Source organism: Protomyctophum bolini, assembly GCF_963924005.1.
Source record: "Protomyctophum bolini genome assembly, chromosome: 1".
Classification (NCBI taxonomy): domain Eukaryota; kingdom Metazoa; phylum Chordata; class Actinopteri; order Myctophiformes; family Myctophidae; genus Protomyctophum; species Protomyctophum bolini.
This window is the reverse complement of record NC_137862.1, coordinates 12,021,551-12,309,908: the sequence shown is the minus strand read 5'-3', so window position 1 is coordinate 12,309,908 and position 288,358 is coordinate 12,021,551. Positions and strand designations below refer to the sequence as shown.

Here is a 288,358-nt window from a genome sequence, read left to right as displayed (position 1 = left end):
CGATATGGGCTATAGCCCATGGTCCAAAATGATGAGAAACGAGGCTAACTTTTTTTTTTAAAATTTCAAAAAACATGGGCTATAACCCATCGTTTTTGTCATTTCGTCATTTTTTTCAAATCTTCAGAAATGATGAAAAACTGGGCGCTATAGTATGCCGTACGATATGGGCTATAGCCCATGGTCCAAAATGATGAGAAACGAGGCTAACTTTTTTTTTCAAAATTTCAAAAAACATGGGCTATAACCCATCGTTTTTGTCATTTCGTCATTTTTTTCAAATCGTCAAAAATGATGAAAAACGGCGTGCCATAGTATGCCGTACGATATGGGCTATAGCCCACGGTCCAAAATGATGAGAAACGAGGCTAACTTTTTTTTTCAAAATTTCAAAAAACATGGGCTATAACCCATCGTTTTTGTCATTTCGTCATTTTTTTAAAATCGTCAAAAATGATGAAAAACGGCGCGCTATAGTATGCCGTACGATATGGGCTATAGCCCATGGTCCAAAATGATGAGAAACGAGGCTAACTTTTTTTTTCAAAATTTCAAAAAACATGGGCTATAACCCATCGTTTTTGTCATTTCGTCATTTTTTTCAAATCTTCAAAAATGATGAAAAACTGCGCGCTATAGTATGCCGTACGATATGGGCTATAGCCCATGGTCCAAAATGATGAGAAACGAGGCTAACTTTTTTTTTCAAAATTTCAAAAAACATGGGCTATAACCCATCGTTTTTGTCATTTCGTCATTTTTTTCAAATCGTCAAAAATGATGAAAAACGGCGTGCCATAGTATGCCGTACGATATGGGCTATAGCCCACGGTCCAAAATGATGAGAAACGAGGCTAACTTTTTTTTTAAAAATTTCAAAAAACATGGGCTATAACCCATCGTTTTTGTCATTTCGTCATTTTTTTTAAATCGTCAAAAATGATGAAAAACGGCGCGCTATAGTATGCCGTACGATATGGGCTATAGCCCATGGTCCAAAATAATGAGAAACGAGGCTAACTTTTTTTTTCAAAATTTCAAAAAACATGGGCTATAACCCATCGTTTTTGTCATTTCGTCATTTTTTTCAAATCTTCAAAAATGATGAAAAACTGCGCGCTATAGTATGCCGTACGATATGGGCTATAGCCCATGGTCCAAAATGATGAGAAACGAGGCTAACTTTTTTTTTCAAAATTTCAAAAAACATGGGCTATAACCCATCGTTTTTGTCATTTCGTCATTTTTTTTTAATCGTCAAAGATGATGAAAAACGGCGCGCTATAGTATGCCGTACGATATGGGCTATAGCCCATGGTCCAAAATAATGAGAAACGAGGCTAACTTTTTTTTTCAAAATTTCAAAAAACATGGGCTATAACCCATCGTTTTTGTCATTTCGTAATTTTTTTTAAATCGCCAAAGATGATGAAAAACGGCGCGCTATAGTATGCCGTACGATATGGGCTATAGCCCACGGTCCAAAATGATGAGAAACGAGGCTAATTTTTTTTTTCAAAATTTCAAAAAACATGGGCTATAACCCATCGTTTTTGTCATTTCGTCATTTTTTTCAAATCGTCAAAACTGATGAAAAACGGCGTGCCATAGTATCCCGTACGATATGGGCTATAGCCCACGGTCCAAAATGATGAGAAACGAGGCTATCTTTTTTTTTCAAAATTTCAAAAAACATGGGCTATAACCCATCGTTTTTGTCATTTCGTCATTTTTTTCAAATCTTCAAAAATGATGAAAAACTGCGCGCTATAGTATGCCGTACGATATGGGCTATAGCCCATGGTCCAAAATGATGAGAAACGAGGCTAACTTTATTTTTCAAAATTTCAAAAAACATGGGCTATAACCCATCGTTTTTGTCATTTCGTCATTTTTTTCAAATCGTCAAAAATGATGAAAAACGGCGTGCCATAGTCGTAGGATATGGGCTATAGCCCACGGTCCAAAATGATGAGAAACGAGGCTAACTTTTTTTTTCAAAATTTCAAAAAACATGGGCTATAACCCATCGTTTTTGTAATTTCGTAATTTTTTTAAAATCGTCAAAAATGATGAAAAACGGCGCGCTATAGTATGCCGTACGATATGGGCTATAGCCCACGGTCCAAAATGATGAGAAACGAGGCTAACTTTTTTTTTCAAAATTTCAAAAAACATGGGCTATAACCCATCGTTTTTGTCATTTCGTCATTTTTTTCAAATCGTCAAAACTGATGAAAAACGGCGTGCCATAGTATCCCGTACGATATGGGCTATAGCCCACGGTCCAAAATGATGAGAAACGAGGCTATCTTTTTTTTTCAAAATTTCAAAAAACATGGGCTATAACCCATCGTTTTTGTCATTTCGTCATTTTTTTCAAATCTTCAAAAATGATGAAAAACTGCGCGCTATAGTATGCCGTACGATATGGGCTATAGCCCATGGTCCAAAATGATGAGAAACGAGGCTAACTTTATTTTTCAAAATTTCAAAAAACATGGGCTATAACCCATCGTTTTTGTCATTTCGTCATTTTTTTCAAATCGTCAAAAATGATGAAAAACGGCGTGCCATAGTCGTAGGATATGGGCTATAGCCCACGGTCCAAAATGATGAGAAACGAGGCTAACTTTTTTTTTCAAAATTTCAAAAAACATGGGCTATAACCCATCGTTTTTGTAATTTCGTCATTTTTTTTAAATCGTCAAAAATGATGAAAAACGGCGCGCTATAGTATGCCGTACGATATGGGCTATAGCCCATGGTCCAAAATGATGAGAAACGAGGCTAACTTTTTTTTTCAAAATTTCAAAAAACATGGGCTATAACCCATCGTTTTTGTCATTTCGTCATTTTTTTCAAATCTTCAGAAATGATGAAAAACTGGGCGCTATAGTATGCCGTACGATATGGGCTATAGCCCATGGTCCAAAATGATGAGAAACGAGGCTAACTTTTTTTTTCAAAATTTCAAAAAACATGGGCTATAACCCATCGTTTTTGTCATTTCGTCATTTTTTTCAAATCGTCAAAAATGATGAAAAACGGCGTGCCATAGTATGCCGTACGATATGGGCTATAGCCCACGGTCCAAAATGATGAGAAACGAGGCTAACTTTTTTTTTCAAAATTTCAAAAAACATGGGCTATAACCCATCGTTTTTGTCATTTCGTCATTTTTTTAAAATCGTCAAAAATGATGAAAAACGGCGCGCTATAGTATGCCGTACGATATGGGCTATAGCCCATGGTCCAAAATGATGAGAAACGAGGCTAACTTTTTTTTTCAAAATTTCAAAAAACATGGGCTATAACCCATCGTTTTTGTCATTTCGTCATTTTTTTCAAATCTTCAAAAATGATGAAAAACTGCGCGCTATAGTATGCCGTACGATATGGGCTATAGCCCATGGTCCAAAATGATGAGAAACGAGGCTAACTTTTTTTTTCAAAATTTCAAAAAACATGGGCTATAACCCATCGTTTTTGTCATTTCGTCATTTTTTTCAAATCGTCAAAAATGATGAAAAACGGCGTGCTATAGTATGCCGTACGATATGGGCTATAGCCCACGGTCCAAAATGATGAGAAACGAGGCTAACTTTTTTTTTCAAAATTTCAAAAAACATGGGCTATAACCCATCGTTTTTGTCATTTCGTCATTTTTTTTAAATCGTCAAAAATGATGAAAAACGGCGCGCTATAGTATGCCGTACGATATGGGCTATAGCCCATGGTCCAAAATGATGAGAAACGAGGCTAACTTTTTTTTTCAAAATTTCAAAAAACATGGGCTATAACCCATCGTTTTTGTCATTTCGTCATTTTTTTCAAATCTTCAAAAATGATGAAAAACTGCGCGCTATAGTATGCCGTACGATATGGGCTATAGCCCATGGTCCAAAATGATGAGAAACGAGGCTAACTTTTTTTTTCAAAATTTCAAAAAACATGGGCTATAACCCATCGTTTTTGTCATTTCGTAATTTTTTTCAAATCGTCAAAAATGATGAAAAACGGCGTGCCATAGTATGCCGTACGATATGGGCTATAGCCCACGGTCCAAAATGATGAGAAACGAGGCTAACTTTTTTTTTCAAAATTTCAAAAAACATGGGCTATAACCCATCGTTTTTGTCATTTCGACATTTTTTTTAAATCGTCAAAAATGATGAAAAACGGCGCGCTATAGTATGCCGTACGATATGGGCTATAGCCCATGGTCCAAAATAATGAGAAACGAGGCTAACTTTTTTTTTCAAAATTTCAAAAAACATGGGCTATAACCCATCGTTTTTGTCATTTCGTCATTTTTTTCAAATCTTCAAAAATGATGAAAAACTGCGCGCTATAGTATGCCGTACGATATGGGCTATAGCCCATGGTCCAAAATGATGAGAAACGAGGCTAACTTTATTTTTCAAAATTTCAAAAAACATGGGCTATAACCCATCGTTTTTGTCATTTCGTCATTTTTTTCAAATCGTCAAAAATGATGAAAAACGGCGTGCCATAGTCGTACGATATGGGCTATAGCCCATGGTCCAAAATGATGAGAAACGAGGCTAACTTTTTTTTTCAAAATTTCAAAAAACATGGGCTATAACCCATCGTTTTTGTCATTTCGTCATTTTTTTCAAATCTTCAAAAATGATGAAAAACTGGGCGCTATAGTATGCCGTACGATATGGGCTATAGCCCATGGTCCAAAATGATGAGAAACGAGGCTAACTTTTTTTTTCAAAATTTCAAAAAACATGGGCTATAACCCATCGTTTTTGTCATTTCGTCATTTTTTTCAAATCGTCAAAAATGATGAAAAACGGCGTGCCATAGTATGCCGTACGATATGGGCTTTAGCCCACGGTCCAAAATGATGAGAAACGAGGCTAACTTTTTTTTTTCAAAATTTCAAAAAACATGGGCTATAACCCATCGTTTTTGTCATTTCGTCATTTTTTTTAAATCGTCAAAAATGATGAAAAACGGCGCGCTATAGTATGCCGTACGATATGGGCTATAGCCCATGGTCCAAAATGATGAGAAACGAGGCTAACTTTTTTTTTCAAAATTTCAAAAATCATGGGCTATAACCCATCGTTTTTGTCATTTCGTCATTTTTTTCAAATCGTCAAAAATGATGAAAAACGGCGTGCCATAGTCGTACGATATGGGCTATAGCCCACGGTCCAAAATGATGAGAAACGAGGCTAACTTTTTTTTTTCAAAATTTCAAAAAACATGGGCTATAACCCATCGTTTTTGTCATTTCGTCATTTTTTTCAAATCGTCAAAAATGATGAAAAACGGCGTGCCATAGTATGCCGTACGATATGGGCTATAGCCCACGGTCCAAAATGATGAGAAACGAGGCTAACTTTTTTTTTTCAAAATTTCAAAAAACATGGGCTATAACCCATCGTTTTTGTCATTTCGTCATTTTTTTTAAATCGTCAAAAATGATGAAAAACGGCGCGCTATAGTATGCCGTACGATATGGGCTATAGCCCATGGTCCAAAATAATGAGAAACGAGGCTAACTTTATTTTTCAAAATTTCAAAAAACATGGGCTATAACCCATCGTTTTTGTCATTTCGTCATTTTTTTTCAAATCGTCAAAAATGATGAAAAACGGCGTGCCATAGTCGTACGATATGGGCTATAGCCAACGGTCCAAAATGATGAGAAACGAGGCTAACCTTTTTTTTTCAAAATTTCAAAAAACATGGGCTATAACCCATCGTTTTTGTCATTTCGTCATTTTTTTTAAATCGTCAAAAATGATGAAAAACGGCACGCTATAATATGCCGTACGATATGGGCTATAGCCCATGGTCCAAAATGATGAGAAACGAGGCTAACTTTTTTTTTCAAAATTTAAAAAAAACATGGGCTATAACCCATCGTTTTTGTCATTTCGTCATTTTTTTCAAATCTTCAAAAATGATGAAAAACTGGGCGCTATAGTATGCCGTACGATATGGGCTATAGCCCATGGTCTAAAATGATGAGAAACGAGGCTAACTTTTTTTTTCAAAATTTCAAAAAACATGGGCTATAACCTATCGTTTTTGTCATTTCGTCATTTTTTTCAAATCGTCAAAAATGATGAAAAACGGCGTGCCATAGTATGCCGTACGATATGGGCTATAGCCCACGGTCCAAAATGATGAGAAACGAGGCTAACTTTTTTTTTCAAAATTTCAAAAAACATGGGCTATAACCCATCGTTTTTGTCATTTCGTCATTTTTTTCAAATCTTCAGAAATGATGAAAAACTGGGCGCTATAGTATGCCGTACGATATGGGCTATAGCCCATGGTCCAAAATGATGAGAAACGAGGCTAACTTTTTTTTTCAAAATTTCAAAAAACATGGGCTATAACCCATCGTTTTTGTCATTTCGTCATTTTTTTCAAATCGTCAAAAATGATGAAAAACGGCGTGCCATAGTATGCCGTACGATATGGGCTATAGCCCACGGTCCAAAATGATGAGAAACGAGGCTAACTTTTTTTTTCAAAATTTCAAAAAACATGGGCTATAACCCATCGTTTTTGTCATTTCGTCATTTTTTAAAAATCGTCAAAAATGATGAAAAACGGCGCGCTATAGTATGCCGTACGATATGGGCTATAGCCCATGGTCCAAAATGATGAGAAACGAGGCTAACTTTTTTTTTCAAAATTTCAAAAAACATGGGCTATAACCCATCGTTTTTGTCATTTCGTCATTTTTTTCAAATCTTCAGAAATGATGAAAAACTGGGCGCTATAGTATGCCGTACGATATGGGCTATAGCCCATGGTCCAAAATGATGAGAAACGAGGCTAACTTTTTTTTTCAAAATTTCAAAAATCATGGGCTATAACCCATCGTTTTTGTCATTTCGTCATTTTTTTCAAATCGTCAAAAATGATGAAAAACGGCGTGCCATAGTCGTACGATATGGGCTATAGCCCACGGTCCAAAATGATGAGAAACGAGGCTAACTTTTTTTTTTCAAAATTTCAAAAAACATGGGCTATAACCCATCGTTTTTGTCATTTCGTCATTTTTTTCAAATCGTCAAAAATGATGAAAAACGGCGTGCCATAGTATGCCGTACGATATGGGCTATAGCCCACGGTCCAAAATGATGAGAAACGAGGCTAACTTTTTTTTTTCAAAATTTCAAAAAACATGGGCTATAACCCATCGTTTTTGTCATTTCGTCATTTTTTTTAAATCGTCAAAAATGATGAAAAACGGCGCGCTATAGTATGCCGTACGATATGGGCTATAGCCCATGGTCCAAAATAATGAGAAACGAGGCTAACTTTATTTTTCAAAATTTCAAAAAACATGGGCTATAACCCATCGTTTTTGTCATTTCGTCATTTTTTTTCAAATCGTCAAAAATGATGAAAAACGGCGTGCCATAGTCGTACGATATGGGCTATAGCCAACGGTCCAAAATGATGAGAAACGAGGCTAACCTTTTTTTTTCAAAATTTCAAAAAACATGGGCTATAACCCATCGTTTTTGTCATTTCGTCATTTTTTTTAAATCGTCAAAAATGATGAAAAACGGCACGCTATAGTATGCCGTACGATATGGGCTATAGCCCATGGTCCAAAATGATGAGAAACGAGGCTAACTTTTTTTTTCAAAATTTAAAAAAAACATGGGCTATAACCCATCGTTTTTGTCATTTCGTCATTTTTTTCAAATCTTCAAAAATGATGAAAAACTGGGCGCTATAGTATGCCGTACGATATGGGCTATAGCCCATGGTCTAAAATGATGAGAAACGAGGCTAACTTTTTTTTTCAAAATTTCAAAAAACATGGGCTATAACCTATCGTTTTTGTCATTTCGTCATTTTTTTCAAATCGTCAAAAATGATGAAAAACGGCGTGCCATAGTATGCCGTACGATATGGGCTATAGCCCACGGTCCAAAATGATGAGAAACGAGGCTAACTTTTTTTTTCAAAATTTCAAAAAACATGGGCTATAACCCATCGTTTTTGTCATTTCGTCATTTTTTTCAAATCTTCAGAAATGATGAAAAACTGGGCGCTATAGTATGCCGTACGATATGGGCTATAGCCCATGGTCCAAAATGATGAGAAACGAGGCTAACTTTTTTTTTCAAAATTTCAAAAAACATGGGCTATAACCCATCGTTTTTGTCATTTCGTCATTTTTTTCAAATCGTCAAAAATGATGAAAAACGGCGTGCCATAGTATGCCGTACGATATGGGCTATAGCCCACGGTCCAAAATGATGAGAAACGAGGCTAACTTTTTTTTTCAAAATTTCAAAAAACATGGGCTATAACCCATCGTTTTTGTCATTTCGTCATTTTTTTAAAATCGTCAAAAATGATGAAAAACGGCGCGCTATAGTATGCCGTACGATATGGGCTATAGCCCATGGTCCAAAATGATGAGAAACGAGGCTAACTTTTTTTTTCAAAATTTCAAAAAACATGGGCTATAACCCATCGTTTTTGTCATTTCGTCATTTTTTTCAAATCTTCAAAAATGATGAAAAACTGCGCGCTATAGTATGCCGTACGATATGGGCTATAGCCCATGGTCCAAAATGATGAGAAACGAGGCTAACTTTTTTTTTCAAAATTTCAAAAAACATGGGCTATAACCCATCGTTTTTGTCATTTCGTCATTTTTTTCAAATCGTCAAAAATGATGAAAAACGGCGTGCCATAGTATGCCGTACGATATGGGCTATAGCCCACGGTCCAAAATGATGAGAAACGAGGCTAACTTTTTTTTCCAAAATTTCAAAAAACATGGGCTATAACCCATCGTTTTTGTCATTTCGTCATTTTTTTTAAATCGTCAAAAATGATGAAAAACGGCGCGCTATAGTATGCCGTACGATATGGGCTATAGCCCATGGTCCAAAATGATGAGAAACGAGGCTAACTTTTTTTTTCAAAATTTCAAAAAACATGGGCTATAACCCATCGTTTTTGTCATTTCGTCATTTTTTTCAAATCTTCAAAAATGATGAAAAACTGCGCGCTATAGTATGCCGTACGATATGGGCTATAGCCCATGGTCCAAAATGATGAGAAACGAGGCTAACTTTTTTTTTCAAAATTTCAAAAAACATGGGCTATAACCCATCGTTTTTGTCATTTCGTAATTTTTTTCAAATCGTCAAAAATGATGAAAAACGGCGTGCCATAGTATGCCGTACGATATGGGCTATAGCCCACGGTCCAAAATGATGAGAAACGAGGCTAACTTTTTTTTTCAAAATTTCAAAAAACATGGGCTATAACCCATCGTTTTTGTCATTTCGTCATTTTTTTTAAATCGTCAAAAATGATGAAAAACGGCGCGCTATAGTATGCCGTACGATATGGGCTATAGCCCATGGTCCAAAATGATGAGAAACGAGGCTAACTTTTTTTTTCAAAATTTCAAAAAACATGGGCTATAACCCATCGTTTTTGTCATTTCGTCATTTTTTTCAAATCTTCAAAAATGATGAAAAACTGCGCGCTATAGTATGCCGTACGATATGGGCTATAGCCCATGGTCCAAAATGATGAGAAACGAGGCTAACTTTTTTTTTCAAAATTTCAAAAAACATGGGCTATAACCCATCGTTTTTGTCATTTCGTAATTTTTTTCAAATCGTCAAAAATGATGAAAAACGGCGTGCCATAGTATGCCGTACGATATGGGCTATAGCCCACGGTCCAAAATGATGAGAAACGAGGCTAACTTTTTTTTTCAAAATTTCAAAAAACATGGGCTATAACCCATCGTTTTTGTCATTTCGTCATTTTTTTTAAATCGTCAAAAATGATGAAAAACGGCGCGCTATAGTATGCCGTACGATATGGGCTATAGCCCATGGTCCAAAATAATGAGAAACGAGGCTAACTTTTTTTTTCAAAATTTCAAAAAACATGGGCTATAACCCATCGTTTTTGTCATTTCGTCATTTTTTTCAAATCTTCAAAAATGATGAAAAACTGCGCGCTATAGTATGCCGTACGATATGGGCTATAGCCCATGGTCCAAAATGATGAGAAACGAGGCTAACTTTATTTTTCAAAATTTCAAAAAACATGGGCTATAACCCATCGTTTTTGTCATTTCGTCATTTTTTTCAAATCGTCAAAAATGATGAAAAACGGCGTGCCATAGTCGTACGATATGGGCTATAGCCCATGGTCCAAAATGATGAGAAACGAGGCTAACTTTTTTTTTCAAAATTTCAAAAAACATGGGCTAAAACCCATCGTTTTTGTCATTTCGTCATTTTTTTCAAATCTTCAAAAATGATGAAAAACTGGGCGCTATAGTATGCCGTACGATATGGGCTATAGCCCATGGTCCAAAATGATGAGAAACGAGGCTAACTTTTTTTTTCAAAATTTCAAAAAACATGGGCTATAACCCATCGTTTTTGTCATTTCGTCATTTTTTTCAAATCGTCAAAAATGATGAAAAACGGCGCGCTATAGTATGCCGTACGATATGGGCTATAGCCCATGGTCCAAAATGATGAGAAACGAGGCTAACTTTTTTTTTCAAAATTTCAAAAATCATGGGCTATAACCCATCGTTTTTGTCATTTCGTCATTTTTTTCAAATCTTCAAAAATGATGAAAAACTGCGCGCTATAGTATGCCGTACGATATGGGCTATAGCCCATGGTCCAAAATGATGAGAAACGAGGCTAACTTTTTTTTTCAAAATTTCAAAAAACATGGGCTATAACCCATCGTTTTTGTCATTTCGTCATTTTTTTTAAATCCTCAAAAATGATGAAAAACGGCGTGCCATAGTATGCCGTACGATATGGGCTATAGCCCACGGTCCAAAATGATGAGAAACGAGGCTAACTTTTTTTTTCAAAATTTCAAAAAACATGGGCTATAACCCATCGTTTTTGTCATTTCGTCATTTTTTTTTAATCGTCAAAAATGATGAAAAACAGTGCGCTATAGTATGCCGTACGATATGGGCTATAGCCCATGGTCCAAAATGATGAGAAACGAGGCTAACTTTTTTTTTCAAAATTTCAAAAAACATGGGCTATAACCCATCGTTTTTGTCATTTCGTCATTTTTTTTAAATCGTCAAAAATGATGAAAAACGGCGCGCTATAGTATGCCATACGATATGGGCTATAGCCCATGGTCCAAAATGATGAGAAACGAGGCTAACTTTTTTTTTCAAAATTTCAAAAAACATGGGCTATAACCCATCGTTTTTGTCATTTCGTCATTTTTTTCAAATCGTCAAAAATGATGAAAAACGGCGTGCCATAGTATGCCGTACGATATGGGCTATAGCCCACGGTCCAAAATGATGAGAAACGAGGCTAACTTTTTTTTTCAAATTTTCAAAAAACATGGGCTATAACCCATCGTTTTTGTCATTTCGTCATTTTTTTTTAATCGTCAAAAATGATGAAAAACGGCGCGCTATAGTATGCCGTACGATATGGGCTATAGCCCATGGTCCAAAATAATGAGAAACGAGGCTAACTTTTTTTTTCAAAATTTCAAAAAACATGGGCTATAACCCATCGTTTTTGTCATTTCGTCATTTTTTTCAAATCTTCAAAAATGATGAAAAACTGCGCGCTATAGTATGCCGTACGATATGGGCTATAGCCCATGGTCCAAAATGATGAGAAACGAGGCTAACTTTATTTTTCAAAATTTCAAAAAACATGGGCTATAACCCATCGTTTTTGTCATTTCGTAATTTTTTTCAAATCGTCAAAAATGATGAAAAACGGCGTGCCATAGCCGTACGATATGGGCTATAGCCCACGGTCCAAAATGATGAGAAACGAGGCTAACTTTTTTTTTCAAAATTTCAAAAAACATGGGCTATAACCCATCGTTTTTGTCATTTCGTCATTTTTTTTAAATCGTCAAAAATGATGAAAAACGGCACGCTATAGTATGCCGTACGATATGGGCTATAGCCCATGGTCCAAAATGATGAGAAACGAGGCTAACTTTTTTTTTCAAAATTTCAAAAAACATGGGCTATAACCCATCGTTTTTGTCATTTCGTCATTTTTTTTAAATCTTCAAAAATGATGAAAAACTTGGCGCTATAGTATGCCGTACGATATGGGATATAGCCCATGGTCCAAAATGATGAGAAACGAGGCTAACTTTTTTTTTCAAAATTTCAAAAAACATGGGCTATAACCCATCGTTTTTGTCATTTCGTCATTTTTTTTAAATCGTCAAAAATGATGAAAAACGGCGTGCCATAGTATGCCGTACGATATGGGCTATAGCCCACGGTCCAAAATGATGAGAAACGAGGCTAACTTTTTTTTTCAAAATTTCAAAAAACATGGGCTAAAACGTTTTTGTCATTTTTGGCATACTATAGCGCGCAGTTTTTCATCATTTTTGAAGATTTGAAAAAAATGATGAAATGACAAAAACGATGGGTTATAGCCCATGTTTTTTGAATTTTGGAAAAAAAAGTTAGCCTCGTTTCTCATCATTTTGGACCATGGGCTATAGCCCATATCGTACGGCATACTATAGCGCGCCGTTTTTCATCATTTTTGACGATTTAAAAAAGAATGACGAAATGACAAAAACGATGGGTTATAGCCCATGTTTTTTGAAATTTTGAAAAAAAAAGTTAGCCTCGTTTCTCATCATTTTGGACCGTGGGCTATAGCCCATATCGTACGGCATACTATAGCGCGCCGTTTTTCATCATTTTTGACGATTTGAAAAAAATGACAAAATGACAAAAACGATGGGTTATAGCCCATGTTTTTTGAAATTTTGAAAAAAAAAGTTAGCCTCGTTTCTCATCATTTTGGACCGTGGGCTATAGCCCATATCGTACGGCATACTATAGCGCGCCGTTTTTCATCATTTTTGAGGATTTGAAAAAAATGACGAAATGACAAAAACGATGGGTTATAGCCCATGTTTTTTGAAATTTTGAAAAAAAAAGTTAGCCTCGTTTCTCATCATTTTGGACCGTGGGCTATAGCCCATATCGTACGGCATACTATAGCGCGCCGTTTTTCATCATTTTTGACGATTTAATAAAAATGACGAAATGACAAAAACGATGGGTTATAGCCCATGTTTTTTGAAATTTTGAAAAAAAAGGTTATCCTCGTTTCCCATCATTTTGGACCATGGGCTATAGGCCATATCGTACGGCATACTATGGCACGCCGTTTTTCATCATTTTTGACGATTTGAAAAAAATGACGAAATGACAAAAACGATGGGTTATAGCCCATGTTTTTTGAAATTTTGAAAAAAAAAGTTAGCCTCGTTTCTCATCATTTTGGACCATGGGCTATAGCCCATATCGTACGGCATACTATAGCGCGCAGTTTTTCATCATTTTTGAAGATTTGAAAAAAATGACGAAATGACAAAAACGATGGGTTATAGCCCATGTTTTTTGAAATTTTGAAAAAAAAAGTTAGCCTCGTTTCTCATCATTTTGGACCATGGGCTATAGCCCATATCGTACGGCATACTATAGCGCGCCGTTTTTCATCATTTTTGACGATTTAAAAAAAATGACGAAATGACAAAAACGATGGGTTATAGCCCATGTTTTTTGAATTTTGGAAAAAAAAGTTAGCCTCGTTTCTCATCATTTTGGACCATGGGCTATAGCCCATATCGTACGGCATACTATAGCGCGCCGTTTTTCATCATTTTTGACGATTTAAAAAAAATGACGAAATGACAAAAACGATGGGTTATAGCCCATGTTTTTTGAAATTTTGAAAAAAAAAAGGTAGCCTCGTTTCTCATCATTTTGGACCGTGGGCTATAGCCCATATCGTACGGCATACTATAGCGCGCCGTTTTTCATCATTTTTGACGATTTAAAAAAAATGACGAAATGACAAAAACGATGGGTTATAGCCCATGTTTTTTGAAATTTTGAAAAAAAAAGTTAGCCTCGTTTCTCATCATTTTGGACCGTGGGCTATAGCCCATATCGTACGGCATACTATGGCACGCCGTTTTTCATCATTTTTGACGATTTGAAAAAAATGACAAAATGACAAAAACGATGGGTTATAGCTCATGTTTTTTGAAATTTTGAAAAAAAAAGTTAGCCTCGTTTCTCATCATTTTGGACCATGGGCTATAGCCCATATCGTACGGCATACTATAGCGCGCCGTTTTTCATTATTTTTGACGATTTTAAAAAAATGACGAAATGACAAAAACGATGGGTTATAGCCCATGTTTTTTGAAATTTTGAAAAAAAAAGTTAGCCTCGTTTCTCATCATTTTGGACCGTGGGCTATAGCCCATATCGTACGGCATACTATAGCGCGCAGTTTTTCATCATTTTTGAAGATTTGAAAAAAATGACGAAATGACAAAAACGATGGGTTATAGCCCATGTTTTTTGAAATTTTGAAAAAAAAAGTTAGCCTCGTTTCTCATCATTTTGGACCATGGGCTATAGCCCATATCGTACGGCATACTATAGCGCGCAGTTTTTCATCATTTTTGAAGATTTGAAAAAAATGACGAAATGACAAAAACGATGGGTTATAGCCCATGTTTTTTGAAATTTTGAAAAAAAAAGTTAGCCTCGTTTCTCATCATTTTGGACCATGGGCTATAGCCCATATCGTACGGCATACTATAGCGCGCCGTTTTTCATCATTTTTGACGATTTAAAAAAAATGACGAAATGACAAAAACGATGGGTTATAGCCCATGTTTTTTGAATTTTGGAAAAAAAAGTTAGCCTCGTTTCTCATCATTTTGGACCATGGGCTATAGCCCATATCGTACGGCATACTATAGCGCGCCGTTTTTCATCATTTTTGACGATTAAAAAAAAATGACGAAATGACAAAAACGATGGGTTATAGCCCATGTTTTTTGAAATTTTGAAAAAAAAAAGTTAGCCTCGTTTCTCATCATTTTGGACCGTGGGCTATAGCCCATATCGTACGGCATACTATGGCACGCCGTTTTTCATCATTTTTGACGATTTCAAAAAAATGACGAAATGACAAAAACGATGGGTTATAGCCCATGTTTTTTGAAATTTTGAAAAAAAAAGTTAGCCTCGTTTCTCATCATTTTGGACCATGGGCTATAGCCCATATCGTACGGCATACTATAGCGCGCCGTTTTTCATTATTTTTGACGATTTTTAAAAAATGACAAAATGACAAAAACGATGGGTTATAGCCCATGTTTTTTGAAATTTTGAAAAAAAAAGTTAGCCTCGTTTCTCATCATTTTGGACCGTGGGCTATAGCCCATATCGTACGGCATACTATGGCACGCCGTTTTTCATCATTTTTGACGATTTAAAAAAAATGATGAAATGACAAAAACGATGGGTTATAGCCCATGTTTTTTGAAATTTTGAAAAAAAAAGTTAGCCTCGTTTCTCATCATTTTGGACCGTGGGCTATAGCCCATATCGTACGGCATACTATAGCGCGCCGTTTTTCATCATTTTTGACGATTTAAAAAAAATGACGAAATGACAAAAACGATGGGTTATAGCCCATGTTTTTTGAAATTTTGAAAAAAAAAGTTAGCCTCGTTTCTCATCATTTTGGACCGTGGGCTATAGCCCATATCGTACGGCATACTATGGCACGCCGTTTTTCATCATTTTTGACGATTTAAAAAAAATGACGAAATGACAAAAACGATGGGTTATAGCCCATGTTTTTTGAAATTTTGAAAAATAAAGTTAGCCTCGTTTCTCATCATTTTGGACCGTGGGCTATAGCCCATATCGTACGGCATACTATGGCACGCCGTTTTTCATCATTTTTGACGATTTGAAAAAAATGACGAAATGACAAAAACGATGGGTTATAGCCCATGTTTTTTGAAATTTTGAAAAAAAAAAGTTAGCCTCGTTTCTCATCATTTTGGACCATGGGCTATAGCCCATATCGTACGGCATACTATAGCGTGCCGTTTTTCATCATTTTTGACGATTTGAAAAAAATGACAAAATGACAAAAACGATGGGTTATAGCCCATGTTTTTTTAAATTAAAAAAAAAAAAGTTAGCCTCGTTTCTCATCATTTTGGACCGTGGGCTATAGCCCATATCGTACGGCATACTATAGCGCGCCGTTTTTCATCATTTTTGAGGATTTAAAAAAAATGACGAAATGACAAAAACGATGGGTTATAGCCCATGTTTTTTGAAATTTTGAAAAAAAAAGTTAGCCTCGTTTCTCATCATTTTGGACCATGGGCTATAGCCCATATCGTACGGCATACTATAGCGCGCTGTTTTTCATCATTTTTGACGATTTGAAAAAAATGACAAAATGACAAAAACGATGGGTTATAGCCCATGTTTTTTGAAATTTTGAAAAAAAAAGTTAGCCTCGTTTCTCATCATTTTGGACCGTGGGCTATAGCCCATATCGTACGGCATACTATAGCGCGCCGTTTTTCATCATTTTTGACGATTTAAAAAAAATGACGAAATGACAAAAACGATGGGTTATAGCCCATGTTTTTTGAAATTTTGAAAAAAAAAGTTAGCCTCGTTTCTCATCATTTTGGACCGTGGGCTATAGCCCATATCGTACGGCATACTATGGCACGCCGTTTTTCATCATTTTTGACGATTTGAAAAAAATGACGAAATGACAAAAACGATGGGTTATAGCCCATGTTTTCAGCCCATTCCCTACTGCGGTATGAAATGATGGGATTTCAAAGTATCGTCTTTCGTCTGTAATATGTTTGTATTGTTGAGACAGTCACAATGAATGAACTGCCTATATGTCCAACAGATGGCGTAGTTTCACGTGAATTAACATGTATCATGTCTTCTATCACTTCTCCATATAAACACTCATTCGGAATGACCATTTCCCATGTAAACTCGCGGCAAAAAACATTACATCGGATGTATTTTATTCGGAAGTATTTATTCGGAATGATCACCCTTCATGTAAACGTAGCCAATGTTAACGACGGATCTCCCCTCAGCTGCGCTGGTGATGGAGGAGCTCAACCCGTACACCAAGATCAGCCCGGCGCTGGCGTCGGGGCGCCAGTCTGCGGGCGCCGTGCTGGGCATCGTCTTCCTGCTGCTGCTCATCATGGCGCTGCTGGGCCTGGTGGTGTGGTTCCGCTACAGACGCACGGAGAAGAGACACCATGTGCCCACTGTCAGCTACACCCCCACCCTGCACATCAACACCACCGACTACTCCCTCTCTGGTGAGACCACCATGTTCGGTTGTGATATGCAGTGACCGCTTTCTCCTCCAGGTGGCTTGCATTGTGTAGCGGTAGTAGTGGCTCAGAGGCTCTGCCTGATGACCTAAAGCATAATATCTCCACTGACCAAGGAGGAATTCACCTTTGGGCTAGAGGTTAAGATGTTTGGCCTTAGTGTCCCTTTCCTGCGCATGAGACCAGGCTTCAAATCCTGGGTGTTACAGTGACAATGTGCCATTTCTCCAATGGGGCGATTGAGGTTGTTTTTGACGACTCTAGTTTGGTTTGCAATCTGCATATGTGTCCCTTGGATGTGTGTCTGTCTGTGTGCGTGCGTGCATGTGTGTGTGTATGTGTGTAGCAGTGATGTCTCCTGTGGTAATAGCAGGGTTGGCGTGTGCAGACTCGGCTCCCACTAACATCTCAGCAGGGGGGCATGGCTTCTCTAACCCCGCCTACCACACCCTGGGGCCGCCGTGCTCCTACGCAGCACCCTACGCCACGCCCCACAAGAGGACCACCCCCGCCAAGGTAGGTTTCACCACTAAACGCAACAAGCTGGCTTGGGAAGTCACTTGGAATTCTGCCAATGTCATAATAGATAGATAGATAGCCTTGCATATAAAGCAGCCTTGCTCAAAAGAAAAAGAAAAAGTTAACACAAATATATGACAAAAAAAAGTATTACACTTAAAAATAAAAGAAACATTAAAAAATAGAACAGTCTAAGCACGAGGGAGCCGAGATTTTTCCATAACTTTTTTCATGACAATTTTTAAGTTGCTCGATTCAGTATTTGATATTCATTTTACTTCAGAGCCCGGGCAGATGTATTTATAGATAGATAGATGAAAACAGTAAATGGAAAACCATGAAAAGTGCCAGTGCATTGTATGAAATTGACAAATACAGAATAATACTTATATTTGGCAATCTTTTTGGCTAAAATATCTATTACAGTTATGCTATAGTTGCAAGATTAGACATTATTGTGTGCATTTGGCTCATTTGTTGCAGCTCAAGGCAAAGCGGAGGTACAGGAACAGTGCTCCAGACTGGGGAACGTACTGTAACCTCAACGAGTTGGGTGAGTGGTCCGTCCGTCACTAAATTTATAATAATAATAAATAATAATAATAATAATAATTGGGTTATGATGTCACCCTGTCATTGTGTCCCGTAGGAGTGTACCGCCGGGACAGACGGTGCAGCTACCACGTGGAGCAGCGCTACAGAGGTACTGCTCTGAATGTAGTCATCCTTTGTTGTAGTTGTACTTTATTAAGGTGTTGTAGTCCTACAGAGTTCTACTTTATTAAGGTGTTGTAGTCCTACAGAGTTCTACTTTATTAAAGTGTTGTAGTCCTACAGAGTTCTAGTTTATTAAGGTGGTGTAGTCCTACAGAGTTCTACTTTATTAAGGTGTTGTAGTCCTACAGAGTTCTACTTTATTAAGGTGTTGTAGTCCTACAGAGTTCTAGTTTATTAAGGTGTTGTGTTGTAGTCCTACAGAGTTCTACTTTATTAAGGTGTTGTAGTCCTACAGAGTTCTAGTTTATTAAGGTGTTGTGTTGTAGTCCTACAGAGTTCTACTTTATTAAGGTGTTGTAGTCCTACAGAGTTCTAGTTTATTAAGGTGTTGTGTTGTAGTCCTACAGAGTTCTACTTTATTAAGGTGTTGTAGTCCGACTCCTACATAGTTCTACTTTATTAAGGTGTTGTAGTCCTACAGAGTTCTACTTTGTTAAGGTGTTGTAGTCCTACAGAGTTCTACTTTGTTAAGGTGTTGTAGTCCTACAGAGTTCTACTTTGTTAAGGTGTTGTAGTTCTACAGAGTTCTACTTTATTACGGTGTTGTAGTCCTACAGAGTTCTACTTTGTTACGGTGTTGTAGTCCTACAGAGCTCTACTTTATTAAGGTGTTGTAGTCCTACAGAGTTCTACTTTGTTAAGGTGTTGTAGTCCTACAGAGTTCTACTTTATTAAGGTGTTGTAGTCCTACAGAGTTCTACTTTATTAAGGTGTTGTAGTCCGACTCCTACATAGTTCTACTTTATTAAGGTGTTGTAGTCCTACAGAGTTCTACTTTGTTAAGGTGTTGTAGTCCTACAGAGTTCTACTTTGTTAAGGTGTTGTAGTCCTACAGAGTTCTACTTTGTTAAGGTGTTGTAGTTCTACAGAGTTCTACTTTATTACGGTGTTGTAGTCCTACAGAGTTCTACTTTGTTACGGTGTTGTAGTCCTACAGAGTTCTACTTTATTACGGTGTTGTAGTCCTACAGAGTTCTACTTTGTTACGGTGTTGTAGTCCTACAGAGCTCTACTTTATTAAGGTGTTGTAGTCCTACAGAGTTCTACTTTGTTAAGGTGTTGTAGTCCTACAGAGTTCTACTTTATTAAGGTGTTGTAGTCCTACAGAGTTCTACTTTATTAAGGTGTTGTAGTCCGACTCCTACATAGTTCTACTTTATTAAGGTGTTGTAGTCCTACAGAGTTCTACTTTGTTAAGGTGTTGTAGTCCTACAGAGTTCTACTTTGTTAAGGTGTTGTAGTCCTACAGAGTTCTACTTTGTTAAGGTGTTGTAGTTCTACAGAGTTCTACTTTATTACGGTGTTGTAGTCCTACAGAGTTCTACTTTGTTACGGTGTTGTAGTCCTACAGAGTTCTACTTTATTAAGGTGTTGTAGTCCTACAGAGTTCTACTTTGTTAAGGTGTTGTAGTCCTACAGAGTTTGTTAAGATGTTGTAGACTATAGCTTTACTTTGTTAAGGTGGTGACCTGTGATGAATCAGCTGAATTACTTATGTAGGCGAGCTGCGAGCACAGAGAACAAGTTGACACCAGTCAGGCAGTATCACACGACAAGTTCTGAAGTTGATTAAAAACACAGAGCATGTACAGTACTTACAGTACTTAATTCACATTACATGACCTGAAGATATGAGTCACAACAGACACAGATATAGAAAGTGACAGCAACTTAGTGTATGTATAAGTAGATGATGTTTTATTGGTATGTTTGGCCCGATAAAGCAGTGGGCTATATCACAACAAGGACAGTCCATCTGTACGCTTACACAGATGAGTGTAAATCATTACTTTACTAGTACATTGTAATTCAGATACAGGTCAAACCCAACAGGTAACTGTTCAGCCAGTCATCCAACCCCAGTACTAGATCTATAAACACCATGAAACACGTGTTGATCTGCAGGCTTTCAAGTGGACCTGCAACATAATGTTGCATGCATAAGCAACCACACATACGGCACAGCGTTACATAGAATAGATGATGGAAAAGAATATATCTTTCGATCATTTGTCTGGGAAATAACTTTGTGATCGTGAAAAATCATATCGTGAACCATCGTGAGTTGTGTGTATCATTACATGCCTAGTGAGTAGATGCTGACAGTGGACAGTCGGTCCAGCAGACATGCTGGTGAATGTGAATACCGTACATTCAGCCTCAAGATAACATTGAAAAGAAAACATTATTATTATAATGTTCTAATATTTTTGACACTGCTGCCATGCATGAAAGCCATATGTCCATGTGTTGACCTGTGTCTGTCTGTCTTTCTGCAGGACCAGAGCGTGTCTCTCCTCGGTGTGTGTTCCCTCTCCAGCGGCCTCACACTCCTCTCTCTCCTGGGGTCTTTTGTCTCCTGCATTGCCCCCCCTCCCTTAAACACATGAACCCTAGCATGAATCCATCTGCTGGGGCCAAACGGCAGCACTCCTCACCGCTGCCATCAGGCAGAAAACCTCTTATCTCCATATTCAAACCTTTTGCGTGTTTTTCTTTTTCACAAATTGGTGCTATACTTGATCATACTGCAGGTCGGGTAAATGACATGTGGAGGTTTTAAGACAAGTGGTTAAGCTGAATTTATACTACTTGGGCCTCGTGAGAACTGAGTATAAGTACTACACCAACTCGCTCCCTAACAGTCCTGGAATTCTCTCCCTCATCACACGTTGTTGAATGCTGCTTATGTCTATTTTCTCTGCTGTGTATTCACCTTATATTTTATTTTCTCTGCTGTGTATCCACCCGTGTTTATTTTCTCTGCTGTTTATTTCCCGTTCAATGTCTCCTGATGCTCACATGCTTTTGGAATTGCTTTCCCTGTATCGATTTCAGCTACCTGTGTCTTTCCAGATGTGTCAACAATAAGTCTCATGCTCATAATTAAGAGACATGGAATGTTATGCCACTGTATGCAACCTCGTCCTGCTTTTTACTGTGTAATAATATGTTGTGTAAACAAATGCTATTTGTACTACATTGAAGCAGTATACATATGCTGGTATTTAAAAGCTGTTAAGTAAAAGCCATAATACCTAAGATAGAGGTTCTCATTTTCAGGTCAAGGACCAGCATATTGATGTATTTAGCCACGGGCTACATTTGAAAAAAATTTGTGCCTAGAGACTTAATTGATTTATATATATTTATTTACAAATACCTTACCTTGGCCTAACAATGGCCTAACCTAAATAATTAGTATAATGGGGGGTTAGGGGTTTTGTGGCGTAATATATACGATGTGGTCCTTGGAAATTAAGTTTGACAACCACTAACAAACCCTATACCCTGTACACTGTGTGTGTGTGTGTGTGTGTGTGTGTGTGTGTGTGTGTGTGTGTGTGTGTGTGTGTGTGTGTGTGTGTGGTGCGTGTGCCTTGCATCCATACAGACTACATGAAGAGCGCCCGCTCCAGCACCTGCTCCCTGAACAGTGAGAACCCGTACGCCACCATCAACGACCCGCCTCCTCCCGGCCAGGCTTCCAATAAGAACGCCGAGAGCAGCTACGTGGAGATGAAGTCCCCGGCTCGCCGCGACAACCAGGCCTACTGCCGCTCCAACGCTGCGGTGGTCACCACCACCACCAGCACCGCTCCTGTCAAGAACGTCTATGACATGGGTGAGTTTAGTAACTGTACTAAACTCATTGACCGCCAACAACCCCATCTGATGTCTGAAAAAGGTAATCCAGGACCGCCGACCAGTCTATTAACATGGCGAGACTCTTAGTTTGAAAGCCGTTTCACTCAGAAGCCGAGAGTCAGGACGTGAATTATCGCTACAGTATGTAACGGGTGCTACGTTGTATTATTGACCTATTTCCAAAAATCTGAACTAACCCTTTAAAAGACGACTTCACCCAGCACAACCAAACACAAACAAACCTAAAATGACTTGTCTTTTAGTTCTACTAGATCTCTTCTCCACTAGTCCCTCCTTAATATTTAGTCTAGTTTTTATTTGTTGATATATATTTAGTCATCAGACAGTGAAATAAAATGTAGTCATTGACGAAATCAACACTTAACACATACAATCTCTGTGTCGTTGCAGAGCCCACCATCAGCGTGGTCCAGAGCTCCAACGGCATGGTGGTTCCCAGCTACCCCCAGAACCCCTACGACCTGCCCAGGAACAGCCACATCCCTGCCCACTACGACCTGCTGCCCATGAGGCACACCCCACCGCTGCCCGGGAGCCCCACCAGCTCCCTGCTCTAAAGCAGATGGATCTCAGACATGTTCATGTCAAGGACCCCCATATTGATGATGTATATTTGGCTGCGGACAACCCCCCACCTGAAAGGAGTTTGTGCCAGAGAAGGGATAGAAGATTGGTGTTTAAAATGCTCAAAATAATTCCACATTAAAACGTAAAAACGTGGCACAATGCAACGCTTTGTATTATGATAACCAATTTAGCTGGAGAGTGGAGACCCCCCACTGGAACCCCTTCAAGGAGCCCTGGGGTCCCCAGACCCCACTTTGAGAACCACTTCTCTAGACAAGACTAGGCCTAGATTGTGTGCGCTTGTATAAAATAGCCTATGTACAAGGATAAACGTGGTTAACACAGTAAAAAAGAAAATAAATGCTATGTTAACTAATTTCACTGAGGACCCCTCAAGGACCCCAGGGGGTCCCTGGACCCCACTTCGAGAACCACTTCTATAGACCTATATGCCTAACCTAGACCACCTCCCTGCTGGCGTCCACAATGCATTGTGACTGTGATGGTCAATGAGCCTCTGTCTGGACATAACGGGGATGAGTGGGACAACACAGCCATATAACCTCACGTTGGCACCGGACGGCCATACATTATGGTGTTTACTGTAACTGATGTACAATTGTACATGTACTGTATAGGACAAGACTATGAACTGTGGACATAACACAAAGTTCAATTCAGTTTGGGACAACAAAAAAAGGTACATACATTGTGCAATTTGGGCAAGACATAATCACAAAGGGAAAAGGTCCAAGGCACAAGTTGTCAAGTCCATTTGACATAAAGAAGAGTCCAAGATGCTGGAAAAGGGGACAGAAGCATAATACCCCTGGCTCATTTAGCAAAGAATAGAAATAAAGAAATGATAGTTACAATCAGTTGACACTAGTGATTATTTCACACTTAAAAATACATCATGTTATTTATTTACACACATTTGTATGGCATACCCTCCCACATGTGACCCTAGCTCTCTCATACACACACTCACAACTATCTCTCTCTCAAAGAAGAAGGCATTGGAACTTTGACGTTCTTAACGGTTTTGTCTACTGCTTGCTTTCTACAGCAGTGGTTCTCAATCGTTAAGGACCCCCATAACTCTTGAGAGCGTACAAAATGGAAGGTTAATTTGGTTCCATTTGTACACTCTCAGAGTTACAGACCTGTAAGGGACTATTTAAAGCACCTGAGGGTCCTGGAAAACTAGTAAACTATGAATCAGTATTGGTTTGGTCCAGTATTGTGAGCTGTGACGGTAAACTATGAACATCAGTATTGGCTTGGTGAACTTTGGTTCAGTATTGTGACAAGAAATACTGATGCAAGAGGAACATAACGAACTGCAACGTTCTCAGGCTGGAGAACTGAACAATTATGTGCATAGTTCTGCAATTGTTTTTACACTGTTTCTTATTTATTGTTTACATAAAAGGTCCTGTATTTTCTCTGAAATTACCATTTTTGTATGTAATGTATAAAAAATATAAAAAGAAAACACACACACACAGGATAGCCACATCCCAATGCTCAGACTTCCATAGGCTACTTCCTAATTTTCTCCGCCGAGCGAAGAGGAGAGGCAAGGAGGGAGGAGAGGAATGGAGGTGGTTGGTTGGTTTTAACCCATTAAAACCGGCAAAGCATGTCATTTTCGATCTTTGCGTTGGCTATTAAAAAAATATACAAAAATATACAAGCTTTGAGAACTACTATAGCAACGGCGATTAGTTGTCACACAGCTGAATCGTTAAATCAGACTCCAAAGGGTTGTCATGTGGAGTCGTAGAATGTACGTCACGCAATCTTCTGTGAAGGAGAGACGTGAAAGGGTACGATGCATCCTGGTCCCCGCTCCGTTCAGCTTGGGGTGCCTTCTCTCCACTAGCTTTCGGCTCCTCCAAAAGCAATTTGTGGGTCACGTTAAGGAGGCGAGGGGCGGCAGAAATCTGAGCATTGGGATTTAGCTTAAGTGTACTTTACACACTAGTATTAATAGAGTTGTTTTAAATCTGTAAATCTAAATGCATGCCAGTGATGAATCAAAGTATAGTAGCTGGGGAATATACCTTCATGACCACTGCTTATTCTTTTTAACCGCATTATATGACTTATTTAAAACATGCTTTGCTGTAATAAATGTTTTATTGCAGCAATGCCTATCATTACTAACACCGTTCTGTCTACAATATTTCTATTCAGTATTTCACTGACATTTTCAAGACAGAATCAGTGAAACCGTTGTAGTTCTTGACATTTCTGTAATCATCATTCTACACTGCTAAAATTACATTCCTGGTACTTGTATTAACCTTAATTGGATTATACATATCTTAAAACAGTGTTTTGCAACAATTTTCATATCCAGAAACCCCAGATTCTTATGTATTCGGACATAATATTAATACATAAAGATTTGTGGGTGCTCAACATAATAATGAATTAATAACGACGACCTAATAATTAGGTCGCAGACCCCCGTCTCAGGCTCACAACGTGCGTCGATGCGACGCATTGTGAGCCTGAAGATTGGCTATTTTCAAATAGCTGAGGTATAAAAAAAAATAGGTTTCAAATAAACTGATATTGATGATATATTTTAGAAATGTTGCTGGGGATCCCCTGGAACCTGCCATGTGAACATGTTCTATATTGTTTGTTTGCAATCACTCCTCATTGTATTTTCTTGTATATTATTGTCTGTCTGTTTTGAACAAAGTCGATGAGTTCATTGCAGATTGTTATCGTTGCTGTCGGGCGGAAACCTTGTATGTCCGAAACGATTACCTTTCAGGAAATGAAAACAAAGAACCTGTGTCCATTTGAAAATATCCGATGAGCTTTAACGTCGGTTGTTTTCGCTCGTTTTTAGAGACACTCTAGTATACGACGGCGTAGGGCATTCGTTGATGAAAAAAAAAAAACATCAGTTGAAATGATTGAGATACAAGGTTTCTGCCCGACAACATGCAGCGTCATTTGTGTCATGTCCTACAGCAAATAAAGTTGCCGTATCTCAGGGAGAGTGGTGTCTATTCGTTATAGTATCCGTTTTATCTGTCATGGTCATAGACACTGTTGCAAAGTAACTAAAGTAAAAAGTAATATTACCTTTTTCCAGTAAGATGCCCTTAGGGCGAGAAGCGACCTAAAGGGCAAGGTCGCGCTGAAACAGAGCTTCTTAATACGGAACAGTTGAGAAGCAGGAGTTCAACTATTAATTTAGTGTCAGTGAGGTCAGATGTGGAGTTGCTGGCCGGCTCCATATCTAGTATGTCACTATGCTAGGCTATGGCCGTTTTTAGCCCAAGGAGAGATTTGGGAAGAAATCTGAAGAGTCTCTCAGTCCATCTGCAGTCTGACTGACACCACATAAACTGAGATTATATGTGAATATAATATCCTGTGTGAAATCAGTATGGACTTGGACATACCGTATTATTGATAAAATGTGTGTTCCCATTTTCAATTTTTTTGTGCTTTTGGGGAACGGAAAAAAGTGGAAAAAAATGTGAAGGTTTATGACTGGTGCGCTTTATTAAGATCAACTGATAACTTAAGATAGAGACACAAATTGTACAATTTATCAATCTGTACAAAACACAAAACTCCCCCCTCACATTCAGCCTTCCAAGTTCTTTGAAATTACATCTTTTCACTTACATCTTTACACTGGAATTACAGTCAGTTATAATGACAGCATATTTCAATATAGTTTAAAAAAAAAAGACAAATTAAAACAATAAAAATAACAGAAATAATGGAGGTATATGAGAAATGATCTTAATTCATTAAAAAAACACATTTGAAATATAATATAAAATAAAAAGATCATTCTCTACGAAATCCAGAAACTGCTAGCCAGTGTGTCGGCAGAGCACAAGCTGGTAATGCCGTCTGTTAGAGAACGCCATTGGCATGGCCAGCCAGGCTCACACACTTCAACAGCTATCCATCTTCTGCCTCTAAACACACATCGACGTTCAGGCATACATATTCAAGTTGTTCCGATACCAGTAAAGCTGCCGATACTGCCTAAAATGCTGGCATCTGTGAGTATGGCAGTCTATGGCTCTATGCCATTCCGATGACTTTAAATTTCTCACATAATTTCATTTAAAGAAATGTTTATGAATGTTTCCGTTAGTTGTTTTTTTACTGTCTTATACTCCATGTACTATTTACATTATTAATTTGCCAATTTGTAGCTGCACAATTATTCACGGAATTTGGATTTATTTCTAGATCTGTGGATGTAAAACTATTTAATTTCTAGGACCACCATAACTGAGTGTACGGTACACATGGAACAGTTCCATGTGTACTGTACAGTTATGGTGGTCCTAGAAATTAAATACTCTCAGAGTTACAGACCCTTTAAGGGTATTGGATTGGTACTGACCGATACGCAAGTCATGGGGATCGGCATCGGGAAAGAGAAACTGGTATCGGTGCATCTCCAATATCACATACAAAACACACACACACACACACACACACACACAGTATGTCTGCCTAACACCGTCATACACCAATATAGCTACAGTAGAACGTGGAAGTTCAACGGAACAAATTCAGGGAGTGGAATAATAGTTTGTTACCATGGCTTTAAAGCTCCATCTATACCTTCGCTCGATAGCGTGGCTTGCCGAAAAGAGCAGATCTTCCAGATTAACCCATTCTGACCGGGAACCCATTTTGGTGTTAGCATTATGTTATGCTTTAGCTATTGAAAAATAACAGATCTACAAGCTCATAGCGCGCCACCGAGTGGCGCGCTACGAGCTTGACATTGAACTGACATTGAACTGACATTTTTAGAATCTGATCTCGGGTCAGAATGGGTTAATCAGACCAGTGTGTCCAGTGGAAACCTCGTTATGAATCTGATCTCAGGTCAGAATGGGTTAACACACTAACACAGTGCGTCACATCAGCTTGAAGAGGTTATTTTCGGCAAGCCACGCCGCCGTGCAACAAAGTACAGATTTAGGCGTAGCCATACCTCAAGGACTTCACTGGTCAGTCTCAGTATCAGCCAACTGATTACACTACTAATTAGTGTGTCATCCTAGCTGGCTATACCTCACCGTCACCGCTAGCAGACTGCATGAAAATAAATGACCATGGCGTGTGGAACTACATAAGGCAAAATGACACAGCGTTTAGAGGGGGGGGGGGGGGGGGGGGCATGCGTTGTGTTGAAGTCAAGAGGCAGCTTGGTGTACATAGGCGTTACGTGATCGTGAACCAGGTCTGTTCGCTGCCCCATGGCTGTCGTTTTTATGTTTAACTAATTGACTAAGTTTAGCCAGTGAAGTTCACAGAATGGGATGAGTTGTGAAGTAGGCACTGTGAAATTAATCTAGCAAGTAAGTACGTTTGTGGGCGGCAATATTTTTTTTGCAACAGCTGCGTACAGAAAGAACTCTCACGAGGAAAGCGTGGACTGACTGAAGCCAGATTTATACTTAGTTTCACGGCGGTGCCGCACGCCAAAAATATCCGTGTTTTCAACTGTGTTTCGGCGAGCGATACAGGCGTGCAATGGATTAATTATGAATGAGGCCTTAGAAGAGACAGCTTGGCAGAGCTAGAAGGGTCAAAAACAAGGTGTGAGGTCACTGAACGTTTGAGAACCACTCATGTAATCTAATGAAGAGTTCCAGTTTTATCATATAAACCTAGACTACAAAAAGTATGTTCACATCAATGACGAAAACAATACTCAGTGTAGGACTTCACGCTCGGGGAAAACCACAAGACCAACTTCTACATTTGCCATTATGCTCGTTTTCTCAGGCCCTCGTCACATCACATGACCTCTTGTGAACATCATAGTTTAATTCAAAAGGAACATGTTTGATTGTATGTAAAGCATCATAGGAATGTCCTGTGGGAATACATCACTATGCAAACTGCTCTAAATAAAACCCCTACATTTGCTATACAGATGGTTGCCATTTTCTGCATAGTCATAGTTGTGTGTTTGCACTAAAACAAAAATGTATGCATAAAGGTAACGTGGAACAGTAAAGCTTAGTGAAGCAAATGCATTCAAATTCAGGTTGTCAACACAAGCAGGAACAGGAGACGGTGTCCTGACCACACTGAGAATGGTGTTATATATATATATATATATATATATATATATATATATATATATATATATAGTTGGGTTTTCATTGGCATGGCGATGGTCTACAAATTCAAATCACCCTGTTGGCAACGGTAGTGTTCTCTAGTCTAGTCCGTCCAGATTGGAATCTTTCACCGGATAAAACATGCAACAATACTGCAGAGTGCCATCTTAAAAAAAAAAACATGCAAAGCTGACCTGAACTTAAGTTGTCACCCACAGTATAAACAAAGTGACAATGCGTTACAAAGCCGCTCGACGCATGCTAGTTTGCTTCAGCCTTTTTTTCCATGACACAAATTTGAAGCTTAGCTAATGCAAAATGTTTCAATGATTAGCTAGCACTTTTATTCACAGCATTCAGATCTATCGTATTAGACTACGGCGACGGAGCACATTCCTACACGGTGCTCAATACATCCAAATGGTTTCCAAAACAGTACATTGCACTAAAGAGGGGGGAAGTACTTGTAGCCTAATGCTTAATTTATGCTCCGTCATACGACGGCTTTGCCAGCCGGATCTACGAACTAACAAGGCGCCACGGAGGTGGCCACTTGTGAGCTTGTACAGTACATACTTTCAGCATGCGACACCGTCGTACGGCCAAGTATAAATCAGCCTTAAAAATGGAGATAAGCTTGTATATAGGAATACACTTCAGAGCATCTTCGGTGTGCTTTTAATTCATATATACCTACTAGTAAATATATGATACAATATAGAGAAGAGGTCGATTTAAAAAAAGGAACACGGAAGGAAATCAACAGGTGAAAAAAGAGGGGAAAAAAGAAGAAAAACAGGAAAATAAATCACATTCGTATATTAAGACGTTTTTGTGACATGTCAGCGCTTTCTACAATAATGACTTCTAAAGTGATAAGAAATGCCGCCCTAAACAGGAAGGGGCTGAGCTTTGTTGTTGATGGACCGGCCGTTCAGTTGGCTTCCTCGATTGGCGTATTTTTTACCTGGGGGGGGAGTGGGGGGGGCATGGAGAGGGGGGGAGGGGGGGTTACGAGGGGACACAGTGGTGCAGAATTCGGATCGAGGCTTCTAAGCGAGGGGCTCCAACTCCTCTCCCCAGCACACCGTACACCGAGGCAGTCTATTTATTATCTTTTTATTGACACCAAAGGTGACCAAATTGTTGATTTTATTTTTCTACTCTTTTTTTTTCTCCAAGGAGATGAGGAGGGTGAGGAGGAGCCGAGAAGAAGAGAGGGAAGGAAGGATTGGGGACTTGTGGATCCTGTGGGAGGGGAGGGGGGGCTAGATGTTCTGACAGCACTGCATCTTTGGTTTGTTCTCAGTGGGCTGCACCTGGATGTTGACCACGTTGTTGCTGGGCGACATGTCGCTCTCCTGACGCTCTGACATCTGCTTCTGGGAGACAATACGGTAGATCTCTGATGGAGGGGAGGGGGAAGGAGCGGTCAGATCAAATGTATTTGCACACACTCGGAGATACAGATCCGTTAAGGGTCCATTACAGGTCTGTAATATCATACAATCTCACGACTGAAAAATCCCCACTATAGCGCGGTTTCCTAAACAATTAACACACCATGTAAAATAATTAAGTTTTAGTAATATTGTTCCTGCTGTTCTACAGAAAGACTGAAATCAGTCGTGGCGACTGAGAACTTTAATCCATGAATGTTGCATATTATAGGCCCTATGATATGGATCCTAGAATCAAAGTTATTTTCAAACTCAGTTTCGCCGACGGACACTTCATACTTGCAAAAACACACGCTGTGTGCGAGTGTGTCAGTGTGTGTGTGTGTGTGTGTGTGTGTGTGTGTGTGTACACATGCCGACTGCGCTGTACAGTGTACACCGTCCGTCAGTGTTCTCCCTTGCTCTATAACGTAGCCTACATTAATCTGCTCCGCCAAAATTCAAGAAACTTAAAAAAAAAAAAAAAAAATTAAGTGAATCCTACTTTGAGTGACGTGCGTCCATTGATGGTAGCATACTCCTTCCTTGTAAACTACATGTTCAAAAACGTATCCAGCAAACAAGTATTGATAAAGCTTTTCTTTTTTTGCCTTGAAAATCATGAAAGGCTGTCGTTTTGCATGGCTCTGCTGTGCTCACTAAAGAACCCCTATAATTTAATATGTATTTGACTGCAGACCCCGATCTGAAAAATATTTGGAGGTTAAATAGATATTTATGATATTCATACATTTAGCTGGGGACCCCCTGGAACTGCTGAACCCCACTTTGAGAACCAAACCAATACCATAGGGTGTAGGTTAATCACTTTTTTTTAAAGTGATTATATTATATATCTATTTTGCGGCATAAATTCACATAAAACCCAGCATATTCCATATAATCAATATTAAATATAATAATAATATCTTTGCTTGAACGTAACCATACAAAATCACACCCGTGTGAAGTGAGGGGCGCTCTGATTGCTATGATTAGGTGATGTAATGATGTAAAACAAACAATGTCAAAACAAACATTAATGGGATTTAATGTTTGTGTTAGGGACAAAACAAACATTAATTTCTCTTCATTGTCAATAGCGTTTTTAAAACAAACATTGAACTAAAAACAAACATTAAACTGAAACTGAAGTGGCCTTAACAGTGAATTCAGTATTTTAGCTGAGACGTGAGCGCCCCCTCCTGAGATACTTCCGGGTACTACTTTTGTGTCCCCATAGAGTTATACTGTGACGCTCCATTGGACTAAATCTGAGACGAAAACAACCACGAAAGTCTCATTTTACCGCTTTCCTCGCAACAACAAAGCTGCGCTGCTCTCCCAAATCTGGCTGTGACAGGCCGTTTGCCCCACATGGAATACTATCGCCATTTTATTTTATTGTGTCAACTAAATGTCTAAATCCTCATTAATGCAAACTAGATTCAACATACTCAAGCCTGCACACATTCTAAATATGCCCCCGAAATATTTTACGGAGCAAATGGACTGTTGCCACCTTCAATAATAATGATAATAATAGTCTTTATTGTCTCCACATCATATACTTTTGTTGTCATGGACATTAATAATTCTACTCGAGTTGGAAGCATTAAGACCCATTTTATCCCTCAATGGCTTCCTTTCTGAAAAATAATATCATTGTAAAAAGATTCACGCGTTTAGATATTCTATTTACAATGAGATGCGGACGGGAGCTGGTGCCACTTGGACTTAAATACTGAATTGTGTGTGTGTGTGTGTGTGTGTGTGTGTGTGTGTGTGTGTGTGTGTGTGTGTGTGTGTGTGTCTCTCATGTGTGAGGCCAAAGTTGGATGTCAGAAAAGGCACACAAACCTGTAAGAATAGTCTGGAATGCTGTCTCTACGTTGGTAGAATCCAGGGCTGACGTCTCCAGGAAAGATAAGCCATTCTTTTCTGCACGGCAGAGCAACAGACACAGTTTTATCAGTATATCACATATTTAGAATTCCACAGATGTCAGGCGAGTGAAAATTATTACGAGAAATATGCAATTGAGAAACCTACACAGCATAATTGCCAGAGCTTCTTCAGTGCATCACACCTAACCCCTTTTCACTGTCTTTTTAATGTTTTTATAGCTTTTAGTGTTTCTTTTTTTATAATAAAGTTGTTTCTATTTTGTTGTTACTTCTGTAAAGCGTTCATATTTTGCGGGAGAGACAGATGAGAAGCAGAAATGAAGCACCAGTATATCGATCCGTTCAAAACCACAGAGAGCGCCCTGGATTAGGAGAGACGAGTCATTCTTTCCACCGCGCTAACAGCTAAGTCAACGGTAAGCTACTTTTAGTGCAGAGCGTAGCATACGGTAGCCGAAAGGCGAACTGCCAAAAGAAAAACAAGGAAAATATTCTGAAGATTCTTATCTCGCCCGGTATCATTGAGGATACGCTAGGACGTCTGAGGACGTCCTATGTACGCGTCGATTGGGACCCCTATGACGTGTGGCAACGTCCTATGTACGGAATCGGTAGTTCTTCTTTATCAATTACATATAGCACATTCCTCCATCATGTCCCTTCCCCCTCCATCAGGTCCAGTGAAGCCAACCTCCTGGTGTCCCCCAGGACCAAGCTCTGTACCTGGGGTGATAAGAGCTTTCTCTGTAGCTGCCCCCTCCCTCTGGAATGCACTCCCCAACCATATTAAAAGATGCACCCTTTCTTCCTTCACAACCGCACTCAAAACTGCTTTTTCCAGCTGATTTTTTTGCACTTCTTTTCTTAGTAAGGTTGAGTATTTAGAAAGACGCTACATAAATCTGAGCTATTATAAATTGAATAATCATAACATAATCTACAGATATAATCGATTATGAAATGGTTAAAATGAAGCCCTTCTTCAGATCCACCACGGCAGCCAAACACCTTTTGTCACAACAACACCACGGTTGCTTGTTTTATGCTGATCTCACCTGCGAATGCCCGCGCCTCGTCGGTGGGCACGGCCCTGAGGTGGCGCAGGTCGCTCTTGTTGCCCACCAGCATGATGACGATGTTGCTGTCGGCGTGGTCCCTGAGCTCCTTGAGCCAGCGCTCCACATTCTCGTAGGTCAGGTGCTTTGCGATGTCATAGACCAGGAGAGCTCCCACCGCCCCGCGGTAATACCTGCACGGAGGGAGAGGACGAAAAAGATTAGATACAGTTAAAGGATACGTTTGGACAAAAATCCACACGAGCCGCCATAGTCTATAACCCCGGTGTCATGATGGTAATCCAGCCTGACATTGCGTCGCGGGTTCGAGTCCCAATCCCGACGACCTTTGCTGCATGTCCCCCATCTCTCTCCCCATTTCCGGTCAGTCTACATCAATAAAAGCATAAAAAGGCCCCAAACATCTTCCAAAATGTATCTGTTTTAATTGGCACTATGACGGCTCGTGTAGGACAACCATAGCATAGTGTGCATACTAGCGTGTAATGACAACTAATAACAGATTAAAACTTTTGACCGCAACAAATAGTGTAAGTACGTATGGGCTCTGCTCTATGGTATGGGCGCTGATTAGGACTGCTGGGGAAACTGGACGACTACTCTGCAGGAGTTGTGTTGGATCACGTAACATAGCGCAGGTAACGCACCCATTGAAATCACAGTAACTAAACGGCATGTAGCTAGTTATTAGCGCAAAAAGTAATTGTTACAGTTGCCCGTTACTTTGCAACGTGTTAGTCCCAACACTCACATTTTTTATTGATAGCTTGAAGTTACTCAGGACCACAATGGAAACAAGCCCTCATGGCTTTCTATCTATGTAAAGCGCTTTGGATAAAGTGCTATATAAATGCACCATTTACATAGTACTACAAAAATAAGGCTTAATCATTCCATCCATCAACGAGTCACCAAGAAAGACCCACACTGTGTAGGCTGTAACATTGCTGTTCCAAATGAAAGTTAGTTAGTTTTGGAAGTGTGCGGGTCATTTTATTTTATACGTCTGATCCAGGGGGGCAGTCAGACAGATATTTTGTGAAGCCACTAAGGAAATCGGGACTTCCTGAAAGTTCATATAATGGCCTGTTGTGGCGCTGTCATTGGGCCCAAAAAACCACATATCTCCATAGAGGTCCATGTATTTGGGCCCAACTTCACCTAGACTGTATTACCTTAATAAACATGGTCATGAATACTTTCTGCTTTCAGTCACTAGTTTAAAGTCTCATTTCTCATGTCATAATATTCTTTTTGGAAAATTATGGTCCCATTTATTTAAAAAAGGACCATAAAGTCGAGTATGTTCTGAAGGGCGTGGCTACCGTTACAGTCTATGATCGGGAGCCACCCCCCGTACGAGTCAAAATAAAAACCAACGAAGAAGAAGGGGGGAAGTCCCGACTCGTTGTCTGGGCCAGCCAATGAGCCAGCTGGGCCCAAACGGATCTAGAAAGATGACGATTTACAATTCAAGGACTGACAGGCTTCATCTTACGTCCATATCAGACCCGGAGAACGCTTTGTACATGTTTTTTTACAGTCTATGGTCTGATCCCTACCTAGTACCTATGCACCCATCACTGAGCTGATCAGGTGTGCATTGTGCATAACACTTTGCTGTTTCCTGTAATTCAAGTTAAGTGGAAATGGTGCTTTGGCATCACAATAGAACGTGTGGAATGGAAAAGTGAGGAAAGGTAAGTGTACCGGTATGTGTATAGCACATTTCAATGCGCCACTTCAACACAAAATATTGGCATTAATGTTAGTTACGGGGGTCTGTGACATGTGACCTGATGCATACCAAACCGGGAGTCCTTGACATTAAAAAATAGGTCTTCAAGAGGGTGTCTGGGGCCCCTAGGGGGTCCTCAGAGGCACAACACGGGGGACGCCAAATAAAAATGATAGGATTTATTTTAATTTTTTTCACATTAGCCACTTGAACCCTAGCTATTCTGAGTGTAACATAGGCCGGAAATAGAAGATCTACAAGCTCACAACGAGAACGGGAAGAGACAAGGCCGGGGGAAACATGCGGGTGGCCTGGTTGTAAAAAAAAAAAGACCGGCAAACTGGGGCCCGCCGACGGCCGGTCCCTGATTTATATATATATATATATATATATATATATAATGCACTTTACATTCCATGGAATCTCAAAGTGCTACAATAGAAATGCATAAAAGAAGAAACATCACGCGATTAAAACAGCACATTTTAACAAGAAAGCCTTGTTAAAAAGGTAGATTTTTTGTTATTTCTCAAATGACAATTGACTGCGGAATATATATAATATACCGGTATATATAGCTAAACTCTAAAATGCAAATGCTTTCCTGGTTTGAATGGGTTAAAAGGGGTTTGAGAACCAGTGTCCGTCTGTACTCACGCTGACGTGATAGCGCGGTAGCGCTCCTGCCCGGCCGTGTCCCAGATCTGAGCCTTCACCGTCTTGCCGTCCACCTGGATGCTGCGCGTGGCGAACTCCACTCCAATGGTGCTTTTGCTCTCCAGGTTGAACTCGTTGCGGGTGAAACGTGACAGCAGGTTACTCTTTCCCACACCCGAGTCACCGATCAAAACCACTGAAAACACACACAATGAAGCCAAGTTAGCCAGCGCCACGACCAGCACAGCGGCAGGAATCTGTTGGTCATTACAGTAAGCAGGGCAGTAGAACAGGGCAGTGGCACACTCAATGTTTCACTGACATTTGGCCGACACCGATATTTAGAAGTTTGAACCTACTTGATCATGTAGGTTGATAGAATAATCAAGAAGCAGATTTTGTTTTAATTATGTAGACAAATATATATAATCGCACATAATCCTGTCTATTATACTTTGTTGAACAATGGTGGCATGCAAACATAGTGAAAATAACAGAACTACAAGCTCACTTAGATTTTATTTATTTTGTAAGTTAATTAGAGTTTCATGCAACAGGACAATAGGTATAGTAGGTTTGAAAGCTGTTTGCATAAGCATAGTTGGTAGAGTAGTATCGAATAGAACACTACAGGAACTAAGCCTGTTCCCTGTTCATAGGACACAGCATATACAGGAACCTGTGGTTAAGGGCTGTGTAGGTAACCGGAAGAGTGGGGAGGACATCTAAACATTGTTAAATGTTAAATTGTCTATTTTTCCCAAATATATTTTTGTATTGGAAAATGGTCTTAAGTTAAGTAAAGTACACATGATTTTGAAAATGCTTGAACATTTGTCACTTTAGGCCAAATTCTTCAACAACTGCTATACAACCTATTAGCCAATCATTAGGGGCCTAAACAAATAGTTGGAGGGTACATTTTAGGTCTTATTATGATGTTTGTAACATGCATGTTCAAATCATGTATACTTTTATTTTTTTAATCAATTCTCAGAAACAAGTACATTCCCAATCAATGTTATTTAATATCTTGTTAACTAAATAAATCACCCAAAAAACATTTGCCAGCTAACTTTGCAGGAAACCGGGGTTCAAATCCAGGGAAGATGAAAGTTACATAGTGCAGCTTTAAACAAATGTAATTCAAATTATAACAACATTAATAATATGACATACTAGTGTATATCCAAACACGCAGACAATATAAGAGTGTTTTGATTTTAGTTTTAGGCATAGTCTCTTGAATAGTTTATTTAGTTTTAGTCACCTGCAATGTTTTAGTGTTAGTCTACTTTTAATCGACTAAATATAAGATTCTAGTTGACTAAATCTACAGTAACCATTTAACTGCCACATACTGTTGTTTGTCAAAACAAGAGCAGGTCTACAAGCTATATCACATGGACATTACAATTACAACGCATTTAGCTTAGAACCGTTGTTCTACTCTACTGGAACTGTAGCAACACCGTCGTACTGCGGGGTTATAAATGAGTCTTTCTTGTTTCTTGTTAGCAACTATCAGCTAACATTAGCCAACAGGTCATTTACTGTCACCGACTCACCATTAACCTAAACGTATATGAAGAATTGCTTCAACATTGCGAGTGCTACATCTTATTATAGTTGGCATCATTCGGCAAAACACAAGAGGTCACAATAACTGATAAATATGTTGAAATACAACTGACAGCTAGCCAGATAGCTAACTAGCAAACAAACTAAAAAAAAACGTTAGCCACCCAAGCTAACCTGGCTAAAGGGACAAATCGCTTAGGTTCTTGGTTTACATATCGGTTTTTACCTTTGAACAAATAATCGTATTCGTCATCTCTGGTCCCCATTGTCCCGCGGAGGAATTAAAAATCCTAGGATGAATTACAAGTCTATTATGAATCAATCTTTGTTGCAGTGAGTCTGCTGCTGCTTCCAGCGAGCTAACGGGATTCTGTTTGGAAAACCCTACTTCCGCGTTGGCTTCTTCTCTACGGATATGGGAGGCTCATTCTCCGTCTATGGGTGAAGGGGGTCAGTAGCGCCTCTCCCGACAGAAAGCGACATGACACTGCAATGTCGCCCATCTCGCCCTCAAAAAGCTGTGTGGTTCTATTATGAAAAAGGATAGGATATCACAATGTAGAAATACTCTGTTACAAGTAAAAGTCTTGTATTTGAAATCTTACTTGAGTAAAAGTGCTAAAGTATTTGGCATAAAAATGTAGCCCAGTTAGTAGGCTACTACTTATAGCCTACTGTTACTGTAGTACTGCAGATTTGCAGCATTACTGTACAATGAGACTCATTGTACAGTAATGCTGCAAATCTGCAGCATCACTTTGAGGGAGGCAACCCATAGGCCTTCCTATATCACATTCACAAATGTGGTGGATTTTGAAGCAATGGATAATAGCAATAAATAGCAATGGATAATAATAATAATAATAATAATAATAATAAAGGTCTTTGCTATTAGTTGGTCTTTAAATTGGCAAACTTGAGACCTTAAAAAGAGCCCAGTGGGTCATCCTTAACCTGTCAAGTTTGACAACACTAAATCACAACTGTGACTACTGTTCATCTCTACTCCTGATTCATTTGTTCAGACAGCAACCAATGTTTTATAACTGAGACCTTGATATATTAATCTAAAGCCTATGTGCCACCCTAGTCTAGTGCACAAAAAAAGGAAGTACACAGAGTATGAGTCACTGAATTTGCAGCCTCTGTACCCACGTTTATATTCTCACATACCTCACGTGATGTCTTCAATTCAAAAGATGACAGTCACTGTATACTATAAGGGAAAATCAGCTAAATGTGTGGCAAATCTGCAAAAAAGAATGCTTACCACTAGCTTTCTTCACAAAAGTGTTCATAATGGTCGAATGGTGTCACCTATCAATTTGATGACAATATATGACAATTTGTTCAAATTTTTGTAAAAAAGTTCTTCATCTTTTAGGTTTTCTGAGCTCCAAACTGAGAAACCAAAAAACTGAACTTTGTGGTTTTCTGAAAAATAGGCTAAAACAAGTGCTGATTTGCCTGTGGACTGTGATGTAACAGTACACGAATCCAATATGACATAACAATTTGCCAGCAGATGTCACTGTTGAGGGATTTTGCCTGTTTTCATTGCAGCTCAAAAGGCTTCAGAACACACAGAGAAAACCCCAGCCCACAGAAAATCAACTGAATGTTCAAAGTTCAGGTTGTTTGGGTGTAATCGAGGTCATAAAATGTTATGAAACCTTTAACAAAATAACATTCTCAAATTGTAATTATGATTTAAATAGCAAGTGACGTGACAATCTAGGCTAGGGGGTCATGATTCTGAATCCATGTGGCCATGGCCGAAATGTACTTTCTGCATAATGAGTAGCCTACTTTCTACTTTTGGGACTTTAAGTAATTATTTATACCAATAGTTTTGTACTTTTAAAGTAAAATTTGAATTCCAGACTTTTACTTGAAACTGGGTTTTGCTACATTGCAGCATTGATACTACAAAATTTGAGTACTTTTCCCACCTTGTATCAGGTGAAACGAGATGCCATGCATTGCATTCGTAGATTTGCATGTCATGCTCTCTCTGTCGCTATTTGAAATGAATAAAAGCAAATAATTAAAAGTTTAAAAAAAAGTTCATTCAATATTTAGACATTTTGTCATTTTGCCTTTTATTAGCCCTTGGAAGGAACGTTAGAAGGAACTCCTAACCCTATGGACCATAGCTAACGTTTATATAAACCCATCTGGTCGATAAACTACACGGTATACCGTGTAGATACTGTATATAATGCTCACAAAAGCCTGATGCGTGATGTTAAAATGAACACAGAAGTGTTTTGAAATACCCCTTTTATTGCAAAAACAAAAAAATATAGCCAACTATACACTAACAACTTTAGCCTAATTATTTGTTGTGCAACAGTGGCTGAAAATGACATTTTAAATGCAATGCATTCTTTTTATTTGCTGGAAAATCTGTTCTTTTTGGCAAATAACATGTGAAAACTATTAATTAGGCATTCATTTTTTTTATGTTGTTTTTCTTGTACTTAATAAGTGCTAAGCAAACAACACAGTAAGATAAATTACAGCATGTAATTTACCACTGGCAACTCACACTGGTACACAGTGATTCTCATTGTTATGAAACTTGAAGACACCTGCTGATAAAATGAAATAGTAGTGCGTAATAAAATATGGAGATTCTATAGTTTCTGTAATCACACTAGCAAACATAGGATGAAATGACATTGATCAAAAGTGAGTGGATGCCTATGGTTTTACATATTGAGACTTTTGCACTAGGTCATGACTCTTGACAGAATATCAGTATTTTGATCATACTAAATGTGCCTCAAAAGATCTTTTCTAAACAAAAGAAATTTGATTTCCCTCAAATGTAGGCATTGCCAGATTACAGCCCCGCAAATACATGCGCACACACAGATACATACACACACACACACACACACCCCCACACACACACACACACACACACACACACACACACTCTTTACTCCAAGTGAACACGAGGCACAGTCTCTCCAGTACTCAAGTCTTTCCAGCAGTCTGAGGTCGTCCTGTACAGTGTACCTGGCTGACACCATTTTGTTTAGGCAGGCTTATGTATAGTATATGATCTCTGGTATCTGCCCATCTTCCACTGAAGTACCATTGTTATTTCCAGGCGAGCTGAAGAAGAAAAATGTTGTCTTGGTCCCCGTTGCTGATTCCTGGCTCACTTTCTTCAACCCTTTGGTGCCATAATGGGAGTCGGGGCCCTGCGTATAAGAGCATTCATTGCACTTGGTCAGTGGTGGACAAGTGTAGATACTATATACGGTAGATACTAGTGGAGTCAAAAGTCAAATGTTTGTAGTGTAGTGGAGTGAAAGTCAAGTATCCAAAAAATAAAAAGTACAGAAACAGTACTCAAGTAAATGCACGTCATTAATGTCCCCCACTGGGGGTCCGTACGCTTTTCCGACCCACCAATAGTCCGACATGCGGAAAACGACCGGATTAAGATTGGTGAACATGCGTTAAGGTTGGCTACCGGGTTAAGGTTGGCGAACATGCGTTAAGGTTGGCTACCGGTCTCGGATTAAGGTTGGCGAACATGCATTAAGGTTGGAGAACATGCATTAAGGTTGGCGAACATGCATTAAGGTTGGAGAACATGCATTAAGGTTGGAGAACATGCATTAAGGTTGGCGAACATGCATTAAGGTTGGAGAACATGCATTAAGGTTGGCGAACATGCGCTGCTCCGTGCTTGTGGTTAAGTTGGGGTTTGAGGTAGTTTGTCGTTGTCTGGTCAGAACTTAGTACTGCACAACTCCACTGCTATTCATGCATTTCAGAGTATACAAAATCACTGGAGCTCAATTAGGTGCCATGGAGTTTAGGTCTATACAGGTCCTCCCTACAATCAAACACTAGTAGGTTGTTAAATAAATAACCTTTATCTTGCTGAATGTTTGCCAATTAGTGAAATCACCCAGGGCAGTGTAGTGGTGGGGCCTGAATGAAATGCATCCTCATCCATGGCACTTCATTGATCCCACTACAGCAAATACTAACCTTTAAAGTGGCACAAGCTGTGTAGCTGACATTGGGTAAGATCTCCACAGGTTCTTTAAACATTACTCTGAATGTATTTGCTGTGCCGTCGCAACTGAAGCCTGTGTCATTCTGTCCAAGTGTTAGGCTTTTGTCACTCTCTATGATCTACATAAAAAAGAGAAAAAGGACAATTACTGAATGGATAAACAAACTTGCATATGAATCTTTTATCTTTAACACACAGTGACATTTAATTTACCTGTATGTTGACCTGATAGTCAGTGGGCCCATGTATTGAACCATAGAGGCCAAATCCCACTATTGATATTCTTCTATTAACATTGAATCTGCAGAGACAAAGTAGAAGAGATTGTCAGCACTATTGCATGTTAGCCATATTAGTCAATGACATTAAAGCACTGGCTCTCAACGTTAGGCCCGGGGACCACCAGGCATCCAAATTTACTCTTACAGGTCTGTAACTCCGAGAGTGTACAAATGGAATCAAATGGACCCTTATGGGTCCATTTCTACACTCTCAAATAAACACTGAGGATTTTACAGTGTACATTGGATGGGATCCCTGCATTAAAATGAGCTAACCATGATAGGGCAATGAGTCTCACCTGATCCTGTCACTGGTACCACTGTACCCCCAGCGACTCTCAACCTGCTGGAACCTATTTATACTGCATTCCTTTCCCCTGAGGCAGCAGCGAGGTCGGTCATTGTAGTCTACGCGCGGTTTGGGGTTTACTGTAAAGTGTAAAAACAGATTTACCACCTCCCGATCGAACAATATTCCAGACTGGGCAGGCCCTGTTGCACAAGAAAAAATGTCAAACTGATTGTTTTCTTTGAAGTTTTTCTTTTGGACAAATCAGACACATGAAAAATAACACAGCACAGGAATACTTTAATGAATGTCCACACAAGTAGATATTTACGAGGGCAAGATTTATACATTTTAATAAAGAAAATAAGTGTAAAAAAAAAAAAGGTTTTCACTTGGGTTTTACATGTTACCTGCAGCAAACTCCTCTACAGTCATGAGTGGAAAGCGGATGAGTTTGAGTGCTTTTCCTAGAACCTTCTGTTTGTTCTCTGAGGTCAGGGGAAGCTGTTGCCTGTAACATTCAGCATCTGCCCAGCGCACCACTGCCCCAAACAGACGGTTCTCGCGAATGCCCAGGGTGTCTCTTTCCAGCACCGCACACAAGGTGTCTGCACATGCAAACGGACAAACAAAAATGTGGACCGATTAAGAACTTGGGAGTACTTTTTCAGCAAGACAAACATCTGGTGATAGCCATTTACATACCTAGGTCAATATCAGTAAAGCCCTCTGCGTTTATGGCATCAGCGGTGCTTTTGTCAATTGTATCCAAGCAGAGGCTGGCAAGCTGAGGTTCATCAAATAGCCGGGCCTGTGGTGACGATACAAAAGGTTTTATTTTTATTTTTAGAACAACAAGTCAAATACTTTCACTGTGCTAGATTTTGTAAAGCAGTCTGCTTTAAAATGTTTTTTAGTATTTCAGCAGATTAAATCCTTGGGTTCTTGCTCCCTTTAGCAGCACACCTAATTTGAGAAATTGTATTTATTTTATCCATCAGATATTTTGTGTTTCGTTGTAGCCCACTGTGTTTCAATATGGTGGACTGGACAAAGCTAGGTTTAAAAGAGCAACCGTTTTCTTTTTTAGATTGTCGAGTGATGTGAAGACCCAGACTGTGGAGTTGCAATCATATTATCATAACATATATATATATATAAATATCATACATGGAGTGTTACTGCCATCTAACGGCTGTTTGGGAAGTGCACGGTAAAGGTTCCTGCGCCTGCGCCAAACTTGTTTTGCTTAGTGTGGAAAAGTATCCGGTGGAGATCAGACCTGGAATTGGTACGTACAGTAAATATATATCTATATAACGTTGTTTCCAAATATCCCATATAAATAGTCATACGATCGATAGCATGCTGTGATCATGATCAATCTGTTCTGTATCCTACAGTTAAATTACCTGCTGCTGCTACCTGCTGCAACTACCGACTGAACTACAACAGAAATATAGACTAGTTTACTAGGCCAAAGCAAGGCGCTTATATTACACAGACTGGCACGTTGTATTTTCCTTCTCCAGTTTAGTATCAGGGTTTATTCTGTATGTGTATATTGTGTATGAGTGAGTGCGTGAAAGGCATAAAAAGTAAAAAGACACGTCATCTGTTTGTTTGGTTTTGTATAGCACAGTGAAAAGTAACAGCCGAGTGGTTTCCATATACTTATGTCTGACCATCGGACGCCTTACGGAGGGATCACACTCCCAAGATAGGTGATTTTATAGCCCTGTTTTGGTAAATTCCGTACAGTAATTTAACAACCTGGTATACGGTAACCTTGTATAACCAGCTGTTATTTTGCATCCGTAAAGTACGGTGATAAAAGCCAGTCTGTGCGCCAAGGGGACGGTGGACTAGCTCCGTTCTTTGTCAGGGAAAAGGGTGCCTTGAAACCGTCATTGGAATTTGGTCCGTCGGGAGCCGATGCTAACCTCGCTGGAAGGAGGAGATCGGGACGGACGACCGGGTGACGCAGGGCCTGCTCAACAAAGACGAGGAGGAGCACCATCGCTACGGAGAGGACGCACGGGAGGACTGCATTATTGTGCCTGGTGGTTGCGGCTGTAAAAAACGCTGTCAACCATCCAACGACCGTGTCTTTGTGGTGATGCGCAAATGATGATGATGGGAGTTTACAATAGGCACTGCTAAGTCCATTCAAGCTAACGTTGTTGATGAAAGTGCTTAAATAGACATTGCAAGTCAAATCGAGCTATCATTGTTGCTGAAGTGCTATAGACATTGCAGTCAAATCAAGCTAACATTGTTGCTGACAGTGCTTAAGACTATAGACATTGCTAAGCTCACTTGCTAATGCTAAAAACATTGTTGCTGGCTGCCATCTTGACTACCACGGAGGAGACGCCCACTAAGGTCAGTTTTGAGTGACGTCATCGCCGCCATTTTGTGTGACACGTAGTAGACGCACGTAAACAACGGCGCTGCGTGTTGTGCGCCGAAACGACCACAAGGTGTCACTCTTGTGCCACTGAGGAGTAGTGACATTTTGTGGCAAGCATTACAGGCAAACCAAAGCATTGTACTGAATACACACTAACTGTTGTCATGGCGTCTTTAGATGATGTGAAGAGCCAACGCTCTGTCGTTCAGAGGGATTTAACCAAGGGTTTGAACAAAATTGAGAGGGGTTTTGATGAGCTCACAGAGGATGCAATGGCAAATGAACAGTTGAAGCTTGTATCATTACATGAGGCACTCTGGGTTGTCACAGAGGATTATTTAGCCATTCTAGACGACATTCCACTTGACGCCAGGGGCACTGACCATGATAATGTGGTGGATGGTGTGAAACAGAAGGCTGACAGTAGCAAGCAGAGGTATGATAGCATAATGCAGAAGCTCAGGGACACGTTATGGATTTCCACAGTGGCAGCCAGGTATGCAAAGGTCAAAAATAGACTAGAATCTGACCTGGCTAGTGCCACCCAGGAACAGGATGCAACTCAGGGACATTATGACATGATGCAAGATGTCCTGAGTGCTGATCTCGCTGATCTTGGTGGGGTGGTAGATAAGTGGGCCTACTATGTTCCTAAAATTAATGGTGCTGAAATGCGGGAAACCCTTGAGGACTTGGACCGTGAGGTGAAGAAGGTTCTGAGGACATTAAAGGGCCAGGCACGGGGCGGCATGGGAGGGTCACCAGCTCCTGGGCGACGGGTCCGGCTGGGGCCACCAGCACCTAGCTTTGGCCTTACACCAGCTGTCAACGTGGCTACTGGACGACCCGCACCCTCTGCACCGGCTGTCAACGTGGCTACTGGACGACCTGCATCGGCTGTCAACATGGCTCCTGGACCACCCGCACCCTCTGCACCGGCTGTCTACGCGGCTCCGCCAGGATACGGGGTTCTGCCGGGCGCAGTACCAGCAGCGCCACCGCAAGTTCAACAGGCTGCTGCGGTGGCTGCCGCAATGCCAAGGCTAGCCATTGCTCCGATGGCTCTTCCCAAGTTCAGCGGCGACAGAAGGGGCTATTTTCGTTGGAGAGAGGAGTGGCTCAGACTGCAGGGAATGGCTGACCCATCAGGGTCCCCTGATCTGCTGCTGTATCACTTGCGGGACAGTATAGCTGTCGCGTTGACCAACGAACTCAGGCTGGGCTATTGTTACACTGCACAGGACATTTTCAATGTACTGGATGACCGATATGGCGATGTTTCGCAAATTACGGAAGACATTATAATGGAGTTGCAGGAGCTGCCAGTAGTGCGAGAAAACCAGCCAAAGGAGACATTACACTTAATTCACGAAGTGGAACGAGCTGTACTGGACCTGACTGCTTTGAGGTGCGCAGGCGCTATTAACAATCCTTTAGTAGTCCGTACATTGGAGAGCAAGTTGCCAAACTATTTGCTCGACCGGTGGCTTGCACACAGTTGTGACCCAGTGAACGGGGTCAACGCACTAAACCGGTTTGACAGATTTTTAGCATTTCTGGTCAGCCAGAAAACTATTCTTGTGCGGCGAGAGCAACTACAGCCCAAGCGACCGGTTCCTGCCAAGACGGGTGGGCCGGTACCTTCTCCCGGCAAGTCAACAGGAAGAAATCAGCACGAGCAGCGAGCGTACACCAAAGCATCGATGAGCGAGGGGAAGGCGCATGGAGAGAGCTGCTCATCGCAAGGTTCCTGTGTGGTCTGCGGGGAAGAAGGACACTCGGGGCAATTGTACAGGTGCAGATCTTTCCGCAAGGCCAGCGTGGCTGAAAAGAGAGAATATGCCAAGAAGACAAAGGCGTGTTTTAAGTGCTTGGGCCCTAAGCATGATGGAGCCTGCAAACAGAACTTTCTATGCAGAAAGGAGGAATGTAAGAAGGGGGAGGCGTCATGCGACCATCACTACATGCTCTGTCTCAACAAAGCACCATTGCCTAGTGACACTTATGCAGCAAAGAGCGGGAAGGAAGGCACCACCAAGGCGGTGCAGAAGAGGAACGCTCGAGGCCCTACGGAACAGCAGGAGGCTGCACTGGCTGCAGCGAAGCTGACGGATGAGCAGTTGGAAATCATACGCAAGGCTTTTTCCAACAAGACTACTGCGTGTGTGGACAAGGATAAGTCAAACGACGGCCCAGTTCTTTTCATGTTGCTTGATGTTACAACGAAGCGAGGGGACTGGGTGGGGGCGTTAATAGATCTAGCATCTGACACAAACTATGTCACGCACCAAGCAGCCGAGAGACTTGGTCTCGAGGGAGAGCCCGTCACACTTCTCGTGCATGGAGTGGGTGGGATGACAACGAAAGTTGAAACGAAAAAGTACTCTGTGGGCCTAAAGGTGGGGACGAAGAGAGGAACGTGGAGTAACCATGACATGTTTTGTTATGGGTTGGATGAGATCGCACGGGTCGGCTACACAGTGGACTCGGAGAGCCTGGAGAGATTTTTCCCGGGTGATGTGAAGTCAGGCGACCTGCGGCGCCCAGACAGGGTTGAAATGCTCATCAGTGCGCGGGAGGGTAGACTAGCTCCTCAACGGATGAGGAGACACGGGGACTTGATTCTCTGGGAAGGTCCTCTCGGAAAATGTGTGAGTGGAGCCCATCCAGAGCTGTCGGAGTTGGTCGAGAGAGCGACCTTAACCCAAACTCTTTGCGCCTGGACTATGAGAGCAGAGGCCATCGCGATCAAGGTTCCCCGTAGTGGTCCAGGACAAGACCCTGCAGTTGCTCAGACTATGGCTATCTCCAACGCTGAGGTTCTGAAATGGCTTGAGTGGGACAGTATTGGGGCCGCCTGTGATCCTAAGTGTGGCGGCTGCCGGTGTGGGAAATGTGCGCCTGGAGGGAAGGAGATGTCGTTGGCCGACGAGAGAGAGCTCGAGGTCATAAAGAGCGGCTTAACCTACCGACTGGAGGACGCGCACAGCAAGGAGCCACACTGGGATTCCAGCTATCCCTGGAAAGAGGACCCATCCACACTTCCCAACAACCGCAGAGCAGTTGAGGCCACGTTTAGGAGGTCCGAAAAGCGCCTTGAAAAGGACACAGTGTGGAAAGAGGCTTACAAACGGCAAATGCAGGACATGCTAGACCGGGGAGCTGCTGTTCTACTGTCGCAGGCTGAAATGGATGAATGGAAAGGAGCTGTGTGGTGGATAAGCCACCTTGTAGCTCCCAACCCACACTCCACCTCCACACCAGTACGGATCGTGTGGAATAGCAGTCAGGAGTTCGAGGGAGTGAGTATGAACAGTATTCTGCTCAAGGGTCCGGACGTATTGAACTCGATACGTGCCGTGCTGCTGCGGTTCAGGGAAGGGTTGCACGCAGCCATTGGGGACATCTCCAAGATGTATAACTCTGTGTGGTTAGAGGAGCAGGAAGTGCACCTTCACCGGTTCCTCTGGAGAGACTCACCAGCGGAGGAGATCAGAGACTACGCCGTGGTGAGAGTTAACATGGGAGACCGACCGTCGGGCGCCATTGCACAGGTGGCAATGCGCGAGACAGCCTGCTTGCCCCAGTTCAGCGACCGAGCAGAGGAGAAGAGCATCATCATTGAGAACTCTTATGTGGACGACATTTTTGCCTCTCATAATGATCCCAAAAGACTGGAGGTGATTCTGGAGGGGGTCACAACCATTCTGGCGGCCGGGGGTTTCCATCTGAAGCCCTGGGTACGGTCCGGCCACAGTGGGAGGGGAGCAGAAGGACCTTCCAGGCCTGAGACATTGTTGTTACCCAACCAGATGCGGGAAGAGGACAACAAGGCCTTGGGGGTGGGGTACCATGTTGCAGAGGACAGACTGTTCATCATGATGGGAATCAACTTCTCCCCAAGAAAGGCGAAAATGCGGGTCGCGGAGGACCTAGTCGAAGGAGAAGTGGAGGAAAAGACACCTGACCCTCTCACGCGCCGCACGCTTCTCAGTCAGGTGGCAGGGCTTTATGACCCCATCGGCCTCGCTACGCCGATGAAGGGTGTCATCTTGGTGAGGAAGGCGTTTCAGGCGGCCGGACAATTAGTCAAGGACACATGGGATGCCCCGCTACCTGACGAGCTGCGACGTAAAGCAATCGTCCTATTCAAGGAATATGCCCGTTTGAGTTTAGTCACTTTTCCCAGGTGTATCATGCCTCCCGGACCGGTGGGCAAACCCTGGGGGATCACATTCTCCGATGGGAGCTCGGAGTCATACGGTGCTGTGATGTACCTACGCTGGGAAACCGAGAACGGGACCAAGGTGCGTTTGGTGGAGTCAAAGGCCAAGTTGGCTCCACTAGACCAAAAGGGTGACGCTGTGAAGGCAGAGATCTGCGGGGCCGTCTTCGCCTCTCGGCTAAGACAGTTCATGGAGAAGCAGAGCCGTCTGGAGATTGAACGATGGTTCCACCTGATTGACAGCCAGACGGTGTTAGGGGCCATACAACGTGACAGTTATGGTTTCCAATCATTCTTTGCTAACCGGGTGGGAGAGATCCAGAAGGCAGGCCCGGTAACTGACTGGTGGTGGGTCTCAGAGAAGGATAACATAGCTGACCTCGTCACAAGAGATGGGTGTTCTCCTGAGCAGCTGGGCGAGGACTCTGTGTGGCAGAACGGTCCTGCTTTCCTAGCCAAACCGCTCTGTGAATGGCCTATAAAGTCCGCTGCAGATGTAGCTGCTGCATCAAGAGAAGAGGTGAGGACGCTACAACGGAAGGCGTTCTCTGCAGTCACCACCAGAGCGCAGGCAGCACGACAACGACAGTGCAGTGACAAAGTTGCTTCTCCAGTCAGCGACGGAGAGTCAACAGTTGGTGACACTGGGTCTGCGCCCAGAACGGATGTGGGATCTGCGCCTGTAGGAGCTGTCGATGGGCTGCAGAAGTTGTGGGGCAAAGGGCTCGTGGATCAAGTGGACTTGACGAAAGACCGCCCTCTGTCGTTCTTCTGTGGCGTTGTGGGCTTTGTGCGAAGATTCCTCCATATGTTGCGCGACAAGACCAACCATCATGTACGGTGGGGGGCTGTGCTGTCGAGCAAGGAGCGCAAAGCGGCATTCAGGGACTTATGTCTTGCTGCCCAAGAAGGTGTATCATTCCCCACAAGCACCCTCAATCGCTTGGTGGTGGGGAGAGACCAGGCTACAGGCCTGTGGATGTGCCGTGGTCGCATCCAAACCGCGAGCACGAGTGATGGCATTCCCCTGATTCCGTATGGAACGCGGCTTAGCACCCTCCTGGCCGAGGAGGCACACCGCATCAACCATGAGGGGGTTGCTGGAACAATCTTGCGGATAAGGAGGAAGGCTTGGATTGTACAGGGGCCACGAGTCGCACGCCGGGTGATCGACCAGTGTTTGGAGTGCCGGAAGAGGAGAGCTGAGTTAAGTTCTCAAGTAATGGGTGATCTCCCGGTGGAGCGCACAAACCCAGCACGTCCTTTTGAATACACTGCATTGGATTTGTTCGGGCCATACACCGTGAGGGACTCTGTGAGACATCGTGTAAAAAAGAAGGTCTGGGGTGTGGTTTTTTTTGTTGCATGGCCTCGCGGGCCATTCACGCGGACTTGGTTGTTGACCTGTCCACTGAGGGATTTCTCCAGACCTTCCATCAGTTCACGGCTCTTAGAGGCCATCCACGCAAGCTGTGGTCTGACCCGGGGACCAACTTCGTAGGGGCAAGACCTGCACTGGTGGACCTCTATACATTCCTGGCGACCATAGACAAAGATATGGTCCAACACAGAGCGGCGGTGGCTGGGATCGACTGGAAGTGGAAGTTCAGCCCAGCAGATTCACCTCACCGCAACGGGGCAGCGGAGGCAGCTGTCCGCATCATTAAGAGAGCACTGAGCAGTGTGGGAGAGGCTGAAGACCTGACGGCGTTCGAATTCCAGACTCTTCTCTTCCTTGCTGCAAACCTCTCTAATGAGAGACCGATTGGTGCCCGGACTCAACTCCAGGAGGAGTCCGTGGACATCGTTACGCCCAACTCGCTTCTGTTGGGGCGTGTGGATCCAGAGGGAGATACTCGAGGCTTCGACTTCCCAGCTTATCCTTTCAGTTGTTTGCGAGCAGTCCAACTGGAAGTGGATAAGTTCTGGAAGAAATGGAGTCAGCTGGCAGGTCCTCACCTCTTCGTCAGGCAGAAATGGCATGTTTCGTCCCGGAACGTGTCTGTCGGCGACGTGGTGTGGATAGCGGACCAGAATGCGCTGCGAGGCCGGTTCCGGCTGGGCCGGGTCGTGGAAGCAATTCCAGATGGTCGAGGTATCGTCAGGGACGTCAAGGTGCAGACTTGCCCTTGCGCGCCCATCAGCTGGTCCCAGGTGAAGAAGGACGAGGTGTCGTGGCAAACGACCATTCTTCATCGCGATGTGCGGAGGCTGGTAGTCCTCATTCCGTCAGAAGATCAACAATAAGTTGATTGACTAAAGACTAAAGACAACAAAAGACTAATGGCTGTGTTTGTTGTGTGAGTCCAGCACACTATTAGGCTTAAGTTTTTCTTTATTTGTAGCCACTTTTTTGTTTGTTTGCAAGACCTTTCAAGTGGCTGTGTTGAATGTTTATTTGTGTGCCTAGTTATATTTTTAAATAGTTAGGACCTTTTTAATACTTTTGTATTTGTGCGTATTAGCTACAGTATGTGTGGCCTGTTCGTTTACAACACAGTCCAAGTAGGAGGTGTGGAGTTGCAATCATATTATCATAACATATATATATATATAAATATCATACATGGAGTGTTACTGCCATCTAACGGCTGTTTGGGAAGTGCACGGTAAAGGTTCCTGCGCCTGCGCCAAACTTGTTTTGCTTAGTGTGGAAAAGTATCCGGTGGAGATCAGACCTGGAATTGGTACGTACAGTAAATATATATCTATATAACGTTGTTTCCAAATATCCCATATAAATAGTCATACGATCGATAGCATGCTGTGATCATGATCAATCTGTTCTGTATCCTACAGTTAAATTACCTGCTGCTGCTACCTGCTGCAACTACCGACTGAACTACAACAGAAATATAGACTAGTTTACTAGGCCAAAGCAAGGCGCTTATATTACACAGACTGGCACGTTGTATTTTCCTTCTCCAGTTTAGTATCAGGGTTTATTCTGTATGTGTATATTGTGTATGAGTGAGTGCGTGAAAGGCATAAAAAGTAAAAAGACACGTCATCTGTTTGTTTGGTTTTGTATAGCACAGTGAAAAGTAACAGCCGAGTGGTTTCCATATACTTATGTCTGACCATCGGACGCCTTACGGAGGGATCACACTCCCAAGATAGGTGATTTTATAGCCCTGTTTTGGTAAATTCCGTACACAGACAAAGAGATCTATCTCGTACAGTTTGACATCCAATCACACCCTGGCTTGTTCGTTTGAATGTGAACTCTAAAACCCATATCAGGACACAGAAAATAGTGATGTCAAATATATTCATCTCAATTGCAACTGTGCAGTGATAGCAAAGATAGGGACATTTATTTAGTAATACTTTCTGACAAACCTCAAATGATGTGTCTTTTCCGACCAATACTGAACTGAGAAAAATAATGGTCAAGGAACTGAAACTGATTATGTGTGCACGAGATGAGTTGATCACTATTTTGCCACTGAAAGGAAACAAGAAGATTTTTTCTTCTGTCGTTTGTGGACTTCGTAACAAAACTGAACCTCCAACGTTTAAACTCGAATCCATGACTGACAGCACCCCAGCCATGAAGGGCTGTGCTCACAAAGCTCAGATTTCCCCCATGCCTGGCCAAAAAGCGGCCAAGTAGCTTGCATGCCTGAAAACATTAGATCTTCCAACCCTGGTACAGTACAGGTACAGTATGAAAGACGTTTACCTGAGTTAGAAGCATGAATGCATTGTCAGCTCTGAGATGTTTTGTGAGGAATTCTACACAGTGCCCCTCCAGTGCAGGTACCGCATATTTCTTAGCCGTGTACAGAGTTGTCATCACAGTCTCCGGACCTATGTGAATCTCGTCAGAATACAGAAACCTGGAGCGAAGGAAAAATTATGGATAACACATTTACAAGTGTGGGTGGATGGTAGGCCTGTCACAATGACATCACCTGATTGCAAATATTTGAGACATGCACAATTATTTAATAAATCGTCATAATCGTGAATCGTTTCCACATTGAAGAATGTCGATACATTTTCAAACAATAGCAAAAATATCAGATGTGTAGCAGTGCGTTGTGAGCTTCACTATTATTGTTTTAATAAAATGTTATTAATGTCAGTCATTTCTTTGTATATTTATTTGTTATATATCCCAACTCTTGCAACTTGTCCAACCTAGCCGCAATTTACATCACTAGAATTTTTTAATAATGGGTTGAATCTAGAGTTGCAATACTCCATTGACAGCCCATTGATCAAATTGAAATTTCTGATCTGCTTGAATTAAACAACGTTAACATTGAAGCCGTCGGGCAAGCTTGAATTATCATCTTTCAATCTGCAGTGTTTGTTTCATAAAAATCCATCGTAGATATGTTATGAGCTACTTTCTGCTAAGAAATTCCATGCAGAGTTGCAGTGATACTTTTAAATGTTGTAGTTTGGAAGCACTCGTTTTTATTAACGGGTCGTGCTGCTGCTTCCTGCATTATGTGCAAATTCAAAACAGGTCACCTCACCTGCACAGATTCTCTTGACAGAAAGTATGTCTATGGTGGATTTTTATGAAATACTTTTCATGTGACCACCGCACTGACTATAGGTGCGCTACCCGAACAAAATAAAGGTAGTGGGTCGCAGGGACAAACGCAGGGACAAACGTTTCGGCTATCCAGCCTTCATCACTGATTTTTATGAAACAAACGCTTTGCAGATTGAAAGAGGGTATCATTCACGGTTACCCTGCAGCTACAATGTTGGTGAGTTTAACGTCGTTTAATACAAGCAGATCGGAAATTCGATTTGGATGAATGGCCTGTCAATGAAGGGTATTGCAACTCTGGATTAATCCCATTATTTAAAAATCTAGTGTTTTGGAACTTGCAAATTGCGGCTATGTGCAACCTTTGTTTACGGAGCCTAAAAGCCAAACAGAAATCTTGTGACTTTAATTTACATGTTCTAATGTTAATGTTAATTAAATGGTTTATCGCAATAATTTCTGTGACAACTAATCATGACACACAGTTACACCTGGCCTGAGCTAGAAGACTACACACAGTACAGATCTGTTGTACATCAAGTTGCATGCAATGACAAATCAGTCATCCCCACAGCCCACACACACTCGAGAGCCCCAGTCATGCCAGTAATCTGCTCTTCTGTCTTGTAATAGCATGCCAAATCTACAATAATTTGTGAGGGCATAATGAATATTATGTCCTGTGTGCATCGATTAACTCGTTGCACAGTGTGCAGTATACTCACACCCCGCTGTTTAAAGACACCTCACAAATCTGTATAGCAATTTGCAGTTTTTAATACATGGTACTCACTGCAAGGTAAGTTTATTTGTATAGTACATTTTCAACACAAGACAATACTTTCAAGACAAGAATTGCCAAATATGTTGATGAATTGATTGAGTACAAACATGAGCAGACCTTGATTGTAGGCTACTGTAGTTGCCTGTCCATGCAAACTGTCTCTCAATCAATCTATCCATCCATCAATCGGTTATTTTGGCGAAGAGCTTTGGTGTGTAGAGTAAAACAGAGCGTACCAAGTACAATCAATCAACTTTATTTATTCAGACTCAGGTCAATTGCATCTGATCTCCGTTTTAGATGGTCTTTAGTAAGTGGTTAATTAAATCATACCAACCTGAGCAAGGCAAGAAAAGCTGCCGGCTCCACGTCGGGCAGTTCAATCTCAGCCGAGGTGGTCGCCATCCCCCCGTTGAACATGGCATCGAACACGGCGCTTCCAGCGGCCAGGACGAACTTGTGGGCTGGTATCCTCTGGGCCTGTCTGGCTTTGCCCACGATAAACCTAACGTCACTGAGGAGTTCGTTATTGAACAGAAAGGCGAAGCGCTCCTTCAGGGAGCTCTTGGTGGCCTGCCAGTTGTACATGGGCTCCCGGTGGAGGCCCTGCATCTGCGCCGGAGAAGGGGAAATGGACGCCGGGGCAGGAGGCAGATTGCAGGGCGCCGTAGCAGCAGCATTCCGACCCGCTCCGGACTGCGCCAAATTGGATGCTTGTTGTTGTCCTTCGAGATTCGACGCCACTCGGCCGCCGCCGCCACCTGTCGCCATCCTACACTTCCACTCACTCGGCTCTTGTGGCTGTATCGAAAGAAAATTGAGAAATGGGTGCAAATGGATGCATATTTACGGTCCTTCGGGAGGCTTCGTCATGAGTGAGGGCCGTCGTGCGTGTGTTGTTGTTGGATGTTTACTTGCTAGCTGAGCTCTCGTCTATACTCCAGAAATGACGTGCACTTCCGCAGCTTACACCTTCCTGTGTGGACGGACTTCTTCTTCTAAACCCTTCTACTTCTAACTTTAAGCTTTTGCTGCCACTTGCTGGTAGCTCCTGAAGTTGGAAAACGTTATGTAGTTATGTTCCGCCTCAGTCAGTCATTACTCATCATTATGCACTTTGTTTGCACTTTGTCTGTTTTCTTATTTCATCTGACTGCACTGGCAGTGTTTAGGCTGGGTTTACAAAGGGAATGTCCTTTGAACTAGCCTAGGCATTCTTGTATCTGTTTATGACATGGATACATAAAGTGTGTGTGTGTGTGTGTGTGTGTGTGTGTGTGTGTGTGTGTGTGTGTGTGTAACATAACTGTACCCATACTGTTTGTGTCCTTATGCATTTTCCTTTTAAAGTGTGGACCAAATAAAATAATTCAAATGTGTGGGCGGGGGGGGGGGGTAAAGATTATGTTTTTGCCCCTGTCTGTTTTTTGTTTAGTTATTTTGTCTGTCTGTCTGTCTGTTTGAGGCTAAACAAACTGCTGAAACGATCAGTGCCACATTTATTGTAGGCCTACAGATGTGCATGATGTGCTCACAGTGGGCCAAATTTACCTCAGAGTCTTGCACACATTTATTTCCTCCACATTTATGTTTGAAACATTTAACTTGATGGTTGGGTGAATGTATAGCACAGTCGCAACAGAGTAGCCTACTGTAGGTCAGCCTGAAAGCCTAATACCAGTCCGGTATCTCTCTTGGCTAAAATGGTCAAACTAATCCAATCTTGGCGTGTTATACAGTAAATGGTAGATCTTTGGCTTTAACACTAGCTAGCCCCATCAGCCCCATGTCCATGTGTGCAAGACTCTTGGGTGTAGCCTACTGTTAACACAAAGCTTCTATAGTGAGGCGGCATAGCTAACCTATCGTTAATTTTATGATAAAAGCAACAAATTTGGCAGAAGTGTACCAGTAGATATATTGGGAACAAATCTGGATATTGGGCCATCCCAAATTCTCATCCTGCATGGTGGGCATGCAGGGACGTAGCTGACCATTTGTTTGACTTACTCGTAGGATATTTGTGCTGCCCCCACTCCCGACGAGAGTGCTGCTATTCCTCATACAGATCGGCTATTTTCTCAGTTTGAGGGGACGCACACAGCAGTGAAAATTGTTATTTTGAGGGTTGGTTTGAAACTTTTGGCTTTTCTAGTCGTGTTACTCGTGTATGTACTTATTTCTGTGCAATCAGGCTGACCGAGCAGTCAGCTAATTGGGGTCGCATTTGGGTCACACACACACAGCCTGCCCTGCTCAGTTCACACGGGTGTAATTTTTACTTACTGTTTCACACACAAACACACAGACCAAAATATCTAATAACCTTCATGCATGTATGTAATTCATAATAATTGGCATATTCGTGTAATAAGGGATAATAATTGAATACAACACTCTCAAACAATAGGCAAATATTTATGGCACAATGGAACTGCACAGCCATTAACTGAATCACTGGTGACCCATTGTGCATAGGCTACATAACAGAGTCAGCTGGCACATTCTCACTCACAAAAGTAGAGTCCTGTGCACCGAAGAGCCTGCACCTTCTTGCACCTGTAGCACACATCCAAGTAGGCTATAAAGCTCGGTCTGGGCGAGCTGAATTCGCCCCGAGCCCTTCCAGACCTCCCGTTCTTATGACAGCGACTGGAGGTGTGGTTTTGAGGACAACTGCTTGAATTACTATTATTGTTCACACACAACAGAAACCAATGGATTATATATTTCAAGAGTGAGAGAATACAATAAAATGCCTAATCATTCTTCCTCCACACTGGGAGAAAAAAAGCATCTGAAAGTTTGATGGGGCATTTTTTACTCGTGAGTGCAGTTAGAACTTTTCCATTGCATCTTATGAGAGGAAGGGTTCTTCTGCTGCCGGTATGCGCTTGCATGCTGTTTCTTATCAGTACTGTGACATGCCTCTGCACTATACCTACAAGTGCATGTTATGCTGCATTCACAATTGACCAGTAGATGGCAATAACATACTATATAAAATGCACCATTGCACCCAGTCTGCAATGTAATGTTGCATAAATACCCAGGAATTTAAAAGATTTGACTTCAATGGTCAACTGACATTAATGAGACAAATCAGCTAATAAATATGGTGAGCTAGCTTTGAAAGCCCCTCATCAAGTTTAATGGAATGCTTTCTAACAAAATGTACAGGCAACTATGGCCGCCGCCTACCACATATAAGGCTCTCTTTTCGTCCATGCTACCACTCCTATAGACAGCTATGTGTGTCCCTGGGTCCGTCTGTCCCTGGATGTGTCCGAACATGAAAATAGCGTTTGGTTGGTTTTCACCACAAAGTGTCACTGTGTCACCTACACCACACACACACACACACACACACACACACACACACACACACACACACACACACACACACACACTAACTGTATATATGATGATTTCGGGTGTGACAGACAGTACAGTACAGTAAGTACAGTACAGTACAGTAGAGGGACCCCCTGGAGACCCCCACATGGAGTTGCACCACTCACTTCACACGGGTGTGATTTTTACTATTTTGAAAAACATTTTTGAATAGTAAAAATAGCCCATCTACAAGCTCACAACATGTCGATGTAGATTGGCCATTTTAATATTTCAAAAATGTTTTTCCAAATTGTAAAAAAGAAAAGTAGTTTAGGATAAGCGTTTAGCATAGACGAAAATAGAGCCTATATAGGCCTAATGCAGCCTGACAGCGTGGTGCGGGTTCGAGTCGCGATCCTGACGACCTTTGTTGCGTGTCACTCATTTCCCGTCTCTCACCTGAGAGCTGTTTGCTGTCAATCTCCACTGTGCAGAAAAGCCCCCAAAAATATCTTGGGCTAAAGGGTGTTGGTTGCTGCTTGCCTATCGGGCTGTCTCTTTAGTCGACTGCTAACGTACATGCCTTGTTGATACGAGGTCCCGAGTTCGCCTCCTGGCCAAGGCTACAATGATAACAAAATAATCAACAATTTCGACGTACAATACAGTATATGTGTGCCATACTGTTACACTACTGTACAATGTGTGACAGCAGAGTGTAATAGTAGTGTAACAATGTGTAATATGGGTGGGACGATATACCTCATATATCTGTGGCGATATTATACCCTCGATAATGATACTATCACGATATTTGATATATTGTGATATTGCAATATTCAATATGTTGAAAGAAATTTCATCAATGATAATCACGATATCTGTAAATGAAAAGAATAACCATAAAAGGCGAAAATCTGGAATTATGTCTTTATTCCAAAATCTTACTCCAGATTACTCCAGGTCTGCTCCACGTCTGCTCATGAGGGGCGAGACAACGCAAGCGTAAAAAAAAGCTCAATAGAAAAAGCTCAATAGTCAGTCTCCGGTGTGTGCATGAAACGAGAACGAGCGCGACAATTTCACGGGGCCGCGAATCCGCGATCATGTAAATAGTATACGCTTGCGTTGTCGCCCCTCGACTTCTCCGTGCATACAAAAGAAATGCAGTGTAACAGTTACAGAGTAGTGTAACCGCGTAGTGTAACAGTGTGTAACAGCAGTGTAACCGTAGTGTATATGGGGCATGCCTGTATGTCTATGCCTAGTACAGTTGAGACACAATACTGGTAAATGGTGCATTTACCCTAAGGTGCTTTACAGAGATTGTGCATTACATTCACCCACACACATTCACAGTTCACACACCGATGCCAGAGGAAACCATGCAAGGCACCAAACTGCACATTGGGAGAAATGAGGGGTTCAGTCTTTCTCAAGGACCCTGTATTTTGCGTGTCTTAAGTACCAGGTCTTATTACTTAACTTAAGACCTGGAGGCGTGGTCAATGCTCTTTGGCCACTCAGAATAGCCAAATGGCATTGATCACGCCTCCAGGTCTTAAGTTAAGTAATAAGACCTGGTACTTAAGACACGCAAAATACAGCCCTTTGACACTAACTCTGGGGGAGTCCGGGTTTGAACTGGGAACCTTGCAGTTCCCATCCGGTCACTCTACCCTTGAACCACAAGCCACCCCTCCCTGCAATCAATGACACATACTGCCTATTACACAGCCCTGGGTAGGCCAGTCGGCCTGGTGGGGACATGGATAGATTATTCAGTAATCAGTAATGAATTCCTGAAGAAGATCCCAGTGATCGAAACAGTGAATTAATAAACCAGTGGAGCTGAGTTATTCCTTATAGTGTGGACTCTATTTCTTTCTCTTGTACTGCCATTTGTCCAGCACCTGGTCTAGAGTGGATGTGCATGCTCTATTACCTTTGATAGTGCCTAGGGATACCTAGGGGTAATGCTCAAATATGTAGGCCCTTCAGCCTATACAGTAGGACTAACATAGCAGTTTTTGTATTGACTTGTGCTTTCGTTTGAAATGTACCCATTCTACATACTGTGAAATAAAAATGTCAATCAATCAAATCTGACTAACAGACCTGACACATATTTTTAAGATATTTCTTTTACATGCAGCAAATATAATGTAAATACTCTTGCAGACTTAGATACTCTTTATAGACTTAGACTGTAAGTCCTGTATGGTCAAATGTCTACATGCTTTCTTCACCCACGTAAGCCTTACAACTAGAGTAGTGTATTTTTGTTCTCACCCGACTGCCTGTTATGGGTAGGGGGACCCTAAAAGATAATTGAGTCTTAATCCATGAGGATAATATGCACTATGAGTTGCGGGCACCTTTCTTGTTTAGCGATAACAAAACATCTGGAGCAGATGGAAGACAGCTGTGTCCCCCACTGTGTCGAGTTGGTGTTTGCAGGAGTTATGCAAATATGCAGTCCTAATGATGACTTTGTTTAATTACCATGCATAGGGGCTCTATGAGCCTCACTCCAGGGCTCCTGGATCACTGGGTGCAGAACAAATGCCTTTTCATTTCAAATAGAAAATGTGGAAATTAGAAATTATTTGAAGTAGCTCTTAGAGGATCAGCCTCTGAAAGCAGTCTGAGCACTCTGCCACGTTCACTTATCACTCAGTGTTTTATATTGCTGCGAAGAAATTACACAGACAATTGAGTCACCCACTACAAGGAGGAAATCTGAGCAAAAATATTTATGCTATTCTATCATGCTATTCTATCATCCTCTTGAATTTGCTCATGTGATCAGCAATGTAAATAGTAGGCACATGAGTGATTATTAGAAGCTGATTTCCATCTGCACTGTGTTACACATCATACAGCTTGCAGCCTACAGAGAGCAAATCACTGGAAATTAGGAACTTAAATGATCACAACCGGATTTTAGAATTGAAAAATCAAAGATTTTGAAGTTTTGACCCCTTTAACCTAAAACATGAGATCACAAGTTTCATGTTAGCAACAGAAACAGATGACAGGCCAGCACAAGCCTTGGGCTGAGCATTGCGTGGGAAGATATAAATAGTGCTAGACTGAACATCAGACACAACCACATCTCAAAGCAATCTGCTTATCTCATCTGAAACTATTAATGGTTGTTTTTTAAACACATAATATATGCGTGTACAATATGTGCATTTACTTGCGTTATGTTGGTGTGTGTGCTCATGTGAGGCTACATATTTGCACAGTTGCATGACCCTTACAAAGCCATTGGGTTTCAGATTCAATAGAAAATGCAGTACATGAGCAATGCTTTCTTCACTCATGTCATGTCCTACATCAACTGGCTAGCCTGGGCCAACCTTATAGCGACTGCACTCCGACACCACATGTAGGTCGTCGATTGCTGCAGGGCTAGGGGGATGTGGTCTGTTTGTGCTTGCGTGCGTGTGTTGGAGGTGGTGGTGGGGGCTAATGCTTGCATTCAAGCGCATGTGTGCATGCACTTAGATGGGAGACATGGGAGCACTGATTGTAGAAGATGAGTTCATCATTGAGGACATGCCTGCCAGCACGCTGTCACATTGCATCACCACAAATGCACAACATGAGCCCCGACAGACCTAGCCAAGGGTACTCTCTCACTTGAGACAAGTCCCTTAGTCCCTCACCATACACAGTGTTGTTTATGTATATTTTTACACCGATTTAAATTAGCATGCAATATATTGTAGCAATTGTCTTTAATCTCTCTACAGCTGTATGCATTTGACTATCAGATAATGTGTTCCCTATGCTATTTCTATCTATAATATTATACAACTGAACTTATTTGTTTAGTCTCTCCTTAAGCTGAACAGCACAGTGACAAGATGTCACCAAGAGACAAATCTGTAAGCTGCTCTGTAGACAATTTATAAGTCCTAGGCAGATCCCTAGATCTACCAGGGAATGGGCACATTAACTGATCCAGAGTTGTAAGCCCAACATTTAAATGGTTTCATTTGGGTGTACACACATTTGGCGCACCCACAGTAATATCTCAAATACAAGATATATGACCCCACAAAAACAGCACTCAATGTCAGCACTGGTCAAGTGTCATCTGACAATGTCATAAATTCAAGTCTTTTTGCTTTGATTTCCAGCTCAGAGAAAGTTGTCTACTCTATACTGTATTTGTAGGTATATTGGCTTAACTATCCAGGATCATTGGCTGATCATACTAGCTGATGTCCACAACACGTCCGCCATAATCATCCACAAAGACACAACAATAGCATGTGTAAAATAACTCAACATACATGGTTGTCAGATACTGTACTAGAATACAGTAGTAGGCTATAGAACCCTCCTCCAGGGTATTATGTTGGTATTAAGAGAAGCAGATTCACTGCTGTGAATAGTGCACATCCGAGTAAGGAGGCTGCACCAGCATTAAGGCAATACTGTATCACCTGATAAGGCTGTGGGCTGAACACTTTTCTAGACTGATTAACACACAATATACATGTAGTTGGGAAGCCCCCGGTCATTCTGTGCTAAATATACATTTGGCTGATGAGGCATGAGCTCCATAACATCACAAAATGAAAATAACAATTACAAACTGAAAGTTGTTTTTAATATGTTGGGAGATGACCATGAAAGTAAGTGTACAACTTTGAATTAGGAAAATACAGTTTACCCATTACACATTTTCTGTGGTGATTCAGAAGTACAAACATCCAGACCTGCTGAATATCTCAACACTGACAAAAAATGTAAATGTACATTTTCCAACTACGGTATATATATAATTCCACTCGTTTTGTGTGTGGTACTGCAACCACAGACACAATTGTGACTGCTTTCCAATTATGTTACCTGTGTTAATTTGTAACAAAAAGGAATTCCAGGATTAGCAGAAACAAATCCTTTAAAGCTACAATCCAGGATTTATATGAATGAATAAGACAGTTTAACCAATCTTGTATGGTAGAGTATGTTACTGCACATCTGCAGTGTTTGGAAGTGATCTTCCATCGATACATTCCTGGTGCTGGATAGGACATATAATCCACTGGTTGACAATGTCAATACTGTAGTTATTTATTTAGAAGCAGATAGCACGTTGGATTAGACATATGAGATATCATATCATATATTGCAATTGCCACGTTACATCTGGAGAGAGAGAGAGAATAGACATAAATCTTATGGATTGTATAGCTTTAAGAAGTTGTAAGGATCTCTAGTTGTCAAATATTATGACAGTAACACTGAAAAAGGTTGTGGACCGTAGCAATTTGTGCCCTCTACAATAATCTCCCAGTGGTATCATTACACATTTATACACAAATTAGTGTATCAACAAATTATGTCTGTTAAACACTTTAGCCATGAGAGACAATTGAAAAAGAAATACAAGTTATGAATAGACTATAAATACAGAAAATAGTTCCAACAGTGAGCTATTTCAGAAAATATCAGTAGCGGCCATGAGATGATCTCTGGTTGTAATCCTGAGGTCTTGAATTATATCCACCCTGAGGTCCTGATGGATACCCACTACCATGCCCTTGCCCATGTCTGTCTCTATCCTGTCCACGATCTCTATCCTGTCCACCCCAACCCCTGTCTCCACCCCCTCCTCCCCAACCCCTGTCTCCACCCCCTCGCCCCCCTCCCCATCCACGGCCTCTGTGTCCACGCTGGTCCTGATACCTAGGAGTTAGAAACAGAAGTACAGATAATCAAACAGACATTCTCAATGTATAGTCAGTGGACTGTGGATTTATCCAATATATATCACCTTTACTTGCATAAGGGGGGTATCCTACTTTAGTGCAGTCATATGCATTTACGCACAGAGGTAAATGCACTGTAGGCCTACACCTACAGTGAGGACAGATGAGCCAGGAATGTGGCTAACTCTACTGGAAATCTAGCCTCGAGATAATTTCCTAGTCTAGGAGTGGGAGTGAACTACAGTGCAGACAGAGGGGTGTCGCTCGAAATAATGGTGACGTCAGTTTTCTCTGCTGTTTTCTACCAGGGAGGGGAGGGGCGGGCGGGCGATCGGCGAACTAATATTCTCCAGCGCTTGCTCCATGAGCGCCCGGCGCCCGCCCCTCTAGACCAGAAAGCACGCTGGCTGGGTCAGGCTACTGGAAATCAGACCCTTAGGCTTACTGACCTGGGGGGGGGGGGGTAAAGTAAGCAGTCCATCTCAGCCCACCCTGCCAGAGAATGACGAGTTTGCTTAATCCAAAACTCCTTTTCATCCGACTATACTTCAAACATTAGTTTCATAGAATATAGCAAATAAGCAGATGTGTTCTTCCGTTTTCGTTTGCAGGCGCTTTCAGTGCAGCAGTGGCACACGCTAAAGTTTTGTAAAACGAATGGTGGTGTGGATTAGAAAAACAGAAGCAGAGAACAGAACGTGTCTTAGCCGGGAGGTGGACGCTTTTCAGACAGGGCATTAGTCCGACATCCATCCACATGTCGGACTAGCGTCTGCACCTGTGCTTGCGGTTATGTTTAGGTTAGGAGATGAGGTGGGTTGTCATTTGTCGGACCAATTCCATTACAAATTAAATTACCCAGTTATATTGATTCGCAAAGAGGGAGCTTTCTACATGCATGCCCCTATTTGTACAGATAATATATAAATGAATTAAAGAACTCTATTCATTAAATGTCTTTGCTTTTGAAACAGAATAATTATGTTATTTAGCCTTTCCTAGGCCATTCGGATGGTTAATTAAGTACATTTGTATTTCATGAAGGTCAGTAACTTTATCCTGGTGCCATAACTTTTTGGAAGGATGTGCAGAAAAGGGGCCAAATGGGCAATACATCATCACCATACACATCATCATAGTGTACTTGGCAAGCACACTTGCAATTTTCCAGAATTGCTCATCTCCGAGTTACTTTGTAGATTTTGATTATTATTACAAAACATATCCACTTCAGCCACATTTCGGCCATTAGAAAATAGCCGGTATGATGCATTGTGAGCTTGTAGATCGGTTATTGTCAAAAGATACATTTGAAAAGTTGAGTTGAGACAAAGTTGAATTGAGACATTTTGCATAATGAGTTGCTTTACATTTGTATTTTAAAGTATACTTTGATACCAATACGTTTGTACTTTTACTTGTAACAGAGTTGTTACATTGCAGTGTAGGTACTTTTTCCACCACTGACATTATGTTAATAGTCATGTTTAAATAGGTAATTCAGAAGCAAAATGTGCACTTACCGATCTCTGCCTCTTCCACGCACCCAGTCGTCAACAATAGGCGGGGTGTCGGCTGGCCTTTTAAAATACAGCTGATACTCTTCGTCTTCCGTGGTAAATCTATTTGCAAACTTCTCCTCGTAGTGGTGTAGTGCTTCAGTTTCTGCGGCGTCGGCCATTCTATAGAGATAAAACGAGAATATGCCATCCATGAAACGAAGGCTAGCCTAGGCTAACATAACTAGCACGTGACATACATATAAATCCACCGATACAAAGTCATGATGCAGATGTACTACGCATATTCCACAACGACTCAACTAAAACCACTTATGATAACATGAGAACATCATTTAGGACAATCAACGCAACAACATTTAACCGTACCTTGGTCCTCAGGTCCTGGATAATTATTTGGTTACTAGATTGCTCTGGTTAGAAGTTAGAACATAATATTGAAGAAGAGCATTGTCAATAGTACGTCACCGAAGGATCTCCGTGGAAAACTCATGAAGTAACATCAATGGTTCCGGGCGCGCACCGATCTTCCCCTGCTGGCGGCTGGCCATGTGGGCTGGCCTGAAGCCTTGAAAATAGCACACCCACAAGCTCACACCGCGTCGCAGGAGAGACGCGTTGTGAGCTTGTAGCTCAGCTATTTTCGACACCGAGGAGCAGTGAGCACACCTGTAAAATATTGATAGGCCTCAAACCCTCAATTCTTGTGTGGGCTCACCTTACAATGCAGACAGACGCCGTGTGGTTTGTTTATCGTGCAGTATAGCTTGTCCAAATCTGCACGTTTAAAGCTCATAACATCAAATGCAACGGGTCCACATCTTAGGCTACTCTAAGGTCCACATGGGGCACGTTTGCCTTATTATTTCGGCTTTCCGATCTGGATATTTAATAATATATTAATTGAAACTTGGAACTTTCACCATCTTGCTGAGAGCCATCTGCACCTCTCAGCACATAGAAAACATGTAAGTACTAAGTAGCTGGCAGTGTGAATTCATTACTAAACATAGTATATCCTCTGTGTTTTATTTATTTTAAATGTGGGCCTATACATGTGTAGGCTACAGTATAACGGTAAACTCTGTAATTAAAGCTGCAATCCATAACTTACATTCCTTCATAGGCCTACTGACTTTGAGACTCATGGGGTCCCTGACACTCTGCCAGTAGCCTAGGCTACTATACATACCTTTTAACAGACTTTAGGCTACCGTCTAAAAGAAGAGCCGCGGGCGCTGTTGTGGCCAAGAGGGGCCCTATATCTAGGGTGATGCTAATTTTCGAGCGTCTGCCTATTGAGCTTGAGGACGCCATTCAAAGTAATAGCTGCAGCATGCTGCAGCATGGCAGGTGAGCTTTAGGCAGTAGAGTTGCCAACTCTACACCAGGAGGAAGAGTAGGATCAGGTGTACCGTGTATATGCTACTATGTTGTAGATTAATACCTTTGCTTTACATAGCAAGATAGTTAGATAATTACGTTTTATTCATCCATAAGCTCCAGATTGCAGCTTTAACAATAACACTGATAATTGTACTGTCAGTGATTCTCAATGTGGGGTCCGCGGACCCCCAGGGCTCCTTGCGTGCATGGGTCCCAGGCATACTCTAAGGTCCCAGGGGGTCCCCAGCCAAATTAGTTACTATCACTATTTTTTCTATTCCAAAATAGCTGATCTACAAGCTCACATAGATTTGCTAATTTATTTTTTCTATTATGATCATTTTATAACATAGGAACACCACACTCTACACCTTGTCTTATGGGGGAGACAACTTTTACATCAATTTGTGGGTCCTTGACATGCTGAATTTTTTTGCGAAACACTGTAGGAAACTATTAGTTCAACAACAAGTCTGAATGCTTTGCGAGGTTTGCGTTTTAGTGATGTAGAGATGCAGTGTTCAGAAAACGGTGTGGGTGGTATGGTAGGCTACTAATGGTAGAAATATGAACAGGTGAAAGCATCTAGACATAATAAAGAAGCCAGCCTCTCAGGGGCGCTGCTGCTCCCACCGCACATTAAACCCACAACTCCGATAGACACGCAAGCAGGGAACCGCAAACACACTAACTTAATTTACACGCACGGCGTTGGAAGAGAGAGGGAGCATATTATTGCATAGCGGGACTGTACCTAAATATTAAAAAAGGGGGAAAAAAACTTCTTGAAATGGAGGGAGGCTCTATAGAAGATTGACAACCCGGTGATTCGAGTTTACGAAGTGTTCTCACATTTCAAGCCCTCTCGTCTCGTTTAAAGCCATAAGGACTTGTTCGAAGCTGGTGGTGGAGAAATGCACGCTTTGAACCGCTAAATCACCACTGGATTTGTATTGATCTTTTTTGTTTTGTTTTGTATTGTATTATATTGTAATTAATTTAAGATCAAAGTCTACATAGAACGAGTTCCTGAAGTCTGTGGCAATGGGGTAAGTAATCCACAACGATAAATGTCCATGTTTATGACACCTGCGCTGGCTGAAGTATTCTATTTACAGTGTAAACATCTTGACTGCTACTTATTTCTTGTGTCAAGCCTTTGAATTAATGTATTGTCCACGACCGTGCATATATAAGTAGGCTATTATAAAAGATGCGAGCTAAGGAGATCACCGCTGGCTGCCTAATATTCTTTTTAAATAATAAATAAATAATAAATAACAACACAAATGTAGGCATCCATGTGTGTCTATAGCCTACTGGGTACTGGTGGTTACTATTGTCATTAGGCTATATGATAATTAAATGAAACGTTTCACATTGGCAACATGTGGAGAAGTGATGTCGAATTGACTGCTACAACTCCTTGAAAACATGCCCCTCGATCTCCACTCCCACTCGCGATTGTCCTTTCCTTGGTACTGTGTGGGAATCTAGCTTTAGTGGGGCGGGTGTGTCAGTCAACACTGCCCACCGCGCACGGCGTAGCTCCAAGCCAGCACTAGAGATGGGAAGAGAGAGGTGGAGGTGGTTCTGTACTCGGTAGCCTACATGTGTCTGTGGTTCAAAGAGTGTCAAAGCCCCTCCCACAACTGTTCAGTAAACATAATTCAGATTTATAGCTTAATACTACTGTGTACATGATGAATTCCCTGTTACGGTATAGGCCTAAATTGCTGTATTTCACGCCACAATTTATTTTGCCCCCTCTGGCTTGGCTGTTTAAGTCATGTGACTCATGTCCAATATTACAGAGCTTTATTTTATTACGGTACTTAAATTAAATCAAATAATTGTCCAGCATAGTTTTCTACTTTTCTTTAACCCAAAGTGAATACCCAGTTAAATGTTCGCCTTCCATAATAATTACAATATGAAACATTGCACTTAATTAGCACAAAAAAGCTGGGTGCAATTCCCTTAACTGCATAAAAATGTCATGATTAACAATTAGGCCTATATGATAAGAATAAATTGAGCGCAGTCCTTGCCACTGCTTGAATTTTTCCAAGAAGTTTATGTAGGAAGGAATTTTAGGTTCAAACCAGTTCAACAACCCTGACTGCCTCAACGTTTGTCAGACTTACTTAGCAGGTTTCGAAAGGAAAATAATCGATGCAGTATTATCTCCGAGAGTGTCAAGAAACTGCCCCACTGGACCCATGGTTACACCCACAAACACCTCTCTGCGCTCACACGCTGCAATCTTTACCCAAGCTCATGTTTCACTTGATTGTTGTTTGTTTTTGATTATTTTAGAAGGTATTTGAAAGTGAGTGTGTGTGTGTGTGTGTGTGTGTGTGTGTGTGTGTGTGTGTGCTGGCACAACACATTTTAATTGCATTTGGTGATTATGTAATCTGTCTGACAGTGAATGTTTGGCTGACATTGATAAAGCAGTGTACAGTATGGGGAGGGGTATTGGTATTCTGTCATGTTTTTCCTGCATTTACTCATGTCCTGAATAGGGTTATGGATTAACTATGCCATTCACCCACCAGTGCCACCACCACACAGTTTGCAGTTTCACTCTCACGCTTGCTTACTCACTCTCTTGTGTATCTCACGCTCTTTCACTCACTGTCCATCAGGAAGCTTCCATTACGGTCTCTCGTGTCACACATTGACAGTCAGTCACCATCATGCCACCTATCAGTAACCTCTCCTTGACCCTGCTAGTTTGGCCATTCGTGGCCCTATGCTCCTATCTGACGCACGGTTAATTTGCATAGATAACTCTCACATTTGCTTTGACGGATTGGATCTTTGGTTTGACTGTAACAAAGAATGAGAACTGATAATGCTCCAAACCTATAGCAATATTATCAGCAGCAGAAGATATATCTTTTTTTACCAGTAACTACCCAAATTATATGGCAGATTTACATTTTACCATTTACGCGTTAGGAGACTCTTATTCAGACTAGAGTGACTTAACAATATGCGACTTATATAGGCTAGATGCTGAATAAAAAGTGATGGTATTTGTGTTAGCCTAGTTTTAGAGTTTAAAGGTGACGTAGATAAGTTTTCAGCCAAAATTTAAAATATATATAAATGTATTCTTTTGGGCTATCTTTCCCTCTATCATGATGCTGAGGTGTTCTCCTGCAACAGCACACTCTCCCTTTAGCCCCCTCTGGCTGAATGCACTGTTTATATCCACTACAGTTTACTATTCGGGACGTCGGGGGGGGGGGGGGGGGGGATTTAAACTTTTAGCCAATTGCAGTGCAAAGCTGTGATGGTGTGTTCAACCCAGCAGTATTATAATGAAAACGCGATGCGATTTCATTGCAATGTATATTATTATCCCCATATCTTAGTTTCACCATTGTTCATGTGAAATAGTATGTTTATGATTTAATAATATGTAAGCCTATTGAAATTATGAGAATCGCTATGTATAGCGCATGGTTGGGTGGTCCGGCCGGCTTGAAGCATGCATTCAACCCTTGCTCGCCAACGGTGACAAGCCGTCGCGGATCATCATAGCGAATTTTCTTCATTGCAATGAATAACCGTGGACAGAGTAGTTCACATGAACGATGCTGTAGTGGCTGGGGCATTTGAGGGGCAATATATGTTTTATATGCATTATTACAATTTTTTAAATGTGATATTTAGCCATACGAGTGCAATATCCATAGCGTCCCTCCCAGCAGCAACAACAATCCCATAGCCTGAAGTGACCTGGCTCGGCCAATAGAATGACAGGGGGAGGGGGGTGGAGCTATTTGAATTCTGTGTACAAACACTGGAAACTTGTCTATATCAGCTTTAAGTATTGCATGTCTTTTACTTCTGTAATCAAAGCTCAGGCTGCCCAAAATCCCGTGCTGCCTCAATAAGGGGTCTGACAGCAACACAATCACTATTTCACGTAAGTTGCGCTGACAGGGCCAGGACTACGACAGGGATGGGTGTTAATCTCTTGGCTGGCCTGTGCATGACAGCTAAAGGCTAACACTCATTGATTAGGCTATGTAATGTGACGTAGTGATGGGCGTTATCTTGGCTGCCCAGAGAGCTGTTCTGTAGTTAGGCTACAGAGCATAGGGGATTGTAAAGCTAAGTGCAGAGTCTGTTCCCTGTTTGTGTTAATAACACATAAGAGGGACAGTGTGAGTGGTGGGGCTCAGAGCAGAGCTGCAGCATTTACTGTACAACCGGGTGAATGAAAGGGGACATACCGATGGGGATTGGACATCACCAGATGGTTTGGCTTCTGGGAGACCATCTGCCGTGGCGCTTTGCTTCTGAGACCTCCCCTCTTTCTCCTTGAGGATAAGAATACTGGCAGGCTGGGGTTCCTGTCACTGTCACAGTGGTTAGAATCCAGTTTGTGGCCTTTAACACATGTTTCCCTTTGACCTCCTGACATCAGTAGTAATAGCAGTCTATTGCATAAAAGCCCAGGTGGCGTTGGTATTGGAGAGATCCTCGCATATGGACACTGTTCATTTAGACAAACATAATGCAGCTCTCACTAATGAGACAGCTTTGTGCCCTAGCAGGCTTCTCGGATAAAATGATGGAGAGTCTGTCCATCTGACAGATGAGCAAAGTAAGGGAATTTACTCTTGGGGTTAATAATAATAACTAGAACTGCACTCTGTCGAGTGCATACTTGCTTGTTGCACACTAGTGCGCAAGCAGAGCGTGCAAGTACTTTCGACCGCTGTAAACTGTCAAATCTCAGTATCTCTGTGAAGGAACGTTTGAAATAATAATAATAAGTATAATTATTAGGTGTAACTATTTGCTACCTACCTACTTTATGCATATAAACACCTAGTATTATTAAGTATGGTTCAAGTTTCTATCTATATAGTCATACGTATACTATATACATAACCAGTAAAATAAAATAGCAAATTGTGCCTGATCTGCTGGGACCAGAGCATCAGACCATACGTATGACTAGCTCTAAATGATGACGTAAGACATATGGTCATTTATGTAATCTGGTCCCAGCAAACCAGGCACAGATTTGCTGTTTTTTTTGCATACACATCAAATGGCGGGTTGGCTGTCACGGTGAACGAAGACCGGGCGAAATTATTACTTGCGCGCTCTGCTTGCGCAAGTAATAATAATATTGCCTTCAATGCCTTGGACAGTTGAGACAAAGTTGTTTTATGCAGTGCTTTTGCTTTTCTATGAGATTTGGGAGAAAATATCCTCTCATTACTCCGTCCTGTGTAGATGAGTCCTTTTGAATGCTGTCACACTGTATTTATCAACACAGCCAGAGAACAAGAGAAACGACCACCACATACAGGTGCAAAATACACAACCCTGTAATGTCAGTGTTTTCACAATAAACAAAACACTGGCTGCGATCTTGTTCCATCTAGTTCCTAAAACAAACATTAAATGCCATTAACAATAAAGATAATGTAAGGTTTGTTTTAAAAACGCCATTGACAATGAATCGAACATTTACGGCATCTTGTCCCTAACGCAAACATTAAATGCCATTAACAATAAATTAATGTTTGTTTTGTCACCATTTGTTTTACATCAACATTACATCACCTAATCAACATGAATTAGACTTTAATATATTAGTGCCCCTCACTTCACACAGGTGTGATTTTTTAAAATCTTTATCCCACTATTTCGATGACAGCTTCCTGTTCTCAACTTTTACACGGTGGAATTACAGACTCTCTGTAGTATTCAGCTATTGTGGAAGAGTGTCTGGCCCACTGATCACATTGTAGTACAAATGTTATGTGTTTGCCTACTAGCATTCAACACGTTCCTTTCATATGCTATCTTGTTACTCTGTGTAAAACTGTGATTTGCAATAACTACACATACCATATTGGTTATGAATCCACTATGGATGTTATGTATTCACGGACACCACAGATGTTATTTCCCCTTTTTTGTCTGATTGTCATCCTAGACTTCATTACCAGGCATAGCTTAAAGTGGAATAATAACCTAATAGAATACAAGCACAATGCGTGTGCGCGCGTGTGTGTGTGTGTGTGTGTGTGTGTGTGTGTGTGTGTGTGTGTGTGTGTGTGTGTGTGTGTGTGTGTGTGTGTGTGTGTGTGTGTGTGTGTGTGTGTGTGTGTGTGTGTGTGTGTGTGTGTGTGTGTGTGTGTGTGAGTGTGTGAGTGTGTGAGTGTGTGAGTGTGTGAGTGTGTGAGTGTGTGAGTGTGTGAGTGTGTGAGTGAGTGAGTGAGTGAGTGAGTGAGTGAGTGAGTGAGTGAGTGAGTGAGTGAGTGAGTGAGAGAGTGCGAGAGAGAGAGCTGGAAAAGTAACATTCCTTTGGTGTTTCTTGGTAGGAACTCAAAGAATGTTCCTGTGCACATCTGAGACAGCTATAGGACTGTCTATTAGCACTAGCAGACTTTATGACCAGTTGCCCACAGTGGTTTCATATATTGAACCGCTTAAAATAGACCCCAACCGATATATTTGTCAGCCCAATCTAGGTTTTTGAAGTCCTAGACCCACTGATGACGTTTTAACTGATATTTAGATTTTCTTTGTTTTAAGGGAAAAACGTTTCTAATCAATGTGAAAAACTTTCGTTTTAACGACTTCAGACCTGTTAAAAAAAATAGGCAGGTAGCTTATTGTAGGCCAGCAATATTTTGCATTTTGTTCGAAATGGGCCACTCCTTCAAACTTTGGAAGCCAATCTTATTCAGGATGAATTACCAGTGCGAGCGCCCTGAGTGCGAGAATCAACCTTGCCCTGAAGGGTGAGGTCGTGTGCACGGATCCGCCTGGGTGACGGCAGACTGCTGGGCGAGCGCTGGTGCTTTGGCATGGGGGGGGTCAGATCAACATATGAAATTAATTCTGTACTGGCCATATATGGAGCGTGTCTTGAGTGTACAGGGTTTGATGAGGTCAGATCAACATATAGAATGTCAGAACAGGTCAGCTCCATATATGGAGATCTAAGGGTGGCAGCGGGGGCAATGTCTTGAGTTTACAGGGTTTGATGAGGGCCTATGTATGGCCGGGCTTTAATTTTCTGCCTGTTCAGAACTCTAGTTTTTGGCGGCTGCCGGGCACGGCATATAATAACTTTGGGGCGGGCCCGTCCAGAGATTGAATGGACAGGTATCAGTCAAAAGGGAGACATCGAAGAGGGTGGGAAGGATCAACCTATGGAATGTCGGAACAGGTCAGCGAAAACAGACTGCACGGTTCAGCCAGAACTGCTATTTTTGGCGGAAGAAGGGGAAGAAGCAGAAGAAAAAACCCCACAAAAACAATAAGTGACCAAAGTCACTTTGACTTCTTCGTCCCTTAATAACAGGTAATAAATGACCCACGACTCACGAGGGGAGCATCGTTCTGGTGTCTGGATTTTATTGTTACCTTATTAGTACAGGTTAATTTAACCACAAATGGGAAATGGCAAAATATGGGTCTTGACTTGAGAAAATGTGACTCAGGTTGATGTAATGAAGACCATAGACCGTATGGGTGTGCCCAGGCAGGTGCTTGTTGATGGAATGCATATTGGAAACTGTAGGAACACGGAGAAAGGCCAAAGCAGACAGACAGGAAATGTGTTATAGACTATGATAATACTCAGGCATAAACTGAAAAGCACATGCATGAACGGGTTATTTTAACAACTATCGGTAGGTCTCGACATAGCCCAGTGGTGCCGAACACTACATAGCAGCAGCATTCTGGACCGGAGTCTTTAGACCAGAGACTTGTTGGGTTGTTGGAAGAAGATATTGTGTTTTTGTCATGTAATTAAAGGAGTTTGTGGGCACTGGGCAGTGGCTGCATAGTGCGGTCCAGTGACCTCCACAGGTCTTTGAGGGGGTTCCAGTTCAACCACTTTAATAAATACATCGGCTATTTGAAAATGGCTGAAAATGTGTTGCATCACGGCTTGGTCTTTTTTTGTACGAATTTGGGAAAAGTTGGGAATCTTTTGAAAACATTTAAAGCGAATCTTGTATGGGGGTCCCTGGCACAAAATGTTTTCAGATTTGGTTCCGCAGCCAAATACCGTACATCACGTACTCACGTTAAAAAGGAGGAAAAAATGTTGCACAGTCCGGCTCCATATTCAATAATTTAATTGCGGTAGGCCTTCCTCTGAATCAACAATGTGGGGGTCATTGACGCCGGTCACTTTGGCTGTTTGGTTTGAGAGCCACTGACTTCGCCTACAGTTGACATCCAGGTCTAGCATTAAATGACGCAGTGCTAGATTATTTTCATGAATTAAGTAATTCACCCTGGAATCTGTACTGGGCTGATTTCACACTTGTGTTTCTACATGCAAATACAGGTACTGCGTGAAACAAATATAATGTGACTGCAACACTTCACATAAAATGTCCATCCAGACTTAATGCTGGGACTCACTCTCACACTTGTGCTTAGTTAGTCCAATGTCAGCAGAATTACTCAAACTTGTCTCCATATACTGTTGTGGCCATTTTGTTGGTTCCAAACATTTCTACATTAGTCAACAAACCCACTGATGCACTCAGGGATTATGGGTGTACGCAGACATAAACAGATTGCCCACAGGTTCAATGTCATTTTGGTTTGCATTTAATTTCCAAAGTGCAGTGAATGATACATTACAAGCAGTCACATCTTCTCTTCCTTGTTATGGCATGATCTCTGTGCTGTCTTTCTCTCTGTCTGTCAGGTAAAAACTATTTGTCCACCAGGTGCATGCCGCTTCCCAATCACCCAGGCCTACTTATACCCCCTGTCAAGCAATTAGGCCTGGGGAGGCGTGCCCCTGTTGTCCAAACAATAATTAAATTATAACCCATAAAACAAATGCCCACTAATGCCAAATAGAGCTCTACAACAATTGTGAATGTGATAATAATAATAATAATAATAATAAATAGACATACAAAACCGTGAGGATGGCTTCTACAAGTACCAAACATATCTTTTTGCTTATCGGGTGGGCTACATGTATATTTCCTAACTAGAATATAGGCCGTTTTAGAGAGGAAGACCTTAAAATGGTAGTCTGTTTAAAGTTTTGTAAATGCAGACCTGCTTTTCCTGTTTTCCCAGAACAGTCTGTTCATTGAACCTGAGTAATCATGTTAATACTGCACACAGAAGTAAGTGTGTGTGTGTGTGTGTGTGTGTGTGTGTGTGTGTGTGTGTGTGTGTGTGTGTGTGTGTGTGTGTGTGTGTGTGTGTGTGTGTAATTTCACTATAGGCAGACTTTCCAATGATACATCATTATGTTGAGGGAGCATGCCACACCGTTAAGTCGAAAATATCTAATCTACAAGCTCCCAACATGTTGCATCTGCAATGCATTGTGAGCTTGTAGGTCTGCTATTTATGACGCACGACACTGTCGTGTGACGGCGCACATTCTTGGCTTCACAGAGCTAACCATCCCCTGCGAAACAACTTGTGTATAATCAGCGTGGGAGAGTGGACTGACTCAGACCTCCTTCCCCTGTGAGGAGCACATACACATGCACCTGTAAATTATTCAGAGCACCAGATGGGTGGGGGGGTGCAGACACGGGAAGAATTATTCAGTGTTCTTCAAAAAAAGTCCTCGATAGTTTCTGCCACACAAACGCAAAAGTGTGGGGGGGGGGGGGGGGGAGCCCTATATGCAGTGATTAGTCTATCCATTTCAGCTTTTCTTCTCTTTTTCCTGCCACTGCAAAGGTCAACGTATGCTTTCAGTATGTGTGATGATAAATTATTATAATATAATAATAACTAGAAGTTCTTCATCCCACAGGGGAAATAAAGTCTTCAGCTTCACCCTACCCAGTGATTCTCAAGTCAAGTCCATTTGATTTCTAGAGCACATTTAAAACAACCACGGTTGACCAAAGTGCTGGACAGCATAAAAAACAAACGTATACAGTAGGCAAAAATGCACAAGAAGATACAATAAAATCATTTTTCACGAGTAAAAATGAAAGAAGTACAGAACAAGACTGTAGAATGGGAGAGCACAGCAACACATGATTAAAAAGTGGGTAGGGGCAAATGGTGTTAAAATGTGTGTTTTTAGACGAGATTTAAAAATGTCCATAGAAGGTGCAGCTTTCACAACTAGTGGCAGGGCGATCCAAAGTCTGGGTGCAGCGACCGAGAAAGCCTTTTGTTTTCAGTCTGCTGATCTGAGTGCCCTAGTCAGTGGAGTCTGGGGGAGTGATGAGGGCAGATATATAGGGAGGTGCCAGACCGGGGGGGGGGGGTGTAACCGCAAGGTTGTCTGTTCGAACCCGGGCTCCCCCAGAGTTAGTGTCGAAGTGTCCTTGAGCAAGACAATGAACCCCAAATTGCTCCTGATGTGCTGGCTGGTGCCTTGCATGGTTTCTGTCGCCATCGGTGTGTGAATGTGTGTGTGAAACTGTGAATGGGTGAATGTAATGCACAATCTATGTAATCCACCTTGGATAAAGGCGCTATATAAATGTACCATTTATGAATAATGGGTTTTGTTGTCCTTTTAAAGGAGATTAGGATTAAACGGGACAAGTTAATCAATTTGGTTTACATTTCTATGAGGATTATAATCCCAATGAAAGCAAAAGCTTTCATTAGCTTTTTGCTGCCTGTAGTCTGACACTCTATTGGTGCAACTCCTACACTGCACAGTCCTGAGTAGGATTGGGCAATAGGACTTCAAATCAATATCACCATTATTTCAAACTTTTGCCGTTTACGATTAATAAACAATTCTTAAAAAAAGAAAAAACACCACACTTTCTTTTGGCTTCCATTCACATTGTAATGCCCAGAGGTATATAATAATGGCTCCTCTCAAATCCCTAAGTGTGTTCTGGGTTGGTTCACATTCACATGGTGGCCATTTTGTTCCTATGGCAAATATAAGTTCATCCCCCGATGGTGCAAAATGGAAAGTGGTAATGAAATTCAATGTACTAGAATGAGTGTGCTCTATTCATAAATAATATCTAAGTAGTATTACTAATAATGTATTATTCATGAGTATGTAGTGTAGGATGTTATGCTTTCAACAGGGAATATAGTTATCACACAGTTAATTGAACACACATTCTAGAAATGGACCCGTAAGTGCTATTCACACTGAGCAATATACCGGTATACTGTTCGCCATTGTGGAACTACATTGCTGGTAGATGAGGGCATTGTGGAACTACATTGCTGGTAGATGAGGGCGTTGTGGAACTACATTGCTGGTATATGAGGGCATTGTGGAACTACATTGCTGGTAGATGAGGGCATTGTGGAACTACATTGCTGTTAGATGAGGGTGTTGTGGAACTACATTTCTGGTAGATGAGGGCGTTGTGGAACTACATTGCTGGTAGATGAGGGCATTGTGGAACTACATTGCTGGTAGATGAGGGCGTTATGGAACTACATTGCTGGTAGATGAGGGCGTTATGGAACTACATTGCTGGTAGATGAGGGCATTGTGGAACTACATTGCTGGTAGATGAGGGCGTTGTGGAACTACATTGCTGTTAGATGAGGGCATTGTGGAACTACATTGCTGGTAGATGAGGGCGTTATGGAACTACATTGCTGGTAGATGAGGGCATTGTGGAACTACATTGCTGGTAGATGAGGGCGTTGTGGAACTACATTGCTGGTAGATGAGGGCGTTGTGGAACTACATTGCTGGTAGATGAGGGCGTTGTGGAACTACATTGCTGGTAGATGAGGGCGTTGTGGAACTACATTGCTGGTAGATGAGGGCGTTGTGGAACTACATTGCTGGTAGATGAGGGCGTTGTGGAACTACATTGCTGGTAGATGAGGGCGTTGTGGAACTACATTGCTGGTAGATGAGGGCGTTGTGGAACTACATTGCTGGTAGATGAGGGCATTGTGGAACTACATTGCTGGTAGATGAGGGCGTTATGGAACTACATTGCTGGTAGATGAGGGCATTGTGGAACTACATTGCTGGTAGATGAGGGCGTTGTGGAACTACATTGCTGGTAGATGAGGGCATTGTGGAACTACATTGCTGGTAGATGAGGGCGTTATGGAACTACATTGCTGGTAGATGAGGGCATTGTGGAACTACATTGCTGGTAGATGAGGGCGTTGTGGAACTACATTGCTGGTAGATGAGGGCATTGTGGAACTACATTGCTGGTAGATGAGGGCGTTATGGAACTACATTGCTGGTAGATGAGGGCGTTGTGGAACTACATTGCTGGTAGATGAGGGCGTTGTGGAACTACATTGCTGGTAGATGAGGGCATTGTGGAACTACATTGCTGGTAGATGAGGGCGTTATGGAACTACATTGCTGGTAGATGAGGGCGTTGTGGAACTACATTGCTGGTAGATGAGGGCGTTGTGGAACTACATTGCTGGTAGATGAGGGCATTGTGGAACTACATTGCTGGTAGATGAGGGCATTGTGGAACTACATTGCTGGTAGATGAGGGCGTTATGGAACTATATTGCTGGTAAATGAGGGCGTTGTGGAACTACATTGCTGTTAGATGAGGGTGTTGTGGAACTACATTTCTGGTAGATGAGGGCATTGTGGAACTACATTGCTGGTAGATGAGGGCGTTGTGGAACTACATTGCTGGTAGATGAGGGCATTGTGGAACTACATTGCTGGTAGATGAGGGCGTTATGGAACTACATTGCTGGTAGATGAGGGCGTTGTGGAACTACATTGCTGGTAGATGAGGGCGTTGTGGAACTACATTGCTGGTAGATGAGGGCGTTATGGAACTATATTGCTGGTAGATGAGGGCGTTGTGGAACTACATTGCTGGTAGATGAGGGCGTTGTGGAACTACATTGCTGGTAGATGAGGGCGTTATGGAACTACATTGCTGGTAGATGAGGGCGTTGTGGAACTACATTGCTGGTAGATGAAGGCGTTGTGGAACTACATTGCTGGTAGATGAGGGCGTTGTGGAACTACATTGCTGGTAGATGAGGGCGTTGTGGAACTACATTGCTGGTAGATGAGGGCGTTGTGGAACTACATTGCTGGTAGATGAGGGCGTTGTGGAACTACATTGCTGGTGAATTTAATGTTGTGAAGCCATTTGGATAAAAGGTGCTATAGAAATGCAGACCATTTAGGTACGTGACCGAGATAACTGTGCCTAAATGTATTTGCAACGTGATCTGTAGCATCCCTATTCTTCGCAGGGTATAATTATGAGAAAATTCAACAAAAATACAAAAAGAAAATTTGCAGTGTCTTCGAGTTAATTATAAAACATGATGTTAATTCAAGAGGACATTCAAGAGGACTGCTCTATTAATGAATCATCTATGAAAACACTTTCAGTTTCTATTACTTCTGGTAAAGCCATTTTGACACTTTGTGTGGAGAGGGGAAAAGAGGTGCACTGCAAAGTAAAGGAAGTATATATATATATATATATATATATATATATGGTTTAAGCCGTTAAGCACACATGCATGCACATACAGAAATGCATAGAGGTGTCAATGTAGGCCTGGCCTGTGCTCAGAGGAAACGGCAATCTGAGGTGCTGATGTGTTAATGGGTGTGTGTTGCCATGACGGATCAGAGTTTGTGTTACATTAACACCTGGCGCCCCAAGGGACGGCAGCACAATGCTACTGTAGTGTAGCCATAATGGGATGGAGACAAAAGGTGTGTGTGTGCCCGTGGGCCGTGGCTACTATCAATGAATCAAGGTGCGATTAAAAATATATAAAAAAGGCCCTGTTTTATACTTTGTCTATGACATACCCAAAATAGGGATTGATTACCAAGCGATTATTTGTATTAACTTTGATCGATATATATTTGTGGTGTTTAGGGGGCATTTTTGGGGTATTTTATTGACAGTGGAGAGAGACAGAATACAGACAGAGAGAGTAGGGGGATGACATTCAGCAAATGGTCTGGCAGGCCGGGAGTCGATCCAGGGACTATTTAGTGAAAGCATTGCGCTCATGAGGACGGGTCGCCAAAAATTGTGTTTTTGTAGAAGAAAAATCTGTAAGGGTCCATTTGGTTATATTTGTACGTACGTACACAGGATTTTACAGTGCAATGCAGTTTGTTGATCAACAGATTGTTCTGTTGACTCATCGTATTCATCTGGTCTACTCTGCTGTCGTCTCATTCCCTGGACTGATTGATCGTTTAGTTTAGTTCAAGTTCAGTTTAGTTTTATTTTGTGAAAATGCTTAGTTTTAGTATTTTAGTACTTTGTTGTAATATGGGGTAGTCGGGGCCCAGAAGAATACCCGATCTACAAGCTCACAAGTCACAACTCTTGTAGCTCGCAAAGCCTCATTTTATTTTAGTTTTTTTCCCCAGTTTTGGCAATTCTAGTTTGGGTTATTTCGTTTAGTTTCAGTTAACTATAATTAACCCTCTCTTTTCTGGTCTCTAGGGAGCAGCCGATTTTCACCACCAGGGCCCATGTCTTCCAGATCGACCCGACCACCAAAAAGAACTGGGTTCCTGCCAGCAAACAGGCTGTCACAGTCTCCTATTTTTACGACAGCACACGCAACAGCTACCGCATCATCAGCGTGGACGGATCCAAGGTACGTGGTGTGCGTGCGAGAAAGCGATAGAATGGAATTAAAGAGGGCCTGGTCAGTAGAAGTAATGAGTGCATTTGCAGTGAAGCATTGTAATGTAACATCAGTCAGTATTCAGTGGGTGATATTCCATTAGACCCACACAGACCTCAGAATCACAAACAGTTCTGAGGTCCAAGGTTACGATGGCTTAGTGCCGTCACTTGACGTCAGTGTGTGATGGGGGGAGAATTGGGTGGGCAGAATTGATCAGAAACACGTGCAACTCACGCTTTAACCCGTTTAAAGCGATGGTTCACCCCCAGGATGATTACATGGAGACTTTAATTCATGGATATATATTTTTTGTTCTCGCATTCCTACACGTCAATAATGTGATGACCAGCCGTTGTTCCCTATGGAGACACAAAGGAGACTCTTTGTTTTTGATATTCATTAGTGTAGATTGTCGTCTTACACAAACATAAAATTCCCATTGACAATAAAGGAAGAATTTACGTCTTATGTGGACGAGCAAATCAACATGTTACGTCATGATGATGTACGATGACATGAGTAATCGATAGGAAAAACATCACACTCTACTGTACTGTATTGTATTACTCAAACTACTCATACTGTACTGTTCTACTCATACTGTACTACTAATGAGAGAGAGAGAGAGGCTTCCCTACACGTTGTCTGTTTCCCTGGCTCGCACGCACCTCAAGGCTACATGACACATCACAGTTGCATTGCATCGCCATGAATGGAATACGTTTGTAGGCAACTATATAAAATTGACCCATTCGTGCACGTCATGTAGGTAGGCGAAGGCGATCCCATGCAGTGAAACTGCTCACTGCTGTGAGTGATGCCTGCACCCATGCTAATGAGAGATAGCCTGGCAAGGTAGTCATAATCAATGTTTATGGAGTGATTCATGAATGAATCATAAACATATGGATGAAGGCTGGTGTGTGCTGGTGTCCCGAAAATGATCTCGCATAAGCACTAAGCCTATCTGACCCAGATGACCAGATCTGCCTTTTTGACTGTTAAAGCACTTATTTAATGGGTGAATGATTAAGCCCCTTAACACATATAGGCCTATAGCCTACAATTGCAAGCTATATTGTCATTGTCACTTGGAAATAAAGGCGTGCAGTCCATTTATGCCTAAATAAAAATGTTATAATATCACAAGGATTATAGGCATCTGATGTCACGCTGTGCTCCCGAATCATCTCACAAGTTGCTTGCATATATTTAACAAGGCCAGTAAAGTTTGATTAACTATAAACTTGTAACATTGTTGTTTGAACATGTTATATTGTTTTTAATTGTGCAATTTTGGTTTGGTTTGTTTATTTTCACATAAAAATATATTTAGAAAATGATACATAAGATCAATAAAAATGTGAAGGAGAAAGCCTAAAAACCCTCCAGGGGCTTGCAAGTGGCATTCTCCAGGCATGTTTATACATTCATAGTTAAATAGTAAAAAAACGTCATCACATTGAACATGCAGATCTAAAACATAAGAATGACTTACTTACTTAATCCTCTTCGTGCTGGATAGCACATAAGGTCTTCACCAATGAAGACCAATGCTGTCTGTCTACTGCCCAGTGCTGCACTTGGCCCCAGGTCCATCCGAGTTCTTTCATCTCTTTCTCCACAGATCTTCTCCAGGTCTCTTTGGGTCGGCCTCTTTTTCTCGTCCCTGGTGGTGTCCATCTCATGGCTACCCTTTGGATGGCACTTGGGTCCATTCTGAGAGAGAGAGAGAGAGAGAAGGGAATGGGAATTTGATGTTTGTTTAAGACTACGTTTGTGGACAGTAAACAAAAGCTGGATGTTCAAAATAATAAGAGTTTACATATAGTACACATAGTACATGTACCATTGTACCCGTAAGACACCCTGAGGGCTGCATGGCTGCATGCATCCGCCTGGGTGACAGCAGACTGCTGGGCGAGCGCTGGCGCTTTGGCATGGGGGGGTCAGATCAACATAATATGGAATTAATTCTGTACTGGCCATATATGGAGCGTGAATTGAGTGTACAGGGTTTGATGAGTTGCTGGCCGGGCTCCATATATGCAGATATGGAGGTCTAAGGGTCTCCATGATGTCATGTCACGAGGTGTGACCATATATGGAGGCATAGGTGACTAACGGACGAGACGGGAGATGCAGGTTTTCATAGTAAATGCGACCTACTGTCGCAATCAACTTTCCTTAATGATTATATCTGGTTTCAGTATTTATTTATGATGCATTTTCTCTATTAAGGTTATTGTAGTGGTCAATTTGTATTGGGGGTGGGGGTCACGAGACATGGCCAAAGCATTTCTAGGGGTCCCCAGCCCAAAACTTTGAGAACTCCTGCTCTAAACAAACATTAAAAGTCCATAGACTTGGCTCTTGACATGGCTCTGCGTTTGTTTATAGTGCTCTAAACAGACATTTAAAAAGTCCATAGACTTGGCTGCCATATGACGTAATTGCTGCAACGCCAGACCTCAAAGTTGTAATATGGAGAAAACAAGGTTTATGCCCACAGTGACAATGCAGTCCATTAAGGAGTCATTAGTCAGACAGTGCAGGTCTTATCGTTCTCATATGGGGGTCATGCTTGCTTGCTTTGTGCTGTGCAGAGGAGGGATGAGTCTTTGGCTGAATGTGCTCCTGATCCTCTCTAGCCCACAGGAAGTGTTTGTTTAGTGTTTTAGTGTGGACTATGGGTGCCAATGCTCAGTTGAACAGAACAAAAAATACAATGTTAAAATAATAATAGATATAGGAAAAGAGCTCTGGCCTAGGAGAATAGCCTTGTGCTACATCCATTGTGACGGACTGTCGCCTTATATTTGCCTGTCTGGCTCGGGCAACTTACATGATATGGCAAGTATCAGCAAAATGCCCATCTGAGTCTAACTCAACGTGAAGCCCACTGCTCCTGAATCTGATTTAAGGTCAAGCCACTGCAGCATTTCTAGGTTGACTTTTGCTTGCTGCACTGCATGGATTATATGCCTGTATAACCCCGACCTGTTCTTTATAAACCAACTATCATAGAAGAACTGCAGAATGTTCTTTGTGAGAGTTTATGAAGTAACTTGTGTGTTTATGTAACTCTAGAAGACCGTGTTGGTTGAAACGTAACGATAATAAACCTTTGACTGGGAGGAAGTTATTCTAAAGTGTGCAGACTCTTATTTATTTTTATCTACCATGTTTTACCTCATCGGTATTGGTTTTAGCTTGGCTCTGACTATGCAGATTCTCTGTGTCACATAACTACTGTGGTAGAACTGCTCAACTGACCCTCCAGCTAGTTCCCTGCAGCCAAGCCCCGTGCCAGTTGATACCGCTGTTGAGCCCGAGTTATACTTGGTTATGCACGGGTGTCGCGCACTCATAGCTATTTCTGGTTTGCGACACTGGCTCCTCGTAACCAAGTATAAAGCCTGTACACCTGCCCCTGTCACTATCTTCTTCTCTTTCTCTCTCCCCCTCCCATAGTAATATACACATGCCGAACAGCGCTATTAATAACATAATCGACGCGTACGACTTGGGACCACGTTCGAATCTGTCTACTCACCTTTCTACAGACATTTCAAAACATATTTATTTAAAGACCTTTTAAGCGTCGTACGAAGCCAACTCTTGTCGTGACAAATCATGCACAATATAATGTGACCAAATAAATAATTACAAAGAAGTAACACAACAAAAGTGTTAAAACCTGCCGTTTTTTCCTACTTTCAAATTTTGTCATGATTTGTCACGACAAGAGTTGGCTTTGTCCGCGGCGTAAACGTATTTAAATAAATACTTCTGAAAAGTCTATGAGGAAAATGAACGGGGATTTCTTTTCCGGGTCTCTCGAGGGGGCGGGACTGCGACGCTCTATTGGCTGGCAAGTATAGACAAAGTTGGAGCTGACCTGTTCTGACATTCCATAACATGTTGATCCTACCCCAGCCGTCCTTCCGCTTCGATGTCTCTGTTTTTGACTGATACTGTACCTGTCCACTCAAACACTAGACGGGCCCGCCCAAAAGTCAATAGCGCGGCCGGCAGCCGGCGAAAACTAGAGTTCTGCCTAAGTAGCACACATTTGCAGTCTTCTAGTACTGAGTTAATAAGGTACAATAAGATCCATAATATAATGAATAATGATGCCAGACACTGCATGTAATTAAAGGAGTTTGTGGCCACTTTTTTAATGAGGAAGTATGCTACTTTCTGCAAGCGTTATTATTTATGGATCCCACCGGAGTTCTTCTGGGCAGTTGGCCGCTAAGCCAGTGGTTCTCAAAGTGTGGTTCAGTGACCCACAGGGGTCCTCGGGGGGGGTTCCAGGTGGTCCCTTGCAAAATGAGTTAATATAGCATTGAAATCGCTTTAACTACTTTAACCACAATGTTATTGGCATGGGTGCCAATGGTTAGTTGTAACCGGCCACGCATGTCAGGAGCAACGGTGTTATTGGACTAATGCCAGTCTGACTGTTAGTATGTCTACAGTCTAACCAAGGTATGCACCCCATATATGTCGGCTATTTGAAAAGAGAAAATCTACAAGCTTGTAGATCTGCCATTTACTTCTTAAATCAATATGGGGGGTCCTTGATATGAAAATGTCTGAGAAGCACTGCACTAGCTGCATTGTGGTGAACAGGGCTGGACTGGGACAAAAATTCGTCCCGGGCATTTTCTCGTGAATTTGGCCCAGACTGGCCCACCACAACCAGCGTGCAGATAGCAGAAACTCTACCACCCGCTCCGTCGCGGCACACACACACAAACAAACAAGCCCTAATACTACCACTTTTACAGAACAACAACATAGGCCTAAATGATACAAACCAACAGACAACTACACAACCCTTTGTAGAGGGTTTATTTGTCACTAACTGATACAGGTACAGTGAAATTATCATGATGGCACTGGCAGAATGTCAGCACGCCTGGACCTTTCCTGGTGGCCTGCCGCCTATTGGCCTACCCTACGGTCGCGGCCCACCGGGAAAATGCACGGTATGCACGGTGGCCAGTCTAGCCCTGGTGGTGAATGCTCTGTGTACTGATTAATAAGCTCTCCTGAGAGTTCCTCCGGGGCCAGACAGAGAGCTGCTAGTGAGCTGGTTGTTGGTCAGAGCAGGACACTGCTGTCACTGTGCACTGGTGTGCATGGTGTCGGGTGGCTTCATTGGTGTAAAGTGGATTATGTTCCACCCGGGTCTTTATCCAATTACACACCACATTACAGAGTAGGTGAAATAACTATCGGTCCTCCTATAGCTATATACACTCTCTGTTTCAGACCAAGTCTGTCTGTCTGGGGGGGAAAGACATTGGCTCCGTATTGGTTTCTCTCACCTTCGGGTTACTCGATTGTTTCAGTTTCAGTTTCATAAAGCTCATTACTACTTGCATTTCACTTCACTACACACATACACATGCTCGAGAGTAATGAAACCATTTCATTATTGTGTGTGCGCAAAGCGTCCCTGACGCCTGTGTGATATATCCATGGGCTCTGTTTGTATCTAGTTAAAACAAAAATATTCCCACAGAGACGATGTCGCAGAGCTAACCTTGCCTTAAGGTGGACTGACGTAAGGTGGAACAGCAGTTATCATTTAGTGACAATCTAAGCTGCACCTGGCGCACACATAAGACACATTAGCTGCTCTTGTTTCCATCAAGCCTCCAAATCAGTATGGTTAAACCTCCAGTGCTGATAAATAATGTAATAAAATCCTTCACTGAATAAATGCCCCACTCTAGTGAGGGTCGTAAGCTTTGGGTAAATGTGAGCTTTAATTTATTTTTAGATGGGACAATGCATTAATATTAATATGAACAATGCCTACGTACATGATGTAATGGAAATACATCGCAAGGATGCACATTTTCAACTGCAATGACTTCAAATGAGTACAAATCACATTGACTATGGTATTCTTATGCCTTTTTGAGTGGTGCAACTACTCCCTTACGGAGCTATGTGTGTGTGTGTGTGTGGGTGGGTGGCTGGCTGCAGTGGCTGGGTGGGTGCCTGGGCGGGTATTAGCACGAAAACAGCATGGTTGTTTTTCACCACCTGTGCACAACCTAACACACACATACAGTATTAACTGTATATATGATGATTTCGGGTGGTACAGTACAGTACAGTACAGTACAGTACACAACTGTTTCGGACGCGGGGCGGCACGCCGGAACCAGCCCAGCACCCTGGGTGAATCCTGTAGGTCGGAGTTGCACCACTCACTTCACACGGGTGTGATTTTTTTTTGTTATTTCTGACAAGTGATACTGTCATGACAAAGTATAGGCTTTAGTGGTTCTGCTGTGACTGATGTGCCTAGATGAGTCGGTAACCAAATGACCCTTCACCCTTATAGATCTCTATTCTGTAACTCCTGAAACCGTAAAATGTACAGGGAACAGAGTGGCATTCCACTATGTGGCTTCCGTGTGCGGTTAGTCTCGGGGACAGGGTTAGTCATGAGTGTGTCAGAATGGCGTGGGGGGCGGAATAGCGGGCTTCGGAATGCCGGTGTGTAACCCATTTTACACAAGAGTTACATTATTGTTAAACTTATGCATTACTTCATTTACAAGAAGTCTATACAATTAGAGAATGTAGAAGTATTGATCAACATTTGCCTCTCATCTCTCCTATGGTATACCACATCAATACAGCATGGAATTGTGGCCAAAATCCTATCCAAAACTATAACAACATATTGTCTAGTCTTGGGTCTGAGAGGCTAAATGTCATCAAATGGTGGTCCGTGGATCAAATGCAGAATAAATAATGGACCTTGATAAGGAAAGGGTGAGGAGAAAAACGGAGGCAGGCTGTGAGAGAAGACATTATAGACCGTCAGCAATTTAAACTCTTGTGTTCTGAAACCAGGTTGCTATGAGACAACGGGTACATTGTGATTAAACTGTCTTGTGGTGTTGGTAACATGTCATTGGTTCCCGAGCACGGGAGCAACGCATCCCTCACCAACCTTAATCTGGTCGTTTTAACGCATCCCTCACCAGCCTTAATCTGGTTGAACTAACGGAACCTTAGGGCAGCCCCTGTGGTGTTATGTAATTGTTGGGATAATTTGCATGTGCCATGATATCATGTGTCTGACCTCTGTTGTGTACCCCTTATGCATGCAAGGGGTTGAACCGTTGGAAGTGAAGTCAACGGCTTTGGCTGTGGTTTGCCTGTTTTTTCCTGTGTTCACAATTTGGAATGGGCAGCGGTGGAAGTAATGTGGACATCTAGGAGTTCGATCCCTATGCTCCTCTTGTCTTTGTGTCAAGGGAGTCCTTGATCGAGACACTGAACCTTAACTGCTCCCACTGCCTAATGAGCAGGTTTCGTGCCTTGCATGGTTGCCTCTGCCGCCCACCGGTGTGTCAATGTAACACGCATTGTAAAGTGCCTTGGAAAAAGACACCATAGAAATGCATCATTTACATAGATTTGGAGTACTATACAATAAGGATACACAAGCACAACTTTGCCTGTGTCATTTGGAGCAGCTGTTACTGTCTCTCAATTAAGCATCCACTATTAACATCCCATTAACACTGCTGTCTGTCAAATACACTAGAGAGGTGACTTGATAATTTTATACAGCAGCAAATGTTTCCTGGCTGCTGATAGACACAGTATACTGCAGTGGTCCAACAGCTGAGCGGGTAGTGTTAGTGTATCAGCAATGGATGGAATTGCACGGCAGCTTATGAGGTTAGTGGATCACCGGTGTGGGCTATATGTATGCATAGCATGTGTGTCTGTGTGTCACTGGGAGACTGCCCAGTGACACACATCTACTATTTTAAAAATAGTAGATGCTCTTTGATACTGTTAGGGCGTGAGAGACTTGCCACAAATAATATAAAGGTATATTGATTACTGGCCTCTTTAAGATTTATTTTTTATCAGCAAACTGTTCTAAAGGAATTCGTGATTCCTTTTTATACAAAGTTCAAAGAAATGTAATGACACTGGTGAGTTGCTAACTTGCTAGTGGTTGATCATTTTGCAAATATTGAAATATTGAAAAATTGAATTTGTGCATCTTTTGAAGAGGGCATTTGTTAAATTGCATTTGTTAAAACACAGTAAGACCAAAGTAATAATATTACAGAGCTATCTATTGCAATACAGACACAAGACCATCTATTCTACGCATTTGTTGCAGTTAATTCTATAGGCAAACCTATCCGTCCAAGTGTAAATTGAGCAGCTTTGTAATTTGTATCAGCCAAAGGATAAGGTAGCAGAGTGGCCTTCAATCTAGGGCAGACTCAGAGCACAGCAGATTCACTCTAATGATATGAATGGAACTACGATCCTTTGGTGGAACAATAGGACTATTCACCACTGAACCGCCGCTGTGAATCATCCTCTTTGAATTCATCTGGTTTTGACAATATGCAGAGCGTTAAAGAATTCAGCACGTGAAGACGTGCATGCGCCAGTGACATCACATATTTGCCATTCATGTCATAGGCATAATTATTCTTTAAAACTTAAAAGAATTGTGACTTCCAATGGAGCTTAATGGAGTGCACTGTGATTGAATCAGCATGCCATAATGCTGTGTTTTCTGCAACAGGTGATCATCAACAGCACCATTACACCCAACATGACGTTCACCAAGACGTCGCAGAAGTTTGGCCAATGGGCGGACAGCAGAGCAAACACCGTCTTTGGCCTGGGCTTTGCGTCAGAGCAGCAGCTGGCCAAGGTCAGTAAACCGCGGGTCAACAATATGACCATACATGGACAAATGTGACTGTGGCAAGACTTCTCCTTCTTCTCTAGAGTCTAGACTAGTCCTTCTCTGTGGCAAATGTTTTATTTTGTTAACATTATAATGTTCTTATTTTCATCATAAGACTGAATGTCAGTCTCCAGGTTTTCTTCAGAATATATATGACACTGATTTACTATGACACAATGGGTGCGTTCGGAGCGCACTCGCCTATTAGTTTGCATTGCACAGTGCGCTTAGTGCGCTATTTCCAAACGCGCCCAATATGTATGGAATATTAGGAGTCCACTAGTACTAGTGGTTCACACACATACACACCTCGAAAATCTGCTATTTTCACTGCGACCAAGTTTCTGCCCCATCGCAACAACATGCCTCTATTTCTTGTCTCTCAGTTTATCATATCTGAACCCGTCTAGAAATCTATCATAACCTTTCCAACATAGTGAAATTTAGGCTATTGTTACTAATCAAAAAACATTCATCATATATCTTGTTTATTTTCAGTTTGCTGAGAAGTTCCAGGAAGTGAAAGAAGCTGCCAAGCTAGCAAGGGACAAATCTCAGGAGAAGATGGAGACGTCAAGTAACCACTCCCAGGTAAATTCCATCTGATGCCACTCTGGAATTCTCTGAGCAACTGCCAGGTCTTTAAACCTGTTGTCCCTATTTTGAGCATACCATAATAGGTGAAAGCTTGTCACTACATTTAGAGCGAGCAATGCTCATGATGCATCGCATTGTGATGTAAATTTAAAATAAAATATATTTTTTAAGTGGTTAGAGCAGCCGTGGACAGTAATGAAAAGTTAAACCAAAAGATTTACACCATATTATAAATGTGTCCCCTTTTCCACTCAAATAAGCTTGTGCCTCTTGTGTTGAACCTGCACTTAGTGTTAGTATTATTCAATGAATATAAAAACTGGTCACAAAAAGGGGACGGATGTGGAGCCAAAAATGCTATAAATGTGCATTTTAACTGACAACAGGCACATAACACAGTGAATCAGGGTATGCATGTTGTGTTTTATGATTTATCTGTAATGACTGATTTGGGTCAAAACTCAAAAGGCTGATGTATGGCGGTGTCACCTTGCAACATGCTGTGAACTTGTAGATTGTCTTGTATAAATTAGGTTAAATGTGATTCCAAAGCTACTCGGCACAAAGTATGCACTGCAGACATGAATAATCACAGATGGCATGAAATTACTATCTTGGAAAGCGCAGGTGGGCAACATCAGTAATGTTTGTTGACTCATCCAACTGGAGGCAGAAAGGCACACAGGTTTTGATATACTTTTTCAGTTGAGCCTCCAAGTCCTCTGAATTCCCCTCACATCTAGACAGCTGAAGGCTGCTGAAGCGGTACCATATGAATGGTTGTTTTGTCTGGGCTTTCAGGTTGATCGCCAATCTAGTAAAAGCTTGTGAAGATTGAGCGGTGGATTCTAAATTCACGGTTGCTCACCTGTGCTGTAGACACTGCCCAGTTTCAGGTTACAAGGCCCACTCATATTGTAGCTCCATGTAATGTCTTGACCAGGGCTTCTCCTGTGCTGTAGACAGGGGAGCAGTGAAGCAAATAGTAGTGTCTGAAGCCAGTAGGAAATCCTGACTTCCTGAAAGTTCATATAATGGCCTGTTGTGGCGCTGTCATTGTCAACCCCATAGCTCCAAAGATGTCCATGTATTTGGGCCCAACTTCACCTAGACTGTATTACCTTAATAAACATGGTCATGAATACTTTCTGCTTCCAGTCACTAGTTTAAAGTCTCATTTCTCATGTCATAATATTCTTTTTGGAAAATGATGCATTTATTTAAAAAATAAACATCAAGTATGTTCTGAGGGGTGTGGCTACCTTTACAGTCTATGATCGGGATCCACCCCCCACTCAAGTCAAAATAAAAACCAACGAAGAAGGGGGAAGTCCCGCCTTGTTGTCTGGGCCAGCCAATGGCCAGCTGGGCCCAAACGGATCTAGAAAGATGGCGATTTACAATTCAATGACTGACAGGCTTCATCTTACGTCCATATCAGACCCGGAGAACGCTTTGTCCATATTTCTTTACAGTCTATGGACTCCCAGTTTGACATGCATTAGGCTACGGACCCCCATTTAATGGGATTTCTATCCCTGGGACACCCAATATAGATAGTAAAATCTATGTTAATTTAACTCTTAGAGTGTACACTCTTATGGGTCTCTAGTTACAGACCCATAAGGGTCCATTTGGTTCCAAACTGTTAAGTAGCTGGGGACCCCCTGGAACTCCCTCAAGGACCCCACATTGGGAACCACTGCTGTAGACACTGCCCAGTGTCAGGTTACAGGCCCACTCATAGCTCTGTGTAATGTCTTGACCAGGGGTTCAGGCCCACACGTTATAGCTTTATATCAGTTAGATTTCTGTAGCAAGATCTTTTTACATGGCAAGGTCGCTGGCCCTGGCGCACAACCCTTGTGCCATTACTGGCCTTTGTGAGGTGGGTGGAGTTGGTTTGTTAGTCCTCTCCCCAAAACCAGTAGTCCTCCGGGCAATGGATTACAGAATCACACCACATGACCAGACAGTTAGGCAAACTAATAAACAATTGGCTTGAACTCTTACAGACTAACGTGAAACATCTTCTCCCTCTGTTCTCCATTTGAGGAGTCCGGCCGCGAAACCCCTTCATCCAATCAGGCATCCAGTATCAACGGCAACGGCACAGATGATGAGAAAATCTTCCATGGTCCGGAAGCTGCCCTGCTGCAGAGCGAGAATGATCGTCTCAAGACTGCTGTAGAACAGAGGTATGGTTTCATTTAAAAACAATTAGCTGAATGATTACATGGGCTCTAATATTACACAAGACCACTTCTAATATTATTATTCCGTGGATGGGACATTGAAGACAGTTCATATAGGCACTTGCTGCACTTTGATAGCCTTTGATTTGAAAAAAAAACAAAACATAATGAAGTGACATTATTCCGGTAGAGTGTCTCAGCCCTGCAGTAGTGCAGTCGCTATCGCCTTTAAGGCGTCTTACTGGTTATTATACTAGAGTATTTACCTCTTCTGCCAGTACACTGAACAGGACAGTGTACTCGTTGCTCCATAATAATTATAATTATTAAATAATTTGCTTGGCAATGGTGGACGCTGGAAGGCACTCAGGTGTGCCTGGGGATGCTCAGAGTGTATTACAGTGATTTAATTAAATGTCAGTACACTGGCCTGTCCCTCCAGTTTAATGTAACACAGGCCAAGTCCAGCAGCTGATTGTGTTTTGTGGACTTGTAAGAGCTTCCAGTGCTTTGGAATTTAGCTTTCGTGGAACTAACAAGTGTACCAACGCAGCACTATAATGTTCTAGTACAAGTCTGTCTACATTTGACAGCAAGTAAGACAAACTAAATAAACATCCCAACCTCTACAAATTGTTTTGCCGCGTCTTCTACAGTGTTGCATGCATGCCAAGTTTGCCATGCATTAGTTTCACGCTCATTTATTTTCCACAGTAGAAAGAAAACATTTCAAATGTCAGCCTAAGCCAGGTGTAACAGTATTCTGTAGAATAAAAATGTCCTTCTCCTATGCTGGACCCACCGCCTCCCATTCGATTATGGCAGCAACACCAATGCAAAGAAGTGGGAGACAGAACTACAGACCTTAAGAGAGAATAATGCGAGGCTGGTGGATGCACTGCAGGAGTCCTCCGCCAACGTAGAAAGCTGGAAGAAACAACTCTGCGCCTGCAAGGAGGAGAGTGACACGCTCAGGGAAAAGGTAAGAGTCCTCCACACACACACAGGAAATTAATGAACGCACACTCACAGGCCCATCGCCCTCACCTGCTAAAAGATGTCTCACAAACACCATTGTCAGGAACACATGTACTGGAGAATAGTGATTCTCAAACTTTTTCATTTCATGGACCCCGATATGGAAAATATTTTTTGCCAGGGATCCCCATACCAGATTTGTGTTGTGTATGTTTCTAATATATTAAAATCTTTAAGGATTCCAATATGTTTTTGGAAATAGCAGATCAACAAGCTCACAAAACGTTGCAAACTTGCGATGCATGTGTGCTTGTAGACATTTTTCAAATAGTTATGTATATAGTGTTAAGTAACAAAACAATCTTGATGCTATATTAACTAGATTTGCGGCGGACCCCTGGAACCCCCTCATCACTTTGACAACCACTGTTGTAGAACTTGTAGAGGCCTCGGCCACGGGCGTTGTGTACAACTATAATTTAATTAAATCTCTGCTTTGAAATATTCACAGTGGGATGGATGACTAATGATAACTAATAATTATTTATTTTTATAGTGCTCTTTTGAAGACCTCACTAATGTACATTGATCTCTAATGGCTGTGCCTCTCCTCAGAACATCAGGGTACTTTAGTTAACATCTCCTGTATCATCTGAGTTCCATAATCAATGTGGGCTGATGCAGATACTGGCCTGGTGGTGAAACAATACAGCTCAGATTTCTTTATTTTTTAACATCCTACAGATCCCTCACAGAGGGAATATCCACATAATTTGATCAAATTGCATGAGAATTAAAATTGTATCTTCATTCATGCCACTGCCCTTTTATTGAGACTGATTTCTATCTGCACTGTAATTTCTTATTTTTGAGGGGGGCCAGCCCCTCCTATATCCAGCTTTTGGTGCGTGTACACAAACTTTGTCCTACACAAACATTAAATTCCCATTGCCTTTTGAATTTTACGTCAGTGTCTGAACAAATACAGTGTATATTTTACGTCATGATGATGTACGATGATAAGGGCGCCACACAGGGGTGATTTTTGAGGGGCGCTAGCCTCCTATAGACAGGTTTAATGTTTGTCTTTAGTTCAATGTTTGTTTTTTAAATGCATTTGACAATGATAAGGGAAAGTTAAGTCATAATGTGCCTCATTATATCATATTGTCTCTTTATTGTTAATGGCGTTTAATGTTTGTGTTTGCACCGTTTGTTTTACATCACCTAATCAACATGAGTTAGACTTTAATATATTAGCGCCCCTCACTTCACACGGGTGTGATTTTTCTATTTCAATTTAGCTTATTTTGTTCAAATGTCTTTTATATAGTTTTGTTTTTACTCTGACTGTGTCCTGATATGTATTTCCAAATAAGGATATAGGTGTTTAACTTCTTTCTTAATTTCTGCTGAATTCTAAATGTCCTTTTGTTTGTTCTTTTGCTTGAGGGTTTATGTAAAGCACATTGAATTGCCTTGTTGTTGTTGAACTGTGCTATACAAATAACACTGCCTTGCCTCTTCTCTCTCTAGATAGCAGAGCTAGAAGCTCAGTGTAATGAAGCCAGTCAGGAAAAAGAGAGAAATGCTCAATTGACCATACGAGTGCAGGAGCTGGAGGCAGAGTTACTGGACAAAGAGCAGGTACGTTGCTACCCACAGACCTGAAGTGATCCATTGTGTGTAATCTATTTACCTGCTTCAACGCCTCAGGAATGCAATGAGGCATATGCAAATAGAATCCAATTTCATCCCATTTGAAGACTAAGAGTGGGGGATTTGGGAGGGGGCCATCGGTACTGAGTAGCGTACCAACGGGTGTGTAGCGTTATTCCGATGTCACAATAATCCGACCATATAGAGCCCCATACTAACCCTAACCATACGTGGAAGCCAAGGGCGAGTCTTAACCAGGACTGCCAACACTCCTGAATCCTGCAGGTGTCTCCTCATCCTGCAGGTGTCTCCTGCATTGTCATTTCTCTGGTATTTCTCCTGGATTTGGTTTCTAACTCCCCAAATTCACCAGAACACAGGAATCTACTATGTTAAAAGGTTTCTGCCCAGACCCCCGCTTTGGGGGGCAGTGCATGCAATCATACAGAGATGTTCACTTAAATAATTAATGGTTTATTATTAAAGATGGGCTTCAGTCATCAAATCAATTTCTGTAGGCCTACTGTTTCTGTTTTAATGGCTGAAAATGTACACATTTTCTAAGCAAGCCTGATAAAACTAGCCAACTCCCCAAATTCACCAGAACACGGGCAATTAAATCTACTGTTAAAAAGTTTCTGGGGGGGACCCCCAAACACCCCGCTTGGGGAGTACCCCCCACCCCCCCAAACAATCTCCTGGATTCTTACAGGCCATTGAGCTTTTAACCATATCTTCATAATTATAATTGGTCCACAATCTTATAATGCTCAAGATGGTAAAATGTCCATCTGCTCATTCTGCATCTCATTGGTGGCCTATAAACAGTTCAGAAACCTGCTTTCCAGGATTTCACTTCTGTCCACCCCTCGGCACCTTATCCTCAATTTGAATAGAGGCATTGCTTTACCGTAGTATTACTAGTGTTCACTGCAGCAGTGTACCTGTCTCACACTCCTTTCCTCTCCCTCGGGAGGTGATTAGACCCCAATAGAAAGTGATGGTATCTAGTGCTCTCTTTATGGATTTGGTTTCTGCGCGTCTTCACTTACTCAGCTAAACCCTAGAATTTATATTGGCTGTCATTTTTCTTTCTCTGAAGTAACTTCCATGGTACAGAACTTTGTGTGTGTCCGTCCGCCCGCCCGCATGGGGATGTGCTACGTTTCTTACATAGGCCACATTTTTGCACAAATTGTGAACATCAAACCAGTTGATTGGGGACACCATTTGTGATTACAGATTTTGTTGATTTAACATTAGATTTTAATTTGAGAATCAAAATAGTGCATTTTATTTCTTGTATTTAATTTAATAATATGACTAGGCCATTTTATGCACCCAAGCGTAGATAAAATGATGCCATGCCCAGCTAGTACAGATAACCTGTGTTGATTTCTTTCCACAGTGCAACTAAGGACAGCAGATGGCATATTCAGGGAGGCAGGCAGTCTGTCATCTGACACAGCTATCATAGTGCTTGTAAATCAGTAGACTGTTCAATGCATTTACATAAAATGCCACATTATTTCATTCTCTATTTTTATTTTTGCCAGTACACCTTGGGGGTTGGTACTGTACGTCTTTTCCCTCAAAGTGGGCTTTTTGCATACAGTTCTGCCATTGCTAAGGTCATTACAGTCTATCTACCAATGTAACAAAACTGAGAGGACAAACGGTATATCTGGACCACAGAGGCGGGAGGCCAACCCGGAACCTCGTATCAGTAAGCCGCGTACGTTACCAATCGGCTAAAGAGCCATGGCCCGATAGGCAATTAGTAACGCAGCCACCTATAGCCTGCACTAACCCAACACAACTTGAACTTGACTGAATTGAAACATTTACACATTCCCGAGAAGGGTGAAGGACAGTTTGTCTGTCATGCTGTTCTTCAGTTTGATGGCAATTAAAATCATCGTAGTTTAACAAGTGACACCTGGAAACTTGCCATATTTGCGCTTACATTTCTTGCAGAACAGGAATTAGCTGAGTGAATAAGGCTAGGGGCCAGTGTGAAAGATTGCAACACAGCAGTTTTATATTTGGCAGTACTTTCACATTACTACCCATCAGCAGTGATACTCGTAATATTCAGCCAGGGTTGTACAGAGTGTGCTCTCGCTGTTAGCCACACAATGCTGCAGCCTACAGAGGTTGGAGGCAGAGAGGAAAGTGACTCAACACAGTCTAGAAAAGCACACACACCAAATTCATCCATGTAACGTCATGATGAATTATTAAGCATTCACCGCCATGGTCTCGACCTCAGCTCTGACTATCGCTGTGCTCGCGGAATCAAGCGAGTCGACAACCAATTATTATGAAGCTAAGAGGAGCTATGAAACTGGACTGTGCTTTTCTGAAGACATGCAAGGTTAATTGAGCCATAATGCATATCTTTAATTCTTTAATAAATAAAAGAAATATATGTTAAATTAATTCAAACCACTGTAATTTGTTTATTTGTATTGCATTTATATGTAATCTGAAAATTCACCTCTTCAAATAATGTGGCAAAATGGAGTACTTGCTAGGGGTGAGGTGGAGTTTGATCGATACTAGTGACTGACCAGGATAAAGGGCCTTGCAAACGGGGAGCGATAAAACGCTCCTATAGTTCATTTTCAATGAGACCTGCATTTTTGCTTGCTTGGAAAATACACAAGCGTATTTACGTGAGCGCGGTCCCGTGAATTTGTTGCGCGACTCACCAGACCTGGATTCTGTTTAGCTTTTTTATTCACGCTTGCGTTGTTGCGCCCCTCTTCAACAGACCGGTGTTGATCCAGGCAACGCCTACGTTCCTCGCTTCACGTTTGCAAGGACCTTAAGGCTGCTATGCAAAATATACCTTGGTCGCTCATTCTCATACCTTCTTATTTCTTTGAATTGTTTTTCTCAACCACAAATGTCAAGAATGTGATTTTGATGGCATCTTAAGAATGTGGTTAAGAGATGGCATGTTACTTAGACAGATACTAGGCTGGTTGTTTTAGCTGGTATCTGAACATTTCAATGTACAGAATTTTATTTAGATAGCATATTGATGCTAGCTACAGTAGGTTCATTGTTTACCTGGTATCCTAGGTTCCAGAGGCACTACAGTGACTAGTGACTACACTGTTCTCTCTGCATTTTAATTGTGTCGTTAATTACCTTGTTTATTGTAAGTCGCTCTGGTTAAGAGCGTCTGCTAAATGCCTGCAGCATCATTCTGCATTTTAGTTGAACAGATTGTTGATTTTGTCTCCACCAGGAACTGGAGAACCTGAGGAAGCAAGCAGAGATAATTCCTCAGCTCGTGAGTGAGTGTGAGAGCATCACTGAGAAGCTGCAGGTACTGTCAAAGCACTGCTAAAAACCCACAGACACATGCTGTAAGCCCCACTGACTTATATAGCAGAGGATAAAGCACCGTAGATGACACTGCCTAACACCCACTCAAGCTCTGAGGCACAAGCTATGCTTTCAGAAAGAGCTGCATCCTTCATACAGTCCCAAGCCTGGGGACGGTATATTCCTGTCACATGTCTCTCACTCACACAGACAAGCACACATTTTATGACAAACAATATGGCATACTGCGGGCACGCACGCGTTTGTGCCATATTGTTAAGCGAGCCATTATTTTCTCTTTGCACTTGAAACTACTTATTATTTTCATTTAGCAAGAACTTGCCTGATTACAGAAAAGTGGATGCGATTTGTAGGTTTTTGGGCAAATTAATGAGGGCAGCTTGCTTGAAAGACACAGACTTATGAGATTTCATGCTTCAGATTCATGTGCATGCCGATGTGCTTGTCCAGTGTAGGATTACATTTAGACAAAACCCCCTCACACATTATGTTCATGTTCACGTTCCTCTTACCTCCCACCCAGTTGTAACATTCTGTGACTCTTTGTGAAATCTGAAGTGCGAGGCTTGGCGTATGACCATCTGTCTGGCTAGTGATGACTCTGACATGATTAATTGTGGTGCCTTTGTTTCTGACCGACTGAATTTCATCATGCAAGCTGTATGTGTGAGGCTAAAACCAACATCAGAATGCCTGAAGCTCTTGTGCCTAACTAAGCCCCGTTGCCAGGTTTGCTTCTGCATCGGCCATCACCACATAAAGGACAATCACAACAGAAATGGCTGAAGCAGAAACTTATCTGGCAAACGGGCTATGCCGAGGAGTGGGATAGATCCAACAATGGCATAGCTCAAATGCCTCTTTCTGTCGACAGAAAATACACCCTTAAATATTCACCTGTCAACAAGCAGTTACTGAGGTTAATTTGGTATCACATATATAAAATATCAAAAGCATCCACAGAGCACTCCTCTTTGCAAAGGATTTCTTTCCGGTGTTGTAGCTCTGTGCTCAGAGTTCTGGCTAGCTTCTATTTAAACTGTGTGTTGTAGCTCTGTGCTTGGAGTCCTGGCTAGATTCTATTTAAAGAAGACACCCCACAGAGAGATCAGGTTTCAGGAGTCAGCTGGAGAGTGCCATCACATTGGCACAACACATTGGGTCCTATTTGAACCCCTCCCTCCAGTGGTATCTCTGGAATTAATGTGTCACTGGAGTTGCCAGGCAGTCTGAAGGACTTCTGCTGGCCCACACTGTGTACGCGCGTGTGACTGTGTGTGCGTGCACGTGTAGTACTATACAAACGGGTAACAAATTAAAAGAAACGCATGAAGGGCTCTATTTAGACAATCTATTATCCAAGGTCTATAAACTCTAAAACGCAAGTGCCTTGGTGGCAATGGCAAGGAAATACGGTGTCCAATTGGGTTTGGGTCTGGTGACTGGTGAGTGTGAAGGCACATGATTCACATCATTGTAATATTCATCCAACCATTCAGTGAGCCCTCCTCGTGCCCTGGGGGTGGGGGGGGCATTGTCATCCTTTAAGAGATGGCTCCCATCGGAACAGAAATGTTTCATCATAACAGGATATGAAGGTGATCACTCTTAGAATACATGTGTAATGATCTGCAGTGACCCTTCCCTAATGCCCCCACAGCATAACGGAGCCACCTGACCCCCTCATTATAGGGGTCAAGCCTGTGTCATTCTCTTGGTGTGCACCACACATGATGGGTGCATGTGTGTGCTGCAGTGTTGATTTTGCCAGCCTTTATGACTCTTTTTTAATAACATTCGGTTATGTTTTAGTCATATTTTAGTCTCCTGAAATGTTTTATTTTTGTCTAGATTGTAGTCTGGCCTGTCAGATTCATACATCCTGTATAGCAGTAATCCACGAGCATCACGGGCATCGAATGTGAGCTTTTGACCACAGTTTCCATTTACTGATGTCTTTCCCTTCGATCGAATTGCAAATGTCATGTTAGTCACTGTTAGTGACTGTGTGTGTGTGTGTGTGTGTGTGTGTGTGTGTGTGTGTGTGTGTGTGTGTGTGTGTGTGTGTGTGTGTGTGTGTGTGTGTGTGTGTGTGTGTTATTTGGGCAGACATCTTTTGTAAAGTAAATGTGCACTTGGTGTTACGTTCTGTCTGACCGGCCCTTTGCAGTTCTGCTTTAATTGAGACATGAAGGGATCACCTTGAATTGCTTTCTCCTCCTCTTCCGTAGGCTGCAGAGTTGAAGAACAAGGACTTGGAAGAGAGGATAGGGGGTCTTCAAACGGACATAGCCGACAATCAGCAGAAGCAGGGCAACATGAAGGGAGAGCTGAAGAAGTTCATGGATATTCTGGATGGGAAGATAGATGAGCTGCATGAGTTCAGGCAGGGGCTCTCCAAGCTAGGTATGGATAACTGAGAGAGACAGATGTGATGTTATTACTTTGTGACCTCAGGGGAATACTATGAGGCACCCGCTCCCCCACAAAGGTGCAGTTCACCCATAAACAATTGGTTACAGACACTGTACTTACTATTTTTGAGAGCGAGAGCAACAAAAGGGGGGATGAGTCTGAAGGGAATACCAGAATGCTCCACCCAATGACTCCATTCTGTGTTGTTGTCATTCTGGAGCACTCGCAGGTTATTTGTTGTTTTTCTGTGGAAGGGGGAGAGCGTTAAACACTGGTGGTGGGGGGGGGTTAATATATTCTGTCTTTTTCCAATGGCTGCAGCAGTTCTACAGTGACAATCTGACATTGCAGCATGAAGAAGTGGGCTTAAAAACAAAGGGCTAACACAAAGAACTTACAAAGAAAATGCAGTTCAACACTAAAGTAATAACTGATTTTAACTCTTCTGTCCAACTCAGACATTTAAAAGATGATAGTATTTTTGAAGCACGCCCATTCTTCTGCCACATGTCAATCTCAGGTGTGTTTGAAGACGGTTTGTATTCATGAAATATGCACATAAACGACAAATGGCCGTGACACAAAGTGCCTACAGGTGGGTTCACTCGCACCTGGCTAGGAGAGCTGGCCAAGTGATGACCATCACCATGATGATTACTTTTATATTTGTGTGAGAATGTGATTTCAGTATTTAAAAAATAAATTAAGGTGAAAAGAAACCACCTGAGGCCACCTTTTAGTATCGATGCTCCTTTTGAGAAGAGAAACATGAAGGACAGAACAGGGCGTTTGCTCCAAAACTACTGTGCTACTGAAGATTGGAGTAAAAGCGTCCGGTGTTTTGAATATGCAGTCCTCAAGATTGTATTTAAATGGAGGATAAAAAGGAGGCACGCTCCCCTTTAGTTAATTGAAGTCTGTACTTGACAAGGGGGAATAAATAAATTATATATTCATCCAAAAATGAAGATATTTACAAGGAGTGTTCAAAAGGATTTGTGCATGTGCGGTGGTGTTTTCATCCTTTAGTGGAATAAAGTATGTCTTCGCACCTTCAGACTTGTGGACATGCTTTCTCACACTTTAGCTTTTATTATGGTGGTGGTTATTTTCGGTGAGGGAAGCTTGTTGCTGCTATATTGGTGAATAATGTGAAAGTGTACTTCATTGGTTCAGATGGCATGGGCTTTGAATAAAACCTTATGAGATCTCGATTTTTCTTTTTTTTTATTTGAAACATTTACTTATTTTGGTGCCTATTTTCCAGATTCTACCCGGTACATGAAGAACAATTATTATGTCAGCCTACAATACTCTTAACAAATGCATTGCACAGACAGAATACTGTACATACTACATACCAATTTTCTTTGCTTTAGATGTTTTAATAATGGATTATTTTGTCATTTCTTTTCTCTCTTTTTTTTTAAATATGAGATGTCTACTGTTTAGAATATGCTGTGCTGAAGAACTGTATAGTACTTTCACAGAAATCAAAGGGATGTGTTGTGGAATATTTGTGGTCAATCACTATCATGTTATAAGAGTATATTTTCTTTCACTGAATCTTGTTTTCACAAGACAGTGTTGTCTACCATGGAACTTGTGATTATTGCCCTTTGTACCGTTCCTAATACGTCCTCTGAACTGAGAAACATAACGTACAAATGTTCCTGTCAAACATAATGTCTTATCCACTTGTGTGTGAATCCTGTTCAATACTGTATTATAGAACAGAATTGTTAAAATATAGTTTAATTACAATGCAGTGTCTTGTGTCCTCCTTTCAATCTATCACCTTTAACCATTGGAAGGCCAGCATCCCTATTCTGGAGGGAACGGTCGCCTAAAAATAGCTGATCTACGAGCTCGCAATGTGGTGTAGTCACTGTAGTGTAGACGGAATCGGTCCAAGTTGCAACAATTTGACGAGCAGAATAGAGGGACAACGTAGTTAAGACATGGAATTGAATATGGAATACAAATGGTTACCTTGCTGCACAGTTCCAAAGTTACAGCACAGCAATGTTTGTTGCAAGGCACAAAAAAAACGCACTAATGAATGGAACGTAACTTGTAACGTCTTTCAGTATTTCTACAGGGTGGTATTGATGACTTTACTCGAGTACTTCTTCCACCAATGGTTCTAAACTTGTACTGAGCTGTGGCTGCTACACCAGAGGCTTTGCAATCCAAGATCATAGGTGAGGCGGACGGAACTGCTCGCTCATAACTCCACAACTGCCTCCAAACAAGCCACACTGAACGGAACAAATAAAAACCCAGTTTGAAGAAGCGCATGAATAACTCCTATAAACTTGTCTGGGTTTAATCCTAATGCTACCTCTGAAGGGAGGGTGATAATGCTGTTTGAGGAGCCGAGAAGCCTGCAGACCAATCTCCACATCGTGCAGTGGAAATCGCTGTTGCCTAGGCAACTTAATCCCACTAACTCCTTTTGTTGTAAATAGCGGTGTGGAAATTGTGAATGTGATTGACGGTGGGATGCACATGTCTAACCCTGCCTCCCTAATAAGAGAGATTTAATTAAAGCTAGAATCAGTCATCCCCCCAAGTCAATCAGGCTTGGGGGATGTAAGTTGTATTCTCTGGAAATTTTGTTTTTTTGCGTTCCCACTTTCAGAGATCGACTGATGGGTTTTTATAGAATGCTTCAGGGTGGAATTCATCCTGATGACCTTAAAGAAGCATTGGACAAACATTTACACCTGTGTTGAGTTGAACCATCATCTAGATTAGTGGTTTAAGCTACTACTGTATATTCCAACCTTCAGTCCACAGCACGATAAAAGATATGCACAATTCAACTACTATAACACTGCTTTATACTTTCGCTATTTTCAGCCAATCTATGAGCTCCACAAGTCCATTGTGAGTTAGATCTGCTATTGTTTTAGGAAAATCTTGAAAAATTGTGAGTAAATAAAGACTTTATTTTATCTGATTTAGAATAACGCTAACGAGTGAAGTGCTCATTTTACAACAGAGGGGCATCTCTTTCTCTATTAACCTTTTATTATGGTCCCCATCTCTCCACCTCCATGGGAAAGAGGCTGGTTGCGTGACGACTGATGAGTGGGCGAAATGGTGAAACATTAAGAGAATGCTGCTGTTTGTGTTAGACACGCACAGCCGCACGCACGCACACACACACACAGAAGATGACACTATGGGCCACCAGTACCACCACTGAGACGTTCCTGTTACCATAGTAACAGTGGCTACCGGAATCCCATGCTGATAGGATAGCCTTACGTTAAGGTGCATGCAGACCTTGCAGGGTCTGCTTTCACCTGAATACTGCCGCCACTTTTTTATATCGATGCATTGCTCTATTGAAATTTAGAACACTAAATGTTTATATTTTAACAATTGCAATAATACTATGGTATATGTGAAATTCCAAATTGTAAGTTTGTTTCCCAAGAGTCCCTTCCTAGACATGTGGTGGAGTCAAAAGTACAATATTTCTATTTGTAGTGGAGTCAAAAGTAGGCCACACTATTTATTTCTATTTGTTTTGGAATATAGTGGAGTGAAAGTCATGAACTTAAGTGAAAAAAAGTTCTTAAATCAAATCAAGTAAATGCACTTAGTGTAAGTACATTTACTTAAGTACCGTACTAAAGCACAATTCTTTTAGGTATTTGTACTTTAGTAATTTCAATTTCCAATACTTCTACTCCACTACATCTCAGATCAAAATATTATACTTTTACTCTACTTCATTTATTTGTAAACTTTAGTTACTAGTTACTTTGAAGATTCTGATTACTATTACAAAACATACATTAACTTCAGCCCTATATACTATACATTTCGGCCTTTTGAAAATAGGAGATCTACAAAATGCGTCGAGAATCGTGATGCGAAGAATCGTGAGCTTGTAGATCTGATATTTCCAAGAGATTATACATTTGAAAACTTTAAATGGAACATTTTGCACAATGAGTACTTTAGCTTTTGTTACTTTTCGATGCCAATAATTTTGCACTTTTAAGTACCGGTACATGAATTCCGGACTTTTACTTGTAACAAAGTATTTCTATATTGCAGTATTCATACTTTTACTTAAGTAAATGATATGAGTACTTTTCCCTGTGCACGCAAAGCAGCACACTCACACGTAAGGGGGCTGGAAACAGGATGTGACTGCTAACAGATTTTCAATTAAACGAGAGGCGTTCTGGAAACATGATGATACTGATGAGTAGTCATTATGGTACAGAGCTGCATAAACACAATCACCACTGGCTGGGGATGCTTTACCTCTTGCTGCATGATGGAGGATTATAAGAAAGCATTTTATATTGCATTATTATGAGTCATGTGGGCTGTGCATCTTATATCACAAGTAGAATTTCTTTCCTTAAATAACCCTGCGGTAACACTTGCTACGCATCCCATGTCTATAATGCATTATAAACGTACTGCATGCATTATAATCTGTTTAACACCCAATTGGCAAAATGTGCTCCTTGGAGCACAGGTCTCTGCCATGTCAGGTAGATTATTGTCGTCCACAGGTCTCTGCCATGTCAGTTAGATTATTGTCGTCCACAGGTCTCTGCCATGTCAGGTAGATTATTGTGGTCCACAGGTCTCTGCCATGTCAGGTAGATTATTGTGGTTCACAGGTCTCTGCCATGTCAGGTAGATTATTGTGGTCCACAGGTCTCTGCCATGTCAGGTAGATTATTGTGGTCCACAGGTCTCTGCCATGTCAGGTAGATTATTGTCGTCCACAGGTCTCTGCCATGTCAGGTAGATTATTGTGGTTCACAGGTCTCTGCCATGTCAGGTAGATTATTGTGGTTCACACAGGTCTCTGCCATGTCAGGTAGATTATTGTGGTTCACACAGGTCTCTGCCATGTCAGGTAGATTATTGTGGTTCACAGGTCTCTGCCATGTCAGGTAGATTATTGTGGTTCACACAGGTCTCTGCCATGTCAGGTAGATTATTGTGGTTCACAGGTCTCTGCCATGTTAGGTAGATTATTGTGGTCCACAGGTCTCTGCCATGTCAGGTAGATTATTGTGGTCCACAGGTCTCTGCCATGTCAGGTAGATTATTGTGGTTCACAGGTCTCTGCCATGTCAGGTAGATTATTGTGGTTCACAGGTCTCTGCCATGTCAGGTAGATTATTGTGGTCCACAGGTCTCTGCCATGTCAGGTAGATTATTGTCGTCCACAGGTCTCTGCCATGTCAGGTAGGTTATTGTGGTCCACAGGTCTCTGCCATGTCAGGTAGATTATTGTGGTCCACAGGTCTCTGCCATGTCAGGTAGATTATTGTGGTTCACAGGTCTCTGCCATGTCAGGTAGATTATTGTGGTCCACAGGTCTCTGCCATGTCAGGTAGATTATTGTGGTCCACAGGTCTCTGCCATGTCAGGTAGGTTATTGTGGTCCAGCAACGTTGGCAGAAAACTGGTGGAATGGAAATGGGAGTGGCTCATTTGGGGAGTTGCATCATAATCCATCGAATCCGAGGGGAAATAACTTTGATTGTACGGCCTACGGTTAAAGAGCTATAGTGCTGTATCCTGGTGTCAATATACTGGTCAATATCTGAACTGAAACCTATACTGCTTATAGTAGATACTAAACCACCGTGACAATCACTTGATTGACATTATTCACCCACATTAATTACCAGTAAGACGCGCAAACGCGGGAAGCGAACGCAGCTCGTACATATTTGGGTTTTTTTAAGATTTATTTTTAAGTTATTATTTTTTTAAGTTAAGTTTTTAACTTAGCCATAACCATATAAGCAGTCCCCAAAGCAGCTATACGTCCAAATATGGAGTGTGTTGCATCAATCACAAACAAATCACTCAGCTCCATATATGGGCACAAAGGGGGGACACACAGACACACAGACAGACATGATCTGCTAGGTCTCATAGTAAGTGCTCACTGCGTTCGCAAATATATTCAGAGCTTTGGTGATCCATTTCTCACAATGACTATTGAATAGTTGTAAATGTAAGATCCTGCCCAAATACTTGATCAGTTTTTTTGATAATTTCATCTTTTTTAAGCAAGTTGAATTATTTGGTACAAAGTTTTTGGGTTACATCGTTTAACATTCAATATTGAATAAAACCAGAGATTTTAGACTAGGTCCTAAATTAATTAAAAAAAAAATATATATAAATAAAATACGACAGAACTATTGTTACATTATCTGCAAACATTTTAATTGTAGATGACATCTGAAAAGTAATCAGAATTGTCAAGGCACTTATCTGATTTCACACTGTAATGATATCAGGAAAAGAGATAAAATAAAATAAAAAATATCAGTGCATCATAGTCATCTTAATTGTTAACCATCCATCCGTTACAAATGTCCCAAGTAAATCAAGTGCTGTGTTGCAGGTTCAAAATAACAATGTTATTAACATTTAACATTTAACAGTAACATATTTGTTGGAGATTTCAAGTTGCACTGAAAATGGTATGATATTAATCCATTGCGATGCAACAAGTGTTTACCAAAGTGGTTTAGGAAGGGCAGGACGAATCCAGTATTAAAGATTCGTCTCTTATGGCATCATATATTTATACTATACATTTTTAACTCAAACACAAATAACCGTACACTAAAACAGTGTAAACATGTAGATTGTAATGAATATTATGCACTATAATACCTTTAATTACCTAATCGACTGATTAGTAACAATAGACAAACCTAATGGTTTGTGGAGAATTTATGGGACGTATATTTGTCAAATCATAAAGTCCAAGACGATAATGTCAGTAAAGAGTAGTCAGTAAAAACATAAAAATATATCCCCGCCCAGGTGGAAACCCCATATGTTCCAAAACTGTTACTTTTGAGGCATTAAATTTTTTTTAAAAATTGCAAAAGTAGCAGTCTGAGCTTGCAGATCTACTTTTGATGCTTTTGTGGGATGCTCTAGTGTAGTGTGATCAAATAGGGTGTTAATTTACGGAAATAACAGAGTTAGATAGTTGAGCTGTAGCGGTTAACCCATTCTGACCTGAGATCAGATTCATACGAGGTTTCCACTGGACACACACTGGTCTGATTAACCCATTCTGACCTGAGATCAGATTCTAAAAATGTCAGTCGTTCTTCGAATTTTTCAAAAATAGCAGACCTACAAGCTCGTATCGCGCCACTCGGTGGCGCGATATGAGCTTGTAGATCTGCTATTTTTCAATAGGTAAAGCATAACATGATGCCAACACCAAAATGGGTGCCCGGTCAGAATGGGTTAAAAGAGATGTCCCTCTCTTCTCTGCTTGAAGCACACACTTCTTTTCTTAGACCTACAAAGCTTCTCTAAACAAAGTTCTGATCAATACAGTAATTTACATCAGCGATTCCCAACATTTTCTGCTTCAGCAGCCACTTGAAAATCTTGAAAGCGCTCGCCGCCCACCCATCTGACCACTTAACACAGCAGCCGAATGTGTTGGTTCAACGTAACTAACATAGAATACTTACAGTGCATATATATCGGTATCATAATGCAAACGAATTGTTCAAGCTGTTAAAGAAAAATACCATGACCTTTTTTTCTGTCTTAATATTATTTTTGTCATAAAAGAATTCAGGGTGCATTCAGACATGAATATATTATTTTTGTTAAAGGGGTGTGTGTGATTACGCACAAAGTCAATGCAAAGACGTGACATGGTGCGACCGGTCACGGGGCGCAATGTTACATCAAGCAGCGCAAACGAGGTGAATGGGGCGTCGTGAACGAAGTATACTGATCTTATCTCCTCAAGCGGTTCTGCTCAATCTCCCTGGGCAGTGGGAAGGAGGTGAAACACATGCCCGACTCGGCATGTGTTTTTGACATCTTGATTATAAACGATGATGAGATCTATATATTTTTGTAGCGTCCTTGGGTTCATGAAATGCGCAATATAAATTCAAGATATTATTATCAATATGTCAAAATAAGAAGTAGAAAATAGTTGCTCAATCTTTCTTTCGTTTTGGGTGTTTTTGTAACCCCAGAGAGGGTACATAATAGTACATTTACAGAGTTAAAATAACACTTTAAGTCCACGTGTACTTTCGCTCTGTCAGGTCAGTAGAGTTGCTGGGCCGGACCGGGATGGAGGAAAACATAGGGTCGGTTGGTGTGTGCGTTTTGACAACAAGAAGGATGTTTTTTCCCACGATCGCAAAAAAGCGTCGGGACACATTTTTAGCAGCGCTGACCAGCGCAACCAAAGTGAAGAGATTGAAGTTACTAGAAAGGGAAAAAAAGTTCTGAACGCACCTTTAGTGTTTTGCCAGTTGTTTGGAGGTCCACTTGAAATAACCTCACAGCCCCACCACAGGTTGGGAATCGCTGATTTCTATAGTGCAGCATTTCTGTGTTCTAGATGGGTGCTACATGTTGATACTACAGGGGAAATAACCTATATTAGTGTGTGTGTGTGTGTGTGTGTGTGTGTGTGTGTGTGTGTGTGTGTGTGTGTGTGTGTGTGTGTAATCAGCTGTCCCATTCTCCAGAGGGTGTCTCTTCGTCCTCTCCGTCCTCATCGGAGTCGGCCGCCACCTTCTTCATCCTCTGCATGGCGGCCTTGATGCTGCGCTCCAGCTCGTTATCTGCACTGTCTGGACTGTCTGGACGGCCAGCCACCACCTGCAGCACCACCACAGTTTACCTTTTAGTTTGGCCACTTCAGACTCTCTCCCACTCACTGCAGTCCTACAGTACAGTATCCTGCCGATATGTTACCACAGGCACGGCTCCTGAAACGCTACCCAATTTCTTCAACCCATTCTGATTCAGATTCTAAAAATGACTTGGAGTTTTCTGAAAAAGCTATGTTTCTATGTCAGTCATTCTTCGACTTATAGCAGACCTACAAGCTCTTAGCGTGCCACTCGGTGGCGCGCTATGAGCTTGTAGATCTGCTATTTTTCAATAGCTAAAGCATAACATAATGCTAACACCAAAAGGGGTTCCCGCCCCAAAATGGGTTAAGCTCTGAATCCTGGAGTACTTTGAGGTCACGCAATCTTATTTAGGGTTAAACGCCCTCTCAGATCATTACCCCCACCATTATCACGTGTACGATGCTGCCAGTTCAGGCGCCACTAGGGGCTTCTTGCCTTTATTGATAGCTTACAGTAGGTTGACAGGAAACGGGGAGAGATGAAGAAGACACGTAGCAAAGGTCGTTGGGATCGGGACTCAAACCCGCAACGAGCTGTCATGCTGGATTACCAGCCTAGGTGCCTGGACAGCTAGACCGCATCACTACCTTTTAATGGATTTCATGGTACAATGTGAAATATTTTCACATTAAAGGAGCTAAACGACTGTCACAACATTCACAAAAAAAATTGAAATGACAAGATGGTACATTAATAGATTCATAGGCTACCAAAAACTCAACTCAAAAACGCTTCAACACTCCAGTTGAAACCATGTTTAGTAAACACAACAACACATGCCAATCGTATTCACTTCAAACCCTAGTGCCGCATGTCTCACCTTCTTCAGGGTGACCCCTTCGCGAATGGCAGACATCAGATTGTTCCTTAGGTCCCCTCCAGAGCGCGCTGTGGGAGCTGGGACCTTACGAAGATGGATCTGACCGCGCTGTAAAGAGGCCAACACTTCATCCATAGTTCCTAGTTAATATGGAGAGAGAGAGACGCTGATTATTATTCACTTCAAAGAACAGACCACCATACACCATGGGCTCTATATCTCCATGCTAAACCCCTTATCCCTAAACTACTTTTCCTTTTTTCACTATTTTGAAAAACATTTTTGAATAGTTAAATTGCTAGTTAAATCTACAAGGTCTTAACATGTTGATGTAGATTGGCTATGTTAACTATTCAAAAATGTTTTTCAAAATAGTGAAAAAAGGCAAAGTAGTTTAGGGATAAGGGGTTTAGCATGGACGCAAATAGAGCCCCATGTCTCTATATTGTATAATGTTTTCTATGCTTATCTTTACTTTCAGAATATTTTGGAAAACTTTTTCCCGGGAAACCAAAGTCTTTGGGTTCCGGGGGGAGTATGGTTGCAAAGCTGAAACTTAAAGGAATTGAGGGCACCACCAGAATAAGATATGCAGTTCATCACTGCTTTGACTACAAAACAAATCTTTACAGAGCACTTTCCCACATGCACATTGATCTACACGTCATACATACTCAATGTTCCAACATTTTCTCAAATAAGGTTCAGCTAATAAGACACTGTTCCCAAGTCTAAACGTGAACATCAACAGGGCCTCCCTTGGGCCAGTGATGATAAAGGACAGTGTGGATTTCGCGCACGCGTGCACGTGCACGTGCACACACACACACACACACACACACACACACACACACACACACACACACACACACACACACACACACACACACACACACACACACACACACACACACACACACACACACACACACACACACACACAAAAGTCTGTAATTTAAAATGTTGTTAAAAGTTTGCACTCATTGTACAAGTCAAGTACACATTTTACTAGTTCAATATGTATAGAAATCTTTGGAAAATAGCAGATCTACATGCTTGTGAGCTTGTAGATCTGCCATTTTCAAATGGCTATAGTACAACTAAAGTTGTTAATGTTTTTGTGATAAAAATCTACGAAGTAACAAGTAACTAACTAGTTACATTCCACCACTGCACACAACCTTCAGAGGGGTCAGGAGTAATAGTTCACACATCCTAGCTTGAACTCACACTTACTGAGACGGCCACAAGTTTGGTTTGGTTTGGTTTACTCTGCTGGGAGTTTGAGCCAAGACTGCACTGCTTTACTGCCATTTTGCACTGGCTAAGTTAGGAAAACCAGGAAAACTCAATAACCCATTAAAATGGGAAAAGTGTCATTTTAGATTTGCGCTAAAAAGCATTATTTTAAACTTTTGCCTTGATCATGTTTAATGAACGATCCACTCATTAAACATAAAGAACAAATCCATAGCACAATCCAAGCACAGTGCATCGTGTTGTGATGCATTGTGAGCTTGTAGCTCAGCTTTTGTCACTATTTCTGTAGTATAGTGGTTAATCAGACAGTCGATTACAAAAAACATCTATTACAATTTCTTCATTTGCTTTTTGATTTGTTGATATAAGAGAGAAAGACTATCAAAAACCAAGACCTTACTTCTCGATAATTTGGCTAGAAGTCTAAATAAGTCTATTCTTTTATATATTTTGGGTTAATGGCCCAGCCTTAACACAGAGGGCGTCGCATGGAGTCATTGCTCACCTATGTTTTGATATATTTTGGGTTAATGGCCCAGCCTTAACACAGAGGGCGTCGCATGGAGTCATTGCTCACCTATGTTTTGATATATTTTGGGTTAATGGCCCAGCCTTAACACAGAGGGCGTCGCATGGAGTCATTGCTCACCTATGTTTTGATATATTTTGGGTTAATGGCCCAGCCTTAACACAGAGGGCGTCGCATGGAGTCATTGCTCACCTATGTTTTGATATATTTTGGGTTAATGTCCCAGCCTTAACACAGGGGGCGTCGCATGGAGTCATTGCTCACCTATGTTTTGATATATTTTGGGTTAATGGCCCAGCCTTAACACAGAGGGCGTCGCATGGAGTCATTGCTCACCTATGTTTTGATATATTTTGGGTTAATGGCCCAGCCTTAACACAGAGGGCGTCGCATGGAGTCATTGCTCACCTATGTTTTGATATATTTTGGGTTAATGGCCCAGCCTTAACACAGAGGGCGTCGCATGGAGTCATTGCTCACCTATGTTTTGCTTGAGGGTGCTCCTGGCCGGGAAAGGGGCAGCCTCCTTCTCACTGAGCTCCTTGGGCGCGTCCTCGTGAGCGGGAGGAGCGGGCGGACGTGGAGGTGGCGGAGGCAGGTTGGGTGGAGGGAGCGGGGGTGGGGGAGGAGGTGGTGGAGGGGGAGGTGGTGGAGGGGGAGGTGCGTAGATCTGGACAGGGATGTCTTTGGGTTTGGAGGACTGTGGTTGTCTCTTGGGGGCCTTCTTCCCTGCAGACAAGGGAGAGGGGCCCAGGGTCACGATGGACAGAGGCTGGGAGGGCTCGGAGGAGGACGTCCGGCAACGAGGGGTCTTCATTATATAGTGGCCCGGTCGCTTCTGGGGAGACGAGAGAGAGAGAGAGAGGGGGGGGGGGGGGGGGGGGGGTTTAGAAACCAGGCAGTGAAAACATCACAGCACAGTCACACGCACTTTTTTCCTCTTTCCTAAACAGTAGGTCGGAACGCAGACCAAAATTTAAAAAGTTTTGTTTTTAAAGAAAATGTAAAACTTGAAAAGTTTGAAAACAGTTAAACAAATCTAAGAGAGAGAGAGAGAGAGAGAGAGAGAGAGAGAGAGAGAGAGAGACTGACTTCTCTGAAGGATCGTAACCGGCTCAGGGTCTTCTCTCGCTCCTGGTCCACCCACTCCTTCCTCCTCTGGTCCTCCTCTTTCCTCTTCTCTCGTTTCTGCAGACAGGAGGGGGTATACAGAGAGTGAGACCACCACAGTGGTCATCTTTCTTCGACTAAAAACTATGACGAAAGATGTTCGTTGACTACCTTTTTTCACAGGTGAAAACCAAATAAAAACTAAATAAAAACCAAGCTATGCTGTCTAACACTAAATATACTGACTGATTTTTGGCAACAAATAAAAACTAGACTAAAATGTTAGGGAGGGACTATTGGAGAAGAGATCCAGTAGAACTAAAAGACAAGTGCTTTTATGTTTGGTTGCGCTCGGGTGTCGCACTGCTACTCTACAAGCTCTCAACGCTTCGTGCTGTGAGCTTGTAGATCGGTTATTTTCAGTCTGCAACCAAGTGTAAAGGCACCGCCAACTGTATATTTAGTAGACTAAAATCTTATGATATTTAGTCGACTAAAACTAAACATTTCAGTTGAGTAAAATATGACTAAAACCAGTCCGTTCTCGTTTCCTTCTATCTATTCGTATGGACAAATTGGACATATGGAATGTCAGAACAGGTGCTGACATATATCCATATATGGAGATCTAAGGCTTTGAGGTTTGAGTCAGTGGTGGAGTTGCTGGCCAATATTGATGACATCAGGGATCTCCATATATGGGCCTAATTGCGACAGCAGGTCACATTTACTATGACATCAGGGATCTCCATCACTGATGACGTCACAAGACCTGGGCACCATATATAACTGACGGACAAAAACAAATTACGATTTCATACAGAGACTTTAGTTGTCACTGTACAAAACAGTACAGATATAATTGCTGATATCTGCGCCTTGTTGAAAACAATGTATTTGAATCTGACTCAAATACAATACTTGTCACAATCCAGGACTGCATGAACAGAGCTCGACCGCTATTGTCTGCCCCCTCAATGACACCACTCTGCCCCCCCAAGAATCAGTGGTGTTGGTGTTCAAGTGGTTAACCCATTTTGGGCGGGAACCCATTTTGGTGTTAGCATTATGGTATGCTTTAGCTATTGGAAAAAAAGCAGATCTACAAGCTCATAGCGCACCACCGAGTGGTGCGCTACGAGCTTGTAGGTCTGCTATTTTTGAAAAATCGAAGAGCGACTGACATAGAAACATAGCTTTTTCAGAAAACTGTCAGGATGTAGAAGACATTTTTAGAATCTGATCTCAGGTCAGAATGGAAAACTGTCAGGATGTAGAAGATATTTTTACAATCTGATCCCAGGTCAGAATGGGTTAACAGAATATTCATCTCTCTCTCTGGTGGGTGTGTTTTCCCCTGTTGTCATAGCGACTCACCAGGTGGACGTGGTGGTGTTGGCTGAAGGAGGTGGAGCCCTGCTGTTCTGCTCTGCTCTTCTGCTGCTGGGCATCCACACACTGGTCCTACACACACACACACACACACACACACACACACACGGTTACAGCGAGTCGCAGGTTCGACTCCCCAGCCCGATAACCTTTGCAGCGCGTCACTCCCCGTCTCTCTCCCCCTTTCCTTTTTTCTATAACTTAATTTTTATTTGCAGATTGTCATACAGTCACAGTAACAGTAAGGGTTCATGTAAAGGTTCAATGTCCATCAGTATTATTGGTGTTGTTTGGTTCTATTATTCAGTCCATTTCTCCCATTTTTTGAGGAATAGATCCTCTTACAATCTCAATGAGTTAGTTTCTACATTACAAATGTCTCCTCCACACTTCCCAGCCACTGCTCACAAACTGGAGGGTCACATATACATGTAGCCTTGCAATTTCTTTTTTTTTTTACTACATGCCAATAATAGTTTGACCAGGTACATATCTTCTCTTTGTGTATTATTATCCTGGGTCAAGTTAGTTAAATGTACTATCCCCCCCCCCCCCCACCCCCCAAACAAGAGATTAGAAAAAAGAATGACTCAGTCAGTCATAACTGCCAACAAGATAACTGTAACAGGTCTTGTAGCGCCCATTTTAGTTAGTTTCCGACATTCTATGTCGGTTGGTTAGCTCATAACATTAGCTTCTGTTGCCACTCGCTCCGCGTTGCAGCGTTTAGACTAGTATGGTTTTTATGCGGTTCAGAGTAGACTATGGGTTTTATGGGTAAGACTCCCATTGGCTTACGAGTGCTTTTCAAGCACTTGGCAAAAATAAAGGATTCAAGCAAAGGCATTGTAAGATGTTTGCAGGGGTACCTTCTTGTTGCGGAGGTACGCCCTCCGAGCACAGATGCTGCCTCTCTTGGTCTCCAGCGTCTGCAGGCGTCTCTTCAGCTGCCGGAGGCCAGAGGAGTCCGCCTGCTGGACGCCAGTGTACGCCAGGCTCTGTAGCTCCTCGGGGTCCTCGCACACATCGTAGTAGACCACCTCCTCACGCAGCTCTGGAACAAACACACATGGTAGTACACAACCTCCTCACGCAGCTCTGGAACAAACACACATCGTAGTACACAACCTCCTCATGCAGCTCTGGAACAAACACACATCGTAGTACACAACCTCCTCATGCAGCTCTGGAACAAACACACATCGTAGTACACAACCTCCTCACGCAGCTCTGGAACAAACACACATGGTAGTACACAACCTCCTCACGCAGCTCTGGAACAAACACACATCGTAGTACACAACCTCCTCACGCAGCTCTGGAACAAACACACATCGTAGTACACAACCTCCTCACGCAGCTCTGGAACAAACACACATGGTAGTACACAACCTCCTCATGCAGCTCTGGAACAAACACACATGGTAGTACACAACCTCCTCACGCAGCTCTGGAACAAACACACATGGTAGTACACAACCTCCTCATGCAGCTCTGGAACAAACACACATGGTAGTAGACCACCTCCTCACGCAGCTCTGGAACAAACACACATGGTAGTACACAACCTCCTCATGCAGCTCTGGAACAAACACACATCGTAGTACACAACCTCCTCACGCAACTCTGGAACAAACAGGCAGGCTGAGGCAGTGGAAAAAGTGCTCACATTTTTGTTTTACTTACGGTAAGTAAAAGTATCAATACTGCAAGGTAGAAGTACTCGAGTAAATAAAAATGTACGCCCACAATACGACACATTGTGAGCTTGTATCAGCTATTTTCTAATTGTCGTAATACTGTATATAGGGCTGAAATGGGTAATGTATGTTTTGTAACAATATACTATAAATTAATAGTACAATATTTGCCTCTGTGATGTAGAAGCAAAAGTATTGTAAATTGTAAATACTAAAGTACAAATACCTCACAATTGTATTTAAGTACACTACTTAAGTAAATGTACTTAGTTACATACATTACACCACTGTGAAACACACAGGCAGGCAGTGGCCACGAGTGAGTGAGTGCAGTAAAACCCTAAAATGTTCATTGTTCAGGAAAAGAAAACCATATCTTTTTTAAAACAAAGCAATACACTGCCTCTCAAATGTGGTATTTCGACTTTATATGTTATCAGATGCTTGCCTGCGAACTACTTTTCATTTATTACATTTTTTTAAAACCAACACAGACATAAAGGGTGTTCAATAACATTGATTTATGAAAAAATAAAATTGAGTTAGCTGGTTTCTAGCAGTGCTAAATTTGTTTTGTTCAAGCAGCGTGATTACCAACAAAGTCAGCTGATTAGCTGGTTTCTGCCGGACAGTGACAATATGTGTTTCCATAATTACAATTCATTAAATCTAGAAATGAAAATTAACCTTGTGTTCTCTTCTCTCTATGATTTGCACACAGTCTGTGATAACCTCGATCCCGCCCATTCCCTTTTATTATCGCTCACCTCACCTGACATGTTCTAACCTCGGAGCATAGCTATTTACACACACCTCGACAGTGGGTGCAGGGCCAATAAGGCAATTATGGAAGGAGGTAGGGCCCGCACACCATTCTTTTGGTAAAGAATTACTTTATTGAATCGTCAACGTTTCGATCTTGACAGGTTTTCGTCAGGTCAGTATTTCTAACCTCGCCCTGTTGTGTACTTTGAATGTTCTGGTTATATGAATGAATCCTTGAGGAAAGTATTGAATGACGGAACGCCCGAGTGTGTTAAAGTAGACGGTAAAGGTCATGTAGTAGAACTGCTGTTTGATCACAACTAGGCCTGTCACAATTATTACATAATCGCCTAATGGCAATTATTTTTGCACAATTGTCAATCTTTTCCATTTTTTGAAAAAATAGCAGAAATGCCAGACAGACGATTGCTCAGACAGGAGGTGTTGCAACCGACCTACAACCCAGCGTGCTCTAGTATGAGAGTGACGACACTAGTGTTGACTCCCATTGTAACAATGGAAATGGAAATTATGCTTAAAATGGTTAAACCTAACCCTATTCCTAAACTTAACCCCAGTAAAACTATGCCAGCCTAATCCTAAACTTATTTCTAATCTTGTTCTCAGTAAAACAAAATAAAGAATACAAGAACCGCCACACCGAGGAGTCAGCGTGAGGTTGGTGGAAAAAAATGAAGGCGAGATGTATTATGGGCAACGGTACCCGCTACCGTGGGGACTTTTAGCAACGCAGGTCCTTTAAAATGCGGCTGAAGGCTAAGCCATCTGGAATAAGGGTTGTCTGTATGTAGGTATAGCTAACTATGCATGTATGTCCACTCAAAAATAGCTCATGCCACTATACTATGAGAATGATGTCACACCTCTGGACATAATGTGAAACTCATGCAAGTAAAATCTATGCATGTAAAGCATCTTGTATCTGTTACACCTACTTATAGAAGTCAAGTAAGTAATTCTGAAGATTGATATTTCATTTTGACCTAAAGGAGATGTAGGTATCACCACACTAGGACCTCGCATTAGTGTGGCTTTGTTCACAAACAAACACATTTTGCACTTAACTTTTGATAGCAAAACAAATTGATAGGAATGACCCCCCACCCTAAGAAGCACTTGGAATTGTAGGAGTTGAGGCATTACATTTTATTTTACTCAGTTCCACAGACCAGTTTCTATAGTATAGTTTGTTGATTACGTTTGATGTGGGAATGGTCTAGTTTTTTCTTTCTTTCAGGTATTAAAAAGGTATTAAATTGTCATTTCACTATCATCTGGGGACCCCTCCAAAATCATGTGGGGGAACCCAGACCCACAGGTTGACTACAGTGTACCTTTAATCTGTCTTCGTAGGGTGTCTATCTGAGCCACCAGTAGCTGCTCCTCATTCTTCAGGATCTCAAACTTGGTGTCGTAGAGCTCCAGCTGAGCCTCATAGAACCTCAACTCCAGTTGGTCTACAGTCTCCTGCTGCTGGCCCTCACCACACGCAGACTGGGCTGGCTCACAGGCAGACAGAGCAGCCATCTACAGTATATGAGAGGAGGTAGGGTACTAAATCAGTGGCTGACGGACGGTAACAAAATACATTTACTTGAGTATTGTAATTAAATGAATTTAAAAAAATATCATATCTTTACTTTTGAGATGCTTACGTCTTTCAGTCCACAAACGTTCAAAGACAAATATTGTACTAGTATAATTGTTCCGCAGTCTTTCTTTAAAGACAAATATTGTACCTTTGACTCCACTATATTTCTACGTGTTTTTCAGGAATTTCAAGGAACGTTTGCTGTCAAAATAAACACTGGTCTCAAATACTGGGCTTAGGTCTTTGCCTACCGCTGGTGCTAAATCAGTTCCCAGACTGTTTGGTTCATAGAATGGTGTGTTGTTTGCATAAAAAATGCACAACCATCTGATATACATGCACATGTTGTTATGCTGTCATGATGACAGGGTTATTGCACACTTTTATTCACACGTTATCACCTCTGTCAACCAGCATCCACACAAATCATATGGAGATGTACAAGCCAACACTAATGTGAAGATCAGCAAGGGGCCCTATTGTTCTTTTTGAGTGGTGCAGCACTCTATGGTTGCCCAGCAATGTGTGTCTCTGCCTGGCTGTGTCCCTGGCTGTGTCCCTGGGTCCGAGCACGGAAATAGCATATTTTCACCACCAAGTGTCACTGTTGCGCAGCCTAACACACCACCAAGTGTCACTGTTGTGTTGTGCAGCCTAATACAGTAACACAGACACACATACACAGAGGCCAGGGAGGAGCGCTTGTACAGTACAGTACATACAGTACAAGTACGGTACAGCACCACTCACTTCAGATGGGTCAGATTGAGTGGTGCAGCCGCTGCACAGCTTTAGCTTTGTGTTGTCTGTCTGTCTGTCTGTCTGTCTGTCTGTGTGTTTGTCCGTTTGAGCACGGAATGTCCGATTTTCATTTTTGGAGCGGTGCAGCCACTCCTATGCACAGCTTTGTGTGTATGTGTGCTCATTATGATTGGACATCATGTTGTTGACATCATACGTGATCAATGTGATAAAAGGCACTGCTCACTTCACACAAGTTAGATTTCTTTCCATCATACTACATACATGTCGGTTGCTGTTCGAAAAATATTTTGCGCCTTTGGGCTGTATTGACGGTAATAGAATGGCGCTTATATAGGGGATATACATGGCTCCCTGCGGTCATTTCAAATGGCCAGCAGGAGGCGCTGAAAGTGTATAGCAATACAATATAAAAGCTGTGCATGTGTATGTGATAGAAATCACGGTTGTGATTTCACCGCTGACTTGTTACTGACAGTTGAGAGTTGAAAGCATATACAACAATGTGTTACGCAATGTTTGTGTTTACATTATGACATCAAATTGTCCATTCATTGTCAACAGAATGTAATGTTTGTGTAGGACAAAGTTTGTGCACACTAAAAGCTGGACATAGGATGGGCTAGCGCCCCTCAAAAACACATTGATACTAGCCAGACATTGACAGACAGATACTGTAGACATATGTCTTTATATAAAGGTGGTACGTGAATCAGAATGAATAGATGCATTCTGACTGATGATCACAAAGAAACCTACCACAGCTGACACCTTTGTATACACGTCACATATTCTCTCATAAACACAAACAAAGGGGGCCGTGGCGGAGCAGCATCTGGGGGCTTCCAGGGGCTTCTAGTCAAGTGTATAAATAGATCAAAGCCCTGTGGCTGCCAGATTCACATCACTCTGGAACACACCGAGAGAAGAGAACGGTATAGGAGAGCACGTTGGCACTGTGCCAGCTCTCTAACTCTCTCTTGTTGTAGAAATGTCGGAGAGGAGCGAGCGTACACAAGTATGATTTGGCACAGCACTGGTGATGCCTGAGAGCACATGCACATTTGGAATGAGGTTACAGGTCAGATGGAGATATACTATGGATGGGCAATTAATCGGTCATCAGCTGGCCTTAAAATGTGGTGTTGAACCGATATCAAAATAATATATTGGTTTCAGTCAATATTTTATTTCATAATAATTATGTTGGAAAATGTAAAAACGTATCAGTGTTTTCTGGGGAAGCTTTAAAAAAGGGTTAACAAGTTGGAACATTTTAAAATAGAAATATTACATTCAAGCTGTTTGTTGGGATATGGGCCAACAGTTCAATAATGATGCATCTCTAGTTTTTCAAATTCAGTGTTTATAAGCCTTTTTCATAATGGACAAAATTATATAAATTGTTTAATAAGGAATGAGATCATATTAAATGGGTTAAGTGAGGCACACACCTTCTCCCTGATGCTGTCTTTGTTACGGCTGAGGCACATCTCCATTGCTCTCATGTGCTGCAGTGTTTCTTTGGCCAACATGAAGCGCAGTTTCTCCAGCCTCGGAGTGGCAGAGGCCCAAGCAGCCGGTCCGAAGCGATTCTTATCAACCTCCATCTGCTTCACCATACCTGGACATGGACAATGATGCTCTGTTAAAACACTACAAATACATACTGTATGTAATACCAGTAAGACGCCCTGAGGGCGAGAAGTGTGAAACTACAGGTCTGTGAATGCCCATATATGGGGAAATAATTCTTTTTTTTTTAATTGATGTTTTCGGGCCGGGTAGAGTGATAAATGTGTGCCAATTAGTAAAGTAATTTTAGAAAAAAGAATATATATATATATATATTTTTTTATGAACCCTACAAATAAAGAAAATTCTTCCCCCAAAGGGGTACCTAAGTCAAAAAAGTTTGGGAACCCCTGATGTAGCTGATTAACAATAATTTTTACTCTTGAGAGTTAATAAGGGTCCATTTGGTTACTAACTCTTTTAAAAATCTTTTAAATGAGGACCACTGGTGGTCCCTGGACCAGTGTTGAGCCAATTGATCACCATAGCAACCCCAGCCTAGGCCTGATTAGGTAAATTCCCAACACCTGCTAAATCCTCCAAACCTGTATCTTGATTGGAATCAATCTCCACTCACACTTAAGCCCATCGCACACCGTCTGCGACCGTCTGCGGCGCGGCGCGGCGCGTTGCCGCGCGGCGCCGCCTGGAAAATAGAACTGTGTTCTATCGGCGCGCCGGGCGGCACTGCGCGACGCGGCGGACGGAGCCGGTGTGCGATAGCTTAATTGAAAATAATGGAGGCGGCTGTGTCCGCCGCGCGGCGCCGCGCGGCGGACGCAGCCGGTGTGTGGTGGGCTTCAGTCACTCCTCTCAGGAGTCCTATTAACCCATTCTGACCGGGCACCCATTTTGGTGTTAGCATCATGTTATGCTTTACCTATTGAAAAATAGCAGATCTACAAGCTCATATCGCGCCACCGAGTGGCGCGATACGAGCTTGTAGGTCTGCTATTTTTGAAAAATTCGAAGAACGACTGACATTTTTAGAATCTGATCTCAGGTCAGAATGGGTTCATCAGACCAGTGTGTGTCCAGTGGAAACCTCGTATGAATCTGATCTCAGGTCAGAATGGGTTAACGATAATCGATTAATCGGACCCATCCCTACACCCTACGTGATCAGATTACAGCGTCACACAAAAGCCTCACAAGTAGCAGATCCACAAACTGGAGACGCGGTGCTAAGTGATGCAGTTTAGATCCACAAACTGGAGACGCGGTGCTAAGTGATGCAGTTTAGATCCACAAACTGGAGACGCGGTGCTAAGTGATGCAGTTTAGATCCACAAACTGGAGACGCGGTGCTAAGTGATGCAGTTTAGATCCACAAACTGGAGACGCGGTGCTAAGTGATGCAGTTTAGATCCACAAACTGGAGACGCGGTGCTAAGTGATGCAGTTTCTGCTCGTCTCTCTGCTACTTTTGAATTTGATTTTGAATCCTGAAAAGTAACAGTTTTGGACATTATGAGGTTTCAATCCGACAGTGACGATATACAAAGTGCTTGTAACAGAGTAATAATAATAGAATTACGGCCAAATATTCACCATGCATACATCTGTGCTGTACACATAAATACACACACACACACACACACACACACACACACACACACACATGGACTTCCTTTTATTTCATTCCTTACCAACCTGACCCCATACAAATAAAACTACGGAAAGCCATTTTGTACCAAATTAAACATGCATACCGTTACTGGCTTGATGTCCAGAATTTGTCCCAAAAGTAGAGCCTATAGGGTATAGGCCCTATACTGTACCTATTATACAGTAACTGAACACTGTACCTGCTGTAAATTTCTTTTTTTTTACCTCCCCTGCTCGCCATATGGCAGCATATTATGTAAACAGCTGCATATAATGCTAATGATTCTACAAGAACATGTACACATCTGCATATGATGCTTATGTTCTCAACATCATGTACATAAATACTATGACTGCTACTACGCCAGCTGTACATACTGTATATCTTTGATTATTTTACATGTTCCTGTTTTTCTTTTGTTTTTGTTAAATATCTCCTGCTCTTCTCACATAAACTACTTTTCAGTTCGAGACCCAAAAGAGAGATTAGACGTTTACTCAGGACCCAAACTAGTGAAAATATCTGATCTATGGCTATTTTCACTCATTCTTAAAGAAATATATATATTCATGGTATTTATTCAATTTGTTTGTTTTAAAATGTATTCAATTATTATTTTGTTTTTATTTACAAAAATATATATATTTTGAAATATAAATATATTTTTTAAATGTAGCAAAAGTCATGACCAATAAAATTGGTCTGTGACCCTCAAATGGGCTGTTTAAAGGAACAGTGCACTACAAGTGTCTATACCTGCCAGAGCCTTTGAAGTCGATACAAAGTAGCTGACGGTGATGTCCTGAATAGAGGAGACGGCATCGTCCGCTCTCCGGCTCCACTCTTCCACTTCCTTCTCCAGCTCAGCAATTCTTTTAGGACCCAGCTCCTCAAAGTCCAAACATTTCTGCAACAGAACACAACCCATTTTTGGCGGGAACCCCATTATGTTATGCCTTAGCTATTGAAAAATAGCAGATCTACAAGCTCATAGCGCGCCACCGAGTGGCGCGCTATGAGCTTGTAGGTCTGCTATTTTAGAAAAATGTCATTTTCAAACAGACATTTTTAGAATCTGATCTCAGGTCAGAATGGGTTAAGCCAGGCAAAGAGCAGACAACTTTGCTGCTTTACTGCAGAACTTCTACAGCAGCGATTCCCTATCCTCGGCCCGTGAGGATAGTCTCGTGAGCCAGACTGTCCTAATATTAATCTAAATATCAGATCAGATCTGTTGTCGTGAACGGAAATGACGACAGCTTCCGTTCTCGGCATTCGGTAACTGGGATGTGTAGTTTCAGACTCTATGGGCCCCATCTTACCACATATCCCTAAACATATGCCATTTTTTACTATTATGAAAAACATTTTAAAATAGTTCAAGTAGCCGATCTACATGGACACGTTGGGAGCTTGTAGATCGGCTATTTGAGGTAAGGTTTTTCACAATAGTAAAATGTCTTAATAAAAAAGCATCTGTGTCATTTTTTGGGGTCCTTGAGTCATAAAAAAGTTTGAGCACACTGAGTCACCAAATAGGTATTAGGTACTTTTTTTCTATGATGTAAAGAGAAGTTTGTGGCGGCGCGACTCATGTTGCTGCGGCTCGTGCACTCAGCACATCACAATTTCGTTTTTCTGCTGTTCAGTTGTAAAAATGACAAATAAAGTTCTATTCTATTCTACTTACAGTATACTATGTTGGTTCCATTGATCCGAGCCGGAGCACAACCGATTACATTTATATTTATTTTGTCATCATTACAATAAAATGTAATATAAATAAATGTATAATAATAGAATAGAAGAATGAAGATGCATGCGGCACACCCATCTGACCACTTTCAAGATTTTCAAGTGGCCCTTGATCCAGACCACAGTATACAATTATCAAAATATTTTTATTTTCAGTGACTGCAAGTAAATATTGCAACACACTAGTAATACATGATAGTGGTTACAGTGCCTGTATACTGTATGTAGGAATATTGACAGAATAAGCAAGCAATTGCAGTATGGTTCCCACGCAAGTGGACTTTCACTCTCATCCCAATCCTGTTGGAATCCCAGTCCTACTGGGTGGGCAGTAGTGGCAGGTACTGGCTTGTTTGCATAACTACTAAAGGGATTAAAGCCTTTTCCCCCCACTCTTTTTTGATAAACACACTATAACACCTTGTCACAAGTAGGTCAGAGACAGGTCTGTATTAGGGGATAAAGTGTATTATGTACCAGGATCTCCATCTTGTACAGGCAGGCCAGCTCTCTCATATCTCTGAATGGCTGAAGCAGATAATGGAAGAAGGTTGTAGCAGTCGTTACCAGGTCCTGATAAGCCTCGTCCTCCTCCTGGTAGATGCTGAGTAGCAGAACCATTCTGTCAGCACTGCCATGGCTCTGTGTAAACTGCGCACACACACACACACACACACACACACACACACACACACACACACACACACACACACACACACACACACACACACACACACACACACACACACACACACACACACACACACACACACACACACACACACACACACACACACACAGACACACACACACGTGTCCTGTTCTGTTCTTGACACTAAAGACATCAACACTGTTGTTTTGAGAACAGAACCAATAATATCTATAGCAACATTAATAACCATTTATTTATAATATTCAGTGGCTAACGTGGTAAAGTTCTTTGTGCTCAGAGTTAAAAGGGCTCCGTGTTCATATTCACACAGTAACTGTCTTCTCAAGTATATGCGTGTCACACTTTGAAATTAAGAGATTATTTTGCATAATCGTTTCCATGTTGAAAATAAGTTTTCAAACCTTTTTTATGTATGGGCTGTCAATGGCTGGGGTTGCAACTCTAGATTGAGACCAAAAAGTGTTGCAAATTGCGCAGGGGATGACACTAAGGTCTCAGAAGCACTTGCCCGTCAGGCTTTTTGATTGATTGATTGATTAACAGTTTGCAGAATTACAGTACATTTCAAGTACAACTCAATACACAAACGGTTAACTGAGTGGACGACACCATAAAGCATTACACTTGTTTACAATAGGGCCCACGATTTTCAATTCATCAAAACATTTGGAGATGTACGAAAATACACTTCTAATCTATATAGTCAAAAGGGAAAAGTAACATAGTGAGGGGGGGAAAGGGGTGGGTGGGCGATTCGGATTTTATGGGGGTCAGTTTCGAATTGCAGACCCTTTGAGAGCCATTTTGAAGGAGTCAAGGGATTCACATGTCTTAATGACTGTTAGTAGGGCATTCCACATTTTGGTGGCATAGGAGCTAAATTAATTTAGTCCCTTGTTTGTGCCGAATCTGGGTTGCACATGGTTTGTTGAACTCCCTCTGGTGTTGTGGGTGTGGACTTCGTTGACATTAAGGAAGTATTTAGACAGGTACATGGATATCTTGGTGGTGTAGCGAATCTTGTGGACCAGACCCATTGCAAGATGCTGTACTCTGTCGTCAACCCTAAGCCATTCCATCCTGTCAAAGTGGGCAGGGCTTCTTCTATGCAACAGTGGAGTCTGTTCTCCTATACGGCAGTGAATGCTGGACCCTGAAGCCAACCCTGGAGAAGTCCCTTGACGGGTGCTACACCAGAATGCTGCGTGCAGTACTTAACATCAGCAAGACTGTACATGTCACTAACATGGCTCTGTATGAGGGACTACCGAGGGTGAGCCAGAAAATAGCAGCCAGGAGAATGAGACTAGCAGGACACTGCCAAAGGCATCAAGAACTGCCAGCCAGCAAACTGGTGCTCTGGGAACCAACACACGGGCATCGATCACGAGGACGCCCCGCGCTAACATACGTGGATGTACTCAAGAGCGATGCAGGAGTGCAAAGTACCAACGAACTGGCCGGATGTATGGAGAACCGAGATGACTGGAAACGACGATGGAGGGCTCGTCTGAGGACGACCTAGAGAGGTGAGGTGGGTTCGGGTAGTGAGGCCAAGTAGTAGCCTGACCAGTTTGTTTTGGGAAGTCTGGAGCCTTGTTTTGAGGGCCTTAGAGGTGCTGTAGTACCAGGAGGTGCATGCATAGTCGAAGAAACCCTGTACGAGGGCTCCTGTTAGGGTCTTCAAGGTGATTTTGTTGACCAGTGAGGAGATCCTGTATAGGAATCATGTTCTTTGGTTGACTTTTTTGATTACATAGGTGGCCATTTTATCACCGGAAAGATTTGCATCCAGGATGCAACCTAGGTAGGTAATATCGTCTTTTCGTGTGATAATATTGTCACCCACTCTAACCAAGAAGCCATCTGCCTTTCTGAGATTACTATTTGATCAAAATAGAACGGATTCAGTTTTTCCTAGGTGTAAAGATAGTTTGTTATCAGCGAGCCAGACAAAGTCTACCAAGTTCAGAGCTGAGGGTCTTTTCAACCTGCAGTTTGCTCCTGTCCGAGACCAGCAGTGCTGAGTCATCTGCGAACAGGAACAAATTGCAGTCACAAGCTGATGTCATGTCGTTTACATACAGTATATTAGGAACAGGCCAAATTGCCCGAAAAGTAAATTGTCCATTATAAAATAATGGGTAAATGCAATACAAAAATGTCATACCTAATGTATTATGCAAAAACCCTAGATACTACGTAGCTATGAATATGACTATGGGTTATTTTATATTTTTAAGTGTAGCAACAGTGAAAGCAGCACATTATAGGTAAACAGTGCTCTTATTTTACATTCCACAGACCAGAAGACAGAGAGCTCTGACCATGTTGAAGTGTTTACACAGAAATCTCGTGTTGTGTTTATAGACGGTTGTGTCCCCTCTCAAACGAGCACTTGCTGGTAGAAAGCAAACTGAAAAGCAAACTCCACCTGCCCGAAACTTTTATTTACCTGCCAGGGGCAGGTGGGCAACCCTTAGTGTCAACGCCTGTTGCGGCTAGGGTAGTAGGGATGCAGGTGGGCTTGGTGTAGGGAGGCTGGGCTCATGGCTAGGGATACATAGGGATGCTGGTGGGCTTGGTGTATGGTAGCCCCATATGTGCCCTCTCCCTACGCTCATTCTGTAGCTCTACAGAATGAGCGTAGGGAGAGGGCACATATGGGGCTAGGTGTATGGATGCTAGCCTGTGTGTGCTTGCTGGCCTGGGCTCATGGCTATAGGGATGCTGGGCTCATGGCTAGGGATACATTGCGATGCTGGTGAGCTTTGTAGAGATGCTGGACTCATGGCTAGCCTACACACTACACCTGTGTAGTGTGTAGGCTACTCGCCTCACCTTCCGCAGGCTCTCCTTGGTCCTTGCCACTTCATCCTGCATGGTCTTCTTCCTGAACTCTTGCAGATTCTCAAAATACTCCTCGATGTCAGGCTCATCCTGCGTGAACAAGAGATCGAGCACGATCTTGCGTCCGCAGACATCAATCGCAGTGCTGAAATACTTTTCCAGCTGTCGACACGGCGTGTCAAAATCTCTCTCTTCCTCCGAACCACCAACTGACCTGTTCCGACTCAAAAATAGCAAGTCCCAAATGTTGCCCTCTTCAAACGCGGACAGATCGGGGAAATAAGGTCCCAAGACGTCCGCAATGCATGACAACTGGTGGTGGATGTTGTCCAGGTCGTTGACAGAGAACAGTCCGGCCCAGCTGGTGTCACCCTCGCCGTCCACGGTGTCCAGCTGCTCCCTGCGCTTCAGCCGCTGTAGCGTTCTGTTGTGACAGGTGACAGCAAACTTACACTCGATCACATTCCACTGAACGATGAATCCCAACTTGAAGGTCTCGTTCTCAACAAATATGTTGCTTTTGATGGCGACCCAGCCGTCCAGGCTGTCTAAACGCTCAAACTCGACGTTGTTCATCATGTGCGTAAATATATTATCCACACACTTTAATGTTCCGTGTTGTTTACACCGTCCGCCATTTGCAATGACGTAGGACTCCTGTGTTTAGGTTCAACTTTGACCTTTGAGTCACGTGGTCGGCCGGGGATTTCCCCTCCCCCATGGGATTTCCTAGACCTGAAACATGACTGTCATGTCGCAACTTCACCTGTTCACCCTGTTTTGCTACATTTACAACGTTTAAGTGTACATAAACGTTCATATTTCAAATATAAAGTGCTCACCCACGGGGCTCGGATGTTAGAATTTTGATCGGGTGGATAAGCACCCGTGCATTCCGTATTGTTTAATAAAAAAAGCATCTTTATCCGACTGCGGGCCAGTTTCTCCGTTTTTTCACCATACGCGCCCTATCGTTTGGGAGGTGTATTGAACTCTGATACATTACACATTTTTGGGAAAATGTCAACCGATCGGATTAAAATACTTTTTATTGAAGAATACGGAAGGCACGTGTGCTAATATCCGCCCGTACAAAATTCTAACATCCGTGGCGCCGGGGTGAGCACTTTATATTTGAAATCTGAACCTTATGTAGACGTTAACGTTGTAAATGTAGCAAGTTGCGCAAAACATATAGTTCCGCCATGACGAGCGTCATATGAACCACTTTTGCAAAATGTAGCAAAGACAATTAGGATGGTAATGTTGACAACAATGTCAAAACCAAAGCAAACTAAATGAAAAATATAAAATAAAAGAAAAATGTATTGCAAATTTGCAATGCCATTTCGCATTTATTCAAGTCAGGTGACAGGTCTAACTTAGCCTGGATCCAGCCCAAAGCTCCCGCCCACTCTACAGTCTGATAATCAGGCTAGGTCTAACTGAGACCTGACGTCCCTCTGTGCTGAATACCGGTATTGTCATTTGAGCTGCCAGTCTATTTATGTCATCATGGGCTATTATTTGCTCTGCCACAAAGTTTGGGCTGACGACCACCGCCGCTCTTATGTGCATTTGAAATGGATATTAAAACAGATTGAATACGTGATTCATCGTCCAGGTACATTTGTATAATGTTATTTAGTGCACAATTAAATGAAAACGAAAAAGCTTAACTGTAGCTGATTAGATGAATACTGGGAAAAGTAGTGAGTTGACATCTCGTGCTTGTGTAACTTGTGTGTATAATTCTGTGCAGTTGTTTGGTGTACTTGTAGGCCTACTTGTTTTTATTAATACTATGACTATTATTTATTAATACATGAATGTCAGATGTGTCTTTGTCGCCTACTGCATGATTTGTTTGTTTTATGTCATTAATGAATTTAAAACATGTAGTCCCACAGGGAGTGACTCAAGGCTGTGATGGAGGTGTTTGATAACCCTAGAGGTGGCAGGCTGGATGTGATCACAGAGATCACAGAGGATGGAGAGGAGCATGAAGACATCATATTGCAAGGCAGTGAAAGGAAACAGAACCAACCCAATTTGACCAAGTACCAGCATTTTTCCATTGACACCAATGAGTCTTTGCATTTTGAGCCTTGCGAGGACTCCCCATCCCCCACTGGGGCTGAAGATGGACACAATAGTGTGTTTGACGATCAAGAACCCGAGGTAAATCAGGTAATAATAACCAGACGCCCTGAGGGTGAGAAGCGACCAAAAAAAGGGTGAGGTCGCGTGCACGCATCCGCCTGGATGGACGGCAGACTGCTGGGCGAGCGCTGGCGTTTTGGAATGGGGGGTCAGATCAACATATGGAATGAATTCTGTACTAGCCAGTGGCCATATATGGAGCGTGTCTTGAGTGTATAGGGTTTGATGAGGTCAGATCAACAGCTCCATATATGGAGATCTAAGGGTGGCAGCAGGGGCAGTGTATTGAGTGTACATGGTTTGATGAGGGGTGAGGGCGCAGGTAGGTCCAGGCCTTAATGTTCGGGCGTGTTGGGGCGGGCCTTGTAGAGTTTGAATGGACAGGTATCAGTCAAAAGGAAGACACCGAAGATGGATGTATGGGGAAGGATCTATGTCAGAACAGGTCAGCTCCATATTTGAAGGGACAGACTGACTGACAGGAAATGCACGTTTTCATAGTAAATGCGACCTGTGGTCGCAATAATACATTTTATGGTATGTGGTATAGCGGTTGATGTTGACAGTCTGTTGGGGTCATATAGCCTGTGGCCACTAAAACAGTTATCAACCCAAGACCTGAGCCCGATTCTACAAATTACATATTCTAAAAAGATCCTTCTAAATCAGTAGCCTAGTTCTCACACTAATTTCGTAATTCAAAATTCACTTTCAAGATTAAAAATAAATAGTCAACGCTAAAATCTAAAGATTTTAAATGCTTAATTAATGTTTTGTGTTGAAGATGTTGTTGAAGTGGTCCGATTCAAGTCAAGAGCACCACATTATGTGACCTGAATAGTCCGTCATTGTCTCTGCTTTCAGATTGAGACTACCAGAAGCAAGCTGCAGGAGAAGGTTGTTGAGATGGAGAGCTTTGCGGGTCACCTGGAGGAGATCTTTCTCACTGTGGAGGTACACACTACACACACAGACAGTCATTGTAGTAGTTAGTGAGCTTCATTCAGTTTGCGGCTGGACATTGATACTAAGAAATCCTACCATTTTGTTCATATTATGCACACACTTTCCAACTGTGACTCCCTGCTTTTACAGCGTACTAATAGCCATGAATGACTTACATTGTTTACACACCTGCATACACAGTTGCCTACAGTTTTATTATAACCTTTGTTTAACCAGGTTAGTGTAATTGAGATTAAAAATCTAATTTCCAAGAAATGCCTAGCCAAAATAAGCAGCATTAAATTAGTACAGATTAGGCCTCAATTAAAGCCTCATCAAGTTACACAACATCACATTTGAGCTCGTAAAATCCTATACCTAGAGCTCTGCGCTCCGCTGATCAGGTACTGCTTGAGTTGTGTTTCCCGTTTACATTCTGTGTTCTCTTGCCTGTTCTCTGTTTTGCCACTGATGTACAGCACTTTGGTCAACCTTGGTTGTTTTAAAATTTGCTTTATAAATAAAGTTTGATTTGATTTGATTTGATTTGAATAAAGCAATATTTGGTCTGGTATAGTCTACTATTTATCCTGTCAGTTATCAACTATGTATTGCTTCTTTGTCTTTGCACCATGTGGCAAAGTTATGTTTTGGGGGTAACTCAGTTCTATTCTATCAGTAGTCAAGTGTTGTTGACTACTGTGTTCCATCTCTGTGTCCCGCTGTAGGTCTGAGCCCTAGAGCTGTCACAGCCCACACAGCACACAGTGTCTTTCATCTATTACTCTCTCTTTGCAGCAGAGTAGTAACTTGGCACTTAACCCATATACCTTCCTGATGTTATGTGTAGGAGAACTTTGGCCGTCAGGAGCAGCACTTGGAACAGCATTATAATGATGTGCTACAGACTTTATCCCAACGCTATGATGAGAGGGCAGCTGGGCTAGAGGGGGAAAAGAAGAGCAAGCTGGAAGCCCTGTACAAACAACTGCTGAACTGTGGCCGGGCACTAGATGCTTCCAAGGAGCTAATCGAGGCTGCCCAGGAGATCTACAGGACCCAAGACAAGAGACTCTTTCTCAAGGTCAGTTGGTGCTTCTCCCTCTCACCCTTGTTGTGGCAGCTCTGTATAAAAGCTCTTCGCAATGTCCAGAAAATAACAATTGTTAATAGTAGTTACATGATTAATGCTATATGGTTGGTATAAGTGTTTTTAAATTGCTATGTTTTGAACTTTGTTCACAGGCAGTTACTCCCACCGTTAACAGGTAATTTGGTTTCATGTTTTGCAGAGGTTATGCATAAAAGTATTGCATGACGCTGACTGCGATATGATGTGATGCCGTCTTGCACAAAAAATAACAGTCCACAAACAAAGTCTTTCTTTGCAAGTGTTTCCAGTTCCACACAATTCCTGCACATAGTTTTAAAAATAACATTGAGATTTGTATTCATTGTCTTTGAGTAATCCATCTATTGTTGATGTCTTCGTGCAGTTAAATCTCATTCAATGTGTTTTCTGTCATCAGAATTGAGGAGTTTGCTAAAGAGGAGACTGAACTTAAAGTGCACACATCAACTGAGTTTACCACTACACTGGCAGACCTGTCAGATGTCAAAACCATGATGGACTCCATCAACATTGTACCAGGTCTGATGCCCATGATTATCCTCCATTTCAAACATACTATAGAGCAGGGGTGCCCAAAAGGTAGATCGTGATCTACCAGTAGATCACACAGGCTGTGCAGGTAGATCACATGATGCCCCTAAAAATATATAATTTAAATTTAAAATAGGCATCTGCCACTTGAATTAAGGCGACTTGACTTTTGACATCAAAAAGTGCCTGTCAGCTCAAAGCCACAATGCAATATCTTCTATGTTTTCAAAAGTGTTGCGCACAAACCTCAGTAGCATTACAAAGTTATATACAGTATAGGCCTACTAAAAAAAACAACCAATTCCATTTCCACCCTTCTATTATATGTGACCACTATTCCAAAGGTAGGCTACTTTAGAAAAAAAACTATTTTCAGCAAGTTGGCAAATCTTTGGGTGGGTAGATCTCGTTTAGCTGGGCATTTTGAGGGTAGCTCTCAAGTCAAAAAAGTGTGGGCGCCCCTGCTATAGAGTATAGACTATGTTTTGTTGCTGTGTATTATGTTGTATGGCTTTCGGCTGTGTTTCGACTGCCCCCTCCCCCTCATACAACAAAAATGTTGTGTCAAACCATGTGACTCCCATTGGAAATGCATTGCGAGCTTGCATCAGTAAACAAGTCTCATGCATCAGCTATACATCAATCTGTTGTGAAGGTGTGAGTCAGGCCTTAGATTTTGAACAATACTATTGTTCAAAATAAAAAAATAGACAAACAATAATATTGAACATGACAATAACAAACTCTCAGTTCAACCAGTTGTCTTCACGCTATATTAAGCTTTATATTCCCAGAAGGTTCAGTGGTTTCTCCCAGATTCTAGACAAAAGGTACATTCTAGTACTAAATGGCAGAGAAACACCATCTAACCCACAAATTGAACTATTTCTTGGTGCACCTTCAAAGAATGTGATTCTGACTCTTGATTGAGCTTTTAATAAACTGGGCACACTGGGCTATTCTTTCTGTGTCAAGCATGATGGTAAAAGGTAATTAATTCACTTAAAGGGTTCTTGGGATTGTGCAGTTGGATCCCCCAGACTCCATCTATTATGTTTATATAATGTGGTCAGCCACATGTTCCTTCACTTAGGGTTATGCTTGGGGTTATGGGTTGTGGTTAGGTTTGAGGGAACATAGGACTGAGGGAACATAATTACAGTTTACTTTAGAGAGAAATCTGTGGTTGCCTGGAGAACATTGACTAGCAATTTACTTTTCTTTGTCTTTTATTTAATGATCTCTATTGTAATAGTGAGGCTGTCAGCACAGGGACATTCATGCTCACTTACTGCCTTCTCTCATTTGCCCCTGATCACTTTAATTTTTGAGTCACTGACACTGTTGTCAACTATCCTATGTTCCTGTGTGTGTGTGTGTGTGTGTGTGTGTGTGTGTGTGTGTGTGTGTGTGTGTGTGTGTGTGTGTGTGTGTGTGTGTGTGTGTGTGCGCGCGCGTGCATGTTTTCAAAAGTCATTAAAGTTCCATGTTCACAGTAACACTGGTTACTGTGCTGCTGGTGTGGTGTGACTGTTAATTATGCAGTTGATCAGGGATTGAAATGCTTTTCCTCGGATGTGATTCTAGCCCCAAACGCACCAGTGATCAATCCCCAGATTCCCAACTCTGCCACGCAGACATCCTTGCGTGTGTGCTGGAGCCTGTTCTCCGATGATACAGTGGAGTACTATGAACTGTACTACAGACCCGTACTGGAGGATTCGCCAGCAGACAGCATCTGTGGACCAGATGGTACAGTACCGGGCAGGAATAATGCAACATAACTGTTGCAATGATAACATGACACTGTCATACTTAAATGTTGAAATTGTATTTCAACATTGTCAAATGGACCCTTATTATATCTTTAACTCTTGAGTATTTACACCCAAGAGTTACATTTTTGATAAATATCTTACTTAATTTGCAAATGTAGAATTGTTATTGTATTGTTTGCCTGTTATCTCTCCTATGCTACCACATCAATACAGCATGGAACAAAATCTTATCCAACGATAACAAAATATTCTTTAGTCTGCGAGGCTAACTCATCAAATGGTGATCTGTGGCTCAAATGCAGAATGGGCCTTGGTATGAAAAAAGATTGAAACCCACTGCATTAACACTATGGTCTAATTGGTCTTTGTCCCTTTTTTTTAAGTGTGCAACATAAAGGTGAAAGAGACTCACTGCACTGTGACAGACCTGCTCCCTAATGCTCAGTATGAGCTCTGGGTGACAGCTACCAACACTACAGGCATCAGTCCAGCTAGTGAAAAGGCCCTATACATGAGTGGTAATATATTTACATTTCCACCCTCTAATTGCTTGTACAAATGTAACCACTATAAACTTCAAATGTAATCTGTGTGTCAGTATTGACCTGCCAAATTCCCTGTGCTTTTACTATAGTGCCCTCTCCCCCGGTGATCAATCAGAGGCAGTGTACCACCTGCCCAGAGGCTGCTCTGATTCGTTGGAAATCAGGAAATACCAACCCTGTTGACTCCTACACCGTGGAACTCATTGAGATGGGTACAGATGGTGGGCAGAGTGGTATAACAGAGTAAGAATGCCCTTCCAACACACACAACATTATCGCATTCCATCACAAAACTGAGTTGACTTCTTGCTTGTAAACGATGTAAATTTGTCTTTGTCATGCTGATTTTCTTTACAAGTTTCCATGACATGCTTTGACGTCATAACCTAATCCGAGATGACCCATTTAATCTGCTATGCTTCAAGCTACAGTAGAGGCTGCATCCCATGATACTCTACTTCTGCTCTGTGTGCCACCCGTAACGAAGACTTTTGCTTCAATAGTTACATCCATAAACAAGCCTCTGTTAGTGCTTGCCTGGGACTTTTTGAGGTCCCATGGTTGTAGAGCTGCTGATTCAAGACAGTGTGTCCTAGAAAAGCTATTATTAGCCTCACCTCCTACAGCAGTGTTGATCGCCACTGCAATATTGTCCTACCATTTTGCAGTCATTTTTCATTGGTCATTTCAGTGTTAGCTTCGGCATCCAGGCTTTCATTTTCGTCGGTGTGGACCGAAATAAAATAAGCCATTCATATTTTCCATAGATCATCTATTTTTCACTTAAAACTACAACTAGAAACTTTCTGAATGGAATGAATGAATGAGGTGCATTGGAACTTTTTGAATGACATTCACTCCTTCAAGCCACAACATGGAAGTAATTATAACAATGTTAAATTACAAACTGTGCCTTGGTCCATTGACGGACGGAGAAGTGAGCTGTACCAGTGTACCCTGTTAACATTATTTTGGAATTGTTTGATCTCTCAGGTCAATAGTGGCTGTGCCTACCTGTCAATGTCTGATCCAACTGCAGACAGGAAGACGATACCTCATCTCTGTTAGAGCTGTCAATATCGGTGGGCCTAGTGACAGAAGCGACGCTTTTACTGTCTCCACAACGGGTGAGAAGAAAGACAAATCAGCCTATGGTGGAAAAAGTACTCAAATGTTTCAATATCAATGCTGCAATGAAGAAATGCTCTGTTACAAGTAAAAGTCTGGAATTCAAAATGTAAAAGTATTCGTATCAAAATGTACTTACAAAGTACCAAAAGTAGAAAGTACTCACGTAGAATTATGGGGTGGGGCTCAGGCTTCAACTCAACCGGGTCTGTTTGGGTTGGATTGTCACTTTCAGAACTGTTAAAACTCTAATGCAGTGGTTCTCAAAAATGTGTACATTTTTCACAATCTTTCAAGATCAAAATGTTTCGAGAGTAGCTGATCTACAAGCTTAAAACAGGCAGTAATTTGATGTATTTGATCGTAGATCAGCAATCCCAAACAAAGTATAAAATAGGGTTAAAATGGTAAACTGTTCCTTGTTTTGCTGTGGACCCCTTGGAACTCCTTCACTGACGCCTGGGCATCCCCAGACCACACTTTGAGAACCACTGCTCTAAAGATATGACAAATGTATTATTGTAAAATCCTGTATTATACAATTATTGTAGAACTGAGGAAAACAGATATCAGCACTCAAATGTGCCTAAGAAAGAGTGCTGCTTAGTGTGAGTAGATTCTGCTCTTACCCAAGAACAAATCACAGAACATTGGTGTATGCCAAAATCTTCTTGAAAAGTGGGTCAACAAACAAATTTCCTCTTGAGAACAGTTGGTGAATGAGGCCTATTGGGTGTCTGTCTGGTCCTCATGCAGGTACATTCTTCCATCTTCTGGAGGATACTGCCCACCCCTGCCTGTCCATCTCTGAAGATGGTTTCACCATGTTTTATGGAGACGAAGAGCTGCCAATAAGTGCAATGGCCTTTGATGATAACACATTTGCCAGGTGAAATAATCAGTCAATATGTACATACATAGGATCTTGGATTTCAATCGACGCACGTCGTCTGCTGAAAGCATAGTGAACAATGACTGTTTACTAGTGTCCATAGTATCAAATTAACATGCATGTGACGTGTGTACTGTACATGCATGTGCGTAGGTGTGTTGCTGTGCTGGGGGATCTTATTCCAGTACGAGGCAGACATTACTGGGAGGTAGAGGTGGACGATGAGACAGAGTACAGGATTGGAGTTGCATATGAAGACACCCACCGGAACTCATATCTAGGGGCAAACGCCACATCTTGGTGTATGAGGCACATTCTCACTCCATCCAGGTACCAGCTTGCTTTTAATGCAATTTTATTATTTATAGCCATGCCTTGATGCTCCGACTGGCTAGAGCTAGACTACATCATTTTCACAGTACCCGACCGACAAACCCAAGTAGACACAAATTTAATTTAGTAATTTAGTTAGTCTGATAAGAGTTACTAGTGTACTGACGGTCTCACAGGGATTATTCCAAGGAATACAGTATCTGAGAAATGGGCCAAGAGGGTATTTTTAGAAAAGAAAAATCCTTTCCTAAGCAAGAATTGTTGTGCCACGTTGTTGTGCACAACAAAGCCTGTTGGAGGAATTTATAGCAGATGCTGATAGTGCATCCATGACTTCATCACGGTTTCCATAGCAACTCTATTCTTGGCACAGATCAGTCGGACATTTGGACTGTCACTTAAGCAGACCATTCATTAACGCATGCCATGAATGCACTTTGCATTCTTATGGCTATGTATATAATAGTGTAATATCCTAAAATGAGTGTCGCTGCCTATAGTGCCTAAGCAGAAACAGAAACTTATTATCCTAAATCCACAGTAACATGAAATCCTGTCAGGGGCTATCATCTAGTTAATCTATGGAACTTTATTCTGACTTTGACTCTGAATTTACTTAGGTTATGAGTCTAATACTTGCTTCACTTTCTTCAGGCACAAGTATGAGTTCCTTCACAATGGGTGGAGCCCTGACTTGAGGATCACAGTAAACCCAGTGCGCATAGGACTGGCACTGGACTACAACAGGGGTACACTGGCCTTCTACAATGTGGATCTGAAGCAACATCTCCACACCTTCCATGGTCATTTCCAGCAGTATGTTCACCCCTGCTTTGCCATGGACAACCCAGGAGCCCTCACTGTACACAATGGTATAGAAGCCCCTGAGTACACACATATCTAATACCATGGATTTGTTATTTTTGAATATGTTCACACACACAAACCCATTCTAGCTTTTAAAACAATTTAAAAAGAAATGCATGGCTTGCATGACAATACAAAGGACCATACTGGTGGTTTGGCATGTTTAGCCTATTGTCGACTCCAACTCACCATATACCATTTTTCAAAGCATACTGTGGTTTGTTCGATTGGATTAATGAGTAAGGCTAATAAGTATGGCTTGACTTGAAAAGTCTTATTAAAAGCACAACCATGGTTAACAAATGACAGATGCTCATACGGTCCTTTAACATGTATTATCTGTTATTTAAAATGGAAGGATTAAGCAGCGCAACAAAGAATTTTACCAATTTCTTTATTACAGTCGAGTATTCCATGGGAACAGGCATACACCATTTTCCAAGATAAGAAAAAACTTCCACTGAAACTTACAATATGTATATATTTATATCATCAGCAACTGGCACAAAGCAAGTGAAATTGGGCTCATGTATGGATAAAATATGCTTTGCAAATTAAAATAAAAAATGGCCTGGCTGAAAACTGTGTCAATTGTATTGTGGTCCTGTGGGTTTGGGTTAGGGCACTGTGATGTACACTTTAGACCTTGGGCTGTGATCACAGGGTGGGTAGGATAGGGGTGTTGAAGGTTGGGGGGGTTAGGAGTTAGCTGTTCTTACTGCTGCGTGTTCTCTCCTCCTCTTCATCGGAGGAATCTCCTCCATAGGGCACCAAACCAGACATGTCTGCAACAACTTTAGACTTCTTCTCACGTACCTCTTCCAGTACACCTGAGGGCACAATCAAATGGAGACGAGAGAAAAGCAGAAAGAAGGGGAGATTCAAGAGAAAGGTAGGGCGACAAAGAGAGAGGCGTGGGGAGGGTGGGGAGGAAGAGGAAAAACAAAAAAAAGAAACCCATTGTGGCGCCCCATGTTAGCGGTGGTTTTGAGTGGATCCACAGCCAGGGGGAGATATCAAATGAAACGGCAGCAGAGCACACATCCATAACAGGCAGGTCCAGGGACACATGTTGAGAGAGAAAACAAAGGAAAGACAAAGAACATATACAGGAAGAGCATGTTAGAGGGGTCTACCAGTTGGGGGATGCAAACAGGTCTCCATTACCCTCCCATTCTCCTCCATAGGCAGAGAGGACATTTAACACACAAGACAAAAACAACACCACTGAGAAGAATGACTCAATTCAGGGTTAGAAAGTGCAAGTGCATGGGAGATGGGTACATACCCATCAGCGCGGAGCTGCTGGGCTGAGCGGCTAGACATTCCGTAAACGGGGCGGTCTCTCTCGGCCTTTTGCGTGCAGCAGTGGGCATAGCAGGAGGTGGTGGAGGAGGCATCATGGGACGCGGCGGTGGAGGCATTAGCACTCTAAAAGAGGGCAAAGTAGCATTAAAGGAATCTGTAACACAAAGATGAAGATGGGAACTCAAAGGTGATGAAATGTATAAACCAACCTTTCTGTTCCTTTCTCCTCTGCAATTTTGGTGGCTGGAGGTGGGGACTTCTCTTTAGCAGGGGGTTCCGACAGGGTGCTAGTGGACTACATTGAGAAGAAAACATTAACCATCGACTTTGAAGAGTGCATAATCATATTAGTAAAGTGAATTGTGTGCGTTGCATAAGTTCAAGACTCTGCTCACCTGCTCTTCCCCAGCCTCCTCTTGAAAATGACGCTTGGGACTTCCCGACTCAGGGGTGCTTGGTGAGGGTTCTTCAGGCGCCACAGTTCCACTGTTCCCAGGATCCTTGAGAAGAGAAGATGTTGCATGGATTTTGTTTTGGGCTTTTCAGCAGCAAAACTAATCTGGTGTTTTCGCAAAGCATACCCTGCCGGGAGAGGTTTCAGTGTGTGCCAGCACCAGAAGTACATAATGCACAGTAATGAGCAGGGCAGAGTTGAACTTACATTTGATAGTATGATCACTGAATAACATTTCTAACTAGAAAAGGGCACACCTCAGCACACATATGTCCAGGCTGGGTTGCCTAGCAAGGGCTGTGTAAGTTGTGGGTTTGTCAGGCCACAAGGAAACTGAGGGTGGAAATAGCATTTCTATGACATATGGTGCAACTTTTCACAAAGTGAAAGCGCTTTTGCAAATGTTTGAAGCAAATTACAGGCAAGCAGTATGGGATATCAATACCCTGTTTGACATCATAATCACACAGCTCACAAGATCACCTGTATAAACTACCGTTTAAGAAAATGCTCAATGGAATTAACACCTAATGGGCGTGGTCTAATATCAGGAGTTGGGTCATGATCTATTCTAGGGAATCTACATGGAATACGTTTTTTATTTTACGATCTACGGTTCAAGAGTTATAAAACAAAACATAAACAGGCCTGGTCTAATGCCACCATGAGGCCCATATGAAAGAGTGTCTTCATTGGCCTACTGTTATGTGCATGCAAAGTTTGACAACTATAGATCAGGCAATTTGCATGATTAGCTGCGCACACACAGAGACAGACGGGCAAAAACCATAACCTGTCTAACATTATTTGCCTCTTCGCTTGGCCAGTTCACACTTGTAAAAGAGACGTTAGGCTCAATGTGGTTTTTACTGGTTAAATAAAGGTCAAACAATCCTGCTCTAGCGGATTGATAAAATAACTTGATAAATAATAATTTATTGATACCTACTATCTTTGGATCAAGACAAATCTTCTAATGTTCTATATTTCACAGGAAAAGTATTGCATTTCTGCTACATTAGCGTTCAATAATGACTAAGCTGCAGTTTCATTGCAAATACTAACATTGATTGCTTCATTGTTCATCTACCTGATGCTTGTGGATGTTGTGCCAAGTACAGGTAAATGCAAAGTGTCTCCTTTATATGCTATGCTCACAGGTGTGAATTCACCTAGATATTAAAAGTCTGTAGTACAACTAAAGAAAAAACGGAGGCGGCCTCTCTACACATTTCAGGTACATACTAAAGGAAACACTGCATTGGATTAAATTAATTTCTGTACGGTATGAAAACCAACGTGTAGACTTGAAACCTGCCTGAGATCGGAACAGAGTGAATTTTAGGGTGCCTTTGTTTTTGGTCAAACGCATCATCGCATTCTAATGCAAGTATGGATTGATCTAGCTGAAAATACTCTCTGAAAAACAGATTGGTTTACAAACAAAAAATCAAATGACTGCAAAGATAAACATAATAACACCACCCCCCACCCTTAAAAATGGAAAATTGTCTTTATGTACAATACATGTTCGAAGCTGTAGATAAACAATGATATATAATGTGCATTGATGGAATGATCCTTAATGCATTACCAATTTCCATTCGGCGCAACACATTTAAAAACCAAAACTGACAGATAGAATTTATACATTTGTGTATGCAACACCATACCTGTATGTGATCAATGACAGTAACACAGATATATACTGTATGAATGTGCCATTTTGGTTGCATGGTGCTACAAAATGGTGTGGTTTTGCTGTGTAAAACAAAATAGTAATTAAAGGACGACTTCACCTTCATTATGGTATTATTTTGTCTACCCCGTCTGTGTTTCAGAGGGCGGCTGTGGACAGTTCAGTAACCTGCCTACCAGTGATCACTGATGGAGAATCCAAGCCAATAGGCTTTCTATTCCTGGAAAGTCAGCATGCTATAATAGAAGCCATTGTTCTCACAAAATACAAATTGATACAAAAAAATTGACATTTTGCCCGAGAAAAAATAAACCTGCCTAATCATGAGGTAGCCCTCCTATGAGACACAGACTGAGTAGAAAGAAATGATACCATATTATCGTGACCATATCGAGGACCAAATATATGAACTATGAAGATAGGTTGAAATTGGGCGACGTCATCCTAAAGAGACTTCTCTGTGGGCCTGTATTCCAATGAGCATGCATACTCATTATCATGGAAGTGTATTGAAAGGATGTCAGCTGTGTGCAATAGCCGGCACCCGTTATGGCAAAACTTGATTTTACCAATGCTCCCATCGCAACATCCCTAATATTAAGAAAATATCAACTTCAAAGAATGAAGGTCACAGGATACATGATTGCCATATGTCCAAAGATATGTGGACACCGCTACTAATTACCGAGTTGGTGGATAATATTCTGCGTCTGATTTTCAGGGTTTGGCCTACTGTAGGTCCTTTGAAGCGTAATTGAAATGCTACAGTTTACAAAGATATTTTAGACAATGTGTTGCATCCAACTTTGTTTGGGGAAGGCTCTCTACTGTTTCAGCATGACTATCTGTGCAAAAAAGCAAGGTCCATTAAGACGTGGTTTGGAGTGAAGCAACTCCAAGAGGACTGCACATAGAACCGCACTTACCCTTTGGGGTGAATTGTAATGCTCATTCAGTGCCTGATATCACAAATGCTCTTTATATTTATTTATATTTGTTTTTTGTTTGTGTATCGTGTCTAATATTGTATTAATTCCTTCTATTTTTGAATATGTATATTTGTATGTGCCTAGTATTTCATATATTTAATGGTACAAGATACCAGGGTTGTGGCTCTTTCAGTGGGAACTCTGGGGGGAGGGAGGGATAAAATGCTCAATAATTTTTGTATGCAATTTTTAACTCATATGTGACTTGAAAAATGAATAAAGAAACTTTGATTTATATATATATTTTTTTTAAAGCTCTTTAGCGAGAATGGGCAAAAATAATGCATTCCCAGACGTACTCCAAAACTTGTGGAAAGCCTTCCCAGAACTCCATATCAACGCCCGTAGTTTTGAAATGGGATGTTCAAGAAGCTCGTATTAGGTGTGATGGTCAGGTGTCCACATAATTCTGGCCATATTGTATATATCTTTAATATGTAAACTCTCACCTGGACCATATATGGGTGTGGTTTCCGAGGACACACCACAGGATACTGAACCATTGCCTGAGAAGATTGAGGGTTTGTCGACAGGTTAGAATGACTTGGGGGACCATTTGCATTACTCCAATAACCACCGGCTCCTGGGTACGCTGAATAGCTGCCAGCATACCCATTCGCTGAGTAGTTATACCAGGATCCCTGGTTAGAGTAATTGCTATTAGGTTGAAATCCAGCTGCGTATGCTGAAATGAAAGTATAGAACACAGAGTTAATAGCACGTCTGATACGAGGCAATACTCTGGGTTTTTTGAAAAACCCATGGCCTACTATTCCAACCTATTGTTGAGTGACTAAAAGACGTCAGGAGAGAATGAATTACCACAAGAAGAATGCATTTACATAACTAATATCCGATATTGGGTCAGCCTGTTGAGCTAGTATCTGATATTGGGTCAGCCTGTTGAGTTTGCCTGTTTAACAGTAAGGTGATACTTACATTGGGTGGAGCCAGTAGCTGTGTAGATGGACACCATGCGGGAGTGTTCGGCTCTTACCTGGAAAACAAGGGGGGACGGGGGGGGAGACGTTTAAGATTAAATATCTTTCATTTTAACCCAGTGTCAACTATCTAATGTAATCCTGGGCACTCCACTCCCTCTGGGGAGAGCAACGGACTGACCTCATGCTTCCTTATATGCATGAGGAGTCCAAACCACTTCTTTTCACCCGACAGGGGGGAGTTTTCCCGGTTTGACATAGCTCATGGAAGGAACACATTATTCCAACCAGTTCCTTTCCCCTCCATCAGGCACCCCGGCTGGCCAAGGGGAGGCAATTTTAGAGACCAGGCAGATCACTCTAAACGCAGCAGCAAAGGATATGATGTACATTGAACGGTTAACATTGTCGGTAGGCAGATTACGCTAAACGCATCTCTGGAGATAACGTTTTTTATCTCCACTACCATTTATGCTCTTGGAGGTGGGTATCGGTGACAACTACACAACTCAGTGGTTTCACCTTCTTATACCTCCTATCAGATTATATACAAAAGAAAACACCTGTGTGAAGTGAGGGGCGCTAATATATTAAAGTCTAACTCATGTTGATTAGGTGATGTAATGCCATTAACAATAAAGAGACAATATGACCCAATGAGTTACAAAATTATGTAAGTTTTCCCTTCATTGTCAATGGCGTTTATTAAACAATGAACTAAAGACAAACATTAAACCTGTATATAGGAGGGGCTAGCGTGAAGCGCCCCTCAAAATATCAACTTACAGTTTCCAGCAAACTCTCTGTGAGTTTCTTTGCCGACTCCAATCCAGCTGCATTTGGGTGGCTGTAAACAAACAAGTACAATAAATTAGTACCATAAATTAGACTTGGAGGTTAAAAATCACACCCGTGTGAAGTGAGGGGCGCTAATATATTAAAGTCTAACTCATGTTGATTAGGTGATGTACAACAAACGGTGCAAACACAAACATTAAACGCCATTAACAATAAAGAGACAATATGACGTAAATGACACATTATGAATTTTCCCTTCATTGTCAATGCATTTACAAAACAAACATTGAACTAAAGACAAACATTAAACCTTTGTATAGGAGGGGCTAGCGCCCCTCAAAAAGCTAACAGGAGAATTAAAAGGAGAGAAAATGCTCTAAATACAAATATTTGAAATAGCTAGTCCAACATTAAGCAATCTCAAATGCACATTACCTAATGTACACATATAGTGGCTCAAAGGACTCTCGTCTTGAAGCTTGTTCAATGTAGCCGGAAGTCTTTCCCCTGAGGAAGACTCGAGCCCCCGTCTCTGTCTGGATGTGACCCAGGTATGTTCCGCCTGGACCTTCAACCTTCTCATTCACATTGAACGAGGGCAATGCCTGGTCCAACCCCACAAATATCTTTATGTGCACAAAACTCTGAAAGACAAGGAAAAAAGCTTTGTTAGTGGCTCACTTGGGAGGCATACTATTAACGCTTATGACATGGCAACTAGAGGGTGAGCCATCTAGAAGAGTCTCTCGTCTGTCTGCACCTCATCTTGCAAACCAAACAACCAAATGCAAGATATTAAGCGAAGGAAACAAATCCCTTTAATATTTTTCACCTCTTTTGTGAAAAGGTTTCACATCGTTCTATAAATTATGCAAATCTCTGTTCTTCGTGTATCTCGAGAATCGCTTTTGACCGATCGACATAAAACATTCCCTCGCCTGAGAAAAGTGCAGTGTCCATGAAATCAGTCGGTAGAAAAAATCCACTAAAATATAGAACAAGCTGGTGAAGAAGGGTTGGCTACCATATCTAATACATTTTGATAACGAAGATTTGTTATACACATAAAATATTCAACAAATTAGACCACTAAAAAATATTTTTAAACGAGACATGTTGACCATCTGAAAACGATAGTATATTAATGTATGCAGTCAATACTTGGTCTGGGCTACTTTTGAACAAATTATTTCATCAATGGAGCGTGGCATGGAGGTGATCAGCCTGTGGCACTGTTGAGGTAGTTATGGAAGGCCAGGTTTGTTTGATAACAGCCGTAAATTTGTATTATACTATTAGTATCTTGTTGCTACAATTAGCTGCATCTCCTTTTTTCTCATCTGCCTTGGCCTATGTTTCTTAATGCTGTACCGCCATTGGCAACTTAATTTCCCCCACCTCTGCTACATTGTTTTGTTTAATTACAAACATCCCACTGTTGCTTTTCTGTAGAAACACGTCACTGTCCTTGAAGCCACAGCTGAAGAGCAACTAATTGTTAGCTGCAGGGTGAAGTTGATCATGGATGCTGTGGCCATCTGCATACCCCTGAATGTGGAGCTGCCGGTCGGTGGCCCTGGGCTGATGAGTTGTTGCTGGGCATGCGTGGCATCGGTGTTGGATTCACGGACCGAGGAGGTTGAGGGTAGAGTGTGAGAGGGGGAATCACAGGGACCTGCTGCCCTCCTGATGCAGCCGACATCCTCAGCACATCCTCTGAGATGATCTCCTTTATCCTCAGCACAGCCTCTGATGTTGCAAACAAGAAACACTGTTTGGATACATGCAGCTACACAGACGCCGCAACAACTCTGATAGCAGTGGGGTTGGTAGGTGAAAGTAATTTGGTAACTGTATGGCATTAGAAATAGAATGCCAAAAGGTCTGCTATACCTCTACATGGCTTTAATATATTAGGCTACTACAACCCCATATTTTGAAGAATTAACAGCGGCGTAAAAACACTCATTACCTTTTATGTATATGTACTGTACGCGTATGACAATAAATGCGGTCCCTCATATTTTACAATATTCTATTGCATTATGGTCATGATACAAATAAGAACAGTCAAAACACACATGTAGAAATAAAGGGAAGTGAAGAGACTTACTATTGACCTGCTCCTGGTTCTTTCCCTGGACATGTAAATATAAAGGTCTTTCTCTAAAGACAAAATAAATATATAAACACAAGTACAACATGGAACAATGCACAGCCATCCCAGAATTCAGCTCATGTTTTCAAAGCTTATTAAATGAATACATAGTTGATTGTCAACCTTTTGTTTATTTTTATTCTGAGATAATGAATGTAATTTACTTATATTACTTAAATTACTTATAATCATAAAAACCACACCCATGTGAAGAGACGGGCGTGCTTCTCATTGTACATAATCATGAAATTGACGTAAAATTCTCCATTGATTGTTTGTGTAGGACAAAGTTTGTGGAGAGACACCAAAAGCTGGATAAAGCTTCCTATATCCAGCTTTTGGGGTCTGTAAGGCACAGTATGTAAATAAATACAGGCTGTGTAAAATTACGTACTCAAAATAATTAGCAAAGAGGTTTTGAGACAAGTTTACAGCGAATACATACCCTGCTTTCCCCTTCTGTGTATCAGACATGTAATGTCCTTTTGTTGAGACTACTGCACCACTGAATTGACGGATCTGGAAAGAAGGTATAAGTGTCAAAATGATGTACAACGGGTCCATTTGGTTCCATTTGTACTCTCTCAGTTAAATTAGCATTGATTTTACAATATAAATTGGGGGTCCCAGAGATAGAAATGCTATTAAATGGGGGTCCGTAGCCTATGCATGTCAAACTGGGGGTCCTTGAAATGAAACGGGTTGAAAAATCACTGCTAGAGCCGTAAAAACCTTCCGTCCCTGTGTAAATGAGTCCGTTTGATGAGGGCTAGGTGCACAGAAAAATGACATACCAAAAATCTCCATCGTTGCCAAAGATTTATTTCTTCAAAGGTTTCCAAAAATAATGTTCCAAAAAAATGCCTCAGGAAAATATTTCTTTCACAAAAATAAAATATAACTTCCAAAAATGAAAATAACAAACTTAATGCTATGCTTTAAATTCAAGCATCCAGTCTGGACATTACCAGTCCCAACACTGTCCTAGGACAGAGCTTCCCGCATTGTGCCCCTCTCTCCCATGTCCCACCATGGACTGACTACATCAACTCAAACCCAGGCCTCGGACTAGTGGCCCATACCATCTGTCACTCTAGACTGAGACAGGTTTCCCCAAAGCATTCACTTACAAATCTAGTGAACATGCAACACAGAAATCATTTCCCAACTTTTACAGTATACCTGTCTCATTGCAATCATACGAAATAGTATGTATTGCCAGACACATGCACCCCTGCAACATGGTGCAACCCAATTTGAATCCTCCACCTATAAAAGGAGCAGTGGATTCAGTGGTGACTCTTTTGTGTAACTTTGACCAGGAAATGAGGACGGTGTGAGTAGTGGGTGTTTGACAACATAGTAATGATAACTTAAAACTGTTCAACTTTGAAAGGAATAAAAGTATGTTTGACCAACCAATTGTCTCTGTCCAAATTATGAAATGAAATGAATGAATATATGCATATAAAACTGTAGAACAAGTCAAGATCAACTGATTGCTAACTTAGCCGGCATAGTTAAACAGCAAACTGTTGGATAATGACTGAATACGGAGGGAATGTTGAGTATGAAATGAGGTTATGATGTCATTTTGCATAACAGATGGAACCATAAGGACCCAAATTCTTTGTGTCTTCGTCCGTCCCCCCCCCCCCTTCTCAAAGTAGAACTACAATAAATACATATTAAACATTTCTTCCATTTACCTCCTCCTGTGTTTTGCCTTTTGTGAGCAGGTCCCTACTGTTCATTGGTACATCATTGATGTCTACTTCTGTGACCACAGATTCTTCTGTAGCGGAGGACATGGGCATACTTTGAGGGGCCTGAAAGGACACACATTAAACACCAAATACTATTATCACACTGGACACCTCACCATATATTTAAAATAATATATCTCTCTCTCACCCCCCCCCCCCCCCCCCCAATAGAATAACTACAAGCTTGTAGATCTTCTATTTTTTGCCAAAGAGTAATTTGGTGTGGAGTGGAGATAAAAAGAGCATACAAAGTACAACTCTGGTCTGGGCTTTAGGCCTGACGTCGCAATAAATAAAAAGTCTTCTGAAAGAATATATTATATTCAAAGATTTGTGCCACATTTTCACGATTTAAAAAAAATAGCTAAAGTATAACATAATGCTTAGTTAAAACACCAAAACGGGTTTCCGTCCAGAATGGGTTAAGTATGTACCTTTGCAAGTAATGGCGGGGGAGTCAATAGTTTTCCTTTAGCCATAAGCATGGCATTGATTTTGGCAGCCATTGCAGCGGCCATTGCAGCCCCTCCCTGAGCCTCAGGTGCTGACTTTTCCCCATCAGACATGAAAGAATCAGGCTCCAAGTTGTTGGGTGTTACTGTTGTCCTAACACCACCCTGCTGCCTACCGTCCAGGGTCTGATTGGCTGGGGCAGGTTTATCCCACCGGCTGCTTAAGCACCTACGAATAGAGAATTATTGATCAAGTAATACAAATTTGCATATATTTTTTAAGGGGCGACACTTATTCATTTGCAATGAGTATTGAGGCATCAACTTTTCAAAAGCACTAATAGCCTTCAACGTTTTTCAGCCCATGCAAGGCGAGATGTAGCACATTTCGGGACCCTCAGTTACCGTTTCTGAAGTCTGGTCGACGGTACCCCAGGGTCGCTGATCGGTTATTAAGCCCTCCGTGGGATGCAGATGTACATACCCTTCGACAACGCAAATGTGGGAGGAATCGCATTAACCGCCGATGCCGTTAAGTATTTTTAATCTTTTTTTTTAAGTTTTGGCTTCTCTGAATTTCTCTTTTCCTCACTTCCCATGTCCCGCCTCCCACGACACAACAGCATTATAAACATCCTGCATGCACGCGGTCGGCCAATCAGAGGCAGTAACTAGGACGCGCAGCTAGCCAGTCTGAGAAGTCAGAGAAGCCAATACTTCAAAAAAAGATTAAAAATACTTAACAGCATCGGTGGTTAATGCGATTTCTCCCACGTTTCCGTTGTCTCCTATAGCCACGTTATGCATATTTGAAACATCTCACCAACACTCAAGCGGCGTGCCGCTCTCCATGAACGGAGGGTATGTACATCTGCATCCCACGGAGGGCTTAATAACCGATCAGGGACCCTGGGGTACCGTCGACCAGACTTCAGAAACGGTAACCGAGGGTCCTGAAAGGGGCTAGGCGAGATGAAGGGTTGGCTACCATATCTAATCAAGGAAAGATGAAGTAGGGACTTCACTTCATTATTGTATAAAATGTGTTGCGTAAATGTTTTTGATAAAGCCACCCATGCAACTTGAAGTTGATAAGAGGCTTTTTCAAATCCAACGCACACAATATTAAGCCGATTGTCTAATCAATGTATGTGTACCCCTAGCCCCGCAAGCAGAACCCGAATGTAGTAAAGTTTCTGACACTTTGTTTACTTTACCCCATTGGGTCCTGCTCCACGCTGGGCTGTCGCCAGTTACGCACAAACAAAAACAATGTAAACACGCCATGAGACGGACTTCTGCGCGCTTTTACCATGTTTATTCATGTATTGACTTACGAATGTGCGAACTATAAGTACCTTACATACCATACCGACACATCTCCTGTGTCGCGGAAGCCGTTAAGTATTTTTAATCCATGATTGATTAAAAATGTCGCTTCTTCCTACCTTGTTTATTGACACCTCATTGTACCGCCTATCTGGCTAGCTAGTGGTGCTACAGCTATGACGGAGCAGATCAAAGGCAGGGACGTAGCCCGCAAAGCCAACCGCACATCGGGAGGCGGTACAATAAACGGTAAATAAACAAGAAGAAATCAAAGCGACATTTTTAATCAAACATGGATTAAAAATACTTAACGGCTTCCGCGACACAGGAGATTTTATCAGAGGTATGTAAGGTACTTATAGTTCGCACATTCGTAAACGAACACAAGAAAAAGCGTGGTAGTACCGCGCCGATCGACTAAACGATGAGTTTGTGTATATCCGCGTTCCAAAAATCGCATTGGAAAATCTTAGCATGACCAGGGACCCTACCTAAAGCGGCAAACAAATTTCATAAAAGCTTTATGTAGGGTTCCGAGAGGGGCTAGTGTACCCCTAGCTCTGGTCCATAGCTCCAATGCGTTATGGACCAGAGCTAGTGTACCCCCAAATCATTACCAAAATAATGTAAATACCGGTAGTTCACAAGTCACAAAATGCACTACGTCATTTAGTGCCGTTATATATATGCGACTTGCTAATGTAGATAAAAAACGACCAAAAGCGAACACACACAAACTTAGATCACCGTCTACCGCAGAGATCAATTACATTATTTTGGCAATACGTTATCTCTCCTTAACCACAGTTCTTCTCGGCATGTAAATACTAGCCGAGCTTTCAGCGAATATACTAAGTCTCACGAGCTTAATGTTGTAGAACGGCTATTTTAGCTATTTAATTTAAGTATGACAGGGTTTATGTGACTAGACTGGTCCACAGCCTTCCGCTATGGACCAAGAGCTACTTGGCTAGCGGACCGGTGTGTGTGTGTGTGTGTGTGTGTGGTGTTGTGTTTGGACAAGCTAACGTAGTCTACTCTTAACGGACCACTCATTTTATTTACACGTCGTCGTCGCAGTTTTCCCGTAGTTTCTGTCCATGCGACACTCGTCGAAAGAAAGGGTCGCGCGACGAAAACACAACAGAGTTCCTATTTATTTACGCTCGCGACTGCGTGCGAGCGAGGCCAACTTTTTGATATCCACGCCAAGCTAACGTTAGCTTAAAAACTCTACGAGAGTCTAAATATTGGGCTAACGTTAGCTCACTGCATTGCTGCTTTCCCAAACCGCACGTCCCAATCGGTGGAAGACAAATAAGGTGTAAACTTACGGTGTTTGTCCAGTCATCCCCGAAGACATAGCACTACTATGGTCCGGGAGAATAAAAAGAAAAGAAAAACAGATAATTAAAATATGTTGCTTTGCACAGCGTTAGCCATCTAGCACTAGCACATCTTCGACGACTGGCCCGTTTCTTCTGACGACCTGTCGCAAAAAAAGCCAACCGGAAGTCAAGGCATCGCGCGAGACCAAAAGAGTTAGATCTACAAGTCTGACGGGTTGGTAGCTTGTAGATCTGTCATTTTTGGCCATTGATTGACACCATTGATTGATTGATTGATTGATTGATTGAAGTATTTATTAACAGTTTGCAGAATTACAGTACATTTCAAGCACAACTCAATACAAAAACTGTTAACTGTGAGTGGACAACGAATAAAGCACTACGCTTGTTTACAAGAGGGTCCACCATGTTTAATTCATCATAACATTTAGAGACAAATATACACTTCTATATAGCCAAAAAACAGGACATCATCATCATAAAGGAGGTAAAAAGGGAAAAGAAAAGGATGTGTTTCGAATTGCAGCCGTCTGGTGCCCTTTGAGAGCGGTTTTGAAGGAATCAAGGGATTTGCATGTCTTAATGACCGTTGGGCGTTTTAACCAAGGGGCCAGCTAGGCACTCCAATGTTGAAGCGCTGGGCCCTAGTGGTAAGAGGAAGGACTGCAGGCGGATCCGTGGATTCATGACGAGGAAACCCTGTGCAGCTGAGCTTTAACATTGAGCGCTCGGTGGCACTTCCGCATTTGACCTCCACATTTTGGAGGTCAAATGCGGAAATGCGCCCAAAAAGGCGGAAATAGACGGTCCCTCCGGCGGCTTCAAAACGCCACTGAGCAACTTCCACTGACATGAATAGCGGAGGGGGCTATCTTCATTCTTCATTCAGAATTTCTTCATTCTTGTTGCTCTTTGGCCACTCAGAATAGCTTATTACTTAAGTTAAGTAATAAGACCTGGTACTTAAGACACGCAAAATACAGCCCATTGTCTCATAAAGGGCAGCTACACTGCAGAATCTTATGTGAAGTATAATTTAAACAAAAGACAACGATCCCTCTGTGCTCAAATACGGTCAGGAACATTGCCATTAGCACTGGAGACTGGCAGGTTTAATGCCACTCCAGAGGAAGAGAGATATAGGCCTACTGCTTGTTCTGTGATCTTGGTGAAATTGAAAACGTAATCCACTTTCTGTTTTACTTCTCTAAATATGATGACATAAGAGAAGTATTTGTTAACAAGATGTCTTCTATTTGTAGGGATTTCCTTGAGTTATATGACTATGAAAAAAATAGATATGTTTTGGTAAAGGAGTTTTTGTTGTGGCTGAATTCATATGTCAAGCTTGGGAGAGAAGACAGAGTAGACTGTAATTTAATGTATTATGAATATAATGTAAACACTTTGTGTGCAGGGCACGGAAATAAATAAATAATCAATTAATTAGAAACTGTTATTGTGCCTCTGTGTGTTGTTTACTATTGTTTGTTTTCTGATTAGATGTTCTGCATAGCAATTTGAAACGAAAGCTGTTTTTATGTGCTTTATAAATAAACTTCATTTGATTTGAAGATAGATAAGGTTGATAATGGATGAAGTGGTCCTTTAACTAAAATCTAGTTTTAGTTATAACATTAGTCTTATTAACTTACTAGAATTATAGCTATTAAACCTTGGTCCCTCCACATGTGCCGGAATCCACAAGCTGCGTTTTACAAATAAACATATCACATGTACTGTACATGATGATGCAGGCCCATGGTAGTCTCTCGAGATAGACTGTTGACTCGAGGGCATTGTCTTTCCTTTCGTTTTGCCAATGGGTTCCCAGATTGGGCCCAGGGTGACAAGAAGCTATGTGTACAGCAGCCATATCGGAAAGAAAATGGCCTTACTTCCTTTACAGCCATTCTAATCAGAGTGTTGATATTGTGTATGTTGACTCACCGAAACACTCTGCTACACCAGTGGGTCTCTTGAGGGGGTTGGTATGTTACTCTGAGAGTGTACAAATGCAACTTAAGGGTCCATTTGCTTCCATTTGTACACTCTCTGAGTTATGGGGTTCTTGTAAACCTGTGAAGCTAGTAAGGAAGAGACCCCCTCCCCTTCCAGGGGTCCCCAGTTAAATCATTGATAGTTAGGAACCAAATGGATCCTTACAGGTCTCTAACTCTAGAGTGTATAAATACATTCGTACACTATCAGACTTATAGGGGTCCAAACAGGGTTTGTTTTTAATTAAAAAGGTTTGGGAACCACTGCACTAGCCTACTTAGTGGCACTGATGGACAAGACAGTCAGAATAATGAAAGAGCAAAGAGCAGAGGTGAGTGAGACTGGATCATGACTGCAAATTACAAACATGTAGTTGACTTTATTTTATTTTCCATTGAATAAGTTCTAATTTTTCTTATTTTTTTTCTTTTCTGTGCCTTCAGTCCAAGAAGTGAATCAGAAGGAGCAAATCCCCTGATTGAGTGGACAATTCTGTCATAAGAGAGAAACAAAGACCCCCATGGTACAATACATCTTAACCACCAGTTGCTTACTTTTTATGGCAATTTATATACTGTTTAAATAGGAAATATTCTTAATAAGCAACATTCTTTACCATATATTAGTAATAGTATCCTAATCTGAAATCAACCTTGGGTAAAAGGTGTTCTGTGCATAAGGATCTTGGACGAGTGCCAAAACAGAATGATGTTTGTCAAAATCAAAACAAATTGGCCTCTAGACTGGTTAAAGACAGTGATAGACAATTCTGTAATCCACATCTTTCTAAACCATTTAGTTCTCTGTATACATGACTAAAATGCCACTTCATGACTATCCACTTCACAGGTATTCAGATAGCTATAATGGTAAATTGCTGTAAATCCAGTGTAAAATTCATTGTCTATAAAAATATTGAGATTTACTTGAACATAACTTTTTTTTCTTCACTATGTAATAATAAAAACTCCAGGTGTCCGTTGCAGTTGCACAGTGGGATGTACTGTATAAATATTGTATAAAATAAGGCAGTCTTTTCAGTAGGATAAACCAGATACAAACATTTCTGGGAGAAAAACATCTTTCAAGTCCAAAATGTTTTCACATATTTCTGCTATTGTCAATCATCAAGCAGTTTACAGCATTAAACCAAGAATAAGGGATTGCCGCAATGTTACGCGCCTACGTACACACACACACACACACACACACACACACACACACACACACACACACACACACACACACACACACACACACACACACACACACACACACACACACACACACACACACACACACACACACACACACACACACACACACACACACACCTCTGATGATCAACAAGCTTATTCTCCAATGCAACATCCCATCCCTGGACAAATCACTGAGATTCAAGCCTAATTTATACTTCATAGTATGACGGCGTCGCATGCCAAAAATAAGTGATCTACAAGTTGCACCACGTTGTTCGCTTGTAGATCAGCTCTTTTTGGCTTGCGGCATCCTCACACAATGGAGCATAATTTAAGCTTTACACATTTCAAACATGGTATAGGCCTACAGTGCAATACATGGGTGTTCATTCAAACTGGTACTGTAGTATTTGATAAGAAAATAAAATGTTTATAATGTTAATGTTTCATATGAATAATAATATGTGTGGACAAGACTTTGAGAGTTATAGTACTATTCATCTTTAATCAGTTTTGGCTTTAATCTTTCATTTATTTTGTTCTCATTTATTCATCAACTAATCTATGTATCGTTAGCCTCATAGCATAATTGCGTAAGTCATATTTTTAAGGTTTTCAGTCAAGAAAAAAAATGAAAAATTGACTTGAAGAAATCTTTTGACTTGGGTAAGTAAAAACTAATTTAGCCTAAGTCATGTTTATCTGCCTTTTTTATTTCTGCTTACTCTACTCTCCCAACACTGCTGATTCATCCTGCCTTGCTTATGTTCTCTGCCTATCAGAATGCTTGTTACAGACTGGGGAACTGGGAATTGGCTTAATAATTATCAAATTTAGATACTTTCTGCCAATCTGCCATAGTAACTTTGGAATGCAGCAAGCATTCTGGCTGAGGAGTCTGAGGACATAGGCAATAACTTAAGGCACACCGAAGCAGCAGTTTTAAGATATCGAGTTAGGAAGAAATATCAATTTGGCCAAAGAACTATTACTAAGTAAGAATTACTTATGCAATTATGCTATGAGGCCAACGGTATGTATTTTTAGTATAGAAAATATTGAACATCTAAGACAAAATGTATATTTACCAAATAATCTGTAATTAGTTACCTAATGATCATGATGTTTTCAGTCTCTCACCAGTGGCCTAAGTACAATTCCACCCCCCCCCCCCCCCCCCCCACACACACACACACACACACACACACACACACACACACACACACACACACACACACACACACACAAGAAAACTTCTTGACCCCCTCGTCTCTTATGACAGCCTCGTGTTACTACATATATTCCTAGCCAGGATTAGTGGACGTGTTTCTGAAGGACATACAAAAAATATATAGATTTAAAAAACAAAGCGGTGGAGTGTAGTTCTGTGGTTCTGCGGTGCGGCCTTAGGGGGCACAAGGGAGTATAGTCAGGTTTTGTAGTGGATAGAAGGACGGGATGGTGATCCAAGATTTGTTTTTCTTTTTTTTTATGCACGTTGGACATCTGGCTCATCGGACCAATGCCTCGATTCAATCAAAGACTTCTGTCTGGACAGCGTTGTGTTGCCCGGTCAATGTTCACCCCTCTGCAGGGGGGGGGGGGGGGGGCTCTGATGACCATCTCTCAGTTATGCCACTGTACCACATGCACTAGAAGTTTATAAGGATACTGTGTGTCCATTTGCCATCCATTTTTGTTTGTCTCAGTTCCCCTAGACAGGGCTAGAACTAGAAGCCAATGGAGTCAGCACAGCTGTCGCTCTTTGTCAGGGTGTCCTTCTGTGGATCATTATGGACGGACATATGGACGCTTGGGCATGCTACAGAAAACAGGAGCGTGGACCCTTTTTGGCTGGACTGGCAGGGAAGAGCGAGACGACCCCAGCGGGGAGAAGAGAGGAGGGCCACTCCGGACGCTAGGAGCCCAGGATCCAGGGCTGAACCCACTCATGTCGCATCTACTCTGGAGGTCCTGGAGGAGGTCGCAGGCTGGTGAGTTTCCTCTCATCCAGGCCTTTCCAGTACTTAAAGTTATTGTCCAGATGCTGCATGAGGTTGGGCAGGTCAGCGAAAGCTAGAAGCAACACACAGGAGAGGGGAGGCTCAGTGTTAGGTGGGAAACCCACATAATTACAATGTGTGTTACATGCAGTGGTGGCAAGTAACTAAGTACATTTACTCAAGTATTGTACTTAAGTACAGTTTTGAGTTAGTTTGATTTCAATTTTGGGATATATTATTCTTGTACTCCACAACATCCCAGAGGCAAATATTGTACTTGTTACTCCATTACAACAGTTTTATTTAATAGTTACCTTTTCAGATTTACATTACTATTACATGTAACAACATAACATGTATATTAACAAATTAAGCATTATTTTATACTTGGGCAAATTGAAAAGAGCTGATCTGTTCTGAGCTTGAAAAACATTTTACAAAATTGGAAAGATTTGATTCAATTTACTTTGGTACTTTAAATATATTTCGATGCCAACACTTTTGTACTTTTAGTCGAGCAACACTTTGACCATCTACTTGTACAAAGCATTATTCTATTGTGGAATTGCTACTTTTATTTAAAGACAAGAAATTAAGAGTAGACTACTTCTTCCACCAGTGATCAGATCATGTTGTAGCTGCAGCATCCAGTCTTACCATCCCAAGCATCAAACATGTCTGTGATGAAGTAGTCTATGAAGGAGATCTGGGACTTGGGAATGCTACAGGTGTTTCTCTCAAACACAGGCATGACCACCGGTAGACCCTGACGCTTCTCCTCGTCCGTCTGCACAGAAGACAGAGAACACACAGTCAAATCTTCCGCATTAATTGACAGTCTCCACGCCAAGCACTATCTATAATACCAGTGGGTCTCTGACCTTTTAATTTCAAGGACCCACATAACTCTGAGAGTGTACGAATGGAACCAAATGGACCCCTTATGGGTCCATACACTCAGGTCAGAGTTACAGACCTGTAAGAGTCCATTTGAGACCCCGGCCCAGAGGGTCCCTGGACCCCACTTTGAGAACCACCGATCGATGTCTACATACTTAACCACTGTCGTTATTGTTGTTGTATGGAACCATTAGAACCAATATAAATAAACAATATCTGTATAGTTATAGTGCTTAGTGTGGACAGTCCATTAAATGACAACGAAAAGAAAAATGGTTGCTAATTCCATTTGCAGTATATTCAGGTAGGTTTAATGCCACTCCCGAAGAAGAGAGATATTGCTTGTTTTGTGATCTTGATGAAATTGAAAACGAAGTTCCCTTTTTGTTTTACTGTTCTAAATATGATAACATAAGGGATATTTTGGTTAATAAGATGTCTTATATCTATAGATGTCTTATATCTTATTCCTAGATTTAAATGATTCTGTAAAAATGGAGATATGTTTTGCCAAAGGGACATTTGTTGTGGCAGATTTTATTTGTCAAGCTTGGGAAAGAAGACATACTGAGTTGTTGTTGTTGTAATGTAATGAATGATGTAATGTAAACATGCTGTAAATGCAATTGTGAAATGGTGTCTTATAAACCCATGAGGGTTGGGCACATTGTGTGCAGGACACGAAAATAAACAATAAATTAAAATTATTCCTGCAGCATCATGTTTTTCTTTTATATATACACCGGTATACAGTATACTGCATAGTACTGTGCATACCGTACATATTTTCAACGAGAAAGTAATGCACTCCAGGAAAATTGATGAGGTTTTAATCACAGAGAACTGTGAACGAGGAACAAACTTCTGCAGTGCATATTTATATGTGATCTCTTCAACGCTGGATTGCTGAAATGTCATCAATAAGGAAGAGATACATTATGGAGTTGGAGTGTGAGACACATTCTTTCCATCTTTTAATATGGATTTTGAATGTATTTATCCCTGCTGCATTTACCTGTGCAAAGTATTCTTCTGAGATGCGTCCAGCCCATTCTATGCAGAGCTCCAGCTGCCTGCATGGATTGGAGATGTCTGCACACTTTATCAACATCCGCTTGACAAGTATCCTGTTCTCGGGTGATGTCAGGACACCTTTGACGGATTCCTCATCATCGTTTCCCTGAAATCAAAGGTAAACCATCAGCGGCATTGAAGAATTTATAACGTTAACCTGCATTCTGTGGTTCTCAAATAAGAACCGCCAGATTAATATGGATTTGTCCACAAACTCCCCATCTGAAAGTGTTTTGTGATGAGGACCTCCATACAAGATTTGTGTTGCTAAAATGTTTAATCCATTTAGACCTGGTGCAACCGTGCAACCTATACGTTGTTACCACAGCTACCTCTGTGGATAGATAAGATAGATAGATAGATAGATAGATAGATAGATAGATACATAGATAGATCGATACATAGATAGATCGAACCCTGCAGTTTAGTGTAGGTAGGGCCCACTCTCATAGTACCAAAAAGTTAACAAATTAAGTGTTTCTAGCATTTATTCCTAATATCCAGGCCCTAACTGAACGCCAACATCCACATTCTGGGTAGAACATTAGCCAAACATAGCCGCCCAATACACAATCTCACAATATGTCGATCGCGAGCTTGTAGATTGGGTATTTTTGGTGTAGAGTAGACTGAAAAGAGCGGTCCAAGCACAGAGCCAGAGCACTAGAGGACTTAAGTGGTTAAAAAAGCCAGACATCTTTTAAATGGCTGTGCCGAGCATTCCACACTGAGATGAGAAAGATTGTACCAACATGTAGAATTCTCTCCCCACACAGATGTCCATGCTCAGGCTATTACAGGTCCACCAATCCAGTTAAATCCTTCAGACCAATACTATTATTGCTTACTAAATACTGGATCAAGGATATCTGTGTATTGCAGGAGGATACTATTTTGGGAATGCATAGTGTGTAACTGAATGCTGAATTTCTCTAAGGTACAAATAACATATGATTCCTAGAGGTCGTAGAGGATAACCACTACTCTCCACTATAACCACTACTCTCAAAATATTAAGGTGCTCCAAATTGTCAGAAATACACAGCGATGCAAGACATAATAATGGAAAGCACATATTTGACTCCCATCTCACCCCATTCTCCTCCAGAGCAGCCAGTGGCTTGTTGATGCTGTTGACAAATTTGTTGACATGTTCAAAGTGTTTGGTCATCTCCGTTGCTAGCACCATGTCAATGACGGCCTGGCGCAGGGTACGATATTCATTCCTAGAGAGACGGACAAACATTGGGTTGAGACGGAGGACATGGTGAAAAGAGGGAGGGAGGGAGAAGAGAAAGGAGAAAAGTGTGAGTTGTAGTAAATGTATGGAAGCCCGCGTGAACGGTTTCCGTCTTCGGACTGCAGTGACAGTGGCGATGAATGGATACATTGTTCACACTCTCCCTTCGAAGGGGACCAGCATTCTGCTTCGGGTGTAAATCAAATTACTACCCTGTCACTGTCAACGTACAAACAATCCCCCCCGCCCCCCGCCCATCCGAGTATAACCATCTTATTCCATAGGACAGTGCATGGTTCTCAAAGTTCTTCAAATGCATAGCAAAATTACACGTGTCATTTATAGAGCACCGAAGTCTGACGTCACTTTCAGTAGAGGGCGTCAGTCCCCAGGTTCATGTATTTGTTTAGTTGCATTGAAATCGCCATAGGAGGATTTTTAGATTGCTTCATATAAGAACTGTGTTTGAAAAATAGACATGTCACCCCGGCCGCTTCACTCATATGGATATGAAGAATCAACTGACTGAGAGAAAACGCTAATGTTACTGCTGCTGAATTAGTTAGATTTTCGCTAGAAGCAGACTGTATCATATATGAGTGAGTGACTGTTGCAAACGATACAGAGACACCTCCCTGACAATAACGCAGAGACAGCTTGTTTATTTTTGGACCACAACGCTTATAGTAGACGATATTAAGATCACCCCATGTTATTCTCCATAGAGAAATTACTTCCGCGAACCAGGGGAATCGAAGGGATGAGCGAGTTACGCCAGGACTTCGGTGCTCTATAGAATGTGATTATTGGGGTGACAGGTTTACGCCCCGGGGAGCTGAATACAATCCTGATAATTCTCATTAAATGAAGACACCTTTCCAGATGCAGTTCCTACCGTTCCATGTTCTTGAAGATGTTGCACTTGTCATCTCGCGTGGTGATCTGGAAGGCCAGCGCTGCATGATGGCTCTCTAACACGGCCGTGTCATTGTACAGAACAGCCAGCTCACTGCCTGCGTTGCACAGGAAGCTGTTGGTGCGGCCTGGATGGTCCACATCATGTACAGTAGCAGCAATCAAGGCAGCCACCTCATCAATAGGGTCCAGACTTTGCTGTTAAGAGGAAATCATATATTTGAATGGGACAATGAAAAACACTAGTTGCGGGAGATGGCAAAGGAGGTCAAATGAGCACATTAGCTGTGAACTACACAGAAAAATCATCAGGTTAATTTAAGAGAGTTTACAAACCCTTGCATTGCTCTCACTTTTACAGTCTCTGAACTACATCAACACTGAGAATTGTACCGGTACTTGAGTCTGTACTCTGGAATCACAGGAAAGTTGAGCAAAATAATTCTGACACACTTGTACTATCACTCAGGTACCGGTACAGCCATTTGTTCTGGTGCAACTTTATTGCCTTCTGTGTAGATATGTAATTGCCTGTGTGTGGTGAAAATTTGCCTCATCAGCAAAATTTACCCATTTAATCTGGCCTGTTAAGGAAAAGAGTCCCAGGCTCTTTTTTGTGCCTAAGCCTTAGATGACCTAAACTCACTGTCCGGCGTGTCCGCTGGCTAAGCCAATGAAAGATCATGTCTCTAAGGTCAGAAATAGCTAATTTTGTAATCAGCTTAGCCAGTGCACAGACTGAATCAGTCACCGAGCCACTGACACCCTTGGGCCAAAGCACCACTCTCTAACAACAAGACATATGGTCGGACGGGACTCCTATATGGTACCATAGTGATAACATGGCCATGCTTTGACAGCAGCACATACCAACATGCATACTGTCGATAAGTAGGCATGAGTGTTGGTAATCAGGACTAAAGCAGTATGAAGGAAAAACAACCTCTAACCACAACATTTTAGCAGAAGTTCTTAGTGACAAAATCTGACTCCTTAACCAATTAAAATTGGGAAAGAATCTGTGACATTTTAGATTTTAACCATCATTTTATATTTAAAGGGATATTTCACTTTCAAAAAAACTTTTGGTCAGTCATGTGAACACCACAGACGTTTTTTAAGTTGCTCCATTCAGTATTTAGATGATTGGATATTCATTTTAGCTACCCCGCCCCCTTCCTATACAAACCCACTATAACTTCAAACTCCATTTTAACCATGATAGATTCATCAAAAACACCCGACCTTTTTTCTGTTGACTGATAATGTCCTTCTAATATGTGAGGGGGCCGTGCTTTTTCATTTACTATTTTCATTTATTTTAAATAATTATTTTTGATTTTGTGAGCGGTGCTGGAGGAGGTTCTTTAGACATTAAAAAATGTCTCTGTGAAGCCACAGAGGCATTTATAGTAGGATATCTTTGAATATATATATATATATATATATATATATATATATATATATATATAGAGAGAGAGAGAGAGAGAGAGAGAGAGAGAGAGAGAGGGAGAGAGTGTGTTGCACTGTTGCCTGCTAATTACAATGTGGAGCGTGCATGAGAGATGGAGAGAGAGAGAGAGAGTGTTGTTTGCTAATTCCCCCACACAATTAAGGTCCCTGCACACAGAGCCCGTTTTTCGGATTTTTAGCAGCGTTTCTCCATCGGTTTTCCGAAAAACTCGTCCAGTGTGCAACCACATTAACTCTGTCATTTCTCGACCGTTTCGGAAACGGGCCGGCACCCTGGCCACATTCCTGTGGGTCTGGAAGTTCCCGGGACTCCCCACACGGAGTTGCACCACTCAGTTCACACGGGTGTGATTTTAACTCAAATCATTGTTCTGGGTGTCCCTAGAACTAAATCATTTGAGATGTTGGTCCGCGTCCAAATACATCTAATTTTTGAAAACGTTTGAGAGCCAACTGTCATAGAAACGCAAGTTTCTCAGAAAAATGTTGGGATTTAAAAGACATTTTTTAATCAGACTCAGTTCTTAATAGCAATTCAACACAGCATAAACCTCAATGAGTTTTCCTGATGTGATAACCTGTCAGAATCAGCTTTTGTTGCGTTCGTGTATGTGCTAAAAGAGACTTTGAGAGCGGTTTCCCTGTTACAATGGAAGTCAATGAGACATTATTTATGTTTCTTAATTCACTATAAAACTGCACAACAGAGCGAAATAATTCATGGAATGGACTAGTTTGCTCATGGTAAGAAAACAAGCCAAACCCTTTAAGGCAGGGGTGCCCAAAAGATAGATCGTGATCTACCAGTCCAGTAGATCACGCTGTGCAGGTAGACCACATGACATGCCCCAAAAATATACAATTTAAATAAATGACTATTTCTTGCATCTGCCACTTGAATTAAGGTGACTTCATTGGATTGACATAAAAAAGGACAGCTCAAACCCACAATGCAATAGTTGTCAAAAATAATATATATTTTTGGTGGGTAGATCTGGTTGAGCTGGTCAAGCTCAGAGCTTGTAGGTCTGCTATTTTTGAAAAATCTTTTTCAAACAGACAGATTTTTAGAATCTGATCACAGGTCAGAATGGGTTAAGGCCTCTTACAGGACAATTCGTTACACTCTCACAGAGTTGAATTAACACTTGAATATCACTGCCAGATTCCTGGGCGGTGTTTACACACCGACATGATAAAGCTGTGTAGATTCACATCTAATCATGAATTTCTAGCACTCTCCCTATTTCTATTGCTCTTCCACAAATCCAACATGTATGGAAAATTATGTTTCTTTTCCCTTTTTGCTTCCTTTATGATGAATTCCTGTTCTGTTCTTTAACTATATAGAAGTGTCTATTTGTACGTCTCTAAATGTTTTGATGAATTGAACAAGGTGGACCCTCTTGTAAACAAGTGTAATTCTTAATTGGGTCGTCCACTCACAGTTAACAGTCTTTGTATTGAGTTTGTGCTTGAAATGTACTGTAATTCTACAAACTGTTAATAAATATTTCAATCAATCAATCAAAAGTTAATAATCAATTACTGCATCATCGACCATTAGTGGCCGTTGCAATGACTGACCGCTCTGTCCGGGACAAAATAAAGTGATGTAAAATGATGTGAGCGTTTTGCCAAGATTCTGTGTCAATGATATGGTTGTCGGAAAAGGGAAGAAGCGCACACCAGTGTTGCAGAGGTGCCGACCAAACCACAGTGACAAGATCAAACAAATCGCACAACTCGTATAGCGGTGAGTGATATGGCTGCAAAATAATGCATCCCTAAAATGTGTGCAAACTGCAAACCTACAGAAACTCATTGTCATTGTGTCAATAGGCTCTAGCTAACCCTTCCTACTACTGGGCCTCTTCAGACTTCCTTCACAGGTGTTAATTAAGGCTCTGTTCCATTCTAGTCAAACAGAGTCAGTGCTGCTATTGTGCACGTTGGCTCACTGGAAACACAGGTGTGTAACATACTCAGAGTTACAGGGGTGACGGGGGTCCTTGGAATTAAAACGTTTTGAGAACCACTGTACACTAAATGGAATAGAGCCTTAATTAGTATCATGGGTAACACCCGTGAAGGAAGTTGGAAGAGGCCCAGAAGTAGCATGGAGCCTAATAGGTACTGGCTTCACAAGCCTTACGTACCGTAAGGCTGATCTTGGACTGTAAGCACACCTAAACTATACCCAGTAATGGTTAATCCCAGAGCTGATCGGGGCACCTTGGTGGCTCAGCCTGTATAAGAACACTGACCACATCACGGCAACATGCCTGCTTCCATTCTTGGCATGTTATGCCCTCCTCTAACTTCCCGTCTCTGTCCACTGTCCCATCCAAATTAATTAAAATTAAAAACGGCAAAAACCTTTATTTTATTTTTTTAAGGTTGAGACAGAAAACTGCCCCAAACTTTTTTTAGTTTCCCCCCCCCCCCCCCCCCCCCCCAACTAGATTTCTAAAAAGGGTACCTCTGTAGAAAATGTATGCACCCTGGTATAAAATTCCATGACCCAAAGTGATAAAAGAAAAAATATGAACCCTCCCTATAGGGGTAGGTGTTTATTGTTTAACCACCATCTCAATTTCTACCACCATCTATTTTACTGGGTCGTTCACACTCACAGTGTGTTGATGGCTCGTTAACAACCGTCACTGATTGACTTTTTTATGAATTCAAATTTGTACGACCCTCCATTGGACTCAAAGTAAAATGAGCTGACCTTCCATTGGACTGAGATTGGATAGGCATAACCCTCCCCTATTTTCCTCCAGGGACCCCCTTCTGTAAATTTAGACTAGTCCCCTATCAGTATTTGTTTTATTATTTCCATTTTTTTTTTGTCATTTTCAATTGGTGCACATTTTTTTTTACCTTCACCCTTTCCTTGCCAAGGAAGTATGCAGTGGCATGCAGGACATCGGCTGCATGAGTAGAGTTGTGGTAGGAGTTACCGGAGTGGTAGTTGGCTTCAACCACTTGTAGCCAGGCGCGCAACGTGCCCTCGGGACAGTTCAGGAACTCACACACCCCAAAGCGAGAGAAGATCGTCAGACCCAAGAAGGTCAAAGGCCTGAGGGGTCAAAGGTCATGGGAGTTGATTATAACCCAGGGATGTGCCATTCATCGGAAATATATCAAAAAACGATATTTAGAATCAATAACAGGCTTACTTTTAACTTTTTAATTTTAATCAAATAATTAAGAAGCAGGTTTTATTTATGTTTTAATGAATCAACATGGAAATAAATAAATAGATTTTTTATAATCAACTAAATCTTATTAAAAACTAAAAGGTAGGGATTTTCTTTGGTTAAAATAAATTATAGTAAGTAAGTACTCATTGCTATAGACTTGTTGAGCGTTTGTTCAGCAACAGGAGTCTCCATGTCTCTCCAGCTCTTTATTAAAAATGTGATATAACTACAGATCGTAGATGAGGTGAGATTGTCACCTCACCTTTTCATGGTAGCACCCTCCAAGTTGAAGATGTCAAAATCCCAAGACTCCTCATTCTCCATGGTCTGGGCTATACGAGGCGGGATATCAATTAGAGACAGCGGAGTGGTCAGGTGACTGGCGTGCGGCTCTGGGGGGAACATAGGCAGAAAAAGAAGAATGAGAGTGAGTGTGTGTGTGTGTGTGTGTGTGTGTGTGTGTGTGTGTGTGTGTGTGTGTGTGTGTGTACCAAAACAGTAGCCTCAAAACACAGTCGCCTTGGGTGTACAGCCGACGTACTGTAACTGTTCTGCCTGATATTCCTAAACGTAACGTCAGTAAACTATGCCAAAACGGTCAACCCTAACTTTATTCCTAACCTTAACCTCAGTAAAACAGTGCCAACAGTAAACACCTAACCCTATTCCTAGAGTTAAAGTGCAAAACCACTTTGGTAGAAGTTTGGGTTGTGTAGTTACCTTGCCATGACGCAAGTCCAAATGTGGACAAGAAATCGAAAATAATAACTCCAGTGATCAATTGATCATTCAAAATATGCTCCTCATTGACTTAAATTGTACGCTGAAACAGATCTCAAAGTCATTATTTTAGTATTTAAACAAACACAAACTAAGTTGATGTGTGCAATTCGAAACTGGCACCTGTAAATAAAGTCTGAGTCCCCCCCTCCAGTGAGGGGTAACAACTGAGGAGGTACTTAAAACTGAGTGCCCTCCAACCCCACAAGGCCACTGGCCATGACAATATACCCTCCAAATTTCTCAGAGACTCAGCCATTTCCATAGCTCCAGTCATCACCCACATAGTAAACCTCTCCATCAAACAGGGACAGGTCCCCCAAGATTTTAAACTGGCCAAAGTAACCCCCCTGTACAAAAAAGGGAGTAAATGAGAACCCGGCAACTACCGCCCTATTTCTATTCTAAGCTCCATCTCGAAAGTGATGGAAAAAATAGTCTATGAACAGGTTGAAAAGTATCTTGCAACTAATAAATTGCTGTACGAGTTCCAATCTGGTTTCAGAACATCCCACTCCACTGACACATGCTTCCTCTATTTGAGCGACCACATCAAACACGAGGTGGATGCTGGAAAATACTGCGGCATGGTCATGCTGGACCTCCAAAAGGCTTTTGACACCGTGAACCACTCCATACTGCTTAACAAGCTTAAAGCTATTGGTTTTGATAGCACATCAGTGAGCTGGATGCAATCCTATACCTGGAGGGGAGAGAACAGATGGTGGAGGTGAATGGAACACTGTCCCCCCCCCCCCCCTCCCAGTGAGCTGTGGCGTCCCACAAGGAAGCATACTAGGGCCTTTACAGTTCCTAATATATGTTAACGACATGACATCAGCTTGTGACTGCAACTTGTTCCTGTTCGCAGACGACTCAGCACTGCTGGTCTCGGACAGGAACAAACTGCAGGTTGAAAAGACCCTCAGCTCTGAACTCGGTAGTAATCAAAAGAGTAAATCAAAGAACAAGATTCCTTTACAGGATCTCCTCACTGGTCAACAAAAACACCTTGAAGACCTTAACAGGAGCCCTCGTACAAGGCTTCTTTGACTATGCATCCACCTCTTGGTACCACAGCACCTCAAAGGCCCTTAAAACAAGGCTCCAGACCTCCCAAAACAAACTGGTCAGGCTCCTACTTGGCCTCACCCCCCGAACCCACCTCACCCCTGCCCACTTTGACAGGCTGGGATGGCTTAGGGTTGAATTTTTTTTTGAATAATAATAGGGCTAATAAAAGTTACAGGTATGGTGTGTGCGATATTAATTGTGAGATTACCATAATGACGGTAATCATTAAAGGACCACTTTTCAACCTATCTTCATATAATAGGTCCTCACTAATAATCATGATAAAATGACACATTTTTTTCTACTCGGTCTGTGTCACATAGGAGGGCTGTGGGCAGTTCAGAAACCCACCCAACAGTGACATCAATGGAGAATCCAAGCTAATAGAAACTGCAGGCTTTCTAGTCCTGAAAAGTTGCGAAAATGGAAGCCATCATTCTCACAATAATAAACCCTGTTAGGGTCCATTTGGTTCCATTTGTACACTCTCAGAGTTACAGACCCATAAGGGTCCATTTGATTCCAAACCATTTCCCTGGGGACCCCCTGGAACTGCCTCAAGGACCCTGGGGGTCCCCGGACCCCGAACCCCACTTTGGAATCACTGCTCTATGTAATGTTTGTGTGTGTGTGTGTGTGTGTGTCCGTCCAGCTGATGGTCGTTAATGTCAAAGCAATGCTGTTTATGCACTGTCAAATAGGTCTAGGCCTACATCTATTCTAAGGTGGCATATACCTGTATAGGCATATTACCCTGCTCATTACTGTTCGGAAATATACATAAATCTTCGTGTTTGAGCACCAAAAGCATTTTGAGAACCCACAAATTTCCGCGCTTCGCGCGCACACTGTGCGGCCCCCCACACACAATCATTCTACAGTTGTGGCCCCCGGCCTAATCTAATTGAATACCCCTGGAGTACAGCATCTTGCAATGGGTCTGGTCCACAAGATTCGATACACCACCAAGATACCCATGTACCTGTCTAAATACTTCCTTAATGTAAACGAAGTCCACACCCACAACACCAGAGGGAGTGCAACAAACCATGTACAACCCAGATTCGGCACAAACAAGGGACTAAATTATTTTCGCTCCTATGCCACCAAAATGTGGAACGCCCTACCAACAGTCATTAAGACATGTGAATCCCTTGACTCCTTCAAAACCGCTCTCAAAGGACACCTACGGATGGCTGCAATTCGAAACTGGCCTCTATGTATCCTTTCAATTTTTGCTTCCTATATGATGAATTCCTGTTCTGTTCTTTAACTACATAGAAGTGTCTATTTGTATGTCTCTAAATGTTTTGATGAATTGAACAATGTGGACCCTGTTGTAAACAAGTGTAATGCTTAATTGGGTCGTCCACTCACAGTTAACAGTCTTTGTATTGAGTTTGTGCTTGAAATGTACTGTAATTCTACAAACTGTTAATAAATATTTCAATCAATCAATCAATCCATGTCATGGTCATAGAACGCAGTACCACGCTGTGGTACCAAAATAATTGTGACGTGCAGTCGTGCACGCGCAGGTACGGAACGGAACGGTGCAAACGCATGCACGCTAGAACGCATCCCCCTAGATTCAAGAGAGGACGCACCTAACCACCTCGGTCACCACTCACCAGACTTTCCAAGACGCAGTACCCAGTCTAAGTTTACTGCCGGTGGGTGCAACCCCCTATTTTCACACCGTGTAGTACCCACTACTTTGCATAACAACAGCTTTAACTGTTTACCTGAACGCACGTAATGGTAAGCAACACAGCACATGAAAAGATCATCTGAAAGAAATAAGTAAGTCAATGAGGAGCATATTTTGAAGTGTTCTTCCCCTTTAACCGCAGTAAAACTATGCCTAACCCTAAACTTATTTCTAACCTTATTCTCAGCAAAACAAATACAATGTCATTGTAAAAGAATACAAGAACCGCCCCAACGAGCAGCCTGCGTCAGTTCGGCGGAAAGAAATGAGGGTGAGCTTGTTTTAAGGTGAGCATTCCGGTTACTGTGTAAGTGTGCGTGTGCGTGTGTGCGTGTGTGTGTGTGTGTGTGTGTGTGTGTAATGGAATGGAATTACTCAAGAAAGAGTGTGTGTGTGTGTGTGTGTGTGTAATGGAACTACTCAAGAAAGACCATCTGCAGACCATCACCAGCAGAGTTATTTTGTATACTTACGCTTTGTGGCAAAGATGTACTCATTTCCTGACAATCTGCGTAGGCCATCCTGCAACAAGAAAGCAAATGAAAGAGTGTGAAAAAAGGAAGTGGATGCAAAGGTTACCACTCTGGCAACAGGATTAGCTGTCAATCAACTTCCAGGAACTCAGAAAACAAAATGACTATAAGCCACACACATAATTATGCTTTCAACTGTGGGATTGAAATGATACTCGAATACATATTTGACGTCAAGTGGACAGAGGGTGGATAAAAGGCATGTGCATGACGTATATGATTATAACATTGAAGTGTCTGCCTTTACGGATTCATGAACTAGGCAGCACCTTTACAAGAGAAACTTCACCCTTTTTGCAAACAAATATGTTTATGACGTTTAGAAGATTTAGCACTTTCCTGGTTGTCTTTCTGTGTGTAATATGTGGTTTTATATATTTTAGATTTTAGCAGTGAGTCGGAGGGGCAAGGCGTCGACCCTAGTTACAGTTAGTTGAATCGTCAAAACTCCTGCATTTGATCATCAATTTATTCCATTAGATTAGACTATTTTATGGTTGTATCCAGAATGAAAACATTCCATGAGGTAAAGGAGTTAGTGTACATTCCCCATAATAGCCTATAGCCAATATAATGTTTTAGTTATTACATAACTTAATATCATATGCCACTGCCTGTATTCTTCTTGGAAAAATATAAAAAGATACTCCTATGGAAAGGCTATATTATTTAATACTACAACAAAGTAGTAGTAGTAGTTGTTGTGAATTAGCAAACTGGACATTTGGACTGAATGTTTCCTTTATTCTCATGTTGGGCTTCTGTTCGCCAAAGTTCTTATTTGTGTTGTTTCCACAGCCGCCTGCCTTGACTTCTGTGTGCGCTGACTGCGGCGGGCACGGTGTGGGCTAGCTCCGCCCTCCCCTCACTGGTGCGTCATGGACACTGGGTTCACTTACTTCCTGGACTACATGTTGTCTCAGACAGCCCTCCCCCTATCCACGAGGAGCAGTGCACCAAAGCATTATGGGAATTGTAGTCCAGGTCAGGAAGGCAGTGAGCCCAGTGTTGATGACATCAGATACACTGGGTTCACTGTTAAAATCTAAAATACTGTATCTAAAACCTCATATTACACACAAAAGAAAGTGTTCTAAATCTTCTAAACGTCATTAACATATAGTGAAGTGTCCCTTTAATTCACGGACATCCATGCATGCAAAAGTTCTGAACTCAGTCAAATCTGTACTTGATTTTCGGATAAACTGCCATTACAATTTGGTAAAACAGAATCCATTGCTGATGATAAAGTAATCTCAAGCAAAGAAGAGGTTACCCATTTGGGCTACATTCTTTTTTTTTATTAAATATATTTTTTATCCCACGATTTTGTAACCCATTTTTCACCCCTGTGTCAATCATCTAATGTGATCCTGGGCTCTACACACCCTCCGCCAACCTGGGGAGAGCAACGGACTTAACTCATCAAACACATCAAAGGTGATCACATGAAAAGGTGATCACATGAAAAAGTAAATCAAAGAACAAGATCTTTTGGGGAGAATTTCCTCTTTTGTCAACCAGTTCTCTCAGGATTCTTGCCACTTTGACTATGCTTGCACCTCTTTGTTCTCCAACATCCCAATGTCACTAAAGAGTAAAGACTAAGCTTCAGACAAAACAAACTGATCAGACTTCTTCTCTGCCTGAGGCCCATGACCCACAAATTTCCAACTATTGCAACACAGTAAAAAAAAACACCAGTCTTAACTTAACTCAGTGTGTACTCCTGCAGTTAAATAAACACTATGAATTTATTACTGTGTCAATTAACATCTAATTTATAACCTGCTCTAGCTTGGCGATATTACAGGGAGGACATTTGTTTCCACTGATTTTCTGAAATATATGGCAGGGATTTATATACTATTACGTTCTGTTGCTCCGATACCACGCCCACATTAACAATAAGTCTTGCAGCCCAGAAGACTCTTTCCACAAACTACAGCAAAGCAGTGCAGTGCAGCCCAAGATCCTGGTCAAGATCTATACAGGTTATACATATTCTATGTAAAGCGCCTTGGATAAAGGCGCTATATAAATGCACCATGTACCAATATACACTATGTGCAGAGAGTCTCCAAACACAGCAAATTATGTCAGTTTTACCATGTAACCATATTCCATCATACGGATGGATAAAATAATGATTTATAAATTCAATAAACCTCGGATAGGACCTAGGAGCTTTGATGTTTGTTATTGTTGTGGCCAAGAGGACCACTGTCCACCTGGTGGGAGACGTTTGTGTCACTGTTTACATTTACATTAAAACCGGGAAAGCATCTGTGACATTTTTTAGGGGCATTAGCCCCTCCTTAATACACAAAATGTCCGCAACACAAACATTAAATGCCATTGACAATGAAGGGGAAATTTAGGTGATCTTGTCCCCACACGTCTCATATTTGCCATTCATGACAATGAAAGGAGAAATTAGGTCAAATGTCCGCCAAATATGACGTAAATTTGTGGCAACAGGCATTCCGATTGGCCACTATGAGATGATGCATGATGATGTACGATCATAACAGCGCCCCTCACTTCACACGGGTGTGATTTTATTATTTTCGAAAAATAGCAGATATACAAGCTCACTCACTGAGAGCTTGTACATCTGCTATTTTTGAACATAATTGAAAAATCTTGAAAGTGTGAGAACTACTGATTTAGAAGGCATTTGTAGAATCGGCCTCCGATCTTAATAGGCTAATATTATTTTTGGTTTTAGTATTTGGCCTTCTCTTCCTCACCAAAACAAAATAAATGTGTAAAAGTATATAAAAAAAAGGCAAATGTCAGCCAATAACCATACTAAAGCTACATAAGGGTGTAGTTTGAGCAGTAGTCTTACAGAGTGAAGTGTTTCCTTGACGAGTGAGAAAGGAAGAGGAGACTGGCTCATCTTTGACCCAAGCATTGTCTCACGGTGGCGCTGCCTCTGTACACACTGGCTATTTTAAGACGTTCTCCCCTAGAAAGATGACAGCTCCACTCAAAAAAAAAAGAAAAGAAAAAGCTCTGTGTTCGAACATTCGACGCCCCCACACCCCTCAGTCAAATATTGAGTGTTACTGTCTGTCTACCACAGCAGAGTCAAATAGAAACTAGAGACCTAGAGAATAAATGATTAACCGAGTACATGGATGTTTCTCTGAGAATAATTGCACAGTATGAAGAAAAATAACCTGCACCAAGACAACATTGTATGGCTCTCCAGTTCTGCTTGAGAGAGAGAGAGAGAGAGAGAGAGAGAGAGAGAGAGAGAGAGAGAGAGAGAGAGAGAGAGAGAAGGGTTTGGGGGGAACTGCTTTCCTCTCCAGCCTACAGGAGCACAAAGGACAATCTAACACTTCCTCTGGGGTTCTTGCCAAGACTGCCAACTTGGCAGTCTTTCTAGTTCTCTACCTCACCATGGTTAATCAGTCTCTGTCTCTCCCTCTACTTCTCTCTGTGTCTCCTGCTCTCCGTTTCATTCTGCAAACAAAGTCCACACACCCAAATATTGAAGTCTGCATGCGTACGGGGCAAACATTCCTGACCCTGCTGCCTTCATCTCACATGACACAATCACATGACCTCGCAGGCTTTGATATGGACTGCTGGATAATGGGACAGATGTAGCTGGTGGCTGTTCATGTTTATGATAGCATGCATCTTAGTAGACGGTGGTGTGGTTGCCAAGGGACATGCAGCCTTTCTGAACACCAGGACTTCGGAGAGCTTTTCGCCATTGAGTAAATGCGTCAGTCTTATCTGCTTGACCACAAAGGGAGATTTGTAGGTCCTTGACATTATTTAGCCCACAGGACCGCAGTGGACCACTTTTCAACCTACCTTGATATAATTGGTCCTAGCTGATGTTCATGATAAAATGCCACAATTGTTTTTCTACTCGGTCTGTGTCTCATAAGAAGGCTGTGGGCACTTCAGAAACCTCTCCACCAGTGACACCATCGATGGGGAAACCAAGCTAATAGAAACTGCAGTGAACAACATATGTTCAGGAGGAAGACTACGCTTTCAAGATAAGATCGTTGGTTACCTCCGCCAGCTATTCCATGCTAATTCCATTCCTAGGCCTGCCTCAGGTATAGAGCTCAATCAACTTCACCACAGTTACAGTTAACTCCACCATTTACCTGCCATGGTAACTGATCTCAGCTCCACCCTCGCCACTCACAGAGGCCTCACTGCCATGGGAACTGTCAAGCTCTCCGCCCTATCTCCGCCCTCGCTCCATTAAGGGAAGAGTATATATGCAATTCTGTTTCACCTGCCACTCGTGCATTGTATCTCGTACGCAACACAGCTGAACGACACACTCACGAAGCAAAAGCAGCCCCAAATTATTCGACAACCTGTCAGAACGACCATATCCCCCACCTAGTCAATTTTCTGGACGATTTTCTCACGGTCTGAAGTGTGAGATTATCATAATGATATCATATTCAAGGGCTTTTGGAGAGAAACGAGACAGACACCAGTCACTTTAGACTAGAGTACTGCTGGTTTGTGTGTTTGTTTGTGTGTGTGTGTGTGTGTGTGTGTCTATCTATTTAAAGGTAGCATATACTTGTATAGACATATACTGTACCACCCTGTGCTCAAGGCTACTGTGCACAACAGTATTACATAAATCTTTGTGTTTGAACACAAAATGCATTTTGAGAACCCACACATTTTCGCGCTTCGCACGCACGCTGTGCGGCCCCCCCACACACAATCATTCTACAATTGTGGCCACCGGCCTAATCTAGTTGAATACCCCTGCTTTAAGGCAAGCTCTTCAGCTTTTTCCCCGTTGACAGATACTGTATGTACAAATATACCATATGTTTGTGTTTGTATATGCATTTTTGTCAAAAAAATGTCAAGGTCAATCAATCAAAACAAAAAAGGAACCAATATTTCTCTCTTCTGACTCTGCGACGGAGAGTCACAACGTCACCTAACATTCTTCATGATTCAATATATCTCATCTTCACTCCTCCCCCCCCCCCCCACTGCAGAGACTTCTGCGTGGCACAGGGGAAAAGGTCCTGCCCCCCCCCCACTGCAGAGACTTGGGGTCATATCTTATACCTATTACCTAGCACTGAACAGTACTAGTACTAGTAGTAAGTACCATTGCCAGTATACAACTGACACAATTGTCATTGTCACTTTGTATAATTTACCAAATGTACTTGGCTGCTGCTTGTAATCAAAATCCGCCCAAATTGAACACTTACGTTCAACATGATAGATGACATTTCTGAGAGACTCAGCATAATTAGTCAACTTGACATACAGTATTATACACTGCATTAGTTTTCTTTGCCACCAGCCTGAGCAGAATCTACTCCAACTTGGAGAAAACACGCCCATGACCAATTCAAAGAGCACCTTGCGTTGTGTCCAGAAAAACATAATCAGAGCTGGAATCACAATTTGCGACCTTTGACATGCGATCTGTGACATAGATCGTCTAAATAGGGCCCTAGGCCAGGGGTCTTCAACCTTTTCCCTGTACATGGCCATTTTCGGCACATCCCCTCTGATCCCACTGCTTTTCAAGAACACAGTCTCATTCATCAATTTATCAACAGGTGGTTTAATTGTGCTATACTGTGTGAATTTGTTTTTGTGCTTATCAATATAGATGTGATATCTTAAAATAAATCAATGAGCTCATTACATCTTCCCCTTTCTCACTGTCTCACTCTAATATCTGTCTACCAGCCATGGAGTTCAGAGGCAGTGTTGGCTAGGGTCTCACAGCGGACGCATGCTCCAAATAACTCCACTTTACACATATACTGATTTGCAGACTATACGCCGGAAGAGGTCTGACTCAATATACGTAACAATTTTGCCAGGACAGATCTACAAGTCAACATATATGGTCTTTTTCCTCATGCATGCTTCTACCGGCCCCTCCCCTTTTTAGTAATCTGATTTTACATGCTCAGACACTACCAAGTGTCTGCAACACCATAATTTCCGGTGGTAACTTGCACTGTAACACATCATTTTTGAGTGGTGCAACCACTCCAAGGAACAGCAATGTCTGTGTTCACCTATGCCTGTGTTCACCTATGTGTGTCTGTGTTGGTTAATGAGCACCAGTATATGACTATGAGAGAGAGGGATAGTGCTGCACTGTTGCCTGCTAATGAGAGAGAGAGAGAGAGAGAGAGAGAGAGAGAGAGAGTTGCACCACTCAGTTCACACGGGTGTGATGTTTTTAATTCAGTAACTCAGTCACCGTTACAATATGGTGTGTTACTCCGTTAGTTTGTTATTTTCCATGTAGTCTCAGCTAGAGAGAGACAGACTTCTGGGAGAGAGGGAGGAGAAATGGAAGAAGAGGGAGGAGGAAGGACCGAGGGAGAGACTGAGTGTGCGTGGTGGCGTGCGGCGAAGACGCTGCAGGCGCTGTGGAGACGCACACACACACACACGTACATGTGTGTGTGTGTGTGTGTGTGTGTGTGTGTGTGTGTGTGTGTGTGTGTGTGTGTGTGTGTGTGTGTGTGCGTGTGCGTGCGTCATTTCAATCCAAGGCGCAGACCGTCATTGACGTATGAAGCTCGTCATTTTGTGTTTTCAGTGTTGATGATAGAGGGTGCTCTTCCACAACCTGTGCAGTGATCCTAGAACTTCCAACACCTGGAAATAACGTGATCTAAAAAAATCCAGACGGTCTAGTATAATGTTAGTAATAAGATTTGTAAAAAAAGAAAAAAACATTTTCCTTGTGTTTTTGATGAAAAGTAGAGATATTTGGTGTTTACATCATCACAGAATAAAATATTCTGTGGGATTAGTAAAAACGCTCAAAAACGCTGGCAAGGGCTACAGTAGGCTATGCAGAAACTCTGGCCTGCCTTATCAGAGTCTTACCATCATCAACCCCCCTACGAGATCATTCGTGTGGGGGTCCTCATCCTTGGTGCCAAGCTGTGGGGAGTATAGCTCAGTGGTCCTCAGGATCTCCAGCACCCGATCCAAGGCCTCTGCCACCGGCATGGGACTGCTTTCCTGAGCTGCATTGATGATGTTAATCACCTGGAATGGCAGAGGGAGAGATTCTGTTCAGACGGGAAACAACTACCCAATGGCCCAAGTTATAGGATCTATCCGTGGATGCACACTGACGACTGATTGACCCTGGGCAGAATTACGTTTACTGTGCAGTTATGCACCCCCTAATGAGAACTCTCCCACTTCGCACACACGCGATGCACACATGCAGACCCAGAAAGACACACACACGCGACCAGGCGTTCCATTAATAGCTTTATTCTGGAGAGGGATATGTCTACAGGGAGCGACAGCACAGTCAAATGATACAGCATAGGAACTGCAGTGTGACCATCCCCGGGGACTTTCTCCATTTCTAACAAGCTGGGCCACAGCCTAAAGAACTCCCCTGAACAGCAGACCATTCTGCTCCCTCCTATCCATATAATATGGCCTTTTATCTGTACATTATATACGTTGCCCCAAGACTTGCATACAATAACCATTCATTGAGTTTTATGGGTCGCAGTCATGGGATGAAAGTGCCAATGCAAACTAATAATCATATGACAGAGGCTAGGAGAGAGAGAGAGAGAGAGAGAGAGAGAGAGAGAGGAACCAAACCTTGGTGATGGGGGCTTCTATGGTCATAGAGTGGATCCTGGCCATGGAGGAGTGCCTTCGCTGAGAGCTCCCTGGCATGAGGGACAAACAAATAAATCACCTGTAGGACTACTATGACGACAGTCTGGATGTTCAACAACATAATCAGGAGGGTGTGCACTGTACACAATCACACTGTACACAATCAGTACTGTATACAATCAATCAACACTCTTGGTATCACAGGGGATGTGAAAGGTTTCACAAGCTGTCAGTGGAGACCGAAAGTTTCCATCAATTTCCCCCTCTCTCTCTCTTTCACAGTGGCGGGCCGTGCCGAAATGAACTAGGCCTTCAATTTTACCCGGGAGACAACACAAGGAAATAATCTCATTGGTTAAAAAAAACCAAGGGCTGTTGTACCTGCATGGAGGAATGGAACCAGAGCATCCAGCCTGTCTGAGTGAGAAACAGTGCAGTGGCAGCGAAATAAATACAAGATATAATATTAATATATTAAAAATATTATAAATAAAAACTTATTATAAAATATAAATTTCTGCATCAGGCAAGTGGGCCAGCAGAGAAGGCCTTGCTGGCCCTGACCACTGTCTCTCTCTCACCATCGCTCCCTCGGGACGTTGTAGATCTGACGTCAAGGGATCCTTTCCTTCTATCCTTGTGTCTACTGGTTTGGATGTCTGTGGAAAGGAGCACACACGCACGCACACAGTGATTATTTCAGTTCAGTGATGCTTGCGGAAAGCACACCCTCTTGTGTAATATAGATTCCTTTAAAGTTCATGCAGAAAACATTCAGATGAAGGAAGGAGTACAGACCCTACCTGTCTGAGACTCTGCTTGCACAGAATGCACACGTTCACTGGACTTATCAGTCTGTACAGATCGTGGGAAAAACACATATTAGGGTCAGACATTTTTATTCATCAATGCATCCGATTTGTAAAAACAGTAAATATGTTCACCCCAGTTACCTTATTATTATCATTTAAAGGCCTGTTGATAGACACATAGTGTCTGATTTTTCTGTGAACGACAAAATAAACATAGTCAAGTCAGTTACTCTAAGGATGACTGATACTGAATGGTTGAACATGGCATGTGCTTAAACAACTTACCCTCCCTGTCCAAACACAGGAGTGATCTTCACATTTTGTTGAACGCTGTCTCCATTCTTCTTTTTGGCATAATAAATCCCCTGCCACTCCTGCAACACACCAAGACGGAAGTGTAATAATAACAATGAAGTTAATTTCTATAGCACCTTTCATGACATGAAATGAAAGGTGCTAGAAGAGCAAGAAAAAGTACAAATAATAAAATAAAAACGAAAAAAGCAAAAACATAAAACATTAAAATAATAGCAAAGAAATGCAGTGAATCAGGAAAAACAGTGAGGACATGAATAACAACACAGAGATTTGAAAATCAACTAAACGTAAGAGTGAATAAATAAGTCTTAAACTGCTTTAAAGCCATCTAAAGAGCTTACATGAGATGAGACATGAAAAACACTGCTGTAGATGAGGATAAATATTTTATATTAAAAATAAAACCATTCGAAAGAAATGACACATCAAACAAATCATTTGTTGAGGGTGAGGGCTGGAACTGTGTGTTTCAGAGACCACTTTAATGACACACACGCACACGCACACGCACACACACACACACACACACACACACACACACACACACACACACACACACACACACACACACACACACACACACACACACACACACACACACACTTGGCGTCCAGTGCGTTTGTTTCATGTCCATCCCACCCATGGACTGTAAAAGATCTTTCCTGCTGCTGGGCTGTCTGAAGGTAACCTTTGCACCCTCTGTAGTAACATCACAGCACAGCCAGCAGCCACTGATCTTCTGCACATGAAATGGAGCTGCCCTCTGCCAACTGCAGAGTTCACACACGCACGCGGATGCATGCACACGCATGCATGCACGCAGATGCACTTGGGCGCTCGCATGCATGCAAATGAGCACTCACATGGGTCCATTTTCATAGTTTCAGGGTTTACGTTACACTGAGGATTTTTAGGCACTTCAGTAGCTCAACAATAGTAGTCTTTAAAGCGATATGTGAGATGTATGACTAAACACCATGACATAATTCTACTGTAGAAAGTGTGCAGATTTAGTGACAGTATGGCAGGTGTAAATGAACCACAGTGAAATGATCAGTACACAAAAAGCACAGGTTTTAGTAAAAAAAAATGAATTACCTTTCCTTTCCGTATGCAGGAGTTTATTGTCTCAAGGAGATCAGGTTTATTCTTTTCACTTCTAGGCACTTCTATAATTTCCTTCCCTATTAGCTCACCCTGTTGATAACCCATGATAGACTCGTAGGCAGGGTTCACATACTGTGAATGAGAGGAGAAAGAGAATTGTGATGAGAGTTTGCCATTCATTTGCCCCATATCAGAGGATTCATACAGAGCACGCTGCGCTGGGGTCAGATGTACAATAGTAAAGTTTACATCATCATTGGATTCATACAGAGCACGCTGCGCTGGGGTCAGATGTACAATAGTAAAGTTTACATCATCATTGGATTCATACAGAGCACGCTGCGCTGGGGTCAGATGTACAATAGTTCAGTTTACATCATCATTGGTGGCTACATGATGATATTACGCCTGATTTATACTTGGTTGTATGCATGCGTCGCTCATCGAAAATGGCATTGTGCTGCAAGTTAACACGTTGTGAGCTTGGAGATCTGTTATTTTTTTGTATAGTATAACACAGGCTTTAATCTGTTCGTGGCATTAGCATATTCATCGCTCAACATGTGGGGCTTTGGTAGAACTTACAAATGTTGTTTTTTTACCATATGAAAACAGAAGGTAACTAGAAAGGTGTAATTTGGGAAATTGCAAGTGTGGTTGTCCCGACGCAAGTCGGTGGATTTCTTTTGAAAACTGCGAAACATCATATACCTGTAATTAAATATTAAAAACTTTTTTTTAATTCCCCTGGACTGGCTTGATTCTAGGCTTAAAATAATTGATATCAATATGTTTGGAAATCTCTATGGGAAAAATGCATTGGCTTTTTTTCGAGTGGAACCAAACTATGTCCTATAGCGCCACCATGAAGCTGACTGGTGTAATTATCTTTTCCTGCGTATGCCATTGGACTCCCAAGTGTGGCAATTCAACTCACTAATTAATTCACTTTAATAAATTCATATAAATTATGAACTTATCGCTTAGCAAAATGGAAGCACACAATTCCCGATGCATCTGGTCGATTTGACATAAAACTGTGGTAGGACTGGCGGGACAGACTTTAGTCTATCTATAAAAATAAATATTAAAGGATAAATAAATAAAGTTGCCAAAGTACTACAGTGACGTGTTGCCTTTCGGCCAGTCACACTAATAACACAGCCTTAAATACTTTGTGGTCTGGGCCATACAAAAGAATCCATTCAGAGAGTGTGCAAGAAGAGAGAGACAGAATACAAATATCATAACTGAGATCAGGGATCACAAGACATCAGCAGGCGAGAAACGTCAAGAGAGAGAAACGTCAAGAGAAGGGATGAGCAGAGTTGGACTTGGGGGGGGGGGGGGATCTACCCCCCCCAAGGAGGTACGAGGTCCATGCGTGCAAATACAATAGGTACAAGCATTCCTTTGTCCCCCTGTCAATCACACTCCTTAACAGAGTCCTTGCAGAGGGCAGACAGGGTAGGGGTCGAAGGTTATGAGGCGATATTCTTAATTCATCTTCTGCACTAGGTATGTTGGGTGTGGTTTTTAATGTTGTACGGGTCACTGTGTGCCTTTGTTGTCTTGTATTGTATTGTATTGTATTGTATTGTATTGTATCTGTATCTGTATGCTGCAGAGCGGGTCCTTGGGGTCCAAGACAAATTTCTCTCTTGGGAGACAAAATAAAGAAACCTTGAACCTTGAACCTTGATCCATACCTCTGGTTCTGGGGAAAACATTTCTCTTTTGGATCTTGAGAGAAAAAGTTTGGGAACCACTGCACCAGAAGAATGCATTTCCTTTTTTTCGATGTAGACTGAATAATGTGTTGTGTTATGTTTGTTTAACAATTATGTACAGCACATCAACTCTCTTTCAACTTTATTTATTTTTTAATAAAAAATAAATATTCAAAAATAGACTAATTGCCCATCTACAAACCCGTTGCATCGCAAGCTCGCAGATTGTCTATTCTCACTATTTGTCATACAACGAGAGAGGTCAACAGTTACGAACATGTCCACCCTCCTGAGAGAGAGGGAGAGAGAGAGAGTGCAAGAGAGAATGGGATTTACAATATGGCAATAACTAAATATGAAAACAAAGTGTATTCAAAACTCACCTGAATAATTTGATCTTCAGAACTGATCTCTATGGCCTCTTGGCTTTGTTCCAGAGCAGTGAAGATAGCATTTGCAGACCTTGGAAAGGGGAAGACATGAGGTTCAGTCATAGAGTCATCGGTTGAACTATAAATCAGGTTTAAAATTTGTATACAGGACATATGAGAGCTTGCCTATCGTCACTGTTGGGTGGAAACTTATATCCAATTTTATTATCAGTTATCAAAACATTTAAAGGGTTGCCCGCTGGCCTAGTGGTCCAGGCGCGTGCCACATATAGGCTCTGGCCTGACAGTGTATTGCGTGTTCGAGTCCCGTTCATGATGACCTTTGCTGCATGTCTCCCCCTGTCTCTCTCTCTCTTTCCTGTCAATCTTCACTTGTATCTATCAATAAAGGCAGAAAAGCCAAAAGAAAAACCTTAAAATAGCTGCTCTACATGCTCACAAGAACATAGATCGGCTATTTTCACTACTTTTGTAAGCACTTGTGTGAAGTGAGCGGCGTTCTTATCATACATCACATTCCGTGCTCAGCCAATCAGTTGAGCACATTCCGTGCTCATACAGACACACAAAGCTGTGCATAGGAGTGCCGCTCAAAAAGACAGTAACAGTATATCAGAGAACAATGTTGACCCTGCAAATTACACAAGACAATATTTGAAGGAGATAATAAATCCACTTCATGACATTTTGACCTTGGCACTTATTGTTCTTAAAAAGACATTGCAGCGCACCATTGAACCACACCATTATACTTTAGTCAAACTATTTCGCTATGGGAAATGTCTATTTAGCAGCCTATACTTACCTCAGCTTGAACTGTGCCCGCACCTCTCCATGTTCCAGCTGTAGCAGCTCATTGTAGCAAGCCATCATATTGGCATTTTCCACATATCTCTGAAGACAATACAAAACAGATAATCATTAATAATCATACATCTTTTATGCATTAATAATCTATATTCAATAATTCACTTCAGTGCTTTTGTTGTATTGTTTTAACCCATTCTGAACGGGAACCCGTTTTGGTGTCAGCATCATGTTATGCTTTAGCTATTGAAAAACAGCAGATCTACAAGCTCATAGCGCGCCACCGAGTGGCGCGCTACGAGCTTGTAGGTCTGCTATTTTTTGAAAATTCGAAGAACGACTGACATTTTTTTAATCTGATCTCAGGTCAGAATGGGTTCATCAGACCAGTGTGTGTCCAGTGGAAAACCTCGTATGAATCTGATCTCAGGTCAGAATGGGTTAAGATCATGTCAATAATACGGTGTAAATGTCACCAGTGAGGGCAGGATGCTGCCAAAACAAAGACTGTACTTTCTAATCTCGATTCCTGCCTTTGGAAATAACTGTATGGAGTGTTGACACAAGGAACAATAATTTACACGGAAATGCATGAGTAAAGGTGTGGGAATAGTGTGAAATGTACACATACACACCAGTGTTGATTTTGACATTCTTTTTATTTAGTTGTAGTCTGTCTTTTGAATTAATTTAGTTTTAGTCCTATATAGTCATCTGAAATGTTTTAGTTTTAGTCTTGTTTTACTCGACTAAATATAAGATTTAAAAATATATATATTTTGGCGGGCCCTTGATGGCGTCGTAAATTAATGCTTGATGATTTTACACTTTGCGTTGCGTCTTTTAGTTCTAATGGATCAATTCTCTCCCTAACATTTTAGTCTAATTTTTATTTGTTGACGAAATTGTCAATATATTTAGTTTTAGTGAAAGATGAGTCAATATATTACCTTAACCACTTTAAAACACTACTAGAGTGGTGCCCGTTGGGCACTGGCCTACAGTTGGAACGAAGTTGGAAATACATGCCCCACCCAGTTATTATGTCCCTTTTATGCCCATATATATGGAGTTCACACACACGTACAGAGACTTGGTGCATGATATATGTTACATCAGCTATTTGAAATGAGCAGATCTACAAGCTCACAACGCGTTGCAATGTGAGCTTGACGATCTTCAAGAAATCTGTAACGAATTTTTGTTATGTTTTTTTTTAAACATTTTAACAATACAAATCTTGTATGGGGTATGGGGTCCCTGGCACATCTTTTCAAGTGGGGGTCCGTGGCCAAATACATATAATAATTTGGATATCCTTGACAAAAAACAACTTTAGAACAACCAGTCAACCTCTAAGGCCTTGGAAGGAATAAGGCAGCATGTAGCAGGCAGTGAATGTAAACTATGTTTCATAAGACAGCATTGTTATTCCCCAAACTTCCTAATAGAATGGTTTGTTTTTTAATCACACACACACACACACACACACACACACACACACACACACACACACACACACACACACACACACACACACACACACACACACACACACACACACACACACACACACACACACACACACACACTTAAAGCCTGCATTGATCATTTACTCACCCTATTAAAGCCTGCAGTGATCAGAGGCATCACGGAGGCTTCCTCCCTGTCCGGCCTTCAGAAGGACAAACGCATGTTAGCACTCAAAATGGTTCCGATGACAAAGAACATATTGAGAACATATGCTCACTGGGGTGATGCAGATGCTCAGGGCTCCATTTTTGTCTCATCTTTTTAAAGCCACTATTTGGGGATTTAGGAGTGGGGAAAGGGTGTTCCCCCACTAAAGTTGGTATTTTGGTTACCTGCCTAAATCCCTTAAACACTTCCATTATATTATGCATAGGTGTGGTTTGGACGTTACAATAATTAAACCAAAATTAACCAATCACCAGTCCACGTGCCATTGCCTTTAATAGATCCCTTATCCATTGCCCGTTAGTGCTATATTGCTTCATAGCAATGAAGCCCCCCCCCCCCCCCCCCCCCTCGTGTCGTTCTTTTTTTTCCTCCACCCCGCACAGAGCCAAGAACACTCGTCTTTTCAGAGTCACAACTCGCTCAAATATTGCTAATTTAAAATAAATCAAAGTACTATGTAAACTACGAAATTCGGGCTTTCGTTTGGTATATACTTCGAGCGTGTAGGCCGTCTCTACGAAACGGTATCAAGTGGAAAGGAAAGGTCGGTCAATTGGATTAAACGCCATTTGATGCGCTATGGGATGATGAAACTGAATGAACAAATGCGTCTTTGACTACAATGGACACAATGGACACAAGGAAGGCACTCACTTCTGCTGATTATAGGAAAATTACAAAGAGAATAAGGAGAGATGACGCAGCCTTACTCCAAGTCCAAGGACATCTCCATGCCCGTGTCGCTCTACCAAACTAATTTGACACCTTACGGGTATAAGTTCCGGGTGGTTTTAAATGCCACTGTCGCTGCCAACACGCCCATGACCACACCTCTAGGTGCAAATACCGGTGTCGGCAAAAAAGATAGCGGGTGACGCTGGACGAAAATACCATTAAGGGACAGAGAAAACTATTCGTAATTTTCGGGCGGCGGCTGAATTGCGGGCCGCGCTGCGGGTAAAGTCTGAGACGAAATTGGAGCCCCAAGCCTCTAAGGCAGTGGTTCCCAAACTGTGGTGCGTGCACCTTGTGGTGCCTTCTAGGGGGTGCGTGACATGAAATGTCTAATGGTGGTGCTATGGTTTAATTTTAAAATTATTAACATATGCCAATATATGGCAAGTAATGCAGCATATAGCCTATGCTGAATATATTATGCCATATTCAGGTTCATATATGTGGATAAAAAGGAAATATGTCTCTAGATAGCTTATGCAATTTATATATGTGGGGGGGTGCATCAACTAGGTCAGGAGGTAACAGGGGGTGCATCAGTTAGGTTGGGAGGTAACAGGGGGTGCATCAGCTAGGTTGGGAGGTAACAGGGGGTGCATCAGTTAGGTTGGGAGGTAACAGGGGGTGCATCAGCTAGGTCTGGAGGTAACAGGGGGTGCATCAGTTAGGTCTGGAGGTAACAGGGGGTGCATCAGTTAGGTCTGGAGGTAACAGGGGGTGCGTCAGTTAGGTTGGGAGGTAACAGGGGGTGCATCAGATAGGTTGGGAGGTAACAGGGGGTGCATCAGCTAGGTTGGGAGGTAACAGGGGGTGCATCAGCTAGGTTGGGAGGTAACAGGGGGTGCATCAGCTAGGTTGGGAGGTAACAGGGGGTGCATCAGATAGGTTGGGAGGTAACAGGGGGTGCATCAGATAGGTTGGGAGGTAACAGGGTGTGCATCAGCTAGGTTGGGAGGTAACAGGGGGTGCATCAGCTAGGTCTGGAGGTAACAGGGGGTGCATCAGCTATAGGTCTGGAGGTAACAGGGGGTGCATCAGCTAGGTTGGGAGGTAACAGGGGGTGCGTCAGTTAGGTCTGGAGGTAACAGGGGGTGCATCAGCTATAGGTCTGGAGGTAACAGGGGGTGCATCAGTTAGGTCTGGAGGTAACAGGGGGTGCGACAGTTAGGTTGGGAGGTAACAGGGGGTGCATCAGTTAGGTTGGGAGGTAACAGGGGGTGCGTCAGTTAGGTTGGGAGGTAACAGAGGGTGCATCAGTTAGGTTGGGAGGTAACAGGGGGTGCGTCAGTTAGGTTGGGAGGTAACAGAGGGTGCATCAGTTAGGTTGGGAGGTAACAGGGGATGCATCAGCTAGGTTGGGAGGTAACAGGGGGTGCATCAGCTAGGTTGGGAGGTAACAGGGGGTGCATCAGCTAGGTTGGGAGGTAACAGGGGGTGCATCAGCTATAGGTCTGGAGGTAACAGGGGGTGCATCAGCTATAGGTTGGGAGGTAACAGGGGGTGCGTCAGCTAGGTTGGGAGGTAACAGGGGGTGCATCAGCTATAGGTCTGGAGGTAACAGGGGGTGCGTCAGCTAGGTTGGGAGGTAACAGGGGGTGCATCAGTTAGGTTGGGAGGTAACAGGGGGTGCATCAGCTAGGTTGGGAGGTAACAGGGGGTGCATCAGCTAGGTTGGGAGGTAACAGGGGGTGCATCAGCTAGGTTGGGAGGTAACAGGGGGTGCATGGCCAAAAAGGTTTGGGAACCGCTGCTCTAAGGCATATGCTGACTCTGGCATTTTTAGGTGCCGTTGATCTTAATCATTAGCCAACGCACAAGTGACAAGAAAGAGGACGGCGGTAGAGGAAGGACGACGGTAGAGGAAGGACATCGACGGTAGAGGAAGGACATCGGCGGTACATACCTTTTCACGACGGCGACTATCACAGTGTTTTCTGAGGAGTTGACCGCTCTAATTGACCTGAATGTAAACAGAGGGAGCCATTTAGCCAGCAAGGCCCTGTGGAAAAGCCTGTGGCATCAAATCAATGTAGTTTTCAGTTTTTTCACGCTCCGATTCTCCCAGGCAGGCAGAGCCCAGTGGTGCAACCCTGTAAGCAGGCCCTGGGCCTCTGAAAGAATGCAGTGTATAGGGACGCTCATCCGCCTGTGGTTTTCCTCAGCCAGCGGTCATAAAGGACCTTTAGTTCTCCAGCCATGGCGGCTGTGCGCGCACACTGAACGTATGGACTGGCTTAAAATGAATAGGGTTAACATATGCGCTGGGCAGGGTACATGAATGTTTGTAAACGTGTTTTTGGTTTAGGCGCAGGCTAAAGATAGAGGACGATGCAGGCAGGCGCTGCTCATTCCTCAGGGGGCGTGGCTTCACCAGGCACCATTATGAATGAAGCCGGACCGGGCCGGACCGGTGTCGGACCGGTAAGGAGAACCCGTCCTACTGTACCATCTCAGCCACAGCAGGGAAACCTGCCCTTCAACATGACAGAACCAGTCTGGTGTCGCTGATGTTAAGTCAGTGTTTCTCAAACTGTTTCATGTCAAAGACACCAGCATGTTTTTGTGCCGTGGACTAGCCCCCTCCCCATCTGAAAAAACGCTGTGCCAGCGGGACCCCCTTGAGATATAGTTTTAACATTTTTCAAGATTATTCAATAAATGAAACGCTTGCGGGAAGGCGTCGCAATACGACACGTTGAGAGCTTGTAGCTCTGCTATTTTTGAATATCCAATGTACAAAAAAATAAGGTTATAGTTGTTTGCGAACGCAGTGAGCACCTCAATTACCCTTAAGGGTCCCCCGGAACCCACTTTGAGAACCACTGGTGAAGTTATGGGTTTTATATTAATTACATCTGCATCCACAATGTCTCTGCAACATTATTAACCACTGGCATAGGCAGAAAAACAACAAACAAACAAACAAACAAAATGTTTTGGAAAATAGCAGACCTACAAGCTCACAAGGTGTCACGTGTTGTGCACTTGCAGACCTGCTATTTTCAAAATAATGTAGACACTTTTAGTGGTTGAGGGTCTAGAAAGGTTAATTAGCCTACCGGCATAGTGCTTCAGCATCAAAGTGTCTGGAATGTCTGTGGTCAATGATGACGAGGTCGTGATGCTTCTCCACAAAGCATTCGAGAGCTAATTCGGGTGTGCGCGCCACACTGCACCGGAAGTTAGCCTTCTCACATGCCCAGCAGAAGCCACTACTCTGACTGTCTTCTTTGGCAAATACTAAAAGTACCTGCAGGAAAGGGAAAGATCACAGAGCATCATTAGCCACAGCTATCTTAAGTTCAGTGGGTCCCATTGGGAATTTGTGGCAACCACACATTATTGCAACAACAACGATACAAAATTGTGTGTGTGTGTGTGTGTGTGTGTGTGTGTGTGTGTGTGTGTGTGTGTGTGTGTGTGTGTGTGTTGTGAGCTTATACATTGGCAATACAGATGTGCCTCGAGTTGGGCACAAACCCAAACAAAGTAAATTAATAACTAGACAAACATAAGAATCATACACTATTGTGTACTCAGTGTGCAATATTTGATACAGTATGTGGCCCTGATCTGAATAGTGAAACTGACAAGAACTGCAGTAGAACTGCAGCAGAACTGCAGCAGAACTGCAGCAGACTTGACCCCGCTGCCCGCACTATGGAATCAATCCTGATAATGCAAGAATGGAGACAGGATACACACAGTGCCAGTTTGTTCATTCACCTGCAGCCCAGTGCCATATAAGGCACTTCCCATTCACCTGCAGCCCAGTGCCATATAAGGCACTTCCCATTCAAACCCTGCTGGCCTGCTCTTTACTTAAAACCCATTTTGGATGGGAACCCCTTTTGGTGTTAGCATTATGTTATGCTTGAGCTATTGAAAATAGCAGATCTACAAACTCATAGCGCACCACCGAGTGGCGCGCTACGAGCCTAGGTCTGCTATTTTTGAAAATATCGAAGAACGACTGACATAGAAACATAGCTTTTTCAGAAAACTGTCAGGATGTAGAAGACATTTTTAGAATCTGATCTCAGGTCAAAATGGGTTAAGTTTCGTTACAAGTACTTTGTAGATTTTGATTATTGTTACAAAACGTATATTAACCATACATTTCGACCATCTATTCTACAAGCTTGTAGATCAGCTATTTTCAAAAGATGTGCATAGATAGATTTGAAAACTTTAAATGAGACATTCTCTATAATGAGAAATTCATACTTTTGGTACTTTAAGTACATTTTGATACCAATACTTTTACTCAAGTACATTTTTAATTCCGGACTTTTACAGTAACAGTAACCGAGTATTTCTACATTGCAGCATTGATACTTTTACTTAAAATGTAGTACTTTTTTGCACCACTGCAGGGTCTATTGTCATCTGCCTTCGCTTGCAATGATATTGACCAGGCTGGCCTTGACTGGTCAATGCCCCTTCCTATTGGGCTGGCGAGGCTGTGGCAGAGGGCACCCCTGCTGTCGTCCCACCAGCCTTTTGCGAGCACACTCTCCCTGCCAGCATACTTTCATATAACCTCTTGCTTGCGTAAATACAGGACCAGAGATCTAGGCCCACCTCCAAGAGCAGTGCCACACTGAGAGCAGATTCATGAGTCACTTGCCCAAACAGACGTCATCAAGTGTTGGCAGGAAGTGGAGTGAATGTAAAGAAGAGAAAGTTTATTCTGCTGTCAGTCTGCATCACACCTGCGGTAAAGAAAGGCACTCCTCTGTTTCACAGAGGTAAGAGAGCTCTCCTTCCATTGTCCATTCATTCATTCCGATACTTTATCAGGTTTCAGGACTCAAAGTGTTTCAAAGTTATTCAAAGTAACACAATCATTCATATCACTTTGTGATACAAGCATCAAATTTGGCATGAATAATGCCTAGGACCTACTTTATCAGCAAAGTAGGTCCTATAGGAGGGTCAAAATGTGTGTGTGTGTGTGTGTGTGTGTGTGTGTGTGTGTGTGTGTGTGTGTGTGTCAGTGTGTGTGTGTGTGTGTGTGTGTGTGTGTGTGTGTGTGTGTGTGTGTGTGTGTGTGTGTGGAGCCACCTAAAAATTCAAGATGGTGGCCATTTTTCAAGATGTAAAACATGTTCTTTTCAGTGTAGAACTTGAATGTATGAACATATTTTTATGATATAGTAATCAAAATGTATGTATTTTGACATGATGCCAATACAAATTCAAGATGGCTTCTAGTTATAGCAGATCTACAAGCTCATAGCACGCCACCGAGTGGCGCACTACAAGCTACAAGGTCTGCTATTTTTTTTTAATCGTGAAAATACGGCAAAAAACTTTATACGGCAAAAAAACTAAATGGGACCAAGATCAAACATCTTGAGAAAGCTTTTTTTCTTCATATGACTAACTGTTCAGTCATCTCTGGTGAAGATCAGCGTTAGTCATTTCCTATGAAGATGCCTTTACTTTCTTACACCTTCAATGGGAACTATCCCAAGCAGGGTTGAGGTGATGTAGGAAATTGGGCATCACACTCTGATGGTGTGGTCAAGAAGAGGAGCGGCCATGTTTCATCTGATGTACTCTATGGTTTCTGAAGAAAGGACAAACTGGCAGGCAATCAAAAAGTGTGATCCTATGTTATACCTCAATGTTCACAAGAGCCTGAGCCCTTACTGTGACTGCGAGTCGACAGGTATCTCAAATTAATTATCTTTTTTTAGCTGATACTATACTACTTCAAAGTAATGCCATATGTAGTGGAGTTAAAAGTATTATATTTGTCTTACAAATATTCAAAAGATGCATTTAAAGCCTCACTATAACCAATCTTGTAATGTATGTATGGAGTATGTTAATTGAGACAGTAGGTCGCAGATTACTATGAAAACCTGCAAAACTCGTATGGTCGGTCGGTCGGTCACGTCTACATATATGGTTGTCAGAACATCACGCCTCGTGACATCACACCTCGTGATGGCCGTCTCCGTATATGAAGATCACGACGCCTCGTGACACGCCTGCCATCACGCCTTATGACACGCTCCATATATGTCGATCTGACATCATCAAACCCTCTACACTCAAAACACGCTATATATGGCCATGAACCCTGGCCATATATAGCGTGTTCGTCAATCCAGTCAATTACACATTTAAATCTATATGTGAAAACGTCAATTAACGCCAATTTAAAAAGAAATCACACCCGTGTGAAGTGAGGGGCGCTAATATATTAAAGTCTAACTCATGTTGATTAGGTGATGTAATGGAGATGTAAAACAAACGGTGCAAACACAAACATTAAACGCCATTAACAATAAAGAGACAATATGACACATTATGACGTAAATGTTCTTTTCAGTGTCAATGCGTTTACAAAACAAACATTAAACCTGTGTATAGGAGGGGCTAGCGCAAAAACAGAAAAAAACTAAACTGGAAAAACGGAACCGCCCCCCCACCCCCAAGCGCAGCCCCAGAAAGGTAAACTACACAGCTCTCATTACTCTGTATAGACTATGCGCATGCATAAAGTGAGTGGCAAATCGAGTGGCAAAGTGACAGGAAAAGTGAGTTTAACAATTAACCAAAATTATTTTCTTTGCAGCTGTACTGGCGAGTAACACAAAATACTCTTTGTTATGATGCCCTAATTATACAATCCCTGGAGATTCCTGATGTCATCAATATTAAGCCCATATATGGGAATGTCATTATATGGCCATATTGTGACAGTCTCATGATAACAAGTGTGATTGCCGCAACACAAGTCACACTTGCAAATGAACCAAGTTGGTACATCACCTGGATCTCCATATATGAAGATCACGAGACTGACCTCATCAAACCCTGGATAGCCATACATGATTTGACATACTAGATTTGCATATATGGACCCGGCCAGCAACCAAACAACAAGCTCACAGCGCATGTCACGCGTGCGTGCGTGCGTGCAGCTAATCTGACCTCAAGAGATCACGAGACTGACCTCATCAAACCCTGGATAGCCATACATGATTTTTGACATACTAGATTTGCATACTGTATGGAGCGGACCAGCAACTCTACATCTGACCTCGTCTGACACCAGATTAATAGTTTAACTCCTGCTTCTCAACTGTGACGTATTAAGAAGCTCCGTTATTTCAGAGCTTCTCGCCCTCAGGGCATCTTACTGGTACAAACTATACTGTAATTTATACAATTTAGTATTTAGTCTCCCTGCCTCAAAGGTCATGTGTCACCTAGACACAGGATCTGACACGGATATTGACCTGATGGTCAAGATTAAATGTATCTGGCCCTGAGCAAGACTATTAGCTCAATGGTAAAGATGACGTGATGGTCAAGATTAAATGTATCTGGCCCTGAGCAAGACTCTATTAGCTCAATGGTAAAAATGCCAGCACTTCAAATCTGGGGTAGGAACGAGGAAAGTTACATAGTGCTGCTTTAAGTACAGTATTAAAATATGTACATTACTACTGTCCACCACTGGACAGTCGCTGAGTAGCCTTGCCGAGCCATGAGGCCCATAAGGCAGGAGCCTATCTCCTGTTTCTGTAGCGTGAGGCAGCTTGATGTACAAGTACACCCCCTGGACATGACGCTAGTATGTCGCAGGGACTTACACCCAATCCAACCCTTGATGCTGAGTGTCAAGCAGGGAGACATTGCGGGTCCCATTTTGACAGTCTTTGGTATGACCCGGTCGGGGATTGAACCCCGACCTCCCAGTCTCAGGGCGGACACTCTAAATTCACACTCATATAATGTTATGCATTAGACATAGATACGACAGCGTAAAAAGCTCACGTTACAGTGCAGCATGAATTAGGCATTGCACTAAAGCACCCCTAAAGATTTGACCCTAAAAACAACACGGACAAAACAGACAAATCAACTGTGTGTGTGCATGCGTGCGGCAACTACCAGTATTTTACTTAGTTGTGCAATTGTAGTGATAGATCAGGCTAGGTGTAGAGCTCTTTCTTTGAACCTAGTTGTATCCCGTACCTGAATATTACAGTAGATATTCTGTACAGATACAGTAGATGGTAAAAGGATAGCACCTCTGCCTAAAAACCGTCTCACAAATAATCCACAGAGTTGCTCATCCCAAACTGACTGGAGAAAGTGTTGTCTCTGTCAGACAGCAAAGCTGTTAGAAGCTGAGAAAGCTGATGCCCAGACTTTAAAGTGCTACACTTGTTGAAAGTGCTACACTTGAAGTGACCACCATCTTGGATCTTCAGGTGGCTAACAGGCTTTTTCTCAAAAAGCAGGTCCTATGCGTTATTCTTGCCAAATTTGGTGCTTGTATCACAAAGTGAACTATTCTTCTGAAATATTGACTTAATCCGCTGGACCATTTTCATCTCAAACAGCAAAGAGTTGTCCAGGTCGTAAATACATCATCACCGAGTCCTGCAGCTATGGTTGGTACGCACAGGGAATTAGATCAGAATTCCTCATTGGTATGTTGGTACAAAAGTCAACATACCGACAGAGTTGGAAAATTAAAGGCCAAGACAGGCTTTTTCCATCATACAAGTTTGAGTTCTGTTTTGTTGCATGGCCCTTAGACTCAACAAAAATGACATATTTTCAAAAATATGGCATTTTCCTCTGACAACTTATTTTGAAAGGACCATGTGACGAAAGTGTAAATGAGCTTGTACTGCTAACACATGTGTCTACTCTCCATCAGCCAGAATAATCTCAATATACATTAATGTTGCTGTTATTAGGGAAAATGTTTAGATTAAAATAATTATAAAATCAACATAATCTAAACGTGAAAATGGGCAAGTGAACTGCAGAGACAAGAGAGAACTGCATGGTTCTCAGATGGGTCTGACTGGCCAGACTGAGAGAGCAGAGAAAAGAGGAGGAGAGAAGTGAAGAGGAGGGCATGACAGGATCAGCTGTGTGAGTGACAAAAACAGGAAGGGGATATCTCACCGACAGGTTCTCCTACTGTGGTGGTCACAGTAGAGAGCATCAAGCTTGGAACTGCAACCAAGCTGACTGTATTGCATTGATACGTTGCTGTACCTCCAAACAGTTTAACCACTTAAAAGTGCAACCTGTATCTCCTAGCCCGGGAAAACAAACCCTCAGAGATATTTCCATTGAGTTTCATGCAATGCCTCTCGTCAACCAGCAGTGTTCCTACTTCTTAAAATTACATTTTGTTAACTAAAAGTTATGGATTGCAGCTTTAAGCCAAATATTATACTTTTAAGAGAATTTTGAAGAAAAAAAACAATTCTTCACAGATGTGTTCATAAAGGTGTCTACTACTAATAATAATAATAATAATAATAAGCCAACTCCCTTGGGAAACTTTGTGGGAGCCAATCAAAGTTGGGGTACCCGGAGGGCCGCCCTATAGGATAACAGCAGGATAGTAAAAATTGGCCAATATGAGCTTGTGAGTTGTGTAAATATGGGTTTTTTGGGGTGCTGAATCCGTTCCAACCATTCATTTTCAGTAAAAATGACTTCTGGCCATAAAATTGGCCATGCCTGCTTTTGTATGTCCCAGACACACTAGTGTAATAACTAATAATCATTTTATGCATATCTCTTTTCTTGTTTGTGTGTTGGTGTGGGCCCCACACTGTGGGACATATTAAAATATAAAAAGCATTTTATTAATATATCAGCATCTTAATTGAAACTAAGTAGATGGACAATCTTTAATGGATTTAACTGATTTATTATTTTCAGAATCAGAAAGACTATTGTCACACCTTAAAAAATAATTAATGGTAAAATAAGGGGGAAATGAATGTGCCAAATTTTAGTTCATTAATAAAAAATAAATAAAAAAAGAATATGGCTCTATGATATCACAATATAAAAAAGATCAACACATAATTTAAAACTAAGGTGTTAAAATTTAAGTATGCTTTTGTAAACAAGTACAAATATGAATAAACATACTCTTCCAACTCCCTGGCATCTCCCTCATAACTGCTCTTGTCATCTGGCTTGTTCTATCAAAATGCGCACTGTCCACTGAAATGCAGTGTGTACACTCCTCCTCATAGTTGCAACTGACTAACTTCAGAAGATAGTCTGGTGTGATGGGGTCTGTTCATTGACGGTACAGACTCATAGCCTTTGTCACCAAGCTTCCATCCATATAAGTACATGAGATTATGGATGGAAGCTTGGTGGTGGTACACTGGATGTACTGTACATCCAGTGATGGACTTTGCAGCAGCAGCCAATCTCTGGTCTGGATATAAGCTTGGAGAGAGTGCTGTGCTGCGGCTCCTGTTGTCGGGAGCAGTTTTTCTGGTTCGATAGCGGTAGTAGTTCTGCAAGACTGACAAAGTGGAGAGGGCTATGGAAGTTTTGGACATCCAAGCCAACAAGGAGGACATCATCACAGCCAGCTGTGAACTATTCCAAGTTCATGTTCCATGGGAAATCGCACAAAGGTTTTGGGGACTGGAGATTTGACATCTTCAGCAAGCAGGCCGCTACTGGGAGTATCAAACCAGAATAACTGCCCCCGACAACAGGAGCCGCAACACAGCACTCTCTCCGAGCTTATATCCAGACCAGAGATTGGCAGCTTCCATTCATACTCCAGTACATAATGGATAGAAGCTTGGTGACAAAGGCTATGAGTCTGCATAACATGGCATATTAGTTATTACGCATGTCTACAAAAACAGAGAATTTTATGGCATGGGAGTCTTTTTTACAGAAAGGTAATGGCTGGAACCGATTCAGCACCCCAAAACTTTGATTGGCTCCCACAAAGTTGGCTTGGAACAAATTTTCCTGTGATAGTAGACACCTTTATGAACACATCTGTGAAGAAAGCTAGTGGTAAGCATTTTTTTTCCAGATTTGTCACAATTTAAGCTAATTTTCTCTAACTAATTCCCATTAGGCAGAGGAAAAATATAAACTCAAAATTGGCCTCATGGGGGCCCTATAACCGGCCACTTCAAGCTTTAGCCTTTAACTTTTGAGCCACCGGTCGCCCCATCCAATTTATTCTCCCCTGGATTCCTTGGATCACTTTTTGCTTAGAAATGTTATCCAAAATGTACACAGATCAGTACACTTTATCTCTAGTAATGTGATCAAGATGTTTCAGTGTTTTTTTCGTTGTTTTTTTAAATATATATTCCATACCGATTGGCTATGACTGACTTCCACATTTACAAATACAGCCCCTGGGTAGGCAACAGGGCCTGGCGGAGACCTGCGCTCAGAGGAGTGCACTTATCCAGTAATATGTGTTTTTGCTTGAAAGGCAGGTTGTTGTGCTTGTGCAACTTTCCAGACCCATCTTTTTTTAAATACTGTACTATAAATATTTACAACATCGTCTCATGAAAACAATTTTTGTTAACTTCCAGGACAGTTGTGCACCAAAATATGCTGCATTTTCATCCATCTTCAATGACACATAAACCGAATGAATAAACACACTATTAATAAACTGCTGAACACCAGAAAAAGTCCATTTGCAGGGACAAAACCGCTCCATGGCCCTTCTGTGCAGCTCTCCCATAACATGCATTGTTCATTATGGTATGTCCATCCATGGTAATCGATGTTTGGCCTCGTTGCCATGACAACCCAAGCACATTTCATACAATGCTTCCATTAACATTTCCCCTCCTTTTCTTTTAATGTTTGAATGGGAAGTTGTTTGTTAGTGTGGTGTCTTTTTCCGACTCATGATTAGTTGTAAACTGTTAACATGTTTATAGGGACATGTTTATAATAGAAACACTGCTAGAATGAAAAACAAATGTTGACAACATAGGCTACTGAACTATTGAACTATTGAATACTGAACGCCAAATGCAAGCAATATGGATATCAAGAGAGAATTGTTGAAGAAATCTTTTCCAGTGTAGTGTGATACAGTACCTGAAGCTGGTCTTTATATAACTTCATTGGTCCAAATTGCACCTCTGTTAATGTGTTCTGAAAAACAAGAGGGTTACAAATATTAGAAAAAAACAATCTTATTTCCTTTCATAAATAAATTTCCTCTGAACACAGTATAGAGATAATGGGCTCTATTTTCGTTTGAGCATTCTAAATACACTATTTGGGGATTTAGCAGTGGGGAAGGGGCGTTCCCGCACTAAAGAGGCTATTTTGGTCACCTGTCTAAATCCCTAAAACACCTCCGCTACCCGTTACATTATGCATAGGTGTGGTTTGGGCGTTACAATAATGAAACCAATCACCGTGCCACATGCCATTGCCTTTAAGAGATCCCTTATCCGTCACCCGTTATGCCCAGTTCTATATTGCTTCATAGCCTTACGATAAACTCCACTATCGCCTTCTCAAATGTGTGTGACCATGACCAAAATAGCAATTTAGGGGAAAGCGTGCCAACACGCCCATGACCACACCTCTATACCACAAATACCGGTGTCGGCAAAATAGATAGCGGGTGACGCTGGACCAAAATACCATTAAGTTACAGAGCAAGCTCCTATAGCCTACTCGTCATTTTCGGGAAGCGGCTGACTTGAGGGATGCGTCACGGGTAACGGCGGGGACGAGAATCGAGCCCAATGTATACCAATTTGCGTCTGACAAAAATGTAATAATATAAAAATATGTATTTTGTAAAAAACGGCCTTCTGGTAACACTATAACAGGCCGGCAAGACATTTTAGGATTTTACTTGATCTCCAATGCTCTAAGGAGTATGCATACGCAGTTTCATATCAATCGGTCCAATGGTGCCGGAGATTAGCTTCTCACAGACAGACAGACGGACTCACAGACAGAAACAATTACTCCAGGCTAACAATAAAAATGAAACAATCTTAATACTTGTCAGCTCTGCTATAGTTATAGGAGGACACTTGTACTGCGGAACCAGAGGCCCACATATTTGACCCTGGTGATCAAGGTCAAGGGCCCCCAGACACAGGCCTCATTGGCCCGGTCCATGATCTGTCCATGGTTGTTGTATTCATACTATATTTTGAAAGGAGATATCCAGCGCCAGTCAAAAATCTGATCACCAACCTCAGTGTAACAAGAATGGCATGCACTCTCATGCGGCCTGCTGATGACATCAGTTATGTTTCTATGACTTATGACTCCATATTTGGGCAAGTTTTATATAAAAAATACACACGCACACGCACACACATGTGCACACACACACACACACACACACACACACACACACACACACACACACACACACACACACACACACACACACACACACACACACGAAAATATATTTTATTTACACTGTATATTGACAAGATGTGCTTTGTTGTGTTGAAAGTGTGATTTTGAAACCTGCCATGCAATGAGTGTGAACTGTGAATATAAGAAAAAAAATCAGACCCGTCTGAACTGAGTGGATGCTGTACTACTCCGTACTGTACTGTACTGTACTGTACTACTCCGTACTGTACTGTACTACTCCGTACAACGATATGTTAGTCCGACGTCCTAACAGTCCGACCGTGTCGGACGGTTAGGACGTCGGACTAAAGATATGCACCCATGCGAATTGGACGGTTCTCATGACCGCTCCATCCCTGGCTCCCCCTGCTGAAGCCCTAACTGCTACTGAAGAGCAGGCTGGAGCCTTGCATCGTTGCGTCTACTGTCCTCCCCCTGCTGAAGCTCGAACTGCTACTGAAGAGCAGCCTGGTGCCTTGCATCGTTGTCTCTACTGTCCTCTACTGTCCTCCCCCTGCTGAAGCCCTAACTACTACTGAAGCCCAGGCTGGTGCCTTGCATCGTTGCCTCTACTGTCCTCCCCCTGCTGAAGCCCTAACTGCTACTGAAGAGCATGCCTGTTGCCTTGCATTGTTGCCTCTACTGTCCTCCCCCTGCTGAAGCCCTAACTGCTACTGAAGAGCAGCCTGGTGCCTTGCATCGTTGCCTCTACTGTCCTCCCCCTGCTGAAGCCCTAACTGCTACTGAAGTGCATGCTGGTGCCTTGCATCGTTGCCTCTACTGTCGGTGGGTGAATATGTGTGTGAATGTAATGCACACTGTAAAGCACTTTCGATAAAAGCGCTATATAAATGCACCATCTGGCATGCAAGGTTTATCCAAGTGAGTTAACAATTCTGAATCTCAACAAAAGACACTGGTGTCTATACATGACAAGAAAGAGAAAGTGGTCCAGTCAGCTTGGGCATTAAGGCCACTGTGGCCTCAGGGCATGCCATTTGTTGAGGGGCACAAGGCCACACTGAGGGGCAACGACGGCCAAGGCCTTTAATCATGACCTCCCTGAAAGATAGTGTCCTGTGTCACAGTACACATTATAGTATTGGAATTATCCACAAATATAAATACTGTATGACTACTACACATATTGTATATGTATACACATAAACAACAGAGTGGTTAAGATGTGTGCTAGGACGTCTGCAGCACGACACCGCAGAGCCGACAGAGCAGAAATTAGGCTTTTACACTTTCCCTACATGCAAGTTCTCTTTTCTGTCTGCAAATAATTTAGCTTCCTTCCTGCTAAATGGAACCCAGCGCAGGGGTTAGTAACCATAGAAACCAAGCCCCTTGCGGACTTCCATCCCTCTAGAATTCCTCTTCTGCGTAAACAATCTACACACGTGAGGAGGAACACACACAGAGGAATTTCAGAAACACGCTGGGCCGGCATTAAATGGCTTCTCGCAAAATTCTAAGCCTTTTGCAAGTAACATGAGCAACAAAGAAAAAGCTGATTAGTTCCCAGTAGTGACCCAATTGACGTCACTGGGACATTGCGCTCCGTTTGTTGCAACGTCCCCTAACAATGTGCATGACATCAGGATAGCTAACTTCTGATGGGCTATGTGATAATTAAATCTTTCACAGACACGAGGACATGGTCGCATGATAAGAGCTCAGAGTTGGTATGTATGTGCGCTCTGTCTGTCTTTGTGTGTGTGTGTGTGTGTGTGTGTGTGTGTGTGTGTGTGTGTGTGTGTGTGCGCGTGCGTGTGTGTGTGTGTGTGTGTGTGGCCATGAAAAAAAAACAGCATTTTAAAATGTAACAAACCAGATATTCCGATGTGTGACAAGATCCAGTGTAGTTAGAAATGATTTTAATTACTTCAACTATGTGCGTCTGAACATAAAATGTGCCTCGATCAACTTTCATTGATTGATTTAACAAAATGTTGTGTAATTATACAACAGGTCGTTTTGCGGAACTAATCTGAAACTAATCTGACAGCTTTCTAGCCGTGCTTAAACCACAATAATGAAACGGCTAATCAAAAACAAACAATTCAGCCGTGCTTTTCTCTCAGAGCGCAGCAGACTCGGTGGCTAGGCTATACTGTATAGCTAGTTTCTTGGGACATTTGTGGTCGTAGTGACTACATCTGTCATTGAAGAATTATCAATTTCCAGCGATTCTCTTAGTGTTAAGGGTAATTGAGGGTATAATTGCAGGGCGAGTTCCGAAAGGTATCGCAGAAGAGCATTAATGAACACATTAAAGAACACCCTCTCGTGTAATATTGCTTAATTTTGTGTGTGATGAAACTAAATCAAAATGTTCTTTCTCCTATAGAATACTGCCAAACACCCAGCTAACGCGCACACACACACACACACACACACACACACACACACACACACACACACACACACACACACACACACACACACACACACACACACACACACACACACACACACACACACACACACACACACACACACACACACACACACACACACACACACACACACACACACACACACACACACACACACACGACAGCATTTGCTAGAGAAGTGGTAGAGGTCATGGCTTTGATGTAGTATGGAGTGTAGCTATAGAGGCCTAGCAGAGCCGAACACAGTGCTCCATCTCAGCCCAGGGAGACCTGTACTTCATTTATATTCCGTCGTACTGCGGTGGACTGCGTGGCTATTTTTTGGCCATGAAGTTGAAATCAGGCTTCAGTCCCCTCTAATTGACACTGACACAACCAATGCAAATGCAGCTGAGGTTGTGTAACTGGAATAGCCTGCCTGCCCCACACACAGAGCCAAGCCAGTCTGCCAGTCTCCTCGGCCAAGCATACTCCTCTAGTACAGTGTACACTACACACACACACACACACACACACACACACACCCATCACAGCAATGAATCACTCACCCAGGCATTTGCATCCCGCAAACATCATGCTGGCATCTAACCACGGGCAAACAAAGCGGGGGAAGTGAGTGAGCATGCAGGACAGGCGGGCAGCCAGTATGGACATGGTGCGTGTGTGCCTACGTAATCCATGTCCCTCCCTCCCTCTGCCATACGCTCGCACGTTTGCAAGTGATTACAGTTGACAGTTGTGTTGAATTGGAGATGTATTTTTGTTCTGTCGTGCCACACTGCATGGACATCTTCCCGGATTATTAATGCAATAGATTTTTGGCCATTGCAATTGTGCTCATGACGTGAACATGCACCGACTAAGTAGAAAAATGTGCCGCCGCTGTGCAGAAATGTATGAGCGGAATAAAGGGCAAAATGGTTAATGCTCTTTCAGCACATTAGCCTCACGTTTTCCGACAAACTGACAGCTTTAAACCTCAGCGTTCCAGATGATCGTGCATGGCCTGCTATGACAGCACAGAATTCTTCCTTGCAGTGTGGTGTGGATCAGTCACTGCATGCATCTACAGTCCTCCCAGCCTGCAATCAGGCCAGTGTACAGGCCGCTGTTCCCACTCTATACACCTAATGTATTTACATAGCAGAGCTGCTTCTGACCCCATATCCTGCTCTCTGCATCCGGCCCTATGGATCTCCTCCAGTCTCTCGCCGCGCGCACACACACACACACACACACACACACACACACACTCTCTCTCTTGCTGCGTGCACACACACACACACACACACTCTCTCTCTCTCTTGCTGCGTGCGTGCACACACAGACTCTCTCTTGCTGCATGCACACACAGACTCTCTCTTGCTGCGTGCACACACACACACACACACACACACACACACACACACTCACTCTTGCCACACACACACACACACACACACACACACACACACACACTCACACACACTCACACACACACTCTCTTGCCGCACACACTCTCTCTCACACACACACACACACACACACACACACACACACTTTCCACTAAAGTGAAAAACAGGAAATTGGATGACATTGTTCGGTGCGCAGACGTCAGCAGTGAGAGATAGAAAGAGTAAACAGCTTCCTCCACCCCAGAGCTGGGACCAGGATGCAGGGAATCTTGGGATGTCTGCCCTTGCTAGTGCTTCTTAGGAAAGTGCACGTGGCCGCCCTGTTAGCAAGCAACAACCCACAGGGTCCCTCCTTTGACAGAGCCCCGTCCCCCGGTTCAATTCCCTCTGTAGTCTTTGTTCTTCCTTCCATTACTTATTTTAAATATAGACATTTCAAATGCAGAGCAAACGTGAAGTAAAACAACCGGTATTTCATCTACTGTATGACACTCATGGTGTGTGTGTGTGTGTGTGTGTGTGTTGTGTGTGTGTGTGTGTGTGTGTGTGTGTGTGTGTGTGTGTGTGTATGTGTGTGTGTTCATGTGTTCCAATGCTTGTCTGTATGCTGCTGTAGAACTGTCTTCAAAACAAAACAGTGTGGCGCAAACAGAGATGAATCAATGTTCTTCATTAGGGCTGATTAGAGTGATCAGTCTCAGCCACAGGTGGGGAACGCACACTATGTACCACACACACACACACACACACACACACACACACACACACACACACACACACCAAAGAGAATCATTTCTTTTTGAAGTGCAGCCACTTAAACATGTGCTGAATGGATCAACCAGGTCACTCACTGATCAATGGCCCCCGTCACTTCACTGTTGTTACAGATAGCCTCAGTTACACACATTCTAATGCACATGTTATTATGATGACAAGATGTTTTGGCAGCTAAATCGTAGCGCAAAAACCCATCTGTTATTAATTTTCATATTTAATTTATTATCGTGCACAAGCAGTGTTTCAGTTACCCCACCCCAATATAACAGAAAGTCAATTGTGTAGAAGAAGGCTTAAGGCTAATGTCATTAGTGTAGTTCGGGGTGGGGGGGGGGGGGTGTGTGTGTGTGTGTGTGTGTGTGCGCGCACGTGCGTGCGTGCTTATTCTGGCTCCATCCACATTTAGTTCTGTCACAATTATTACATAATCGTCTAATCAGAATTATTTCAGATATCGCAATTATCTTTGCATAATCGTCAATCGCTATTTTCAAAAATAGCAGAAATAGCGGATCTACAAGCTTACAACCCGTACATTTTTTTGGAAAGAAAAATGAGTCAGTGATTTTCTTTGTATATTTACGTTATTTGTCATATCTGCCCTGTGCTATTTGTGATTACAAAGCCTAAAAGGCAAACGTGTTCAATGTTCAATGCAAAAACAACACAATGAAATTGTTAATCGCGATTATTTGTGTGACAATAAAATCGTCAATTTAACATTTGTAATCGTGACAGCCCTACGGCCCCTATATCCACATTTCTTATTCACAGTAACCATGCCCACAATTAGCATAGCAGATGGCTGTAGGTGAGTCACTGGCACAACAGAGTTAAACTGTCAGAAAGTTCAGAACTATATCCACCAGAGACAGTCAGACACACAACACAAACAACACGTGTGTGCCATGCAGCCTCGCTGTGACGACCCCCTCTCCCAGGGACACTGGAGCTCACAGAGGACCGCACCGCACGGTGACTAGGATTAGTATTCATTATGAACAGTGGTGGGAAAAGCAAAGTTTTACTTAAGTAAAAGTATCAATACTGCAATATAGAAACGCATTGTTACACAAGTAAAAGTCCGGTATTCAAAATTTACTTGAGTAAAAGTACAAAAGTCAGGACTCAGTAGTATCATCAAAATCTACCAAAAGTACTCATTGTGCAGAATGTCCCATTTCGGCTATTTACAAATGCACACACACACACACACACACACACACACACACACACAAGCACAAGACTTCTGGCATGTGCATACACATGGTGGCAGAAGACACCAGCTTACACAGGAGAGACAATTCATCCTTGTCCTGGAAATTAGTCCCTAATGCCCATGGATGACGTCAAGAGGTTTAAAAATACAGAGTTAACACAAAACGACTATGGTAGCTACTTCATCCTTGGTGACCTGTCCCATTTGTTACTGGCGTACCAGAGTCTTGAAGAATGACCTGCAAATTATATTTAGGGCTGTCGTGATCATGACATTTCAGATTTCACTTGACGATAGTCACACAAAAAACTGATTTCATTATTTGGTTGTGTTTTTGGCATTGAACATTGGAAAATATTACATTTGTATATAATATTACATTCAGGCTTCATAAACAAAACTTGCACATACTGTAGCAGTAACAGGGCAGATATGACAAATAACTTACTATACAAAGTAATGCAATGACGTTACACTTTCAAAATAGTAAATAGTAGTAGTAGACACAGGGGTCACGTTGAAATGCGCTGTGAGCCTTTTTGTATAATGGCCATTTTTCAACATGGAAACAATAAAGTTCATTATGTAATAATTGTGACAGGCCTAAATAGCATTAGCAACTACTGTAGTAGCAACTATAATTTGCAAGTGTACTGAAAGCTGATGTAAGGGATGTATGATGATCGCATGCCATCAGTTCACAAGCATGTGAACATACAGACATGTACCTAAAAATAGGATATATATAAATAATAATGCCACAGCCGTATACCACAGCCAAGATGAGAACGGAAGCATGCTACTTCATCAGGTTTGGTTCTCAAACATCTACGCTAAATTGATATGCAATTGGCCACGGAACCCCACCTGAAAAGATTTTGTGCCATGGACCCCCTTCATGAGAATATTTCGGTTCAAAACGGTTGTAAAATGTTCCAAATTTGTCACACACCAGATTTTTGGGACACCTCCACGTTATGAGCTATTCAAAAATAGCCTAAGTATGAAATTAAATGGATTAAACTGATTGAGATGCTAGAGTAGCTAATTTATCTATATACTGGAACTCATTCAATGACCCATGAGAACCATTGCATTGTGCTGCTATACTACTCAGTTTCAGAATAATGCCTTGTGTTTTTTTGAATGGAAAAATAGGGACAACACAATATGCTTTCGCTTTACAACATTTTTATGTATGTGTAGGAGAGAGATGCAAGAGTGCAAGCTAGCAACATTGCCTAGACGTGCCTGCATTCGCCGTTGTCTGTACTGCTATGATCATATATTTGTGTGTGTGTGTGTGTGTGTGTGTGTGTGTGTGTGTGTGTGTGTGTGTGTGTGTGTGTGTGTGCATCACTGAGCCAAGGAGAGTAACTGAGGCGCGAGAGAGAGAGAGATATGCACACATGAAACTCACAGCCCACTGAGCCAACAGAGGCATACAACACAAGCCACCATATTCCAGATACATCTGTCCAACGCTGATGTTATTAATAGCAATGCATTTACAATCTCTTCCTGCAACACATGCAAAAACCCTCAATGGCAAGTTAACAAAGCAACATTTATAGAACACCCTAAAGGCCAAAATGTATCACATTTAGGTACAGATGGAGATCGTTTCTCCGTGGTTTCGCCTACATGAAATGGAACGAATAATACATTAGATTAGATGAATGATGATTAAATAGATCTGTGAAGAGTGTGGCCACTTTCTTCACTGTTCACCTTCAAGGTATTTCTGTACTCATCCAGATTACCCGTAAATCCCCCTAATACCATGACAATCCTAAATCCTGATTTGCACTTCATCCAACGGCAGCGCTGCGCACTGAAAATAGCAGATCTACAAGCTCACAACACATTGCTATGAGACAACGTTGTTGTGAGCTTGCAGATCGGCAATTTTCAGTGGGCGACACCATCGTTGCCATGAATTATGAAGTATAAGCACAAGCCATCCGGGGCTCAGGGGCGCTTTCTCTCCGTCTCTCCACTCAAGTCCTCTCTACTCTCAACCTGTGAGGCCCCAGGGGGGTCCAAACATGATTTTATTTTTTTATTTTGGGGGGGGGGGGCAGATGACAGTGAAGTGGCAATTTAGGGACTCTTAAGACCTTGAAAGAAATATATACAGTGTATATAAATAAAAAGAGACCATTACTGCATCAAAAGTAGTCAACAAACTATAATAAAAAAAAAGGTCAGACATTGGCCAAATTATAAAATAATATTGTGAAAACATTGTGGAAATAGCGGATCTACAGTACAAGCTCACAACACCTTCCAAAGCGAGGTGTTGATCTGCTATTTTCATATATTCTTTAATCTGTGGAACCGAATGGAACCGAATGTAATGCTCAGCTCATACTGTCTGTCTGAGAGAGAGAGAGTGCACGCGTGCACGTGTGGGTATCCTAGTTCAAAAATGATTATTTTGGGGGGTCACAGCCTGAAAAGGTTGAGAACCACTGGTCTACTCCCATCTAAAGCATTTCTCTCAGTCTCTCCAGTCATCTACAGCCTGCACAGCCACAGTCAGTCAAATCCTGTTCATTTAACTCCGAGAGCATGCCAAAACCAAATGGATCACATTTGTACGCACTCAAGAGTTAGAAATTGGTAATTAAACACTGATGATTTGTACCGTGTGTTCAGTCCCATGTGCTGGACTCCTTCACAGTCAGACATTCGCAGCTGACCTCCAAATCTCCATTACATCCTTGCATACACACAAAAAAACGTACATCTAGGAATTCCTCAAATCAGCAACTACGTTACAGTGCTGAAATAAAAACAATAGAAAAAAACCTTAACGTATACAATTGATACTGTGAAATAAAAACACAGAGAATCAAACTATACGTGAAATACAATTTGAAATTATGGAAAAGTTGAATTATGAGCATAAATGAACACTCCTTTACAAGGTACCTTCCTCATTCTATTCACTATTCTATTCCACTAAACTAAAACCCTCCACTTTGCCCGTCTCCATCTGGTCCCCCGTCACTGAGTCACCTGTCACTTTTACTTCAAACACCCTGCAGTTCATCGGTCATAAACCACGAAGTGGTCTCCCCTTGCCGTCCTGGTTCCTTATAGGTAAGGTCAGAGGCACGGCAAGGAAATCACGCAAAGGGAATTAGCTACGTCAAACAGGGCGCTACTGCACCTGGTCCAGTGACACCACAGAATGAGCTTACCGGAATACCTTCCATGGCGACCGGCCCCTCCTCCATCTCTGCCAAAGTATTCATCACGCCGAGGAAGGACGAGTAACTACACATGAAGGCTGTCCTGTCCTCAGTATAGTCCTTTGTTGCCTTTGTGTACATCAAGTACTAGACCCAGGCCCAAGTGTGGACAGTTGCAATAACATGCACCAGCCTTCTAGCCTAGATAGGGGATTAGTATTAGCAATTGTTAACCCAGCAAGCCCCATCTCCAGCGTGGCTCCACCTAGGTGGCGCCAACCTGTACTGACCTGAATAGCTTATAAAAGGAACACACATACAGTACATTATTTTATATATATATATATATATATATATATATATATATATATATATATATATATATATATATATATATATATATAAAATAATGTACTGTATGTGTGTATATACACACACACACACACACACACACACACACACACACACACACACACACACATATATATATATATATATATATAAATAAATACACACATGTATATGTGTGTGTGTGTGTGTGTGTGTGTGTGTGTGTGTGTGTGTGTGTGTGCATACATACATACACATGCACACACACACACACACACACACACACACACACACACACACACACACACACACACACACACACACACACACACAACACACACATATAACTGATATAAGACACACACACACACACACACGCACACACACACACACACACACACACACACACACACACACACACACACGTGATTATATTATAATTACATGCTGTATATATTTACACTATCCGGTGTGCTCCTGGCTGTGAGGTGAAGCATTAAATAATCACTGGACTTCCCCTCTTCTTCACCTGCTAAAAGTGGAGCTCTGATGTCACCATCGCATGACGGATCAGTGAGTGACACGAGCCCAAGCACTCCGATAGTTTGACACAAATGCAAATGGCACACACAGAGAAGCTGCACAGATATATATATATTTTTCTTTTCATCAAATATATAACACTACATGTTGTTGTAAATCAGATTCACTGTATTCTTGTTCTATAGTACACAGTAAGGCCTTCAGTCATACACCACAGCTATCTCACCTTAAAATAGCCATTAACTCAAATAAGGGCAGGGACGTCGCTGACGATTTGCTTTCCCTGCTCGCATATTATCTGTGCTGCCCCACTCCCAACGACAGCGCTGCGTTATATCATGCAGATTGGCTACTTTTGCCGTTTGTGAGGGCACACACATGGGCATTCGTTATTTCACGGCAGAGCCGCAGAGAAATTTGTTATTATGAGGGTCGGCTTGGCACTTTTTGTTGCCCCCCCCCCCCCCCCCCCCCCTTGGTGTGTTGTCCTACTCGCAGTGCGTATGCGTAGCGACGTCGCTGGGGCAGGGTCAACACACACACACACACACACACACACACACACACACACACACACACACACACACACACACACACCTGTTTTTCTTAATCAAACCATATTGCAGGAATGCATAAAAAGACATAAAAAGACTTGGGAATAAAATTCCACAAAATCTGACATTTTCATCAACAGATAAGAACTAGAGTTATTGGACTATAAGATCTACAAGCTCACATGTTGTTGTGAGTATGCAGATGGGCTACTTTCAGCACACAGCTAAGTATAACTCAGGCATTTTGACGTCCATTAAGGCCCGCCAAGATACATTTTAGTCGACTAATCAACTGCAACTTTAGTAGTCGACTAAAATATAACTAATTTTATTCTTTTGCTAGCCCTGCAACAGACCAGTGAGCCCATCTTCTGCCTAATACCATCATTAAGATGAATGTCAATTATAGGCCTGAATCGCAATTAATTTGCATAATCATCAGAATTGCTATATATTATATACACACAAGAATAAGAATAATAGCAGAAATAGCAGATGTACAAGACCATAGTTATTAAATATATCTTATTTTGTAGTCAAGTTATTTGTCATATCTGTCCTGTCTGTGCAATATTTGTTTATGAAGCCTAAAAGCCAAATATAAATGTTATTTTTATGTTCAACAGCCCTACAGGTCAACTCACTTCAGTGAAATGAACACATGTCAATGGGCGACGGGCGGCAGGTCAAATTTTAGTCCAAGATCTCAGGAGCACATTTATTGCCAAAATCCCCGAAATCCATTTATTTAAAATTAGAAGTGAAAAAGAGCCTTTTGTTTTAGAATTTACTTTTTAAATCAGACTATTCTGACTTTGGTAGCTCTTGCTCCCAAGTCTTGCTCCCAAATCTTGCAAGTAGTGCATACTGTATACACACATCAATTATCCCACGAAGCATGACACCGGCCAAAGTTCTCCAGTAACCAGAGGCTGTTGCAAAGGGTTAAAATGGTGCGTCACGCATAGTTACAGCAGGCCTCAATCACCACATTAGGCTCCCTCTCACAGGGGAGAATAAAATATGCCTATGGATACTTCAACAGTATGCTATTATGCAAGAGGAGGGTGAATTTCAAATGAACTCAGTTTTGATGATGTGGTCTGAACATGGTGTAAGCTTCAAACCCACTTTAACCACATGATCCCTACCATCCTTGTTCTGGGGCATGATAGGCGAACACTGGACCAAAATAAATGAACATTCAGTGAAAATAGATCACAATGCCTTTAACACACTTTGTGAGCTTGTAGATCGGTTATTTTCGTCCAAGAGATTTGGTGTGGAGGGAAAAAGGAGGGGACCATAGTATACTTAAATAGTGTACACTTCATTGACCAGGATCCCCCAGGAGTTCCTGGTTAATGAAGTGTATACTATTTAAGTTGTGAAATGTGGCCCTCTGGAGATTAGCATTGTGAAGAAGGTATAATTCATCAGTCAGATAAAATAATATATATAACAATACGCAGCATGCAACTCAACCACATTCTCATATCATGGTCAATTCTATTCCAGTAGTTCGCAAAGCTTTTGTGTTATGTGAAAATAGCCAATCTGAAAACCCACAATACACTGCATTGTTCGCCATGCAATGCAAATCTATTTTTGCCAATTTGTGAAAACATACTAAAGTAAACATTTAAAATAGGTATAAGATTTTCACAGAGCACACAATGTACTTAATAGTAAATTAAAAGTTCATAATTCATGAATCTAAAAAGTTTTGTGTTGATGTCACAAAATCCCATGGCACACCTGGACCGGTCGTGTGACATGCACGCCATTTGAGAACCACTGCTCTATTCTGGGGCTCGACAGATCTAGATGCCCAGAGCTTGAAGCCCCATTCAGAACGCATCCATTGGTAGCAAAACTGTCACATCCAGAAAAGACACTCAGACACGAGCCCAGCAAATGGAAATTATGCAACTGTGGACGAGCTTAAGGCCATCAGTAGACCTGGGCTTATTCACATTCCTGCAAGCTTCTGAAACTGAACAGAGAGAATGGCTATAAAGTAAACACTTGCGGTGTCTTGTTTTGTAAGAAGAATACCATTTCCACAATCTTGTGAGGCTGGCTATCACATGCTGACATTATGATACCAAGTTCTTCACCTTTAGGGGGAATAGAACAAGCTTTCAATGTAGCCATATTTGTTAAGACTACTGTACTTCAAAAACAATGAGTGGTTCTGTTCTAAAAGTGCATTAACCTTATCTGACACCTAATACGTGAACATAGTAGAAGGGCCCTCTGAGCATTCAAACATGATGCACAATTTTCCATTTCTAAATTGTATCTCCATTGGTCAATAGACCAGACTACAATTAAAAATACTTTACTTTCACTAACATAATGTTCCATTCAATAGTGAATTCATTTCATTGCTCTCAAGGAAGGCAGCAAAAATAAATGAACAAATAAAATGTCCACCAACTGAAAATCAAGTGAAAGCAAAAGATTTTACACAGAGATGTAACAATGTTTCCCTTGTTATATTCATTGATGGATGATTTATTGTTTGACGTCCGAAATGTGTCTTCCAACATTATAGAATACTATAGAATAGTAGAATGAAATAACAGGTTTTCATCATTACAAATGTTGGAATCAATACTTGGTACTCAAGTATGTGTAATTACCAACTATATAATCATGGCACAGACTATTTGAATATGTAGTAGTTATTGTGGTAAACGGAATGCTCGCCCAAAAACCCACTAGCTCCAAAATAATTCCACGGGTCACTCGTATTTATGTATTTGTTTTACTGAGGTTAAGGTACAGTAATACGTTTAGGGGTAGTTTTACTGGGGTTAAGTTTAGGAATAAGATTAGGTTTAGAGCAGGCATAGTTTTACTGAAGTTATGTTTAGGAATACCTGTGCCAACCGTTACTATTACCCTTGAGCATTCACATACTATTCCAACACAGTGACTGTATAGTGTATACTGTATGTCAAATACCAAATCTTGGCTACTGTATTTACAAAAGTCTGTGAAAAATAAAAGATTAAGTATCTCTAACAACGGCAATTAACAGTCTTTGCTTTTCAACGAAGACCCAGAAATATGAATTCATGCTGGAGTTACCAATGTAATAATTAGTTATGATATTAAACCATATGTACGCTGTTGACTGGAGTTGCCCAAGAGCCTATACTAGGCGTCATATTGCGTTATTTTTGCTGAATGCCCCCCCCCCCCCCCCCCCCACACACACACACACACACACGCACACACCACACACACACGCACACACACACACACACACACACACACACACACACAGAATATGGACACTAGGGTTCATGTGGCTCAAACTAATTAAGAAATTAAGAACAAAGCATTTGTGCACTCATAAAAGCCAAATTTAAGAGTCAAAGCACACATTTTTATAACAGTAATCATTATGATTGATCAGCAAATAAGAGTTTAAATTATTCAATGCTGTAATGTTTAAAAGTGAACATTTACCTAAAGAAAATATGTTTTTCATTACTTGGCTAATGCAGAGGTTCTAATTATGTGACTCAATAGATATGTCCCACAACCCAAGTCTGCGTCCCGACTGCCCTAGGGTACACATTGTGCTTCCTCTCCTCCCAGCCTTTATCTCATTTGCCAGCACAGATGAAGAGCTAATTGTGAAATGGCAAAAAAGTACCCTGTCAGTACTACTAGAGATAACCCTGACAGGAAGAGACGCACATGGTCACATGTCTGCTGACACTTTGTTGAAATTAAACACAGAATGTACTGCAACGTTGGAACAGATATTTGTCCAGTGTCCATATGGGTTCTAGTCATTTATCTGTGTACATGTATGTATAACCAAAACTATCAAATCAAAATCAGGGCCATGTTGACCTCAGGGTTAAGTTGCTTGGAAAAAGTAAAAGTTGTTCAACACGATGCAGTATGAATTAGGTGATCATTAGTAATGTGACAATACACTTTCTTTTGCCTTCGATAAGCAATATATAATAGCCACTAATATTATTTGTACATGGTACAAAAATACAACATACAAATAGACACCAAGCACAGTTCATGAATACAGTAGATCCTGCCCCCAGCTGTTACCACAAAGACAATACAGGGCCATTGAGGTCAATTGAAAGTTATCCTTTCAATGGTTGTACTGAATGAGATTGTTATACAATTAATTGTACAGGAGATAGTGGAGACTGTACCAATGAGAGAGAGGGGGGGAAGCATTCACGTTGTACAGTGAATTGGTAATAGCTTAGGGAAAAAGCCCCTTGTTATGAAACAAAAACAACACAAGGGGTACCAGAGGAGTGGAGGGAACAGAGGAAAAGTGTGATGAGAGCAAACGCTAAAGAGAGATAGAGAGAGAGGAGAGAGAAAGAGCGCCAATATCAGTCCCCCTCCTCTCAGCCAACAGAAAAAAGCACAGTAGATTAATTCATCACCACACGAAGCCTTTGCCTTCCTCTGGAATAAATTACCCAATGGCTCTCAACTTAGACTAAACACACACAATCTCTACTCTAGTGACCAGAGAAGGCTCAAAGGAGCACACACCAAAAGGAGAGGTATAGAAAACTGACAACAGGACAGAATTTGACCAGGTCCCAATCAGATTATATCTTCTCCCATCATTAAAACAAAAAGGATAATTTGTAAGTATACAAATGTTATGTTTGTCATTTGTTCAAAGACCTCTATCAACGTTCATGCTGGCAACCACATGTAGCTAAGTGTTTCCCAGACAGAGCATTAGTTCACACCAAGACATCTTGTCAACCTTCTCACCTTTGGCGTGGAGAAGTTTAATGGGAAAAGTCTGAGGCTGATGTGAGAGATGATTTTACCCCACATCTCAACACACAAAGAGACAAAACTCCTCCAACAGAATTCTACGTTCTAAGGAATTCTAAGGATTTCTGCTTGAAAAATTGGTTATTTTTGGTGAACGACACCACCGTACAACAGAGTATACATTGGGCTGTACACAGCTGTCATAAGACCTTGTCCTTGAGCCTAATCATAGCTAGAGCGGCCCAGATGGTAACATACCCTTGACAAAGGCTAACATCACACTCCCAAACTCTCCCACCGACACTCCAAGGCACATGCTGGTTTCACAAGCACACAAAAACATCTGTATAGATGTAAAAACTATAAGACACATTAACTATTTCACATTTAAAAAGCAATACAGGCATTTCTTGGTAGAGTAAACTTAGTAGTGGTTTGCTCAACTTTTAGTGTCGCCCGTGTGTGTATCCCCCATGTGTGTTGACAAAACCTCCTGACACAAGCTTAGGAACACAGGCTGGATGTTTGTATTCACAGCGACACAAATAAACACATAGTACTAGATAGAGATCCGGGTTTTGTTTACTTTGCAGTGACAGTTTTTCCAGGTGGTACCACTCTATGATTGTCCTCACTGCACAAAAGTCTGAATATGATATGTATCAAAGCATTAAATGCAGGGCTGAGGTCACAATTCATTATCATATTTTTTACCAAATACCTCAATATTGATATTGTGGCAATATTGTGGGGATGACCATTGGCGCTTTCACAATGAGACATTTGTTTTTATAAATAATTATCGCCAGGAGGAGAGGGATGAGTTGAGGGGGCCGCTATTCTCAAGTATTTAGCGGCTGAGCTGGGAAGGGACAGTATTTTACGTTGTAGATCAAAATTTGTCTCATCTGGCCTGGGCACTCTATTACCTGAATTTAATTTTACAGTATTGCACGACTACTGAAAACATTAAATTCAACTACAATTTTAGTAATTTTAATAATTTTATGAAGGGACAATATTACATATAGTGCAAACTAAGAATCCTCAAATTAATGGAAAATTAGTTGCTACTTTTATTTTATTTTATTGTCTTCACATTTTTATATTTGCTGTAATGTTTAGCAGTGTACTGTATGTTGCACAAATGTAATGAACCCTAAGCCTGATGACAGATTGAACTGAAACACCTGTCAGTCAACTGCACAACCATTTAATCACCGTCTTTGAAGTATTTCACAAAGCAGGATTATCAAGTTAGTTAATTTACACACACACCGGCATTCCGAAGCCCGCTATTCTGACGCACCGCCAATACGACGCACTCATTACTCGAACCCTTTCCCTAACCGCACACGTAAGCCACATAGTCGAAATAGTCGCCAATCCCTCAATCTGTTCCCGTCTTGAGGTTACAATGGTTGCTATATAGAAAATAGCAATGGCAGTGTAAGTTAGTGGATAATTGTAAGGTCAGAAAATCACTGAAATGTAACTTTAAATCCTGGAAAGTTCAGTGCTTACACCATAACACAATTTCCCAAACAATTGTCTATCCTCAAATCACAATTTCGATATATTATTATTGTATTGATATATTGCCCAGCCCTAAATCAATGCCTAATAATGCTTTTTGAAAATAAATTGGTGGCGTACTGCTAAAGTAGGAGTCTACGGGGTTCGAATCCACCGCAGTGTTGAGCGACTATACGAACACAATTGGCCCGTGTTTGGACGTGGGAAGCCGGGCGGGGAGGGAGGGATTTGTCACTGCACGTCATCCCACGGGCTGGGACGGCAGGGATTGTTGGGAGGAGGAGGAGTTGGCCGAAGGCTCTACTACGTCCTCCCGGTGGGGGCTCATCACCAGCACGTGAGTCAGTCGGATATAACAGCAGTGATAATACACAGAACTGTGTGTGAGGACTGGGGATGACGACAAAAGGAGTAAAAAAAAAAGAAAATATAGGCTATAAGGCCAATGAAGGAAGCCTAAGCAAGTGGAACTGACGCAATTCTAGAACAACAATCAATACTAATCTCATATAAGCAGTAACTGTATATTACTGTGAAAACGCACACCAGAAAGAGGTAGGACCACAGTGAAGGATGTTGGCAAATGCAAGATTCAATGGGGGTGATCAGTAAGTGGCGAAATCTAATTCTGCTAATGTGGAGAGTGACGTGTAATAGGCATGGCTGAGCATGGCTGTCCATTTGGAATGACAAAGAAAATGTTGATGCTGACACCTTACACAACAGGGTTTAACCATCTCCAGTTGAAGGAGATTTACATGCCATTAGTCTAACTCAATCAGGGCACTCATTCAATCAGAATCACAGTGGGCGTGTTTAGGTGGGGGCATTTGTCACATCGCCCTCTCACTGGATCCTGTGGTGACATTTGGCCACAAACTTTTGATAGACAGAGGTCCTCAAATAGCCTGCGGTGTGTCAAATAAACACACACAAAAGTAAAGGCCACTTCTCAAACCCACTGCATTAATGGAATTGCATTGTTTCATACCATCTTTACTGGACACATGCACCTCTGTGTGCGCGCGTGCACACACACACCTTTTAGAAGGCGTTTTTAGAATTGGCCTTAGGTCAAAATGAGTTAAATCTCCGGAGATAGTCTGAAAATACATGGAGTTGAAGACCAACTCTTCAAAAATGAGGTGGTTTGTGGGACAGCAATATTAAATATAAATTATATTAACATAAACTCCTCCATCTTGTCAAAAACCACTCCATGCAGTCATGATGTATCCCTGCCTTCACATTTTGTTTCAGTGGGGGGGGAAATACAGTTGTAACTCTTTCAGTGTACAAAATGGCCGAATGGTTACATTTGTATACTCTTAAGAGTTAAATTGACACTGATGATTTTACTTTTTGTATCTTCTCTATAGTGGTTCAACTGTGCAGTCAGCACATGATGAAGCAATCTACTGCTTACAGCTAATAAAAGACAATGACATGGACAGTGGATCCTTTCCAAAGCAATCAAATGCCAAAATTGATCTTCTTCTGGTGTGCTGCTGTATGAGCACCGATTCTCCTGGTCAACTGCCATTTAAATAAAATATCACTTGTGTACGATGCTGATTTCAGAGAACATGTGTTAGCTTGACTTGGTAGTTCCATGCAAGACGTAGAATAGATGGGTAGACGGGCCTTAATTGATCCCGTGGAGGAAATTCCATTATCATGGTAGTAAAACAGTTCACAGGGATTAGGAATAAAGTACCTCAAACCAGGGGTTTATACAGAACTTTAGAATCTATGCTAGCTCGGCCAGCTAGCATACATAGATATACATTTCAAAGCGCATTAACAGTATATTAACAGTATTATTGACTAATATAAATGTAGTCAAGGTGCACCAGTAGGTTATAAAATAATTCTCAAATTCTATGATAAAATCCAGCTTTACCAATAAATGTCTGTGTATAAGTATAAAGGGTTTGAGCTTTGACTACATAAGATAGTAAGAAACTATGCGGCAGTGAGCAGCAGGATTAGGGCTCAGGGGTATTGTGTGAAACGTGAGGTTCCCAATTCGATCCTGGGCTCCCCCAGAGTTAGTGTCAAAGTGTCCTTGAGTAAGTCACTGAACCATAGAGTAACAAAAGGATAGAGACCGAACCGAACCGGTCCTGGGATGACGCACGTTACACACGTGACGTCATGAACTTCCGTCCACCTCCATGAACGTGCTGCAGTTCCACTTTCCGCCAGTAGGTAGTGGCAGCTTCAACGTTGGATAGCCTTACTGGGGGCTTGCACTGAACCCCTCATTGACCTTATGCACACCGGTGCCATCTTGCCAGCTCACCAACAGCTGTACGGAAAGCTTGAATTATCCTCTTTCAATCTGTAGTATGCAAGTATTTGTTTCATAAAAATCTACCGTAGACATGTTATGAGCTACTTCCTGTCAAGGAATTCTGTGCAGGTTATTTTAAGGTTATAAGTGTCAGTCTGTCAGAGTTTGGGAGTGCTTGTTGGATATCACTCAACAGACCTGCATACCACCTGTTTTGAATTTGCACATAATGCAGGACTAAACTACAAGTACTTACTAAAAAAGTGCTTCCAAACTCCAATACTTTCTTGACAGGAATTAGCTCATAAGTCTACAGTTGGGATTTTTATGAAACAAACAAACTGCAGATAGAAAGGAGGATAATTCAAGCTTTTCGTACAGCTGCAATGTTGGTGATAGGACCTTTCTGTTTGCAAGATGGCCGCTGTCTGCATACGGTAAATTGCTCCCGGTGTATGAATGTATGTGTGAATGGGCAAATGTAATTACAATGAAAAGCGCTTTGGATAACAACACTATATAAATGCACCATTTACCATTATGCATAATAAGCATGTCACAGAGTCCTTTTCAACTATTCATGTTTGATGATGCACCATTTCTCTAGTCACTAGACTACAATGCCTAATTTTTTAATCAAAGCCGAAATGATAGGCCTGGAGGACCTACGTCCTACTGCATGAAAGCCAGGGCATCCTATCAAAAACAAGTTGGCCTAAATTGGGAGAGTGGTGGATTGAACTTGAGAGTTTGACTGGTGTGGGCTCAACTAGATCTATGGAAAAAGTAAATGTGCAGCCTTGTTGCCATTTTAATTTAAGAAATGAGTTAGTCCCCATATAGTTTAACTGATAATATGCATTAGTAGCCTACTCAGTAGAAATAAATGAAGACTTCATGCTGTGCTTCTTCATTTAAGTTACATTAGTGAATAATGTCTAACATCCATTCACACTGCCTAAAAAACCCTGTGGAGGTTATGTGTAGGCTACTGATGTTGAACCTGCGACCTACCACTGGGTTAGCCTGGAATATTATGGCCAGACCACTGGGTGTATAAGGAGCCTATATCATAGCCTATAGCATTGTGAGACCATGGCCTGCAACAGCAAACAAAGCAGTAGCCTAATGTTTTGAGTAAAGTATGGAATTTTCATAATTTGATTTGAGTGAAAAATCACAGGCCTCTTCTTGCAACTGTCTGAATGCAATGGTATTCACACACACACACACACACACACACACACACACACACACACACACACACTGAATATGGAGAATGTAGCTCCCTCACCTTGCAACTCGCGGGTTTAATCGGTAGTCCCGAGGCAGGATTTCCTTGATGCTGAGTGGTATTTGTCTGCTGGGGTGAGTGGGAATCCTCCGACTCTTTTCCACTGTGGTAGACCACCCTATCAGAGATATGAATACTTGAAGCACAGCCCATGCTTCAACCCACTTCAGCCTTTTTCTTTTGCGCAAGTGCTTTACTTAGGCTGCCCGACTGTCATTCGTGCCCTCCCCTTATATGTTGAGGTCCCCTGAATTAATTATTTTCTACAGTAGTTTTCTACAGTAGTTTGTCTTATTTCCTTAACACAGAGCATGAATAATCTCTTTCCCCCTCCCTATCCCACCACCCGACCAGGAAGCCTATTTCCTCTCTCCGTTTTTCACATGAAGTTAATTGAAGAGGGGTTTTATTTTATTTTATCAAAAGCACTGAGTTATCCTCCAAAACACGAGTCCCGTTATTCTTCACTTGGGCTGTTTAATTTCCATGAGCGACGTATCCCTCACTCTGGCTCCTGTGCTCGCCCTTCGTACCACATCATCATTTTCTCATTTCAACTTTACTGTTATCAAGTAGGCCTAGACGCCAGATCCTCCTTGGCTCAGTCATACAACAGTTTTATCCATTTTGTCCAATAATTCTATAGTGATGCCGTGCGTCCTCCCCGCCCAAACCATCCAGTTTTATTGGGGAGTCCGTTTAACAATCTGGGTTGCCCACTTCAATTCAAGGCATCGGCCACAAACCGGTTCTCACGACAGTTTGTGCCAGTTCTGAACCGTTCATCATCAACAGGCTAACATATTCACACTGCAGAGTATTCTTGTCAGTCGGTCCGATGTCAAGACTCCGCTATGAAACATTGTGCCATGTAGTCCGGCTAAACGCTCCATTTATCAGCCCGAATTTACCAATTAAGAATCGCAGAAATCTTGGGATAGCTTCCATTCAGACATCCGCTGCCCGTGTTGAAGATGATCCACCGGGGGAGATACGAAACCCCGGTGTGCAATTGGCTACAATGTATCAGGCCCACGATTTGCTCTCATTGTGGAAAAGAAAAGATGTAGAGGCTGTCAGATTGTAACGTGTGGAGGTACCACCTCTGGAGAATGTAATCGCTTGAGAGAAAAAAAGGGAAAAAAGATTCCAAGACCGCTCCGCGTCTCCAAGTTTCGGATAGACAATGCAAAACGGAAGGCAAATGCTGACTGTATATACGCGCAACGGCAGAAATTCGCTACATAATGATGAATTCTGTTTGTCTTTTCTCTTGTCTTTGTAGCGTTTGCCCTTCCAGTTCTTCAGCACTGCTTGACAGCAGCACATCCAATAAAAGCACCCGCAAGGATTGACCTACAGCCTTTACTGACGTTAATGCAAATGAGCTCCGTTCAGCTAATCAGCGCCGTCCCTGGCGCAGCTGGGTGGTCCCGGCTTTCCGTGGGAACTTTGAAAGGATTCAAGGCGGATGGAAAGCTGCTCGGGTCTTGGACTTTGTGCGAATGCCTCTCAGGGGTCATCTCCATGCTGGCTTGTGGTGGACATTTTTGCAACGGAGTATACAAAATGAGTGGATTCATAATTTACCAGAAACACATAAAGAGCTATAGCCCTGGCCTGATCAGATCAGACCATTACAGCCTTTACAGGTCTGTAGCCTAACTCTGAGTGTACAAATAGAACCAAATGGACCCTTACAGGTCCATTTGGTTACATTTGTAGTTTTGTACACTCAGAGTTATGGGGGTCCTTGCAAATAAAACATGTGAGAACCACTAGTAGCCGCCCTAGTTACAGTAATAAGTGTCATAAATATTCTGAAAACCTATATCATTCAGTAATTAGGTCTTATTATGATCAAAATATTGAGAACATTAATTGGCATGATGACCAACTTTACCACAGACACATTTGTCTGTGTATAGAGTAGACACATTGATGACCCCTCCCTCCACTTGCTCGCAGAGTGCAGACCAAGGAAATAAACTGGCGAGGGTCTGTCAAAAAACAAGCAGTCTGAGTAGGCCTACCCATAACCTATAACCTCTATTATTTGATGGCGATTTAAATTAGACTATATAAATTGTTCTTCTAAACTGAGAAAACAGTTGGCAAGTATAGGCTACTGCATGTCATCACTTAGAATTAGGCTATTTCAAAAGGTTAAATTCCAGGATTTAGCCGTAGGTTATATTGCATAACAATAACGACCATTACCTGGAAAATAAGTTATCTTCATTTGTGGCTTTCACATTCTGTGCGTTTCTGGCAGGAACTGATATAAATTAATATTTTTAATGAATTGTGTGTGTGTGTGTGTGTGTGTGTGTGTGTGTGTGTGTGTGTGTGTGTGTGTGTGTGTGTGTGTGTGTGTGTGTGTGTGTGTGTGTGTGTGTGTGTGTGTGTATGTATGTATGTATGTACAGTATGTATGTATTTTGAGGTGTAATCAGTCTGGTGTCAGTTTGTCAGAGGATTCAGAGCATTTGGTGCAGCGAGTGAGGAGCAACGACAATGTTTCAGACATTTATTAATTCGTTCAGACAGACAGACATTCAGAATTTATTTAATTATTAATGATATGTTAGATAGATTACCATATTAGATTTTATGTTAGATAGCCTATACATATTTGGATGTTCTCTCCCAGGTTCATGATCTACAACCTAAATGAAGAACATAAAATGTCCACTAGAGGGTCTGGTTCCCATGTTGTTTGTTTGTTTGTTTGTATATTTATTTAAGCATCAGAGTAGTCAAATATGGATAATAATAATAATAATAGGCCAAAAAAAAAGGAGAAATAACTAAATAGAGTCCTCAAAAGCCATTCTTAGAAGTGAATCTTTAGAAGAGTTTGAAGGTGGCCAGTGAGACAGGGAGGGGAGGAGAGTCTTTACAGAGTTTGGAACAAACACAGCCAGACAGACAGACAGACAGAGTCTAACAGCTAGACGTCCCAAGTTTCCCAACGCTACTGCGCCAAGTGCTTCCAGCCGGGGCACATGATTATTTTAATCTGACGCTCTGACCTCATACTTTCTGTTCACCTGCTTTATTTGCCAAGTCACTGTACAGGAATTTGCTTTGATAACATGACTAGTGCAAAGACGTACGTACATAAGCAACATTCTTATGTACTCGCACAGTCAGATTAGGACTCACATTTAGTAGCCTATAACAGGACGGTGCAATTACACTACAACTGGTCAGTAACATCAATGCCAATAGTGCATAAGTATACTGTGTACTGTAGGCCTACTGTGTTGCTTGAGGTAGAGTCACAGAAGGGATTCATGGTTTAAAATATTAAGTATACTAGAGCGGTGCCCGTGGGGAAGGCCTACTTGGTCCGATAGTCTCGACACCGGTCACTGCACAGTGCACCCCCTGCGGTGCCCATGGGGCACCGGCCTACCCCAAATTGGAAATGCATGCATTTGAGAGGAATGTCATGCCGTACTTTTTATTTGTGTTTTTTCTATTAATTTGGTCATTAGGGTCCACAGAATAAGAGGCCTAGCTTTGCCGGAAACATCACGAAAAAAAGTTATGGCCATTTTTGTATACCACACCTATAAGGCAACATTTTCATCATGCTTTAAGTAGCATGTGACATGTCAAAACTAGGGATTTTTCATGATTCTGAATCCATTCCAAGCATTAGTTTTGCATGAAAAACACTCCTTTGGCACACAGTTAACAGTTCTTTTGTATTGAGATGTGCTTGAAATGTACTGTAATTCTGCAAACTGTTCATAAATACTTCAATCAACATGAATCAATCACAAATGTGACGAGGTTAGCACATTTGGGCAACGTGGCTTATGGCCGAATTTAAGCTGGCCAAGGAGGGTTTTTCGTGTAAAACTAATGCTTAGAATGGATTCAGAATCATGAAAACCCCCTAGTTTGACATGTCACATGTTAGTGCTACTTAAAGCATAATGAAATTTGGAAAATGTTGCCTTTAGGTTGTCTATGGTGTGGTATACAAAAATGGCCATAACTCATTTTCCCGGCAGTGATTCCGGCAGGTTAAACTCTATTCCTTGAGCTTTTGGGCCTATGGCCTATGTTATTTGCAACATCCCACCCTAGCAAAGTGAGCTGGGGTTAAATGATTTGTAGATGTAAGGCCATACAATAGCCCGACCAGTTTCTTTTGGGATGTCTGGAGCCTTGTTTTTTAGTAGTCCTTTGGGGTTGTGTTCTATTGCCTAACCTTCTTTTAAACAACAGTTCACAAATCCAGCTGCTGTGTTTGAACATTGTTGTATTTCTCCCAAGGTATGGAAGTTTTTTGTTGTAGGTCATGTTCTCAAACTCACTTTGGGTGTGTCACGTGTGTATTCTGAGGGAACTTGGGAAGTATGTGTCTCTGATGTCTTGGTAATGGGCACTGCCGCACTGAGCAAGTGGTTAGAAAGTGTAGTAGCCTAGTTTCCGTCATAAAATATACTTCAGTGTTATTGGTTTTCTCTGCCAGTGGATGGCAGCAGAGCTCACTGTAACTTGTAGCAGCAGTCTGTGCCACTTCTTTTCAGTTTAGGACAATTAACTGTAAATTAATCTTTGTAAGGACTTGATGACCTACTAGTTATTAATTTATAACATAAAGGATTATTTTTACATTTCCATTTTTGTCATTTTCAATGTGAATCCCCCCCCCCCCCCCACTATCACATTCACCAACAAGGCAGAGGAAATCATGCAAGGCACCAACCTGCTCATCAGGACGGAGCAGTTGGGGGTTCAGTGTCTTCATCAGTTGCACTTAATGACACTCAGTGGCCTTGTGGTTTGAGTGTCCGCCCTGAGGCTGGGAGGTCGGAGTTTGATCCTCGACTAAAGGCTCTGTGTGAGGTACCGAGCAGTCAAAGCTTAAGGATGTCCCAGGTTTTCAAACTAAAAGTTTGTTTTAATGTAAAAAGTAACAAATTATTAACAAAGGTTTAGCAACTGAAGTGGTATACTGGTAGTGGTAGGGCCCTTGAGGTCAACATAACAGAACTAAAATGAAAATAACTTAAATGAAAATAATGTGGACACAAACAGGACTCAACTCAACCAACAGACCTGTTCAAATGACACATGAGGGAGACTTATATAGTAGTGGACCAAACCAATAAATACACAAAGGGGTGGACAGCAATTAGAGCCAACTGGAATCCCTAAACAATTCCCCCCTTCTCAATCAAGTAAATTGGTATGGTCCTCTGCATCAGAGCTGACTCCACCCCCTGCCCCATATGTTGCCATTTCAGGAACTAAATAAAGAACAGAACATTAGTACAACAGTGCATATTGTCACCAAGCCATTTTCAAATACTGATTGTGTTTTATGCATTATAATATAATATAATCATTGCAAATGTCAATACTAGAGGTTAGATTAGAATGCAAATGTGAGTGTGGGTTAGAGTCTTATCTCACTGTGGGGCTGACACTCTGACAAATGTGACCTGCTTGGCACTCAGCATCATGGTTTGGATTGGGATAAGTCCCTGCGCCATAGCAGAATGTCCAGGGGTGTACTTATAGTTGTACATCATGTCCAGGTGGTGTACTTGTACATCAAGCTGCCTCACGCTACAGAAACAGGATAGGCCCCTGCCCTTTGGGCCACATGGTTAGGACAACTCACCCCTATTCCGTTTCCTCACGGAATGTTCCCCAGTGAGGGGTGGCAGAGGCTGGACAGCAGACGGCTGGACTTTGAATTTCTCTAACTATAAACTTTTATGACAGCAGACACTGTCTGCTGTCATAAAAGTTGCCAGACAGCCTAAATACAAATATAATTTATGAAAAGCTACTACAGTGAAGTCAGTTCACAGAAGTTGTTGTAGGCTATGTTGGGATTATCTGACGAGGTACCATTTGAGTGTGCAAAACCTTACATATACAAAATTATACTAAATTGTTTATAGGGTCAATATACGTAAAGTATAAGTCAGTATAAGTAAAATAATATAGGAGTATCTTTTTATATATTTTCCAAAAAGAATACAAACAGCCAATAGCATATTACAAAGTTATCCCCCTCACTGGGGAAAATTCCGGGAGGAAAAACGGGCAAGCTAGCACCGGGGTGAGTTGTCCAGTTTTCGGCCTCATGGCTCGGCAAGGCTTACTTACTTACTTAATGACACTAACTCAGATTGCCACTATAGAAGCCTACTGCAAGAACCCCCCCCCCCCCTCCATACAGTACAAATACAAAATACATTCATATATTTCATATCATGAAACTGTTATTGTGTTATGTACTGTACCAGAAGATGAGATGGGTTTTTTTTCAGTATGCTGTGGTGCAGATAATGTTGCTTCATATAGCACTAGCAGAATAAATAAAATTAATTATGCTGACTTCTGCACAATAATGACAGTGAGACACTTTAATTTCAACATTTTATATTGTTGCATGATACAAACCATCAACCATCCTTAAACTTTGAATATAATGATGTATATCATGACAGCATTCAAGGCTTATATCCAACATTACATTACATTGCTGTATGTGCACCAAGGAATTCATGCAACATATCTGAACAAAAAAAACGTCATCGTCACATTTTACAGCATGAAACAACAGCAGCTAAGCATTTCAGTGAAAAGTATTTGTAGCATAAGCGACTGGCCCAGATTTGCAATAATAGAAAATAGCAGAGGCAAGGTATACAATATCTGATATGGACCTTGTAGTTTTTAAGAAAAATATAAAAACACTAATTTTTGGGGAAAAATATAAATATAAATGTACCATTCTTTACAAAATAACATACCTGAAATATGAATTTATTCTTTAATGACCTACATAACGTTTATACATTCTTTTAGTAGAAAAAAGAAAACGTAGGAAAGAATTCTATACTAGAGAATAGAATTGTTGTGTGTTGAGCTTTTGAGCCCAGCCCACACCAATCATTTGCGATGCAACAAAACCATTGCTATACACTGCAGAGAGAAATCGCAGCGGCCTGAATTGCCCCATTCAGTGCAGTTTTGGGATTCTGTTGCAACTTGGTTGTGTGGTTTGCAAGTTGCAACTCACCGCATAGCAACTCATTGGTGAGGATTGGACTTTACAACGAGGTAGATCCTTACCCCCTGTGCCCAAGTCTGATGACGGTGGCATACCAAATTGTACCCTGTCCTCATAATCAATGACTTCTAGATGTACAAGCCATTGGTGTTTATTTTTCCAATAGCCAGGCCAGAAATGCAGTTATTATTGAGATTTTTTACGGTCTTAATTCTTATTTCTTAATTTGTTGCTGTGAAGAAAATTCTGAACTAAGCTGTTTGCAAAGGCAACAACATGCACAACACTCTCCAATTAACACAAATCATACATTCATTCAAAACTTGAAGACTATATTTCCCTGTGATCTTAAAATGAGGAAACAGCGGCAGCTAAACACGAGATTGTAATGTATGTAATGAATCGTAATAATATATATATCTTTTTTTTTGCATTAATTGCAGTTATTGGAGTGAAATTCAGCTGAATTTGGAGTCATGGTATAGGATTGGAAAGCACATAATTACAAGCTCAATAAAAACTGCCTGTCTGGCGAGGCTAGTGGAAGTAGGACTGCAGGGTACCACGGCGGCGGACATCAGTTGTCCAGCAGTGGAAACCACCACCGAGGGAGTTGGCATGGCGAATGTTCACTGGTATGGACTTGATACCTGGGGAAAAGATATTTCACTTATAAATTATCCTTATACCTACCTATACTGTAATTTAAACTCTACCATACAATGGTGTGTGGCACCCAAAAATGCTGATCTACAAGCTCACAATGTGTTGCACCACGACATACACATTATGGACTCGATCTGCTATTTTCAGTGTGAGACTCTGTTGCAAGACTAAGCATAAACCAGGCTGCACTTTACACATGACATGAAAAACATACCGTTCGTGTCCTGAATAGACTAACAAAGGATTAAAAAAGGATTATGTCAACTCACCAAGGTTCGCAAACATTTTCTGTATGGTGGTTTCATTGGCATCAACCATTACACGCTTCTCATCCAACATTAATACATTCATGGACAGCCACTTGGAGGACATCCACAGTGGATGGTCTAAACAGGAGATAAGATGGAGGCACTTTCACAAACTCCTATCCTGAGAAATGACATAAACTATCAAAGAAACAGCTGTTAAGTTGCTAAATGGCTAGCCAGCAAAGGATCTCCATAAGATGTTGTATTCGTGACAATGTTATATTATTCTTTTACATTTTCTAGTGGTTTAAACAGAAAAAAGGATGTTGACATGGGTTGACATAATGTCTTAATGCTTAATTTATGTAAAGCACTTAGGTCAGTAGTTTCAAAACTCACCATCAGGAATCAAGGGCATTGGGGGTTTCACGACTGTCCAGCCAGCTTTCTTAAACATGTCAATCTGAGAAACACAAGACACAATGGAGATGACAAAATGAAAACCTATTATTGCATTATCTCACAAGAGGTTAGCTCTGGACACTAAGAGAAATATCCATCTCTAACATACTCTCTCTCATGGTGTTTCTCAGTGTGTGTCTCTCTCTCTCTCTCTCTCAGCCCCTCTGATCTTACCTGACGACAAGGGCGATCAGGGTTGGACAACACCAGTCCCGGCCCAATAATGTTAAAAGTGGCATCGATGTGCATAGGGTTGGGATCCTTGAAGGAGATTATGTGGACGTTGTAATCTGGGGCAAGATGACGACGCATCCACTCAATTCCCATGTAGTTTGTAACCTGCAGAGGAAGCAATGGAATATGTGTCAAAGCATACAGGTGGATGCAATGCTCCTGTGACTGACCGGATAGCATATATTCACAACTTCGCAAAATCAATTCCGTCTGGAGACCTGTGTATAATACCCTTTCTACTATCCTTTCAAAATAATATTTGCAATATGAGGGGCCATGGAGCACACAAAGAGAACAGTGGGACATTGTACACCAGGGGTGGCCACACTTTTTTGACTTGAGAGCTACTTTCAAAATGACCAGCTCAACAAGATCTACCCACCGAAAACATTATAATACCATTGCTGAAAATGGCTTTGGAATAGCGTCGCTGGCATTACATATATAGACAAATACAATTGGAAAGGGAAATAAAGGGGGAGAAATGTAATAAGTAGAGATTTTGCATTTAATTTGTAATTCTACCGACATTTGTGCACAGCAACACTCTTGAAAACAAAGTATTGCATTTTGGGTTTGAGCTGACAGGCACTTTTTAATGTAAATCAATCAAGTCAACTTAATTCTTGGCAGATGATGCCAAAATGGTTTTTAAATTTTAAATTAAATATTCTTTGGGGGCATGTCATGTGATTTACCTGCACAGCGTTTGTTATCTACTGGTAGATATGGATCTACCTTTTGGGCACCCCTGTTGTACACTAAGAGAAATATCAGGCCTGTGACCTATAATCTACCTCTTCTTCATTCATTAGCTAATTGTACTTTATCTAATCTTTTTTCCCTCCCTCAGATTGTGGTTATATAACTGTTGCCACTGTCATTTGCGCCCCAGCCCATATAGTATCTGTCTGATAACATTGAGGAATTTGCCCTGTAGTTATTGGCAGTGGTGATTTTATAAGGTGGGTTGAGGAGGGAACTGCTCAGATTTTAGTCCTTTTTTCCTTATGATTTTAAAATATATCACACTAATTAAACAAATTATTGAATACAAATTGTTTGGAGACACGTAGGTCAACTTCATACGGATTTGGCATACAAGTGATTTTATTGTAAATAGGTGAGTTTTGTGTGTACGTGTGTTAATCTTTTATATTGAGATAGTATGACATCATGGAAAATGTTCTCCCTATCAAGACTTTTATACCTGACTCCTTTGGACGAACAGATCCCTTCCAGCTCTGATGAAATCGGCAGCATCAAAGCAGGGCTCATGCTCTGTGGTGACAAACTTCCCCTGGGCAGCCAGCTTGTGTCTGTCCTCCACTGAGCGAATGGGGTAGTCCTGCAGGAGACATTGTGAAGACGTCAAGACGATTATCTCCAGGGCGGTTACGTTACTGTAGTGTAGACTCTTCTCTCTTGCCAAATACAGTACAGCGGAACCTATAATGTTAAGGCGACATCCAACACAGCACGTTTGATTTCTCAAACTACTCCTGCTGTGGAAAATATTGAATCTTTTTGTAACCCATTTTTTACCCAGTGCCAATTGCCTAGGTTGTAATCCTGGGCACTACTCTCCCTCTGCCAACCTTATCCCACTTTTTGAAACAAGCTCCTCGCCACTCGCCCTACACACTTCTACTTGGTTTGAGCATAGATATATAAATAATAGAGACAGCACTGGATGGGAGGAGAATCCCGGTGCCTTCTCTATTATTTATATATCTATGCTCAAACCGAGTGGAAGTGTGTAGGGCGAGTGGCGAGGAGCTAGTTTAAAAAAGGGCTGAGGAGAGCCCCAAATTGACCTCATGCTTCCTTCAATACATGAGGAGTGAGCCAAGGAAGCTTTGAGAAGGAAAGGACATATCTCCAATGAAAGTGTCATGGCGCAGCCCAGTCACGTGACCATTTCCTTTCCTTCACTAAGCTTCCTTGGAGTGAGCAGGCCGCTTCTTATCACCTGACAGGGAGTTTACCCGGTAGGACACGTAATTCACGTAATTCCAATTGCCGACCAAGGAGAGGCAGTACAGAGACCAGGATTACTGCATGTTTTTGTGAGGGTACCCAGTATAGGGCACTGGTTCCCAATCTGTTTCATGTCAAGGACCCCCAAGTTGACACTAATTAGCCTGTGGACCCCCATTTTTTAAAAGATATTCCAGGGACCCCCATAAGAGAAGATTTTTATGGCTCTAGCAGTGATTCTCAACCCGTTTCATTTCAAGGACCCCCATGACATGCATATTAGACCCCCATTTAATGGCATTTCTATCTCTGGGAGTGGGACCCCTATTTATATTGTAAAATCAATGTTAATTTAACTCTGAGAGTCTACAAATGGAACCAAATGGACCCTGACGGGTGCATTTGTACACTTTCAGAGTTACAGACCCATAAGGGTCCATTTGGTTACAAACTATATCATTTAGCTGGGGACCCCCTGGAACTCTTTCAAGGACCCCTGGGGGTCCCCGGACCCCACTTTGGGAACCACTGCTCTAGGGAACAAGGGGACACAGAAAAGCCCTTTCGCCCAACCCCACCCTAGAGTATGGGCACTGATGACGCGGATGAGAGAACAAAACACGCCCTCAGCGTTAGAATAGAACCCTTCTAGCTGTGAGGTGACAGCGCTACCGACTGCGTCACCGTTCATTTACACAGAGGAGGCAATGAAGGTAGCCTACCACAAACCAGGAATGAATTGTCGCTGTCAGGTGGAAACCTTGTAGGTCCAAAACTTTTTAGGACACATAAACGGGTTGCGTTTGTGCACTATTTTTGCTACATTTGCACAATGTTTTCTGTGTTTTCAAGCCGGTTTCTACACGATAGTGACAAAATATTTTACTAAAAGGCCTCACCTGATCATATAGCTCATCAGCCATAGTAGGTTTGGGAGCAGTGGTCCATTTAGCACCTCTTCTGAAGTATTCTTTGATCAGAGGCCTGTATGCACGGTACTCAAAGAAACGAGCCCTCCAAGCCATGGGAGCTTCGATAATCTCATTGCCCACAACCATGAGGATGTCTCTGGGCATGGCAGCATACATGCCTGGGTATGGTCAAAGATACACATCATGTCAAGTCTAACTAAAACACCATATAACAGAAAAAACATATGGGTTGATTTATACATTCTCAGTTAAATAATGCTCAGAATTTGTCAATCTTGGATCGATTGATTGCTTAGTAAGTGGTAGTGTAGTGGTAAAGAGATAATGGAATGAAACACAAGTCTACACAAACAATTTGCTCATAATAGTTTATCCATTTGGCTTCATATAGTATAGACAATAGACACTGAAAACATAAAAACAAAGGTTTGAAATGCCAGTCAGTATAACGATTGACAACAACACCTAAGTGCTTTACAAGTTCTTGCATTCATCAGCTGATGATCTAATGATTCTAATCCTATCTGTACCTGGTGACGTGAAGTCTGGAGTTTTGTATTCAAATGACCAGTCAATGGGCTCTGGCCTTTGAACCGTAACCCCCTCCAGACGTAGAATATTGCACATTTCCTCAATCTCAGCAACAGCCTTCTTTAAGTGGTCCGCAGGAAAACATTGGCCCCCATACTTCTGATAGAAGGGCCACCACTTTTCATATGTGTTAGCCTGTCAATAATTCAACAGCAAAACAAGAAACTCACAAATAGGGCAATGGCAATCATGTACATTTATTCCCTAAGCTTTTGTGAGAAGTCGCTGCACATGGTACCATAAGAAGTCAAACTAAGGATTTTACTTTGTAGAGAGTGATCTGACTCGCATAATCAATGCATGTTTCAAACAAGTTGTGTTGTCATTTCTTACTTTGACCTCCACGGTGAAAGGAGGCACGCGGGCATTTTCCGCACGGCCAACGATCACCTCCTCTAGTGGGTCCCATTCGTTGTAAGCACAGACAGGACACTCCTGCTGTGCAGGCTCAGTAACGTGTTCCTCCTCGCTGATGGCGGGACAGGCCTGTGCAGCTGCTGCAGCACTGGAGGTGCTCTGGAATGCACGCTGCACCCAGCCAGTCACAGCCCGTCCAAACTAGGAGGAAAGAGAAATGCTGCATGTGACTTTGATTTTTGTTGTCAACAGACCCCCTCTTCTTCATGTTCCCTCTTCTACACTGAGATGTATACATTCCTACTGAAAACCTTGTTTAAAAAAAGAATTGCATGGCCCTTAACCTTTCTTCAAATCCTGGGTCAGCACATTGGATCTGTATAGAATGGGACTTGGACTTGACAGAAGCACCCAAACTAAACAATGAACAGTTTACATTTTCAGTATAGATTTTCTGTTTTTCTTATTCTTGACATTGTTAGCACAACTTAGCAGACATTATTAACATGTTAGATTTCAAACCTATCCATATGTCTATTCCATAACGTTTTGGGCATTTACGTTTTGTTAACACATTTTCCCGCCAATAAACCCCATGAAAGATATTTCCATTCCTCTATCATTCATTTAAACTAATCTGTGCTACTTTTACTTATTCCCCCCCCCCCCCCCCCCCTTTTTGTAGACTATGTTTATGTTTTGATTGGCTTGGCTGCGGAATTCGTGAAATAAAGCTAGCCTATGGAGCCAATCAAATGATCATATAAGTAGGTACAGTAAAAGTAACACGATTGTGATTACTGATTAGAAATATACATGTCAACGGGTTTATTGTTTTTGAGCCAACTTCTGATGAGCTGCTACTGAGATAGGCTGGCTGGCACTGGTACAAGATCATCTCTGTGGTCAGTGACTTTAGGAGCGCAGCTGCGCCAAGCAGCTGTTCAGTTCAGTCAGTCATCCACAGGAAGAAAAAGACCAAGTGAAACTATTTCAGAAATACTGTGGGCTAAATCGATCATAGTCTAGCCGTTCAATGTCTACATCAAAGTTACTGTTTCTATTCAAGATGCTTAACCTAGCATACAATTCGTTTTTCCTTCTTTTTTGTTTTTATTTTTCAAAAATGAAAAGAATGGTAGTTCTTGGCCTACATCAGCTAACCATCTCAATTTTATTCTATTTCTGCACCTCAGAGAGTTTTCTTTCCATCAGAATTTGTCTTTGCATTTGGAAATTTGGAAAAAGCATTACCATGGCTCCGATCAGGTGAGCCGCCTCAGCCCCTCTGCTACCTCCTCTGAGACATCTGACACGCAGCATTGTCCAATAATAATTTGGGAAAAATTATGCAATGAAGTCAAGCGGCAGCTTCGTGGCAGAACAGAATCCTATCCACCTATCTCTTTGAGAATGAATGAAGACGCCTGGGTTCACTCAACTTTATAACCTAGGAGCAGATGCCAGAACCTTTCCTTTAATACCATTGGTCACCTTAAGTTGTTACTTGTTGAGCAACGTGACCTTCCATGAAACACTATCCCTTACGCAGCAAATTCTTATCTTAGCTGCTGCCTTAAATATTCTATACCTATATTTTTTCCCCTTCAAATGTCTTTATGGACAGCTGAACTAACATACTTTAACTAAGTATGATTAGTGATAAGGATTAGTGATAAGCAATTAATTATTCAACTCAAGCTATTTTGCATACTTTACATTTCGTAAAAACTCAATAGCCTATGCCACTGCTTAACTACAGTGTAAGCTATAATGATATACATTGCTCACATTGCACACTGGACTGTGTGCTCACAGTTTCACAAGAGAAAAACCCCATTGACCCTGCCGTGATATCGCCTGTCCAATGACCAGAGTTCAAAGAATAGACTGAAACTAGCGTTAAGAGGACAACTCAGGCAAGACATGTTCTGAAAATGATGATGCTCATCAGCCTGCTGATAACTGATAAGAGACGCCATATAGGGCAGGCTTGCCAGGCTATATATTTATATGAAATACATCTCCTTTGTTAGTTGTTTTGCATCACAGCATTTAATTCCCATGGACAAAGTTGTCACAGCCCGTTCATTGGGTTCTCTTAAGAAATCTGAAACATCCAGTTGAGACTATATGCAATGATATCACATTATTTTAGTTTGATTCCAACTTTTCATGTTTCTCTGTGTAATTTCTCTCACAAGGCAATTGTGGTGGTGACCATAGCAGGCATGCACCACTTTCAACTTAAGGATCTCTTACATTATAGTATAGCATAGTTTCATTTAAAATTGTAGTCAGTGTAATGATATTTGGTCCACCATATACATATATTCCTTATGACATGATTGAATGCATATCAATTAATAATTAATATCCATTCCTCATATACATTCAGCAATATACTCTATGATTCACAAATCATATGAGTTCTTTTCTGACCTGCAGGGTCGTATATATATGATTCAGATAGGGTACAGTTGACAATATAAACTCAAGAGAATTTGTTTCCAATCAAAGAGGTTTATTAACTGTTCTTATAGAGAAAGACAATCGGATAAATGAATCGGTATGAAAATAAAAACGAGCCTTGTTATGAAAAGAAGGAGAGAGAGAGAGAGAGAGAGAGCAATTATATCAACATCGATTGCTATGCTATCACTATATACGTGGTCTCAATGCCATGAGTGATACAAAGTGACAGACCTGGGAAGCGATAGGTGACGTCGCTTCGTGGTGACAAAGTTGAATAAAAGTTCCTCTGATATCTTTTCCGTTCCTTGGACAGGCTTTGACAAATGACGGTGTTTTCTTCGCCGGACAAGGCTAATGACGTGGTAGATCGATCTTCACCGGACAAGGCAAAAATGTCACTTTTCTTGTGGTTTTGATTCAAGGCTTAGAAATACCTTAACCGCTCTGGTTGTCGTGCGGTCCTTTGTCTTCTTTTAGATGTCCTTTGATGGAGTTGACCAGTGTGGTTGTCAGCTCTGCTGGTCACTCGTTACGCAGCTATGATTTCTTTGAATATATTGTTAAGAATTAGCGTAGGGTCTTCTCGTCAGCTTTGCCCACACCACTCTATTTAACAATATCCTTTTGGTTCCAATGGTTTAAATATCACAACACTGCAAGTTCCAAACGTACAGATCTATATATCTCTGTACGTCTCGCTATCAAACTTTAGCGAAGTTACACACTCACACATACATGTAACAATTAACACGCCTCAAGACTAGCTTGGTCGGGACTCAAACTTCAACTAACTTTGAAAACATGTAGTGGTTTGGTATATGCTCACACTGCCATCTCATTTGCATATGGGAGTCAGGTTACGCCTTGGCAGAGTCTCAGTTATTAACACGGTTGGGTGAGAAAGAGATAGAAAGAAAAAAGAGAAAAAGAGGAAGAAATAGTTTCCATCACAAACGGCTCTGATCTGTTATAAAAACAGTTATATGCATTTTAAACAAATGAAAAGTTACGACAGTTTATTATGAAAACAAAGTATTATTTCAAACACATAGTTCTCTTTGGTAACATGAAACACCTGCTACGTTATCGGTCAACTGTCCTTGACAACTGGACTCCCCCTTTCCCCTACTGCCCCTCAAGGCTTAAAAGAATGTAGGGTCCGGAGACAAAAAGGAGCCCGACGGTCCATCCATCAACTGGTTTGTCGGATAAGCACTTTCCCAGTCTCTTGCAAGATTATTTCAAGGTCCATGCTCCTCTTTAGGGCATGTGTTCTGCTATATGCAGAGTATGTCCTTTTTGCAGTAAACAAGTGTGTTGCCAGGCAGTATGAACTGGTCACCCTTGAGGTGAACAGGCCCGGTCGACTACTACAGTCCCCCATCGGCAAACTCATGGATGTTTTCCATTCTTGATTTTGACGAAACTAAGGATGACCGAAAGAGTCTGTAGCACTTATTTCAGTATCATGCACTTTGATCACATAATTCATGGCAAGAGAACCCTCTAAACCTTCATGTCTAGTTTTATTAATAGAGTAGAGAAGGAGAGAGAGAAAAAAAAAAAAAAAAAAAAAAAGAAAGAGAGTACGAGGTAGATTATATTGTAAACACGTGACTTGAGGTAGTGAGAAACTAAGTGCACTAAGACTTTTTGTAAACTTAACTCAATGAAACAACGCAAACAATCTAGATTGAATTATTTTGACTGACTCATGCTAAGTCTTTGGTCAAGTTCTAGATTAACAATCTTCTTTTGATGGTAATTGAGAAGCACTCTTCAAACAAAAAGGACTAATAGGATAGATATATATATATATAGCACGAGGCTTTTTTTTTTATATGCAAAGCTGCGTGCGTTCAACTGGAAAGAACATTATTACAACTAAGGTTTTGCTAATGAAACTGCAAGGTTATTAGTTGTTATGGACCTATAGGTGTTTAGGTCTCAGCGGTATTGGCATTGGTGGACTTTAGACGGTTGTCACGAGAGAGAAGCGTCTGGTTTTCGACCAACCTTTTGTTGGCTACGCGGAACGTACCAAATCGCTTTACGGCCCAGCAAGTGATTGCGATTACCACTATGTAACTGAGAATCAGGAGTGCGAATAGCAGGGAATCAGGGGTGGTCCATGAGGATCCCACCAGGGTGAGTACACTGTTGCTTACATAGGGAGTGGTTTTGAGGGCCTGGTCAAGGGCAGTGAGGTCAACCTTCTGGACTCCTGTCTGGACCAGACGCTCAGTAGCGGGGTCTATCACTACCCGGTGGTTTTGGAAGAAGTCCGACATTTCGATGTCGGAAGCATAGATATCGTCTGGTAAATGGTACAGCACGAGATCATCCACCTGGACCAGAGTGTTCTCAGGGATGTAGAGCAGAAAGGTTTGGTTTGGGAGGTCTACCTTTGTGGAGGTGTCATGGAGTTCATACCGTACCGTGGCCACTCGAGAGGGAGTGTGGATCAACCACTGGTCCCCCAAGATCTCAGCTTGGGTTTCGGAGACCTGGCTCCTTGGGGTAAGTTCTGCGCGGCACTTTGAATGGTCTGGCATAGACTGGAGGCCACAGATTCCATTAGTCGAGTCGGATATGAACGGTTTAGAGGGACATAGGTAATGGGCTTCCTTTGTCAAGGTGCACAGATTTAGATTGGGTGCCAAATATAGGCCTGGGCTAATGTCGTGGTAAGCTACCACTGGTGGGGTCATTATCCTGACATGGGTGTCGCCTTCCCAGGAACCGACATTGACCACATCCTTCATACGATAGATGTTTCGGTCGTCAATCACTGGGAGGGTGAGGAGGAACACAAGTTCTCCCCTTTGGGGATCTACGGACAGTGGGATTGCCCCTCCCAAAGAGTAGGCAAGGTGGCTTTGGAGGTCACCTGGTTTCTCCCCAGTGCTTTTCTCAATAATACTTTTAATCAAAGCTAGGGGAGTGATATAGGGAGGGATTCTTCCCATAGCTAGGGCGTCTATGGAGGAGCTTACTTCCCTAAGGAAATCAGTCATAAGCATGCTGGTTATGCTAGAGTGAGCCATGTCGATTCCCAATAGTTTTTTGTTTGAATTCATGCCGCGGGCAGTTTTGTTCAAAAGGTCAGATTGGGAGTTTACTAGGAGTATGGTGTCTCTAAGTGTTGCGCCAATTGTATGGATTTGGTCACCGTGGAAGTTCACTGCCTGTCTAAGGGCAGGGAGGTCACGTTGGATTTCACCGACTTGCTTTCTCAGTGTTTTAATGCTTATTCTGTTCATGCTTGTTGTTCCGAGGTTGAACAAGGTGCCGAAGATGTTTGCTACTGTGAGTAGGGTGCCTACGAAGCGCTTCTTTCGCACTGGTAGTTCTTGGTTTTTTCTTTCTTCACGAGTGCGTGAGTGTACGGCGTATCCCGTAAGATCTTCACGTGTCACTGTGACCTTTTCCAGTTCGGTTAGCATGTGGATGATGTCGTCACTTGCGTGTTGGAGGATGTCCTCCACCCAGATTTGCCCTTCCGGTTCCAACTTCTTTTTGAGAGCGACAGCGCTGAGATGTGTTTGGTACAGCATTGTAGCGTTGAATTGAATGTAGACCTTCTGGGATATGGTCTTGCAGTTTGTGATCAGTAGGCCATGTGTTTCTCGCAGGGCTATACCCGCATCAGGGCCTGGTTTGAACTGCGGTTGTGCCGTTGTCATGATTATGGTCATGCAGAGTATTTCACATACCAGTAGGTTCTTCATCCTGGAACAAACCAACAAAATGCGTTTGGTTAGTGGGTTGTTATGTTATTATTATTAAAAAGAGACATTTATTCAAACCAAAACAATTTTATTATTCACACGAGATTAATGGCTTTCTTAGTGGTTCATGCGGTTAATGGGTGCTTAACTACCAAAAAAAGAATATTTTGGTGAATTTCTTTAGTCAGACGGCGTCTCTGGCGCGTCTGGTTTTTCGAATCTCGGAGGCGGCTTATGGGGACGGATTTGGTTTCGATGAACCCATTTGAGTATTGGTTCGCTGTGTGTCTTTTTGATACGGATCCGATAAGCAACAGGAGAAAGCTTCTCTACTATTTCGTGAGGCCCAGACCAATGTGGTAGGAATTTCTTTGAAAGTTCTCCCGATGCGGTTTGTGGGACGAAGATATAATACCAAACTTTGTCTCCTGTCTGGAGTTCGTCGCTGGACGCCCGTTTGTCGTAGTACGCTTTGCGTCCTTCCGCGGTGGCTTGCAAGTGTTTTTGTGCAAATGAGAACGCGTACTTTAAGTGTGCATGGAGATCCGTTAGGTACTGATGCGTAGTGTATGCCGTGGCTAAGTTGAGGTCTCCCGGCTGGTATAGTAAATGAAGTGGAAGAGTCATTTGTCGCCCAGTCATTAGTTCGAAAGGAGATACTCCTGTTGAGGTATGGGGCGTGGCACGCATGGCCATCAGTACCAGTGGGAGTTTAATATCCCAGTCTTTTTGGTTTTCTGCTACAAACTTTTTGAGGATGGTCACCACGCTTTTGTTTGCCCTCTCTACCGTTCCCGAACTCTGGGGGTGATAGCTGATATGGAACTTACATTTGATCCCCAGCAGCTTCCATATTTCTTTCATAATGTCTGCGGTGAAATGCGTTCCTCTATCACAGTCCAAGAAAATTGGGAGACCAAACCTTGTGAAAAGGTGGTTCAGTAAGAGGCGAGCAGTCGTTTGTGCTGAGTTATTTGTTGCCGGAAAGCACTCTATCCATTTTGTAAAGTTGCAAATTACGTTGAGAATGTAGGAATGGTTTCTCGAGCTTCGTTTCAAAGGTCCGATCCAGTCTATCTGGAGGTCTGACCATGGGAACGTGATACCTCTGCTTTGCAGCGGGGCTCTGTGAGTAGGGTTTGCTGGTTGAAATTGGCAACAGGTTAAACACCCTTTTATGTAGTCTGACACGTCTTTGTGCATTTCAGGCCAAAATACCACTTGGCGTAGTTCATCCATTGTTGCCTTGACTCCCCTGTGACCTGCTGATGGTAAGTCATGCGCTAATGATAGCATAGTCCCCCTTTGTGCCCGAGGGACTACCAAGCGAGGAGATAGGTATTCATTGGGCACATAGACCAGTAGACCATCGGCCAGATGCAGGTGGTTTTTTAATGTCACCAATTGGCGTAAATCAGGGGAAGCTTCCAACTCGTCTGCGGAGACAGGAGGTGCACAAGGGTCAGATAGCATGCGGCACATCCTGGAAATGTCAGAATCTGCGGCCTGCATTGAGACCAGGTCTTCGGACAAGACTGATGCGGAAGCCGAGCGCCGTGCCTTAGCCCTGGGTGGGGGTATGGGGGCGTTCGGACTTGTCACGGCATCAGCTGCTTTACTGCGTGTGATGACCGAAACTGAAGGAGCTGGAATATCGGATGGTGGGTCATGTGGAAATTCCCATGGGCGACCTGTAAGAGCAGCCTCTTTAGCAAGAGCGTCGGCAAAGTCGTTATAAGTCTTGTCCGCGCCAAGAAGGCGTGAATGACCCCTAACCTTTTTCCAATAAACTTGCATGTCCGTGGACTTAACCAAACGGTCGCACGCTACGATAAGTTCCTTATGCTTGACCGGTTTGCGAGCCGCGGTCATGAAGTCGTTTTGTCTCCAGACGGGTAAATGGCACGTGAAACTCAAACGTGCATAGTTGGAATCCGTACACAGGACAAACTCTTGCACCTTGTGCTGGGCAGCACATTGCAAAACGATCAAAACCGCGGCAATCTCGGCGTATTGAGAAGTCATTGGACCCAATTTGAATCCCTGTGGTTCCGCTGGGTTATTTTTCACCCATAACATTCCCGCCCCCGCTAGCTTTTCCACCGGATGGGAGTATGAACACCCGTCCACATAAGCTATGCGCATGCCGTCACACACGTTTTCATCAAAGTAATGATGATTCGTGGGTAGCAGATCGACTGGGACATGAGAGACGTCGTTATTGTCAGCCGGATCTTGCGTGCATCTAGTGCAAGTCGCAAGCCCTGTTCCCAGGGGTGCTTTGTTGGTCTGTGCATAACGGACGTCAATGTTGTGACTTTGGAAGGCCATGAGCCATGTTGCAATGCGTGCGTTCGTGACCACTCCTTCCCTAATGCGCTGACTGTTCAAGAAGGTGACAGGTTGGTGGCATGTTTCAATAATGATCTTTTGTCCACTAACGCAGTCAGAGAAGTGGGTTACGGCCCAAACGGCCGCAAAAAGTGCCTTCTCGCAGTCCGAGAACTTTTGTTCCGCCGGACTGAGCATCTTGCTGGCGTAAGCGACCACGCGCTTGTCCTGGTCGTACACCTGGTAGAGACCAGCGCTCAGGCAGTAAGCGGAGTAACCTATTTCAAGGTAGAAGGTCTTGTCTACGTTAGGATAAGCAAGACAAGGAGCTGAACATAACTGTTCTTTTAAAACTTTTACCGCCTCTGCGTGGGCATCGCCCCACACAAAAGGGGTATCCTTCTTGAGGAGTTCCGTAAGAGGGCGTGCAATGTCCGCATAACCCTCAATGAACTGTCTAGAGTAATTGCAGACGCCCAGAAAACTACGTACTTCTGTTAGGTTCGTCGGATCTTTAAGGTTTTGGATACCTTGGACACGCTTGGCCTGAGGCGAGATACCCCCAGGTTCTATCGTGAGTCCCACGTAGTTTACTTTCTGGCGGAACCATTGTGCCTTTTTGATCGATATTTTGGCCCCTGCTGTAGAAAGCTGTGTCAAAACATAGTCTAATTCGATTAAATGGTCTTCCGCGGTCCTAGTACGGACCAAAATGTCGTCCACAAAGATCACCGTCCCGCGCGTAGAAGCGTCGGGACAAGCCTTTGTCAAGAAGATATTGAATTCCTGTGGACTATTACAGAATCCAAAAGGAAGTCTATTCCAGGTGAACTGTCTGTTACCAAAGGTGAAAGCCAGACGATATTGAGAACTCTTTTCGACACAGATCGTCCAGAAACCTTGACTAATGTCCAATGCCGTGAAGAATTTGGCGTCCGTCATTTTAGGAAGCTCCTGGTCCAGACGGCTGGAAGGCCATCTTGATAACGGTACCTGACGGTTCAATGCACGATAATCCACGGTCAAACGCCAGCGCGTAGGAGAGCTTGCGTCTGACGGTGGCTTCTTCACCGGCCATATAGGCGAGTTGAAAGTGGACTGACACGGGCGAATTATACCCCTTTCCAATAGTTCCTCAATAATCTTCCGCACTGGTTCCTGAGAGGCGAGCGGGATCTTGTATTGCCGAACAAAGGTAGGGGGAGCGTCTGGATTTGTGGGGATACGGACTGTATGGATATCCGTTTTCCCACAATCTAAAGAGTCTCGAGCAAAAATCTTGCCATGCTTATATAGCAATTGATGGAAACGGCTCTTGATATCGTCCCCTTCCGTACCTTCGGTCAAGGAAAGGACGTCCTGCACCTGTGATTCAAACCCCGGGTATGGTTCATCTTTGCCCGGAGGTGGTTCGGCCGGAGAAACTGGTTCCACCGAAAAGTCAGACACGCCTATGCTGTAAATCACCATGTGGTCTTTATCGTCCATTCCTATTCTACCAACCGATTCCGGATCGATCAGGAACAAAGACGTAATAGTTATCAGCCCAGTGGGCATGGTATACGCGGCGTCAGCAGCCGCCCGATATGGTTGTAGATTTTCCGGCAGTTCACCTATAACAGGAATCGTTAAACCCAGGTCACAAAGGCCAGTGCTAATCAGGGATCCCAACGGAGTAGTAGGTGGTATGACGATGTCATCCTGGGAATAGTTATCCACCAATAAGTAGAAAGTCCTACCCACTACCTCCATTATGGGAATGTCCACTAAGGACAGTCCCAAACCCAACAGCACGTTAGAAGGCTGAAAAGCCACGGTCGGTTGCACCAAGCATTGCCCCGGTAAGAGAGACAGCTGTATGGAGACCTCAGTTGTCCTGGCCGGGATGGTCACTTCCTTGACGTTCCTGGTTATGCAAACTTCAGGAATAGTTTGTCCCGAAGTCAACTGAGCAATGGAGTAACGACACGGGGCAGTTTGACCCTTGTTTCTTGACCACAGCATCCCATTTAGCGTGTCCAGCACAACCGCCAGTCTTATGGCCAGGTCAGCTCCTATATACAAGTCCCATGGCAAATCGGCGACAACGAGGAAGGCATGTAGGCAGTTCCTTGTTCCCCAATGTAGATTAAGAGCGCTTATTCCTTGTGCGATAGCCGTGGTTGGCTTATACGTACCCAACTGGAAACGAAAGGATTTAGGGACCATTTCGAGGCCCCAATTAAGGCTTCTCAATTGTTCAAAGAGTTTCAAACTTATTGCCGATTTTTCCGACCAGAGTGCCAGAACTGCGTTAGTCACCTGAACCTGGTTGACTCTGACCCCGCCCAAAATTGTTGGCTTATACGTTTCCGGACAAGTGGTGGGGCCCAATTTGCATAAGAATGATCTGGAATTACTTAAAGTGTCAGCAAAGGCCGGCGCCTTGGTGGCACCGACGCAGACGACAGGGCCCAAAGGATCTGAAACGTGGGACGTCTGGTGTTTCACCAGCAGACAATCCGATGTCGTGTCTAGATCAATTTCCAATGGTCTTGGTGTTCGCACTGTCATATATAGTTTCAAACCTGGTACATCAATCAGTGGCCCGAAGCGGTTCAAAAGGTCTATTCCTAGTAGCAAAGGGACTTCATTTATCTGACTAATATAGAATGGATGATAAACCTCCTCATTCCCTATTTTCAGGTGACAGATGGCGAATTTCTCGACCCTCGTTATCGAGGTGGCGTAAGCTTGAAGCTTAATGGGCTTTGAACACAACTTGAGTTCACAATCGGCCTGTCTCAAACGGTCTTGGAGGACGTTGAACAAATCCATGGACATCAGGCTAACATCCGCTGCTGTATCCACCAGGCCTTCATGGACGAGGGTGTCTTCAAGCGTTATTTCAAGATAGAGCTTTCTTGCCACGCCCCGGGCTGTTAAGTTGGAGAGCAACTGAACGAACGGAGGGGCGACGCCCGGCCCCAAAGAAGTAGACGGTAGGTCATTGTTCATTTCTATGGTCAGTACGGCACAGTTGTTACCCGTGGAAAGAGGGAAAGGGGTCTCAGAGGAGACCAAGTCCTTTGAACCGACACAGACCGTTTTGGGAGCTGGTCCTTCAAGGGCACCACCGTGGGTGGGATGTGCGACTGATAGTATAGGCTGTATGAACAAAACTGCCTTCTGGTCTTTATCCTTTTCATTTGGACTTGGGGGCGACCGGTTGCGAGGGGGCGTGACTGACTTACCCTTCTTCTGTTTCCAAGCTTTACGCGGAGTGCCCTTTGGCGGTGGTGGTGCGGTCTTGGCGGCCTCCGCTGCCTGTCGTATGGTATTGGCGAGCGTAGCCATTTCCCCAATTAAATCCACCACCACGCGTTCTGAGAGGGGCGCAGGTTTTTCTACGGCACTGCTGCGTTCCGGCTTATCCCTAGAAAAGGAACGAGGTGAGGGAGACCTGCCCCCATACGGGCGCGAAGATCTGCCGTCGTCATCCTCGAAGCGGATTGTACGGTAGGGGGGTGGCGGCGTGTTCCGATCCCTATTGGGTGACCTGGAGACGGGGCGTGACTCACTACGTGAACTTGTATCATACGCCCCTTCCAGTTCCTGCACCGCCAAAACCTCCCTATTTGGAGTTGAAGACTTTGGATTGTCGGTTTGGTTCTCCATTTGTACCGTATTTGCAATCTCTTTGATCTGATCCGTGGTAGTGTCCGGAGTTACGCGATTCCGTAGGGGGTTACGCACGGAGGAGAGCATGTTCGTAATGAACATCTCCCTGAACGCTCTGTCGTTTTCCATTCCTGCGTCCAGCCTCTGTCCGAAGTAAGCCCTCCGTAGACGGTTATAATAAAGATTAATTGCTTCGCTGGTTTTCTGTTTGCATGCCATAGCCCCTGCTATACTTCCGAAGTAGTTCGGGGGCGTAAATTCTACAAAGATTGCCTGTTTTATGGCCGCGTAGTCCGTAAGTACAGCAGGTGACTGTTTCAGCAAGAACTGTCTTACCATTGGGCTGGCTGTGGCATTTATCAGGTACAACCGCTGAGCTATGGTTGCGTAAGGATAGTCGGACAAACGGCTGTCTAGATCGTGTAAATAGAGCTGGGTATATCTTGAACCGCTCTCGGGAGGGTCGAACTTGTCTACTGTCTTGGCAATCTTATCCAACGTGAGGTTCGTCAGTGGCGGAACGGGATGTTGATAGGGGTACTGCATCTGCTGATAACCCCCATGCTGGAGGAATGGTGGTTGAGACGCACCAGATCCTCCATAGGACGAGTAGGGATCCGTAACACCTGGGAAACCAGGTGGGCCTAGTCCCATGGTCTGCGACCCTGGTGGGGCATAATTCCCACCTGGGTATTGACCCGCGTTACCTGTCTGTCCCGTCTGCACCTGTTGTGGGAATTGGAAAGATTGATATGGCGTAGTTTGTCCCCCCCTTGTAGGTCCAGAATAACCAGCACCGAGGTATGACGTAGACATCCTTCCTTGGTACGGATTCACTCCTGGGTCAGGGGGATAGTGACCCTCCACAGGAAGTGACACATTTCTTTTTCGTGACCAGGGTTCGCCTGTATCGGGCTTGGTTTGCGAAGCCAACCCAGGACCTCTCTGGATAGTCCCTGATACGGAAGCATCTCCAGAGGGTCTTTCGCGATGAGTTGCCTCTTGCGTGGAGACCGGGTGAGGCCTTGTCTCCCTTTCCGGTGAGGGTGGTCCCCTCCCTGTTCGCTGAGGTGGAGGGGGGGGTGAGGCGTCGTCTCTCAACTGCCCTTCCCCGAAAAGCATCAATTTCAGCTGAAAGATCTTTTCAGTTTGAGCGTTCAATTTGGTCTCCGCCTTTTCCATTAACTTTGCTGCCTTGTCCTCACGTTTCCGTGAAGCGTCAAGGTCAGCCCGAGTGTTTATGAGGGCGAGATCGTTAACTTGAACGGTGTGTTGTATGCCGTTGATAGACTCTTTCAGTTCGATGCACCTAACATCGAGGTCATCGTGTTGAATCTTCAACTGCTTATTTTCACTTTCGCGTAGATCAGCACGACGTGACTCTGCGGCTGCACTGACCAGGTGGGCCTCGCACGACTCCTCTAATTCTCTGTTTTTATTCTCAAGGAAAGTCAATCGCCCTTCCATTAGGTTTCTCTGATAGTTCGCAGCGTCGAGGTCATTACGCGCGATGGAAACCTCACCATCTTGAATTTTACAGAAACGATGCATTGCTAGCAGAAGATGTTGCATGACCTTAGCGTCTATCTTTTTTCCAGAAGACAGTTGTTTGGCCAAGCTTGCCATTTCTACCGAAATGTCTTCCGCTGTGGCATTATGAATTTCTTCCAGCTTTGCTCTATCGAAGTCTGGAGTAAGCAGACCCATCACCGTCTGTAATTGGTCGAAAGCATCTGGTTTATCCACTGCACTTTTATCCGATTCAGACATGGTGATACTTGAAAATAGGAAAGTATGGGTTGAATTATTTTGATTTAAACCTGTAATTCAAGTTTCCAAAATCCACTCTACTATTGCTGATTGTAGACCAGCATGGGAATAGACTTGCCCGTATTTCAACAAATGGTAGCCTGTTCTGTTTGGTTTTCTAATTTATTTGTAGAAAATTTCTTTTTATAAAAGAAAAACAAAATTTTGATTAAAAAAAAATTAATCCAAAAAAAAAATTGATTAAAAAAAAAAAAATTTTTGATATCGAAAAAAAAAAATTCAAAATATTTTTTCAATTTAAAAAATAAAATTTTAATTAAAAAAAAAAAATTGTTTGATCAAATCCAAATAAATTATGAAAAGTAATTCAAGCGGTAAATTAAACTTAGTTATTTTAATCCAGCTTGTTGTTCCTTATTTGGGGACGTATTACTTATTAATAGGCTGTATATTTCAGCATAATTATCACTTAACGCTGAATTATACTTTTGTTGGTTAAAAATGGGTAAGTTACACAACGTTGTTAATCTGTACCTGATTCCTTGCAATGCAAAGATGTACTATTAATCACACTTTCTTCAAAAAGTTGTTAATTGTATCTCAAATGCAGTCACACAGCATACTTTAGTCGTATTTCAAATGTAGAGTTGATTATTTTCAAGCAATGTTTCTACCCAGCCAGAGGAGGGCAGCAAAGTACAAGAAACCTCCTTCTAGGATTCCAAACTCCAAGACTTGGAGTGATGTCTCAAGAAAGACCAGAGAGGGCGCCAAAGGACAAGGCAGTCCTGGTATGGCTTTCTGGTAGAATTCACTGTGATGTTCCTGTATGACCAAGAGGTGGCACTTCTGCACCAAGCTTTCACCCTGTTCCCCACCAGTTGTTAAAAACTGATCTGAAGTCAGTGTGGCTCCTATTTCAGTATTTAGAAATGGCTGTACTGCTTTTTGCCCAGATGGGGAGCTGCGGGGTGCTTTGTGGTTCTTGACCACCTTCTGGGGAACTACAACTTCCGGATCAAACCACTACGCTTCCTCCTTTGGATAAACTACAAATCCCACAGTGTACTTTAAAATTAGCGACTGGTACACGGGACTGACGCTTATCCAAAATATCTCTGCCTGGTTTTTGTTGTGATAATATTATAGAGCACCACGTTGTTGACGCGATGCTCTATGACAGCGTTTTTGTTTGCGCTGCAATAAATACACTGAAATTGCGGCCGCTATTTCAGTGACACAACCTTTTACCACGCGGAGATAGTATTTTTACCCGACAATTTTCACGTGATAATTGTTCTGGCAAAAGTGTCGCTACTTAATGTATCTTGCGATACAAACACGTTAACGTTAACTTGACTATTTTTACCTTTCCAACTAACGTTCCACAGTCCCAATTAAAGATAGGGACAACACAATGCCAATACCTTGCATTTATTTAATAGGCTAACCAGTCACGTACTTTTGATACGGAGCGCTATTAAATTTGGACGTTAATTAGATCGGAAAGCATCGATCATGTCTGACAGTCTATATTCAAACATATGCTTTATGAACCACTAAGGAAGCTTTCCTAAGCGGTTATGGATCCAAATATATTTTAAAACAAAAATCGTTTGATATTTACAGTGAGCACAGCGATATACATTACCATCAAAACAAGGTTATATTGCCACTGTTTGAATTCATATCACGATTGCAGTTAGTCGAAAGCAGTGCCTCCACTATGTAATGATATTTGGTCCACCATATACATATATTCCTTATGACATGATTGAATGCATATCAATTAATAATTAATATCCATTCCTCATATACATTCAGCAATATACTCTATGATTCACAAATCATATGAGTTCTTTTCTGACCTGCAGGGTCGTATATATATGATTCAGATAGGGTACAGTTGACAATATAAACTCAAGAGAATTTGTTTCCAATCAAAGAGGTTTATTAACTGTTCTTATAGAGAAAGACAATCGGATAAATGAATCGGTATGAAAATAAAAACGAGCCTTGTTATGAAAAGAAGGAGAGAGAGAGAGAGAGAGAGAGCAATTATATCAACATCGATTGCTATGCTATCACTATATACGTGGTCTCAATGCCATGAGTGATACAAAGTGACAGACCTGGGAAGCGATAGGTGACGTCGCTTCGTGGTGACAAAGTTGAATAAAAGTTCCTCTGATATCTTTTCCGTTCCTTGGACAGGCTTTGACAAATGACGGTGTTTTCTTCGCCGGACAAGGCTAATGACGTGGTAGATCGATCTTCACCGGACAAGGCAAAAATGTCACTTTTCTTGTGGTTTTGATTCAAGGCTTAGAAATACCTTAACCGCTCTGGTTGTCGTGCGGTCCTTTGTCTTCTTTTAGATGTCCTTTGATGGAGTTGACCAGTGTGGTTGTCAGCTCTGCTGGTCACTCGTTACGCAGCTATGATTTCTTTGAATATATTGTTAAGAATTAGCGTAGGGTCTTCTCGTCAGCTTTGCCCACACCACTCTATTTAACAATATCCTTTTGGTTCCAATGGTTTAAATATCACAACACTGCAAGTTCCAAACGTACAGATCTATATATCTCTGTACGTCTCGCTATCAAACTTTAGCGAAGTTACACACTCACACATACATGTAACAATTAACACGCCTCAAGACTAGCTTGGTCGGGACTCAAACTTCAACTAACTTTGAAAACATGTAGTGGTTTGGTATATGCTCACACTGCCATCTCATTTGCATATGGGAGTCAGGTTACGCCTTGGCAGAGTCTCAGTTATTAACACGGTTGGGTGAGAAAGAGATAGAAAGAAAAAAGAGAAAAAGAGGAAGAAATAGTTTCCATCACAAACGGCTCTGATCTGTTATAAAAACAGTTATATGCATTTTAAACAAATGAAAAGTTACGACAGTTTATTATGAAAACAAAGTATTATTTCAAACACATAGTTCTCTTTGGTAACATGAAACACCTGCTACGTTATCGGTCAACTGTCCTTGACAACTGGACTCCCCCTTTCCCCTACTGCCCCTCAAGGCTTAAAAGAATGTAGGGTCCGGAGACAAAAAGGAGCCCGACGGTCCATCCATCAACTGGTTTGTCGGATAAGCACTTTCCCAGTCTCTTGCAAGATTATTTCAAGGTCCATGCTCCTCTTTAGGGCATGTGTTCTGCTATATGCAGAGTATGTCCTTTTTGCAGTAAACAAGTGTGTTGCCAGGCAGTATGAACTGGTCACCCTTGAGGTGAACAGGCCCGGTCGACTACTACATCAGTTACTCTACAATTTTACTCGTTTAGTTAGGTAAGCTACTAAAGTATAACATTAACATTTCCTAGCAACACTGCTTCCGTGTAAAACAGGGAAGAGGAAGTACAGCAATCAATCTCAACTCTGTGACATGTTTGTTTGATCATTCTGCACGCCATCCTGTATCCATATCAATAATGTGGCAATATAGTGGCAGTACTCTAGGTGGCTTCTGGCTGTGTGACGGATGGCCTACTGTTTCACAAATCTACATGTATGCTCAGGACAGAGACAGACTGCACAGAATCACCATACATGGAATTTGTGGCATACTACAAGACATGTTGCTCTCATGACACTGATATGTGGCACTGGTATGTTGCCAGTTGTTTTGTAAATATTGACCATAGGAAAGAAGTGGGTCACAAAGTCTGTCTCAAGCTTGATGTCTGTGACAGTGACATCCAGTGACAGTGTCGCAAAATATATGCTCAGGCCAATATGCTTTTAAGAAAATGTTCTATGTGCTCAGTAGATGTAAAATGTGCACTGTCCGGATCTTATGCCACCCATGTACAGTATACAGAGTAAAAAGCACGCAGCGGCTCAGAGTGTCATATAACGATGCCATGAGGTTACTTCTCCGTGTTCCTAGGTGGTACAGTGCCAGTCAGTTGTTTACCTTTGTTGGTGTGCCCACATGTGATGCTTTGTTAAGACAACTTTATGCAACGCCTGGAGGTGTCTAGTAACACAGTATCATAGTGGCACTAACGAACCCAGAGCTGTTACCGGGTCACGTCCAGGCTGCGCACTTTGTTTTGTATTGATTGCTCGCTTTTATCCTTTTCCCATGTTGTTTGTCTCAAGAGTGATTCTTTTTGGTCAGAGGCAGTCACTTGATATCACCTGCTGAGAAGGATGATCATAATCATCTTTTTTGTCACATCACAGGTTTACAGGTATAAAATAGTGGTTGAAATTATTTTTTGTGCAAGTTCCATCGTCTTTTGTTGTTTCCAGAAAGACAATGATAAGAGAGAGAGAGCTGAGGGGGTCGGCAGGGCCGGGGAGCACAATAAAACAAAGAATCAAAAACAAAAAGGTATGAAATCTGAAAAGTCTAACTGATACATCTTTGATCTTGATCACATGACTACCGACATAATGTGTACAGATTTGTGTGAGTTTTGGACAAATAGCCTATAGCAAATAGTAGCAATTATTATTTTGAAGAAATGTCAGATGTAAATGGGTGGAACCTATACTAGTTGTGTCATGGTCCAAAGAATCAGGGTAATAATGTACTATTGTACTGTTATAGTGCCACCATGAGGCCGATTTGAAGAATTTTGAGTGGTGGTTCTTCCTTGGCCTAATGGCTAATGGGAGTGTGTGTGCAAAGTGTCACATCATTCCATGATGCACTGCAAGACATAAAACCACAGGCTTCAAACTGAGCTTCATCTACTGCAGCCCACCTAAACAAGCAGAGTGGTGGTGGATGACATAAGTGAAGAAGAGACGAGAGGAGAGAGGGTGTCTCCGGCCAAACATCCAGGACTAGTGCATTATCGGAGTAGATCTACTAGAAAAATGGGGAGCCATGGTGGGCTTATCGCTTGTCTCTATAGTAGAGACAATAGCTATTAGCTCCCCATCATGGCCAGAGCAAAGGAGCTATAGAATTCCATCTCAGGGTCAGCAAGACACTGTTACATATAGCCTGCTATCCAGAGTGTGACGGCAGTTAACACAGTGGGATCAAACAGCTGATGTCAATGCAGCAGGTGATGAGGACTGCACCTAAACTACCCTTCTCCAGCATGACATTAACATCAGACGCAAATTGAGCAGGTCGTATCATACAAGTACATGGGGATCCAAATGGACAACCAGCTCAAATGGAATGTCCATGTGGACTATCTGTGTGACAAATAGGCACAACGCTTGCACTTTCTCCTTCTTCTCTTGATGTACTCATGCACTTTTGCCCAAGACAAATTTCCCCTCGTGGGACAATAAAGTATATCTCATCTCATCTCATCTCATCTCATCTCATCTCATCAGGGAGTCTCAGTCCATCAACTGCCCCTAGTCAAAAGATCAGCAACAGAGCAGAAGGTGCAGGATGGTACTGTACAACTACAAGCGGGCAACATCAAATCCTCCATCATCCCTTGTCCAAAAGAAAAACAACATCTGATTTGAGTAACGGGAGCTGAATGCTGTAATGGACAAGGACTTATACAGACTGCCCCGCATTGACCACAGGACATCCACAGCAGTAAACCGGTAACTGGCAGGTGGTTAGGCCCTTAAAAAAAGAATACATTAATTAATAAATGAAAATGTAACAACTTTAGTGTTTGGCCTTAGAAAATGTCACTGTTTTTCAACATCATCTCCATATGAGTTCATCCTCATAATGCTAGGCCTATAGGATATTATGGTACGTGGTACCATATACCAACTAAAGTTGCAATTTTGTGTTGTTTTGTAACTTTCCAGGAAGAGAAAGGCTGTAGGGCGTAGGCTACTTTCCCTCTTGGAATTAGTCATTAGGCTATAGCCTACAAGGTTGAAACTAGAAGTAGGCCTATTCCTTTTAAGAAGAAAAAAAAAAACTGGTAAATAGCTTCTTTTAAGCCATGTAGCCTAAACTAAGCCACTAAAGCCAGGATTTGTTTGGGCTAAATTCCTGATCAGACCAATTTAAGAACATTTTAATTTAGGCCTTTAAGTTGCCACCAGCAACATTTCTAGGCTACTCTGATGCAGTGTCAGCGGGCAGGCTTTTGGGATGAGGGCAGACCTCAATCAATCCCCCACGCCCACCCCCTTCCCCCCTTTTTCCCCCCATTTTTAAGAAGCAATGAGTCTTTGCCTTCATGACATGTCCCTGTTCGGCGGTCCTCGGGAGTAGCTAAGGAATAAGGCTTTTGTTTTGATCGATTTAAGCATTTCCTCTTCTGCATGAGCAAGACGAGTAGAGTGAGATAAAATATGTACATCATCTCTGTCTTTTTGGCAAGTTTGGTCGTCGCGCTATGTGTGCTTAAAACATGTTTCCCTTATTTTTGGCCGGATATACTCTATATAGTAACCCTATTAAGATATTTTGGGCCAGTTGCAGTTCGGTCTCGGGGGAAACGTACATTTTTGGTTCTGGATCGTTTCTTGGAACAGACAGCTGCACAACCAGATAGGACTTTCATTGTTTTTGAAAATGAACTCTTTTCCTACCGGGACACCGACAGAAGGAGCAATAAAATAGCCAATGCTTTAGAGTCTCATCCGCTGTTTAAAGCAGGGGATACAGTTGCACTTTTTATGGGGAACGAACCCGCGTTTTTGTTTACCTGGCTGGCCTTGGCAAAGTTAGGATCCCCCGTCGCACTTCTCAACTATAACATCCGATCAAAATCACTCCTGCACTGCATCAACTGCTCTAACGCCAAAGTGTTGATTGCAGCTCAAGGTGGGGATATATCATTTCTTTCTCTATTTTTTCCCCCCTTTTTCTTTTTGTCAAATACTTTTTTATATGCCTACAATTGGTACAGTATATGTCAGTATATCTTTTTTTCTGTAATGAAAAACAAAAAGGGAAAAAACTAAATCCCTCCCACGTCCATAGAAATAAAAATCACACCCGTGTGAAGTGAGGGGCGCACATATAACTCATGTTGTTGATTAGGTGATAAAAGTGTCAAACAAACGGTGCCAACACAAACATTAAATAATCTTTATTGTTAATGGCATTATTTGAATGTTTGTGTTGGAGACAAGATGAAGTAAAATAAAAATCCCTTCAGTGTCAATGGCGATTTTAAAACAAACATTGAACTAAAAACAAACATTAAACCCCTCAAAAACACTTGAAATGATGATAGACACTCAACCACATCAGTGGTATCCTGTCCATTATAGGTGCTTTTACTCAAGTAATAGACAAGCCAAACCTCATCAAATTGTCTCTTTGTTTTTTAAGAAGTAATCTCTCAAGGTGAAGTGTACTAGACTTGTCATTTCATTGAGCCATTGAATGTTTAAATGCAGGAGGCTCCTCCTTTTGTTTCTTTTGTTTTGACATAATGTTCTGTTCTACTTTTAACAATGACGCTCATGAGGCTGGTGAAATTGTGATATTTATTTAGATGTATCATGTTTGTAGGCCTATTTATGGCTGTTAGTTTACCGGGTGCACCAGTTCACTTACCTATTGTCTCTGTTGACTACCACTGTCTGTGTGTTTGCAGAGCTCAAGGAAGCTGTGGAAGATGTGCTTCCATCCTTGAGAGAGCAGGGTGTGCACATCTTTTTGATGGATAAGAACTGCAACACACCTGGTATGGAGAGCCTCTGTGACCAAGTTGAACAGGCCTCAGATTCCCAACCCTCAAGAGCTCTCTTGTCCCATATCACACCTAAAAGCCCTGCTGCCTACATTTACACCTCTGGAACTACAGGTAGGCCTCTTTTAATATGGCTAAATGTGGTCAATCCTTAGAAATATTGCCCTTAAAGGTTGAAACTCTGACCCCCCCCCCCCCCCTTTTTTAAAGCTTTTTTTAGACATTTATTCTTGTGAAATTCTACATTCTTGTGACATTGCACTGGAATTATACCTTTACGTAGGCTGAACTGCATTCCTGCCCATTTACCTTTTATTCACAGATGTAGCCCCGTCCTCCACGATAGCTCCGAGTTGATAGTGGAGGGAAAGGTTCCGATCGGAGCTAGCACAGATGAAGCTAAGATGAGGGCACAAGATAGCCCCATTGGTTAAGCGGATCCTATTAATACAGCAAGAGTATGGGGTTATGATTATGAAATTACAGAAGGAGATACACTGAAAGTGAAGAGGTTTAATAACCACCAGCTTTTAGTGTGGCTTTCTTAAAGGAATATAGGCCCATGCCTTCTCATTTCAAGTGTTTGTGTTCTCACTGTCCTACAGGTCTTCCTAAGGCCGCTGTAGTCAACCAGGGCCGTATAACCACAGCTCTGGTTGTCCTGTCTTCTACTGGTGTCACCCGTGATGATGTCATCTACCTCAACCTGCCTCTCTACCACACAGCTGGGTTCTTCGTAGGCTTTGTTGGCTCCATTGAGACAGGTAATATAACCCAAGAAAACTATAGTTGAGGTAGTTACAGCAAAATAGTGTCTGGAACAAAAGGGATAAATTGTCAGATTAATTGTGGACTCGCTCCAGTGAGCACACACTAGTTCTCTACAGTTTATTGAGGGGTGCTCCTATATACAGGTTTAATGTTTGTTTTTAGTTCAATGATTGTTTTAAAAACGTCATTGACAATGAAGGGAAACTTTACGTCATCTTGTCCCTAACACAAACATTAAATTCCATTAGCAACATCAGTTAGACTTTAATATATTACCGCCCCTCACTTTTTATTTTTTATTTCTTTATTACTTGCGCAAGCAGAGCGCGCAAGTATTAGTTTTCGTCCAGGGCGATGTTTGATGCGTATGCGCCGTGCCAGCATATGACGTAATGACTACTTGTGCTTGATATTGGGTACTTTAATCCACATCTTTATTACGTCATCATTGAGAGCTAGTTATACCAGTTATACCCTGACGTCATATGCTCCTACGATACATACGCATCAAACGGGCATACGCAAAGTAACCACAGTATACCGCTAATCAACTTACAAATTATATACATAGAGGCACGAAAGAATGAATTTGAAATGCTTAAATAGAATTTCCTTCATGTTCCTACATGTTCAGCTTTACTTATGCTTGTATTTTTCAAACCTTGCTCCACCTATCCGACCAATATGTCCTAAATACCTGTCTGTGACCCTTTTATGCCCATATATGGAGATCCCTTATGTCATTAGTATGCGCATACCCCCTTCATCATTGTGGGTTTTTAGTGAGCCCACGCAGTTTCTGCAGGAATTGCTTTTCTAGTTAGGGATGAGTTGTCAGGTTAATGCATCACAGACTTTGTTGTGGAATGTCTAGATTTATAAAAAATCCCATCTCAAATTAATTTAAATTTGAGTGGTGCCTTGCCTTTTATCATGATGATGATGTATTGACCCACATGACGTCATGGGAGATCGGGGCATAGACACACAAAGCCATATGTTAAGAATGTTACAGGTTTATAACCTTGTTCTCCCACACTACTCTCTCCGTGAGGAGGGGCTTGGTGCAAACTTATAAACAGACTTGAACCCATTTGTGTGTACGTACATCACACAAAAGTGATGCCCTCCATGTTCCCATGGAAAGCCAAATGAAAGAACCCTTTGTCACTTTTGACCAGTAATCTGAGCAGAGCCAGGCTACCAAGACCAAACAACACTACTTTACAAAGTCTGACGTAAGTGGGCTAAAGTTCACACCACTTGAGTCTGTGGCTGTGTTGCATAGGCAAGCTCTCTTCTTACTTATTGATTAATATACAGATTTGTTGAATACTCAATTGTATAACTGGTAAATCAAAGCATTCTACAGACAGACCCTTATTAATCCCACAAGAGAAAATCACGATGCGACTCATTGTGAACTTGTCAACTGCTAATTTCACTATTAAATGGCGCTTCAGTGAATTCATACGTTTGGCCATTTGGGTCCCAGGGAAATTTGTGAACCACTGCTTTATTCTATAACAGCCTTGCTCGCCTTTTCCAAGTAATCTTTGGAGCAGGCTCATAATTTTGATCACTTCAGAATCACAAGTTTGATATGGCTGGTATGGTTATTTGCTAGTAAGGATTACATACGGCAGGATCACTAACCCTATATTTTGATTGTTTTTGTACGAGAGTAAATAAAAGAAGTGACTTCTAGTGAAGTGATAACTTAAAATATATATATACTCCCACGCCAAACTTGTATTCCTCCCTTCAGAACGAAAATACATCGCATGTATCCCAAGGTCATCAGGGTTTCGGGTCTTGCGAACATCATACCCCTCACTCGGGTGACCCAGCCGGGGTGATCAAGTCCCGACTGTTTAGTTAGTTTTAAGTTTCTTTCATACTCTCAGCTGCCTGTTAGGCTAGCAACTAGCAGACCACTCTGTTGCTTAGAGTATACAGTATATGAATAGAGACGGCACCCAGAGAAAACCCGGAGGCGAAATGGACATAGTGGCTGAATTTGGTATTGCAGCGTGGGCCCAAACACATGAACGCGCTGGTCCGTTGACTATCATTGTGCACGTTCACGACGGCAGCACGTTCATGTGTTTGGGGCAAATCCATCCCAGAATGCACTTTGTTCCTACCCGGAAAGAGGAGTGAAATCGCCTCATGCGCTTTAGAGCAACTTAATGCAAGTGGATGGGAGGAGAACTCGGGTGCCATCTCTATATATACTCTAAGCTCTGTTGTTGTGGTCCTTCCTTAGTCAATATAGGTGTCTAATTTGTGCCTGATGGAAAATATTCAAATACTACTAACGCACGCACGCTGAGATTTTGTGTTTTAAAAACTATAAGCCTATAGACAGATGCTATTCATTTATTTCCGTTTTAAAAGCTATAATAAGCTTATAGATGGATACCATTAATTTATTTCCAGCATTTATCCAATATTAATTTATAATATATTTTAATGACCCATATCCACTCTAAACTGCGGTTACCCGCGGCTAAATCCGCACCCGCTGGTCTCTAATATATACTAATGATGTAAGAGATCTCCATGTATATTTTTTTACATAATAGGTAGTTAAACAACTAGTCGACTAGTAAACTAGTCAACTGGTAAAAATGACTAGAAGTGAATGACCTAAAAATCTGTTTACTGAAGAGCTAGAGAGACAGGGAGACCCCTGTTATTGAACAAACACTATAGCATTGATTGCTATCAGAAAAAAGAGCTGTTTAACACTTTTAACAAAAGAAAACCATGTAAATAGGCTTATCTTCCTTTTAGCTACAATCTTTTCTAAATAGCTTTGCATTAATAATTTATGAAAGAGAAATAAATTACATAATGTATATTGGTACAATAATACAGCCACATTTCTTCATTTGTTTCTCTCCAACAATAAAGGCTCAACTATCCTTCTGAAGAGGAAGTTCTCTTCCTCACAATTTTGGGATGACTGCAGGAAACACAATGTGACTGTTATTCAATATATTGGAGAGGTGCTTCGTTACTTGTGCAATACAACTAAGGTAAACGACAGTTTTTTTTTAGTAAGCCAGGAAAACCACCATGTAGCAAACTGGCTGGATTGTGTATATTTGTCACGTTAATTACCTACAATACAATTCAGACAGCTGTTGTGCCTTACAGCGCCAGGTGCATAGCAACTATCAAGATCAAAGTTAAGTTTTTCCTGTTGCAACTTCAACAGAAACACTTTGTTTTGCAAAACTGTATTGTGTCAGTGTCTTCAGTGACACTAAAGATGATCTAATGATTGAAGCATCTGGCCATTTTTAATAGCAATGTGCACTCTATTGAACATTTTTAGTACAGTATTTTTAGAACAAACACTGCCAGATGTTTTGCAAAACTGTATTGTGTCAGTGTCTTCAGTGACACTAAAGATGATCTAATGATTGAAGCATCTGGCCATTTGTAATAGCAATGTGCACTCTATTGCACTTTTTAGTACTTAATATTTAGTACTTGCCAATACCAAGTACATATGAGTACTTTATTTTTGTTATAACCACTTATTTTACCCCTAGGTGAATCAATATAAGGTTTAACCCCCAAAACATTTATACAAAAGGCTTTTCAATGTATTCTGGTAGTATTGGGCATGCTAAATAACATACTAAAAGTCTACCAAAATCTACTCCCCAGAAAGCCGTCATTTTCAAGTGGCCATATCTCAAATGGGAAAACATTTGCGAAGTACTTTTCAACTTATTCTAGTTGGACATACTACAAATTTAGGAAAATATACCTTCGGGAAAGGTGTCATTTCCAAGTTGGCGTTAAAAATGGCAGGCTTATAAAGCTTATAAACGGCTATACTGTATATCTCAATTGAAAAGAAATTATACAAAAGATTTTTCACTTGATTCCTGTACCTGTAGACATGCTTATGAACATACAAAGGATTTAGGAAAATACACCTTCCGGAAAGGCTTCATTTTCAAGATGGCGTTCAAAATGGAAGCCGGCACCGCTATACTGTATATCCCAATAGAAACAATCAATACAATTTTTCACTTAATTCTGGTAGTTTTAGTATGTTATTTAGCATGCCCGATACTACCAGAAAAACCTTTTGTATCAATTCTTTGGGGGTTAAGGGATATTTCATTCTAAATTGACTCAGCCTTTTTTCTCATAGATGCAGATGGATCTCCGATCTACACTATTTTTAGCGATTTGCTGCAGTGATGGGTCAGACTTGCTCCCGTTGCATTAGTTCAGCCTAGTGTCAATTGGATGTTTTGGTACTCGGGTCAAAGTATCGGGGCTGGTTCCGAGTACGAGTACTTGAGGGTGGTATCGGCCCGAGTAACCGATACCAGTGTCGGAACAACTCTAGTTAAAAACTAATCGAACTATATTATATACTTTGCAAAACTCTGGCAAAGACTTTTTCCTGTTGAAGTTTCAGTGTGCAGTTATCCACTTACTCTAAAGAAAGAAACAGCCACAGTCCTTAAAGCAGGGGTTTAACGGATTGTGAACGAGGGACCACCACCCTGACTTAGAATCAACGTGGGGATATGGGTGGGGTGGGGATATGGGCTAAGATTAGTGCTTTTGTAACACTTGTTATGCATCCCATGTGTATGCATCACACTGTTTCTCAGCAAATGGTCCATATATGACTATTATTAATAATGTCCAAATAATAATGACTCAACCAGACAATCTGGTGCACTTTCCCCCTCTTGAGATTCTAACCTCTGACTTGTAAATGACCAACCACATGGACGGTCAACATATGTCACCAGGTCATTCACTGCACAGAAACATGGCCACTGCACTCTTACCAAAGACAGTGTCATCTTACTGAAGCAAGTACAGTACATCATGTAGTGAGCAGCTTTTAGACCTTCATATAGTAGTCACGGATCTAACTACAGCCACATTCCAGATCTGTACACTGCACAAACCTCAGTGCTAATTACATAACTCCATGAGAGTGTAAGGAAATGGACCAGAGGGGGTCCATTTGTACGCTATCTGAGTTGGCACAGATATTACTGTGTACATCTCCTCAGCATATCGTAGTTGTGTGACAGAAATAGACATTTTTAAAAAAATGACTTTTGCATCATGATGACTGACAGCCAAGGCAAAAAGGAAAGGAAAGGTACTATGTTTACCCAGGGTAACTGGACTAAGCTCAATAACTTGTTTACAGCCAGGCCCTGCTCATAGAACATTTCATGGTAGGGGTTCAATGCCTTGTCCAAGGGCACTTCAGCGGTGGTAATTTTAACGTGCAGGTCCGGGGATACGAACTAGCGACCTTCCGATATCAAGACCGCTCTGCAAACCGGTCGGCCACCGCTGCCCCAAGGCAAGGTTAACAGTAGTGTAAATATTCCGTCTATGGCCATTGAAACACTATCTCATCAGGAGGAGTTACCTCTTGGCACACCGAGTGACTCTTACCAGTCGGAGGCAGTTTGTGTCTGGTCTTCTCCCTAGGAATAGATTCTGGCCTTTACATGGCATCTGACATACCATAAGACTTGTGACTTGTGAAGTGCATGTACTAGTAGTACCACTGGATAGTCACCTGTGTGATTATTTACAGGTAACTCCTGCAATCTTATGTTTTATATACAGTACAGTGATGCCAATCATTTTGTACAGAACCGTGTGTGTTCAAAGTACTACTACTGCACTCTTGTCATCACACTTTCCAGCCAGCCACTTGAAAGCTATTACAGATGTTCTTTTAGCCCCATGACAATAAAAGGGTTAGGGTTACCATGTCCTTGCTTTTAACATTCTATATTTAAATTTTCCATTTCTTTGATGTAATACAGTTAATGTAATGTGTTAACATTATATTTAAATTGCTCAGAAATGCAATGATAATAATAATTTACTTAATATTTTTTTAACTGAATAATTTCCTTTTTTCCTTTTTTTTTAATGTCAATACAGAGAGAAAATGACAAGGACCATAAAGTGAGACTTGCTGTTGGCAATGGTGTGAGAGCAGAGATATGGAGAGAGTTTCTCAGACGATTCGGAAAAATTGAGATCCGAGAGTTTTATGGGTCCACCGAGGGAAACATGGGATTTGTCAATTACACAGGGAAAATTGGAGCTATTGGACGTGACAACTTTATATTCAAGGTAAGACGAAGATTAATCTTGCCAAAGTTTATGCGTTTATTATGAAGGTAATCACTTTAAAAAGTTGAAACGTGATTTGCTATAATAGTAGTTACTACTTTTTTCTTTCAGGATGCGTTAATTCAAACCAAACATGACCATTTAATAGAAATACCTATTTGCAGCATTGACAGATATTTCGTTTATTTAACTGGACAATTTTGTATAAATCATACAAATTGAACTGTAGAACAAAAATTGAAAAACATTCTTCTTGTTCAGGTAAAGTGGTATTGAATACATGAAGATGTATTGATGATATCCTATTTTATCTTACATAGAGGCTGTTTCCCTACACACTGATTAAATATGACACCGACAGCGATGAACCGATTAGAGACGCAAATGGTCTTTGTATAGAGTCACCAAAAGGTGAGAGAAACTCTTCTGTGATCTTCTCATAATCCTCTCGAATATGTATAGAAATAAGTGAATTTATAAAACATCTCTATTGGGCTTTTTCCTGAAGGTGAGACAGGCCTGTTTGTGGTGAAGATCACACACATCGCTCCTTTTGTTGGCTATGCTAACAACGAAAAGCAAACGGAGAAGAAAAGACTGCGAAATGTACTCAAGAAAGGAGATGTGTACTTCAACAGTGGAGACTTGCTGAAGATTGACAAAGACGGCTTTATTTACTTCCAGGACCGTGTAGGGGACACATTTAGGTACATAACATAACCCTTGTTTGTAGCTAAATCCCATTGTGCTATAGCTATACGGTCATAAAATATGGTATATGTCTATACTATACTTACTTAGCTGCATGCAGTTCTAGAACTAGAAATATTGCACTTAGTTGAGTGCATAACCCACAACCATCACTATGCAATTGTCAAGATATGCCATTCCCACCACAGATTATGTCGTTTAATTGTGAATTACATAACCCCTAAGGCATTTTCAAACCAAAACCTCTTTTGGGTAGCCTATACTGGCCATTCGCTCGATCATTCCCTGCCAATTTATTCTCAAGTAATTTGGCTAACAGCCTTGATTCTGACCTTTGACTTGGTGGGTGAGTGAGCTAATTAATGAGTAACGTGCATGTGATTGAATGAATGAATATTTGTTGAATAATACCTTGAGTTAGTCAATATTTTAATGCCATAGGTGGAAAGGTGAGAATGTTGCCACGACTGAAGTGGCTGACATTCTTACCATTGCTGATGGTGTCAAAGAGGCCAATGTCTATGGTGTACAAGTACCAGGTAATAGACTATGTTTGTATATAGAGGTACTTTTGATTTAATTATGAATTATGTCTAGATTGACTTTGCCTTTTTATCATGTCTTTATCTGTCCAGGCCATGAAGGAAGGATAGGAATGGCTGCTGTCATGATGAAAGAAGATGTCCAGTTTGACGGAGTCAAAGTATACAGCCATGTGGCCAACTACCTACCTTCATATGCCCAGCCTCGTTTCATAAGAATACAGGTAATAATATTAACATAAAAAAAAAAGATATAATAATAATAATACATTTTATTTATAAGGCGCTTTTCAGGGCACTCAAGGTATATATATATATATATATATATATATTTAAAAAAAATAATAACATACCTTCCTCTGCAGGTTTTCTGTGCATAACCATTAGAGACTTTACCCGACTGTTTTCCTTCCTTCCCTCTTAGAATGCAGTGGAAGTGACTGGGACATTCAAACAATTGAAAGTCAAGTTAGTGGAGGAGGGGTTTAACCCGGACTGCATTCAAGACCGTCTGTACATTCTTGATTATCTGGAGAAGAGATATGTGCCAATGACAGACCAGGTCTACAGTTCCATCATATCAGGTGGCATGAAATTATGAATAAACTAACAAGACGAATGCTTGACACTCGTCAAATAGTGTACAGATACATGTAGGACATCCAACTCAGGGATTGAATTTATTTTTCATGGTAATCCTGACGTGCATTTTTTAGCAATAGAAAATAATCATGTTAATATGCAGTCATGTTACATTATCGTATTATGTTGATTCTGCACATGCAATACACAATGTTTGATGGTGGTCTTCATAGAGTAACATGTACAAATGTAGCAAAATGGACCCTTACTTTTGTAATTCATAACACAATTAAATTAAATCTGAGGAGTAGCAGTCAACACTGTCACAGAGTCTTTTGTTAATTTATGACAAGACAGAGCATTGTTTAAAAGCCTGGGGAATTTGAAAATGGAAGCCATCGTTCTCACGATAATAAAAATCAAACATTTTTTGTAAACTGGTTTCTGAACTGCCCACAGCCCTCCTATGAGACACAGACTGAGTAGAAAAAAGTTGTGCCATGTTATTTATTAGTGAGGACCTATTATATGAAGATAGGTTGAAAAGTGGTGAAGTGGTCCTTTAGGAGTTTTCAAAAATAGAGTCTGAGCTTGTACCTGTGTATATGGTGAAGCTCCTCAGTGGCAGGTGAAAAGAAACAGCAGGCGATTCCATGTGTTTCAACGATTTGATACATTCCCATTCCCAGCCAATAGGGGTCAGCAGTGACTGTGTGGGGAAATCATGGAATTTGTTTAATTTGAGAGGAGGGGGGAACTGGCAACAAAACAAAACTGCAAAACATTTAACAAAACATGTTTTGACAATAAAAAGGACCATGTCACCATTTTCAACTGATCTTCATTATGGTAGCCTAATTGGTCCACTAATGCTCGTAAAATGGCACCACTTCTGTATATTGGTACTGTATTGTAGAATAGAAAGCCCTATTACACTTGCTGGATTTGTCAAAAAGGCATCCTGACATGCATGTTAACGTCTCTTAATGTTTTGTGTAAAGTCATTTGAATTGCCGAATAAACTTGCTTTGGCAATACACTTTAGTGTTTTGAAGCCAAGGTATTTGCTAGTGTGGTATGTTTGTTGTAGCCTATGGAAATGTGGCAAGGAGTATGCCAGCAACACAAAATATACACGTTCCTTGTGGGATCAACACAACACTGCTATAATTTTGTATTTATTTGACTCTTCGTCGACCTTATTTTGAAATCCACCTAACGGGAAGTTATTCTACTGTCGACACCACTTGTCACTTTATGGATAATTCTCTGCTGATGGAACACTGCATACCTACTACTTCACTTGGTCTTGATGAATAGAACTGTTTTTAATTAAATCCAAACTTTAATCATTACCTATGTGCCTCGTCTGTGTTGTGGTGGGTCTTCCAAACGGACCAGGCATTGGCTGAGCTAGCTGTTATTGTTCTTGCGTAGCATGCACAAAGGTCGTACAGCGTTTGGACAGGTAGTAAGTTAGTAACCTAACGTGCACTGTGACTGAGTTCTCCGGTTAAGGTTCGATCTGCTGTCCACGTTCATGTTGGAATACCACCAGCATGTTTATTCTATATACCATACTTGCCGGTTTGGCAATTTTGCCATTATTCTTTTACATAAGGAATCCTTATTTTTTTAAAGACCTGCGCTACGCCATGACTGCACTTCACATCGGTATACGAGTGGCCCGCTACGCGAGAAGCAAGCCATACTACAGCATTTTGGATTGTTTCCTTGATAAAGTGGCGAGGCATCCCGATAAACCTTTCATTGTTTTTGAGAAGAGTAGCTACACGTACAGAGAAGCTGACCAACAAAGCAACAAAGTTGCCAGGGCTCTGTCCGCGCACGCCAACGTGAAGCAAGGTGATACTGTCGCTCTCTTCCTGGGCAATGAACCGATGTATGTATGGACCTGGCTTGCCCTGGCCAAGTTGGGATGCACAGCGGCGCTCCTAAACTACAACATCAGATCCAAGTCGTTGTTGCACTGTTTTTCCTGCTGTGACGCAAAGGTGCTGGTCACTGGTGCGGGTAAGCTGATAATGCTGGTCAATATATTAAAAAAAAATCTGTAGCACCATTGATTGAAAATGTTATTTCACAGTAGGCCTATAGTGTAGAAATTTACATTTCAAACAAAAGCACAAGCCAATACTATAAGTAGGCTACTACTTAGCCCCGCAAGCAGAACCCGAATGTAGTAAAGTTTCTGACACTTTTAAGACTTTACTGCATTGGGTCCTGCTTCAAGTGGGGCTGTCGCCAGTTACGCACAAACAAATACAATGTAAACACTCCATGAGACGGACTTCTGCGCGCTTTTACCATGGTTATTCATGTATTGACTAACGAATGTGCGAACTATAAGTACCTTACATACCATACCGACACATCTCCTGTGTCGCGGAAGCCGTTAAGTATTTTTAATCCATGATTGATTAAAAATGTCGCTTCTTCCTACCTTGTTTATTGACACCTCATTGTACCGCCTATCTGGCTAGCTAGTGGTGCTACAGCTATGACGGAGCAGATCAGAGGAAGGGACATAGCCCGCAAAGCCAACCGCACATCGAGAGGCGGTACAATAAACGGTAAATAAACAAGAAGAAATCAAAGCGACATTTTTAATCAAACATGGATTAAAAATACTTAACGGCTTCCGCGACACAGGAGATTTTATCAGAGGTATGTAAGGTACTTATAGTTCGCACATCCGTAAACAAACACAATAAAAAGCGTCCTAATTCCGCGCCGATGGACTAAACGATGAGTTTGTGTATATCCGCGTCCCAACAATCGCATTGAAAAATCTTAGCTTGACCAGGAACCCTACGGGTCAGCCCGGTTCGGTTCGGATTGGGCTGACCCAGGGGGTTCCGAGAGGGGCTAGCTACTACTAAGACTTGTTTACATCAGGGTCCTCCATTTTCAATTAATCAGAACATTTAAAGACTACAAATATATACACTTCTGAAAACTGTTATAATAATCCTGAAAGTAAAAACAGTGGCTCATTTTTATACAATTTACAATGTAGGCATTTAGCAGGTGTGACTCCAGAGCTACTTACAGTAAACAATTAATATTCAGTCAATATGATTGGACCTGAAATATAATATAAACACTAATTATGTTATGCTACGCACAGTGTAAAACAAGAGGAGACTGGCCACTTGCTTTTTGTTTTTCTAAACCTATTAAGGGACCCTTCATGGGTCCTTCCTTGAGAGGGTTCCAGATAGGGGTCCTCAGAAAAAAAGTAGTCAATATAGCCATATACCCATTTAACTAAATAAAGCCTGGTTTTAACAAATATACACTCACATCACACTTGTTTTTTTTATTGTCAGTGGCAAAGAATTCCATGTACCGGTATTCATTTCTCTGTATTCTACTGTGCTCTTCAAATAATTTGGCTTTGCCTTGGTAAGTGAAACCGACCTTGTGTTGCCTGTCTGGTGGCAATAGTGGTGTTATAGTTGGTCTCAAGGTATTACAGAATAACTTCAGTGTAACGCCCAAGACCCTATACTTGGGTGATACTGGTTGCTGAGGAAATTCAGACGTGTGATCAAATAACTGTGTCCAAAGATGTCCGTTGAGTAGAAATTAAACTATATTTATTAGCTGCTTAAAGTCCTATACTTTGTCATACAAAATAAACATAATATAAACCATCAAACGCACAGGATTGGCTACAGATCATCAGCCCTCATGAACACAGTCAAAAACTGGTTTACCTCTGCCACTGGCAACACCTGAGACTAATTAGGGCCAGGGTTAAATACCCTCCCTCCCTGTAACCATGGCAACATAGATTGGTAAATTGACAGGAATCATGGCAAACAATATGGTGGCTCAAATGGCTCTTACATGCAGTGTTGGCTTTTATTTTGTTTGTGAGATATATATTTTAAAGTAGCCTATTTTACAATTACAAGGAATTCATCAAGGCAGACTGAAACTTTCAAACAAAAAAACATTTTTCTTCTCACAGTTTAAACAGTTTAAATTAAGTTGTGCAACACATCACATTAATTCTAAACCAGTTCAACTTATTTACAAAGTTTACAAACCTTGACCAGGATTAATTGAATCAATGTTGGTGCAACCCTACCCCAATCTCATAAAAAGGTAATCTAGATAGTCTAATCAAATCAAACTTTATGTACATTTCTAACGACCAAGGTCGAACCAAAGTGCTTCATATCACAGAGCAAAATATACATAGAGGCAAAAAAGGGAAGAAGAGGATAAGAAGACATAGAAAAGCAAAAAGGAAGGAATAGCAATATAACATGTCAAAACAAAGCAACATATAAAACAACGTACAATTCAATTTTCAATTCAAAGGGCTTTATTGGCATGAGAAAACATATGTTTACATTGCCAAAGCAGGAAGAACAATACAGCAATACAATCAAAACAAAAATGATGTACATTTGAAGGTCAGAATGTTCAATAGATCAATTTCTATGTACCAAGATCACTCATTGCAGGTATAGTGCAGGAATATACACAATGATTAGTCTTTAGGGTGGTTGTGTTCCATTTGATATCCTTCTCCTATCACAGCAACTCACAAATCTTACAGTATATGACCTGGGCTACCCAAACCTAAATGTTCCCCCTCTCTTTAACTTTCAGAGCTGCGGGGTGCAGTGGAGGAGGTGTTGCCCACCTTACAGGAGCAGGGTGTCTGTGTCTTTATTCTCACTGAGGATTGTGATACAGAGGGCATAGAGAGTCTGTCTGACAAGATCCAGCAGGCCTCTGACCAGTCTTTATCCCCTCAGCTCAGGTCAAATGTTGGTGCGAAGAGTGGTGCACTGTATATCTACACTTCAGGCACCACTGGTAAGCCTTAGCCAGCCATGCTCCTCCTGTGACATCTTGCTGCAATTTTGATTTCCATAGATTTGAATCGTAATGAGCTTTTTGTACAGTACCTGTATCAGTGACAACTTATTAGCGTTAACTGTATTTTGCCATACTTATACCTTCACTCATACCTGTATATGCTTCATCCTTACTGTTTGGCCCTCAGTTCCAATAATGGTTTATTAATATCTATCTTGTAGGTCTCCCCAAGGCTGCCGTAATTAACCATGAGAGGATATGGTTGGCAACCTTTCTCCAAGAGATTGCTGGAGTCCGTTCAGATGATATCATATATGTGTATCTGCCCCTCTACCACAGCGCTGGCTTTCTCATGGGGCTCTGCGGAACCATACAACAAGGTACAGCATCTAGCACACATACAGTGGATAGCATCCATAATATATAAAATATTATGAATCCATTAATTCTACCCACATGGTAACGTTTTGATGAGCACTGTAGGTTTCGCAATCACATGCCATTGTTGAGATTGAGTACATAATGTTGGGTTCAATAAAGGGCAAATCGTTTTTTTTGTGTGTTTATTTTTTTATTAAAAAGTTAAAAACTTATTCTAAACTCTTACTGTTATTAGTGAAATGAGTTCAGGCAGTATTTACCTACCGTTTTAAAGCATAAGATACTGGTGAAATAGTCTTATTTATCCCTTTATTTCTAGGAACCACTATTGTTTTGAGACGTAAATTCTCTGCCTCCCAATTCTGGGATGACTGTAGGAAGTACAATGTGACTGTGATCCAGTACATAGGAGAGATTATGCGCTACCTCTGCAATACACCAACGGTAAACTACTTCTTTGTCTTCAATAAACTGACACATATTCATGAATAATGTTTAGTTAGCCATAATGTGTTTTAAAATATTTTGATGTATATAAAAATGCTATGGAGAGACAGCACTATACCTGTATAGTACTATACTACAGTATATGTAGTATCTGTAGTGGATATTATAGAAAGGTTTTACAGTTAAAGTTGATTTTCTTCTTTTGTTCTCTATGCTTCCTGTTGGACTGTGTTCAGAAAGATAATGACAGAGATCATAAAGTGAGGCTGGCTATAGGTAATGGGCTAAGAGCTGATACCTGGGAGGAGTTTCTGCGGCGTTTTGGGAACATTCGTATCTGTGAATGTTATGGAGCGACAGAAGGAAATGCCGGCTTTGTCAACTACATTGGAAAAGTCGGTGCTATTGGCAAGGAGCATTTCCTCCACAAAGTAAGTGAGAAGAATCACATATTCATCTGTTGTCGATTATTTTGTTCAACTTCAAATATACAGTAAAGTCCTCAGTGTTAATTAACTCTGAGAATACAGACATCTTCCTCTTCATTGTGTTTGGGAGATTGTATGCATCGGCTTCCCCGATTGCCCAACCCAACCTGTCGGCTTAACTGATCGGCCGAGCTGTGCGTTAGCCAGTTTAAGTGACAGCGTATGGACTGCAACCGGAAGTGGGCAAAAGCAGGGGCACGGCTAGAAGGTCCCGGGTTCGATTCCCGCCGGAAACATGTTTGTATGTTCTCCCCGTGTACCCTAGGCCTAGGGTACAATAGGTACCCTCACAAAACACATGCAATCCTGGTCTTCATACTACCTCCCCCTGGTCAGCCGGGGCGCCTGATTGAGAGCAAAGAAACTGGTTAGAATAACGTGTTCCTTCCATGCACTACATCTTACCTTCACCCCTGTCGGGTGATAAGAAGTGGTGTTCACTCAGTTCGGGGCTCTCTCCAGGGGTTGGCAGAGTAGCGCCCCGGATTACAGTTTAGGCAATTGGTACTAGGTAAAAATGGGTTACTAAAATAAAATACATACATACATGGATGCACTTGGAACGTATCCTCAGTGATGTATCCCAAGGGGTGATCAAGTCCCGACTTACGTCCCAGTAGCTACCCTCAATCAGTCCCATTAGGGAAAAACAAGGGCCACACAATCCGTTCCTCCTGAACTACTCTGCCGGGACTGGGAGGTACCATTCTGGCGCGTGGAAGGACTAGGCTCTGTGGGTTGACTCCTGTCTGGGCCCCACAGGATGTTACAAAAATATTGGGATAAAAATAAATAAAACATTGCAGTAATGTTGGGATGGAGGATGAGAAGGAAAGCATCTTTATCAAAATAAATAAAAGTGGGTGAGAACAGAAGGTACAGTATGGGAAGTAACAGAGAGGACTGGTCATCATAACATGTTTGATGACCAATATTCACTACATGCATGGTCCCTAGTAGGCCGGAAGGGCGTTGTCCATTTAATTAGTTTTTAGTATTTATGTTTCAGGCTGCGTCTCCATATGCCCTTATAAGGTATGACACAGAGAGAGAGGAACCCGTCATGGACTCCAGAGGTTTCTGTATAAAAGTCCCCATAGGTGAGAACTTCCTAAACTGTAAAATCCTATGTATTAATTTAACTCTGAGGGTGTACAAATTTAACCAAATGGTTAATTTGTACACTCTCCCAAATTTATAAATGAACACTGAGGATTTTACTGTGTAAATTAAGATTGGTGCAATATGTTTGTAGCTTGTTTTGATTATTACCGTATATATTATTTTTATTCAAAGGAGAGACTGGTTTAATGGTTTGTAAGATTGGAAGAACCTCACCCTTCAGCGGTTATGCTAAAAACAAGAACCAGACAGAGAAGAAGAAGCTAAAGGATGTCTTCACCAAAGGAGACCTCTACTTTAACAGTGGAGACCTCTTGAAGATAGACCATGAGGGATTTGTCTACTTCCAAGACCGCATTGGAGACACCTTCCGGTCAGTGGATTATAGGCAAAATTATACTTCATTGTATGGTTGTGTGGTACTACGAAGATTTATCACTTTGGGTCATTATTGCTAATGCTGTTATTCTGTTAATGCTTTGGTTATAACATTTGTACTCAATTCATCAAGGATGAATGTGGTTGTAGTTGGTCTCCCTGCTCTCCCATTGAGACATTTAGATCCTGTTGTCAGGAAAGACCACTACTGGTTGACAAGACGTATTGCATGAAAGTCAAATGGAAACAAACAACTCTCCTTTCTTAATAGTCTTTTCATTATAGCGCAATAGTTACAATTTCAGTGCTTGCACCAGGGACCCAGGTTTCAATTATCCAGGCAAGCACTGACTATAACGATAAATATATCATTATTTATAGTTATAGTGTGAACTCTGCAATGCACTATAGAGCAGGGGTTTTCAACAGGTGGTCCGTGGACCACTGTTGGAGGTCAAGAAACAGTGGGATGTGCTGTATATACGGTATATATATAAAAGCACTAATCTTAGCCCATATCGCTACCCAACAACAGTGTTCCCCAGGTTGAAATCAGTTGAAAACCCTTGCACTAGAGTTAGAATGATTTTTAAAACTACATCTTTATACAGTTATCGTTACATACCCGGTATATAGTTACAATGCTTAGTGTGGACGGCCCAACATTTTTATTCCTGATTGCACAATGTTCTCATTGTTAAATGATAAACTTATAAGCACAGATATATCCTCTGTCTACTGTCAGCGCAGGTGGAAAGGGGAGAATGTGGCAACAACAGAGGTCGCTGATCACCTGATCACGGTGGATTGCATTGATGAGGCCAACGTCTATGGAGTGATGGTGCCAGGTAGTACATTTATTATTTTATTAATTACAAGTTGGAATGGATAAAAAAAGCTGGATATTTTTTACAACCTGTGTTCTCTGTGCTTTAACTTTAAACTGTTAGGACATGAGGGCAGAATAGGAATGGCAGCACTCAAGATGAAAGAGGGCATGGAGTTTGACAGCACAGCTACGTACCACTATGTCAAAACGTACCTTCCCAGTTATGCAAGGCCCTTCTTTATTCGCATACAGGTTAGTACTGCAGAAACTAGGTTCAAAAGTATCATATTATTCTTATATCATGCATTTCAGTCAAAGATCATACATTGTTTTGTTTCAGGATTCAGTGGAAGTGACTGGGACGTTTAAACACATGAAAGTAAAGCTAAGTGAAGAGGGCTTCAACCCAACTGTTGTTAAGGATCTGTTGTTCTACTTGGAAGACAATAAGGGTTATGTCCCTATGACCGAAGAGATATTCAACTCTATCACAGAGGGAAAGATCCGGCTGTAAATGTCTGTATAGTGGCACAGTTTTGGTTCATAGTTTAATTACAGTTCAAACTGAAATTGTATTAACATCAAGGTTCAAGACCATGCAGATAACTCTTTCATAAAACTATGTTATGACAGAGTATTTCAAGAGTGAAATACAAAATGAATTGCACAAATCACATGATTATTTTATAATTGGGATTTATTTTTATTATTAATATTCCGTCTATAGACCTGTGTACTGTGACCATTTTAAGACAATAAAGGTGATCACTGCTCACAGGTTCTACTCCCTGACACTTTCCAGTATCATCCTTAGAGCCACTATCTATCTACCCAACTATTGCATACTCAGGGCAGAAGCCATTTGGCGAGGTTGTCAGTGCTGGGTCTAAAACGCATGTGGGGTAGTGGAGAATCATCTGGTTAGCAATGGCTACTGACTAATTCTCATGCCAGTTGCCGTGCACTCCCCCCCCCGCTCCGCGGCCAGAGGAGCAGGGAGGCGGGTGGGCGCGGGGGAGCCCATGCACGGCAACTGGTACGAGAATTAGTCACTCGCGACAGAGCGCTTCATGTATCATCCTATCCTTGTTCATAACGCCATTTAGGTCGACATGGTATAACTTCATGTTGTGATAATAATATAGCAGCAGCAGTCAGTCAGTCTACTATGCTACAACTTCATAATTTAAACATTGATCTAACTGGGAAGTTTTCAGCTGTTACAACAATCATGACAGAATCACGACAGTTTGACATTGTTCAAGCCGTTTTCCATCCGTCCAACCAAATGTATGAATGAATGGACCATTGTAAGCGCTTTTAGTAGACACGTAGTGCATAGAAAAGCGATATAAAAATGCACTATTAAAATAAGAATTGAATGCACAGAATTATTATTTGATGTTTTTTATTATTAGACAATAGAAAATGCAAACAGTGCGCGGTACAGCGCATTGGCCTAAAAGAATAGCACCGAAAAAGACCTCCATTCGGGTCCCATGGAAACAAGACAGCAAGGTCTTTTTTCTGTGCTATCTTTTTAGACCAATGTGCTTTACTGTATCCATACGAAGCAACTGAAAACCACCTTATTTCAATGGTAGTGGATGGAGAGAGGTTTATTTTGTCCAACCACGAAACGGCAACCAATAGGTGCGAAGAGGGGCACAACCATGGGCAAGTATACAGTATGTGCGCATGCAGCACATGCATGTTCCAATGCGCGAGGGAATAATTATGAAAAAATTAAAAAACTAAACTACAGCACTGCTTTAGGTATAATTGTGAAAGAAATCACTCCAGAAACTCTGGTACAGTAGAGGCTTCCAGTGGAGCCTCCACTGTAGAAGACATAAAGCTAAGCCTTCTGTTGCTGGAGGAGTGTTTTGTAGCTATCTGCGAAGCCCTCACTGGACAACACAGCTGGCATCTACCACACTGCACCAACTGGTTGCAGAACAGGGGTGCACTGTGGATCTTTGTAAGCTTTTTTAGGACCTGCTTACCCAGAACATTTGAGGGCACCTCTGGAATCTTAAATAGGGGGCCTGCCCCTGCAAGTGAATGTAAAGGCCTTGCCTTGGCATTCCCCAAAGATTGGATAAGTGCAGGATCAAAATCATAGCCAGACAGGGGCCCGATATTGTTGTAAGTCAAAGGTTCACTGTTGCAGCTAAGTGAACGCATCGGTCTCCTCGAGCTAGTCTTCGACCAAGCCTTGTCAATCCACAGCTCCACTTCGAGCTTGGAGCCAGGACACTCTCTCTCTGATTTTGGGCAATCTTTGGCTGTGTTGTCAGTGTCAGATCTTGAAAGCTCTCTTGGTCCCTCACTTTCCCCTATCGTTGGTTGCTCTGCGTCAGGGAGAGGTTCCATCTCTGCCAGAAGAGTGGTAGCTGTTTTGGAGATGATGTCCCAGTCCCTGAGGATGTCATCACTTGTGGTGAACTGTGATGTCACCGTAAATCGAATGATGCGTTTAGTGTGAAGTTCTGCAGGGATGAGGTACATGGTGCCAGACCGTGTCAGTCTCCTCAATAACTCTTGGGTCAAGTCATTTCCCCCCTGCAGAGAATTATTACTTTATATATTAATGTCATGCCAAGTCAAAAATACGTAAGTTGTCATTTAAGTCTATCATCAGTTCTCTGATCTTTTTTCTCTATTTAACCTTGCAAAAAAAAACAGATTACCTCTAGCTTCTCACCTTTGAACCATTAGGTAACAACTTCAACAATCATTATCTATTATTGGCACATAATATAAAACCTTATCTTTACAAAGATAATAATTGACCCAAACATTGACCCATATTTTACAACCAAATATAAATTTGGTGAGTTATAAGGAAAAGATGCATGCAGTCTGCCGTGTGAGTGCTAAATACCTTAAGACAAAAGACCACAAGGCCCAGGTGTCTTTCTGCAGGAATCTCAAAATTAGGATCTTTCCTAATGTGGGATTCTAGGAGCTTTGCCATCTCAATTCCCTAATTGGACGGAGTTTTTTTTAATATATATTAATGAAAAACAAAACAAAACAACATTTAAGATAAAAAAAGCTATGTATCTATCTGTATCTTGTTTGGTTATCTTTGGATACACAGTCATAACCTTATGGTCTATAGACTCTATACCATAAACACATCCCTGCAGTCATTTCTATATATGTCTATATATATTTATTTTCACCAGACCCAACAGAAAATGTACAAAGAATGGAATGCCACTTGCATGTCTGATGTGACCCTGGATGTTTGTCAGTCCAAAGGAGCGCATCGTAAACCACAGCTTGAGAGAACGGAAACGGCGACTAAGGGGAATCTGCCAGTGCTGGACAAAAGAAAAGAACAGTAAGGTGACGGATGATTACATTACAAAAACTGACACACTGAGATGGCTGAATCCTCAAATGGATGGAAGTCATATACCATAATATATACATACATGATTTATGTATGCATACGATTTATATAGGCTACTGTAGCGCTTTTCTAGGTATTCAAAGTCGTTTTACAGGACCAAAAAATTAAAACATTGTATTAACGATGTATGTAACGAGTTAAAAAGGTACCATGAAGTCAGTGGCTGCCTGTGAGTTGTCATGTCTGAGGTAGACGGGGTCAACACTAAAGGTCTGCTGGAGTTTATATTTGTCCTTGACCCTGTAGCAACAAGAAAAATACATCATCAATAATGGCTTTTCAAACTAAGCCATAATTGAATAAAGACTTGGTTCTTTAAGATTGTGTCCACTACACAGGAAATGTAATAATTAAATAAATAATAGGCTAACTATTCTCCCTCTGCTAAGCTGGGGAGAGCCCCGAACTAAGCTCATGCTTCCTTCAATGCATGAGGAGTGAGCAGGTTGCTTCTTATCACTTGAAAGGGGGAATTGTCCCCGGTTCCTTTCCCCTCCATCAGGCGCACCTGCTGACCAGGGGGAGGCAGTATAGAGACCAGGATTACTGCATGTTTTTTGTGAGGGTTTTTCATTAAATGGCATGAACGCATGCCATTATGGATTTTACCATTACTATGCATATTTAGTTTTAAGTAGGCCTATATAAGTAAGAGGTAATGCTCACCAGAAGGCAGTGCAGTCGAAGTGGACCATCATCCACTTGGACGGATTGAAGACGAAGGAATGTGCAAATTCGATGCCTTCCAGCGACCAGCGCAGCTCGGGGCAGAAGTATGCGGAGCCAGCATACGCAGCATCAACATGGAGCCACAGCCCCTCCTGTGCACCTGTCAAATACAATACACAAATAATTAAAACTCTACAATGATCAATACACAAATTAAGTTAAATTGAGTTGACATTGAAATATTTGTAGCAATGTTAATGAAAATGGTACATATATAAACGAGTTCACAAATTGACTTACACACTGGCCCCAGTTCAGGTAGCTTATCAAAGGCACATACTCCTGTAGTTCCCAAAGTGGCACACAGCTGTACAACAGATGCACAAAAACAACACTTCAATCCGATCAGAATCTTGTACTGTCCCGAGTATTTAAATGTAAATCAACAAAAGGCATGTCTGAGATGTGCCTACCATAAAAGGAACCAGGCCCTTGCTCCTGTCCTCCTCAATGGCTTGTTTCAGAGTTTCCCCTCTCAGGGAACAGTGTTCGTCGGTAGGCAGAAACCTGATCTTCACCAGTGAGATCAGTCCTGCTTTCTCCACAGAGGAGTGGGCCTGGGTGGTCAAAGTAATCAACAAACTATGAACATTGGCAGATCTACAAGTGAGTATTATTTTCACAGTATTTATGTGTGGAACCGAGTCAAACTAAATGTAAGGCCTCAACCAATACAAGTACTTGTCAGGGTTGTAGGTCCCCAGTTCAAACGTAGTTACTTTTACATTACACTAGTACATATATTACATAGTCGAGCAATGTCAATCACAAAATGTTCTGAATCTGATTTGTTATTCATATTAAAACTACAACTCAACGTTTAATCCTGAGATTGCAGTGTTATAGCTATAAAAGCTAGGACTGAGTAACACTAACAAATGAGAATGTATCAAACATTTACACGGTTTGAATACCTAACACATGCACTACTTATAACCACACTGGTAATAACTTACCATACGTAAGTGAAAGCATATAGTACCAAGTGTACTTTCTTAATGATAATGGAGCTCTTTAACCCATTTTAGGCGGGAACCCCTTTTGGTGTTAGCGTTACGTTATGCTTTAGCTATTTAAAAATAGCAGATCTACAAGCTCATAGCGCGCCACCGAGTGGCGTGCTACGAGCTTGTAGGTCTGCTATTTTTGAAAAATCGAAGAACGACTGACATAGAAACATAGCTTTTTCAGAAAACTGTCATTTTCAAACAGACATTTTTAGAATCTGATCTCGGGTCAGAAGCATCAGAATGAGTGACCCTCCCTGACCTGGTCAGAAGCATAGGCCACCAGTCTGGAGTTGAGGATGCCGTCGTTGACGTCCTGGTTGAGTTCTTTCTTCAGCTGAAGGATCATGTCCTTCCTGGCTGCCAGCAGCGCTACCAGGGTGCTCTCACTCACCGTGCTCTACCAGGAGAGAGAACGCAACTACAAATTATCCTCGAATAACTACTTTTTTTTGTTCTAAATCATCAGATTATTGGAAATAACAGCACTTGTAATTTAAAAAAATAACTCATTTTTCAGGCTGCAAAACTGTTTTGGGGTAGATGCCTAAAAGCATTAGAAGCAATGTAGTAAAAGAAGGAAAATTAATCTGCCCTAAAGTATAGATATGTGCTATTTCCACTCATTGTTGCAGCTTTCTCGTTATTTGTCCTTTTTTAAACTTTTGTATGACTGCTGTCACTGCATTGGTGACAAAATGTAACTTGTGTAAATAGCATTTTATGTAGACATTTGTCTGATACTACTTTTACTATTTTACTTACTTTTACTACTTAAAGGACCTATAACATAAAATTCTACTTTTTCCATTTCTTTTGTGCTTTTGGGGCCCCCACCACCTCAGGACATTGTGGTACTGCAGCTAAAACTGCTTTCAAAGTCCAGAAATAAACGACAAGGACTGGTTATATCAGAGTGGTGATTGAGGCTCAAACCATTAGAAATAACTTTGAGGGACATAGACAATATGATATTAAATATTAAAAACAGTTTTATTTGTTTTATTTGCACTTTAAATGTTGAATTCCAGGCTTTTACTTGTAATGGAGTATTTCTACATTGTGGTATTGATGCTACTATATAAATGAGTCCTGTCTGCACCTGCAGTATGCCTCCTCCTGTGCCGTCAGGGTGGTGATGCAGGAAGAAAGAAGGAAGGCCCAGAGCTTTACACAGCCAGTCCATCACATTCATCTCCAACTCTGTGCATGCTGGACTGGAAGCCTGACCAAAACCATCATTCATTCATCTTCGTCACTTATTATACAGTGTATATAATAGTGATATTTTAACAACAGCATTTGGTTTTATGGGTACACAGTGTTAATATTACTATCACAAATGGTTCTCCCCTTACCCAGGTGAATCCAATGCAGTTGATAGCATCTGCCAGCATGTCTCCCAGCATGGAGGGCCACGACGTCAGGGCAGGGTAAAAGGCATGCATGTGAGGGCTCTGCCAGTGAACCACCTGCAGAGCAGCATTAGAACAGTGCATGTATTTGTCTACGGATATGGATGTGTGGATGTGTGTGTGTGTGTGTGTGTGTGTGTGTGTGTGTGTGTGTGTGTGTGTGTGTGTGTGTGTGTGTGTGTGTGTGTGTGTGTGTGTGTGTGTGTGTGTGTGTGTGCGCGCGTGCGTGCGTGCGTGCGTGTGTGTGTGTGAGAGAGTGTGCGTGCGCATGCACGTGTGCGTGAGTGCGTGCGTGCATGCGTGTGTGTAATCGTACTGTGTGAAAGCCAACATCTTAACCACTAAACCAAAGGCTCCTATTACCTAGCTCTGTGATGTCTGGAGGAGAGCCTGGTATTTACTTATTCTAAGCTGGAATCAAAGGTGTAGGCCTTTCCACAAGAATGGAAACTGGTCTGTTTCAACATCTGGTGTAGCAGAGATATGTGCATGTGAAGTGATGAAACATGGAAGGTTTGTACATTCTCACAGCCAGTGCAAAATGTTTAGATATGTCCTTTGTTATGAGATCAACTATTCTGTTGTGGCGTGTAAAGCCCTTTATAGGCATAGCATCGAATTCAGAATGTGTGACATGGTTTCTGTAACAAGCAAGCCCTGTGGTGTGATGCAAACAATGAGGTACATGGGTGGAGGGAAAGGTTGAGTCTGGTGGGAAGGATCTGTAACCTGACTTTTAATGTAAAAGTGATAATGTCCTCATTGAGAGCAGTGTTCCTTAGAAATAAATGGGAAACAGAGTGATCAGCATAGGGGAGACAAGCACGTTTCCTGTGTGATGCAGCCCTCACTTCACACAAGTGTGATTCTTTTGAGGGGCGCAAGCCCCTCCTATATGTCCAGCTTTGAGGGTAAACAGAAACAAACAGAAACATTGTCCTAACACAAACATTGAATGCCATTTACAATGAATGGCCATTTTTGAGTGTTTGTCCCAACACAAACATTAAATGCCATTGAAAATGAATGGCCATTAAACATTACATTTGTTTAGGTGATGTAATCACCATCACAGGGAAGTGTGCTTGCACCACTTCTCTTTAACATCTACACCAACGACAAACCAAAAAGTGCAGACACTCGGCGCTACATCTATGCAGACGATCTCGGCATAGTTGTGGAAGACAGAGTCTTCAATGCTCTGGCAGAGCTAACACCCTACTATGAAGAGAACCACCTACGTGCAAACCCATCTAAGACTCAGGTGTGTGCCTTCCACCTGCAAAATCGTGAAGCCAAGCGCTAACTGAAGGTCAGCTGGTCAGGAACCCCCCTTGAACACTGTGAGCACCCTGTCTACCTAGGGGTAACCCTGGATAGATGTCTCTCATTTAAGACCCACACAGAGAAGACCAAGTGTAAAGTGAGTGCGAGGAACAACATAATCCGCTCACTGGCACAACCTGGGGTGCTAACCCACAGACGCTTAAGTCAACCGCACTAGCGCTCTGCTACTCAGCTGCCGAGTATGCCTGCCCAGTGTGGGAGCGATCTGCCCATGCCAAGAGGGTGGACCCCGCCCTTAATGCCAGCTGCCGCCTTATCACAGGCTGTCTGAAACCTACACCCACAGACCGTCTGTACATCCTGGCAGGCATAGCCCCACCAGAGATACAACTGTCTTGTTGACACGACAAGAAGAAGAATCACCATTACATCACCTAATCAACATGAGTTAGACTTTAATATATTAGCACCCCTCACTTCACACGGGTGTGATTTTTAATTGCTGAATAGCCTAAAGCATATTGATTAAGAACAAGATGAACCACCTCAAGGACCCCTGGGAGTCCCCAGACCCTACTTTGAGAAACAACGGATTACAAAATTCTCTCTCTTTTTTCCTTTTCTTTTTACAAACACTTGGGTTTAGCTGCCGATTTGGCTGCCGTAATTGTCATTATTTTTGTTATATTTATTTTCCATGTTCAGTAATCTTATTTTGGTAAAGGTTTGTTTTCCTGATGTGCATTTCCCATATGGCGTTATGCCCATATCATTAATAAAGCTACCAGTATCAGAAACCAACAGAGTCGTCAATGAAGGGAGTGACACTGACAACTGAAAAAAAACGTTTTGCTCTGCTGCGTTTAGAGTTGACACAGTCAGAAACTTACCCCAGGCATGATGACTCTCTCAATGTCCTGGAAAACTTTTTCCCACTCCTCCGGTTCTGTTGGGGCGCAGTCAGGGATCAGCTCCCTCATGTAACCCGGCTTCACATCTGGAATCACCCTCCTCTCTCTAATGGAGCTGAGGTACTCCGTGATGTAGTCCACCAATTCTTTGGCTGCAGAAACGACGACACAGACACAGTATAAACTTCATTTGAACTTTAAATTCATGACCGATTCTATATAAAAGGTATCAAAATATATGAAATACAACCCAATTTCACCTCTTCGATTGTATTCCTCAGCTTGCATTGTTAAGGCAAGGGAGCACTGTCCACAGAGAGGTGCTGACAAGTGGCTGCGTGACAAGTGGCTGTTGGTGCATGGGAGAGATCACAGAGCTATATAGACCTATATCACCCTACTATGATGAGCACGCCCTAAACCAGTGACGCATATGGACCACTGAACAAATACAGTACATCCATGTGGTCCTTCCATAACCAAGCCACATTAAATGTTTGCTAAATATTTACTCTCCTGGAGCACTGGTGGTGACAAGTTAAAGACACAAATCCATAGCCTCCATCCATATTCTTGGGGGCAAACATTCGGCAAAAATAGTCACCTATAGCACAGTAGTTCTCAAGATGTACAGCCAGGGGGGTCCTCCACATGACTGTTGGGGGTCCCCAGATGACAGTGAAGTGATTTGAAATTAACATTGCTGCATCAAAAGTAATCAACAAACTATACCATAATAACTGGTCAAACATTGGCCAAATTGTCAAATAATATAAGAAAGATGCAAAAAAGGATAATTAAATAGCCCATCTGCAAGCTCACAACGCCTGTTTATCTGTGGAGGTCAAATATGATTATTTTCGGGGGTCCCCAGGTTAAATTTGATTTGTTTGCTTGTTTAATATGACCTGTGACACTATTCCAATTCATTTTATGAATATTGCCATTATTGGAATAATGGCACACAAACCTAGAAGGCACACAAACAGGGAAGCTGTCTGAACTTTTCGGCTTATTTGATCATTAGGATGACATGGGTAAAGGAATTCTATGCTATCTGAAAACCATAGGGGTGTAAAGATGGGAGGTTTTAGGTTTCGGAGGGCATTCTTTCTGCAACTGCATTGCAAGCTGGTTCTGCATTCCCTTGTATCTTGCCATCTTTAAAGATACAACTCTTTGCTTTAATCTATGGTTATTTTGAGGCTTCTGTCAAACTCCTTTGCATTTTGATACCCAGAGAAATAAACCTTTAAAAGCAATGACACTGTCCACATAATTAAATGCATTGATTTAACAGTCACTGGTTATCCCATAATCAAGTTGGCTGAATGTTTTACACAGCATGGCTTTGCTATAGGGAGTATAGGCTATCCTTTATGTTTGCATTGGATGTTCTAAACAAATAAATGGTAGGCTATGAAAGGGAATATTATAAAATTAATGATGAATAAAGGGTAATATGATGATGTGGGCAAAGCCATCTACGTCATTGCTTATCGGTGCCTTTTAACCTCCAACAAAAGCTCAGGTAGCACCTGGACTGTTCACACTCTTTGGTATTTACTGTGTATTGTCCTGCTTCTCGTCTATGGGAAACCCTTTGGTCGAATGTAAATCCAGTGATAATACAAACGCACTAAGCACACAGCAATGTCATACCAAAGAGGCTGTATATGCAGTAGTCAGTTTGAAAGACAATTATTTAAAATGATTATAACATCTGAATTATTTTTTGCATAATGTTTGTGTGCCAATATTCCAACAATGCAAATATTCATAAAATGAATTTGAATAGTGTCACATGTCATATTAAAACCCTAGGTATCCATATTACCATCTGATAAACCAAATCATTAAAGAAAAAACAAATCAAGTGGATCTCAGAATAGACATGCGTGGCTCCAATGTGGACCTCATAACTGGGGAGGAACTTGTAAAGATTTGGCTTTAGGTGACAAGTTTATGGTATTTTTGGTATGGTGTTAGGTATCAGACATAAAAAGGTAGATACCTCCTCCGGCTCTGGGGCATGTGTAGCCCCGCAAGCAGAACCCGAATGTAGTAAAGTTTCTGATACTTTGTTTACTTTACCCATTGGGTCCTGCTTCACGCTGGGCTGTCGCCAGTTACGCACAAACAAATACAATGTAAACACGCCATGAGACGGACTTCTGCGCGCTTTTACCATGTTTATTCATGTATTGACTTACGAATGTGCGAACTATAAGTACCTTACATACCATACCGACATCTCCTGTGTCGCGGAAGCCGTTAAGTATTTTTAATCCATGATTGATTAAAAATGTCGCTTCTTCCTACCTTGTTTATTGACACCTCATTGTACCGCCTATCTGGCTAGCTAGTGGTGCTACAGCTATGACGGAGCAGATCAGAGGCAGGGACATAGCCCGCAAAGCCAACCGCACATCGAGAGGCGGTACAATAAACGGTAAATAAACAAGAAGAAATCAAAGCGACATTTTTAATCAAACATGGATTAAAAATACTTAACGGCTTCCGCGACACATGAGATTTTATCAGAGGTATGTAAGGTACTTATAGTTCGCACATCCGTAAACAAACACAATAAAAAGCGTCGTAATACCGCGCCGATCGACTAAACGATGAGTTTGTGTATATCCGCGTTCCAACAATCGCATTGAAAAATCTTAGCATGACCAGGAACCCTACGTATAAAGCGCCCATCAAATTTCATAAAAGCTTTATGTAGGGTTCCGAGAGGGGCTAGGGCATGTGTATCGTAGCTCAATATGGTGGAGGCACGGCACGCTGCCACTCAAAGTGACGACTACTACTACTACCACTACTTTTTATCCAACACTGACCTGCGCGGGACCACAGTGAAAGCCTTTCAGTAAATAATGCTTAAACGGTTAAACCTAACCTAAAATTCCTCCTAAGATATTAAAGACTTAATCAATGTCAAGAGCTAATTAACACTTTCAATGGAGTCAGATACTGTGTGTGAGGTACAACATTCAATTCTGACGGGTGAAGCAATCTTCTTTGATACAAGCGGTTCTGGATCAGCAATGAAATAGGTTTAGGCTTTGATATCACAAACCTATGCTTGAGCTTCCATTAGAGAGGTAATTTCACAATTACCTTAAAAACTGCTTTCATCAGATAGTTTCCTACCAAAACAGGGACATAGGAGTACAATAGCCACATTGTGCTTTGTCTTATTAATGTAACATTGCTCTTACCGCATACACTATGAAAGACATTGATTTATTCCATTATTATTGGGGCACAGATGGCAGGAACTTCAGTCACAAAGAGTCACTCAAGTCAGTATGAACACTGACTTGAGTTACTATGCTCATTTGGGGGTTCAGTGTGGTGAGAGAACCGTTGGCACAAAAAAAAACGTTTAATTATAATCTGTAGTAGGCCTGATGACCGAATTAGTGGCTGGAAGCAGTACTGAGGCATTGCATAGAGTTCAACAGGCTGGTATGTTTATTCTCCAAAACACCACACAGATAACATTCAATCATTGTTTTTAAATTGGCATAGTGTTCCAGCCTTCCATCCTCCTCTCTCAACAACCTTTTATACCAAGCTGCAGCTATTGAGCCTGGATTGCTCCACATTTAATCAGGGATTGGCTGATGACGTAACTATGTATTAGTATTGTAAAGTTGGCCGAGTGGCTAAAGGCTCCAAAAAGTGACAGAATCCAGCAATACCTTTTAGGGTGTTTTATTTCTCCCCGATGCAGGTTATGGTGGAAAGGCCTCGCACAAAACAAAACACTAAAGACTAACTTACAAAAAGAGAACATAGAAAACAAATTAGGGAAACAAACCCAGCACTTGAGAAACTGTGTAGGCTATAAACCCTGCAATGACAGGCCCCCTCGCAGCTCTCCCTGGGTGTTGCCTCAAGCTGAACTAACTCACTGCCCCTGCAGCCTCCCTCTTATACTAGGCAAGACTATACCAAGGAACAGTTCTGTAATTGGTAACCCACTTAACTCAACATCTGGCTAACCATGGCCCTTGAGTTAACTTGACACAGGGGTGAAAAATGGGTTACAAAATCCTGGGATAAAAAATATATAGAAAAAAAAGATAAATAGAAAACACAAGATCTCTTGTAAAACAGACAGACACCCCTCCTGCTCTCTAGCACTTGGTACCTTCCTCCACTCAGTCAAGAGGATCACCAGTACTGCAGGAGAGCCAGGTGCCAAACAATCATAATTAAACACAATTGACAACATATGAACATATATGCTGTGAAAATCTATGCACCATACTCATGGTGTATAGATGCATGGAGCACTACGCACTCATGTCCATATCAACAGTCTTCCAAGCCGGCCGGCGAAGTTAAGGGATGCAATTGTGTAATTTAGGTATGAGCATTGTTCTCCATCAGTGTATATGTATAGGGCATGGGCTGCCCTGTGACAAGTATGTTTAATTGTTTATGTAAAAACGGTGGTTCCTGATTGGCCGAGGATGTCACCGACATACGCAGCCGAAAACAGTACTTGCGCCGCTCTAGAGGCTCTGGACAGGGCCCCTGCCCAGGCTCTGGACAGGGCCCAAATTAGCCAATTGATCACACCTGATCACCCCTAGATCGCCATATATGGAGCTGGTCTGTCATGACATCACTATGCTGTTCTGATGTCTGCATAGACTCCATATTTGGGCATGCCTGACAAAGAACTCCATATATGGGCATAAAAGGGACACAGACATAATATCTGGGTGGGGCATTCATTTCCAACTTGCATCGTTCCAAGTAGGCCAGTGGCCCAATTCCTTGTAGTGGAAATGGAGGTACAAGTAGGCGGTGTGGGGTGAAGTGGTGTGAGGCCATGCTAGTGGAAACTGGGCTTAACCCATTCTGACCTGAGATCAGATTCTAAAAATGTCTGTTTGAAAATTTCCGCAATTTCGAATTTCCGCAATTTCGAATTTCCGCAATTTCTGCAATTTCCAATTTCCGCAATTTCCAATTTCAGCAATTTCCGCAAGTTCTAATTTCCGCAATTTCTAATTTCCGAAATTTCCGCAATTTCCAATTTCCAATTTCTGCAATTACAACCATGTAAATACAACACATTGAGCAGGGCACTGCAGGGAGTTGAACCCCGTTCCGGTAAACCAGAAGTCCGACACCAGTGCCTTAGTTTTTGTGTTGTTAATTTACAGGTCCAGGTGTGCATACGCATGTGCGCCTGTGCGTGTGTAGGTGCATATGTGCATTTGTGTGTGCACGCTTCAATGACCACTGTTGGACCCCATGGGGATCAAGGACCTCTGGGAGCCACCCATAATTCACAACGGTCACAGCGAACTCTGTTGCATCACAACTGGTGGCCAACAGTCGTAACCAACACCGCCGCCGACCCACAGGAGAATACCATCGCACAGTGGTATCAGACCAACCACAATCAGCCAAGTTTTCTGAAAAAGCTATGTTTCTATGTCAGTCGTTCTTCGATTTTTCAAAAATAGCAGACCTACAAGCTTCCGAAGCTTAACACCAAAACGGGTTCCCGCCCAAAATGGGTTGCTTCCAAAATGTGTGGGAACTTTGGGAAGGGCCAATCTTTTACAAAATAAATTCTCATCAATCCTCTATAATATCAGTAATCTAGCTCTAAAGTTTTCAATCAATCAATGAAAACCAATATGAACTGTTATTATTAATAGAAGAATCCATCATATCTTCAGACACATGTAGTGTCTGCTGATGGACACTAGATGGGGACCAAACAGCAGCTGGTGGCCACTATAGATGGTTCCTAATGACATACTATATTCAGTCATCAGTCATAAGTCATAAATCGCAACTACCTGAATATAGTATGTAATTTTTCATGATTTTCTGTTTTTTTTTTAAATCGTCGATAACCATGAAAAACGACGTGCTATATTTATGTCGTCAAAAATCATGAAAAACGACATTGAAAATTGTATTCACAGTTTTTTAGAATGGGTACATTTTCTTATCGTCAAAAACCATGAAAAACAATACTAACAGTATATAGTTTTTTTGTATTTCGTTGAAAAGCTTATTTTTTATCGTCCAAAACCATGAAAAACAACATACTATTTGCGAAACATCACCTTTGGCTCGGCACTTGGTCTGCTCTAGTACTGCTCTAGTACCGAAAATATAAGTCACTTGAAAAGTTACAAATGGATTTAAATATTCTTTACATGTGCACAGCTAGAGTCTAGAGACCATGCAGTTTTTGCAGGCACTGCTACTTCTAGTTGTATTATGGCATAAGATGAACATAATGTGTTTTTCCACTGAATTCACAAGAGACTTATTAGAGATATTATTTCCCCCATAAGACATGGGAACCGTTCAAGTAACCATTATTTTAAGACTATTTGCCCAACAAGGGGTTCTTATTCGTCTCTCCAGTTTTTTATGTCTCCTCTCCACTGCTCTCTTCCCCGACCCTAAATGACCCATGAGATGAAAATAATAAAAAAGAATAATGTTACTGTTTGTTGTACAAATGGTCTTGTGAGTCATGTGACAATGACAGAGTTTTGATATTCCATACTGTTTGCCTATGATTGGCTCTAAAGTTACAGTCTGTGGCCGGGACTGACAGTTCTGAGTACTTGTGTATACAAAGAAATAAAGTGGTTGTTGGTAAGGTATATAAAGTGTTACTGCTACCAGTCTCTGTTGTGTATGTTTTCCATCAAAGTCATTCACATGACCTTGTTTCACAGGTTATTACCAGCTGAAAATGAGGGACCATCATCGTTGTGTAGATAAGTCACTAATGAGAGCTCTCTCATCCAGGCAGTAACTGCTGTGGGAATAGGCTTGGCAGTTTGACACAAATATGAGTTTACCTTAACCTGCACATTGAGTGACCTTACACAGCAGAATCCTCAGACACTCTCAGAGTAAAATGGAGTATTCCGATGTCTAAATATGAACATAATCGTGTTTAGTTGTGAATTTCACACACGTTTTACACCTATAATCCTCATCAGTGCACACACTGATGAAGGCTAGATGTCTGAAAAGTGAAAACGTTCTGTAAATAGAGGCCTTTTCTACATACCGGTAATTCTTTAATGTAGAAAGTTTCTAGGACAACGCACCAGACGGTCAGAGCACAGTGGAATATATCAAGATTATATGCACATGTAGGCTACATACGCTGCTTCTCTCTTCTTTTTTTGCACACTCTCTCTCTCTCTCTCTTATTTTTGAGTGGTCCCTTACAGAGCTATGTGTGTGGCTGGCTGCTTGGGTGCCTGGGTCTGAGCACGAAAATAGCATGGTTGTTTTTCACCACCTGTGCGCAACCTAACACACACACACACACACACACACACACACACACACACACACACACACACATATTAACTGTATATATGATGATTTCGGGTGTGCCAGTACAGTACAGCACAGTAGAGGGTACAGTATAAGGACCCCCACACGGTAACTGTCATTTCTCAACCGTTTTGGACGTGGGGTGGCTCTCCGGAATCGGCTCGGCCCCCTGGGTGCGTTCCTGTGGGTCTGGAACTTCCGGGGACCTCCCGGGGACCCCCACATGGAGTTGCACCACTCACTTCACACGGGAGTGATTGTTTTTCTTTTTTAATGTTTTCACGGTTTAATCATTTATATAGTTTGTTATTATTCTGCTGCATTGTCTGAAGAAAACCAAACAAAAATATGTTTTACTCTTATTCTCTTAGATAACAGATTCTTTGTTGTGGACAATTATGATCCAGGAGACCAACGCTTTCACAAATACTGACAACCACAAGACTAGTATAGGCTACCGCATGACAAACCATGAGCACAAAGTGTCTTTGAGTGAGTGGTGTTTTACTATGGGTAGATAAGACCAAACCAAAGCCCCTAAGTCACACAATGCAGACAAATACATGACACCAGAGAGCTACACTGTGGTTGATAAAGTTGTTTGCATGGTTGCTAAGACACTAGACACGGTTGTCTTGCACCATTCTTTCAGTCAATCCCAAGTGATCAGCTGCCACTGTAGCTATACCCCATGTCGGTGTCAGAGAATGTATTTCACCTGAGGGAAGTCATAAACCCTGCACTTCTGTAGTTAGAGCACAACATAGAGCACATACATAATAGCTCTTCACTGTGCCCTCTACACTTAGTTAAAGCAAATAACGTATCAGAAGAAAATCAGGACATATCTGTTTCCAACTTGGACGAGGTTTCACAACAGCGGATCCTTCTTGTGAGGAGAGACAATCCTGACTCGACGTGGTCTTTGCTGAGGCGAGGGGCTGAAATGAAAGCCCAAGTTTTGTCAGTGAAGGAGTGAGCCTGGACTTCAGAGGAGTGCCATGTAGTGGATGATAGCACAAACACTGCCTCACAGGTGGATAGCCTATGTCTGCCAAACCTATTCAGATCCAAAAGAGTGAGGCCTTTCACCAGGACGCGGACAGGGCCCACTTACAAGGAGCACTACACAGCCCAGGCACTTTTACTGGAGCTGCTGAACAGAGAAGCTGTCCAGGAGCTAACCAAAAGGGCTGGTGCTATGAAAGCAAGAGCCAACGGTTCCTGCCATGGCAGAGAGCAGGCCACAGATCTCTCAGAGGAGCAGTACACTGAGGCCTTAACATGGTTTTCCATCGTTCTACAATGTGGTCTGTCTTCACAGGAGGACTGTGGCTCGGGGAGAGACCCGGCCCCAATGCTGGACAGATGGCATGGAATCTTAACGAGAAGCAGCTTCCAGAGCAGCCTTCTGTCTTTGTCCAGACTGCAGGATGATGACAAGATGGAGGCTCTGTCTGCTTTCTATAGCCACCTAACCAGGCGCTGTCAGACCTTATACACACCTGGTCAACATCACTGTCAAGAAATGTTCACTTTCATATCAGCACACTCCCTGCGCTCTCCACCTGGCCCTGCTCTGTGACGTCAGTTCAGGCTATATCTGCAATGTGTACCCATACTGCCCAGGACAGCTCCAGAGGCACAGCAGGACACCTGTATAGTTGAGCAAGTAGTTTGCCAGCTCCTGAGACCCTATTACAGCCGTGGACACCTGGTCCAATTGGACAACTCAGCTTGGATGGAGGGCAGGCTCAAAGACGTCTTCTCCAACTTGGGGTTCAATATCAATTTCATTCCCTCTGTTGAGGGGCCAGCCATGCAGGAGGCATCCCTTTTGTCCCCACCATCCATATCACGCCAGCACCAATGGGTGCCGGGGATACAGGCACCCATTGACCCCATCAGACAACTCTTCCATTGTGGGCTGCATCACTGAGGACAATGATGCGGAGTACAGATGTGTGGTGGAGAACTGCATCAGTTGGGCTGAACAAAAATCACCTATTTCTGAACATCAAGACCACCAAATGAATGCAAATATTTTATCAGCCTGTTGTATACAGCGTTCTGTTTTATGCAGTGATATGCTGGGGTGCGGGCATTAAGGCCTGGGAGCTGAACCAGCTAAACAAGATCACAAAGAAGGCCAGTTCTGTTGTGGGCCTCAGAATGGAGGGGCTGCAGTCAGATCTCCATGCTGGCTAACCCCTCCCATCCACTCTATGATGACTTGTAGGACAGAGTAGGCTTTCCCTTCCAAAAATGTACACAGAACGGTATAGACTCTCCTTCCTGCCAACCACCATCAGACTATACAACACAAGAACTTTCTCTGCCAATGCTTATGGTCCTGTGGTCCTTGGTCTTGTTTTGATTATATCCATTTGTGTCCGATGTGTTTTGTTTGATTACTGTTTGTTTAATTTTACATTATGCTGCTGTAACTTATCAATTTCCTTGCAGGAATAATAAAGTATATCTCATCTCATGCTCAAAATAGAGATTGATTATGAATAGAGTTTATTACATTATCAATTTTTGCAACTCTACTGCGATGCCATGGTTTCAGCATAAATATCTTCATGCTGCATGTCTGGTACTTTCATTTTAGTTCAGTACAGCTTCAGTCGCAAAAACAGGGACATGATGTAATGGTATTTCCGTCCTCCGTAAATAAACTTGATGTGTACTAGCAGCACCAACCTTGATGTAGTATTAAGCCTGAATCATACTTTGTCTTAGCAAATGCAAGGTTTGGAAATTACATAAACCTCATCATACATTTTTCAGAGAATGTCTCAATGTTTGTGCAAACAATGTGCAAAATAG

General features: G+C 41.9%; 13 protein-coding genes and 1 long non-coding RNA gene across 24 annotated transcripts in view; 5 read left to right on the top strand and 9 right to left on the bottom strand.

Moving 5' to 3' along the window:
- Positions 1 to 25,794, top strand: part of LOC308314125 (uncharacterized protein) — a 105,288-nt gene extending 79,494 nt beyond the window's left edge. Inside the window, exons 20-22 of the mRNA XM_080761539.1 lie at positions 17,008 to 17,241; positions 21,947 to 22,177; positions 22,612 to 25,794. Of these exons, the coding sequence (XP_080617665.1) occupies positions 17,008 to 17,241; positions 21,947 to 22,177; positions 22,612 to 22,778 (632 nt within the window). The 3' untranslated portion in view covers positions 22,779 to 25,794. The remainder of the gene's footprint in view (positions 1 to 17,007; positions 17,242 to 21,946; positions 22,178 to 22,611) is intronic.
- A 506-nt stretch (positions 25,795 to 26,300) lies between these two features.
- Positions 26,301 to 37,696, bottom strand: LOC308318356 (ras-related protein Rab-11A). The gene is made up of 5 exons (XM_080767883.1): positions 37,556 to 37,696; positions 35,749 to 35,944; positions 33,333 to 33,526; positions 32,231 to 32,311; positions 26,301 to 30,336 (listed from the first exon to the last, which is right to left on the bottom strand). The coding sequence occupies exons 1-5, from the start codon at positions 37,593 to 37,595 to the stop codon at positions 30,200 to 30,202; spliced, it is 648 nt and encodes a 215-aa protein (XP_080624009.1). The 5' UTR covers positions 37,596 to 37,696; the 3' UTR covers positions 26,301 to 30,199.
- Positions 37,697 to 39,586: 1,890 nt separating this feature from the next.
- On the bottom strand, positions 39,587 to 54,814 carry LOC308314133 (BTB/POZ domain-containing protein 1-like). 2 transcript variants are annotated; one of them, XM_080761551.1, is made up of 8 exons: positions 54,217 to 54,814; positions 52,268 to 52,424; positions 42,650 to 42,755; positions 42,355 to 42,552; positions 41,955 to 42,147; positions 41,588 to 41,675; positions 41,347 to 41,493; positions 39,587 to 40,544 (listed from the first exon to the last, which is right to left on the bottom strand). In XM_080761551.1, exons 1-8 carry the CDS (start codon positions 54,648 to 54,650, stop codon positions 40,386 to 40,388), a joined length of 1,482 nt encoding a protein of 493 aa, XP_080617677.1. In that variant the 5' UTR covers positions 54,651 to 54,814; the 3' UTR covers positions 39,587 to 40,385. The 2 variants fall into 2 exon arrangements, with proteins under 2 accessions (XP_080617677.1, XP_080617678.1); XM_080761552.1 differs by having other exon boundaries at positions 41,955 to 42,084.
- An 8,066-nt stretch (positions 54,815 to 62,880) lies between these two features.
- On the bottom strand, positions 62,881 to 64,985 carry LOC308318366. The gene is made up of 3 exons (XR_013964352.1): positions 64,840 to 64,985; positions 64,474 to 64,632; positions 62,881 to 62,927 (listed from the first exon to the last, which is right to left on the bottom strand). It is a non-coding gene; the product is annotated as an uncharacterized lncRNA (long non-coding RNA).
- Positions 64,986 to 66,507: 1,522 nt separating this feature from the next.
- On the top strand, positions 66,508 to 102,201 carry homer2 (homer scaffold protein 2). Of its 2 annotated transcripts, none has more exons than XM_080767853.1 (9): positions 66,508 to 66,905; positions 80,277 to 80,433; positions 89,066 to 89,197; positions 89,732 to 89,824; positions 91,919 to 92,028; positions 92,851 to 93,007; positions 94,540 to 94,650; positions 97,922 to 98,002; positions 100,254 to 102,201. In XM_080767853.1, exons 1-9 carry the CDS (start codon positions 66,901 to 66,903, stop codon positions 100,440 to 100,442), a joined length of 1,035 nt encoding a protein of 344 aa, XP_080623979.1. In that variant the 5' UTR covers positions 66,508 to 66,900; the 3' UTR covers positions 100,443 to 102,201. The 2 variants fall into 2 exon arrangements, with proteins under 2 accessions (XP_080623979.1, XP_080623978.1); XM_080767852.1 differs by having other exon boundaries at positions 91,886 to 92,028.
- Positions 102,202 to 106,643: 4,442 nt separating this feature from the next.
- Positions 106,644 to 128,183, bottom strand: whamm (WASP homolog associated with actin, golgi membranes and microtubules). The gene is made up of 11 exons (XM_080767744.1): positions 127,549 to 128,183; positions 124,512 to 124,685; positions 123,036 to 123,186; positions 120,550 to 120,719; positions 118,077 to 118,269; positions 115,126 to 115,310; positions 114,242 to 114,328; positions 112,847 to 112,942; positions 112,235 to 112,592; positions 109,966 to 110,105; positions 106,644 to 109,107 (listed from the first exon to the last, which is right to left on the bottom strand). Exons 1-11 carry the CDS (start codon positions 128,134 to 128,136, stop codon positions 108,955 to 108,957), a joined length of 2,295 nt encoding a protein of 764 aa, XP_080623870.1. The 5' UTR covers positions 128,137 to 128,183; the 3' UTR covers positions 106,644 to 108,954.
- An 889-nt stretch (positions 128,184 to 129,072) lies between these two features.
- fsd2 (fibronectin type III and SPRY domain containing 2) lies at positions 129,073 to 142,753 on the top strand. Of its 3 annotated transcripts, XM_080767757.1 has the most exons (14): positions 129,073 to 129,181; positions 129,460 to 129,747; positions 130,585 to 130,674; positions 131,516 to 131,749; positions 131,911 to 131,933; positions 132,195 to 132,316; positions 133,916 to 134,080; positions 134,490 to 134,624; positions 134,741 to 134,894; positions 135,645 to 135,778; positions 136,536 to 136,668; positions 136,825 to 137,001; positions 137,659 to 137,876; positions 139,589 to 142,753. In XM_080767757.1, the coding sequence occupies exons 2-14, from the start codon at positions 129,487 to 129,489 to the stop codon at positions 139,597 to 139,599; spliced, it is 1,857 nt and encodes a 618-aa protein (XP_080623883.1). In that variant the 5' UTR covers positions 129,073 to 129,181; positions 129,460 to 129,486; the 3' UTR covers positions 139,600 to 142,753. The 3 variants fall into 3 exon arrangements, with proteins under 3 accessions (XP_080623883.1, XP_080623882.1, XP_080623881.1); XM_080767756.1 differs by lacking the exon at positions 139,589 to 142,753 and having other exon boundaries at positions 129,460 to 129,738; positions 137,659 to 138,456; XM_080767755.1 differs by lacking the exon at positions 139,589 to 142,753 and having other exon boundaries at positions 137,659 to 138,456.
- Positions 138,249 to 151,241, bottom strand: LOC308318308 (KH homology domain-containing protein 4-like). Its single transcript, XM_080767806.1, has 14 exons — positions 151,100 to 151,241; positions 148,419 to 148,665; positions 147,928 to 148,047; positions 146,664 to 146,737; positions 146,174 to 146,226; positions 145,607 to 145,809; positions 144,496 to 144,704; positions 144,049 to 144,109; positions 143,261 to 143,318; positions 142,771 to 143,006; positions 139,575 to 139,679; positions 139,389 to 139,474; positions 139,160 to 139,302; positions 138,249 to 138,701 (listed from the first exon to the last, which is right to left on the bottom strand). Exons 1-14 carry the CDS (start codon positions 151,126 to 151,128, stop codon positions 138,577 to 138,579), a joined length of 1,749 nt encoding a protein of 582 aa, XP_080623932.1. The 5' UTR covers positions 151,129 to 151,241; the 3' UTR covers positions 138,249 to 138,576.
- A 2,063-nt stretch (positions 151,242 to 153,304) lies between these two features.
- On the bottom strand, positions 153,305 to 219,339 carry pde8a (phosphodiesterase 8A). Of its 4 annotated transcripts, none has more exons than XM_080767647.1 (23): positions 218,018 to 219,339; positions 196,377 to 196,433; positions 187,541 to 187,731; positions 186,385 to 186,441; positions 183,666 to 183,720; positions 182,044 to 182,132; positions 181,230 to 181,308; positions 179,108 to 179,248; positions 177,977 to 178,065; positions 177,833 to 177,884; positions 177,683 to 177,734; positions 177,461 to 177,538; positions 177,261 to 177,296; positions 176,859 to 176,929; positions 176,115 to 176,279; positions 169,167 to 169,215; positions 165,391 to 165,520; positions 164,806 to 165,004; positions 160,427 to 160,644; positions 159,385 to 159,517; positions 158,233 to 158,397; positions 156,975 to 157,104; positions 153,305 to 156,390 (listed from the first exon to the last, which is right to left on the bottom strand). In XM_080767647.1, exons 1-23 carry the CDS (start codon positions 218,168 to 218,170, stop codon positions 156,275 to 156,277), a joined length of 2,505 nt encoding a protein of 834 aa, XP_080623773.1. In that variant the 5' UTR covers positions 218,171 to 219,339; the 3' UTR covers positions 153,305 to 156,274. The 4 variants fall into 4 exon arrangements, with proteins under 4 accessions (XP_080623773.1, XP_080623775.1, XP_080623776.1 ...); XM_080767649.1 differs by lacking the exon at positions 218,018 to 219,339 and adding an exon at positions 206,680 to 206,806; XM_080767650.1 differs by lacking the exon at positions 218,018 to 219,339 and adding an exon at positions 200,629 to 200,684.
- A 5,081-nt stretch (positions 219,340 to 224,420) lies between these two features.
- Positions 224,421 to 231,970, bottom strand: gatm (glycine amidinotransferase (L-arginine:glycine amidinotransferase)). Its single transcript, XM_080767843.1, has 9 exons — positions 231,796 to 231,970; positions 230,518 to 230,742; positions 230,124 to 230,319; positions 229,561 to 229,751; positions 227,892 to 228,029; positions 226,622 to 226,786; positions 226,385 to 226,448; positions 226,007 to 226,123; positions 224,421 to 225,721 (listed from the first exon to the last, which is right to left on the bottom strand). The coding sequence occupies exons 1-9, from the start codon at positions 231,862 to 231,864 to the stop codon at positions 225,609 to 225,611; spliced, it is 1,278 nt and encodes a 425-aa protein (XP_080623969.1). The 5' UTR covers positions 231,865 to 231,970; the 3' UTR covers positions 224,421 to 225,608.
- An 18,691-nt stretch (positions 231,971 to 250,661) lies between these two features.
- Positions 250,662 to 261,920, top strand: LOC308318286 (long-chain fatty acid transport protein 2-like). Its single transcript, XM_080767785.1, has 10 exons — positions 250,662 to 251,244; positions 252,026 to 252,235; positions 252,727 to 252,885; positions 255,812 to 255,936; positions 258,857 to 259,051; positions 259,372 to 259,462; positions 259,560 to 259,758; positions 260,204 to 260,301; positions 260,398 to 260,528; positions 260,729 to 261,920. Exons 1-10 carry the CDS (start codon positions 250,770 to 250,772, stop codon positions 260,903 to 260,905), a joined length of 1,860 nt encoding a protein of 619 aa, XP_080623911.1. The 5' UTR covers positions 250,662 to 250,769; the 3' UTR covers positions 260,906 to 261,920.
- A 216-nt stretch (positions 261,921 to 262,136) lies between these two features.
- On the top strand, positions 262,137 to 270,819 carry LOC308318298 (long-chain fatty acid transport protein 2-like). Its single transcript, XM_080767795.1, has 10 exons — positions 262,137 to 262,920; positions 265,537 to 265,746; positions 265,971 to 266,129; positions 266,450 to 266,574; positions 266,814 to 267,008; positions 268,075 to 268,165; positions 268,362 to 268,560; positions 269,316 to 269,413; positions 269,516 to 269,646; positions 269,735 to 270,819. The coding sequence occupies exons 1-10, from the start codon at positions 262,446 to 262,448 to the stop codon at positions 269,906 to 269,908; spliced, it is 1,857 nt and encodes a 618-aa protein (XP_080623921.1). The 5' UTR covers positions 262,137 to 262,445; the 3' UTR covers positions 269,909 to 270,819.
- An 8-nt stretch (positions 270,820 to 270,827) lies between these two features.
- Positions 270,828 to 278,281, bottom strand: hdc (histidine decarboxylase). Of its 2 annotated transcripts, XM_080767819.1 has the most exons (11): positions 278,147 to 278,281; positions 275,913 to 276,026; positions 275,657 to 275,779; positions 274,817 to 274,954; positions 273,961 to 274,104; positions 273,788 to 273,854; positions 273,485 to 273,647; positions 272,968 to 273,058; positions 272,628 to 272,726; positions 272,282 to 272,383; positions 270,828 to 271,959 (listed from the first exon to the last, which is right to left on the bottom strand). In XM_080767819.1, exons 1-11 carry the CDS (start codon positions 278,234 to 278,236, stop codon positions 271,189 to 271,191), a joined length of 1,902 nt encoding a protein of 633 aa, XP_080623945.1. In that variant the 5' UTR covers positions 278,237 to 278,281; the 3' UTR covers positions 270,828 to 271,188. The 2 variants fall into 2 exon arrangements, with proteins under 2 accessions (XP_080623945.1, XP_080623944.1); XM_080767818.1 differs by lacking the exons at positions 272,282 to 272,383; positions 272,628 to 272,726; positions 278,147 to 278,281 and having other exon boundaries at positions 275,913 to 276,098.
- A 10,065-nt stretch (positions 278,282 to 288,346) lies between these two features.
- Positions 288,347 to 288,358, bottom strand: part of usp8 (ubiquitin specific peptidase 8) — a 16,795-nt gene continuing 16,783 nt past the window's right edge. For all 3 annotated transcript variants that reach the window (XM_080767620.1, XM_080767622.1, XM_080767621.1), the window contains one exon: positions 288,347 to 288,358. This exon is cut by the window's right edge and continues 1,627 nt beyond it. The gene's annotated coding sequence lies outside the window, so the exon portion shown is untranslated.

Coding starts and splice junctions, on each gene's coding strand:
- LOC308318356 (XM_080767883.1), bottom strand. CDS start 37,595: ATGGGGACCAGAGATGACGAATACGATTATTTGTTCAAAG. Junction 33,527..35,748: donor TACCGCGCTATCACGTCAGC/GTGAGTACAGAC, acceptor CCCTCCGTGCAG/GTATTACCGCGGGGCGGTGG. Junction 30,337..32,230: donor ATTCCAGACTATTCTTACAG/GTTTGTGTGCCT, acceptor CCCCTCCATCAG/AGATCTACCGTATTGTCTCC.
- LOC308314133 (XM_080761551.1), bottom strand. CDS start 54,650: ATGGCGACAGGTGGCGGCGGCGGCCGAGTGGCGTCGAATCTCGAAGGA. Junction 52,425..54,216: donor GCTTTTCTTGCCTTGCTCAG/GTTGGTATGATT, acceptor CCTTCGCTCCAG/GTTTCTGTATTCTGACGAGA. Junction 41,494..41,587: donor ACTATCAGGTCAACATACAG/GTAAATTAAATG, acceptor TTTTTTATGTAG/ATCATAGAGAGTGACAAAAG.
- homer2 (XM_080767852.1), top strand. Junction 80,434..89,065: donor TCAGCGTGGACGGATCCAAG/GTACGTGGTGTG, acceptor TTTCTGCAACAG/GTGATCATCAACAGCACCAT. Junction 93,008..94,539: donor GTGACACGCTCAGGGAAAAG/GTAAGAGTCCTC, acceptor TTCTCTCTCTAG/ATAGCAGAGCTAGAAGCTCA.
- whamm (XM_080767744.1), bottom strand. CDS start 128,136: ATGATGAACAACGTCGAGTTTGAGCGTTTAGACAGCCTGGACGGCTGG. Junction 123,187..124,511: donor TGTACAAGATGGAGATCCTG/GTACATAATACA, acceptor GTTCTGTTGCAG/AAATGTTTGGACTTTGAGGA. Junction 114,329..115,125: donor CGTACCTCCGCAACAAGAAG/GTACCCCTGCAA, acceptor GTGTGTGTGTAG/GACCAGTGTGTGGATGCCCA.
- fsd2 (XM_080767755.1), top strand. CDS start 129,487: ATGGAGGTGTTTGATAACCCTAGAGGTGGCAGGCTGGATGTGATCACA. Junction 134,625..134,740: donor AAAGGCCCTATACATGAGTG/GTAATATATTTA, acceptor CTTTTACTATAG/TGCCCTCTCCCCCGGTGATC. Junction 136,669..136,824: donor GATGATAACACATTTGCCAG/GTGAAATAATCA, acceptor GCATGTGCGTAG/GTGTGTTGCTGTGCTGGGGG.
- LOC308318308 (XM_080767806.1), bottom strand. CDS start 151,128: ATGTCTTCGGGGATGACTGGACAAACACC. Junction 143,007..143,260: donor AGCTACTGGCTCCACCCAAT/GTAAGTATCACC, acceptor CTTTCATTTCAG/CATACGCAGCTGGATTTCAA. Junction 139,680..142,770: donor CACACCCATATATGGTCCAG/GTGAGAGTTTAC, acceptor TCTCTTCTCAAG/GATCCTGGGAACAGTGGAAC.
- pde8a (XM_080767647.1), bottom strand. CDS start 218,170: ATGGGCTGTGCTTCAAGTATTCATATCTCTGATAGGGTGGTCTACCAC. Junction 181,309..182,043: donor CGGGCACAGTTCAAGCTGAG/GTAAGTATAGGC, acceptor CCCCTTTCCAAG/GTCTGCAAATGCTATCTTCA. Junction 169,216..176,114: donor TCGTAGGGGGGTTGATGATG/GTAAGACTCTGA, acceptor TTCTTGTTGCAG/GATGGCCTACGCAGATTGTC.
- gatm (XM_080767843.1), bottom strand. CDS start 231,864: ATGCTGCGTGTCAGATGTCTCAGAGGAGGTAGCAGAGGGGCTGAGGCG. Junction 230,743..231,795: donor CTCACCTGATCGGAGCCATG/GTAATGCTTTTT, acceptor CTTTCCTCCTAG/TTTGGACGGGCTGTGACTGG. Junction 228,030..229,560: donor CTGATGAGCTATATGATCAG/GTGAGGCCTTTT, acceptor TGTCTCCTGCAG/GACTACCCCATTCGCTCAGT.
- LOC308318286 (XM_080767785.1), top strand. CDS start 250,770: ATGTACATCATCTCTGTCTTTTTGGCAAGTTTGGTCGTCGCGCTATGT. Junction 259,463..259,559: donor TTGTATAGAGTCACCAAAAG/GTGAGAGAAACT, acceptor TTTTTCCTGAAG/GTGAGACAGGCCTGTTTGTG. Junction 259,759..260,203: donor CGTGTAGGGGACACATTTAG/GTACATAACATA, acceptor TTAATGCCATAG/GTGGAAAGGTGAGAATGTTG.
- LOC308318298 (XM_080767795.1), top strand. CDS start 262,446: ATGTTTATTCTATATACCATACTTGCCGGTTTGGCAATTTTGCCATTA. Junction 262,921..265,536: donor GGTGCTGGTCACTGGTGCGG/GTAAGCTGATAA, acceptor TTTAACTTTCAG/AGCTGCGGGGTGCAGTGGAG. Junction 268,166..268,361: donor CTGTATAAAAGTCCCCATAG/GTGAGAACTTCC, acceptor TTTTATTCAAAG/GAGAGACTGGTTTAATGGTT.
- hdc (XM_080767819.1), bottom strand. CDS start 278,236: ATGAGGGAGCTGATCCCTGACTGCGCCCCAACAGAACCGGAGGAGTGG. Junction 274,955..275,656: donor CAGGAGGAGGCATACTGCAG/GTGCAGACAGGA, acceptor CTCTCCTGGTAG/AGCACGGTGAGTGAGAGCAC. Junction 271,960..272,281: donor TTGTGGTCTTTTGTCTTAAG/GTATTTAGCACT, acceptor AATTCTCTGCAG/GGGGGAAATGACTTGACCCA.